Source organism: Aquila chrysaetos, chromosome 13 (genome assembly GCF_900496995.4).
Source record: "Aquila chrysaetos chrysaetos chromosome 13, bAquChr1.4, whole genome shotgun sequence".
In the NCBI taxonomy this organism is placed as follows: Eukaryota; Metazoa; Chordata; class Aves; order Accipitriformes; family Accipitridae; genus Aquila; species Aquila chrysaetos.
Window position 1 is genome coordinate 5,601,650 of NC_044016.1, and position 269,814 is coordinate 5,871,463.

Genomic DNA, 269,814 nt, shown 5'->3' on the forward strand with positions numbered 1-269,814 from the left:
ACCTAACACTCTGAAAGCGAAGCCTGAGACCTGTTTCACTTTGCTTTGGAGCCTGTTTTTGTGAGACCTTGAGCATCCTCAGCACTGGTGGTGCTTGGGCTGGAGGGCTCCCAGACCATTTTGATGAGCCCAAAGCATCGTGCAGAATTGGGCTTGCCTCTCTGCCCTGCCCCGTGACTCTTCTGTGCCTGGGCACATGCCTGAATCTCTACATTTCTGCAGGAGTTCCCAGCAAGACAGATGCAAAGACACACTAGAGGAGCCGTGTCCAAAGGGTACACTTCTGCTGCACAGCATGCATTAGCCACATACAAAGACAGCAGCCTATTGGGTAACAACTCTAACACAGTCTCTGAAAGCCAGCTTCTTCAGAGAAGACAAGGGTCTTCTTAAAAAAATTCCTCTTGTATCTTCCACAGAAAAAGCATCAAGGGAGCTAGCTTTCAAATGCCACAGTCTCCTGGAAGTGCTGTTTATTTCTACAATGGTCGTCATTTCTTTATTAACTCCAGGGGCACTGCTATGCTCCCATGTGTTGCATCCAGCATAGCTCCTGTGCCTCTAAAAGATGGAACTGTCTCCTTACAGTCCACTGGCTCCTCACTATTCCTTGCCACCGGGATGGCCAACATGATGGGGCAGCGCTACTCGACCTGACCGTTTCTTTGGTGGGAAAGCTTTTCTGCTAGAAAGCTGCCTAGCAGCATGGACTATTTCTACCTAGGCAACCACATTGCCCTGACAGTAAGAACAGAGCTGGATTATGTTCAAGACTGTGCATGGAGTCCAGGGTTCTGTGTCCCATACCTGACGAAATGGACTAAGAACTTGAACTATTTCAGGCTACCACATAACCCTGACATGTTAACAACTTGGGCTGTTACTGAGCTGGGTTAGATTCAGATCCATGGACGAAGGTAAAAGGTTTTGTGTTCCATTACTGGTGCCAAACATTCTGTTTTCTTACTTGGCTCCTTTCATTACCTTGTTTTTCAAAGCTGTTAGAAAGCACTCGTTAGCACTTCATTCTGTATAGCTAATCTAATAAAGGGACAAGTGAAGTGGGAGGAGGGAGAAGGTGGGCAGGAATTATTATCCAAATTAGGTGTTAAGCTTTGGCTTCTGCCCCCACCTTGGGTGAGGGTTACAAGGATTAGAGTGGAGAGAGGGAAAGGAACTTCTGTTTCTAGAGCATGACTATGAAAATAGACACACTGGTAACTATGAACAAAATGGAAAAAGTAAATACAGTCCATGAAGTAACACCATCGGGAAAACAAATGTTCTCAAAGAAAAATTTCAGAAACTGCATAATTCTCTGCAGCATGAAGCACTGAGAGCCAAGGTCTGGTTTTTTGGAAAAGTTCCTTTGCATCTGGATCCCCATCAGACTTGGAAGAAGGAGAAGTCTAGGAGGGCTGTGGTTTGGAGTGCGCCGGCGCTCTCATTGCATATTGTTCCATTTTCATTGTAATAATAGCAGAAGTTTCATGTCTGACATAGCAAGTCTCCCCTCCTCTGTCTCACCTGAGATGTTTCTCGCCACAGTCCAGACGTGGAGGAACTGTAACAAAGCAAAAGCAGAAGCTGGATATTGATCCCAATGTGAGACTCAAATCACACGTGGCACACATACTACTTTTGAAGATTTGCTGTAGCATCAGGCATTGCTTGCCTCAAGCCCTGCTTTTGCACTTCATGTGTGAGAAAGAGCTCGAGACAGATAGCAGCAGAAACTGGAAAACAAGATCAGTATATACTAGCTCAAATCAACCCCTGAGCAGAAAATATTGTACTGTATTGTCATGACTTCATGTTCCAAATGCTGACACAACAACTGTTAGTTATATCTTGTCAGACCATCGCACCGTGTAGCATGCACCTAAGAACAGCAAAGCCAGTGTGGTGTATTTATGTATAAAACATTAAAGAGCATCTCCCCTTTTATGATCCCTCTTAACCAGGGTGCCAGTAATGCTGCCTTACAGCTTGGAACACCTGCAGATTTCCGTAGTTAAAAAGTCACTGACAAACTGCATCTATCTTACGTGAATAAAGAATTTAAGTAAGTTTCTCTTGTCACTTTTCCTCCTCTTCTGAGGAGGAGTTTGCTTGAACTGAAGTCACGAGGCCTTTCTTGACAATGTCAGAAATAAACCCTGAATATAGTGGAAGGGTATTACAAAACAGAACGAAGTATATTTATTTCAGTTACAAATTCTCAAGAATACCATAGCCAACAGACTGCAGAACAATTCTTGGGTTTAGGGAGTGACAACATACTTGAAAAGTCATGCTCTTTGGGATTACAGGGGAAAAAATCTGCAGAGTTTATTGCCTTTCAGATTCTTAATTTTTTTTCAGTCTGGTGGTAAACTGAACATTTTTATGCATTTTTTGACATGTCCAGTGCATTTGGCAACGTGTGAAATCCTTGCTATTTGGGTTAGACAAGTGTCCTCAAAAACAAGGCAACCCAGCAGACCTTCCACGCTGGGCTGTGCCAGACTCTGTTTGCTCTGGTTCGGTGGAAGTGGCTGTCAAAGACAACCTACAGCAAGCCCTGCTCTGCACCGGGACTGTGGCCTCTGCAGGGAGCTGGGTTGCCTGGCTCAGTCTCCTCATCCTCTTCCTGACTGTTCAAGGTCACACCCAGGAATCCACTGCTCTCCATGTGGGGCATGTGGAGAGGCAGCAATCTTCACCAGCTCCTTATCGCTGCCTCTTGGCCCTGGCCCCAGAACTGGCTGATACTCATTTGGCAAAACACCCTCATTTCATGCCTCCCTGCTAAAAGTCACAGTAGAGAGACAGAAAAACAAATGGGCCATAAGAGCAAAACCTCTCTTTTCCCAAAATGTAAGTCTGTGCATAAGAATAGCCTCTGGTGCATTTGTATGAGCTTACTGCATGAATCGATTGAATGAACAGCTGTCATTTACTGCACACAAGAGATGCATCTCCTAGGTGCATCTCCTCCGCTCCCCTCCAGGTACAGATTTTCATAAGCAGAAAGCAGGATTTAGATCCTTGGTCCCCTCCCACCAAGCCCTACCCTCCTTCCCTGCTTCAGTCTCTCTAGTTGCTTCTTTGTGTCACTGGTAGCCTGAAATTGGAAGCTGTTGTCTCATTTGGCTGGTAACTGTACCCCCTTTAAAGAGGAATCTCATTTTACAAAAGTTCAAGAACTGAAGAAAAGTTTATCCTGGTTAGCAAGTTTGTTGTCTTCAATGCTCTGACTCAAAGCAGTTGAAAATGAATATGGCACATGTATATGATGGAAACTCATATATATGATGGAAACTCTCCATAGGCTTGAAAGAGGCTTGAAAGCTGTATTTACAAAGCATAAAAGCATATCCTAGGCACTCTGTGAATACACCCATTCTTTAAAATATAGGGGGTGGGATCCAAAGAGCAGATACATTTACAGATACAAAGACAGAAGATGATAACTTTTGTTAAGATCTCAGACGTGGAGTTATAATTCTCACAAACCAGTATTTGAACGAACTGTTTTGTCTCTCCAACATAACCTTATGTTGCACATTGTCCTCACTCATTTGGGTAAAAGCATTTCTTTGAGTGACAAAGCTGTAAATCCACTTAATAGCCGTGAGAACCATATTGCCTTGTCTTTGCATTATCACATATGTCACTATACCAGCGCACTTGGATGAGCAACTGGCTCATTTTAGGTATATACATTTTAAGATCCTAAGTGTACTTTTGAAGCTGTATTTAAGCAACAGTGCACTAATGAGATATGAGGTGCAGCCTGGGGAACAGCAGCTGTCAAAAACATCGAAGCCAAATAAGCTCAGCCCATTTTTCTTGGTGACAAAGACATAGATGTTGAAATACTTTCATATTTACATCAAATATCTATCACATACTAGAATGCCTCAGTTTGCAGAATACATAAGCAGCATTCAGCACGCGATTTCTCTCACTGCCACTTCCGTACTGGCAGCCAGGCAAACCCCAACATAAAAACACTGTTTCTTTTCCTCTCCAACACTCTGCAGCTGCTGCATTTATGCAATTTTCTATATGGTATTTCTCATCCCAATGGAAAGTGCCTGTGATCTCTCTCTCCAGAGGCAAGGCACAGCCATACCATCCCACAGATGTGTGCACTGCAGGGTAACCAAAGGAGTTTGGGAATCGGCAGGTGAGGACAGTGGGAGACCAGGAGCGTGGAGCACCCTTACTGTTCTGCTCGCTATGACACCTGGAGCACTCCCACTAAATTCAGGTTGGGCCACCCCGTGCAGCCTACTGAGCACAGGAAGAGACATTGCTCTGTGCCGTGGTGCAGACGTGGCCAACATGCCCAAGAGGAAGCACTGTGGGATGGACTGATCAGTCCCTGCTGTATTCCTGAAAGGGATGCACTGAAGCTAAAGAAGCGGATGGGGTGAAATCTTGTCCTAATTATGTTAATAGGAGTATTGTCATTGTCTTCAGTGGAGCTAGGCTTTCTCTGCAGGGAATGTGCCAGAAAATCCCAATACCCGTTTGTATTTTCCTATTTCAGGATGAAAATTAGGTACAGCACGTATTTCACCCACTGGTGTACAGCTGTCACCGTGGAAACCCTGTTCAATAGAGTGTGAAAACTTTTACAGTATTGGCTGGGTTCATAAGAGTGTTGAGCACCATTTTTTGCCCATTAACTTTGTTAAGGGTACTATCATTCAAAAATTAGGCTACCCACGTGTGTACAAATAGCTGTAATTATACACATAGCTGCTACATATGTCTTCTGAAACAAATTCTGTACTGTATTTCTCAATTAAATTCCACTCTTCAAACATACCATGATGATCTAACAAGAACTTCTGTATTTTTCCAAGCATATACTAATTACGTTTTCCATTGCAACATCCTATTAGTAGATACTGCCCCATTTTGGAAATGGGGAAAGCAGGGTACACAGGAGTCGCAGACCTTGTCAAAACCATGCAGCCAAGTTCTGGCAGATTCGGGAATGGAATCCATGAGTCCTGACTCTTTAGTTCCCCTGCTCTGATCACCAGACAACACTCCCTTCCTCTGAAATAGGCTATTTTGATTGAAAACAGATGGTGTACATTTTTGGCACAGTGTTTTAACTATATTAAAATGCTCTGAATGAATATGTGCTTATATCATACCTATATATGTATACATGTATATACATGCATACTACATCTATGCATACAGAAATAGGTATGAGTTAAGGACATATTAATTTACATATATCATATGCAAATGTAATGGATATGCTGAAAGATACTTAAGTGCAGCTGGACAGCTGACATACCTAAACACATAAGCTGTATTCTTTGGTGGTATTGTAATTACACACTATGTATTCTCTCTCTCTAAGCAACAGACTTTACATTGTTGATGGAGTATACACTTTGATCTAATGCATGTATTAATGTTTTTTATCACTTCATGAGAAATTTTAGTGTAGTTTTAGTAAGGGATGAATCACATCCTTTTTCATTAGCTCCAGGACCAATCTCCATCCTAGCTGAACAATGCACTTAGTGGACACTGCCTGCGTTTGTAGCGGGGGTTTTTTCTGCAACTGAATTGTTATGTCTTAAATATCATGCTTATCTTTTGAATTTGCTCTTTCTGTCATAAGATTTGCCCCTGCATTAAGTCTTCTCTAAACAGTTTGTTTCCAGCTAAGGACTGGCAAATCCTGTCTTGGACTCACTGTCTGTCAGGATTAAGATCTTCCTACACATCATACCCTGGAGGAGATGGCAAGGGGCAGTTTTTAATTATCCAATTCTTTGCCCGCTTGCCTGCAGCCTTGGGTCAGGTAAAGACGATCTGTCATATCAGCTGGCAAACAGCTCAGGAGGTCTTTCCCATGGTTGGAAATCACCAGAATGGGCTTGTACCGCTTGCTGTCTCCTGTGCATCCCCAGCAAAGATGGGAGGGTGGGCCTTGAAAGCTACTCGCATGGGATACATCCTAGTTACAACTCCCTTTCCACAAACCCCTTTTCCACAACCCCTTCCATTTCTTTTATTGGTCGACTGGATTTTCCTCTTCACTTACCGCAAAAGAGGTAAGGAAATAAGCCTTCAAATCCACAGTTATGCAGGGGGAGTTGAAAACAGCTCATTCCCCACGGGTGCTAATCCTTTGTCTGCACGTTGGCCCCAGCTACCTCACGCCTTATATGCACAGAAAGTGAGCCAGAATTGGGGGCGAGATTAGAATTTGGGAATTCTATCCTTGCAGAAAGGGGAGCCTGAGCAAAATAGTTATTTCAGTCTGTGCTAATTCCTGCCAGACTGACCCGTGAATGCGCAGTAGAAAAAGGAAATATCACTGATACTCACTGCTCTTCAGTCTTTTTTGGTTCTAAATCTGCAGAACTCAGGAATCAGGAAATGCCTGCAGAAAGGTTTTGAGGAGGTCACAGAAACAGAAGTATGCTACAGTGCTGCTTTATCTATGGATAAACAAAATATGGACGGTTATTATAAAGAAAAAAGAGCTTATTCTCTTTCAGAACTGTAGCTCAAAATCCACAAAAAGTAACATTGGCATTTTCTCGTTTCACAAACAATGCTGTAATGTAATATTAAGATCTCCACAATTGTGCTTATAACATCAGCTAGCAGCTGTTAATCACCACTAATGTGAGGTAGTACCTTACCTCAGCTCTTCTCTTGCATAGGATGGATTAGCATGTTTATATTTTCCTGTCTGTTTGTTATGCTACGAAACTAATATTCTGGCACAATCTATTCTTAGTAAAGATTTTTTATGCTGACTTCCTCTGTATCAAAAGATACAGTAAACATATGTCTTCAGGATAGCTCTCTTGCAATTCAATACACTACACTATTTTGCTCTAACTTTGCAAAATGTAATACAAATTTCCAAGTAGAAAAAGTGTTAAAAGAAAAGTCTGTTCTTGTAAACTATTACGTGGTAATAAGGCCTCTCTTATATCAATAGAAAGCTCTCCACAGTGATACCCTTGCCCTTTCTCTAGCCACTTTCTGCCAGGTAGGAATCAGAGAAATGCAAAACAGCCTTAAAAGCTCCATATCTGATCAGAGGAAATTCTCCCAGCACAGGCTAGGCAGAGACTGCCAAAGGCTTTGTTCCAGTTCCCTTTTAATAAGCCATTGCAAAGAGGGCTGAGTTAATTTTTCAGGCTGCTGTATGGCATGAAGGCAACAGCCTGGACAGAATCTGCTGGATTCACCTCCTACAGCAGGCCAGTCAGTGCTGGCAGCATGATGAGGCTGCTTGAAGGCAACACAGCCTGAGCCATTCTGGGCTGCTGGTTGCATGCAGTGCTGGATCTTCTTCCACTGGTTTCTGTGGGATTCAGACTACACTCTTGCCATTAAAAGCGCAAGTGGACTCTCTGCTAATAAGCTACCTGATGTTTTTCAGGAATACTGAATAGAGTCCAGAGACTAAAGAAAAATCATAAGGAGAATGTAACATGCAATCTATACCCAATGCTGAAGCCTGTTTTCTCTACAGCACTTTTTCCCTTCTGTGATGTTCTGAAGAGTTTTTTCGTGTTCCCTCATTATCTCCATATCTTTACCAGTCAGAATAGATACCCTATGATAAACGTGTGCAGGAAACTAAGCCCCAGAACAAGTCCATGATTAGCCTGAGACTACTTGGTGAACTGGCTGGAGATGGGAAGACTGCCCAGCTCTCTCAGTAATCCACCCTTGGCCCCAGTTCAGCAGAGCACTTAGGTACTTGTTTAACTTAAACAAGATACAGTGCTTTACTGTGAATCATAGACCTTTATATTATTATCACTTCTACTGCAGGGTGAGGGAATTGAGTCTTAGGAAAGGCCTTGAAGCAAATGGGAGCAATAAATTCAACATCCTGATGCTCTGCACCCTGGGTCTGTCAGAGTCCCTGACCAGAGGGAGGATGAGGTTCAGAGACCATGGCCCAGCTCATTTCCTCCTCCTGTAGGAGACAGCAGTGAGATTAGGGACTGTAGGATTGCTGCTGTGTAGAGCTGTGCTAGACATAGCTGGAAGCTAATTATACATCCACTAGCCACTTTCCTCATTATTTGGTCAAGTAAGAAAATCTTCATTTTGTTGGAAAAGCCAAAAGAACAGCTAATAACTGCTGATGTGGTTTTTTGACAACACACAACTATGGCTATCACTCTTCATTGTAAAAATACAAATCTTTTCTTTATAACATTGTCAAAAAATCTTTTTTCATTACCTGCATGGAAACCCAATTTTCACAGCCTTTGAAATGACACCCTCCTCTTCAGGAGAGAACCAAGAAATTGAATGCAGAAAATGCTGGACTCCAGGTGATGAATGCAGCTGGACCTTGCTTCCTCCTGATGCACTACACATAGAAATTGCTAGTCTTCTGGGAAACTGTGCTGGTCTCCATGTCTGGGGAAGAAAACGTTTGAGATATAGCTATATTATGATTAATGTTTCTATGACAGATAAATACATTACTTGACTACAGTTTTACAAACATTCCATTTTATGTGATGATTTTAATTCACTTACTGTGTGCTTTGGCATAGCTTGGGGATGTTAAGGGGAGGCAGCAACATCTCTGTGGTTAAGGCTGAAGCTAGCTTCTGTTATAGCACCCTATTTCCATCCCATCATCATAACTTTGGCTTGGAAAGCTGCTCAAGTCTGAAGCTTGCCAGGTGTATTTTAGTCACTTTTGCAAAAACTGAGGAAAATCAGCCAAATGACTTTCAAGTTATGGGTTGTTAAAACTTACTCTGATTGGAAATATTTACTTTTAATTAGTATTTTTAGTCCTTGTCTTCAGTTTGATTGATTGAGTTGAATTAATGCAGTCCATAGCAACACTCCTGCCTTAGGAAAATCTCACTGTAACTTAAGCTTCTCCCCAGCTGAATGACTGTGACTACAGAGCAACGTCCTCTTCCTGATCCATGTGTGTCCCATTAGGAGAGGTTGTTGTCCCCAACCCCGTCTCTGATGCTTGTCTTTGCCCATCTGCTGGAGACTGTCCCTCCTTTTGATGTCTTGAGAGGACTAAATGAGCCCCAACTTATTTCAGCCAGAGTGAACTGGGTTACTTTAAACAACTACATAGTTACTCATTGCTAACCTTGGTCTCTTGCACTGATGGAGGTAGGGGGCACTGATGCTAGTAGATCTGCTCTCACTTCTATAAGAAAGGTTACCTTCACCAAGGGAGCACTATTAACAAAATGAAGCTGTACCGCTGGCCAGCAGCTCCTTCCACAAGTACAATTATTTCCAGTGCACAGGCCTCGCTATCCACACACAAGGATCCGAGCCAGTGTTATGTTCATACTTTTGATTAAACTACTACAAATATTTGTCTTTCTCTACCTCAAAAAATACTTGGAATAACTCTTCTAACCTTTCCATATAATTAAATCCTCTTAATTTGTGCACTGACAGTTTACAAAGAAAAATGGTTGACATTGTGCAAAGATATAAACCACTTTCATTACTCATAAATCTGAGTCCAAACAGTTTTGTTTGTTTCAGAAGGAATTATGAGTTCACTTATTTTCTTGCTGAGATCAAGGACACTTTTTTGGCATTGGCTTGAGTGGGATCATGACTGAACGCTACATAACATTTTGAAATCGTCTTCCATTGCCCATTTCTCTTCAAGATCTTCTCTTTGGGAAGTGACCTAAAGTTACCTGCTGAGTGGCAAGAGGTCTTTCTTTACAACAAATGCTTTCCACAACTCTCTCAAGTTTTACAGAGCACTTCATTTTTCTATTAGTTTTTACTGCAGAAGGAATCAATCCACAAAATGTAGTACTGGCAAATAATAAAGGGACTCGTTTCTAGTTATTGTGAGCTGCACCATTGCCATCACCTGTGATGTAAAATGTGATGACTGATTGCAAATCTAATCCATGAAGAGAGAGATGGGGCTTTCTGCCTCCCCATCTAAATAAAATTTAGCAAACAAACTCAAAATGCCAATTGTTGATCAGACTCGGTATTGTGATTTCAATCCGCAGACCATGATGGAAGTGTCTCTTTACATTAAAAGTGTCCTATTTCTGATTAAAACACTGACTTCTGCCTGAATTGCAACTGTCATGATTGTCCGTATCTATTTACCCAATAAAAAACATATTTTAGAGCCTTGTTGCTGTTTGGCAATTTTTAAGCTAAAAATAAGCAACACATAAAATAGAGGCACCGCTGTTTTCAATATATCAATGTTCTTTCAATTAAAATTCAAATAAACCAAAACACTAGTTTAAAACAAAAACTGAATTGGTCAGACTTCTAATCTGAAAACTCTACATCCTTGGGGAGATTGAGATCAGTGTGTGATCTCTCGCACTCCCTTTTGTAATGAGCTGGGCACTCTGAGCCCTTCTCTGAAGCAAAGCTAGTCCAGGTCAATCCACCCTGGGTTCACATTCCAAATTATGCTTCTTGCTGGGCTTGTTTTCATCTAAGTGCAGAATTTGCTGGGTTTTGCAAATAAGGGTTTTTTTTCCTCTCTCCTTCTTCACAAGCTTCCCTCCCACTTCCTTGCCAAAATCCTTGCCTTTGGCTTCCCCCTTCTGAATCACTCTTCCTCCCATATGATCTCCAAATTAATTGACACTCTCCCTCCCTCTCTCCTCTCTATCCCATTTTTCCTCACTCCATCCTGTTTCCTTCCCCTGTCAAAGATCTCTTAGTCACAAGTTTCCTCATTCCTTGTTTCTTCCGTCATTGTTACTTACATGGTAGTAGCAGCTCATTGCATTTTTTTTTTAAATCACTTTCACAGTTAGGTCCTCACTGCATTCATCTCTAAGTATACCCTTTTTTAAAAAAATCCATAATACAGTATTGGGTGTTCACCAGAAGAAGAGGTACTAGTTTTAGAGGAAGAGGTACCAAAAGCCTTGATTATGATCAGTAGAAACTATGAAACATTGCAAAGAGAGTAGGTTTAGAAGCAGTTCTCATGCCAAGTTATTGGAATTGTAAGATGAGCAACAGTAGTTTTGTATAGGCATCAGCCAAATAATGTAAATGTATCCACTTTTCTTTTGAATCAAAGGATTTTCTTGTTGTGCCTTGTGTGGCAGTGGCAGAAATTTGCATCCATCCAGTTTCACTAATAAATACGTGGTCTCCCTGAGAACTCTTCAGTTTGAAAAGCCACTTGACCTGAGGGAGAGTTCTACCTCACTACATAGCTTCATTTAAGGGATTGAAGCATCTTGAGGAGAGTTCAACTGTTGAAGGTGGCATAACACAGGTAACAGATTCAGGAGACAGTGAAAAAAAACTTCAGCATAGATAGAGGAATCCACAGGACACACCTGGACTATGGAGGGACTTAAGGCTTGAAAAATTGCAGACATAGACTACAAAAACAAGAGAGAAAGGAAATAAAATAACACTTTTAGATTTATGTTACTGAAGAAAGGAAAGTAAAAAGAATCTCAGACTGCTACACAGATGCTAATTAAGCTTTACAGCAACCCTAGGAGCTTTGGCAGACTTGGTCCCACTTTTACAGGAAAAAATGACATATTGAGAGACAAAACAGCATTGTCAGAGTGCAAACAGGGTCCTGTTTGGAGGCCAGCATGAGATGTGATTTTGGACAGTTCCTAGATTGCATCATAAAAGCAGGATTCAAAATAATAGCAAATTCACGCAGTTATAAATGTAATTTCATTGCTTCCTCCCCTCTTCTTTAATCACAGAGGCTATCTTGTTTCTGTTCAGAGCACAGCACCCCTGGACACTTCAGCAGGGCCAAAAGCACTTCATTCTTCACAGAAAATTGTATCCTGGTGGTGGCCATGTTCTTATTAGTTTTAAATGAAGACTAAAACCAGGGGAGTGAGGCTGATACAGAACCAGTGTAGTGAGATCAGTATGATGCAATTTGTCTCTGAGGTAAAATTAGTCAGTTCAGCCATTCACAGAAAATCGTTAAGACTATAAATAAGACTCCAAAGACCAATAAAAGAAGCACAAGGGAAGAGAAAGATAATTCCATATTTACAATATCTATATATGCATACACATTTATGCTCATTGTTTTGGGATTAGGTAAATAATAAGCATAAATTCTGCCAGGTACCATTTAGTACTTGTACTTGGACTTGTCTGTAGGCCTCACAGGAGGAATAGGTCTTGCCAAGACAGTTAGAGAGGAAAAGAATAATAGATTTACAAGTCTTTAAAAACATTAAAGCTTGTTACTAAATGCATTATTATAGGTACTGAGACTAATTAAGTTCTGCGATAGTCATCAGTTTCAGTGAAGAGAGCTCTCCGTCCACTAGGATTAAGTTTGCCCCAGTAGTAAGATTTATGTGAAACTACAATGCTAGAGATACTAGAACCAGTTTTGCTCACTTCACACATGCATGTCTTCAGTGTCATCCTAGAGTGCAACCAACGTGTGCTCCATCTGTAGCTACCTGCAATCTCTTATAATAACCTAAGTTATTACTATAGTTCAGATGATAGCTTTACAACCCCATTCCAAATGGTACCATCACGTGTCTAAACATACATTCTCTAAACTGGGTTTTTGCATAAGAGTACTGCTCAAATTTTCCTCGGGAGATGAACTGCTATGTCAGTACAAACAACATGTGCCTACAAAGTGAAGTTTTGGAGAACAGAAAAGCCTGGATGCAAAATTTTGTTGACGCATAAATGCCACTCTTGAGTACTTGTCCCTAAGCATGTAACAGATCTACCAGTCGAACTGCTGGGAAGTGTATGGGATCCCTCTCAACTTTAGAAATGGTGTGCATGCCAAAAGCAGATATCTGCAGTATTTCACCCAAAACAACAAATCTCATGTCCCTGGAGAGAAAAGGCTCTTTATTATACCAATATTAAGTATTGCAACACTCAACATACACATTGTTAATACATAAACTATGTTGTTTCAACCGTATCCTCCTCATTCCCTGCTATTCCCTGTGTCACTATCAGCTTGCTTAATTTATTCTAAGATATAAATCCTTTATTATCATTAGTTACTTTTTAGGTACTGTAAACATTTGTAAAGCTAAGCAATAAGAAGGAAGTACTATTGTGATGTTATTAAAATAAGAACGGGGTGAAACAAACACATGATAATTATGAAAGATACTGGGGTATATTTGCACAACTTGGGTGTATTTTTAGGACATGGTCTGTCTTAGTGACAGAACATACAAGAGGGAAAGAATTTCTGAGTGTTACACTAAGTTCTTTTGTTGGTTTTCTAAATATTCTGGACTAAAGTCTCTCTCGCGGTCTTTCTTATAAAACAGAAAAAATATTTTTCCATTCCATGGGGGTATTGTGAGAATTACTCATCTGGTACATAGGTACCTCCCAGCAAATAAAAATGTTGCTAGTCACTGTTGGTATTACCTGTTCCTCACAGCTTCTGTGACAGGACAGCCCAGTGGGTGTATCACCAGTTGTTATGGGAACCGCTTATATATTTTTGGACAGGCTATCAAATGAGTAGAGAACAGATAATTCCTGGTTTTTTGTGTTCAACTGCAGCTTACATAGCACAGTTTTTATAGCAAAACATGTTGTGTGCCTTTCGTAGCCTCACTCGAGCTGAAAGCATGCTGAAAAGAACTGGCTTGATGTGCAACTTCTGTCAAGTGGTGCTGACAGAAACAAGGGTTCGACTTTAAAACCAGATATATAGGGAAAGTGAGTGCCTTTGCAAGGTATCCTTCCTTGTTTGCAAACACTTGGTCTGCAATTAAAACAAGGAAAGACTTTATTATTGGCTGAGGAAAACACAGTAACATAAGTAAATAAGTGAAATACCCACACCCACCATATCTCTGGCAGCGGTTCTTTAGTTCACTTCCCTACCAAGTGGTGCCAAAGTCCAAGGAGCTAACATCCCTTTAACTCTTTATCTTCTCCCTTTTCCCTCTGCAACGCTACTAATGGTTAATATATGTTCAGGATGAACTTGGCTGACATGTCTGCAACCCCTATAGGAAGTGCTATCTGATCTGGTCCACCTACCCCGGCAATAGCAATTTATTTTTATTGCTGTCATCAGGCGTCCCCCACCCCCAGCTTCAATCCCGATTTCTACAAGTTCAGTAGAGAGGCAGCAGGAAATACCTTACTCTCGCTGTAAAACTGCCTGTGTGCCACAGCTTCGGAGCGGGCTCCTACCACGGAGGCACCGCGGTGACTTGTTCAACGAAAGCTTCAGTAGACAAGGAGCAGCAGCACCCCAGATCCTTGCACAGGGCTCTTGTCATACCAAGGGCATACCCCAGCACGGGAAGGGAACGCTTTCCTTGTCCCCATCTTCTCAGTTTAATCGTACCTTCTACCCATCACAAGCTCATTTGTACTTTTAGCAGTTCCTAACAAAATTTCTTGGAGGGATTCTGTGTAAAAAAACTTTTAGAATTAAATTCTCTGCACATTTCTTCATTCGCCAAGAGCTGGCAGGAGAGTTTCGTCCTTTGAAAGGCCATTGCCCAAGCTGGTGGATCCCCTTCCCAGGCTCACCAACAGAAAGAAGACTTCCCAGCCCCACAGCCTGTCTGCTCTGCCTTTTCACTTGCATGGGATGGGGGTCACTGCCCTCTCTAGCTTCACACCAGTGAGTTTATATATAGTTGAGCGACTCTTAGTAAACATATGGGACTTCTGTTTAATTGTATTGTGTATTTCATCTTCATGGGTATATGACTGTTGATGTTTTATATCGGCTGGTAAAAAGGACAGTTTAAAAAAAAGTATTATATAGAAGCTTGTTATGGCAAAACCCAGCCGACGGTCTTCCGTTGGTTACTGAACTGAGGAAGCAGATGCCTGAGCCATTTCCCTCTCTGGAGTTCTAGCAAATGCAGGACTTCATGGGCTTTCAGAGAACACTGAACTTCACCTATGGCTGGTGACCCTTGGGAGCTGTGCTGCCTTCCTCCTCTTTCACTTGACTTCTGAGGAAGGACGAACTGAAGTTACAGATGACATTCAATCCCTCACGGTAGCCTGAGCACAACACCGCATCCCTTACACCTTTCCAGAGGATAACCGCCACCACACGCTGCCCGTCGGCTGCCATTTTCCACGCCTGAGGCGGCCCTGTTCCAGCGCCAAACAAGTTTGTTCCCCCCACGCACGCCGGGGTGGCACGGTGGGCTCCTCGGGGAGGGATGGCACTTTGCACTTGGGGACATAAGCGCCGCATTTTCTGTCACGTTTTTAGTTGTCGAAGCGTGAGGCGGACGCGGTCTACATTCGCACCTGGAGCTTGGTGCTAAAAGGCTCGGCAGACATAACCGTGCAATGAAACACCAGGCAGGGCACTGCTCCCCCTACCCTTCAGCCCGCCGGCCTTAATGAGGCAGTGCTTTTTAATTAAACGCGTAATTGCCGGGGAGACGAGCCGCCAGGGCGGCTGAAGGGAACCGGGCCGGGGGCGACCAGCGGCGGCGCAGGGCCGAGGCGGGGTAGGCGGCTCCCCCCGGCGAGGCGGGGGAAGGCCCCGGAGGGACCCCCGGCCTGGCGGGTGGGTCGGCTCGGGGCAGCCCGGCCCGCCGGCGGCCAGGCGGTCGCAGCGCGCAGGGCGTTGCGCGGCGGCCTCCCCTCTCCCGCCCTCTCTCCCTGCCTCCCCTCCGCTTCGGTCCGCCCGTATCCCTGCATTCCCTGCTGCAGCACACCCCCCCCCCCCCCCCCGCCCCTCCTCCCTCCTCCCCTCAATCCCATCAGTAGCGGCGGCCCCGGGCTCGGCTCCCCGCGCTGCGGCGGCGTTCGGCGGCGGCTACCCCCCGCCGCGGCCGCCATGTTGGGCTGCTGCGAGCTCGGCGGCGGCGGCGGCGGCGGCGGCTGCTGCGTGTGACCGCGGGAGGGAGGGAGCGAGCGGCGGGGGAGAGGAGGGCGCGGAAGCGGAGGGGAGGGAGGGAGGGCGCCGCCGTTACCCCTCCCCGCCGCCCCACGCACGCACACACACACGCACGCACACCACACACACTCCACACACGCACCGCGGGAGGATGCCCTTTGCCCGGGGGGGCGAAGCCGGGAGAGCATCTCGCCGCCGGGAGTGAAGCCGCTGCTGCTGCTACCGCCGCCGCCGGGGCCTCCCGGCCCGCAGCGTGCGGCCGGAGCGGGGACGCCGGCGCTTTCCCTCCGCCCCAGGACGCGCACCGTGAGGAGGAGGAGAAGGAGGGCGCCGTCTCCGCAGCAGCAGCAGCCATGGGAAGGATTTGACAGGGCTCGGAGCGCTTCCCAGCCGCCCCGCGGCGGTGCCGGTGTGTAGGGGCGCGCGTCCCGCCCGCCGCCCCTTGGCGCAGCGGAGGAGAAGGGGGCGACGATGAAGACTTTAGTTTTTTTGAATCACTGAAAAGCCTTAAAAGGAGACTCGGTAAGGAGGAGGAAGGGCAAAAGCTGCCCGGGGCAGGACGTGGCTGCGCCCTGAGGAGGGGCGGCCGAGGGGGGGACCTGCGCCCCACCCCCACGGCGGGCGCGGTGGCCGCGGAGGCGCTGCCCGCCGGGGCCGGGGCCGGGGGAGGCGGCGGCGGGGGCGGCGGGGCTGCGCGGCCCCCTCCCTCCTTCTTCCCCGCCGGTGTGCGCCCCGTTTTCTTCTTCCTTTCGCGTGTGTAAATAGATAAATACATCTATTTTTCCCTTCCCGTCCGTTCTGGGAAGTGAAGCGCTGGTGCGAGCCGAAGGGGGCTGTGGCACTTCGGTGATGCGGTGGGGCTCCTCTCAGGACCGTGCTGCATGATCTGCATTTTGAATGAAGGAGAAGATCTCTTTAAATATATAAGTGCGTATGACTGGGCACGCACGGTGAAATCGGTGTCAGTCAGTCTCGGTTGAATTTGAGTGCAATTATTCTTATTAAAGCATCAGGAGTGGCCGTTTCTTTTTCTTCCTTCTTATTAAGCGTACTAAAAGATACATTTTTTTTTTTTTGTTTTAGGATAACTATGTTCTTCTCTTAAAAATTATGCACACGCTATATGTGTGTGTCTGAAACTCTCAAGGGTTTAGTTTCAGGCAGGGAACACCGAGGTGGGCTGGAAATTAAGCACCGCCACAGTTTGACACTTGTTAAAAATACTGTTGACTTCTTTTTAAACAACAAAACCCTCAAAAGATTTTTTTTTTGTTTTATTTTTTTGTTGTTTTTTTTGGCAAAGTAATAATAATCATTAAAAAAGAAACCCCAATGCAAACTGAAACAACCATGTCTGGAGAAGTGCGTTTGAAGCAGTTGGAGCAGTTTATTTTGGATGGGCCAACTCAGACTAATGGGCAATGCTTCAGTGTGGAAACCTTGCTGGATATACTCATCTGCCTTTATGATGAATGTAATAATTCCCCTCTGAGAAGAGAGAAGAACATCCTTGAGTATCTAGAGTGGGGTAAGTTTGAATGTGTTTATTTTGTGTACATCCGTCCATGTTCCTGTCTGCTTTGTATAATGTCTCTTGTTATTTATGTGTAAGAGGGGATTGTTTATAACTCTGTGTTTTACTGGGGAGTGTTATCAGTTTTACTGTATTTAAACATGGTGGTGGTGCTAAAAAGAAATCCATATTGGTTATTCGCAGTTGAGGTATGCATGTAAAACACTCTTTGTTTTGGTTTTTTTTTCCTTTTCTTTTTTGACATGGTTCAGAGTGTGGTACATGAGGCATATTTGTTTGCCTTTAGGCCCAGCTGTTGAGTTTTGTATCCTAAAGTTGCTGGGAATATAGAAGGGTGAGGGATAAATTCTCTGATGCCTGGAAAAAAGATCAGTACACAATCCTCTGATTTGCATCTGCAGTCAAATCTATACTGCTTTAAAATAAAAGGTGTTGACCAACAAGAAAATTCTCCAGCTCTCTTAAGCAATATGGGTTTGAAATGTCTGTGAAAATTGAGAAAATGACATTCTCTTCTTTAACCTAAAGTCATTGCTGACTTAATTAGATTGATTTTCCTGATGAGGAAAACAAAGTTGAAAAGCAGAATGAAATAGTGTGTGTCCCCAGCACCCTTTCCATTTTCTTTCTTCGTTTTGGGGAGATAGGGTATTTGCAGATTTTTTTAAATTAAAACAGGTGAACGATGGCATTCCAGTTCTTCTTAAGTTGTCACAGAACTGGTTGTCTCTATGTTTTTCTCTTTAATTCATTTTCTTCCTCCTCCTAAACATGGATGCAAAACAGAAGATGCAGTCCAACATAAGAACCTTGATGAGAATGGTTACTGTATCTGACCTTCAAACTTCAAAGTCATGCTGCACTTCTGCATTTACATGCAGAACCATTTACCACATTTGCTTTGTAATAAATACATCAGCAGGCCTCCTGTATTAAAAAAAAAAAAAGCACATTTTCGAAACACATAACAGGCGTTTGATTAATTAGCTGGTTGAGCTCTTCATAATGAAGTCACTGAGGAAAGACATTGTTTTGATAACTGATCTAACAACTTGAGGCTGATATGTATTTTATTTTCCTGCTCCTCACTGTAGTCATACTGACATCTAAAGGACATCTGACTCGGTAATTAAGTTTCTTGTACTGTTCATATTGCACTGGTCTTTGTTTTCTTATTATCTGGAGGAACAGGCTGTAATTAATGCGTTCTAGCTAAGGAGGAAATAGTAATTAAAAGTCGTCTGAAGAATCCTCTAAAACTGTCACTGGCATACAGAAGCTGTGAAAGACTGAGAAAATATGGTGGCTCCAAGCGTTTTTTGTGTGCTGGAACTTAGTGTAGTCTGCAGTGGATCTAGCCAGCTGATACACTGTAAATAATAATAATAATAATAAAAAAAAAGTTAACTATATCAATATAATCAGAGTAATGGTGTGTTTGGGACCCATCATATTGGGTGCTGGTGCATTCAGTGGTAGATGGTTGATGGATAAATGCATCATTACAAGGCTCTGATAGTACCCAAAGATTTCTGTAATAAACTTTACAGGCTGCTGATGGAAATAATATACTGTTTTGGAAAGGTTGGAATAAGGTTTCTCGCTGGCCTATTTTTCCGGCTACTTTTCCACTCTCATGATCCAGCTGTGTCTTGGCAGGACTCTGGAGCTTCAGATGAGACCAGTTCTTCCCATTTTCAGGGCTAAGTTGCCCAAGTCCTCTGTCTGCTCCCAGCTCTGCTATCTGGACTTCTACCCTGGGAGTTTTTTCAAGAGGGTTTGTGAGGTGAAATGCAAGAGCAATGGTTTCTAGTACCTGCCATTGGAAGTGTCTCTGTGAATGATGTCTTTATCCTGCAAACACTCACATGAGTTGTCTTTTCTGAAAGCCAGACCTCCTAGTGAAACTAGCGGTCTCTGGCATTTCTCTTGAGATCGGGGGGTTGGCAAAGTGAGGTTCTTACAGAGGTAGTGTACCCTCCAGCGCTCGGGTGCAGTGAAGTTCCTAAGGGTACCCTGTTCTTTGATATAATCGTGACCTCACATATCTGTCTCCCCAAAAGGGGAAACGGTGCAGGTGGTTGATCAGAAAGAGGTTGTATGTGGTTTTAAAGTCGGAGACGTGCCGAGTAGTCGCAGAAGTGGAAGGCTGGCATGCAGAAATCGTAGGCTCTGCCCCTGCCTCTGTCAGTGACTCAATGTTGAAGTGCTTTCAGCTCAGTTTTTTTTCAGCTTCCCTGTTTGAACAGTAGGGAAAATACCACCAATTTTACACCAGGGAGTTCGGAAAGCTGCTGTATGTGAAGCACTTTTAGTTTTGAATGTACCATATAAAATAGTGCATATTAATTTATTTTTCCCATCAATGAAATATAACTTGGTGCATGGTATGTCTATTGGTGGATGTCAGTTGGCTGCTCTCTTGGAAAGATGTTTTGTGGGTTTATGCCAACCATCCACAAATTTGCTTTATTACTATGAAGAGTGCGATCTGAATTTTTTGGAACTGGTCTTGGAATGGTATGTTTATGCATTTACAAATTGCAAAGTAGAAATTTACTCCTGAGAACTGTTCATCATCTTGAGCTTAAACTGCTTTTTAAAATTATTCTTTCTAGAAGCAAATAAGATTTATTTATATAGTTAGTTATTTTTAAGAAAGGGCTAATAAATAGCTGTTTGGTGATCACAGACTCCTGTTGAGCACAACAGCAAATAATTTTTTCTTGCTTTTCAGTGGTACGGTTTTGGGATGTGTTTTTTTTGTGGGGGGTGGATGTGTATTTTTATTTAAGCTGTTCTAGGTCTGAGATGTCATGTGCTATATTTCATGTAAGATTGAATATTTATAGCAAAATCTAAATTTTTGGGGGGGGGGGAAGGTTTAGGAGGTCGTCTAGCATGGAAAAACTAATGTGGTCTTAGTGATAGCCATGTGACTGCTGCTATATTTAGGAGAACTAAGAAGCTTCATGTTCTAGTCCTTGCATCTTTTAGGACTGTTTTATTAACTTGTTATTTAGATCTATAATTTATTAAAATATGAAGCAGGGTAAAACAGTTGAGCATCTGAACTGGTTCTTCATGTTTTGGTTTGATGTTACAAGTTTAACACAGCAAGTGGAGAAAGTAAGGTCTCTGCAATGTGAAGTTGAGTTTTAAATTTTTGTAGGTTTTCAGTCTTTTTTAGGTGCTTGAAATGGCATTAAACTGGTTTGAAGTGTAAGGTTAATTATTTTTGTGATTTAGAATCTGTATTACTTCTAAAATCCTTTTTTTGGCTTAAAGTGAAAACATAATTACTTTCCGTGTTTCTATACATTATTAGTTTTGTGACATAAATAAGATGATTTGATTTTGTTGTTTATTTTACATATGTATTTTATATGCAAAAACCTGTAAACAACTGTTGTATTGGAGTTCTGAGGGTTAAATCGGGGCACATTTTGAGATGATGGGAAGGAAATGGAACATTTAGATTTGGCTTGTTCTATGTATTTGATTCTAGTTTTCATTTTTATCTCTATTGATAGTTGTATTTGTGATTTAGAAAAGGGATTGTCTGATTATAACAATTTACCAGAGCTTACCAGGGAAAGCTATTCAGAATTCCAAGCATTTTGCTTTTTCTTTTCTACATGTGTATGAGTTGCCACAATGACTCAAGGCTGTGAGGGAGGTAATGAAGGCTGATAAGCTGAATTTGAAAGAAGAATATCGTGATAGAAAAAAGCTTTTAGAGGTGTTTTTGTTCTGGGAAAACTTCCTTTACAATGGCACTGATTTGAATTGGTTTTAAAAAGAAACTAGAACAATGTTATTTAGGGTGCATTGAAAGAAAACTAGAATAAACTTCAAAATGTGTGGAGATATAAGGGAGGGAAGATGGAGGGCACTACCAATAGCATGGCGAGGTCAATGACTTGGTCGAATTCACTCTTTTGTAGGAAAAATGTAAACTGTCCTTTGGTGGTTTTTTTGTTGTTGTTTTTTTGGTTTTTTTTGTTGTTGTTGTTTTGTGTTTTTTTTCCCTACGAAAGGCAGCTTTGGAAGATGGATTAAATTGTTCTCATTTCACCTCTAGCAGAACTGAATTGCTGAGATGTTCATGAAGTGCTGATATCGTCATAGACTAGGCTGTGATCATTGGTCTCATACTTCTGTTGTTCAGATGTGCAGCATCTCTTCTGGCCATTAGAAATGGTTCTATCATCATAAAACCATTTTTTCAAGACAGAAGAGGTTGTCTGTTTTCTTTCTGGTGGTCTCTCTCACGTTTTTTCTTAAAAAATGGTGCGCCCATTTTTTAGGTAGGTTTGCTTTTAAATATTAGTCACAGAAGAAAACAAAATCTTGCCTCTAGACTTCTGTACCTCTTCTGTGTTACTCATCTGTATGTAGGTCATGAAAGAAATCACAGGCATTTTCAGCTATGAGTTGCTTGTATTTTGTTTTTAAAACAGACTGTTTAAAAAAAGTCCTTCATTTAGGTCCTATTCTTTGCAGAGACAGCAGTAAAAGACATGGCACAACTTCTGTTAAGTGTTCCTTTTTTTTAAACTAGAATTTGGTGCTTAGTACTATCTAACCTTAGTACTAGCTAACCCATTAGAAATAAATTTTTTTAAAAAATTACATTTTAGGAATTAAAATTTTTTTTTCTTGTTATACTCATAAAACTGGGAATACCCCTTGTTCTGGCTAACATAAGCGAAAACAGTTATTAAATTCTTTTTGGGAAAGAACGAACATCCTGCTTGTCAAGCCCAGTTAATGTGCTTAAGCATATGTCTGATTTTGAATGTGAGTCATTCCGTGGCCTGCAGCTGCGGTATATGGAGGTATGGGGATTCATCTATGTAGCAGTCATTGCGGCATTCTTGATGTGCAAATTTCTGTCATTGTTTACGATAACACTTTACTGCTTATTTATGTCAACTGTTGTTTCTGTTACATAGCTGCAGCTAACAATTAAATGCTTTTTATTGATTAGGGTGAGAGAAGGAGGTTCTTCAATGCTGTCAAATAGAAATGACCTTCAAATCTTCATGTTTCAGAATATTATGTAAACAGCTTTTATAGAGATGCAGTTTTGTACCAATTTACTTGAAAAAGAAGAAAAAAAAATTGCAGGAATATATGTAGGAGAAAGGTTGCCTGTGACCTTTCTGTTAGGTAGCTCTGTGTTTAACCTCTGTACCTTTTGAATTGTGATCTCTCCCACATTTATTTCAGTTTTGATCCTTGTCTTGAACAGAGGAAACTAATTACTGTAAGTTAATCAACAGTTCTGATGAGATCAAATGAACTGGGAGACCATCCAGTTAATTCTACTTGTTTTGCATTAGGGTTAAAGCCAGTTTCCAGTACAGTGAGGCATTAACCCATTGTAACACGTTTTTTTCTTAACACATTTACAGTATATCAAGTTTTTAAACTTATTTTTACTGAAAATTAGGGTTTTTATGGATGGTCTTTGTGGTTGTTTTTGTGTTTTGGGCTGGGGAAGCTTGGAGGTATTCAGAGGCTGCCTGACAGGCTTTGGGGCTTGTGTATTTAGGTTGACTGACTTCTGTCAGTGATGTCCTTTTTATTGCAAAGGAGTACGGCTTGCTTAGATAGAAAGCTAACTAATACTTCATTTTCAGGAATTTTAGGAATGCCTTTATTCTGTACAGAAATGCCTGGCATGCTTTGGTCTAATGGGGACAAATGGAGAAATACAATTATTTGAGTTAGTCTGCTCAGTGGGCATTATAAACCTCATGACAACACAATAAATTCCCTGTTGCTAAGACATTTCATATTAAAGGGTTAATCCAGTAGTTTATTTGTGGGATGATCATAACTGTAAAATGTACTGCTGAAGGTACCTTTGAATTCTTAACCTCTGTGTAGCGTATGACACTGCATGTGTGTACCTGATTAAACTAATTCCTTGCCTTTTGGCCCTTCTCTCCTGAACTTTACTGACATACTCTTTTATAACCTGTAGCATATTACTAGTTCACAGTTGACTGAAAGAAGGATATTATGCTCTAAGAACAATGAGCTTATTTGGCCCAATATAGTTTAATACTTTGTTTTATATATTTATATATATATATTTATATATATATATATACTTTTTTTACAAAGGTCGAGAGAAACTACCTTTCTTTTTAAGCTCATAGATCAGTGCTTGAATTCTGAATAGCAGCAGCAAATAAAAGTAATTTCACTTCTGAGTCATACCTGCGGCTGGATAGTCAAAACTTATTGCAAATAAATTGCAAATACAGAATTTGCAGACACAAAGTGGATGCAGGCTGCTATTCTGGAAATTATTTTTCCTGTATTGTTTTCTGAAAGTGGATGCTGTAAATTATCCTGGATGTGTCTTTGCAAAATATTAACCCATTCATAGCATCCCTAGTTACTTTTATACCGTAAAAAAATTACAATCTCCATTTGCACAGAAAACTTCCGGAAGCAATTAGATCCTGTTGCCAAGCTGTAAAACCTGGTTAAAAAAGGTACAGTGGATAGCTGAGACAGAATTAAAAGGAAAGTGCAACTCTTAGACTCTTTAAGTTTTATCTTTTGGCAAAGCAGGCGTTCCTTCCATAAGCATTTGTACTTGTTTAATTTGATTTTCTTTTTCTGGCTGAACAACTAGAATATTTTGTTCTACTCTGGTCTAACTTACTTCAACACATTATTTTTCTAAAATCCTCATTAAGCTTGGGAATGCCACTAATGTGCACTAAAATCTTTAAAAAATGCAAGTGATTTAGGTCAGTCATGTGCAATCTTTTGTTAACTACAAGATTTTTATTTCAAATAGTTTAAACATGACATTAGGCTTAATAATAACTGCAAAAATCTTCTATTCAGACGGGTCAGTTTGCTTTATTTCTAGTAATACAGCCTAATTAGGTTTACTAGCGGTCACCATGGATAAAATCCACATGAGCTGTATCCAGACTCCAAAGACTTTGTGTTTCATAATTCTTCCTTATCCGTATCCAGACTTCCAGTTTGATTTAAATTAGTTTTGTTACACAATATTGTAGGTTTCTTTTATTCTTAGCAATCAGCTTCTTAGTGCACCTTCTCTCTGCATCTTTTTGAAAAGTTTTTGATCTGGAGATATTATGAACTGCAATATTTTGTAGGCCATTTTGAGGAAAAAAACCCCAAACTTTTAAGTATATTTTGTTCAGCAATTTAGTAGAAATGTATGGTAATTCTTTTTGTAGAAAGACTAGGTGAGTTTAGAGGGGCATTCCAAAGGGGAGGGGAAAAGCATTTGTAGATGTTAGTAACAGTAATTACATTTCCTTCAAACGTTGTGGGATTAGGCCAGCAACGCTTTGTTGTTCTTTTTTTCAGTTTCTTTTCAGTCTCAGAAGTCCGGGCTTGGAGAACTCTGCTCTCTTAGCTTGGGAGCGTGGAAGTACTTCGGTCTCAGAGTGGAGGGTACATGAGCAGTTTTTCTGTGTAAAGTGATTTTATTTTATTTATTTATTTAAAGTTTTCCCTCTCACTGTTGCCGTTGTTGCATCCTTTTCATCTTAAAATTCTACCTTATTTTAGGCTTGTGTGACTGTCCTACTTGTGAGGTGTTCTCATCTGCGGTGAAGCGCCCCCAGGTCTCCATTGCTGAGTTCTTCCTCCTTTCCTTTCTGTGTGTTTTTGACGGGTAACGTTATTCTAAAGCAAAGCTTCAACGTACTTATTTTCTCTAAGCTGAGGCCTCCTCTTCTTCCCCACTTCCATTCTTTTGCCTTTCATCCGAACAAGCTCTCAGTTTGTCTTTCTAATATGTGGATATCTGTGTGTCCGTCTGATCTTTCCATGGCCAAAATCTTGGTTTCTGGATTTGGATTGGTTTTTTTCTTTGTTTCTCCCCAGTCATCCTCCAGCTTTCGTGGTTTTGTTGGTCAGGTTCATAATATAGAGATTATGTGTGGAAAATGGTAAAGAAAATTTGGCACCTGTGTGAGAAATACAAACAGGCTTTATGTACAGGTGCATACACACAGCATTTTCTGTAAACACCCTGTATATTTCTTATTAAATGCAGTACGTATCAGTTGATTTACTAACATGAATCATTTCTACTTGTAAGCTCTTGTAGAGCTGGGGCCTTGGGCTGTTTGTTCTGGCTGTGAGTAAGAAGTTGTGATCCATTTTACTCCTGGTGTCTAAATACAAAGAGACTTAAGTGAGAGTATAGCTTTATCATTTTAATACCTAAAACTAAAATAAAGAAGTTGTAGGAAGGGTGGCAACGACTTTTGTTATACAACTGCAAAGTGGTTTAAGAAAATGTCATTTGTGCTGTGAGGACACCATAGTCCCAAGGTATTTCCTGCTCTTGCTCATTAAAGCTCTTTCACCTTTACCACGCTGCCTTTTGTAAATAAAGCACTGTTGTGTGAATGTTTTGCAGGACACATAGTAACAAGAGGAGGAGGAAATAGAAGTTGGTATTTTAATTGTAACTCACTGGTTTTATCTTGGGTGGGAGCTGTCTTGATGGTGTGCTAAGGCTGGCTAAATCCACTGATCTCTTCTTTTGCTGGTGCTTACGTGGGCAGAGGGACGTAATCCAGTCAAAAACTAACCCTGCAAAAATGTGTTGAAATCTGTTGGTCAGGCTGTGTGAAGAGATTTGTACTGGTGTTTGTACAAAAGGAGGGGGCTAGGTCTGTGACAGCCCAGACTTCAGTGGCTTCACCTACTGTAGCTCTTGTGCTCCAAGTTTAGAGGCTGCCTCTCAGATTCTTTCTGACATACAAGGAAGCTACAATTTTGAACCAAATTTTAATGTTACCAGCTTTTTCTGATAGATATTTGGTATAGAAATTCAGTTAGCCTTTTTGTTTCTGTAGTGGTTACCAAAACTTTTCTTCTTGCAATGAGAACATTTCTAATCATGGGGTCTTCAAAAAATTTCTAATCATAGGGGTCTTCAAAATAGCTGTCTGATTTTGATGATGGCAATTCCTTGTAAAAAGAAAGTGTTGGTGTATTTGTGTGTTTTGTGGTATTTGGCATTGTCTTTAAACAGTTTTCCCTGTACGTTTTGTAACTGAAAGACAAGGATTCTTACATTAACACACTTGGAATAGTTTTGTTCTATTTCCCCCAACTTTTAGAAAACACTTGATGTCGTTCTATTTTGTGATAATTTAAAAGGACCTTTTATAATTTTGGTAGGGACTGACACAAAAGAGACTTGTTTTTGCTGTGTGTGATCTGATACATTACAGGGAAATTATAGAAGTTGCCTCCTACGCAAATAGAAATTTGCAGAGAAAATCATTATCATTTAGCTGTGCTGTTTCTGTCCTAAGACGCTTTATTTTACTGTAACACTCCACCCCCAATATTGACTATTTTTACCTTCATAGCTAGCAACCACTTGTGGCTAACGAAAGATGTATTTCTAAACTTCTGTATCTTTGCAAAAGTCATAATTTAACTCTTGAAATAGATTGAGGCAAATTGGTTTTTCTGGATCTAAGTATTTGGCAGGCTGGCTTTTTTGTTTTCTTTATACTCCGTTATCTATTTTTCTGAAAGTAAGTAATGACTTAATGTCTCCACTGATAATAATCCAGGCTCTCAAAAAGCAAACTCTATTTAGAGTTAAGGTTACTAAGAGAAAATGGTATATGATGCATATTACCACAGCTGGTGTGTATTATTTTGTTAACTTGGTATTTCTTGGTTAACTTGATCCTCGAGTAACACTTTGACTTGAGAGAAGGTGATCTGGGAACCGGTTGCTTCTAGTGACAGTTTCTTAGCTCCTTCAGTGAACATCTGTACAAATATGCCGTTGAGTATACGCTGCCTGAGCTTATGTTAACACCTGAAAAGTCTCTTCCTGGGTGATTTAGCAGAGATGTCATCTGATTTTTATCAGTAGTAGCCTAGTGCTTTAACTGTCTGGGGGGAAAAAAAGGGTGTGGTGGGGGCAAGGAGTGGCTGATTTGCTGTCTAGCTACACTCTTGAATTTTTACATTCCTTTTCTCCAAAACTAAGATTATTTAATGGAATTAGTATTATTTACTAACAATATTACATTCACCTTGTGATCCTTGGCACTACCAACAGAAGGGAATCTCTTCCAAGAAATTCTTTACTTTATACTTAAATTGCTTTAATTTCACCATTAAGTTTTCTTCATAAGGGAACAATCCAGTCTCAAGATTTTGTGCTTTATCTTGGTCATGGAGTTTGTTGTCAGTAAATACATTTAACCATGTATATGATCATAGTTATAGTTACAAAAGCTTCTTAAACACCTCAAAATCTACATGATCTGTTGCTGCGCGTTGGCTGTTTCTAAAGCCTCAATACATTCAGTTCTAAAACATGCTGAATTTGTGGCAGTAAAATCTTTCAATGACATCAAACTGTCATATGATTATTCAAAACTTGTCTAATGTTGTTCCATGTGATCTTGTGATATTTTTTTCCCCACCCACCTCAATTAAGAAGTAGAACGTTAATTGGCAGTTCTTAGTGATGACTGCTTGTGTTCAGCAAAATTAAATTTTACATTTTAAAACCTAGGAGTTAAGCAAATATTATTCTGTCTCTAAAAGAACAACAGTTTTTTGTCTTCCCTTTCACTTCAGAGAAGGGTTCATCTTTTGGGGATTTCCTTTTATTTTTTGTTTCTTTTTTCTTTTTTTGTTTTCCAGTTTAAGAAAACCATTTTCTCTAATAAGTTACTTGTCAGATCTGGCTAGATCAAATTAATTCACTTGTTTGGGGCAAGTATTTTCTTTAGTAAAATAAAACAGTTTGGATGATATCCCACTGATTCTGAAGTGATAAAGAAAACTTGGCGATTGATATATTTTCATGGCACTTTTGCTAATGTTAGGCTACCATTTGTTTTTGCTATTACTTTAGATTTTCAGTTTCTCTCAGGCACACCTTCTCCAGTTTTTTTCTGTATTTGCCCCCTATCTCAGCATGTGAAACCATATGCTCTTACAGTGACAGGGTGCGAAGGTCATTCTTAGCACTGTTCTAGCACCAGGGGTACAAAACCATTTCCTATGGGAAGTGGCAGAGGAAACTTCCAGGAGATGGAAGATGGTAAATGAAGTCATTTTGGCAAAGCTACAAGGATTTCTTCTTGGTATGCCGATCGTTGTTTTCAGTAACACCCCCACCGCCATCCCCTTAAAAGCTTGTGCAGAACTTTCATTAGCTTCAAGAGAAGCCAGGTCAGGCATGTCAAACTGCACGTTTGAGTTAGGCATAAACACTTATTACAGGGGTTTGGGGTCGTGTGTGTGTGTGTTTATAAAAGCAACGTAGCTCTTCTGCATTGTGATGTCCTTTCTCACTTAGAGTATTCAAATAAGACAGAAATATTTAAAGTCTGTAAGTGTGCTACTTGCAGACATTTTGAGCCTCTCAATTTCAACCTAGGACTCGATGAATAAACCCAGATTTCCTTCTTTCTCTCTGCCTTAGTGTCAGTCTCATACTATATTCTTCTATGCCTGGCACTTGAAGACTTAGGTGCTATTTTTCCTTGCTGCTTTTTTCTCTTTGAGAGAAAAACAGGCTTTCCAGAGAAAGGCACATCTGCCAGCCATAGGTGGTGTGTCAAGACTTCAGAAAGTTTAGACATCTGAATGGGAATGGATTCATCAGTGGATCTTTAGGAAGGAGGACTGTCTGTCTTTCAAGATGAGTTATGTATAAAATTAATAAATAGAAATTCAGATGCTGTATATAGAAGACTCTGTGTATACATAGATATAGATTATGTATCGGAAAAGACTTTTTCTTTAATAAACCTATACAGACTTTAGGTGGTAGGCGTTGACTTAACAGCTGTGAGCCAAAACTGTGATGTCTGTCTGGTAGGAAGGAGAAAGCATTTGTAATCCAAATTCTGCTCTCATTTAATGGAGAGAAGCGTGACATGAATTCACTGATACCCATGCAGTATTAAAGCAGTTCATATTTGGTGCTGAGCTTTTAAAGAAAGCCAAGCCACTTACTTGAGGGCATTAACTGGTCAAGTATTTAAAACTGAAATTCAGGTACTGTAGGTTTCTCTGGATGTCCAGAGAGAATATTTTCTATATTTTGCTTTAATTTTTAAAAGTATACTTTAAAAATGTGTCTTTGTTTCCAAATTGGGAGGGTTGTAAATGTTTTGTGTTTTTTTTTTTTTCTTTCAGTAGTATGATTCCTAGTGAGAAAGTCATTTACAATGATACCGTGCACTTGCGTATATTACCTTGAAAATCTGTTTGAGAAAACTGGGTGGTTATTAGCATCTTAAGTATCTCTGCAAAGAAATGGAGGCAGAGCTGTGATTTGTTGAAGGCCATTCAAAAATTCAGTGGAAAAACAGTTTCTAAGATCCAGGTTTATGTGTATGTTCCTTCCAATTTTTTTTTTTTCTTTTTTCCAAAGTTTTTGAAATGTTTGCTGTAGAAATTCCTGAAGGTGTGGGTGGCTTGTAACTTCTGTGTGTTTAAGTGCTTTATTTATTTGCATAAATTTTCAGCGTACTGTCTGGGTACTCTTTTTCTTGGTGTCGTTACTTGAGAAAGCTTGGGATCTCATTTGTGTGATCTTTTTGCTGTGATGTCCTCTTTCCTCCCTTCCCTGTAACTTTAGCATTGTACAATTCAGAGCAATTGTTTTATTTCTCATAAGGGAAGTGCTCTTTTCTGCAGTGGTCAGGTGGATGCTTGCCAGAATTGTGTTTTGAGCAACTGTTTACGTATGTTGAACTTGGCCCTCTGTAAAAATTAAGTTTCTTTTAACTCATACAGCAGTTTGTACCACACCTTTTAAAAAACTTCCCTGCAGCCCCACGAAGTACATGCATACCAATGGTATTTCAGAAAAGTTTCCCAGAGTGTCTAAATATCTCATATAAAATGTAATGCATACATTTAAATCTTGTCTCATACTTACTGTTTATGAAATAGGTGGGCACTAATTCCTGCTGTGTGTAGGGTTTGCTTAACTGGAGTGGACTTTGAGGAAGACTGTTGTCGGTGGTGTTGGAGCAAGTAACTGTTAGGCTGCAAAAGTCAGTTCAGAGAGGAGAAAGGGAATTTGTATACAATATTGCTACACTAGAAATGTTTCCCATGAAACTTTGTATGCTTCCCGGAAGTCATATATGATGACAAGAGAGATAACCAGAAACTCTTGATTATAATCTCCAGCTAACATTGGAAATTATCTCCTAGAGAGCTGTATGTTCATAGGTATTGCTCAAAAAAGTTTTAACTGAAGGTTGAGGCAAGTCCTTTAATAACCTTGTATTTAGTCATCAGTTGAGGTAAAAAAAAGACAGCATAGGTAGGCAATTTCACAGTATGGTTACTTCTGTGGATCAGGAAATTCCCCCTCCCTATCCCTCCACCCCTCCTTTTTTTCTGCCTGGTCCTCCTGAGTATCTGCTTCCTGCCTGTTCCCACTGGACTCTGAACTGCCCTGCAAGGAATTGATTTTAAGGCAACTGTGCTAAGTAAAACTCAGCTTTCCATTAAGAATGGATGCTCTACATTTTTAGCTAATTTTGTTTCGGTGTTTTGTGCTTAAGGACTTTTGAACACGTTCTGTAGGGTGCCCTGAGGTTGGTTGGTTGGTCAGTCTGTTTTTACAGCAACTTAGTCATGACATGCCAGAAGAAAAATGCTGAATTTTTCTTTTTTATAAATAGTACTGCAAAAGAAAAATTCAAGAACTATTCATGAGATATTACTTTGCATATAGCAGCTATCTTCCAGGCACAGTGTAATTTATGTAATATATAATGTTTTGCATCGGAAGTTCTCATTATTTATAGGGGAGTTTGTTTAATAAGGATATTCCTGAGTGATTTCACTGCCTCACAATTTACATTTACTTTGTGTTTTGTTTGTGCAGAAACATTTTGTACAAATCACTGTAACTTGTCTTTTTGCTCTGCCAGATTCAAATGGCAAAAGTTCTTGAAGTGTCCCAAGGTAGTTATTTATGATATACCTGGAATAGAGGAATCGGAGCAGGCATTGAGTTTCTCCAAGTTCTTCAGTGAAAGTATGGCAAGGGTTGGAATTTGCCTTCCATGGCCTACTGCCATAGCCAGCCCTTGTGCATACTTTTCGAATGTGGGGAAGGAATAGCTATTCCTCTGCTCTACTGTTGCACATCTAATATTTGTAAAATGACAGTGTTTTAGGGATCTCATTCTTGATTTGGTATAGCAGGACTTTAGAAACTTGCTTGCTATTCTTTCTTTTACAGTCAGGTGTGGAAGGTCACGAATGAATTGGTGCTCTGAGGTAATAGGCTTACTAAAATGAATTTGTTTTCTTGCTAGTCCGTGGAGAGTGGAATTTGGGATTTTAGTCCAGTCTTGGCTTCATTAGCAGATGAATAGAGAAGAGTAACTTTTAATGAATTTGACTGTTTAAAGTGAGCTTTCTTGAAAAAAAGCATTAACAAATTTTTAGGCTTCAGCCTGACCACATGACATCTGAAGTAATGGATAGTCATTCACACCTACGTAAAATCAAAGGCAGTCAGAACAGTAGTGGGTTTAAATTTTTTTTTTTTTTCCTTTGGTATGTAACAGTAACATTTGAATGAAGTCCAAGCTAGTGCAAAACCAGATCCTGCATCAGTATTTGTTTTGGAGAGCTTCAATAGCCCATTTGTGGTTTCCCTGCTTGTAAATAATGCAGTTATCCCATCTCCTGGTGAATGTTTTTATTCTTTGTATTTTCTGCTGATGAATGTGTCTGTTTCTCTGAGTTATATTAAGGAGCGGTATAGAGCCAGTTACTCTCTGATTTCTTGAGCTAAATCCCAACTTGCACAGAAGAACTTAATGTTCTCCTGGAGGTTCTTTGGTCCTTTCCCCCTTCTCAATTCCATGCAACAGGGGATGCTTTCTTTTATGTAAGATTTGTATAGTAAGTCCCTTCCATTTTGTGAGCTCAGTACTGTAGTAGGTGAGCTGCCGATTAAATGGAGAGTAATTCATTTAGTCATCCCTTTGAATGCTTTTCCCCTCTTGCTTCTTGTGCCTTTAACTGGTAGCTGAGACTGAATGGCCATGCTCAAGAATCTTCTAGGCTTTGTTAGCGCAGTCAAAATAATCTTTGTTTTAAGGTACTTTTCTGCACCAAGCATGATAATACTTTTCCTGTGGGTTGATTTAATTCCTGAAAAATGTTGCTGCAGATGGTTGCACTGGAAAATAAGAGGCATGTTTCTCTCTTGTGATTTCATTAATTGCATACTGTGCATCATTTGGGGGTTTATTAGCTGAGAAGAGTAGTTAGGATTCAAAACTTAAATACTTGAAGTAATCCATTAATATTTTTCTTTTTTATGTTGTTCACAGTGTTAAGAGAAAGACAAACACAAGAAAAGTCAATGTGATAATTTTTCTTTCCTTTTTCTTTCAAGCCTGATAGCTCAGGAAGGAAACCTTACCATGAAAAGAGAATTTGATCCATCACCATTTCAGTGGTATTGCAGAGCAGTGGCCTTCTGGTTGTGTTCAGGGCACTGCTCTGTGCTTAGCTTCTGCACAAGCCCAGAACAAATAAATGGTGGTTCAGAACCACCTTTCCATGTCTGCTGAGAGTTATGCCTTATTCTTAAATCTTGGCATTTTGATGTGAACTAAATGTGAAGCTCAAAGCCTCTGCAGGACCAAATCTTGCTTACCTAATTCTCAGAATTATTCCAAGTGTGTTATGCATTGAGTACGGCTTGAACAGTATAAAAGGACTGTCTTTGAGCCGTTTGGCCTGGGATACTGTTTCTCCTGAATTTGACAAGTTTGTGTTATATGTGAAAGCGTGCCCACTGCCTGGCAAATGTCTTAATCTTAGGCAGTCTCTAATAAGACCAGGAGCCAGTCCTACCTGTTATTTGGAAATGCAAGGCCTAATTTATGACTATGTTACTGCTTTTTTGTTCTATATCAACTGATGTTTTGAAATCACTTGTGGAAGTAGAATCCTTCTGCACTCACTGGATGTTGAGCATTTTTTGCCCAGCCTCTTGGTTGCTGTTTCAGTAATAAAGATTTATAGCTGAGCTCCACAGTTTGACATCTGCACACCCGAGGGCAGTGAACTGATTGTAGGTTGAAATGTGTCTACAATAGCAGCAAGGCTAGTTTAAGAAGTTGAAGAAGATGTATTGTGTAACTGTACCTTGTTGAGTGGTCAGGAGATTTTTATTTATCTCTTTCCCAGAAATACAACACCAGATCCTAATGGTGTAAGAATGAAGTAAGGAGTGACAATGCTGGTGTTATGAAGAAATTTACATGATGTTCTTTCTGCATCTGTGAACTATTTTGGCTGCCTAAAAGCTTGAGCTAATTCTGGTTTTGCATTAAAGGTCAGGGAATTCCTTCTAGTTTGAAAGAAAGGAAATGTGAGTATCATTTATAGCTTTTGCCAAAATAGTCCATATTGTACTTTATTCTCAAATGAGAAGGTAAGATGCATTCCAAATTGCCATGGGGAGAGTCTTTCTGGGAATTACTTTGCAGGTTAATGGTGTTCCTTTCTATACTTTTCTCTACTCGTGGGCACTTGAGCGTAGAACATGAAGCATCAGAATTCAGGAAGAAGGAGCTGCAGGGAGCCAGTCCCTGTAGATCCCCTGACACGTGGTGCATTTTAAGCATACTGCAGAGAAGAGAGGGAGTGATGTTCGATGCACCTTCCAGGGGCTTTGCCAGGTGTCAGGCCTGGGAGTGTCCACCTCAGAGGACTGGTAGAAATTGGATTTGGGAGCAGCTTGAAGGTGATTTTCATGTAGATATATCCTGAATGTTACATAAGTGGATTTTGTGTGAAAGTTTTGATGTTATTTAAGTGATTATTAAATGACTTAGGAATACAGTAAAAGTTTTTGAAAATTTGTTTTGTTGCTAGTATCTATCTGTGGTAGAAATACTGAAAGAAATAAAGTTGTATAAACACAAACTGACAGAATTAACAATCTATCTGTGTGTGTCCTATCTTCATCTGTAGCTGCATGATTGTGGTGTTTTCCCTGCCCTGCCCCACCCCTGTTTTGGGTATCCCATAGGACAGTAGGGCTCTGGAAATTCATTCAGATTTTGCTGGGGAGTAAGCTGCCAAAGTTAGCTGTCAATGTAGGGAATGAAGTTGTGGTTTGCAGAAAAGGCAAAATTTTTTTTTTTTTTATGGGGGAATGGAATGATGCTATGGAGAATTTGATTCTCTGGCTGACTGCTACAGAGGTTGGTTTTTGTTGTGTTTGGGTTTTTTTTTTTGTGATGCTGGATATTAACCACATATTTTGTATGTAGCCACTAATTCTGCCTTCATCACCATATGAATCAGTTGACTTCCTGTGGTTTGATGTGAAAAGATACTGAGAAGTCTCAGCTGTCACTGAAATCAGTTGGAGCTCTGCTTTAAATGGTAAAGCTCTGTATAATGGTACGTGCTCTAAAAAACTTGTATCTGGATTTCTAAAGTTATTGGTTAATATTGGATGACCACTTTTTCCCTTTATTTATTATGTTCCAATTCCCTTTGTCATAAAGGTGGTATCATCGCTGGCTCTTAGAAGAGTATTTTGAAAGGTAATGTATTTAGGATCCTGCCATAAAGAGTGCGTTTAACAAATTTTGTGAGAATTCACAAGTCTTGCTGCAGAATAAATAAGATGTACTGTTTTCAGGAACCACCTGAATATAACTTACCTGAGCATGGGAAAGGTTGTAGACTGTCAACATTCGTACGTCTGTGCCCTCTAGTTTGTCACCATCCCAAACTTTAATCTTCTTCATCAATGAAGTCTCAGCCCATTCTTGTTTTTTTTATTAATTTGATCTGTCCAGTCAGAGTTTTATTCCAATGGATTGTCTTTTGGCTTTGTTTTTAACAGAGTATTCACTTTGTAAATTGCACATTAGAAGGCATGTATGAAAATCATATATATTTACCTACTTTATTGTTGCAGCTGTAGTTGATCAGGACAGCCAGTTTCTCTGAACATAGCTTATGTCATTTTTTATAACAACTTCTGTTTTGGAAGAGATGAGTAGAATTTTTCTGAATTAAAATGAGGTGTGATAGAGCTACTGATAGATGAGGAAAGGGAAAAAATCTATATAAAAGAAGTGGTGACAAGTTTCATTTGGCTTAGTCTCAATGTCACTATGTTTTGTAGATAGCTAAGGAGGGGGTGTACTGTGCCTAAAATAAGATAGTCTGTGTGTTAGAGAATTAAGTGCATTTTAGAGTGCATGTTTAAAATTCCTGTAGATTCAGTGAGAGTATGTAAATGTATTTAAAGGCTTGCAGAGAGGGTTCCTGTCTGCCTAAATTAGAGGCTTTCTATCATGTACTCCTCTCAACCTTAGGAGAGCATAGTTCAGCTTTTGCATAGTGCACCTGTCAGTTTGCCTTATCAACACTTTGCAGTTGATGCTGTTCTATCTTTGAACACCCAAAGGTAACTCTAAAGCCATAGTCCAAAATAGTTTTTTTTTTCTTGCTCATTTGAGGGAGGGCTGATCCTAGGGAAGCTACAGCTGCAAGATGTTTCACTGTTTAAAGTAATGTGCCTCAGCCAGTAGGGAAGGAAGCCAGTGTTTCAATTCCAGCTGCAGTCACTTGTGGCTAGAAGACAGCATCCAGGCCCAAAGGTAAAGGACATTCTGTATCTCTTCTTCTTCACCATTTTTGGGAAAAGAGCACTGTGTTTTCCTTCTCCAGTGGTAGGCTTTGTAGTAGGAACGTACTTTTCCAAACCTTAAGTTAAGAAGAAGCATAACACCGATTGTTTTTCCAAAATTCAAAGTATTGCTTTTTGTACTTTCCTCTTTTAAAATCTCATGGCTACAGAACAAAAACAAAGCAAGCTGCTTCTCAGTTAATCACAAGAATATTTAAAGCTGCATTCCTGCCATGGTGCTGTGTATCTGGTATAGGAGAAACCTTCCTTTTGACAGAGATGTGGGCATCTTGAGCTTCTCTTCTCTTCTCTGTCTTAGTAGGTACACTACTGGCCCTAGTACTCTTGCTCGGATTCATGGAGTGCAGAACAGAGAAAGAAAGTGTTCAACAGAGGCAAGCGAGAAAATATCTTCAATAATGGCTAAATCCTTAATCCTTACATCCATACAGCTACTTCCGTGCTGTTTGGAGAAAGGCAACAAACAGTATACAGGTTATGCCTTAAACTGTGTTCCCAAGTCACTATTTCATCAGCAGCCTCTCTTATTTAAAGTTTTCCTTGCCCGTGGAGATTCATTGCTGTCATCTTTTTCAGACCCTAAGAATGGAAGCTTGTACACCATGCACCTTGCACTAGACTTGAGATCTCTTTGGGTAAAATCTTTCTTTTAAGCATACTTAAAAAGATAGTGTATTAATACCAGTATTGGATAATCATTACATAGATTTCCTGGCAGCCTGTCTGTATTCAGTGTAGAGGTAGTGCTGTACCTGGAGAGATACAGGTGGTAATGGTGCAATTATACAGGCGGCAAAAAGGTTGTTGAACCTTGCTGATTTGTGCAGGATGATGCAAATCACTTACTAGATCTAGCTAGGGAAATTCAAGACAGATTTTATTGGTGGATTAATACAATTTTTCTGATTGTATTTTTTGACTACTTCCGTAGAAGTAGACTGGAACCTGGAAAAGCAATACTTCTGTTCAGTCTGACAGTAGATTTGCAGAGTATGGGGAAAATTTCTACAGGACCTTCTTAGTGGTCTCCTTTGAAACAGTGAATTTTCATGGTATAGGTTTACCATATCAAGTTTACCTAAAAGAGAAAAGAATCGGCACAGCCTTGTATTTAATTTTCTGCAGTGTTTTATGGCAGTGTCATCCCTCGTGTTTGATTCTAATCAATTCCTGATACTTGCTTTCTCCGTTCTTTAGTTGCAAAATGTGGGCAACAGTTGATAGGTGCTTCTTGGGAGTCCAAAGACTTCCTTAGGTGTAGTATGTTCTGTTCTTAAGAACAAAAGCAAAATCCTTGTGGTTGTATTTTGTTGTTACCAAAGAGCTACCTGAGGTATTCATCCACATTGTGACTGCTCCTGAAGTAAGCACCAAAGAAGAAATGCTGCAGCTTGTTCTATCTTCCCTATTGATCTCATGCAATGTAACAAAGTGATACAGTAATCATGTTGGTGTTGATATTTTTTAAGCAAAATGTTGTTTTAAGGAGCACCTATGAAATTTGATTATTGCAAACTCTAAAGAAACAAAGTGTTTGTAAAATAATGGAAACATGTCAGTTGGTGTGTGATACAGAAGAGGTGGCGTGTGGTTTTTTGATGCAATTTATTCCAGCTCCCATGTCTACATGCAGAATACAGTTACTTTAATAGACTTGTACAAAACTTCTGAGTTTAGGGAAACACTGTGTTTGCCCGATTCGTAATATTTACAAAAGTCACTCTGTGTGCTCAGATATGACTGCAGTATCATGCAAAGCTTGTTAATTAGAAAATGCTTTTAAATTGTTTTTGAGATAGATTTCTGTTTTCTAGCTGTTCTAACAAAAGGCAAATGGCTTTTCTGTAATGTGCAGCCTCTTTGTAATGAAAGAGTTGGACATATTGATTTTCTAATACTTTTTATTTGGAAATCTTGCAGGCATTTACAGATAAATGGATACTTGTGTGAGAACAAAGTATGGTCCAATATAAAAATAAAAAGCGTTTAAATGTGAAGAATAAGTGTTATTAAATAAGAGTTTATTTAATTACTGCTGCTGATCTGCTGTCTGTTCAGGCAAAATAGGATTTGCAGACTTTTAAAATACAGATACACATTTTGAAAAAATTGAACTAAACCAATATATATATATTCTTATGCACAGAAAGTCTGCAATATATAAAGATAATTAGAGCAGTGTGAATGTGTATGTATTTTGGTGTATGGCAGAATACCAGCTGGGTTTTCTCGTGTTTTCTTGTTTTATTAGTTCCGAAGGTTTACAATCAAAAAAATTAATAAAGAATTTTTGTGAATGAAAATCTGGATCATTTATGAATATATTTTAGTTTTGGAAATTGAATTGTGGGTAAAAAGTTGGAGGAGGATGTTGCAGTGATTAAAAATATATATTATTTTTAATTCAGAAAACCCATTCCATAGGGGTGAAACATAACTCCAAATGCTCTATGTTTCTGAGTAGTTTTATTTTCAGGAAGGCATGACCATGCCTAATTTTGTTTCTGAAGTTATTCTTGCATTGCGAATGGGATGCTGGAGACACAGCTTTCAATAAATGGGTTGCAGCCAAGTGGGATTTGACTGGGGGGGTCCAGATAGTAGAAGTTTCGTTTATGTGAGTTCATTTTAAGTACCTTAATGGATGTCTTTGGTTTTGGAAGCCTGGCCCACAGCATCGATAGATAATATCGAATGAATGGCTGTTACCAAAGAGTGAAAACAGTCGTGGTGTTATATTTGAAGAGCCTAACATAAAGGAAACTGAAGTGTTTTCCCGCTGACCTTTTTTGCTAAATCAAAGCTAACACTAATATGTGGCTGATAAAGATGTCAGATGGCTGGACTTTCTTTCAGACTTTAGAAATAGTGTTTGCATATTGTGATACATGCATATTTTACACTGCAGTATGGGAAAGCCTTTTTTGCAGCTTTCCTGTATTTACTGTATATATTAGAAAGGGCCCACCATGGTCTCCTCTCTGGGGTCTGCAGAGCAATCCCTGCTCTGATGCCTGCAGCACCTCCTCCTTGTCTGATCTTGGTGCTCGCAGGGCCGTTTCTCTCGTTTTTTTTCCTCACTCCTCTCTCTTTGTGGCGTTTTGCCCTCCCTTAAGCACGCTTCCGCCCAGGTGCCGCCATTTTGTCTGAGGGGCTGGGCAGGGCCCTGCGGTGGGGCAGCGGTGGGACCGGCCCCGGCCTCTCCTCACAGAGACTGCCCCACAGAACCCCGCTCCCAAAGCCTCCCCACAGGCATCCAAAGCTCCTTAATAGGTGAAAATGGTAAGAAGTAGCCGAGAATCAGGGTTAAAGTTGGTTTTGTTACATTGGATTAATGATCCCTTCATAAATTTGTCATTAGGCAAGTAGAAGAGTATAGGTCAAGATGACTAACACTGAAATGAGATGGTGTTAAGTTATCCGCATTGCTGCACAGCCATGTTTTCTATCCCACGGTGCAACAGAACTGTAGAATTGTAATTGGATGTAGAATTGTAACAAAAACTTATCTCATTGATTCAAACAAATGAAAGTTTGGGGGTTTTTGTTTGTTTGTTTTTATCCGCCTTATGATGCTTTCCAATTCTAGTTGAAAATTACTTGCCTATTGTGGAATCAACTTTGAACCTTCAGGTTTTAGGTCATTATTTATTAAGATTAAAGTTTATCATTGTTCCTTTCAACCTTGTGAAGTGAGGGTTTGAAAGTTAATTTTTAGGACTATGAAGGGGCTTCGCTTTCCTCACACTGAACTGAAATCCGTATGGTACAAAGTTATTTTTACATTGGGTCTGGGCCGTTGTGTGCTTCCATCCATTTTGCTGTCCTTTTCTCAGAGCAGGTAAACAGCCGTTCTTCAGGCGCGGTGGTAGTCACCAGACGCTGTCCATCATCCACCTACGTGTTCAAACACAGAGCAGTCTGGAGCTGCTGCTGCTGCTGTCGTCTCCATTTCTGCAGCCGCAGAGCGGTCCTGGAAATGAGACTTCCCCTGCTACTGACGCTTGAATCGGCTTGTTATATCCAGTTACGTTCTCAAATGCACCTGTCTGATTCCTGCGGGTGGCAGTCAGTGTTTGTAGGGCTAGTTTGCTACGCATTGGTCGTGTGTCAAGCAGTATAACTGGTAGTCTTGAGAGACTGTCTTTTGTCTAGCCCAAGCAGCACCTGATTATTGTAAATCTGAGCAGTCATTAAATACAGAGCCATTTTCATTCTCTGGTATGTCCCTTTACACAATATCCTGCTGGTAAACAGCAACAGCGGATGAAATGTTAAGCAACCATACTAATTTTAAGACTATTTCCATGTTTCTCAGACTTTTTTCCTGACTGTTAATAGATGAGAAAAACTATTTACATCCGGGTATTAATGGTACAGAAGCAACTTTTAAAATTTAGCATTGTATGTGTGGATTTTTCATTAGCTTTCTATTTTTCAGACCTATAAGGGAGCTTTTCATTTGACCAATTTGAGACCAAATAGTATCTCTGATAGGTGTTAAGTAACTACTAGACCATTTCCTGTTTTTCTGTGAAGTATGTGTGTTGTATTTAAATCCCTTTAGGGACAATTTTTGGCATGTGAACTCTGTTACTGGTTTGCCCACAAATTAGGCAAAATTAGCTCGCAGTGGCTGTGGTAGAAGTCAGTCTTTTTTGATTGGGAGTAAAGTACATAGAATATAAAACAACAACAACCACAAAACCCTCCTTCTGCTCAATAATTGACTTTAAAAATTTATTTATTTTAAATGAGAAAATGCTAAAAACAGGTGTGAAAAGCTTGTAGTCTTGTATGCTAGTTAGTGATCAATCTTCACTTTAGCATGGATGCAAAATTTATATGCTCAGCTGGAATTACCTTTCCACCGTTGGTCTTAATAGATAAATAAGTATTCTGAAATTGTAAATTATAAAAAAGAATTTGCTGTATTTACTGGAATAATTGTTTTGAAATACAAATTAGCACTTGCTCTGACAACTACTGTGTTCATGAAAACCCTGCTGAGGAATAGCCTGCAGAACAATTTCTTCTAGTACAGTTGGTTTTAAGTAATCGCTGTCAACACTAGGCATCGAAAATGTGCTAGCTATGCCGTGGTCTGAAACAGCTGTCAAATGTAGTTTCTGGCACTAAGCCATCTTTAGATATTGTTGTATCCTGTTAACATAAAAAATGAAGAGATTATTTTCTTCTGGATTGGTTAGATTTGTGGTCAGTGAGAAGAGGAAGAAAAGGTCCTGAGGTATAAATGAAAAGAAATCTGTTCAAGAAAGGTGTAAATGAGCCTTAATCAGTGGCTGCCTTTATTCACATCATGAAGTGCTTTCCTGAGTGTAAGGATGTACTTAACCACATGCTTTCCTGAATCTGGGTCAAAGCTTATACTGCTCTTTGACTTTGGGCTAAGATAAGCTGTGCAATTGTAATTATAACTAAGCTATTAGATACTATCCAGAAAGTATATTAAAAATCAGTAATTTCCAGATGCATTCTCTTTTTGATGAGCCAAAAGAACAAGGCAAACAACAATAAATTTGAAGTTTGAGATAAATAGGAAAACAACTATAGTAGAGAATCCAGGAAGAAGACATTTTGGAGGGGGGCAGAAAGGGAAGTTGTTCCAAGGCACTGGCATGTCTTTCTCTACATACAGATTTCACTTTGGATATGACTGTATGTATTCCAGTTGGCAGAATTCAATTTACAAAACTGATTTTTCATGGTAGCTAGATGACATCCTGCAGAATCCTGAGTTGAGAAGAGAACTTAGTAGGTTGGATAAGTATATGGGTTCCTCTCAGGGGCTAGAGTTTGGCAGGTTAGTTAAAACATACTCCAGTAGAGGACATGAAGTCTTGCATGCATTCTTTGCTTAAACTACATAAAAGAATCTTTACCAGTATGTAGTTTATATTTAATTCTTGCTGCTGCTTCATCATTATGGTGATTTTGCTCATCCCTGACAAAGCCTTTTCATTTTCCTTGAATGGTAGAAATTAGAAGTGGCAAAACCCTATTAGGATTAGATCATCTAGCACATTCCCTTGCCAATGAGGGATTTTAATCAGTTTCTTTATGCCTTTTGTTTTATGAAGTTCCTTATTGTATCCATCAAGGTTTTTGCCAAAGAAAAACTGGGTAAGGGCTTCTTTTGGAGCCTGTTAATGAATTTTAGTGGATCAGTGCACTGTAACATCATACCAGATCAATGTCATCTAGTCTTGGTTTAGACAAAATATCTTGCTTTAGAAGTTTCATGTTCTTTCAAAAGAATGGTTGTTAAGGACGATGCTACAGGTTATGTTAAAATGATTCTACAGGTTATGTTTAAGTATTGTCATTACATAGTTAACTTAAATAAATCCCTGTCCAGGAATCATGGTTACTTGTTGTCTTCACTTAGCCATTCTTCTGTAGTCAGTATGTGTCATCTGAAAACCACACATATCTGTACTAGTAGGTTTTCTCTGTGTGATAACTAATACAGCAAAAAGTAAATGAATCTAAAGATAGTCTCTGTACTAAGAAAAAAAGACAATACATAGACACCACATATGTCATGTTGAAATTGAGAGGGGATTTTTAAATACAGTTTGAAGTGTTGTCTTGTACAAAATGCATCTGGTATGGGTTTTAGCTGTCTATTCCAGGTAATGAGCTGTGAAATTGGATGGGACTGTATAGGCTGATTATACTCCCAGGTTTGCAGATGCATAACTCCTTTTAACTCTTCACTTACTGTAAGCAAAATAGCTTAACATTCGTATGGCTTGTTTGCTGTTTATTTCAAGGTACTTGTTCCTGAAGGGTGGTAAGTACTATGAGTCTAGTAGTAGGAATATTTTTAAAACAGTTATGGGGCTGATGTTTATTTGGGTGACTAGTAGAGTGTGTTTTACGGAGAACATGGAAGGAGCCAATCCAAGGACATTTCTACTAGATGCTTGTTTATTGATTTTTGTTAAAATTAGGTTTAAGTAATGCAACAATTGTTGTATCCCAGTGTGTAAATGCCACTCTCATGCTGTGTTTAAGATATTTGTAGCTACTTGAAGTGTCTTGAGTTTTTGGTCTTTTCAAATACCTATTTACAGACCTGTGCAGGTTGTATACTAATATACATGCTTACTGGAAAACCTTTCCATACCCTTCATTTCCTCCTCTTCTCCTTCCTACCTCATGTATTTGCATTATACCTTATGTAGTAATTGAGAACAGGGCAAAGACATCTGCGATGTATCTGTCTTGACTTTTCTTTAGTTTGAAATCTGGGATTTCATCATTATTCAGCGAACCCACAAAGTGCATATTTTTACGCCTAATTTATGTATGCTGCTAATTTGATACCAGCTAGTATTATTTTAGTATTTGTATAGATAAATTCAGATCTTCAGGTTACAAGTGCACAGATTATGTAATTTCTATTTATTGTAAGTATATTCTTCAAATCATCTAGATTGAAAGATGCCTGATGTTATACCTCATGGCCTGCAAAAGTTACTTATGGTAGAAATAAAGCACAACTGCTGTGTTAATGCATAGTTGTTGCTCATCTGCAATTGTTCTTCTAATCTCTCTGGTTTTCTGCTTTCACTAAATCTAAGCATTCTTTATAGAAACTCATGGATTATTTGTGGTCTATGATATCACTGAGACTTGCTGTACTTTTTTCATGTAACATTGGCTGACAGATGAGTAAGTTCCGCTTGGTTTCCTCCTGCTTTGTCATAGGAAGTCACATTTAATTGATTATGTGACTGAAGAGCAATGATACAACCACAGGAAATCCTGTGGCTGAAACCAGTTTTGTTCTCTGCATACTTTTGGTAATAATTTTGTATTTGCAGAATACTATCTTTGATTTAAGACTGTGTTGTACTTTAAAAAGGTGGTGCTTTTCGCAACGTGCAAACAGAATGGCTAACATTTTTTGAGATGGGAGTCTTTGTAAAAAAAGATCTAAAAGTAAATAGCAGTATTGCTGATCAGAATTTGTGGATGAAAACTTGGTAATGTGGGTCACTTCAGGCAAAATGAAAGCTAGTAGTGTCAAATGCAAACACGCCCAAAGGAAAAAGAAATGTAGCGTGTGCGTGCTAGATTTGGAGGCTTTGAAAGGCAAGAGGTGCATGGAGGCATGTAGGACTTCTTGCTCATTGTTCCTTGAGCTGGAGCAGTGATCTGATTCAGCTACATAAGCCCTTGTGCTTGTAGAAAGAAAGGGTATGTCAGGAGAGTGAGACCATCCTTTCTGAGAACACAGCACATTTAAATTGATTGAAACAAATCTGTAGCCTCATTCTTGATCAGGAACAGTTTATATCTTGTCTAGAAGCCCTTACTTTCAGGATATAGCAATATGCAAGCTTCTAATTATTTTAATTTTTCGTTGGGACCTGCTCTGCTGTGGCTCTTGAGGCACAGTGATAGCATTGTTGGGTGTCAGTCTCTTTATAAAATTTTTTTCTGAAGGAATGGGAGGATGAGCTTTTAGATACAGCTGCAGATTTTTTTTTCTTTCAATTTTAAAGTAATTTAAAGGAATTTATTACCATGCTAAGTAAAACTAGGGAAAGACGCAATTCGTCAGAATGCATTTCCTTTCTTTCTTGCACATGCTGTTACACCTTACTTACACTTATTTCCCAAATTTATAAATTATCCCGAAGATAAAAGGGCAAAGGAAGGATAAAATGTTTTAAGAACATATCTCCTGGCTTTGTAGAGAGTGTGTGTGGTGTTACAGTGACTTGACAGCCCTTATGAAAGGGGATTACTGTTGCTAAAGCAGGCAAGCTGCTAATGGCATGCAGGCAAACTAGAGGCATGTCTTACTGGCAAGAAGGGAAGATGGCTTGAAAACCAACCAGGGTGGAGAAGAAGGGGCAGGGAATGCTGAGGTGCATGCCCCCAAAGTACTGATATCCTTGAAGTGTGTAGTCCTTAATTCCTGCGCTCTGGGCACCAGCCATCTGATACTGCTTGTGGCTCTGTACTCACAGGATGTGTACAGCCTTGGAGCTGTATGGTGCTGGAGTTGCTGAACCTGGCTGGGAGCCCATGCTTCTGTGTCGCTCTCGTGTCATGAACTAGTGCAGGAGTAGGTATTGATCCCTAGCTGTTGAGCGAGATGCCGATATCTGTAGCAGTGTTTCTCAGTTTGGGTTGTTAGAATATACCTCCAAAGGCCCCTAAGGACATGTGCCCTCTGGAGAGTTTTATGGAGACTTGAAAAAAGAGAAGGAGGCAGTAACAGTAGAGACAAATTGGGATAGCAATACTAGGCACAGTAGTTTGGGGAATGTTGATTTAATAGGAATTTCAGGGGGGGGTATTTAAATTCTGTTTCTGTAATTCTTTCTCTCACTATTAGAGACCAGTACATAGAGTGTTCAGTAGATTCGACAAATATTATCGGTAGAACTGTTGACCTCAGAAACTTCTGTGGTGGAAGTGCCGTACCAGCACAAATGACAAATTGTCTGTTTATTCAAACTGATACTAACAATATTAGTGTGCACTTCCTCTGTTGAGCCAAGTCTATGTATCTTAAGTACATTTCTCTTTGGATCTTAAAATGAAAGTCAAAGCTCAGAAATAAGGGAAATTAACTAAAGGGGTTGCTAATGTCTGAAGATTGTCTGGAATAACTTGTGGAAAGTGGTGGTTTAGAACGAGTTGCAGGAGGATTTATAAAAGTAGTTGAAAGATGATTGAAAATGACTTTGCAGAATCTGGACTGAATTCACTTCATTTCCTTCCCTGCTTGAAGCATCAAGAACGTTCTGTGATGTAACAATTTTTGTTGTCATCAGTAATAAATTTGGGGAAGAAGCATGCTGCTTGCAAATGGATTTATGATGACTGATTATCTGGTTCAGAAGTCTGGGCCAGAGGTGGGCATGTGGGTGGCTCTGCTAGCCTTCTTGGGTCATCAGAGAGTGCCCATTAAATATATATGGAAGAGTAGTCTGGGTTTGGTTTTTGGGAAAGTTTCTTTTTCGAACTTGCTTTACAGCGAAGAGTAGGGGTGTCTTCATAACATCTCGCTTGAGCTATGTTTTTATGCTATCTTCTGTGCAAAATCTGAAGGCGGGGCAGGGGGGAAGTGCAGAAATTGCTGTTTGTTTATATGTTGCTCAAAGTGACAAAAGTGACAGCTAAATGAATTCCTCTCATCCAACATAGCTTAAAACTGCAGCGTTAGCTTCTCTTTTTGTGTAAGTACTTCAGAGAATTTTAAGTCTATCCTAATTTAATCATAAAATATACTGTATGGTCATATGAGTACTTAAACATAACGCAGCAAACCCCCCCCCCATGTTGACCATAATGACCTTTTAGAGGAGATCACTGAGCATGAGGTGCATGAGACTTGGAAACAGATGAAACTTAGCTGGTTTATGTCAGTTGGAGATCTGGCCCAGTATTTAAACTGAAGCAATTTATTACTCTGTTTTTTCTTCTAAGGAGTTACTAATGCACAGTACATAAACATAGGAGCAATAATACTGTACAAGTCTTGGGGGGGAAACACCCAAACTTCAAAACAGTAACCCTCTCTCTCCTTCCAATCTCTTCCTTTCCCATTTCCAAGGTAATTTAAGGAGTTAGTAGTTAGTGAGGAAAAAGTTATGTAAGAACACTTTCTTCCAATCCATACCATCCTGTTGAAATGGCCTCTTTTGGCAGCTAGAATTGTTATCTACACTGTATTTCCTGCATGTTTTTAATTGCTGTGACCCACCCCAAGATTTTACAGTGTTAAAAACCCATAGCAGGATGAGAAAATGTGAAGTTTTGCTCTTCTTTTCCTCACATGTGTATCAGAAATAAAGGTATTACTAAAATTGGATTATGTCAAAACACTTAATGTGTCGTCAAAGAGGAAACACCTTTTTCCTCATAGCAATTGCAGGTCGAGTGAAAGCAGATGAAAGGAGTAAAAGTGATGAGAACTCGGGTGGAGGGAAGAGAAATCATTCCTTGGAAAGACAGGGTGACTATCTGTAGCAATTTCACAGACTTGTGATAAATTCCTAAAACAGATTTACTGATCTCTTCCAATATATGAAGTGAGTGAGTGTTTTGAAGATTATATCCAAACAATCTGAAAATAAATGTTTATTCCTATGTATATACTCAAGTAACAGTTGAGTTGAAAGGAAAAAAACATAAACAGGAGATACTTGACATCAAGAGAAACTTTATGCAGCACTTTTTAGGATAAAATGTTTTGAGGGTATTTAGTACAGCAAAATATTTTGGATCAAGAGACTGAGGGCATGTTGACTTCATATGTTAATAAACCTGTTAAATGCACCTTTATGTTTTCAGTTCATAGTGTGATCTTTACGCTGCCTTAAGTGGGCTGAAGACCTACAATAGCTCTCTACAGCAAGCATTTAATCTTTGTTTTTAAGCTAAATTTTATCCTTAATTCAAATGAAGTGTGCTGCATTTGTGCAGTAGTGGAAGATGAAAGAAAATTTCTTTTTCAAACAAGGTTTGAGAAATTGCCTTTGGCTTTGATTATTCGTGCATGCAGTATAGAACCTTAACTCTCCTGATCAAGTTAAATTAGTACAAGCACCTCAGTGTGAAAATAATGCTGGTTTAAAAGTACCTCAGTATAATGCGTAACCATGGAAAATGTGAAGCTGTAGCAGCGTGAGCAGTTTTCCTCACAACATTTGCACAGTAGCAACTTAAAAAAGTGTAAGATTTTCAATAAAAGTTTATTCCTAGCTGCTGTAAATACTACATATAGCCTAACATTCTGTTCAAAGAAGCTTATTTTTATCTTGTGATTAGCTTAAAAAGGTAGGTGACCAAATATGTTAAGTAATTTTTTGGAGATAGTTTGCTTTAAAGCGTTCAGTGTTAGTAAGTGTTTTTTAAGAAAGCAGATAATTTTCCTTCTAGGCTTAGCATTGAGGGTAAGCCTGTTGGTGGTGTAGAATGCAGCCACACAAGTAATTTGTAAATCACTACTATATAATATACATAGTAAACTATATTTGATTAGTAAGGAAATAGTAAGGAAATTAGTATATTTCTACTTGTTAATGAGAAAGCCACTTGTTTTCTTCAGGTAAATGGACTCCACTCTGTTGATACTACAGCTTCAGCTGATTTACCAGCATCAGCTAAGGCTTCAGGATCCTAATCTCCAGAAGGAATATTTTCTATTTATATTATGTTAAGGAGTAGAGTATGTGAGATCACCGCTATTAAATAGTGTTTAATATTGGGAACATGCTTGATTCAAAGCAATGTGGGTTGCTTTTTATCCCCCCCCCCCCCCCCCATAAGTGCCTGGGAAAAAAACTACTAAAAATGAGTTTCACCAATTAAGTAAAGGACATGTTCATATTGCAAACTGGTGAAAATCTGTAGGTAGTGCTAGAACTTGTGCAGTAAAGTTGTACCTGATTATGCAATACACAGCTCTTAATGAAATCGTATGACTAAGGACCTGCAGAATTTGTAGGTTGTATTTAATTTTAATTCATTTTATTCAGTTACTCATATAATCCTATGTAAATATAGGTATACTATATTCATACATATATATGTGTGTAGGTGTATATAGACACAAACATACACACATATATGTGTATATATATATTTGTATATTAAAAAAAAAAAAAGGCATCTGAATGCTTTGGTACTTGGTCTTGGTTAGCATTTTAAGGCACAGTTCCATAAATTTCTGATACCCTCCAGAAATGTTTTAAACTCTTAGTTCCTGGGGGTATTAAGATTGTTCTCTGCTCAGTGTGTGGAAGAATCAAATAATTTATCTCTGTGATTTAGTACTGGATTAGCTGTTGAGTATGTTGTGCATGTTAGGTTTTTAAATTTTTTTTTATTATTTTTTTGATGTCTGATGTAAAGGCCACTGGAAAATGTGTAAAGACTGATTCAGAAAGCTTTCAAAATCAGGCTGTTATTAAACTCAGGGTAATATTTTATGGCAAAAAAATGACATCATCAGATCAAGCTGTGATATTCCAGGTGCTTAGGGTTTTTTGTCTTCTACCTTTCTGTATATAATAAAAATAGTAGATCAAAGATTTTAACTGTGAAGTCAATTCCTTTTTGGTATACATAATTGATATTGTAATACACACATATTTTAATGCCTGAATTCTAAAAATGAATAAAGTTGCCATAGTACTTTAGTAGAAAAACAGGTATTAAAGAAGCTCTTAGATGCACATGCTTGACAGAAATTGTCGAATTATTTTAATACCAGTATAAAATTGAACTTATATTTTAATGTTCCAGACTCTGTGCACACAAAGATGAAAAAGCTGTCAGAGGGAAGGGGGCAATTAGAGGGGAAATGTTTGTGTAATGTACACATAATTTTTTGTTACTGAGAAATTTTTCATTTAAAAAAAAGTGTTACTACCTGAAATAACATATTGATATAAATATCAGAATGTATTATAACCTCTTATTTTAGAATATTCTTAACTGAATTTTGGACCATTGAAAGTTTTTAAAACATAGTTTTTTTTATGGCAGTTTTCTCTACAAAGTTATAATAGATTTTAACTACTTCAGAGGTAAAAAGAGCAGTGTTTGTGAACTGTTGACAAATCTACATAATGTTATCTTGTTTCATATTTAAGTCTGTTTGAGATAACAGTATTTTAAGGCCTTGCAACTGTTACATGTATTTGAACATTTTTCTTACTATAAAAACAATTCATTTGCAAGTTGTTGTGTAGGGAGATATTCAGGAAGTTTTCCTTTTTGCTCTTCACTTCTTTGAAACGATTCCATTTCCCCTCTACTAGTTCTTTGTTGGCAAAGGTAATCAGACCTCTTTCCTCCAGGAATAACCTTTTATTTGTTTTTATTTGCTTGTATCAGTCTAGTCTGCAAATAAATGCATTACCACACAGACTTTATATTTGATTTTACTCTAATAGAACTTGTCAGCTCTCCTTATAGATGTTCCAGTCTCGGATGAGTTGTGTTTGATATTTGCAGAGGGAAGGAAAGTTTGTCTTTCATTGTTTGTAGTCATCAGATGAATTAGAGTTTAAAGTACAAGTTGAAAGTGGCTGGAAGCTGTGCAGTTTTTTGTCTCCTAGAAGAAGCTCTAAGCTGTTGCACTTGATAGTAATGTGATGGTTACCCAGAACTACTGAAAATGTAATGTGCTGTTTCAGTCCTTGATTCTACCAGTGCAGCTATCTTTATATGTGGATTCCTGTTGAAGTACTGCGATAGCTACAAGAAAGGCAAAGGTAGTATAAGCTGTACTGCTGGCTCTCGTGGGAGGTAGTTTGTCCCATTGGTACTGCTGAGGTACGAATTTTGGAGGTCAGGAGAACAGCCTTGGGAAGAGCAGCAAGGGACAGGCAAAAGATCCTCTCCTGGTTGTTCTTGGATAGCACTGCCACTCAGGCACTTACCGAGCCAGGGAATGGTTCCTTTGTGTTTAATTGCCTTGTGCCATTTTTAATTAGTTTTTTTCTTGTTTCTCAGCTTTGTGGGAAAGGTGCTGCATTGTGGGAAGGAAATGAGTTAAACCGTGAACTTGTCATTCCTGCACCTTGGCCCTTTCTTTGACATTAAGATTGTTTTGTTTTGTGCTGTATTAATATTGCTTAATTTATGCTTGATCTAACTTATGAGAAATTCAGCTGTCTGCAGATATTGGGGATATTTAGTTATGTAAAACGTAGTAATTGCAAGAGAGCAGTCTTTTCGGTTAAAACATGACTTTCTGGGGCTGTCTCAAATTTTATTTAAAGTTGTAAAGCCTTTCCTTATATATGACTATAAACATAAAAGATTTTTAAACAAGTGAAATCTCAAGACTTCTGCTATAGCTACAAGATCTTCAGGGCCAAGCTCTGTGCACTTGTGTAGCCCATTCAGTGATAACTGGATTTCATTATCAGATACATGGTTGGAACATGGTCTGACTTAAAAATGGATGCACTCATTATGGAGTACGATCTAGTTGCTAAACTTCATCTCTTTATCATCTAGAATACACAATACTGATGTTAGCTGAATTTCTAATGCGAACAATTTTCATGAGCTTTTGGTGCCCTCGTTGAAGAACTGAGGATCCAGTTGTGGGCACGTTCAATGTGTTAACATAAAAGAAACTGTAATATGTGGACTACAGGTTAAGGTCCTCATTGACATTAGAAGAAAGTCATGCTGTTCACAAAAATATTTGTTTAAAGCTTGTTAAAACATTTTAAAGATGTAACAACATGGTTGGAGTAATTTAACACATTTTACAGGAAATTACGTTGTTAAATATATAACTGTGCAGTAACACTTCTGCAGTTGTAATAAGTTGTCGTCATGACCCTTTTTAACTATAGATAAAAATGAAAGCTGGGAGATGGTTAAAAAGAGCTGTTCAACTGTAAACAAGAAGAATGTGTCAAGTCTTACAGGAGCTGCCACAGAAATGAAAGCTGCTTTGCTTTCTGAAATCTATTTCACTGTTGATCAAATGGCTTGTGTTTGGAGCCTTTGAAGAGTAATGCCCATTATGGTCTGCAGGAGCAGCATTCGTCTCTGATTTTAACACCAGCTGACTGTTTCTTAAAAGACTGCAGCTGCTATTTACTCAGAGCAGTGTAACTAATTTGATTTTTTGTCTGCTGCAGAGGTAATGAATCATTACTGGGTGCTACACATACATAAATTATTATTTCAAATGTTACATTATTCTGAGGCCTTTTAAAGGGATATGTTATTGAGATACTAAGTGTAATATAAATGAGGTACCAAATGTAATGTGGTTATTTCTGATTTCTTTGCCTTTTATTAATAATAATATTTTTCTCAGTTTATTAAAAATCATATTTGTGAAGCAAGTAAATAATATGGCAACTGTGCACAACTCGTATCCCTTGAAGGTCATTTAGGCATCATAACAGGAACAGTGGAGAGTTGTATTACAGAGCAGATTGCAATGGGAGAGGTTTCAGCATGGGAATCAGTGCAAATTGTGAGTTACAGGATTCTGTATTGGTGATCTTCTGAGGAAGCATGGAACAACTCCTTAGCAGAGGTAACTGCTCTTTGCCAGAACTGGTAAAGTAGTACTGGCAGATCAATGCAAAGCTGAATCTTCTGAGCTTGATTCCCTGTGGTGTGCAGCTTTTATTTGTTCACATATCTTCATTAGCATAAAAGCTAACAAAGCTAATCAGTATTCAAAGAGGATATTATAAAGGAAAATGGATACTACACTCAAAGAAAGCTTGGGACATTTTGGTTAATAGAGGTGGTGTTTAAACTGTAATTGACTGTTAATGTCAGTGCGCATCTGGAAGGGACATATTTCTGAACGTACTTATTTCAAATGTTCTTGGTTTGTTTTAATTTTTAGGACAAAATGTTGTATGTAGTACTGTATTACACCATAATTATAGGATTTGTCTGGTATCAAGTGTTATGAATAGGCTGTAGACAGTTTAAACAAAATTGTGGCTGGAGTCTTTTTACTGCTATCGTTATTTGGATTTCCTGACCTGTTTTGTTTTTGCTTCTTTTGTTACGATTCTGAGCACTTCAGAAAGATAGTTGGTGAATGTCTGTTACCAACTTCCATAGGAGAATCAGTTCTGACCCCTGAAGACTTTGTGCTAAGTATTTACTATGCTGTTCTCAGAAGTAGCATTGCTTTTCTACTATGCTACAGTTATCAATATGCATTAACAAAGCATTGTGAGGTTAAAATATTGAAGGAGTGTGGGGGAAAGCTGTAGTGTTTTGCAAAGCCATGTCTTTTGTCAGGGGCTTTATATTTAATAAATATTAAAGTAATGGCAGTAAATTGAATGTCGTGATTAGAGTTTTTGAAAAAGGTTCAGTTATAGAGGTAATATAAGCAGTATTTGGAATCCCTTAACACTAGCTTTCTACCTTTTTGACTTAAAAGAATTTCTACTGGAAACGTGGACTTCTGTACAGAACATTTAAGTTTGTGATATCCATGTGTTTCTTTCAGTTACTCATGAACTTTTGCAGGCCCTAGAGTGCTCACACTCGAGAGGTCAAAGACTAGTGAGTTAGAAGACTTATCTGACCTGCTGATGGAAGGAAGAGAGGGAAGAGAAATTAAGTATCTGTCTGTTCTCTCCCTCAGGAATTTTTGTTCATGACTAAAATAAAACTAAAGTGAAGAACGTTTGTAAGAGCAATCTCCAACTCACTGTGAGTACTCAGAGCAGTCTGTAGATATGAGTAAAGTGGTAAGGACTGAATTTTCCCCCTTCATTTTGACTCAAATAACTGGAGTTATTCTGTAGTTGGAAGTATTTTTTTCAAATATTGCTATTGCTTAGCTTGTGGTTTTGGATAGTATTCTCTTGTATGTTCACAGACAGACAGAGATGACATTCTGATGACTTTACTCTGGAGCATGTGTGGCTCTTGGACCATTGTAGATATTTTTAAATCCTGTGACAATAGGCTAGCAAACATAAAAGTGACAGCATTTTTGAAGTTCAAAGAAATATTACCCACTGAAATCCCCAAATTTAGCACAACTGCTTTGTGTGTATATGTTCTCTAATAGCTGCTCGTCTTGCACATGTAATCACAAGCATAGCATAGTCAAGTGGAATACCTGTAATCGATATCCTGATTATAGAATCTGACTTGCAGGCCTTTGAGTGGCAGAAAGATCCTCTCATCCTCATTGCTGTTCAGGACAACTAGATCTTTGATTTCTTTGCTGTTAATGTTTTTTATGTTAATTCACTTGCTAGTGCTTAATTAAAGCTGTGACTACTTAAGCACTTCCTTCAGAGTGTAGGAAGTATATTTAACAAGCCTAATACTCTGCGGTGGCTGAATGTACCTGATCAGTCTGTATGTTTTGTTCACATGAGTAAGTATCCCAGAGGAAAGTTTTGCCAGGAAATATTCCGCCTTCCAGCTGTAATTGAATGGGCTTGAACAACAAGCTGAGACAGCTGGGTCCTGTTTTGGTCTTGATTTGCAGGGACCCAAGGGATTGGGAGAGTGGGAAAGGGATCCTGTGCCAGTTGACTGAGTTCAAATGAGGAAAAAAGAGCTTTGCTCCCTCGGCTGCTCTGCATTTCAACTATTAATACAGCAATAAAGCCTATTCAAAGAGTTCTGTGTTCTTTGTGTTTTTTGAAAGAAGGCTTGTGTGCTTAGCTATTGTGTCTTTTTTGAAATTTAATGTCTTATCACATGAGGCAGAATTTTCCAGGTCAACCACCCAACTTTTATCATGAGATCTTGTAGAGTGCAGGAAGGAAGCTGAGAAGTCCTCACAATAACCAAGGAATAACATCCTATTGGAAGTGTTCTTTCATGGGGTCATTCACATTATAATTAAGAAACCCCAAGAAACAAGTAGTTAAAGCATTTGGACTCCAATCTTGAGCAACTTCTTGAGTAGTTTAAGTCCTTGATGTATCTGTATTTAAAATGAGTTTTCTGTGGTCTTGAGGTAAAACAGGAGCTTTTCTCCAGTCCTTTTAAATGTTGCTCCGTTCTGAACATATACTTCAGATCACTGTAGGAAGGTCAAATTGCTGCTTTCAGAGGGAACCCTAAATTGAATTTTTGCAGGTTACATTGCAAGTATTAACTGTTTGGTTAAACTTTATATTTGCCCCAGGCTGACTTGTTGTTGACAATAGTAAATGGCTATTTCTCCTAACTGAATCAGGCTGTTTTAACAAATGGATGTTTAAATTCTCTTGTCTAAATCCAGCTAATATAATTGCCAAATGAAAATAAGCTGAGGGTAGAAATGGGGCAAAATGAAGCTATATTTGCACAGTCATCAATCGCTTATATTAAGTAAGAGTGAGAAGTATGCAGAGATTTGTGGAGGAACTGCCTATTTTTAAAAATCAGGGAAGAAAGCTACAAAGACAGAAGAGATCGTGTCGGAAGAAAATAGTGTATCCATGCTACAGTATAAAACAGAGGATCCTGTGCTACCAGATGCATCCTAGCAGTACATCCTTACTAATGTTAGAGGGGAAACAGCTCTGTGCTGTAGTGGCTAGATCACTTCTAGTACTCTGTTTCCCTTGAGTATTATTACATCATTGCCTGCAGCGTAGACAGACTCTTAGTTTAGACACATAGGCACAGAAAGCTAAATTCTCTTTTATTTGTATGCTGACTTTTGAATACCTGGTGTATACAGACAGCTGAATGTAGACCATCAAGTTGAATTTCTAGCAGCTGCTGGCTTTTCTTGCATGATAGTGTACCTCCATAGCTAGGGTTTGTCTGATACTGTAGTGCAGTGGTGGGAAATCCAAATATAGCGGGCTCTAGTGTGTACACTGCTATAGTGATTTTGTGGCATGTATCCTGTAACTTTACATGGGGCAGGAGTATGTATGTGTATTTGTTCTGGTTCATCAGTATAACACAGCCTACTAGCCAGCTGATCTTGATGCATTTTATTAAATGGTAATTTTTTTTTTTATTTACCAAGCCTAATGGTGTTTCCATGTGTATCAGTGATTTGGTTTAGTTGGATGTGTAGAGTTCTGAAAAACTTTCCCATAAGTAGTTATGTTCTTGCAGGTGTGAGTTGTAAGGTAGCTTAGACTGACAAGAACTTCATGGCTAAAGAGTGTTTTTTTAAAATTTTTGTCTCATGTAATATTTCATGTGTTCACAAGTGATTATTTTGCATGAGTATTGCAAACGTTATGAAGCACTGTCATCAACTTCCATTGGGGCAAAAAAGGTTATTCTAGAGAACTGTACAGTATGCAACGCTTCCTCCAAATAAAATTTCACTTGATGGTAACTAATATTATAAAAGGAAGTAGAAAAAAAGATGCAGCATGAGCTTATTCTGAAGCTGTATGGAAGTTCTGCCATCTTTAGTTAAGAGTGACACTGGGCAGAAAATCCTATGGTCTTTTTGCTGCTGCTAGATCAAGGAAAATGTTTTATTTGTATTATATTTAAATTTTTCCCTAGGAGAGAATAGCAGAATTTAAATAGACCAGACACAGCCATTTTCCACAGTTTTTCACATTCTCATAGAAGAATATTTAACTCCTTAGTGGAGGCTTTTTCTTTCTTTTTTTCTGGTCTCAAGGTACTCCACAGTGTTGCTTACAAGCAGTACTGGGAAAAGCTGGTTTACATTATGTCTAAGTGTTCTTTCAGGGGCAATGTCTGTTGTCAAGGTTGGTTTGAAAATTTGAGAGAGAAAGGGGAAAAAAGTGTTCATAGAGGTAGTGCTGTGAAGGCTATTTTTTTTCAAAATATTTTACATTGGAGGTGACACTTGCTTTATTTCAGCCATGTAGCAGAGGGTCATCTTAGTGTCAAGGTTGCAGCCAGGGAGAGGACTCTGGGGGATTTTTTTTTCTGAGGTAAAAGATCTATACCATATGAATTTGGGTATTTTAGGAATAATTTTCTTTGAGATTAGAGGAGATAAACCAATTTAAAAAAAAAGTAATTGAAAATAGAGTGTTTCATCTTCACCTTTTTGTAGCTTTTGTTTGCAGCCAATACTAAAAGCATTTATATGTTTCTCTAGTGTACTAACAGGACTGCTAGCACTTTATTTATATTTGTACATAACTTTGCGTATTATATCTCTTAGAGTGGCCACCTGTAATAAAAATAAATGGATATCTAATTCTCTTTTATAGCTTTAAAGGTTAAATTGATACTTGATTGTTTTTCTTAAGTCTGTCTTGTGTGATACCTGCAATGAGTTATAGATTAAAACATCATACAAAAAAAAATCAAGATTTAAATAAATAAAATCTTAATTGGATTGTCAGCCCTGTATGTTTGGTAATATGCTTAAAGAACCACTAGAAATCATTAGTATGTGTTTCATTTGAGACTGATTTTAGACTAGTGGTTTTTTTAAATGCATACCATTAGAACAAATGTTGATGTGACAAGTAGCAGTTGCTTTTGTTTAATTATTATTTGTATTAAGAAGAAGATACTGCTATTTAAGAAGTTGGGCTAGAAGCAAGGAAGGAGGCTATCACCTTTTACATAGCAAAATGTGAAAGCTGTGTTTACTCTCAGTGTGTCTATACAATCATATAAATAACAACAGCGGTCCTGTGCAGGACTGGAATGCAGGACTGGAGGGCAGGAGAATAGTGTGGTCACAGATTTTGCCACCTTGCTTGCTATCTAGCCTAGTTATGTTGCTTGTCAGGTACTTTTTCACTTTTAAATGGGAAAAAAAGTGACTTTGAATAGGAGAGAGTAGCAGAAGCCACTGACTAGAAGGAAAGAAGAAAGAAAAGGAATGAAGAAATTGAATCTTCTTTTACTTGGTTTTCTTATTTCCTCTGGGAGGAAATAAGGCCAATCATGTCAATAACAGTCCCCTAATATTAATTGATTAAATACTAGCTGTCTTGTTTCTATGGCATCTTCAACTATTTAGTTTTCAAAAATAGAGAGGAATGTTCTTGTCTTGTGAAAGAAAGGAAATGGTTATACTGGTGTATGTATTATATCAGAAGTTTTCAAGAAGAAATCCTGTTTTTTACATGATCTGCTCAACAAGACCTCAACTTCTTGTCGGAGATGGCTCATTTTTTGCAATAGGAAAAAGTTTTTTTTCTTCCCATTTGTTGTATCTTTGTCTTTTATCTTGTGATTTTGTTCCAAGGAACAATTCAGTTGGATGAATATACTTTTTATTTCAGGAAAATAATATAACTTTATATTGTTACTCAACAGTATATGTGTATTTTAAAATCTTTCTCAAACAATGTAGAAATAGGTAAGATTTCTCTTGTAACATAGGTTTGCTGTTTAGTGTGGTAAGGTCTTTTTAAAATGCAAAACATCCAGATTTTTCTATTAAAATTGCTCAGTTACCTATTTGCTTAAATGTTTTCATCCATTTATGTAGTCTAGTATGTTATTTTCATAAGTCAAGATGTGATCTCAAGATGACAGTTTAAAATTTGTGTACAGGCTGTGCTTAACTATGTGCATGGGGTTTGTTGAGAATGTCAGGGTGAGAACTGAATGTTGGCTGCCACCTTGCTCTCTGCTTTTGTAAAATTCAGGCCTGTAATCTTGACAACAAATTTGTGTGTGTGTACACACATATATATGGCATTTGAAGTATTTCCCAAATAAAACTGGTCAGGAAGTAATTATTTTCCCCATGTGCAAAATAATAAAGGGTTCTTTGCTGTTTTGAATAAGTACAAAATGTTTGGGGTTTAGATGATCAGTGAGAGAAATTACTACTTATGGGGCAAAAATGTGTTTACTCAGTCACGTGTACTTCAGGGTTTATGGGATGGGGGACAAAGCAAGATTTCTTTTTCCTGGAGGCATAGAAGCAGGATTCAGAGTAGACTTTTATCTGCTACCTATATTTGATAAGGAAAGAATTGGGGAAAGAGCTAAACAAGTCACCCTATAAACCTACGTAACCCCAGTAAGTCATGGTAATTTTTCCTCCTCTCTACCTGACTTTAGGTAGCAGAAGAAACGACAGGTCATGCAGATTATATGCTGTAATGCTCTCAGATGCATCCTGGTGACATCCATCATGAATGCTTCCTTAAATCTCTTTCACGCTTTATTAAAGCTCCAAACCACCATAGCATTTCAAAGATGGAAGATAGAGTTTAGTTCTTTAAAAACAAAACAAACCTTTTATGGTCTCTGAGAAGAAATTGTTCCTAAGGTTACTTTCACAGCGTTCCTTCCATGGCGTACTTCTTTGAGTTCAGATAGTGAGTAGAGCATATAAGACTTCATGCATGAAGAAGGTGGTCCTTGTTCCTTTAATGGCTCTATGTATGCAGCTTCATAGATTCTAGCCATCACATAGGGGAATATGATTTTCTGTTTGTACAGTGAGTTGGTTTACGTTAATTTACTAGTTGGGATTCTCTAATGTACTGGTCAGTCTTTGCAATGAATTAAAACTTACTGTTAGTAATTAGAAAAATCATTGTATATGATGTCTGGGCAATTATATTTACATTTTTTAAAACCTATGCAATCTTTGGTATTTAAATTGATCATATTTTCAAAAATAGTTCAGAATCTTTCAAGAAAACAGCTGACAGACTCATTTTAAATCTAGAAAAGGTGATAATAAGAGTAGATAGTACAATTATTTCTTTCAGATACAGTAAGATTGTTTGCAGTTGTACAGTCATTCAAACTTGGGAGTGTCCATTGTTCTTTCACAGCCAAAAGTTATTTGTCTATTTTCTTCTAAAAGTTGGATGTGGTACAAGGGCCCCAACTGTTCTTTTGACCCCTCCTGCCCTGTGAACATTGTTACACTTCTAATATATTGCAGAGTTTTGTTTGACTCTCTTAAGCATAACAGCATTATAGTACTCGTTTGTGTCCACTTTCATCAAGTCTTCTAAGGTTCTCCACTGATGCTGCAAGGGAATGTAGTGGTCAGGAAATACAGTATTTCAGGTGTACTAGGTCCTCCAATAACAGATGTAAGTCACTAGTGTTGACACTGAAATGTACTTGTGGTGTCCAGAAAAAATGCAGCATATTTCGTTACAAGAAAAGATGCTTTGTTGAACTTCCATTTGCTGTTTCCTTCAGAATTAAGTTGACAACTTGGAAGCTCACTTGTAAGCTTGTGATCCTGTTTAAGCATCCTGTTTGTTAACTTTGTTTCCTTTTGCTTACTATTTCAAACTTACACTTTAAACCTGTATTTAAAAAAAAACAACAAAAAACCAACAAAAAACCAAACTGTAAGATCTGAGATTTTAATTTCAGTTCATCTCCCCTGCAGCTCTGCAGCAGGTGAGGCATACTTGTCATCTTGTGTGGAAACCCAGTGATGTCATCTGCTGAAGAGAACAAGCGGTTGTAACACTGTGCACAAAAGGATATTTTTGCTTTTTTTACCAGTATGTCAGGGCTGCTGTTGTCTGTTGAGTTTGGGGCCAGATGGTGTTGAAATATATTTGTTTGGTGTCAGTTTCAGTTGATTTCTTCTGATAGTGCTGTGTCTCATATCTGTGCAGGGCCTGGGCCACAAGAATTTTGATGTGTCTGGGGTAAACTTTACACTTCCCTCACTCCCAAAACCATGGTACAGGCTGAGGGGAAGACGGCTGTTAAGAGTGCTTCAAAATTGCCTCCACTGTGCTTGGGTGCAAAAAACAACTGGGGCCTTAAAAAGCAGAGCACCTCCTTGAAGGCTGCCCTTATCCTTAGGTCTGCTCAGACATCCATTGTTTTGTTGTGTTTTCTTTATTATTTACTTTTCTCTTGGAGGATTCTGTAACTTATGCATAAATATCTTCATCTGGCTGTGTAATTTTATTAAGATTCATAAGAATTTAGGTGCTTCTATGAGAGGAAGAAGCCTTTTAGAAGGTTTTGGTTTCTTTCTTATTAAACAAAAATAAAAAAATCAATGCACTGTTTAAAGGGGATATTTGGCCACCAAATGTAAATAGCAAGGGTAATTACTAATACTTACAATTTGCTTTTGTTAAGTGTGGTGCTGGTTTGATGTGGCTTGCTTTGTTACCTGCACAGGCTTGGTGTAGTGAATTCCACTTACACCCTAGAGAATCTAGCGCTCAGGTTGCTGCAGAAGTTGTGTCATCGTTGGAGGATTTAAGCTCTTTTTCTGGAATGTATGTCACTTGGCCCCCAAATTTTGCAAATTCAGCCTCTCTTCTGGAGGATTGTTTAAATTATGCTTGTATGCATTATTTTCAAGCTATTCTTTCTTTCTCCCATAGAAAACAGATGGTGCTGCTCAAAAAGAAGCCTAAATTTGAGAAGATTTTTTTCTCCCTTTTTGGTCCTTTTGAGATTTGTTTGGAGGTAATAAGCTGGTGTGAGAAACTTGGCGTTATCTACAGGCATGCCCTTCCCATGGAAATTTCCATTTAGTGCAATATACATATATGTGTGGAATATATGTATGTATATATACGTGTACGTGTGGGTACATACACGTATATATATAAACAAAAATTTTTGATAGCTCAGTTAACACATACTATTCCCTATTATCTCTTGACAGTCATGGAAAAATGATAGATGAGGAGTAGGCTTGGTTGTTGTAACTCCTTCACTGATCTGGATCATAATTTCATTACCACTGTTACTTTCTTTTGAGTGCAGCAGCCTGTTTGCATACTGGGATTCAGCTAACTATAAGCAAATTTCAGCCTACCCACTGTTCTTCACAGTACATGATTGGAAATTAATAGATTGACTTTCAGCTGGAGAGTGTGTATTTTTTAGTTCCCTAGTGATTCAGACTGCTAATTTCAGTAACTTGTTGCTATCCTGTGGTGGCACGCATATGTCAAGCTTGAATTCTGCCATTGTGCTTTTAGGCTGTAGAACAGATTTTTTCGTGAGGTAGATGCGGAATTTAGATTTTTACAAAAAGGAAAATTCCTTTTTTTGGCCCATCTTGGATCTTCTGGAGCAGTGTTCATTCTTTGTATGTTCTCTACATACATTCATCTCTAATGAGTGAGAAATTACTTTGCCTACTTCCTCAAGCCCTTGGGAATAAATTTCATTAGGCCTTGCTGATTCAAGTGTATCTAATGCATTTTCTTGTTTGTTTAATCTTTGTATTAGTATCAACATAGATACTTGTGATTTGATTCAGCAAAAAAAGTTGAAACGCCTTTGTCTGTGGAAATGTTACTCAGATAAGGCATGTTGGTCAGTACATTTTAGGGAAACCTGCCCTGCCCTTACTTCAGACAGCTAGTACTCGTCAGTCCAGTAACTTTCAGAAATACTAAATTCACATTTGTTTTAAAATGTTCTAAAGTAAGTGTAGATGGGGAAGATACTACAGCATGAGTGGTTCTTAGCTTAACAGATGGAGCCTAAGCAAGCTGTACTGCCAACTGATAAGAGTGAGGAAAAGCTAAAGTGAGTGTTGTCTATTTTGATGATTAGCAACCCAGGTTACTGACAGTCACTGTTTCTTGAGTTCAAGTTGAATTCTTCTTGAGATTCAGAAGGATTTTAAGATTAAGGCATCCATTTATCTTGAGGTTTGTAAAGAAGTACTTTAACGCAATATGGGTGAAATGTTTGTGCAGCTTGTATACTTTACTGTGATTAATATTGGTGCTACCACCTTTGAGCATGAATTAAATTAAATCAAGTACTAATGCTGGGTTAAAACAAATGCACTTTCCATTTTTTTCTGACACACAGTAGTAGTTGATTTAAATTAACAGTTGTGTTGAGTTAAAGATTCTGTTGACACTGTGTTGTATAGTACTGAGTGGTTCATTATTTGAAATTTATAAAGGAGCAAGCAGTAAGATTTATCTCTGCGTTGGATATTGGTCCTTTGTAGGTTGGTACATAGAGGGGAGGCACTGCACTGTGGCTTATGCAGAAAACACAGGAGGAAAAACAAATCCCAACTAGGGAAAACTCATGACTAGAATATGCAGTAACTGACTCCAGTAGAAAGAACCTTTTGCAAGGGTTGTGTAATTCATCTGAGAAAGTTTGATGTTGGATGAATTTTGATATTCAAGATCCCAACAAGTTCATTGTAAGTTAGGTGGGTAAGTTGATGTTTGATGAAAAGATTGAGAGAGATTTACTTGGAAATACTCAGAAGAAACTATAGAAAAGTAATCTGATTTTAAACTTCCCTCAGAGTAACTTTATAGAAGCAAGATGTAAAGAAGTAGTAATTGTTAACATACACCACTAAACTCACTCACTCTCTCAACTGCATGATCTATTTTATTTATAAAGTTAAAATTGCATTATCATTGGAAGGTGAGACCTTTGTAGTTAAATGTATATAAATACCTGCTTTAGTAAATCAGTAAACAATCACAATTAAAAGCAAGAAAATAAATGTTTTGAACATTTCTGATGGTACATCATATCAAGGTGCTCCCTGTCTTTAAAGTTTTGTTTACCCCTCTGTGTAAGTAAGTAAAAATTGCAATGAAATGTAAACAAAATGAGGGTTGAGGAAGTTGAGGGTGTTGTGTATATTCATTACTCCCTTTTTATGGACTTGGACATCTTTCTAGTACATGAGTGAATACTTAATTCTCATTCTCTGAAGCGTCCTTTCTTTTGTAATGAATGCCTGTGTACGCAAATACATTTCACAACGCTGTAATTCTGTCTTGTCTGAAGTTGGCACTTTGCATCAGGGTTGACTGAGTTACGTAGTCACAGGTGGCCTGTTGATTCCAGTAGAAGTTAAATGTTTGCATTCTTCTGAGGATTTGGGACCAAGACATCTTGAAAACCCATTGCAGTCATTTCGCAAATTAATGTGTATTAAATTATTTTCCTAGGAGAAATATTCTGTGGATGTCAGGCTTCTAGGGAAAGGTTTCTCAGCTTCATAAAGTGAGATCTCACTTTCCTTTTAATCATCTTTTCCATATTTGTGTGTCAAAAGAAGTAGTAAATTAGAGTTGTTGTTACCCTTGGAGTTGGCCAAACTTTATGCAAAATATTTGTCGATTCTTTTTTTTTTTTTCTTCTTCTTTTTTTAAAATGTATGTTTGTTAAAAGAGCTGGAGGGAGTAATAAGTTCTCAAGCAGTTGTACCTGCTGGTCATGCTAGGAGTCTGGATACAGACTCTTGATTAAAAACAAACAAACAAACAAAATAAACCAATAGAAAACAGGAAAAGAACAACCCCCCAGAAGTAATTTCATGAGCAGAAGTGACTAATAAAGCTTGGTTTCCTGTTAATTGTGCCTTGTGGTTGATTGGAGTCGCGGCGTTAAAGGTTTTGTCGCAATTAACAGCACATGTATGAGAAGATGTCTGCTCCCACCCCTCCAGCTGGTTGCCAGGGTGTTGCCCTGGGATTAAGAAGCAAGGGGATGCTGTTGTAGGCTGCATGGGTTTAGGAGTCTCTCCTGCCACCCACCTACTTTTGCAGAGTATGCAAGAAGTGAATTGTCTTTGCAACACCTTCTGCTTAGTCATAGCTGGTTCAAGTCAGGTGGTGGGTAGAAGTTATGAGGAGACCTGGATGCAGACAGGCGCTGTGACTGCAGGAGTGTTGCTTCTTTCATCTCTGTGTCACTCTCCTGACAGTAATTCAAGTATATTTGTGCGTAAAGTGTTTTGTTGGTGGTGATGATGCTTAGTCAAAATGATTAATTTGAAAATAAATCCAGGTCTGCCTGAGAGCAATTGTAAATCTGGAGGATGAAAACCAAATGTTTCTGAACACCACCTCTGTTACAAGTCTTTATAAGGACTGTATTCTGCCCTTCTGGTTTGTATGCTTTTTATGGATTAGCTGTAAAAAATGTACACAATGGCTATTGTAAATACCAGCCTTCCGTTTGCTGCTGTATGTAAAATTTTTAATTTATGTGCCATCATTATTTGAAAAAAATAACAAGTAAGTAATCCCAAAATACCTTATTGTATGAAAGAGTCCTTTCCATTTAGGCAGTTAGATAAGCAGCTCATTTCCTCTGAATGAATATTGCTAAAGTTGCTTACAGCAGTTACTATCTGGACTGAATGCAGGTTTTCCAGGTGTGTGTTTCTTATTGTACAGATGTTTTTTGAATGCACTTCGAGATAAGCTGAGAATATTTAAACAATCAGTTGAATATTGTATTTTTATGATAAATAGAGAAAGATGTGGATGGAAAGAAGTGTCAATATAGAGTAGGAAGTTGGCAAGGTATATATAGGTATGAATAGTGGATGAGTTGAATCTGAGTTGGTGGGGGGAAATGCATTTTGATATCTTGCATATGTTGCTAAATTTTCCCTTATGTTTGACACAATATAGGCCTAAGAATATTACATTTAGTTTCAGTAATCAGTTTTATTTGCTAAACTATAACTAGAGAATTTCAAAAAGAGCAACAAATTAGGGTTTTTTTTTTTGATGAGCACTGATGTGAAGCCAAGCTAAAACTGATAGGAATGTTTTTTGGTAAATTCTGAGTAAATACAGAATAACAGTCTGAAAATAGATGTTAATAAGGGCAGGAGTTGCCACACTTTCCTAAGGATTTGAGATCAGAAAAAAACAATGTTCAGAGTGTGGGAGGGGAAATATTACAGTTCTCATGTTTTTAATAATAGTTAGGAAGTGCAGCGTGTTATGGAAGTAATCTAGGTTTGGCCTAGGACTTGACCCATTTGTCAAGAACGGTTTAAACGTAACAAGCTCTGTTTGGCTATTATATGGATAGGTACACTCATGACCCATACCTTCAAATATAACTGATTCAAAATACACATTTGATGCTTCATTATGACTAATCTTCATTTTTGGTAATAGCATTTTGATACTGTTTTCATATGGATAAGTGTTAAGAACTTGTAGGATTTGGATTTCATAAAGCTTTGACCATCTCTCAGATTGTTCTTAAGCTTGCACTAATTTAATATGTTGCTCAAGAACATGGACTAAAGTCTGTAGGAAGAAGAGGTGTTATGACTAGGTGTTTGAACTGGGGACTCTTGCTGAACAGGGAAAGATGATGAAATAATTAGAAAAATGGGTTTAGTCATATAATGTGGAACATAAATTATCCATACTAAAAAGAAATGTTTATGTTTGCTTGCATTTTACTGTGAAGTACTTAACTTGCTCTTTTGTGCTCTGTGGAACAAGGTGACATTCGGAAAAATGAGGTATGAATTTACCTCCCTACAAGTACTTTTTTCATAGAACAAACCTTCTATAAACCAATTCCAGAGTGAAAAGTAATGAATTCCTAGCATTCATTTTGTTTATGACTTAATTATGACTTACATTTTCAAAATGTTTTATTACCTATAACTGGAATCCATTTTTATCAGAGTGCAGTTTCCATTTAAGTATTTGTATGAAGTATCTAGATTGATATTATTTTAAAATTATAAGCACTAACTAAAATTTGTGTATGTTACCTACTTCTGAAGTGTGGTTACTTTATTGAGGTAACTGAGTACTTTCCTGAGAACTGCTGTGTTTGTGTATAAATTAATGAATGTGTTCTGTGCTCTTCTGAAAATGTGTCCAACTTCCTCATTATCCCATTACTTATTTCAAACTTGTTTATGTGTGCTGTGTCTTGCCATGGCTTTTCCTTTGAAGTTTTTAGTAAACAAAACTTTTGAGATAAAACTTGGGTAAAAGCATTCAAAGAATTTTCAGAACTCAGTGAATATTTTATGCATTTGGTTTAGCAACTTCTAAAATATTTCTTCTCCAGTGCATTGGATGCATACAAGACCACCTCTCTTGTCCACATTTGGGAAAAAAAAAGCATACAAAATTTTGAAAAAATGTCTAGAATTTGAAGATGAAGAACAGTCTGTATTGATACTAATTCTTCTCTTTGATTAGTTAATAGTTTGACACTGAAACACTTAATCCTTCCTTTACAGGAAGAATGTTAATTTCATTTGCTACCTCCTCTTTTTATCTTAAGCTGATAAATAAAACCAAATAATCATATCTTGTTATAAAATTGTTGTATTGTCATAGAAAAATTGCCTTTTATCAGTGTAGCAATAAGCAAATGCTTTAATCTATGTAGCCTGTCATAACAGGCATACAGCAATACAACTCTGTGTTATTTTAGGGAGTAAGATTCAAAAAAGACGCTTAATTTAGGCTCAGCCCTGCAAATACATGCATAGTAGAGTTCATGGTTTTGAGGCCTTTCTTATTTCTGACTTGGCATTGACAGGGATAGTGAAATAAATTATGTGCTCCATAGCACGAAAGTCAATTCAGATGTACCGCTTAGCAAATCCGTTCACTTGATTCATTAGGAACTCTGAAGGTTTAATTTGAAACAATATGCCCATAACGGGTGGTTTGAAAACCTTTTTATTTGTAGGTAATATAAGCATATGGTGGCCTAAAAACTGAACGGAGAAACTGAATAAAAAGTTTCTCTTCGGTTTCATAAAGAATTTGATCCATCACTGATCTGGGTTCCAGAATTATTCTTTACTGCATCCTTGGTGATACAAAGGAGGTGTGGATCAAAGCAAAAAGGGCTGTGATGCAAGAATCTCTTACACATGTGCATGTGCGCACACAGACATACGTGGTTTATGTAGGAACTTACTACTTACAGAAAGTGTATGCTTGGTGTTGGGAAATACATTTATCACCTTCAAAATCAAGATTCCGTTGAAAGCTTGATTTATATTAATGGGGATCGTTGATCTTTTTTGAAATAGTAATAGTCATTCAACTGCACTGAAGATTGAATGATTAAAATTGCCATGAGGTGAAATGCGGTCAAAATAAAAATATCTTAATCAGCATTATTTTACAGTGATCACTTCATCAGGAAGAAAGCAAAGATGATTGTAGTTGAGAAATAGAGTGCCGGATCTGGTGCACAGTTAGGTACTTAAGCATTATGATATGGTCTTTATTCTCAGGTGGGCCAAATCAAGTTTGTTTTAGGCAATTTGCATTCTAATGGCACTGAACTTTCAAATGATTAATTATTTTTTTAATTTTAATTGCATTAGTTTTAAGGTAACTCTGAAAGAGTGCTGACGTTCTAGGATATTTGAAGACCTTTAAGACTTTAAGGAGTGCTGGTAGTTTAATAAATGACTACTTTTAAAGCCATAATTCCCTAAAATACAGTGAAACCAAGAAGAGTTCTTGAAACATGACTTAACGTCACATTTTTTAGAATTACTGTCTTTTTATCATTGTGTCAATGCAAAAAACCCAGACAATAATGAACACATTCAATTGCGTTACCCAGCTTGAATACACAGAACAAGCAAATGAGTAGTTTGCAGTTCTTGCAGCAGAAATTATATAGGGTGATGGCATTAAAATGGTGTGAGGTATGTGTGGAGTGGTAGCTTAAGCTGTAGAGGTGGAAACATTTCTGTGGACATAGGAATGGTGTTTTGTTTTCTTCTTTTGTGTGACCGGGAACTTGAAATTTGAGTAAAAAGCAGCCATAGAGACTGCAATAGTGTATCTTTGTTTTTCATTGCACTTTTAGTGGCTTAACACTTAGAAGCAGCATTTTACTGTGATAGATTAATGAAGTGCAATAGGATCTATTTTCTTATTTTTACTCATTTTAGAGTAACCTGTAGGATGTATCAGCAGCATAAAACTAGTACAGGCAGTGTTCAAAAGTCACTTTTTATTTATTTGGATCACAAATGCTATTTTAAAAATACATCTAATGAGAATGAGTGATTACTAATAAAGAAAATTAAAAATATGACTGGAAAACGTGTATTATTTTAACCTAGGCAGAATTCCTTCTCACAATATTAAGTTCTTACTCACTATAGTTTTTAATATTTCCATGTGACATAGTTAAAGTAATTCTTGCTTTTATGAGTATTGAAGTTTATTTTAATGTTTGAACTTCAATTTTATGTCAGGTATAGATCATGAATGCAGAACTTCATATAACATCTTTCATTTCAGATGTTGTCCATAAAGGCAGAATTAGGAGTGTAATTGTGTGCATTTGTACAACATCCACTACCCAGAGTTCTTCAGTCCTGACTGGGACTTTTGAGATCTGCTGCAATGCAAATATAAACAAGCGTCAGTGAAACCCACTGTATATGAAGTGCTTATGAGCAGGTTTATGCCATGCTTTTAAAGAGGAAACAAGGTATATTGTTACATGATATGTCAGTTGTCACAAGCAAGCGCCTGTATCATCCTGAGGAAGAATTTGCCTGCTGTTAGAGCTCGGCTGCATTACTAGCTTTCTGCTGAGGCCCTTGTGGCTTGCAGGGAAGTGTCTGCAATAGTGTGCAATGAATTTGGGGGTAAAAGCATCATGATGGAAGAGTGAGAGACAGGACTCAAATGATTCATGTGCTGCGTGAGACTTGACAGGTGTGCATTTTGACAAGTTCTAAGTCTAAGTATATGCTAAGAATACATGGCTACACAAAGAAGAGTCATTTTAGAGGAGGAGAGTTTGTGGAGAGTCTGCTCACCCCCCTTCTCACAATGTTTAGAGCATATGCTTTAACTAATTAAAAGAGATTAAAAGTGCTTTCAGTTTTACAGAGCTTTTATAGCTATTTTTCCTCAAAAATGAAAATGAACAATGTTAGTTGCACATGTAAGAGGTAATGAAACTCTCAGTATCAGCAAAAAATTGAATGTCTGACATCAGTATATTTGCTTTATATAGATGACTGTAAAAACCATCCTTCCTTTTAATTAAAATCCTAAAGTAAGAGGAAGGCGGGTTGTTGTTGTGTAGCTCAAGTCCTTGTTTGTTAGTCACAATTTAATGAAAAGTAAAGGCACTCAAGACTAGTGGTGGTAAAAGGAGAAAGGAAATGCATCAGGGAATTTGAGAAAGGATGATGACAGGGCATCATCACTGAAACTGGGACTTTGGAAGAGAGACTTCAGCTGGGTAGACCAGAGTTTGAAAGGAAAAGTAAGAAATTAGAGAGCTAGCAGAACTTTGCTCAGATGATGGGTTCTGTGACCAACAGGGCAATGGGATGGGGGCCTGGAGGTAAAGAGAGAGAGACATGATCAGACTGATACAAGAAGCAGCTGAGGTGCAGATGTGGAGAAAACTTAGGAGGCTGTGGATAGAAACCATCGGGTGTGGTGGCAAAGCTGTGTGGGGACAGGACAGAGTGATACTGGATGACGAGTCTTGTGGGAGAGGTTAGGACTGAATAGTTGAGAAGGGAAGCATTGGGATGAGGAGTCACAGTGGGAAGAAGTGAAACTGGATCATGTATTTGAGGGGCAAGAGAAGGGAGTGTAAGGCAGGCTGCAATATTACACAGGTGTTTGAGTATCCCTTAAAATCCTTCTTTCTCTAGCTTCAGAAATGGAACAGGAGACTCCTAAAGTGTTGTGAAATACCTGGGAAGCTGAGCAGGGGGCTTCATTAGTGCTGGTCACGCAGAGAGCAACAACCTGCAGCACTGGTCCTTTAGTCAGTGAGGATTGTGTACTAGATGCCTGTGTTCTGTGGACCAAAGTTGCTAGCTTTCTTCTGGTAAAACACTTCCATATTATTACAGTATGCAGCAGAATTTCTAGAGAGGATTATTATTTTTTTTTAAATGAGAGGATTATTTGAATTATAAATAAAATATGTATTGAACAATTCTTTAATTAAGGATGCAAAACCATAAATGCAGAACAAGGGAAATGACAGAATTAGTGATGCCTCCACAACTACTTAGAGAGAGTACATATTACAGGCTTCCGTTGTGGACACAAAATACCTGTTCTTTAGAGTGGAGCACTGTTACTTGACACGTAGTTGTTCTCCCCCCCCCCCCCCCCCCCCCCTTTTTTTTTTTTTTTCTTTTCTGTTTTCTCCTTGAAATTTGCTGTGTGGTTGCACACTCTTTGTTTATTGCATAATATTTGATTTTTTTTCTCAGATATTCATCAACATGTAATCTTTCACAAACAGTAAGATAGTATTTTTCAAGAGCCTAGTCAGATTAGATGGTGATATCTGTATTTTACATAATAGAAAGTAATGCATTGAGGGACTAAAAATTTTACTTAGAGTATCAATTTTTGATGCCTGGTTTATTTTGATGTTTCAGAACATTTAGTAATTCTAAACACAGGTCTGATTTTATTTACAGCTTAAACGTCCAGCATTTTTTGGCAGTTAAATACCAGCATATTGAGTTACCTGTCAAATATTGAGGAATGCAAAGTTTAAGCTTGACTGTCAGAAGTGTAATTTTAATTGGCTTGTCTCCAGCTCTGTGACAGCGTGAGGGATGGAGTCTAAGCAGCATTCTGCTTTATAAGTGTAAGACCCCCTTTCTCCTTCTCCTTTGTTAGCCTTTCAGGTTTTTTAAATATCACAAAACTTTTTTTCCTCTCTGTTCTTGATTTGCTTCCAGAACATTTCCACCCTCTTTACTAGGTGGAACAGGAGTCCTATAGTAAAGATTTTACTGACCATGCTACACGAATTGCATCAGAATTCCAGTGCGCAGCAGGATGAATTAAAGTTCAATATTTCACTTTGCTGCCAGTATAATAATATTTAAACATAGGGTGGTTTACTGAAATTCTTGTGACGAGAAAGAATGGTAATATAAAAAAAATAATGGCCATATCTTGATGTGGTATGGAAGAGTTGCCCAGATCTGCAGTGGGTGTTTCATGAATGCAGGGGTTATTTTTCATCTGAGTCTGGGGAGGGAAAAAACAGAACTACTTTCGTATGTTTGGGAAAGATATTTTATTTCTCTCTCTGATTTTAAAGTTCCTGTTGAAGAAGCTTTTGTAGTAGCTATAGCCAAAGGTGGCTGGATGGTCTCCACTTGACCTAGATGAGAACAGATTACTTTTTTTTTTTTTCCAAGATGAATAGGATCCAGAATATTGTGTCTGTCTATATCATAGTACAGGAATTTGTGGACATGCTTCTCATTCTTGGAAAATGCCAGATTCTTAACTTGTACTTACAGATGTTGGCACTTAACTGTTCATCAGGAAAAACATGTTAGAAATGTTCTGAGGGAGTGAAAACTGAATCTTAACTGTTAAAACTGAGAAGGGTATTTGTGGCTCATATTTTTTACATTGCCTTATCTAATGCTCTGTGGTTCAGCTCCTGTCGCTGTTGACTATAGTGTTTTGCCTCTGGTTTCCTCCAGAGAGTTGGCAGAAACTGCAACAAAGCTTTCTTGTGCTGTTTTGCCAGTCTTGGGTGGAGAGGAGCGATTTCTTTTCCGTCTCCTCTCAATTAAATTTGGCTTTAAGCAGCTCTGCCTTGCTGATTGTCAATTATTTCTCCTTTGTTTTGAGAAATACTGTTTATTTTGGGAGAAGTGTTCTCTCGCACCTCCTTTCTGGAGTTTTTTGAAACATCCAGTTATAGTCTGTCTCAACTCAAAAATGCTATTTACACATTTCATAATCGCAGCTGATAGAAGCCAGTGGAAAATAAATACTTTGGGTTTGGACTGAGCCTGTAAAATAAGAACACTTGTTAAATTCCTTCCAGGAATTAGCAGAAATTTCAAAACTTGAGAATGCTTTAAAAACAAAGCTATAGATGGTATTATTCTTTGGGGTTTTTTTTTTATATATTATTTTTTATTTTTTCAAGGACAGCGTTAGGAAGAGTTGGAGAGCCTTCTGTTACTCAGTTAAGTGACAGTCTCTTAGGTTACGTGGTTTTTCTCCTTTGCATGGGAAAGCTCTGTATGTATTTTTATAATTATTTTTAACTAGTGAAGGAAAGGGAGCTTTGTCTGGAAATGGCAAGCAGCTAGTTTCCCATGGTGACTGTTTTCTTTTCCAATCTATTTCCTTCATAATGAACTTTCATCATTGCTGTTGACAGTTCTGGTGGATACAGCTTTTAATTTCTGTATCTTTGGCTTTGACAATTTCTGTGTCTTTGACATGGTATTTTACATCGAACAGTGGAGTAGGCAGAAGGCTGGGTTTGCTGTGTGATACCTGGATCACTAAGGAAGCACGTTTTGTAATTCCTTTGGGAAGTAAGACATGGGTATCTTACTGAGACCTGCCAGTCAAGGATACAGTCTTCCATCTGAGCAGAGTTAGCCAGCCTGTTTATCTAAGACACAACCATGGCATCAGTGAGGCACCAAAAGGAATTCCTAAACACTGTCCTGTTCTGTTTTGTTTTCTATCTAAATCATTTGTGGGGACCCATTTTCAATTGCTGCTCCATGCCTGCAGCACTTTCTTTAAAATGTCAAAGTGATGTTCATCTCACTTGGGTTTAATTGCAACCCCTGCCTACAGCAGCTCTGGTTCACTGCAGTGCTTTGCTGGGCAGGTAACAGGGCATTAGCAGGTGAGGGAGGAGGAGGGAGCTCACCACTAGCTCCTCTCCCCCAGCCAGCAGGTTAGCTCTGAAAAATCTGAATTTCAGGGCTAGCCCTGCCCAAGCTCTGCAGACAGAAACTGGGAGCTGGAGGGAGAGAGAGCAAGTCAGGAGCATGTGACTAACTTTGCAAATAAAGCATCCAATACTGCTGTTTTATTATTTTGATGTAGTTTGGTATCACATGTATAATCACAGTACTAAACTGTATTGGGTTATCAACCACGTTGCTGTCCTTCCTGTGTCAGCTCTTCAGGAGATGGACTTTTATCTCCAAGAGTTTTAAAAATTAAACCCATTGGTATTAAACATGCTATAAGTAATGCTAGTAACTGCTTCCTGCCCCCCACCCCCCAATATGATAAGCAGACTGTTGAAGCTCTGTGTCACTACTGCAGAACCCATTGTTTTGCCTCTCTTCTACTGGACAGTTGTTGTAGTAAAATCCTCCCTTTTCAGGGCCAGGGGGTAGAATGTATGCTGCTCTGTATGCCTGGCTTGGCAGCTGGAGTCCTCCTGACTGCTTTTTCTATGTGCTTAACATGTTACTTCAGGTGAAGTTCTAGTCAAATTTCAACTGGAAAAAATCTAAATTTCAAACACTTGTAGAATTCTCCTTTTACTGATTTTTATTGTTTGAATGCATTATAAGCATAAATGGAATGAATGGCTAGAACATAAAATGTGGGAAAGACCTGTAGAGACTCAAATAACTCGAAAGAATAGTCATGACAGGTTCACCTTGTTTGAAAAAACAGCTTAGCTTACTACTTCAGTACATTGGTTACCCCTGAGGGTGAATTGGGAGGTTGGTTTTTCTTGCCATGTGTAATTGATGGAATAAGTGGAAGGAATCTTGCCGAGAGGGTGGTAGTGTAGTTTTCCCAGGCAGGGTGAGATCAGAATTATTGGCCAGGTGGGGTGGCCAGTTTTTCTGGAATAGTTTTTATAGGTAAAGTCTTATCTATCCATCTCTTCCACAGTGATTGATAGCAACATAGAATATTTTTCAGAGTAGCCTCTTCTGTAGACTCTGTGTTGACTTACCAGGTTGTGGCCGTAGAGAACATACTGGCAAATTTGAAAGTTTTATATAAGGAACTTTGGTTCCTGCTGAGTTGAAAATCCAGGAGGAGCCAGGGGACATACTGCCCACACTTACCCTCTGGTTTGGAGGAGGAAAAATTCGATTTGGCACAGCAAACTGCTGGTCCCTAATCTGTATCACACATGGCTAGCAACCTTGAAAAGGCATGTCCGTGTGGGGAAGATCGTCTGTCCCTCTGTGTATTTTCTGTAGGTTCAATGAAGTGCCAAAGGACATGCCCATACCGCCCTTTCCTCTCAAAAAGCTGCAAAGACAGTGTGTCACTCTGGTATCAACGATGAAGGAAACCGCAGCTCCTTCTGAAAAAGAAGGTCTTGTTTTCTGTTAACTTCATGATGATTCTGTTTAGGGGGATGGGGATTTAAACAGGTGAGGAGTGTGTACCTGTATGTTTTTACACAGCTGCATTGCAGGGACCCCTTTCAGCACACTGCATTTTGAAAACTGTTCCCTGACCTTACAGTTTTCTGTCTTTATAACAGCTCATATGACATTGCCAAACTAGTTGCAAGAAGTCTGCCTGTTAACCTCATAGTCTGGAAAGCTGGATGTATGAAACGGCTGTCTGAAGATATGCCTTCCAAGACCCTTGGCCAGGCCAAGTTTTCTGTACTTAAGATTGCTGTTGCCACAAGAACAGCAGATGTTTGCACAGCAGACAAACAACGTTGATGATAAAGCAAATTGACCTTTTTTGGAACAAGCTATTTGGAGCACATTCCTAGGGCAATTTTTTTTTTTTTTCCTTTTTTTTCCCCTCTTTTTCTTTTCTTGGACTGTATCTTTCTTTATAAAACTGCTTGGCTATACGTTGACATGTCTGTTGCTAGAGGTGATAAAAAAATTAGAGAAGGGCTTACAAACTTTTCCACTAGCCCTGATACTACAAATTATTAAACCTAATCCAAACCTATTTTTGTCGGCTGTATTTTACTGAAGTAGTTATAGTGATGTTTATTTTTCCAGTGTCCCTATGGGAACCCTGGAAGATTCTAAAATGTAATAATTAAGGAATGACAGGCCTTTCCTTACAATATAAAGTGAGGAAGAGTTTTGTGGTTTAAACAGCTATGCTGTTGCTTGTTAACAAGATATTTTGCCTTGTACTCTAGCCAGGCCTATAATGGTCAAAAAATGTTGAAGTCGAGAACTACACGTTTGTTTTCAATCAGTTGTTTTTCAAGTTAAAAGGCTTTAGTGGCTTGTTTTAATTTGTTCAGTAGTATTGTCAGTAGTATTAATATTTGTACTAAATCACTTGGTACAGCTGTATGCTGAGGCTGTCCCAGTAAGGCAGTAGATTTTGTTGTCACTTATTTTTTCTATTGCAAGACCTTTCTTTTAAGGTATAAAAGATTAATTGATAAATTTGGGAATCTCTGTGAACTTGAGTGATACACTTCTGTTTAAAATAAATTTTTAAAGTATTGTAAATGTCATATTAAACCTGTATTTTAATTGTATAATTCAATATTTTGAATAAAATTATTATAAATTTAAACTAAAAATACTGCTAAAGTGAAAATCTCAGTCTTGTATGGTTTACTGTTTGGACCTAAACCCTAGGTTTTTTAATCATAAGGTGATGTTTCTGTGTAACTGCTGGTAGACTTGATTCCTGGCATCTGAGGAATTTTAGAAAAATTGACTTAAGTTCAGACTTTTGAACCTCTTGAAATTTTTAAAGGCTTTCATCCATTCTACCCCTAACATTAGTGGAGTTGCGCTATATTGCTTAACAGGAGAAGCATAAGACTCCACATTTTTGCGTTGTTGTTTTTCAAATGTGATTTACAATGCTAGTTTAAGGACTAGAGTAAAGGAGTTTTGTGCGGGTTTTTAGGTATTAAAAAATACAGGTAGCTTGTGTCTTGATTCAGGTTATAAAATTGCTTTGCCAAATAGTGGGCAGTAGGTTTTTGTACAAGGATATTGTAGTGCCTTGAAGGGGTTTGTGTTAATATCAAAATTCTAAATTGAATAATGGGTTATCTGTATCAGTATTAGGGTTTGGGTTTTTTTGGCAGGATTAGTTCATAACAGTAGAAGACAAAATACTGAATTCTAGGAGAACCCAAATCAGGTTTCTTACATGTGTCTGGATATAATTTGGTTGTTATGTAGGGTCATTTGCTTTTGGAGCTTTTGAAAACTAATTCCCATTTCTGTTTAGAAGCATTATTCTGAACAAATTGTTCTGCAATATGATGCCTGTTACAACTCTTCACTGCAAATACAGCTGTACTAATTCCATCAGTCTCTGTATAGATAGAAGTGGACATAGATGGGTCCCTCTATCATGAAAGCATAAGCTGAAAAGGTTTTTGTGGGCCATGTAAAATGGTTGCCTTATGATGCACTTTTTTGTTTCTTTTTTGATCCAAGTGTGTGGTGGTCAGTGCCTTGTCTGTTACAAAAATACTGTCCCTCTTTTATAGATGTGAAACTGTGGGTGAAGTATCTGAAGTTGCTTGTTTAGGATCATTGAGAAATACTGCCTTCGAGCCAGAAATTGAACTTAAAGTTTTCTGAGAACCATTCCAGTCCTGTGTACACTGGGTTGTACAACCTCCTTTGATGGACAACTTTTATGAACTGTATTTACTGGAGCTTCTGTTTTAGTAATAGATTTCATTTATGTAAAGTATTAAAAGTGATTTTAAAACAATTATTTTTAAAACCACTCCTTTTCCTGCTTAATTATTTGAAGTTTTGCTTTGTTTTTTGTGTTTGTTTGGGTTTTTTTTTTTCTTTTTTTTTCTTTTTTACCAAAGGTTGTGTTATGTGGTTTTTGAGGTGGAGTTACCGGGAACTTGGATGTTTTGCATGCAGGCAGAGAGCATGTATTAATGAACCGGGACTGGTTAGTTGTAGTGCTAAGTGGGGCTGAAGGAGGGGAACAGTCCTCCTGATACTGTTTCATTGCAAAGAATACTGGGGTTACCTGGCTGGAATACAATACCTTATTTTGCGTACTGCTTTCAAAGCTACTATAAAAGAGGAGAAAGAAGAGGGAAATGAAGCTTAACTTTATATACATGGGTTTTTTCCACTGAATGTGTTAATAATGTCTTGAATACAACTGTTCATGCTTCCAGAAGCCAAGAATTGACTATTAAGCATCCTTATCTTGAAGGTGTGGTCTCCAAAAATATTGCATGATACGTTGTCTAGGCCAATCACTCATCAGCATTTTAATTTTTCATTGAATACAGTATTGTTTTGCTGTTTGGCAGAGAAAGTAATGTTGTCCAGAGTGAACTCCTCATTATATTATACTTTGCTTTTGCAACCAGAGTTAACAACATATAACACAGATGCAGTGGATGCCTATGAACTCAAAAGACTGTAGAAAAATAGTCACCTTGACTCTGCTTCCCCCCCACCCCCTGCCCTTGAAATTTAAAAAAAAAAAAAAAAAAAAAAAAGGCAAAAGCAAGCTTACTTCATATACTTTTTCTCACAGCAGTTTTGGCTTAGTTCTTACTGGTCATTATTTCTAGGTTTAAACTTCATTATATTACGTTAGGGAATATAGGTCTATAAGCAAACAGTTTGTTGTTTTCAGGGCTCTGATTACATCTATTTTATGTTACTGTTACCTTGTTGTTTGGTTTTGTGGTTTTGGTGTGGTTGGTTTTTCTAAATGATTGATATTTTCCTTTGTTTCAGCCAAACCTTTTACATCTAAAGTGAAACAGATGCGACTACATAAAGAAGATTTTGAAATCCTGAAGGTGATTGGCCGAGGAGCCTTTGGGGAGGTATGTATATGAAGGAGGTGGAAGGAAGGGTTTGAATAATGCTCTTGCAAATCTGCAGCGCTGAGGAGAGACAGGTAATAGCAATATATTGATGTACGGGTTTTTACATTATTTGGGCTTAATGGATATTGTAGGCCTGCCTGATGTTTGATGCAAATACATTTTGATTTATACATTCTTTGACAGCTCTTAAGTCTTTTAAATTTTGAGAGAAGGCAAGTTCACATGGATTAAAAGACCATGTTTCAACTGTCTGATAAATCATTTGCTTGACTGTAATTCTTTTCAGTCAGTAGGTGGAGGCCAGGGAGTTACTGATGGTATAAAGATCTAGGCATTTCTAATCATCCTAATAACTAAATAGTCTGGAAGTAGTTTTCAGCAACTTAAATAGCCAAATATTGATATTCTAAAACCACTCAGAAATCTCTCTATTCCTGTCACTTCATTTCCTATTTTTAATGAATGTTTGAATATTTTTCCTGAATTTCTTTTAAAGAGTATAGTAGATGTTAGTTTCTTTTTCATTGTCACCTACTGCTATCAAACTATACAGTTCTTTGCTGTTTCTGATTAAGCCATCTCTTATTTGAAGTCATCAGACAAGGCTGTTGATGGCTAGGTTTTACGCTAGGCATGTCAGATTATACAGGTCGAGGAAACAAATAAATAAACATTAGCTTTCTCCCCCTTCTTCATAATTATATTAGGTGCATGTGCTTTGTTCTTCATGCAGGACAATTACATATGTAGAAAGAGCAACCTAATGTGTAACAGTGCCTTGGATTTTTGATAGCCAAATATACTACAGATGGGGATAGTATGTAAAGCTTCTGCAGAAGGTACTCCATACTGCCTGAAAATACATGTGAACTGAAACCCAAAGTATAAGAAAAAAATTTTCTGAGCAATGTCTTCATTGCTTTTGGAATTGGAAATGTTAGAGGGTTTTTTTCAGTTCTCTTTGGTATGAGAGCATCTCCAGAGGCTCTATGGCATGTGACAGGGAAGAGTTGGTTTCAGGTTCACTTACATGTTTACATCACGTGTGAAAATTAGTCTTTACTAGTCTGTGGTTATGGAAGAATAGAATTCTATAGGTAGTATGTAAGGAACAGGAATTTTTACTGTAGTGTATGTCATTACATACTCTGCCTACATGTAAATATCATATTTGGGCAACTGTAAAAATAACAATAAAAGTGTAGTATTATTTAGCTGTTTCATCACTTTTGGTTGATTTTGCTCCCTCTGGAGTAATGCTTCTTCATAAAGGAGACTGAAGGCTTAAGTTACTCATGGATAATTTATCTTTGGTCTAAACTTCTGCCACAAAGAGAATGTTGCGTTCTCCATTTTGATGTAAACGCTTCTGCTTAAAACATCAGCTTTTCTCAGTGCTGCCATAATAGTTGCAGCTGAGTTCATGTGCAGATTGTGTAAGATGTAAGAAAAATCACTCATGTAGGTGCTTTCTTGTCAGAAGAACCATATGTAAAAACTGCCTTATACTTTTGTTTTTAAGAGTTTGTCTGCTAAATCAGCATCAAACTCCACAGCAGCTAAACCACAAAACAACCTGTAGTTCTTTCTCAGGAAGCTTCTTTGTGGTGAATCATCCCATGAATAGTGAGAGCGTAGCTTTTCCCATACTCTTCTGGGGACAATCTGTGTAATTGGTTAGTTCTCCTCTTTTAGAAACAGTGTTTCTTTCTAATTCCTTATCTGAGAAAGATAGCATGACTCTACTTAATTGCCAAAATCTTGAGTAAGGGGAAAACTGAAGTTCTCTCAGTGAAGATGTTTGGTTTTGTATGTTCTTAAAGTAGGACTTACTAAATATTTGCAAGGATGTATGTTAAATTTTCTTACTAGCTTAAAGACGACAAGTTTCAAGTCTTACACAGACGTTTGTCTAAGAAAACAAGTTCTGTACGAAAGTACTAATTTTCCTTTAAAATAACCAATAAATATCCAAGCAAGGTTGAAAAAAGGACCACCAAATTTTACTGCTACTTAAGCCACCAGAAACTATATTAACATTAAATTGTAAAATACTCCTAAGGTTCAGTAGACTACAGTAGTTCACTGAGACAGATTAAGAAATCTGGAAGAATATATTTTCTTTCCAGCAAAGTATAAATGAGACCAAGATTGCTCTAGGTTACTGGGAGGAGTAATTTTTGTCCCCTGAATCAACATAATTCTGAAATTCTGTAGACAACAAAGTTAATGCAAGTTTTCTTTGGCACAGTCTCAGACTTGTTCTTATTTTGATTTTGTGCTACTCAATTTCTTAAATTTGCATACTCAAGAAATACTTCCCTTTTGTTTTTACAAGTTTGATGTAGACAAAAAGTAGTTTAAACTAGTTATTGCTTATAACTGTAAGAGTTTATTGTTCCTAGTTTTCTTTTTCCTGTTACCCTGATTGCTGCCAGTCTGAGAATGCTTCTTTTTTGTCAAATTAATGACATGCCCCTTCCCTCTGCACACATACATTTACTTATTTAAAATTTTATGTAAGAGAGTGCTGTCTTTAGAAAACAGATGTTTTGCTTGGAGGAGGAGGATTATCCTGGTAAAATTAATAATGTGGGCAGCAAGTGTTTCCTTGTGCTGGCTTTGGGCAGCATGGTTCAAAACACTTAGCAAACAACTCTAAGCAAGAAGACTTTAAACTTGGGAGTTGAAGAATGCTGCTAGGAAAAGTGAAGCAACTGGGAAACAGCTCTTAGCAGTGTCTCTCAGCAGTGTGCAAGTGTGGCTTATTGAAGATTCTAGCAAATACCAAAATTTTCAGTTCATTCTATTATTGCTTAAAAATAAAAAGTTCGGTGCTTGCTTATGCAAGCAAATATTATGTCCTTATGTTGTTAATATTTTGCAGCTCCGAGAAGTAGTTAGTTACTCCTAAATTTTGGCATCCAGTTATGAACAGTAACATTCCCTCTTCCTGTTTCTGGAGGGCTGCCTACTCTTGATGGACAAGAAAACCAATGCTGAGTCTTTTTAAAATTTATTTATTTATTTATTTATTTATTAAAACCCTCTTCTCTCCCCTTCTCACTCCCTCTCCCTCCAATTTTAATAGCTTCTGGTTTAGCTTTTTTCTGTATAAGGCTGTTGCTTTTTAAGCAAAGGAAATGTGCAGACATGTACCATAGAGACAAGTAGCCGAGTTTGGGGCAGAAGGTGTCTGACAGCATGCCAGACTGGACTGCTGTTTGTGGGAAATATGGAAAACTGTTGGAAGAATGGGAAAAAAACCTGTCTGACTAACCAAGATGTACATCAGCACATACCAATCATTTTTTGTTGGGCTGCTCACAGGAAAATATAAATTTAGAGGTCGGGGGTTTTTTAAAAGTCCTATTTTAAGAAATTCCAGTAGCAAGACACTTCAGGATAACTAGACAGGAATGATCACCCTTTCTTCTGTCTTGACAGCTTCATTGGGGAAGGGAGAAGATCAGAACAGCACTCTGTGTGTACATAGTATATACCTCTGTGTGTGTGTCTGTAAACACTGCCTGGGTCTGTAATCATATTTCGGAATTTTTTGTTACAATTGCTAACTGCATCAGACAGGTCATTGCTGAAGTGTCAGGTTTCTCTTTCACAGTCCCGAAATAAGCATTTTAGAATTTACTTTCGTGAAGCACTGAGACACCTCCAGAAAGATGCTGTGATTGCAGAAAAACGATGGTTTGTGATCTTTTTGTGTGCGTGGTGGTTATTGATATGGAATAACATTAATGGCTTTCACAGACTAAAAGACTGCTTCTGACTGATTGTAAACACAGCTGGTAAATGTGAGTCTATTTTTGTTCTTTAGTCACTCTTCAATACTATTACACATTTACAGAAGGTACGAAGCCCTTGATGTTGTCATTGAAGGCCTGTGCTCCAGCTGTTAACCAGAGGCAGTGCTGTAGCCCCTTTGGTTGTGTCCAAGTGAATATGAATTTAGGCAGCTGTGCAATTAGCTTATGTCTTTCAATAACCAAGTCTTTTGCAGAATAACGCAGCCTTTCACTGAGCATGCTGCAGGCAAGAAATGAAATCCTGAAGTTGGACCTGAGATGCATGTATTATCTTGTGCCTCTGGCTGCCTATACTACAACAGTTAATGGTGGGGAAAAACTTACTTTTCACGCTGGGCAGCAGCAGCAGTCTAGCTAGCTCTAGGACCAACCTTTGAATTTTTCCCTGCAACAGTCACAAAACCCTTAAAGGTCTTTAGGGCAGAATTACATTGTAGCTTTGTACCACAGACTGCATCATGCAGGGGGGTCCTGTCATGGAAGGTATGATACAGTTTGAATGCTGTTTAGTTTCAATGTTAAGGCTTTCTCCTCCTGCCGTTTCTCATTAGAAATCAATACAGATACACCTTATCAGAATTTCAAACCTTTTGGCTAAAAGGAGGCTCAAGACTCAAATCTGCATTGTAGGTTATGTATCACTGCAGAGGATTCATCTTTCTTTTTCACAAAGAAAATTGTGATGCTCGGTCTTGGGGTGCCATGCACAGGAGAGTAGACATTCTTTATGAATTAAAAAAAGATTGTTGTCTAAATTAAGAATCTGTTTTTGTGTTTCAAATCTGAAAGTACCTTGAGGGATCCCAAGTCTGGACTTGAACCTCAATTTTTACGCATGAAGTAACCTTTAAAAATTTCAGTTCATAAACTAGTTTAAACAAGTAAATGTAGTACCTTTCTGTCTTCTCTCCTTTTTTTCATGCTGCTCCCCCCCCCCCCCCCCCCCCCCCCCCCGGCCCCAGAAGGCAGCAGTGTCAAGAGCAGGGCTGATAATGCATTGCTGCACATATGGGAAGTGACAGCTGCTTTGTCTATGAATCTATAGCTAAGCAAGAGGTACACTTTCAGATACGCTTTAGTTTAGACATCTGAGTATTGCAGTCCTTCAACCTGCGCTTTTGCCATGTTCATGAAGCTGTTGCAGCTGATGACACATTTGGAGATGGTTGAAAGAGGTTTGCACAACACTTTCTTCAAACTGTCTGATCCTGTATTTTTTTTTCTGTTATCACTGTCTTCACACATAGCTGGTTTACTGATTATGAAAGAGGTGGAAGGAATGTAGGATTCAGCCTTAGTATTTTTTTGTCACTGGCCTACAGGATGAAGATGATGATAATCTGTGTGACAGCATGTTGGTTTGTAACCAGATGCACACAGAAATAAACTTTTATCTGCTTAAGCCTTAAGATTTATTTGAAAGGGAAGACGCAGAATGGGATAGTTGGAGAATGGTTGTTAAAATATATTGATTGTTGAACTTTTCTACAGTTAGGATGGTAGTGTGGTGGTCTGGTCTAGTTCAGATCAGCAGCTCTGAGTCTGTGGCAGATTCATGGGCATTTTGGGTAAGACACTGAGCTTTCCACACCCAGGGAAGCCTGAACTGTGAAAACATGTTTGTGTAAACTTCTTCCCTCCCTCTTTCCTAAAAATATTCCATGTTAGCTTTTATTACAGCTAAACAAAACTGTAATATTCCCAGAAAAGGACTGTGTTGATTGGCTTTGTTAATTTATTATTACATAGGCCTGTGGCATCTAATATTTCAGAAGCAATGAGAGGGAGGAAGGCTTGTGTTTTCCAAGTTTTACTTCTCTAGGAAATGTGGATTTCACTGTTTCCCTGCCACTGATAACAGATATGATAAAGACCTCATTAAACTTCAGGTGGAAAAATGTGAAGTAATACTTTACTGTATCTTTGAAGAAAGTCTAGTGCACTATTTGAAATGACAGTGGAAGTTGTTTTATGGCAAACCTACAGTCTAATTTGTGTCTAAAACCGAAAAGATATTGTTTATTTTGTTTTAGAAACTACTACATTGTTGTCTTTTCTTGGTGGTTCTGTAATTTCAGTTGCTGTGTAGGACTAAAGTCCAGGAGCATAAAGCATACAGCCAGTGATAGCTTCATGATAGTATGATAGAGCAAGAAGTGTGATGGTGAGAAATACCATTGTTCATCTACAGTTACTTAGACAAAATGATACATAATGAAAGTGTGATACATAATGAATGCTTAAAATAGACTTGGAACTTTTGCAGAATAAATACCCTATACTGTTGTGATGTTATTCTTTCTTGATGGTGATGGTATGGTATTGTGTGGGTAGTAAAGCTAAGTGTCCAGAACAGTGAAGAAGAAAACCTCCAAAACTGCAAGGTTTCATAAAAATGAAAACAATATGCATTTTCATGTTTTCACTGATTTACCTTTCATTTATCTTTTCCAGGTTGCAGTAGTAAAACTGAAGAATGCAGATAAGGTTTTTGCCATGAAGATACTTAATAAGTGGGAGATGCTGAAGAGAGCTGAAGTAAGATTACAGTAATGTTTTCTATAATCATGCACCCTCTTACTCTGCTGAATTGTTACTTGTCTTTCCACAAGACTCTATATACACAGAGGGATTGAGGAGTTGCTTCCCTACTTACTGCCAATATGAAGATTAATATTAAAATAAGCTTAAAGCAGTTCATCAGAAGGGTTAAAATAGCATGGAATCATGACTTCGGTGGACTGGATGTTTTAGGCATTATACTTTTTCTGTAATTCCCCAAGGATTACCAACTATACAAACAATGTTTTAACGCATTTATTCCAGTTAGGAACGTAGTCTTTAGCAAGTATTTTCCATGCTTGAAAGGTAATTACTGAGCTATAAAAAGGTAATTACTGAGCTATAACTCATCAAGCCTATTAGTTTATCAGTAGTTAGAACTTAGCCAAGGTCCAATTTGTAGATTGAAAAATCAGAAAGATAAAAGTTTCAAATTAATTTGAGTGCATGTTTCATAAAAATATCCATCTGCAAAAATTTGTGATGAAAAGTTCCTCATTAAAGCTTGAGTCCATTCTGTGTTCTGAAAAAAGTGGAACAGCTCTTTCACCAGCCCTGCTTTGCCTTGGGTTCCTACTTTCATTATACAACTCCACTCTTCATAAAATCCTCAATACGTTTCCCTGGATTCCCTTGGAAAGAAACTTACAAAGTGCAGTCTACACCTGAAGACTTGTGTATTAATTTTAAACAGAATTTGTATCTAACTCTTTAAAGTGCTTTGAAATTCTTCATCTATGCATACTAAAAATAAACTGCCTGAAAAATAAGACTCAAAGATATAACTCAGTGTCTTACACATACAGAGTTGCTTTGGCCATTGGGTTTTCCTTAGTTTGGACAGTGTAAGCACTATCTTGGTGTCTCTTCCAACTTGTCTGATCGAATTATCTCTAACCTCAGTTTTTATTTGAAACTCCTACTTTGCTACTCTCAGACTACCTTGCTATTCAGTTGCTCCCAAGTTTATTCTGATTTCTGCATTTATATTTTAATTATATCTTGTTAGAAAATGAGATCAATGGGAAACCATCACACTTTAAAAAAAATAAATAATGTATCCAGACAAATTAAAGCCAATTTCTGATGTGTGCACATCCTGTCTCTTTTAATGAAAAAGTTATCACATTAAGAATTATAACTGGCATGTAGGTTGTGGTTAGAATTATACAATGTGTTTCCTTTTATCCAGAAATTATTCAGATACTGAGCAATCTGGTTTTAGTCCTGATACAAAGAGGTATTTCTCTCCAAGACAGATGTCATTACTGTAAGTTTTATTATTTCAGTGAAAAAGAAAAGACCAGAAATAAAGTTACATTCTATTTTTAAATGTACCCTTTTAAAGTCAGTTTAAAAGCTATTTCTTTCCATTAAAATACAGTTATAAATAGGTTTGAAAGATTTTTTTCTCTATGCAAGGTATTAAAAATACTCTTCCCATGGGTCTGGCTGAATTTCTGAAAGTCTGAACTGTTAGCCTAAAAAAAATTACAGCTATGTTTTTCCATGTATTTGTAACCCATGGGTATACAGTGGAAAGAGAACCATCTGGAGTGAAAATGCATTACAAAGCATGACCTTCAACAACTGTAACCTGTCATTTTTAAACGTTGATGACCGCATCTCACTTGTTACTACTACTAGGGAAAATGACCCATTTTGGGTCTGTTAGCAGTGTGCTGCACTAACACTGAAATGCACAGGAAAATCATATAGTCCAAAAATGCAAGACAAGCATATAGGTAGGTGTATATGTAAATGGCAGAAATAAGTTGTTCATATATCCCTGTATCAACTCTGGGAAATGGGAGTCATTTGTAAAAGCAGAAAGGGGATATGTACTCAAAAGAGGCTTACGAGTGCCAGATGACTGCAAGCTCAGCGTAATTGTATGTAAAAACTCTGTTACAATGAAATTACACAGGTTGTGAGGTCAGTGTTCTTTTTTGTATTATAGAGAGCGTAAGTTTTCCAAATACTTGCCACTGTTGAAAACTCCAAGATGTGCTGTAGAACTGGGGACATTACTGATACAAGGAGTACCTGAAAGTGTGTGACAGCCTGCTGTTACACTTCCAGACCTGTTACCAGTGAGTGTTGACAATCACTTAGAGTTACATGTGTGCCACGGTGGTGCCAGATGAGGCTCAGGAGAGACCAGGACAAATATTATGCAGCATGGAAGCAGTCAGCACTCCTGGAAGGTGCTAACTCTGAGCTGTAAGGACATAAGCACCAAATAGCTGAGCAGCCTGAATTCTCTGCTGGTCAAAGGCCACAATAACTGTATAGGTATAACCAAGGCACTAAGGTGCCTTTGCTGTGACAGCGTTGGATCAGGTGATCTCTGGAGGTCTCTGCCAACAATTCAAGGAGTCTGTGCCTAGGGAAGATGAAGTGTAATGTTGAAATCGTGAAACGCACAAAAAAAGGCTTCATTTAAAAAAAAACTTAATTGAGCTATGTTACAGTAATTACAAGAACTACTTCCCCCCCCCCCCGAATTAATGTGAAGCCCATGAACCACTTAAACTCTTTGGCTGTTACAGTCTCAGCTATGATGTACTGTGGTAATAGCTGTTGCTGTCAACTCTAGGCATACTGCCCGGAGGTGGGTGTCTAGAGTGCTCAAGGAATGCATGGTCTTTTGTTAAATGATGGCAAAAACAAGTGGAATTATATAAACTCTCTAGTAAGTAATCCTGTGAATTGTGTCAGAACAAGTAGAGAAACTACGTGTCATTTATCCTTGTGAAAACAAGAGTTCATAGTGTCTCTGTCTGAAATATGTCAAGAGTTTACAAACAAGGCAGGAAAAAAATTAAGCTGAAGCATAGAACAGCTTTTCTTCCTTCTGAAGATCATCCTTTCTTTTTCTCCCACCCCCAAATCCATTTTCATTTAATAACCTTTGAGGGTATTTGTTTAAAGTATGTTCTGTTATTTTCTCAAATTTCACTGATTTATCTCATGCATTGTGCTATGATTGAAGTATACCATCTTTCTTTTTCCTGGTCTGCATTATTCTTACTCACTGTAGTCACCAAAACAAGACTTGGTATGGTTTATTTGATTGGAGAAGGGAGTTATTTTCTGCTCTGTTTTTACTGCGTGTATTCTTGTGCATAGCTCAATCTAAAATGATATTTTGCTCTTCATTCTTCACTCTCCAAATCTCACAGCCAACAATAACCATGTCAGAGTTCTGGTATTTGCCTATTGTTTTTGGAAATGAAATTGAAAAAGTAAAAAGACTTGCATTTCCTTTAAATTTAGCTGTCTCCTAAGATGGAAGAGACAGAGCATGGTTCAAATCGATGAAACATCTTTGTGAAATAGCAAAGTGTGCTGGAAGAGATTATGGTCTATGCCTTTCTCTAAATCTGTATCTGCCTTGTAAATAGAGCCCATACAATTATTACTCTTTCTTTTACAGTATCTTTTAGACCTTTTTCTGAATAAAATTGTGTTGGCTTTGCTATTTGATACCTTTTGTTTTCTTGTGATATTCACTTCAGAACTCAGTCCCTTCAAAACGTTCATCATATTTTTTGCTATAGTTTCTTTTTGGCTGCTTTTCTGTTTGCAGAATGACAGAGGAAAATGACCAAAGTTGCTTTTGCTGAGGTATTTTATTCACTTCTCGGGGCAGGTTGCAAGACCTCCATTGAATTTATTGCCTTGCTGCTTTCCAGTTGGTTATTTTCTTCACATTTTATCTTCTTTTGTTTCATACGGACCTGTGTTCTCCTTCCTTTCTTAGGTATTCCTTAGCATTTCTTGGCAGTTCTTATTCCTCCTCTGTTCCACTTGCTGTGAAGGCACCTCTTGCCTCCTGTGTTTGTTTCCAGCATGTTGAGGGGAAGTCCTCCTCAATGTCTTACCAATAGCTTATATCTGGCAAGAGCAATATTCAATTCTGTCCGACTTTTCCTGAGGGAAAAGCGTGGAGAAAACACGAACTGGTTAATGATTATCAAATTATGACTACATGGAAGTTATTGGCAGCTACTTTCAAATGAAAGGAAGAACCTTGCCTATGTGAAAATTCAAGTGTAAAACTAGGCTAACAGCGTGATGAGATAAAGCAATGACACAAGACTCCGGATCCTAGTTCAACTCCTGTTGCAGTTATAATTACATAATGCCATTATTGATTGTTTTCTCCAATCTTATATTGCTATTCTGTCATTATTGATACTTGATTTCAGTATCTCTATGTACAAAAAAGATAAGATTTTGACTTGGGATTTTTAGACAATGGGAAGCAGCAGCTTATTTCTCCCTTTGCATCATTTAACAACATGGAGAACTACAACTGTTTAAATTTGAAGAAGGTGGACTTTTCTGATACCTAGTTTTTCATAGATTTTGGCATGTTTGAAGAGTGTAGTAAATGACTTTAACTTAGAGAGACAGTTTTGATTTTTTTTTTTTTCCCCCAAAATGTAATGTTAAAACAGTCAACTTGCAAAAATGTCTGTCTTTATATATTTTACTTAAAGCCTATAATTATTTTTCTCCCTTTCAGACAGCCTGTTTTCGAGAAGAGAGAGATGTGTTAGTGAATGGAGATAACCAGTGGATCACAACATTACATTATGCGTTCCAGGATGAAAACTATTTAGTGAGTGTTGCTTTTATGTATATATAGATGGAAATGCAGATTCTTAGTTGTGGTATGAGACAGAAATATAGTTTGTTTATTTGTTAATTTTGTGTTCTGGACCATACAGACCATGTGAGGATCTGTGATTTTGTGCATAAGATTCTGAAGGGTGGAGAGTGGTCAGAAACTATAAGTTTTGCTATAAATATTTCAGGAATGCAGCTTTGTTTTCTAAACCACTTTGTGTTTGTTGATGAACCTTGGTCTATCTGCATCTTCTTTCTTATAATTCATCACTCCAGTTCAATTGGATTCATAAAAGTAAAAGTGCACTTACTAAAATAAATTTTCTATTTGACTTTCACTTTTTGTGATTAACATTGCTGATTACTGTTTTACAGTTAGAAATAGGGAGTAGCCCTGTTTTTAAACAACAGTTCATTTAGGTTGGCCTTTGCTTTTTTGAGGACTTAAACCCACTAAGATGTCATAAAGCAATGAAACGTTCTTGCAGCATGGAAGAATGCCACTAAATGTTCATAAATAAGAGTTGGAAGCTATAATTGTAGATTAAAGTGTCTCTTTAAATATTTAATGTTATTTAGTTTTCAAGTATTTTGAAAGACTTGCAAAAAGAAGCTAATAGGAGGAAAAAGTGCCATTTTTCTGTGGAATCTTTCCCACTTAAAATATGATTTGATTGTGATATGGTATTGGTAATATTTATGCCTGAAAAAGTAAACAACTACACATTGATAGATTTTGCTTATTTGGGGTTTATTGCCCTGTGCTTTGGATTCTATATCATTAGTAAATTCTAATGTTTTCTTAAAAATCTACTATGCAGTCATAATCTTTTTTTCCCCCCAATGCGTCCAATCAAAGAAGTGCTATACATGGAATTCTTGCAGAATTGCAATGCTTTTTGCCATTATATTGCTTTCTGTTCTGTCAGCTCAGATACTTGGAGATTCATAGATTTTGGTGGAGTTTATATAGAACCAAGGCTCTGCTTTTGTGAATCTAACGGTTGGCTTATATACCTCGCAGCCAGCTTCATGCTTTATTAATGTGGGCAGTAAAAATAATCTCATGTTTTATGTAACTCTGATCTTACTATTAACAGTATTTAAAAGAAAATATTATATATTCTGCAACAGCCTGCTAGAATTTCTTTTAATCTTGCCAGTTTCCTTATTTTCACTAAGCACAGAGCAGCTTCTGTTCTTTATCTTTGATAGTCTGCTAACAGAAGCAAGTTTTGCAGCCTGCTGGGGAAAATATCAGTAATACTGTTTTTCATCATTTTAGTGTGAATGTATCACTAGTTCTCTATGTGCTTTTTATTAAAATAAAATATAACAGAAGTGGCCTTTAAAAAAAAAAAAATCTCTGTAGATTGAGCAGTAGATGTGGTTGGGCAGTGGATGTTGTATACCTTGACTTTAGTAATGCCTTTGACACTGTCTGGCATAACATCACAGATAAGCTGACAAACTATGCATTAGATTGGCAACAGTGAGGTGGATTGAAAACTGGCTGAACTACTGGGCCCAGGGGGTCGTGATCAGTGACACAAAGTCCATCTGGAGGCCAGTCAATGGTGGTGTACCCAGGGCTCAATACTGGGGCCAGCATCTTCATTAATGACCTGGGTAGTGGGATGGAGTGCACCCTCAGCAAGTTTGCAGATGATGAAAAAACAGGGAGAAGTGGCTGATATGCCAGATGGCTGCGCCATCATTCAGATGGACCTCAGCAGACTGGAGACCTGGGCAGAGAGAAGTCTCATGAAGTTCAACAAAGGGAAATGCAATGTCCTGCACCTGGGGTGGAATAAAATAAACGCAGTACATTCTGGGGGCCATCTGGCTGGAAAGCAGCTTTGCTTGAGGTCCTTGTGGATAACAAGCTAACCATAAGCCACAATGCACCCTTGCAGCAAAAAAGGCCAAGAGTATTCTGGGCTGCAGGGAGAAGTATTGCCAGCAGGTCAGTGGAGGTCCTTCATCTCTGCTCAGCCCTGGTGCAGCTGCATCTGAAGTATGGTGCCCAGTTCTGAGTTCCCAAGTGCAAAAGAGAGATCGAGCTACTGGAGCAAGTCCAGCGCAAGGCCAGAAAGATGATTAAGCTACTGGAGCATCTTTCATGTAAGGAGAGGCTGAGAGAGCTGGGATTCTTCAGCCCAGATAAGTGAAGGGTTGAGGGGTTATCGTCAATGTGTATAAATACCTGATGGGAGGGAATGGAGACAAGGGAGCCAGGTTCCTCTTGGGACAGGACAGGAGACAACGGACACAAACTGAAACACATAGAATTTCATCTGAACACAAGAAAACACTTATTTACTGTGAGGATGGTCAAACGCTGGAACATGTTACCTGGAGGAGTTGTGAGGTCTCCATCCTTAGATACTCAAAACCCAACTGGACGCAGTCCTCATCATCCTGCTCTAGCTGACCCTACTGGAGCAGATGAGGTTGGAGTAGATGATCTCAAGAAGTCTTTTCCAACCTAAACAAGTCTGTGATTTAGGATTAAATGCCCATGTTAAACTTCTACTAGTTACTAGAATTTGATGTCCTTAAATCTGTGCTTTTTTTTTCTCTTAGAAGGATAGTGCTGTTGTACAGTAGTATTTTGAGTATTTGAGACTTGAATAGATCTTGATGGCTGTGTGCATTTAGAAAGTATTTTTTAAAGCTTTTTAAAAAAACAGCTTTTTTTTAAGGAGATGGGTCTTTGACATTGGATGGGATGCTATGTATTGACTGAATTATTTATTAAAAATTTAGTTGTTAAACTTAGCTTCGATTCCTATGGATGTGTTTAACAAGCGCACAACTTAATACTGTGAGTTACAGTTTAAGTGTTGGTATATTTCAGGAGTTGAGGGTTTCCTTGTGATAGGCTACTGCGTTGCTCTTGCAAAATGGGCGGTGCAGAGTCCTGTGTTGTAAGAGCCAAACTTCCTTTATTTTGGTATATTCAATAACCGAGTTGTACTGGTTTTTAAAAATGGTGAAGAATGAGTGCAGAGATCCCACATCAGTTATGGGAATCTTAAGAGGTTTTTTAAATATATTTTCGAAGCAGTAAGTTAAGCTCTTGCAGATGTCTACAGAGTGTATCAGTTAATAATCATTATATTACGTTCCAAAGGCTTAATGTATTTTCTAAAACTGTAAAACATGAGAAGTTAATACTGTAGATCATGTTTCAGAGGGAGTGTAGGAGCAGCACTGAATATAAGATATTTGTCATGTGTAAGGCTTGTGAGCATAATTTAAGTTTACTATTCATGTCACAAAGCAACAGATGAAAATTTGATTGTCAGCACATTTAAAATTTTGTGGAAATGCATTTTGTACTTTCTTCATGCACTTGGAATCAATGAGGATGCCCAGGTTACTCTGTATCAAATTGTTAAAATCTTTGTTCATCACCTTTATTGTTACAGAAAGTATGAGGGGAAAAAAACCAGGTGTAAGGTTTCTGCCTGTCCCACATCTTCCTTATAGCTGGTACAATTTTGCAGAATTTTTTCCGCATGCTTTAATTTCTTTTTCTGAGGATGGGAAAGATTTGAACAAATGAGGGGAACTAACTATAAAAAGTCCCTTTAAGTTGCTTTATCAAAATTTTAAAGAATCAAATTGGGATATACATTATTGCATCTTTTAATATTTTTTATTATTTGTCATTCATTATACACTATTGGTAAGAGTCACTGCTTCAAATGTGGATATATATTGCCTTCCTAGAGGCAGAGGTTGGAACTCTAGGCAAAAGCTTTCAGATACTATATACTTTAGTGGGAAATTATTCTAATTAGTCTGTCCACAATGATGTTTGAAAGTAATGTCATAGCAATGGGTGTTAAATTAGATTGCTTATAATTAGTTCGTTAGTTATAATTAGTTTGATGATTTTTTTCTTTTCCCCATTTGCCCTTCCAGTCACTGTTCCACAATTAAAACAAACTAAGCTAAGCTAAAAATGTATTAATCATGAGTTTCCCACTTCTCTTATTTTTACTTTTTCTAATCATTTTGACCATGTCTCTAAAGGAAATGGCATTTCATTCTGTCATAATGCAGTAAAATGGAGAAAGGTTCTGATCTCTTTGAAGTCTTTACACCCGATTCAATGGCAAGCAGGTTTTATGTTTCATTAATAAATCAGAAATCAAATGTATTTTTCTCCACCATTTCAATTAGAGAAGGTGACACTTTCCTTTGTATGTTGGCAGATCGTGTAGTGTGCGCAATGTCAACAGTATCTGGAATTGTACTATGAGCCACTGGAAATCTCTCAATCTTTGCCTTAATCTGAGTAGTCTAAAAACTTTACTCTCCAAAATTGTTTGTAATGGGAAAGGAAGATGACAGGAAAAAAGGGAAGGGGAAGCCTGGGAGATTAGGGCCCTTAAATGAGATCCCAAGTTAACACAATTGGTTTTGTTTTTATAGGTCTGTATCCTTTACTCCTTTTGAATTCTATCAAAGGGTATTGTTTTTATAAGGGAATCCGGAGTATCTAAGTATTTTATGTTTGGTGATGGGATAGTGGATGAAGCTGATACTATTTTGTCATGAGGCTTATTGTATTTGGAGAGGTATAAATATGAAAAATATTCAGGTAGGTTAAATATTAAAATGGGGCTGAACCAGCTACTGTTTTCAGAACATGTAAGCATCTTGGTTAGCTTTTTTAATGCCCATAATAATTTTTGCAATAAATTAATTTTTATGCTTCAATTAGTTTTTAGTCTCTGATTCACTCAATAAATTGGTTTTTTTTCCACTCTATTTTCTTATCATTCCCACTCCATAGTACCTGGTTATGGATTACTATGTTGGAGGAGACCTGCTTACATTGCTCAGCAAGTTTGAGGACAGACTACCTGAAGATATGGCTCGTTTTTATTTGGCTGAAATGGTGATAGCTATTGATTCAGTTCATCAGTTGCATTATGTTCATAGGTAAGTAATGTGAGCTCCAAATTCCTGTTGGAGTTACGGGGAGTTACTCGATAAAGTGAAAATAATTCCTGTTAAACAGTTTAAGCTAGTAACAAGTATTTGCTGTAATAGTAAGCATGATAGAACTGACCTGCCTGTATCTTCTGGTTATTGAGAACTGTTGCTAACCTTGTACCGTATGGTCAGAGACATGAATGAATATCCAAATGCATGTGATGAATCTTGCACACTGGCATGTTTCAAAGTTAATGATCCATAATATATAAAAGCAAAACTGGAAACCTGTTTGTGAAATACGATCAACTTTGAACAGGTTTATTGAAGGGTCAGATTCTGTTTCTTAATTAATTTGTTCAATCTATACCAAAGTTGAAAACACACCATTGTGTGGTCTGCTTTGGATTTGTTTCCCCATTTTCTTTTGGACTTAATGAAATTATCTTTAAAATGAAGTGAGGACATTTTGCTAAATAAGTGGAAGTACTTAAATTGTGGTACTTACCTTTACCTTGTTATACATATTAAAAAATATCTATTCTGTTCAAAGGAAAATACTAAGTCATTTGTGTGTAGCTTTTTTGGAGGTCATGATTGATTCTTCTACAAAACGAGCATAATCTTTTCTTTAATGAATCATTCTCTGCTGAATTCCATGGTAGTTCTTGTATGCAGGGGAAAAGATTACCTTACAAGAGGCAGAATTTTCAAATGCACTCAATAGATGTACTTTGCTCAGACAGAAATCACGAGGAAAACTCCCAGTTGTTTAAGCTGAATCATTAAGTTGGCAGAATGAGCTTGTTTGATAGGTCCATCTGATGCCCTTAATCAGAGTCTATACTGGCCATTCCTTCTTTTACTGTTCCCACTTGGCTGCTTCAGTCCAGAAAAGTTGTTGGTTGTTTTTTTTGTCCAAAAGGTGTATTGCGGTTGGTTTTGGTTTGTTTCTTTGGTTTATTGTTTCCTTTGAGATTGTGGCTTTTCATGAAAGAGCTGTAACTAAGGAGTGCTTTAAGGTGGGGTGGTGCTAAGCTGCAAATTGTTCTTCTGGAATATTTTGAAGTCTGCTAGTTTTGTTGAAGAACTGTGTCTACCTGCTAAAACGAGTTCTTTGTGATAACGCCTTGTGGAAAAACCCAAGCAGAGTATTTTTCTTGAATTTTGAAGATTTCAACTGTTTTATTTCTGAGAAACTGTTTGTTCGCTTAGGACCTGATGTGAAAGGTTTTTGTATTCAGTTTAATTTGGATCCAACTTTTAAATGTGTTTGTGGGTGAACTGTTGAGATGCTATCTCCTGTTACCAGGTAGAGAGTACTTCACGTACTATATAAACTGCTGTATTTTACCCAATGTATCTGCATATGGGGTAGTAACTCTTCCCAGAAGAGCAGATGCCCACCATCTCTACCTTTACCTCCAAACAGATCAAAACCTTTGTAATTCAGCACTGTTAGTGTGTAATATGCAGCAGATGAGATGTTTCCATCCTCAAATAGTTAGTGTCCCCAAGATGAAATAGGTGTTGGTATAAAATTTTGGGTGAAAATTAAGTAGCATCGCAGTTCAAAACAAGATAGTAATTATTATGCTTGCATATTTATTACTATGAATGTTTAACAACAACAACAAAAAAAAGGCTCTATATGTTCCCAGTCCTTTGTTGTTTGATTTGTGGCTTTGCCAGTGAGTTTCCCATGTTTATAAAGTTCTAAATGCCACTTTGGTATTTTATCATTAATACTACTGTAATACAATGCCTGTTTATAAGGGGATGTTTTGCAAAGATTAAAAATGTAAAGAGCACTTGAGTATATGTTAAATGATCAGCCTTTGAAATGAGACCTGTTCCACTGTTAGTTTTATTAGGATATTTGCAACTGGTGAAGCAAAAGAAAGAAAAAGAAAACATATCATCTAAATGCCACTAATGCTCTTTTCCTGTAAGTTTAACTGTGGTGGCCGCATTATTTTTGGGAGTGTGTTGCACGCAGCAAAGGGCACAGGAGAAGAAGGAAAATACTACTAAAAGATGGATAATGCAACAGCTGTAGTAGTGATATTTCAGATGAATAGCCAATATGCATCAGGATTTGGTCTGAGTTGTAGCTAGTGAGCTAGAAACCATGCTTTAGGCATGTTTTTTTTCAAGGTTTTTTCCATACAATGAGGTAGCAGATTGTTTTGTTTTGTTTCCTTTTAGTGCCCCAGTTCTTTCAGGATAGATTTTCACATTAACTGTAGTGTTGTACTTTGACAGTAATTTTCTTTTTCTCTGAATGTTTTTGTACCTTTTAAAAATTGTATTTTATTTTTATTCTGAGTGTGTCATGCCTCTTGCTCTTCTTTATCGTTAATCACTTTTTTTGTTGTCAGTTAGTTTTGTTTGGGAGTGATACTGACTGCAGTTGTGGTTTGTGTGCAGACCACTCCAATGACAAATGCAAGTCACTTTTCTTTCCTAAAGTACATTGGCCAATGTTCTGAAAGATCAAATAGGAGCAACCTCAGCATTACTTAAACAAAATTGCTACAACTGTATTTCAGGTTTTGGAGACCAAATTTGAATGCCATTTCTGCACTAGGACTGTGGGATTATGGGATGAATTTATAGTGGGAAGGAGATCAAAATCTAGGTAGTAGTAGAATTGTGCAGAGAAATTGCATGATGTTTTTGAAGCTGTCTCCTGATTCCTACTGAATTGAAGGAGAAAAGTTGCTAGCTGAAAATAACATCAATACTACTGGTTTTAGTATATTTTAATTTTTTCCCTGTTTTTATGTACTTTTTAGTTTAAATAAATATGTGATATAATGTTTTTGAGATAACATCAATCAGAACATAAAACTTTCATAATTTGTCATTTTTGATGAATTAATTTCTGTGAACAAGTCATGTGGTATTTTACCTGGTAGTTAAATGATGGCTCAGAATGTTAGTAAAATGGTCTTTTCTTTAATGTGTATCTTAGCTTTTGCTATTGTTATAAATGCACCAGCACTGGGATTACCAAATGTTGTTGACAGCTCCAAGACTACCTTTAGAAAGAAAACTTCACTGAAGTTAAGTATATGTGCAGGTGTTCAGTGAGGAAGTACATACGTATGTGTATCTCTCACAAATGCACGACTTAGGAGTTCACGTAAATCTTATACCTACCCCTGATACCTTAAATTACTGATTTGTACTAATGAAGTGATGCTAGCTTGTAGGCCAAGGTTAAATATTGTGTTGTGCTAGTTTTCTGCAAACTGTAGTATTGTACAGGGTAAGGTTTTATGTTTATTAGGAATCAACATCAATTTGTGTTTTTATTTTTTATAGATTTTTAGCACCTTTTTTTGGTTTTTGGCTGAAAAAAAGCCTCTACATGCATTAATATTCATTTCAGTTTCAAGGTTGTACTGTTACTTAATTCCTCATGACATATGTTAAAAGTTTATATTTGCATGCATTATCAAATACCCAGGTGTGGGCTGGAGTAAAAGTCTTACTGGCTTAAGCTAGGTAGCTATACTTTATGCATGTTGTGTTACCTCAAACATATAAAACTTGTTTTTCCTACAACCAAGACTAACTCCTTAATTAGTTTATTGGTGAGCCAAGTTTTGTCTCCATTTTATGTAAGGTGGAAATTGAGGTGTAAAGTGCTTGTTTTTGTCTGCATCCTTTTAAGTAAAAAAGACTTTAGAAGGCTTGGTTGCCACGGAAAGAAATTTCCTCTGAGGACTGCAGAAGATACCCTCTGGGCAGGTACTAGTCCTAGGCACAGTGAGTGTGCACTGGTGGCTTTGCATGCCCCTTGAGTGTGCCTGTGCTGCTGCCTTTTGTGCTGTCTTCTGAGGCAGCCCTTACTTTAGTAAGGGTGCGTTTAAGTCTGTCTCTGTCCTAAATTTAATTTGGGACATTCCAGCTTCTTGAATAGTACAGAATTATAAGTGTTAATGTGCTTAAGTCATTTTCATCTTGACTTTCTTTCCTCCATCTGTTTGTTCTGTGCAGGGTTGCACAGTGATTCAGTGTAGAGCGAATTTGCAGCTATGAAGTGTTCAACATTTAGGCTCATGATCCTCCAGACCACTGCAAAAATATTCATTTAAAATAGTTTTCATATATTGGCACACACCCATGTTAAACAGTCTTCATCTTCTGTTGAATGGTAAAACAATCCTCACTTACCTTCTTACTAGGAAAATATTTTGGAAGGATTATGAAACACCTATGTTAATTAGTATTTTTGTTGGTTAAGTTTATGGGAGGATAGTTAAGACTACAGGGCAAGCTCTCAAGTTACATACATTTCAGATGTCATCTTTTGCATGTGAAAAGATAGGCATGCAAAGCATAAGACACCTACTTCCATAAGGTATGCGAGATTACAGTTAGCTTGATCAGTGTGTTTCTGAATTTCTAGTTGCCACTGTCCCTCTGCCTGAAGGATTTTAGCATTCTAAACCACCAGATGCATTTTTTTTTTCCCCCTTCTCTTCCCATTTTCTATATCGACTTCTGAAATTTAAGTTGGGCCTCACTGGAACATTTGATTTCTTAAAATGTAGAGCAGCAGAATTCTCTGTGGAAGTGACATCCTTTCTGAGAAATACTGAACATAAGGGAATAAATCCGTTAGAGGGATAAGAGAACTGTCTATTCCCTATCAAGCCAGCCTCTTCTTTGCTTTTAACAAGAAGGTACTATTTGTCCTCAGTAAAAATCATCTTGGGGGACATCCCTGAAATATTTACTGTAGTTAGCAGGCAGCTGAAATCTGGGATTCTTTGTAGGATGCATTTCACTTGAAACTATAAGTTTCAGTGCCAGCATATCCATTTTTGACTTGCTGAATAAGTGGTTTTCTGTCTTCTGGGTGTATCCCATCTTTCCTGATCATTAATTTGCTCAAGTGGAAAATTTGGGGGTGGAAGGCCCATCAAGGGAGTTAGCTGCATTGCGCGGTATGTCTGAGTTGAGTTGGCACAAGGATGAGCCAAGTGCTCTGGCCTTTGGTAAAGTGAACCGTAATTGTGGGTTTGAAAGAAAGCAACAACATATTTTAAGTGTTTACCAAACTTTGCAACAGACATAATGTCGAACACATACATGAAGATGTCCTTACAAAGTGCTGAGAGTGAAGGAAACAGGGCTAGAAAAATAAGGAAAAAATAACATAAGATTATTTTGATAGTCTACTGAAAATGTATTGCTTTGAAATGTTGCATGGTTTAGTTTTACATGGAAAACTGCAGGACAGAAAGTTATTTTAGTGAGTATTTGGTAAGTTAGTGCTTCCTTACAAGGTATTCCTTTACAGAGGTAGGAGGGCTCCGTGAGTCTAGGCTCTGTATTTTTCTCTCCATTTTCACACTGAGGAGGGGCTGGAAACAAAGGTCATCTTTACAGACTCTAGGCTTTTGTTTTGCCCTGTGACCCTACATGTTATAAACACTGGCAACTGCTCCCATAGTCCCCCTTAGGGTGGCATCCGACCTGCAGTGAGGACTGTATCATGGTTAGTACTATTTGACTAGAATTTGTTGGTAGGATTTCTGAAAGAGTCTGTGATGACCTAGAAGTATTTTGAAATAAAAGACCCATATATGCTTGGAATGCCAAGAGCTAGTGGATCACACTGGCTGTGCTATCATGTAGAAGGCAAATGGTTTCTTGCAGTATTGTGTCTAGTGGTAGTGTTAATTTAAGTGCAAGCTGTGTAGTGGGTGAATGAGCTAGCATAGACCTATATTCTGTGTTATTCGAGCAGAAGGAATTTAGAAACCTGAAGTCTAGTGCCTTAAGCGATAGTAGCCTTGAGTAGTCCTTTCAGCAGAGATGCTTTTACAGATGTATCCTTCAACCTTTTTTCTCCCATTGTTCCTCTCTTCCCTAAGACCCAAGCTCCAAACATCCCTTCTGCTGTGCTGAAACAAAGGTTTGTGGGGCTGTGCAGTGAATTGAATGAGGACACCAGTCCATGTTAAAAGTAACTTTACATTTTAGCTAACCTGGATCAATTCTCCAGTCTGTTTGATGGAGAATAGGAGGAAATATCTTTAAGCTGGTCTTTCCAATAAAATCTATGTTCATCACATTGTGCCCATTTTTTCCCTACATCCGTTGAGTGGTACTTGAAATATCTGGTGATTTATTCAACTCTATGATTTTAAAGAAAAAGGGACACAAGAAGCAGTTGGGGTATCTTAAATGTAGTTAGCCATAATACCCTCAGAAATAAACCCTTCCCCTTTCATGTCTTATACCTACCTCCAAAGGAAGGAAATTCTTGATTATTGTCAGTTGAGGAAGGCTAGCAAGGCAAGGAACGCACCCCTCCGTCTTTCTGGTGAGTCCCCACCAGACGTTTAGCTAGGACAATTACACCTTTATTAGAAAGAAGACTCATATGAAAAGGAGGAATGTGTAGATGAAGATTTTTTTTCTTTTTTATATAGATTGGTGTATTTTCTGGGCGCTGTTGCTTGAAAGGCAGATGGATGTGAGCACTCTGTCAGATGGTATGTAATCCTGTTTAGGTAGGAACTGGATGTGGTTGTCATAAAACAGAAGTGTGTAAACCGACCTAAAAGTGAAAATGAGAGAGACGGACAAGAAATAAAGTTTGATAAAAAGGACCCTTTTCAAACCTTGTGTCTTAATGGGAAAATTCTTAATGCCAAAAGTCATATAAAAAAAAAAAAACCCTGGGCTTGCCTTCCAAGTAATAATGTTTATAGCAAGGGTCAGTGGATGCTAAATGTGATGGAACTTTCCAAGACATACTGCTGCCACTAGCATAAAGATTCATTTGACTTCTATGGTGTTTGCAGAAAAAAAAGTCCACATTAGAACTGTCATAGCTCTGATATGAGGTCTGTTTCAGTGCCTTATGAAGTTGGAGGTGTTTTCAGAAAAAGGGACATAAGAAGCAGTTGGAGATGGGGTATCTTAAATGTAGTTAGCCATAATACCCTCATAAATAACTTTAATACCTTTTTAACTTAATAAATTTTTGAAGACAAAACATTCCCATTTGAAAGCTGTTTTTATGTGAGTTAAGCTATAATTTTACACTCATTCTTTTCTGATTATTTCAGACCTGGAAATATTTTCTCCTACTACTTTTTTTTATATCCAGAATCAACATCAGGAAAGTAGGACAAAAACATTTTCCTTATTTTTGAATTTTTAGTCCTGGTGGCTGTGGTTCTGAGGATGTAATTAGCTCATTGTTTGGTGGCTGAGGATAGAGTTGCTAATTGACACTTTGAGTGATTTTGTTCTCGTTTGTAAAGTTCAGAACAATGCAGGCAGAAATGAGGATGGCAGCTGTGTGATGGAGTCTTCATTAGTCTCAATTTTTTTGTTATATTAGAAGGAAACTAACTGCCTCATGTTTTTTCTTCTACAGACTTTCCATTTCATTATCTCTTTGTGAACACAGTATTTATTTCATAACTACCTCCATAGTGTCTCAAATTTTCATTTATTAATACCCTATGTGTTCCTCAAGTTCCTCCTTAGAATGCTTTTATTTTATTTACGATTATGGGCCCTTTGCTTCTTTCTTTTTATTTGAAATACAATTGGTTTTATGTTATTAGATTAGACTAGATCAGATCAGAAGCTGCACAGGACAAATTGGTTATCATCTGAATTTGAGTGTCATGTAGATTTGTCATTGTATAAATAAGTAATAATAACTTGGCTTTATTGTTTGATATTCCTGCAGTGTTAGTATAAAACCATAACATTGGGATGCTTGAATACATTATAAGAAGTGTTTTAAACCATTGTCTTTTATCTAGTTTCTTGCTAGAGCATTCTTCCCAGTGAGTATTTGATATATTTGGATTGAGAATGTCTTCACTATCTGAACTTTCAGATATGGCAAGTAGAAATATGGTGTTTGAATTTCTGAATTAAATTGCTGTCGCCCCAACCACTAAATGTAATACTTCCTTTTCTTCGTAGTAAATTAAGATATCCTTGCAAGATACTGGTGCAAGAATCTGATTACTGAAAGGGCAGTTAAGGAAGTATCAGTCCAAATAACCTTGTCTGCATTGAAGCTGTTATACAGTAAGCATTTCCCTGTTACATTTCCAGAAGAGCTGTTGTACTGTTAGAAGAGCCTACCTCATGTTCCTTTTTAATAACAGCAAAATATTACTAGGTTTTAACTTCTTACATGAGAAAAAATAGGTCATTTAACATCCTGCAAATTAGAATACTGCTTACAAAGCAGATGCTTGCATAAGGTCACACTTGGTTCAGTTATGGAAGGCTTCGTGGCTGGGGTCAGGGAAGCAAGACCTTGTGGAGCTTTATCTGAAAAGTTGTATTAAAATCTTTATTGACTCAGGTGCTGTGATGTTTATGCTGTTCAGTTTTTCTTTATTAGCTATTGGGGGGCAGCCTTTAGCATTTCCTTGTGCAGCAGGAAGCAGTGATATTTCTGCCACTGTAACTCAGTAATTTTAAATCAGATACAGCGTGTAAAGTCCAGGAAAAGGGCATTAGAAAGGTACAAAAGAGAAAATACTGGCTAAAAGAGAAGAAAAAAGGGGAGGACAGGCTAAAATCTGATCTGGTGTAACGGGAGCAAAGCTATGTCTTCCTCATATAGGAAAGTGAACTTTTAGCACAGAAAGGAATTTACTTTTATGCAAGTACAGCTCTTTCAGGGTTCTGGCTAAGTTCAAGGGCTGAAAATTAGGCCTTAATTTCCTATTTGAGGTATTAAACATTGAGGTAAAAACATTCTGTATTTTTTTTATTTTTAAGCAAGCATTGTGCTTTATGCTTTATGTTAAAAGAAAAAAGTATATTATACAACTTGAATACAAAGACTTTTTCAATAACTATTCTTTATTCTTAATAAGTGTGATTTTAGTGTGTTTGAGCAAACAGTGCACTCTTTATGTCTCTTATTATTTTTAAAGCTCTGAGATATTTTTCTGCCAAGCTACTGCAGGTACTGGAGATACTGGGATGCATTTAGACCAAATGCATTTCTTCCTTTATAGCCTGTGGCTACAGTTCCTTCCTTAGTCTGTTGCTGTCAGAAGTTTTAGGCAGATGTTACAGTGCTTATTATATCTGGATCATGCTTGTCTATATGTTTTGGTTTTGTTTTCTAACAACAATGAAAGCAAAAAACACATATCAAACTACTTATGTCTTACGTCTGTTATTACATGGCATAGTAGAAGAACTGCAGACATATGCTTCAGGTTTGGTCTACCTTATTGCTGCATGTTTCCTTCACTTTTGGTTGGAATAAAGATTGTCTTAAAGGTTGAACCTACCTGAACACATTCTGAATGGTTTATGGGATAAGAGTCTTTAGGATACATTTTTATTCTTTTCCTTAATTTCTGTTTTGTAAGAATGATGAATGTATTATTTTCATATTCTTTCCCTCTAACTATTATCTTTTTCCTGTGATTTAAACATGATAGGGGCCTATCTATTAAACAAAACTATTGTTTTTTCTGAAGAGCTGCTTTAAAAAACTATAAAATATTCCTGCATAAAAGTATGAAAGTGCATTTTTGATGTCTAGTGCAGTGATCTTCTAGAAGAAGCATATTCTTACAATATTCTTCAGATGCCAGAGATATCATAGACTAATGGTAATTTTACATATAAATATATTGGTATGTTATGTTTCAACAAGCACACTTATTTTTAATATGCTTACTTGTGTACGTGCTGCAGTATTTTTGCTTAGCAAAAGATAAATTGTTACCGGAACTACTTCTATACTGAACAATCTGGTACATCAAAATCTTTCTACAGTCTGCAGCTGCATGCTAAGCATGTAAAGGGCTGTCTTAGTGACTGAAAAGAGGTAACTTTACAAAGGGCCAAACAGACAACAGAGTGATAAGCAGAAGCCAGGAGAGCTTTACGAAAACCAAAGAAGCAAGAGCTTGAAATTGATAGTGATTCTTGACAATGAAGTGGTGAATAAGCTAGGTATCAGATGACATCCCATTGAGGTGTATGGGAGTTTTACACGCTCGCTCTGAAGATGGCTAATTATATCCTTAATATATGAAGAAAGTGGAGTACAAGTATAGTGAGAAATAAGCACATGTATCATTTCATATGGTGGACATATTTTCATTTTTATAGCAGAGCAATAGAGCTATGGAGTTTCAGTCCAAGTTAATTTTTTCTCTGACCTTGTAGGTGTAGTAACAGCCAAGCTACAGTCGAGAGTAAGTAGAATACTTCCAAAAAGGCTAGTAGGTTTTGGGACTGCAATAGATAAAGCAAGATAAGAAATCAACATGTGCTCTATTTCAAAGACTGGTTTTGATCATGTAGAAAGTGTTGCAAAATAGAAAGAAGAGTTGGAAAAATATAATGTTTCATTATTTACATGTGGGTCTAACTCTAAAGAATTTAGTAGTGATGAAAAAGAGCTAAATTTCTGTACCACAATGACTACTTTGTTTTGGTTTGTTTCATACTATTGGAGCTACAGTTATTTGGCACATGTTTGGTAGCCTGATTGAAGTTTCTTATGTGTAAGTTAAAATTTTAGGGATTTGTTTTACAGATCACAATTTTTGAAGTAGTGTTTCATGCCAGTTTTGAGTGTGGTCATTCTTCAAGTTGTCATTCACTCTTAAAGTTGTCAGACAACTTTCAACTTTCTGAAACTTTAATGACAAGGATTGTAAATAATATTCCAGGTGACATTTTAGAAAGAACTTGTGTTCTAGCTGCAGTATTTTTCTCTCTGCTAGAATATTTCTCCCCACAAAACCAAGAGCCATGGTTCCATCACACTGAAAGAGTACATGCAGGTATAATTATTTGGTGTACCCAGTTCCCCCTCTGTCATGTACAGTTGATAAGCTCTTAGTGTGTAGGTGAAGTTTCTGCTGTTACACTCAATAGGCAGATATTTACATTTTACACTATTAAATTTAATGCGATTTCTGTTATTATAGTCTTCAGTTTAGCCATTTCTTTATGTCTGATATTCCAGTCTTCCTGCTGTTACTTCTGCTTTCCAGTTTTGTGATTATCTACAGATTTTTATTAGCATGCATTTATTTTTGTGCCAAGGTTATTAACTAAAATGTTAAATCAGTTTCAAAACTGACCCCGGAGGATTACCACTAATAATCTTTCTCTGATATTGTTTCCTCTTTCAGCACTGTCATCTCTCTTTTAGCCAGTTCCTTACCAATATCTTTACTAGTGCTGTCATTTGTTCTTTCAGTGGCACTCTTTCTCGTGTGAAAAAAAATCTATTAAAACATTTTCATGTGGGATTTTGTCTCAGTTCACAATACTGTGACAAAAATTACCTGATTCTGATGAATTGCATATGCAAAGGAATTCAGATTTTGCTCCTGGTGTTTGCATGGTCTAACATGGTATTCCTCATAATCATTCTAAATATTACACATTTTGTTTAGGGAAGTGAAAGTTGTATAATGTTAGTATAGTGTACGTGTTTTCTGCCTGATTAATTGCAATAGCTCCAAATAACACTCTCTTTCTACTCACTTGCATCACAAAGCTGGTATTCCTTTTTAAGAATGTAAAACTCCCAAAGGTGCAGGAAATTAAATAATAAAAGCATGATTTACAGTGATGGCTTTTGTCCAGTGTACCCAAAAAAGAAAATATTGTCAAGTTGCAACTCTTTCATAAACATTGATTCAGTCTTTGCTTACCTTGTTGCTTTAAACCATAGTTCCTGGAAAATAATTGTCTGAGATTCTGTAATACTAATGTCACGATTGCTTTTGACAGTCAGGTGCTTAGAAGAGTTGTGAATGCTGAAATGTAAAACATCATGATTCCCATTTGATTAACTTGTCCCTTATTAAAAAATCAGAAGGGTTCTGAGGATGTCGTGGGCAAGAAATGCAGTATTTTTGTGTTGTAGTATCTGACTTCAAACTAGACCTTTGCATCCCCTGTCACAGATTTAATTCCAATTAAAGAAAACTGATTTCTAATAAAGGATGGTGTCTGACCTTGACATGCCTAAAATAAACTTAAAAAAACCCAAAGTGTCATCAACAATTGTACCAGCTCCGTTAGAAACATGAACAAACATAGAAGCTGCTCAGTGCAGTTTCCCTGGGGAGATAAGAGTTCTGTTATCCAGGTTTGCTTGTTCAGTTATTTTCCTGCTTTTTCTATGAATATACCAACACCCAAAATTTCTGTCCCATAATTTTTAAATCAGTTAGTAACTTCTGTATGTTGCCAGTATCTACATTAATGCAAGACAGCTTGCTGATTTCCCTATTTACCTTTTGAATGTGTTGCCATAATCTTTCTGTGTTGCTGTCTGCCAAAACTGTTGCCTGTCTCGATGTATTTGTGTCTCTTCCCCCAGTTTACGCTAACTGAATGTGTGTATATTACAGTATCTTGATGAAACTAACATGAAACCTGTAACATTTTGGACAATATCGTGTAAAAACCAGATTTTCGCTTGAACCTTGAGTGTGTGTCTTCCTGTTGCAGGTGCTGATTTCTGTGGGTTAGAAAGTGTTGTATAATGTTTTGGCTGTGCTTGTGCGATTCAGATCAATAAGCATTTCACAAATATGTGTTGGCTCTATTATTATTTCCCAATTCCCTAGTACCAGATTGGTGCAATGTAACATGTGTATAGAATATTAGCAGCATCAAAAATCTTCCAATCCCTCTGTTCTAGAGAGAGTGATGAAATAATAGAGTTGTTCTGAAAAATCAGGAAATTCTTGTTGCCACATGAAAACAGAGAATATCTTGAACTGGGATGAAGAAGCTTCTGGTATCCTGTTAGAAATTTTGACACAATCCTGATGTAGTTCTTGGGTTCTGTTATTGAAATTCTCTATAACTGGTCTGCTTGAACACAGTGCAGCAGTTACTGAAGACAGAATGTACTTTTAAGGTAAAAATGCAGTTAGTGTGTGAAATAGTTGAAAAACACATGCTTGTGTGGGATTCATACTGCAGGCTTCAACTTAATTTGTATTTTATGGTAATGATAATTCTTGCCTGAAAGTGTCTGATGGTGTGATACTAGTTTGTGCAACATTCAAATAGCATCAGTAATAATCTTATTGAGATTTGTAATTACATTTGCGTAATATATTAAGCAGAACTCTCAATCGCTTATCTGCTGTGTGCTACTTCACAGGAGGTTAGAGCTGGTCCCTTCAATAGGCTTTATTAGGGAGCTTGAAAGCTGACTGTAGACAGATAACAGGAAACTGGAAAATTGGGTCTAGCTAAGAGGAAAAACATGATTAGCTCAAACAGAATTCAACTGGTAAATCTTTGTTATTGTTAGTAAGTAACTGATCTCTCAGTACTGCATACTTTATAAAAGTATCAATAATTGATGGTTGTCTTTTATCATTATAATTTTTTATGGTCTTGCAACAAAGTGTTTAAAATACTAATACAACTGAAACGTAGGAAAAAAAGCCCCCAAATTCTCCGAACTTACCTAGCAAGGTACATGTGACTTATTTTATGAAAAGTATATCTTGAAGCAGATAGCTGAATTACTTGCCCAGTCTGGTCTTGCAGGCCAGCCGATTCACCTGGTGCCAGAGTGGAGGATATCACGTCAATACAACAATTGACTTGAATTTAACCTCAGTAGATGCAATTTTCAGGAGAGTGTCAGAGGCTTTTTTGTAAACTTCTAGTCTAATTGATCTTTTTTGAACCATGATTTTACATCAGTGCATATGTATTTATGACATTCAAATCTCAATGCTGGGGTTTTGTTTTATTTGTTATATTAAAGAAATGTAAGTTAGGCAGTACTTTCCCACTGTTGTATAGTTTGTATACTCCTCAGGTCCAGATCCATGAGAAGAAAGAAGATAATTTACATAGACATTTTAAGGAATGTTCTTATTTATTAAAGGAACCGAGTATTGAGTTGTTTGTCTATCGGCTGGACAGGGTGCTGGGCCATCTTGTCTAGACCGTGCTTTTGCCAAGAAAGGTTGGACCAGATGATCCTTGAGGTCCCTTCCAACCTGGTATTCTATGATATGAATCTGTGATCTATTTAGAACAGGTAGTCTCAGGTTGGCTACTAAAAATTCAATATTTAAACACCATCCATTTCTTTCTGATGTTTCAAAACAGAATGGGTGTTTTTCTTTGCATCTGTGAAAAAAAAAAATAGTGTTAGGCATGTAGGTAACTTTGATTACTTATGAACATTGTTTTCTCAGGATACTTTGGTAATGGTATTGGTAATGTCAAGAACTGTGGAAAAACTTTTCCATTTTTTAAAATAAACACCCTTCTGGGAGCCATTTGCTTGGTGATGAGTTCAGAAAAGTCTCTCCTGGTTGGAGGTGAGGCACAGGCATCAATCAGGAATGATCTTTGATTCCACACTTTTGAACAAAATTGAGTAAAAATTTTACTTTGTTCTTTACTCAGACTTTTCCTGAAGCAGATCAGTTATAACACGTCCAAGGAAAGTTTTTTATTAACTCTGCTTATGTATCACATTAATAAATAATTTCTAGATAGAACTGGTCTACTTGCTAGTTTAAGTTCAGAACTGCTGTTCCCTGCTCTAAAAAAGTTTGCTTTTCAGTTTGGTTCCGAGAGAGAGAGGAAAACAATGGTTGAGTCTCAGCCAGACAATAATGATTAATACAGACATTATTCAAGTCACATAAATTCAGATATTGATCAAATCTGTAAAAACGAGCATCAAAACTAGCTAAAACTTCTCATTATGTGAGTTCTGAAATGCACCTTCTGTGACATTACATATAGCCAAGGACTTACTGTCAGTCTCCTTGTTGGCCATTAGGTGCACAGCAGACAAGTAATTCTGCTTAAACAGGCAAGCAACAATGAGATTAACTGTAGGTTAAGTGACTGAAAATAGCAACTTTGATCCTCCAAGTGAGCAGCTATTTAAATGGAGGAGGATACTAGACGGAAAACAAGCATGGGAGTGAGGGAGACAAGAAGGGGAGGAAAACCAAGTGACTTGGGGGGGGGGGCGGGGGGGGGGGGGGGGAGTTGTACTTTTGAATATTCCTAAATAACTGTTTGTTCAAAGATAGTATTCTCTGGCTTTCTTTTAAAAATGTGAATTCAACCCCAGCTTTCACTCAGTAGCTGCACTTCCTTATTTGAATCTGTCTTTAATACAACATTCGTAATTCAGGCATATCAAATCCACCATATCTTAATCTCTAATGGAAAAAAATTAGCGGTGCTATGAAGTGCGTAGTTTCCTACTATATGTTTTCTCATTGTAACTTCTCAATATGAATTCTGTTGTATTCTGTCAAAGGATCTAAGAATGTCAAAGCTTGAATCACTTTCCATAGTTTTCACTGAGATGCAGGCTTCTGGTTCACCTGGGTGCTTCAGCAAACTTAACTCTTACCTGAGATACAGCCTGACTCTTACCACCTTCCCCTTCAGCTGTCTGCACAGGGTGCTGCTTTTCAGCATTTTAAAGACTCAAAAATTCTCTTTGACAAATTCCTTCCTTCTGCAGTTAATGACTTTTGTATGAACATTGAATGTGAAAAAGCACAATAGAAAAAATATTCATAAAAGTGGCTGTTACTGAAATAATCAACAGTCAGGCTAAGAATTTGAAGCACAGCCTCACATGGGTCACATCCTTCTGTTCACTGTTCTCTGCCCTTTTCCATTCTGCTTCCATACATGTTTGTGCTGTACAGCAAAGAAGGGTCAAGGAGCTTGTCTTTCTGAGGAGAAAAAATCCCCAGACTGTATCCCATCTTGCTTGGTATCCCATGGTCAGATGAAGGATCATAGCCTTAGTCTCTTACAAAAGTCTTTCGCAAATCATCTGCAGCCTGAAAAGTAGAAAGGATAGAAGAACCCCTAAGTGTAAGGAGTTAAAATGAAAATCCCAGACCTCATTATATAGGCCAGAAATCTGTTACTTTGAATGTAATTTTAGTGTCAAAAAGGAAAGCACCCTACTCTCTCAACATAGCAAAATAAGAGGGGAAAAAAAAAAACTTTCAAGTAGTAAAACTGTTTTTCAGTTGGGCACAGGAGACTTCTGAGGAGTCTTCTACCTCACAATCCCTCTGGACATAGTCAGAAACAAACCTGTGCGTTTTTCACGTTGAATTAACTTAGCCTAACTGAAAAGCTAATGCCAAATAATAATGTAAAATGTAGCTTGTTTTACCTGTCATGGTAGGACTTCTGACTCAAAAAATTCATTTCCAGCTTCTCTTCTATTCAGGTTTGGGGAAGGCCGGTTGTGGGGGTGAGACAGACATGCCAGAGCTGGCTGCTGCTGTGCAGTGCATGAGGTCTTTTCAGCAGGCAAGCGCTACCTTCCCAGTCAAGACTCTGAAGCTGAGCAACTAGGCACAATGTTTACTTTTCTCCCTTTAAAAAATTATTTTGGAGTCCTGAGTGATACAGTAAAGAAAAAAACAAAACCAACTACATCATGACAGAGGTGGGAGGATATGTATGTTTCTTCATTTTTGTTTTCCTCATGGATTTAGAGCCGTTTATGTCCCTCTTCAGCTCCTTCCACTGGTGGGTTCTTTCACCCTGTGTGCTGTCCTCCCTGTGGAGGACTTGGTTGAGAATTTCATGAGAGGGTCATGATATGATTCCTCATCTGGCTATGGAATAGCATGCAGGAAATGATACGGTCCTCTGCTGCTTCTTTCTTTTCAGTATAAAGCCTTGCAAGTCTACACTCCTGTAAGGCACTCATTCTTTTTCTTGCTGCCTCCAGCAAGGCTTTGATTCAGCCTATATCACATTGGTCAGGTTGAACTAGCAGCTATTCATGTGGTTGACACAGAATGAATAATAACATGAAATAATCTAAATTTCCAGTGAAACACAATTTTTCTTCCTTCCCTTGTGCACATATATAGATGTGCTTTCACACATGCTCTTACACTTTTTTTCTCTGTACCTAAAAATTAGTCACTTTGCATTTCTTGTATTTAATGGCAGTATCTTCTGCTGTATTTCAACAACTTGTGCATAGAATTCCTTCAACATGGTTATTCATTAGTGCATTTTATTTTTTACAGATAGCCAAAAGGTAATAAATACAATGCCATATTTGCAATACAGTAAAGAACATGATCAAGCTGGGGGGAAGCAAGAGAGGTTATCCTAAATTTAGTTTTATTATTTCAGGAGTAGTAGGTTCTTTGCTCTCCACTGTTCTACTTTTTACTTACTCACTAGGAAGGGATCTTCTTTCCTATTAGCATTTAACCTATATACTGTTAATTTAGGGCACAGTTAAGTAGAAGGCATACTTGGAAAAGCCAAGCTTTTGTCTGTTGTTCTTCAATAGCCTGTTCCCCCCCCCCCCCCCTTTTTTTTTTTTGGAGGGGGGGTACGTATTCTTAACAACACTGACTTCCATTTAAAAAAACAGGAATCGCAAGTATTGTGTAACTGTTGAGTAAACCTTTATTGGATAAAGGGGGAAGAAGGCAAAGGATCTGTGCAGCACATGAAAATGGCTGTATAGTACTGTTGTTTTCTGAAACATTCTTCTTCCTGCTGGGCAGTCTTTCAAAAAATATGTGAAATTGAAAGCCATACTTGCCTGGGGGAAGAACAGTAAAATATATAGGATATAACAGTGCTTCTTCACATGTTGTAAGAGCTATGGCAAGTATTTGATGTATATATTTGTTCTGTTGGGATGGCACTGGTTCTCTCCTCATTGTAAACCATTTTTTTTTAGCCTCCAGGGTTTACTTTGCAGCTTTGCTTCTTATCTTTGTTCTGTTTACCACATAACTGAGGAACAAGAAACAATTTATTTAAATTTTTGTAATGTGCCCTCTGTTCCTTTACACTTTACGCATCTTTAAAGTATGTTCTACATTCTTCTGTGTGGTTTTTTTTTTTTTCCCCGCTTTAATATATTTTTATAGCTTCATGGTGATTTTTATTGCTGATCAAGTACATGGATGGGAGAAGGATAAGATCAACCTCATATTAAGACTGTATATCCTTCCTTTGGCAAAATGAAAAGTATCTAGTGATCTCAGAACTCGTTTCTGTACAGACCTCCCTTTCCCTCACCTCCCATAATCCTTGGTGTATTTATATCTGTGTATTTATTCCCAGAGGAAGATAGAAAAGGACTAGGGAAGAGTTGCTGAGGGCTGCAGTATGGACCCAACAGGTTAGTTTGTTTCTTCATCAGTCCCAGAAATTTTCTGGTGATTTGCAACTAACAGCTTGCTTCAGCTCAGGACACTTATAAATATCTCTGATAATTAAAAAACATATGTGTGTCTTACACAGATACACATACAAACACATATATAAGAATATATATTAAAACTTGTTAAATTGTCCAGACAGCTTCTGAGAACATTCGTCTGTGAATTGCTTTCTTAGTATCATCAGTGCATTTAAAAAAAATGAATATGCAAAATGTTTTTTTGACTGTCATTGTGAAACCCAATCAAGTTGTCAGTTTATGTTGTCTAATTTACTCTGAGAAATACTCATTGCAGTCAGCTGTTTCAGAGACCATGTATGGTTGACTGAAATGCAGAGAGCAGAGACTGCATATCTAAAATGAGAATCAAAAGGAAAGAAAACATTTATCTGCCTAGAAATATGTGTTAAGGTTTTCTAGTGTAGGTAGTAATTTACAGTACAACAGCTGGGCATATTCTGGATTCCTCGTTAGCCGCCTCTTTCAGGATTTCTTTGACAGATGGCACTCACAGATGGACATAACATTCTTAAGGAGCTTACTCTTTCTACTCCTTTACCCGCCAGTAACTCATGATACTATTAGAAATCTAAAAGCTTTGACATGAATTAGCCTTACTTAGAAGACTTTAATTTTTTAATCTTTAGAATATGCTGCAGGGTAGTGGTTGTAGAGTTCTTAATCTGTTTACTTAAGTTCTTAGAAGCCAAAATGGAATTCTGATAAAGTTGACATGGCAAAACATGGCAAATATACAGTCTTTTTTTATTGTTTTTTAAAATGTCATGGTAATATTTGTATTCTTATCTTTTGGAGGAAGAGTGTAGAATGATACAAAAGAGTACAGTTTAGCAACCCAGAAACAGCTCTGTCAACTGAAGTTCACAGAGTTGAAACAAGCTGCTTGGTATTCCATTATAATTACATTGAAATCTTAAGTGAATAAACCTAATATTTAAAGTTGGTTGGTCAATGAAACTTGTTTTTACCACCATCATCTTGAATTAGTTTGGTTTTTAGTAGGTTTTTTAAAGAATCATCTAAGAGACTGCCACAAAAAAGAGCAAACTATGTTCAAGATATTTGGATACACTTCTATGATAGTTATTTGTCTGCCAAATACTTAGTGTTGTTTCTCAATATTCGTGCAACTTTGGACTTGAACTCGAAGGCCATTATTCTCTCAAGTGTTGACTCAAATGGCCGTTTTTTCTGATGAATGTTGTTGGTGTGGAGTTTCTGTTGAGGAATGTGAAACTATAAGCAGAATGATAGATCCAAAAAAAGCATTGTGACAGCTGGGCAGGTTAGAGAGGCGAAAATAGTGAGTGCCCTCAGCCAGGTCCTCCACTGCATGTATTTGTAGCTTATTAGAAAACTAGAACAACACCAGATGGAAGTAGAGAGACTAAATCAGTTTTTTTGTTTTGTTTTCTAAATGCTGTGTAAACTAAGGGTTCTCAACTCTTCCTTCACAAATAGTACATAGTCCACCATGGCAAAACTTCTGGTTCACAGTCTGTTTTCAACTGGTTTTTTTTTTTTTTCTTCAGGGCCCCTCTGGTGTAGGCTGCTTGCTAGGTGAGCAATCCACTCCTTGCCATCACTTTTTTTCCCAGAGGCTCCTTCATTTCAAGTTACTGTTCTATTTTCAGTGTAGGCAGTTAATTAGTCTTATAAAGGTATAATTTAAACACCTGTTTTGAATGCTCCTGCCTGTAAGTAGTTGGGTTCTGAAGAACTATCAATAAGCAAACAGTCCTAATGTAAATCCTTTTCTCTTGCATATATTGATGTACCTGTTCTAGCACCTGTGTATTCCTGAGAATATTCTTTCATAATAATAAAAAAGCACGCACATAGTTACTGCAAATTTACAAACAATTTAGCTAAGGAAAACATCGTGAGAAAAGTAATCCACGCACTGGAATATGAGGTTCAGATAAGTAGTCCAGGCCAGAATAGTGCCTAATTTGCATCTTCAGCAAATTCCATATATATTTTACCACCTAAAAGTCTTCCTATAAACCTTTCCTTGTCTTCCTTTGCTTGTTAAGTTCAAAATTGTTGTACAGTGAGTTTCAGTATGGTTAATTAGGGAATCAGGATGAGGACAGAGTCCTCAGTTAAGAAAAGCAAGAGACATTAGGGGAAGCTATGATTGTAGCTGGGGCTCCTCATGTGAGGCGCAAACCATATGGTGAAGTTATATTTCAATAGAATAAACCAGCTAGCTGATCCCTTAACGTTATCTGGCAGCAAGTGTAAACTCTTCTTGAAATTGGTATGTGAAAGACAGACTCTGCTTTGGGGCAATAGAGCTGTGGTACTGGTGGTTACCATACTTCTGAGACACAAGGAGGAGACTTGTACGCTGGGCTCTGCCGTAGCCACAGACTTGTGTGCTGAAGCCGTTCTTATAAGGAGATGAGTCTCCTCTGATAGCCAGGACTTCTTAGGCAGGGAAAACCTGTGCCAAGGAGCAGTGGTGTGGATGGCTACTCATGTCTTCTTACCTACTGGCTGGAGGCCAATCTTGCCAGCATTTATTATCTTAGCAGTGTCAGCAATGTCAAAGAATAACCTTGATTGATGAGCATTTTGGGATAAATAGGGGCTTTCTCTTTGTCAGATTTTAGAGCAGGAAAAGGAAGTTTTTCATTTTAACGAATTTTGTAAGCCTCACTAGTACTAATCGTCAACATATGATCAAGACAATTTTGTGGTTTTACCTGTCATACCCTTGTGGAGTTGAGAGAGAGAGACTTTGACAATTTTTGGTTTATGAACTGCAATTTCCAGTGCAAAGATAGGTACATCATTAATACTAAGTTTAAAGATGCATTCTGTCTTGAGCCACAAGAACTCAGAACTATATATGCTGCTACAACTGAATGTGTAGTATCTTTGTGTTAGGGCATTTCAGAATTAGATTTGGGGAGCTTTGATACAATATAACCAGAAAGTTGTTATTGAAATAAAATTGAAAAGGCAGCTTTAATCATAATTTCAGAATCACAGGATGGCTGAGCTTGGAAGGGACTTCTTGAGATCAACTAGTCCAACCCTGCTGCTCAGAGCAGGGTCAGTGAGAACAGATTGCCAAGCACCATGTCCAGTTGGATTTTGAGTAGTCCTTTCAAATTAACCATAATTCTGGACTGACTTTGATCAATGAATGGCATAGTACCTCCAGAGCTTTAGAGTATCGTTCTGTAGTTATGTTACAACTTGTCTTGTTTTGTGTAAGAATATTTATCTCATTTCCTGAGCGTTGTCTCCTTGAACTTTACAAATTGCATTCAGTTAGTAGCAATTTTTGCTAATTTCCTATGCTGACGTTTGGACTTCTCAAACCAAATACTTGTTTTTTCAAATTGGCTTTTGTTTCTAAAAAAAATTACAAAATTCCTCTTTTGTTTCTCCCATGTTTTGCTTGCACATCTTTCAAAACTTTTATGCTTGTGCTTCAAATATTTTGCATCCTGAGAGACCATCATAAATAGCTATTTGAAACTATGAAAATGACCTGAAAAGAAATAGGCTCTCATGTTTTTATACATTAATTTTTACTCATCAATACTATTCTGTTCTAGATCAATGCATTATTAAACATTCAAATGTTCAGTTCTTTATGTATTCCCAATTTTATATTTGAGTTCCTACAAGTTTTTCAGTCTTACATAAATAGCTTGGGTACGAGACAGCTCCAAGGAAAGTTACAAGCTTCTATATTCTTGCTCTACTGTAAGAGGCCAGTTCATTTTTTGGGGTTTTTTTTTTTTTTTTTTCATTTGTTTTTTAACAGTTCCAATGTTTGGTAGGCAGACTATTTCAATTAACTTCCTTTTTTTTTTTTTTCTTTTTTCCTATTTGAACTTTTACCAGTTTCAGAATGCATCGCATATCAGACTTTCCATTATGTCCATGATTGTTTGCCATGAGGAATTGTCTTTCTGATAATGTCTACAACTCTTTTATTTCATAGGTGTTTAAAATGACATCTGTAAATCAGCATTGTAAGGTACTAAATTTAAAATGGTTATAAAATGACACTGTGTGTTCCTGGTTTTAGTCTGTAAAACTGACAAGACAATAAAATAATCCTTAGACATCACAAGTGACTTTGCCCTGACGTCTCCTCAAAACACTGCATGAGGGGCCTAGCCTGGATGTGGGGGTTTTCTTCATAGATATCTGGTTCTGTCAGTTGATTAGCATTTTAGATGAAAGACAATAGCTACAGGGAGTATGTAGCTGCCAAGCACTTATCAAAAAGAATTTTTCAAATCACCCCTTATTTTTTTAAAAGAGGGGAAGAAAAAGGATATAAGCAGCTTTTAAAAATAATTATCCTTGTTTTGGAACTGTTATATGTGAGAGATCCATTATTTGAAAGCAAATACATATGCACAAAGGCCACAGGGAGACATTTTCCTGAGGTAAATTAATTCTAGGACATTATAATACGATGTAGTGGAGCATATATTTATAAGCCAGTAACTGCACTCAGTTCAAGTGTTCAGGAATGAGTATCAGTGCCTGAACAAACTCAAGATGTATATGTGTTGGCTGATATACTCATTCCCTGTTGTTTGTTATTATTTCCTTTATTAGCATTTGAAATTCATAAAGAACATTGGATACCATAAAGTAAATATGTTATTGTGTCCAGAATATTTGTCTGAGTGGCAGAAATTAAAGACTGTAGAGAAAAGGACTGGGAGAGGACTTGGAGAGGTCAGCTAATACTTTTCTTCTACTGTAAGGCAAGATCAAACTATAGCTAAACCACTCTTGACAGATGTTTGTCTAACAAGTTCTTAAAAAAAATACAGTAATGGAGATGGTGAAATTTCCTTAAGCAATTTGTTCCAGTGTCCTACTGTTGTTATTGTGAAAGTGTTTTCTGATGTCTCATCTAAGTATCTTTCATTGGGATTTAAATTCATTACTTCTTGTGTTGCCCACACTCAATGTGGATAACAATTAGCCTTAGTCTTTTTTTGCGTTGTATAAATCAAGTCTGTGGTGCAAGTTCTTTGTAGTAAAATAGGAATGTAATTACCTTATTTTTAGTGGACACAAATTATTTCTCTCCATCTGGATTAGGGATTTAAAAAGTATGCTTTGGCAGAATGTATAGTCTGAAACAAAGTGAGTTTGGATTCAATACCTGATTGTGTATGTGATGTAGCACAGGTACTGCATCTAGTACATGAAACTTTGATTTCTGTATTGTCTTTCATTTAGTTTTGTAATATTACGAATAATAAAACTTGGTTGGGATGTGTAACAGTATAAATATACAATTGCACTTGCTCATCAATAAATAATGACTATATCACAGACCTAGAACCTTTATTGCCTTGGTTTGTTTGATGTTTCCTAAAAATTGATGGGAGTCTGTCCACTGACTTTAATGAGATTTAGATGAATCTCCTGCTGCTGAGAGTAGTGAGATTCTTTTAGTAGAGGTGAATTACTGGGTGTTCCTGGAACAACACAGACATAATTATTTATTATCAAGAGTTAATGAGAAAACAATGGAGTTTTACAGTATTAAAATACCGTTTAATAAAAAAAAAAAAGTTGAACCTCCTCATTGTAATTTTAAAATAAGGTGGTTTATAGCATTTATTTTATTCCATGTAGTTGCTTTGCTTATTATGGCTTAAATTTTAAAGTGTTTAGTCTTTGACTGTTCCTGTTGACTTCAACACTATATGCAAGGCTACTCTTTTTCAGTTGCAGTCTTTAGTTTGTCAGCTTTATATGAAGCAGGTTTTGTTTAATATACAAACACGATGCAACTGTTTGGGTGCTATGTAAATAATAAGGTTGTGATCAAAGTTATTTAAATGATTTTGAATTCAACTGAAATATGCACTTTTTGGATTCCACCCAAAAGTGGAGGAGTGCCTGTTTAGGAGAAGGCGCAGTAGAGTCTTGATAAGAGGCACGGTTAATGAGGTACAACATATTCCAGTTTTCTCATGCTGCTATCTTGTGCAGCCTATCTTCTTGGGATTACTAAAGAATAACTGCTGACTGTCCAAATCTAATTTGGCTCAGTGCACATCGGTCTTTCTGCCAGATGGAGTGTATTTCTAGTTTTGCTCACTAGAATTCAGATAAACTGTGGTTGGCAGAATGTGGCAATTTTGATTTTGATATAACCCAGTACACTGTAATGGAAAATAGAAATAAGCTCCTGGACATCAATGTCCATAGGTCTGACTGTGAAAAAAAGCATCAATTGACTAGCATTCTTGATGGAAGTTCACCAGCAGTTTCACTCTGCATATCTAAAGCGGGCTGTCAGTATGGCATCACTGAATACCTTAATAAAAACTGCACAGGCACCAAATTTTCTCCTTTCATTGGAGTGCTGCTAAAACCAAATGTCTTCATTTTTTATCATGGATGTAGCATTTCTGTGTGAGGAGGAGTGTGGAAGAAAAGTCTGCCTGAAACAACAGAAGGGAGTGAAATAAACAGTTAGCCAAAATTCTGTCCTGACTAAGGATAATCCTGTGTTCTGAAGGAATTTTGAATAAAAAGTCCAGGCATTCTGGCAGTAAGATCTTGGTTATATTTTTTTGGAGTAGGTAACTTGGTAAAAGATAACATTGTGGATAAAAGAGTGGATAATTATAATCATTGATGTCTGTTTTTAACCTTTTTATTTATACTTTTGGGGAATCCTCTTGCATGTATAATGAGAAAATAACGTGCTGTGAAATCCTCAATTAGTAATAAGTTGTCTGGATCAGTTTCTCTGTGCCAGCAGTTACACCTGAAACTAATTTATTTTTCTCATCTGCTGTTATTTTAATTTGCATTGGTAGCATTAAATAAACACTCTTCATGTGAAGATATTACAGAAAAATAATTTAATATAAGCTATTCACTCTGTTCTTTATGATTCAAGGACAGCATGTCTTGGGGCATGTGACCTGTTTAGGAAAATTAATTAATTTCCATGCTTTTCTAATATTAACATTAGAAATAAAAATTTGTTCTCCAAATTATCCCTTTCTTATCCAGTAGGCTAAAATAAACTGGTAGCTCAGCTATCACATCACTCCTTTGACTTCAGACAGGTCCATTTCTTTTTTCAGGCTCAGCTCATATTGCAGTTGTTGAATTTAGAACCACAAAAATTTTATTGTCATTTCAGTTCTGCTGCTTTTTTAAGAGCTCAGCTGTGTACATAGGGACAGTCCCTTAGCATTTGAAATGTTTATTCCAGTGTGGACATACTGGACATATTGAGGGTGCCCCTTGTACCATCTGGCCACCTTTTGTTGATATTAGTTACAGAGAAGGACTCACCTTTTCCTCCATTTCTGCCTGATCATTTTTGTTTTGAAAAAAGAATAAATACAATACAAATGCATAACCAAAGCAAGCACATTCTGCATCATGACTGTACAGTTACCAAGAAGAGGGATCCCTGCTGGTCACAAATTCTTTAATGCCAGTAGGGTTTTTATCACATAAACTTAAAGGTGAGGGCCTGTGAGTTGGTCCATTGGCATAATATTTGGTAGTGTCTGACATGACTGCTGCTTAATCTTCCTATTACAGTTCTTGCATTAAATGTCATTCTGTTTTTGATGTATCTTCCTTTCTGTTTGTCTGGTCCCTTGCCTCCATGAGGCTGCCCATGAAACAAAATTAATTTGATTCTTCTGGAATCTGCTGCTTCCTGTGCTGTAGACCTGAGGAACTCCATGTGCTCTTGCAAATAACTGAATAACATTGATTTAATGATTCAGACAATGACATAGATGAACCTCAGGAACATGTATGCTTTGAAACCATCAGATGATCAGATAATTCACGTTGGAAGGAACTTAAGGAGGTTGTCTAGTCCGAATTTCAATACACAAGACCTCACGATTCCTAAAGTTTTGTTTAGTATCAGAAATGAATCCATGAGAAAAAAAACCCCAACATTCACATGTATTAAAAAATCTTTTTAGTTTGTTTTACAGTTGGAATGTGCTATGGATTTAGCGTGTCTCGGAGGGAATACTTTTTCTTGATTCTTACTGAGCAAATGAAATTTTACTCTGGCTCATTAACAGAGAAATCAAAATGAATGGCAATAATCCAGATATCTGCTGTAGTCCTATTTCAGAATGTTGTTTATATTAACACAGCTAGTATGTAAAATGTTTGGGTTTTAATTATGGCTTAAGTAAGTAAACTGTTTTAAAGAGATGTGAGTGATGTCATCTGGGTAAATATGCCAACCTGAAGAACAGCTCCCCAAATTAAACCAAGAAGCATTATGAAAAATGATTCATTAAAGATTTTTCAAAATTTTTTCATAAGCCTCCACACTCGTTTGTTGTGCAAGTGAAGTTTCCAGTATCACACAGATTGTTCATTCCTATAGCATTCTTCAGATAAACAGAAGCAAGTAATGAAAGTCTGCAAAACAAATACAAAGAACATCACTTTATCCAAGCTGCTATACAGTGCTGATTTTTCTCCTACAATCAAGGCCAATGCAGCTCAAAAATAGAAGTCACTTCTGTACTCTGTGTTGGAGTGATGGTTGAAAGAAGTTTATTTGGTCCAGACTTCTAGCTCCTTTGGTGCTGGTATATCACTCACTCACAAAAAAAGCAGAACAGCAGTCTGCTCAGTGCACATCCTCAGGTGGCAATGCTACAAAAAAGTTGATATAAGGAAGGTTTGTATTTCTTTGGGTATGCTGAGTACCCGTGTCCCCTTAATTCACTGTGGAGTACATTTGAAGAACTTGTATTAGCTTGATTTGTACCAGGTCTAGCTCTGGCAACCTGTGCCCGTTGCACATTGGGCTTTCCACAGAAGGTGCTCTCGAGTAGGGCTGAACAGTCTGGGACTTGGTAGAACTCAGGGTCTCCGGAGGGCACAGTGGTGTCTGAGCAATTGCCCCAATTCAATACTTGTTCCCACCATAAGTCTGGTTCATAAAATGGCTTCCAACTGCTTCTGCTTCTTGAAACTGAATTATTATTTCATATTTCAAGTGAGCAGACCTTTTTCTTTTATTGTAGTGAACTAATTACGGGGTTATTAGTGCTCCATAGCCTTCTAGCCAGATGATATTAATTGCTTGACTGAGCACTAGTGTTATCGTTGATTGATGTTGAAATGGTTTGCCCACAATCCCCTAGTAACTCTTATTTACAGAGGTTCAGCCCAGTGGTCTAGTCACTAAACTGTGTAACTTTTCATTATCTGCTCATTACTTTTGCCAGATTTTAGCTACGTGCTCTAGAATTTTCCTTCCTGAAGCAGTAAGTGTCATCTCTTTCCAGGAACAATATCAAGAAACATGCATTGCTTTTCCTATATAGATTTTAAATTAATAAAATAATTCTTACAAGCCCTGCAGGAAACTCTTCTGCTCTGCAATATGGAAACACTGTTGAAATCCAGGAGAGAATCTTCCTTGAGTCATGGATGTATTTTCATTCTTCTGCCCCCCATCTAGATATTTTCAGGTTATAATTTTCCCCTCAATCTGCCAGTTGTTACGAGTTTCAAACAACCACATGCAGAGTTTGGTCCCTAAATGCTTTTCATCTTGTTCTGCTGTAGGTTTGCACTGTTTCAGAGCTGTAAGAATGAAGGCACTTGCCCTGCAATTTTGGGACATGCTGGTAAATAGATGCTAGAGACAACTTCTTGTTGCTAATAGTGCTCTTCCTTCTGGTGCCAAAGAAGATTCCTGGGCTACAGAACAAAAATTAGACATGAGGAAAGAGTATAGTAAGGATTAGAGGAATCGGAAGCCAGTGGGAATGGGAAAGGAATCTGGGAAGTGACTGTGGGGAAACAGTGACTGCTGAGATCTGAGATGGGAGGAAAAAAAAAAAAATAGTTAAATGTGTACATGCAGGAGACTAAGACTTAGGAGTGAAGAAGCTGAGAGGGAAAGAACGAAATAAAAGGGGAGGAGATTTGGGTTTGATAGGCCGTGGAGCATTGGACATCTCAACTTTTGAGGTGAATCTAGGAGACAGGAATAAAGCTGCAGCCGAAATGGAAGCATGGGAAGAGGGAACCAGTTTATACAGTGAAGAAACTAGGATAAGCCAGGAAGGGTAGAGTGGGTGTGAAGAGGGAAGACTACGCTCTGTTTAGCACAGGAGAAAAATCAGTTCTGATCACTAAAGGAGAGTGACCAAATGTCGTTCAAAACAAAAATCTGGAACAAAACTCATAATTCTAATGAAATCTAACAACTGCAGGCTCAGTAGACATGCAGGGTTTATGACATACTATTTTTCCCCATAATCACCACCTTTGAACTCTTCAGTTACACTGGCAATAATTACTCCCCTTCCTTGTTCCCCTCCGGGGCTCAAAATTTTCTTAACTTTGCCTTTGCTTATAGCCTACTCTGCTCTGCAGGTGCCAGCAATTCTTGTCTTTCAAACTGTCTTTTATTAACGTAGTTCAGCTGAATTCAGAACAGTTGTTCATAACCCATACCTTCTGTTACAAGAGCTGAAAAGAATTTGTATGCATTAAGTTGGTCTCTCTTTTTCCTTAACTATAAAAATTGTTCTTATGAAGTTATTACTGAGCCTTACAAACTTTGCAAGAAATATTTGTTCCTATGAGTGCTTTCAGTGTTTCTTGCAGGTTTGTTTTTGCACAGTGCTGCCAACAGAGTGAGATTTTTCATGTTTTCTGCTGTTTTGTGAGATCGAATGGGGGAGGTTGGGATGATTTATTATTATTATTATTATTATTATTATTATTATTATTATTATTATTATTATTATTATTATTATTTCTCTTGGGAATATATTAGAAGATGGAACATGGATAAACGGAGCCTCAAGGGTGACTCATGTTTTTGTTTAGCTTGAACTAGGTCCAGCTTCTAAGAGGAACTTGATTTTAGGTGCATGTTTTTGCAAAGTGTTTTAAACTGAAGCTATAATTCTGGAGGTCTCAATAGCATGTGTTTGTTTTTATTTAGAAACATGTTTAAGGAATGTTTTTGGTGGGTGAATGTAAAATAAATAAAACTGTCTCAATCTGGAGGTTTCAATTCTTTGGCATGTTCAGTGTCAGCAAAAATCAAGTAGAAAAACGTTATTTAGAGAATGGATTCAGTTAATATTTATGATTTTCTTTGCAAAGAATTGTCTGTACACTCAGTTGCAAGATGCAAAAGTATGATTTCTTAAGTAGTGTTTGCTTTTTACTTTGTAAATGTTTCTGCATATTTGGAAGGTGGCTAAAATTTGTTTTTAGCATGGGCCACTGCCTGCTTGTCTTTGGGTAACACAAATTCAGAAAGTACTTTTTGAAACAGCACGCTGTTACCATATAAATTGCCACTGAGTGTATAACAGTGCAACACCTTCATACTATTGCTTCTATAATGTTGTTCAAGGTGTGGTTCTAATTTTTTTGCCATTATTATAAATTCTCAGTAAACGTTGTTTATAACTCAGTTTTTGTTAAAAAAAAACACCACAAAAAAAACCCCAAAAAACCCAAACAAACCACCAACCAGCAAAAACACCCAAACAACAAAACCTTGCTCTCATGTGCAATGTGAATATCTTAGCTTGTGAATATTTTGAAATTTGTCTGCAGAGCCATTGATGACATTCGTTTATAAGTCGTTAGGGGAATGAAGCAAAATCAGGGCTTCACTTGTTTTTTGTTTGTTTTAGGGGATTTGTTCTTATGTCTTATAAATGACTGTTCACTGAGAAGGTATTCGTAGTACTTTATTCACACAGTTGTGATTTACCTTTTGAATGTAATAGGTAAGGATAGAATAAGAATGTAATAATGCTGTATGTTTAAAAAAATGTAGTTTAATGGATATTTCTAATAACTGTAACTGTACTTTAATGAAAAGGAATTTCAACATGTGAACCTAGTTTGCAAGTTGAACAATAAATGTCCCTCTGATAACTTATAGAGCATAGATGCTTTTGTCCTAGTTGGCTGCGTACTAGGGGCATACACTTTATCTGTATTTCAGTATACTTAGGTATCTGTAAAACATGAGACAAAAAAAAAAGTCAAATTTGCAAAATAAGAAGTATTTATTATGTTGCCTGCTTAGAAACATTTTTCCATGTGTATCATGACCTGAATGAGACAGCTGCAGAATTTGGCCAAGCAGAGCTGCAGTAGTGTGTACAATGGCTTTGTTGGTCATTTCAGCAGAAGTACGACAGACGTATGTAGTGAGCTGAGATGTAAGTGAGAGAAAAATGATGATGAAAGACTCTAAATTTAAAAATGTGTTAATTATTGTAGGTTTTCATTGACCTTTGTTCTATATTAAAACTTAAAGATTGTTTTCCGGCTCCAGTATAAGCATGCATCTTTTACTTGTACTTCACTAAAATTCTTCAGATGATTTAAAAGTTTTATGTTCAAAAGTTAAGAGCAAGTAGGATTCTCCCATCTACCTGTGAGAGATGAGAGGAATTTGACCACACAATTCTTATTAAAATTAGCAGGCATTATATGATCTGATCTACACCCCCTGTCATGAAATGTCCCTGGTGCAGATTTCACCATATGATGAGTGATTGTGTTCCGTCTACTTATCTGTTGCTGGTTTTGAATAAGAGTGTTGCAGAGTTAATGCTTGGACTATGTGTTATGTACTAATTCTGAAATGTGTTTTAATTGCAGGGATATTAAACCAGACAACATCCTGATGGATATGAATGGACATATTCGATTAGCAGATTTTGGTTCTTGTCTGAAACTGATGGAAGATGGAACGGTAAATTAGAAAGAATGATATATTCCGAAACACCTTTTCTTCAGTCCTTTGCTAGCTACTAAAATGTGTGCTAATAATGAGAAAAGGTGCCTAATGTTGAACTAAATGGAATTGTAATGGTATTGGTATGTAACTGACCTTGGTTCAAAGTATGACTGCACACTGCTTGGATTTACTGTGTATTAAAAGCTTTTTAGATGCATATAGTCAACTCATGAATAAATAAAGAGAAGCTGCACTATCAGTAGTGAGTAGGTGTTTGTTGATGAACTATGAATCTCTCAGTTTTGAGCTCTGAGCTCTAATCTGTATTGAAAAGGTAAGCTTTAGTATAAGCAGGATGAGGTACTGAAATATGATGATGTGCTAATTGTAGTATATTTAAACTTGCACAGTATGTAGTAGGTGTGACTAGAATGTAATTCCAGTATGTTAATCATGTCCCAGAGTGTTACAAAGTACTTGAGTTAATATATGTGATTACCCAATCTATAATTACTTAACAGTTCTAAGCCTAAGAATTGACAGTTTTGTTCTTTTTCTGTTATTAAATATTTGTAAGAGTTTAGCAAAAGTATATTATTGCAATGCCTATTAATGTAGTGCTATGGATGCTTAATTATTTTTTAATTAATTTAGAAGTCTTTGTGTTTAGTTGTTACTGTTACAACCAGAACACTAGGCTAAATTTATACATACATGCACAGTGCCACAAACGGCAGTGTCCGTAATGATGGAAGTTGATTTTAGTCCTGGAAATGTAACTTCTACAGGTTCAATCTTCAGTGGCAGTTGGAACACCAGACTACATCTCTCCAGAAATCTTGCAGGCCATGGAAGATGGAAAAGGGAAGTATGGGCCCGAGTGTGACTGGTGGTCCTTAGGCGTTTGCATGTATGAAATGCTTTATGGAGAAACGCCCTTTTATGCTGAGTCCTTGGTGGAGACCTATGGGAAAATAATGAACCACAAAGTTAGTGCACTTTCTCTTTCTGTCTCTCTCTAAGCTAATTTTTAATAAGTAATAGGGTAACTTGGAGGCTTATTTAAAAACGAGGTTTTATGTACTAATTATGTTAATGTTCATAAATGTAAAACAAAAATTATGTTTCCATATAGTAAGTTTATGGTTATGAATTGCAGATGGCTTTGCTTTAGGATAAAGCAGTTCAAAACTAAGTCTGGATTTGGAAACATGGCTGTTAGTTCACTCTATGGAGTAAATCTTGGCTACATTACATCACTCCTTTTGTGTTACTTTCTTCTGGCGGATCTGTTGGTTGGCTTATGCAGAAGATTCTTAAATGTTCTTCCACATGGAGGTAGCTGTAGAAGTCAACAGTGTAAGAGAAATTTAAATAAAGAAGAAAAACTAGGAGACCAAAAAAATTCAATAGTTTTCTATCCTTTGGAGAAGTTTTTTTCCTAGAAACCTTACTGCATGTATTTAAGAGCTGGAACATTTGCACGTTTCTTTTTCTGCATAATGATTTTCACTAAGAAGGGTGATTTTTTCCAACTTTTTCTTGGTAATAAACTATTTTCTCTTATTTTAATCTTTAAGGAGAGGTTTCAGTTTCCTGCCCAAGTGACAGATGTCTCTGAAAGTGCAAAGGACCTCATCCGAAGGCTCATTTGTAGCAGGGAACATCGACTTGGACAAAATGGCATAGAAGACTTTAAGAATCATCCATTTTTTGCTGGGATTGATTGGGACAACATTAGAAACTGTGAGGCACCTTATATCCCAGAAGTCAGCAGCCCCACTGATACATCAAACTTCGATGTGGATGATGATTGCTTAAAAAATTCTGTAAGTATAGAATTCACGTTTTGACAAATCTGCTTTTGTAGTATACTTTATAACAAAATACATGTAAATGGCAGTTTATTTCAGTGTGTTCACTATGTCCTGCATAAATAACAAATAAGTGCTGCTTTGAAGAACTGTGGGGCAAATACATTCATAGTTTGGAGGCTGATGCTCCAAACAGATGTGTAAGGATAACTTCAGTTCAGTTTTGTAAATTCATTGTAACTTTACACTTAGTTAACTAACACATATATCTGCTACTTGCAGTAACAAGTTCTTAGTGGCCGTGTCTTACAAAAAATAATATGTTTACATGTAGATAGTCTGCAAGACACAGTATTTCTAGCAGAGCATGGTTTAGACTTGTATTAAGTTTGCATAATGCATTTTATTGTTGTGCTCTACTCTAACTGCTCATATCTCTGTCAGATTCCATTCAGTTCATTCCCACTAAAATTTTTCCAGCTTGTTTTCTGACTTCAGTTGAGTTTTGGGAAATTTAGCAGAAATGTTACAGCCATTTTTTCAGGAACAGTCTTAGTGAGAAAGAAATGATTTTGCCTTTACTTAAAAAGCTTTGCAACTATTGATTTTTAACAACCTTAGTGTTTCTATCCTTTTGAACAGGAACTTTGACAAATGATAGAGGTCTTAGCAGCAGAGGAATGCCTTGTGTTGTCTCCTTGGAAATACTTTGGGGGGGGTGAAAGATGCAGAAACCTGCTGTTTGCATGCAAGGTGAAGCATTTTCACCATTTTTGCTTTTGTTTTCTGAACTGCCTGTGCATCTCAGTTCCACTGAGCTTCCTGGACTTGCAAATAAGTGATAGGCAACCTGAATTGATACAGGCAAGATGATAATTGTTTGCATTCCTTTTCTTCCAACTGCACAGTAAAACATGCAAAACACTTTGACTAGATGAAATCCAGTGGTAGACATATGTGCTGTGGACCATTAGGTCTCAGAGTCCTTTCATATAGCCAAATTAAGCAAATCAGTCTAGCTGCCTAGAACAACTTGCCTTTTTTTTTTTTTTTTTTTTTTCCTTATTTGCATCTGGTATTGCTCGTCGCCCTTCACAACTAAAGTATTTTTATCTTAAAACTTTTTACACAGTCTTCAGATATCTGTTTGCACATTATTCTGTCCAGGAACGGCTATCAGGGTGGGGTAGCAGGAATGGATGATCTGTGTAGGAAGTCTTTGTGAAGCTGTTTGTGAAGCTGAAATACCTTTTAGAGGTTATTCATACGTTCTAATGTTGGCCCTGGGGGTCTTCCATTTTAGGGCCTAATCTCCCAGCTGAGGCACTCAAAAGGTGCCTGTGTTGTGTGAATGTTTCCCCGTTGTAAAGAAGCAGGGAGCTGCAGGTGAAGAAAGAATGCTCCTGTGATGAGTTGTTGGACTCGGACTTGAAAACAGAGTCCAGTTCTTAATTTGCTTTAGACTTTGGGGGTGAAAAGCAATGCCATTGAACTGTTCGAGATGAACACTAGTTTCTGGAGCTTCATTTTCAGTTGCCTCACTTGAAACATGTAAAGGTAGTTTTTGTTGTTGTTGTTGAATTTAAGGTTATATTTTTACCATTTCTTTTTGCACCTAGCATGTCTGAAAAAAACCTAGCCTGAGGCATTGCATGACTGAGGATGTTTTACATTTTTGCGTCAACTAGCGGACATTGTATTTAATATTGCTTCCCCTCAAATTCTTGTATGTAACTTTGGAGGTGTTTTCCCTGCCGTCTTTCATACACATCTTGTGAGGAAGGTTCACACACTTGCATTACTATTGCGGAAGTCAGCACCACAGATAAGCCCATGAGACTTTTCTTTTAAATTCTTTGCAAGGTTTGAACGGCATACAGCAAATGAGGAATGCCCAGTGCTGAAGATAAAAGGCAGTGTTGAAAAAGCCATGATAGTTATTGTTCTGCCTGAACTTGGAATGAGGCTGTGGTCCCATGAAAAAATTATATACGTAATAATGAAATTCAAACAATATGTTAGAAGTACACATAAACACAAAGGACAAACCAATGGTGTTAGGCAGCCTAAGTTCTGCAGGTTTTTAGCTTTTAACTGTTTGGTTTAGTAGCCTTACTGATAGGCATGATAGACATAGATTCAGTTATAATTTTGTCAGTATGATAATACAGTTGAATTCACACAAGTAGCAGGAAATAAGTTTTTTGATCTCTGCCAAAGAATCAGCAAAGAAACAAATTCTCTACAGAATCTTACACTGTTATCAATACATATGATATTTTAGAACCAACACTCAGTTACCTGTGTGGTAACTGAAAACTGTCATATGGGCTGTTAAAATCACACAATTATGCATTTGGTCTTCTTTAAAGTTATTCATAAAGACAGTTTTGAAACTTGAATCTATGAAATATGAAAATAAAGTATAAAGAGAAGTAAAGAATTTTACTTTTCCTAACCATAGTGTGTAATAATTGATATTTTTATTATCAGTTAGTGGAAAGTTAGGGCTTTGTAATTTGGTCTTGTCCTTAGTTTCCAAAATGCTCACCAAGGTGGACTTGATGTAGTTATATAATCTAGCCATGCCATTGGTGGGTTTTTTGTTCGAAAGAAATCATTATGTTACCTTCTCTTAAAATTTAGAACCTTTTAGCACTTTCAGTGTGATAATCTTCTTAGGGAGTTTCTTTCGATGACTGTTAAGGCCATCTCTAGTATAGCAACATAAAACCTTGCATCTTGGGGTTAAACAGGAAACTTCTAACAGGATATTTAAGAATATTAGAACTTAATAATGGTTTGAATAATATAGTAACAGGGTTATTTTAGCCTGAGGGAAGCTCAAAGATTTGTCTTGGTTTGTAGTTCTTTGTCTGGCAGGAAAAAGGAGCAATGAAGGAAGAAATGGTCAAAGCACTAATGGGATTAGAAAACCCTGTTGTGTTACTTCTTTCTAGTAAATGTCTGACTGTTGTTTTCTCCAAATAGAGCGAGCCTGCTCAGAAGTGGGGTTGGTACATTTAGAGGCAGGAAGCCCTGCTGACTGTATAGCAGAGAGGAGTATAGGAGGGAATAAAAGGCGATACTCTTTGTGCTAATAGCTTCTTGGAAAAAAGAAGGAATAAATTGGCTTTTAATAGGCATAATATTCTGCTTTCCTCTAATGATAGCCTATTTAATTAGAACAGCATTTTTATGCCAGCATGCTGTATTTTTGTATATTGCATGCTATTATAAATAGGTTTAGGTGATGCCATTTCATATTTGGGCTGTAGATAAGGATGACTGTGAATATAGTTAATATAATACTATCACTAACACTTCATATATGGTTAAACTCGAAAAAATCTTTTTCTTTTGAGTCAAGTGGTATATTACTTAATCCACTGTCCTATTATTTTTCTAGGAAACAATGCCTCCACCATCACACACTGCATTTTCTGGCCATCATTTACCATTTGTGGGTTTCACATATACAAGTAGCTGGTAAGTTAAGAGTTCCAACAATGTCTGTAGGATAGTTGCATAGTATGTTAAGTTTCTGTCTGTGAAACCAACTGCAAACAGATACCAAAGAGTGTGGTTTGCTGAGGAAATTACTAGGCCATGATCTAAAATGCTGTCTGTCCAAAAGAATGAGCTCTCTGCAGGTAAAATTTACATGGATTTAAAGGTCAGCCTGCATTCAGAGGAGTTTTGTTGAGAAAGGTGGTTTTCAGACAATGCATGAAGTTAACTGCATATGACAAAGTTAAGACCAGATGTGTGGACCCAGAAAGAGCTTAGCTTAATAGACTTTAAAAACAGTTTTATTTCTAGTCCTTTGACTTTCCTGTAAGTCTGGATGGAAATTTTTTAAAAATTACTTTATTGATATTTGGTATTAATGTGGTATTTGTCATGTTCATCTCTACTGCTAAATTAAACAGTAACCAGGAAGTCCATGTATGCTCCTTGATCATTTATGAAAATAAATAAATAAAGAACGTTTACAACCATTGAAAAACCAGGCCTATGTTTCTGCAAACACGTGCTTAATGCTGGTTATGTGACATGTCCTGTAGACTTCTTAAGGGTTATTTGCATAAGTCACAGTATGTGTACATGAGTATCCACAGAATGACTGCCACAGCATTTCTGATATGTATATGCCCTAGTTGTCATGTGATAATTTCACACCATTTGTTGTGATTGTGGTCGTTAAAGTATTTGGGAAACTTGATTGATTATTTTAAAACAAACTGTTACTGTAATCTTACTAACTACCTAGATTGTTGCTTTTTTCTATCTGGCTCATGTAGACTGTCCATAATGATAATTTTTAATCAGGAGTTCATTCACTTTCATGTAACAAAAAATGTATTGAGGAGATCTGTCATGCTAGGTAAAAATGAATTCAATTTTTAATGAGTACATACTAACAAGGTATTATTTGACTGTATAATAAATTACATATTAATTAACAATTTAAACAACTATTTATTGGTTGATATATATATATATATTTTTTAAAATTATTTTAAACACAGCCTGTTGTAAAATCCAATATTGTTTAATTTTTTCCCCCCAGTGTGCTTTCAGACCGCAGCTGTCTAAGACTGACAGCTGGACCACCCTCCATGGATCTTGATGCCAGCATTCAAAGAACTTTGGAGGATAGTTTAGCAACAGAAGCTTATGAGAGGAGAATAAGACGTCTAGAACAGGAAAAGCTTGAACTAAGCAGAAAACTGCAAGGTATAATCATTAGGAAAAAAAAGTATTTCAATCACTTTTTTGACTTAGATTAGCCTGCAGCTTTGTAAGGTACAGTTTATACTGTGGAAAAAAATAAATATACCTCCTGGAATGCTTTCTAGCAGAAAAGAATTCTTTTCATTATTTCCATTGACAAATTAAACTTCTGTTACTCTTTGTTACTATGGCATAAAGATTTTATTCTTAAAACTTCTAAGAACTTAGTTTGTCCAGCTGACAGTTACTGAAAAATTGGCACTTGGTAGTTGTAGATTGTAGAGTCCTCAGTAGAGGGTCTTTTGGCACATGTTAATTTACCAGTAATATCTTTTTGACCTCCTCAGATGTCAGGCGTGTAATTTGTCCCTCTCTCTTCCATCTTTGTCTAGAGTCCACCCAGACAGTCCAGGCTCTGCAGTATTCAACAGTGGATGGCCCAATAACAGCAAGCAAAGATTTAGAAATTAAAAGTTTGAAAGAAGAAATCGAGAAGTTGAAGAAACAGGTAACAGGTATGTTATTAATGTAAAAACTGTAACAGGAAACAGTATTTTGACAAGATTTTTTCTCCTAATGTAATGCTAGGTTTACCTTGCTTTCTAAAAGAGTCTTCCAGTCTATTTTTACTTTTCGTTTTACCCTTCACTCTTCATTAGTACCTCAACATTTTCTACAAATTCAAGTTAATATTCAGTACTTCAATAATTCCAGTTGCAAGGGGGAAGGAAGATTTCAATGACTTCTGGTATTATTATTAGTGGTGAAGTTCCACTAGTTTTAAATTGTGGTGTTGCTAATTTACATGAATCAGGCTCTACCTGAGAATCTGTGAAACCATGACCAATTTCCATAGTACTACCTTTTTTTCCTTCTTTTTTTCTTTTTTTTTTCTTCCTTCTTTCTTTTCTCCTGCAATGTGTACTGCAAGAGCGGATGAAGCACTTGTTTGCTTGGTTTTCGCAGTATCAAAAGTCACTGCAGTCTTTTCAGAAGTCATAGTCACTGTAGCATATCTTAGTATTCCTTGCTTTGTACATCTCTGCAGTCTGGTATGCAGGTAGATAGGTAGTAAACTGGAAGGTAGGAAGGTGTTGTTTCTTGCTTACGTGAGTAAACGTGAGGGGTGAAGACTTTAGCCTAGCAGTTTTGATAGTCTTAAAAATATTTGATGGAAGGATAATTTATTATGGTTTAAGCATCAATTGATATTTTTCATTATCTCATTTTCTGTCAGATTTTCCTTGGAAGGGCCAAATTTGTGAGATTTGATCACCTTTTTGATTATATTTTCTTTGAAACTACAGAGGTTTATAGTGTGCTGTTGCTTAGTGCATTGTAACTAGGTGTGGAGTAAAAGCTAGTTCAAGCTGGAGATGTGGTTTTCTGAGTATTTTGTTGGAACAGTACTTTTAGAACAGTGTGGATTATCTGGGAGGTGTGCTATTTGCCTGAAACTACGGTGATACTGAGTTTTCCAAGTGGCCGGGAGTAGTGCGAAGTGTGTTTTCCATGAGAGGACACTATGGGCTATAAGGCTGCAGTTCCATGAGCAGCAGAACAGACCAAACAAAACTCTGCCACCAAAGTGGGTCCTGCTCACAGTGTGGCCCCTCCTGTCTCCGTGCATGCCCTGGACTCTCTCTTGACTTTAATTCACTCAATTAAACAAACAAAGAACTATCTAGATGCAGAGAATTTAATCAACTTATGATCTGATAAATCAGCACAAAGTGGGCAATAGGAGCAGACAAGGAAAGGGAGATAAGAGGGGGAAGAACCACCTCTCAGCTCTGCTATCAATGAGTTATCGTTTCTTACGAAACTGAATATTTATTTCCTTTCTATTTAATTCCTTTGCTTCTTAGAGTTCATTAAGATTTTATGATAACTAAAAATTTGGCTTTCAAGTATCTCAGTACTTCAAGTTTGAAAAGTGTTTTTGAAATCTATGCAGATAAAGAGCTGAACTTCTTTAATTAATGTCATACTGCCTTTCTTTAGAGCTCCCACACTAGTCAAAAAGCAAAGATCTACTTAGCCCAGTATCCTGTGTCTTTTTAGAGGCTGCTGGAGACATTTAGGGAAAGATTCAAAGAAATATGATACATCCAAATCCATCTTTTTCCAGCCTTACTCTCCTAGATTCAGGCAATTCATGTTTTAAGAACTTCCAGAGGGAGAGCTTTTATTTCACCACCATGTTGAATGTAGCTGTTGGTGAACAAATTTTCTGTCTGTTTAGCTAGTAGCTTTTTAGCCCACTAATACTAATATTCATTATTCTTGATTTGTTGCTCTGAATTAAGTTAAAGGGAATTTTCTCTGGTAGTGATTCATAGCATAGCGCTTCAGCTATCCTGCTCCATAACGTTTTTTTCAAACTAGGATCTTGAGAGCAGAGACATCTTCAAAGGAAGAGAAAGGAAGTACAGCAAGATGGTTTTTATTTAGGAAAATTAACAAGATTGATAGAGACTGTAAGGTATCAGGACTCAAACCATAGAAATGGGGAGTACAAATCTGATTCCTCTGGTCAATCCAAATAGGAAAATGTCTGCATTTTATGTGAGAGAAAAATCGGACACAAGTAGTGGTAGATGGATCTCTATTTTATGTTCATATTTTACCTGTGGCAAGGGGAAAAAAAACAGCAAGAAAGGTTGAAGGAAACCATTTAAAAAAAAATTTCTTCAGGTTTATATTTGTGAAAAGACTTCATGGAGTTCCTGGAAGTGTCAGGAATGCCAGCAGCAACACCCACAGAAAGAATAACTTGAACTTAACTTCCAGACGTTCTAGCTGGTGTGTTTAGACTCTGCTGTTACGTTATGGGGCAGAAGCATGCTATGTATGAGCTGTAGACTGCAGCATGTAGATTATATGCTTTTAAAATTGTGTAGTCTGAAAAAAGACTGTTATAGATATACAGTTGGACAGCTGCTCTGGCATGATGCAGCAGTTTTGTATTGTACTATAAGCATTATTTTTGGATGTGAGCATGGCTTAACTAGCTCAGGAAGGATCACTCTGATTTGAGTGATGCCATGTTGGCGCTATGTCAGGACAAAGGTTTTTGTGAAGTTTCTCTCCAGCCAGTGTCCCTCCACTTGCTGCTGTAATGAGGAAGAAGACAACACAATCAGAAACCTCTGTTCTGCAGCAATCCTTAGTTCCGGTTTTGGCTCTTTGGGACCACTGAAAAGCAACGTCTACAAGAACAGCTTTTGAATGGGACCAGCTCTTCATAGAAAAGCATCAAGATCAGCTTTAAATTAAGTTTTATTCTTGACTGTTGAGCTGTAACTTAGATTTTAGTTCATTGCTAAAGGTATTACTCTTCCTTTGGTAATGAAAAAAAATAAATAAGGTGTGGAACATTCCCCAACACAACTGATACCCCTTTCAAATTTAAGAGAAGTCTGTCTGGTGAAGGCAGTTAATATTGAGAAGGTTTTCCCTTAAGTATCCATTAAGAATGTTCTGCTTCACGCCACATATATATTGGTATTTTTATTCCTACATACAATGTGCTTTTGTTTTTTGGGTTGGAATTGAATAATGTGATCAAGTGAGGAAGATGTAGAGTTATCTAATCCATCCCTGGTCACCACATAACTTCCCCAGTGTGTACCTGAATGCCTTGTCTGGTCCAGGCAATATAGCCATTAGTTAGAAGACATTCATTTGTGCCTAGAGTTGTAACTAATACAAGCTAATTTGGTAAAATTGAGAAAAGAGGATGTTGTATTTTGCTTGATTTTATGGGGGTTTTTTGTGAGATAGATTTTAAAACTAAATTAGTGACAGAATACAGGCACAAACCAAATGATGATCATGTCTGAATGCTTCCAAGTTTAGGGGAGCTAGTTCCAAGTTTTCTGGGTGACCTTTAAAATATCTAAATTTCCAAACCTAGATCTGATTAACTAAGAAGGTTCGGTTCAGGTGCAGAGCTGAACTTTATGCTTTGGGCTCATTTCTTGGTTAATTAAATGTAATGTAGTAACATCCTACAGTGTTTGCATATAGTAGCTAAAATGTTAGCAACAACTAGCGTGATTAGATGGAAAATTACCATTTACGAGACATATGTCACAACTAGCTTTTGGTTATATTCTTTAACCTGTTTTACTGCCTCTTCTGGAGCTGTAAGAATAAACACCTGCTTAAAAAGATAATACAAAATGAACACGAAATTGCATCAAATTTAGGAGTTTCACCGAGGGGACCTTAGAAAAATACATTTTTCTTGTCTATCTAGTTTTCCAGGAAATGACAAGCTAGCATATGCTTTCTATTTTTGAGGTCAAAGTTACAATTTTTGTTCACTAAGTTACATAGGAGAAGACTTTGAGGAATCTTTAATATTGCCAAATATGTAAAGGGCAGCGATGGAAGAAGAAAACAGAGCTGTGGAACAAAGTAGTTCATGCACGGAAGAGAGATTTATCTTGGCTCAGGAGAGCCATATATAAACTTTCTTTTTGCTGGTGACTTCAGAGTAGACTACATAAGAGAGGCAGTTAATAATTTCTGGCTTTGAGCTACATCTCTTACTTAAATGCATTCTTTTAAATTTTTAAACAAGAGTCAATGAATTAAAAGAATAGTGAATATTTGTCTGGGTATAAGGTAATGGTATTCATTTGCCTATAAAATTCTTGTGTTTCAGAAATTACAGCTCTTAGAAATGTATGTGTTTTTATATTTGATTTCTCCAAGACCCAGTCTCTTAGGGTTGCATTTATGAAAATGTAGTAAAAGGCTCTTATTAAGAGTATAGATGGGTTCCTGTTCTGTGGGTAAATACGTATGGTCTGAAGACCTGCCACAACTGAATTCAAAGGCAAAATGTCCACTGGTTTCACAGAACTTGGAATTAACCTACCTTCATATATATCGTGCTTTAAATTCTTGTTTTTAAGTGAAGGACTAGGAGGGAAAAAAAACCACCCACTACCTAGACTTTTTCAGTTGTCATAGTTTATGGATTTCAACTTTGCATGCTGTAGCATTTGAGCATATTTATATGACATTATTTAGCTGTGGCATAGAAATGTACTGTCATTGTGTATTTGACAGTTGGTAAGAAACTGACTGTAATAGTTTTCCTGTATTTATAGTAGTAATAAAGCAGATCACATAAACACAAGTGGTTTTCACACTAGAAATAAGTAAAATCATCTGAATTTAATTTTAAGTGTATCAACAGGAGAATGTTTGCCAGCCCTTGAGTGACCCATTACTTTTACTGTTTCTTTCTGGGGGAATTTGGGGGGAGGAGGTAGACTGTTTATAATTACAGTGTAATAAAAGATGCATTATATATTACATCACAGTGCATAAAAGTCAAATGTATATGTGATGTTAAAGCATACATTACAGAATTATGTATAGTGCATGATTATTATAATGTGAAAAGACAAGTTGTTACTGCTTTCTATGTTGTTTTGCAGCAAGCTGTGACCTTTTATTCTGTTCCGTTAAAAGCAGATAATGGCAGTTGAAACAACCTACTCCCTATTCTAAACCAGATAAGATTTGCATTAATTTGCAATTAAATGGAAACCAGAACAAATACGGAAGGGGCTTCAAGCAGCTAGACTATGCTATTCTAGAATAATGATTTTTTTTTTCCTTAACATATTTAGAAGTCTGCTGCTTTTTCTAGATTCTGGTCAGCTAGAACAGCAACTTGAGGAGGCCAGCACTGCAAGGCGGGAGTTGGATGATGCTTCCAGACAAATAAAGGCTTTTGAGAAACAGGTCAGAACACTGAAGCAAGAGAGGGAAGATCTTAATAAGGTAAAAGCATTTCATCAGCAACTCTTCTAATCCCTAAAGACTATTTTATTTTTGTTCATTTTGCTTGAAATAACTTTCAAGTATAAAATTAATGAGCAGACAACAAATGTGTAACGTGACCTACTTTGCTTTCTGCCTCTTTTTTGAAGACAAGGACATTATTTAACATGTTTTATGTATGACTGCTGGGTGGTCCTAGGTGACTGCTTCCAGATAGTGAACAACTCCATGATCCAAATTGCATGGTGGCTGCAAAGAAGGCTTTATAGCTTGAGATTAAGGTGGTAATGATAGTGGTTAGAAGACAGTAGAGAAGAACTATTCCAGAAAACTAATTTAATCTGAAGTACGGTGAATTATGGGTGAGACTGTAGCAGGGAAAAAATGTTAAGAATATGGTATTAAGGCTGTGTCACAGGAGTGTTTCCAGAATAGAGATGTGAAAAATTGCCCAACTATGAAGATTGAAAAGTAATTTGAAATAACTACACGTAAGGAATACTGGGGTTTATTTCTTCTTCTCTGTCTCCCCGATTCCTTGTTTTCTTGTTTATAATGTACTTTTTTCATGGCTTTTTTTTATTCATGGTTAAATCAGCCTGTAATCAGGTGTGAAATACATTAGCCTGTTTCTCATCATGATTATATTGGCCCAGTATTTTAGAGTCCACACTCAGTGCTGATGTTCCAGCTGTATTCAATACTGTTTCTTTTGACCCCTAAGGCACTTAAAACCTTGAAAGCTGCCAGTTTGTCCAAGAAAGACCATCTCTCTTCTAAAACAACTTGTAGTGATTAGGACCTCTTTTTAACAACCTTAGAAAATGCTTTTAAATTTGTATAGATGTCAACAGTGCCAAATATTAATTCTTCCTGCCGCTCTTCTTTTCATCCTCAGACTTGCTTTTCCTTGCTTCTTTTTTCTACTCTGGTTTGGCTGAACATCATTAAACCATTTAAACTGTTTTGGTCCCTCATTCGTAGTGTAATAGCACAGATCTAGGACACAGCAAGCTTTGTGAAGGTGTTGTGCTGTAGAGTTATCGCAGCACTAGCAGTGTTATTTCATGTGGGTTCTTTTAAAATAATAACTATCATATATTGCTGTTAATTACTACAGTGTTGTGTTGCCTGAAACTTTCTGTAATATTTGATGTTATGGTACAGTGTGTGGAAATCATACTCACCATTGCAGGTCAGTTTTCAAAAACTTCTAAAGTAGAAATTTTCATAGAGCAGAGTTTTCCATTCAGTTAATGCAAAAAAAAATTTTTAATCATTTTGCAGTTGAGATAAGTGCTGTTCTTTTTATTCATTTAAGTAGTTCTTGAAAAACTATGCTGATGACATTTTTTTATTTAAGAAAGCAAGGTATTTTTATGTTTTAATGAAAGTGCTTGAAAGCCTTTGTGTTTAACCTATAATAACCACGTAAATTCCTGCTTAGTTTAAGTTTATGCAGTTTTACTAACTTTAGTAGTGTAAAACCTGGCCTCTTTCCTTATTTGTAGAGGCACATAATCTGTATCGTAGAAGCATTCATGAAAAGAAATGAATATATAGTTTTTGTTCACTCTGGAGAAGGTGTTAGATGCGCATCCAAAGACAGAATTGGCCTTGCAGCTTTCTAGGTTTATTACTTAATTCTTTTTTTAAACTGTAGGAACTGGCAGAGTCTAGTGACAGATTAAAATCCCAAGCCAAAGAGCTGAAAGATGCACACAGCCAGCGGAAATTGGCAATGCAGGAGTTCTCAGAGATGAACGAGCGGCTGACAGACTTGCACTCTCAAAAACAAAAGCTTGCCCGCCAGCTCCGAGATAAGGAGGAAGAAATGGAAGTGGTGATGCAAAAAGTAGAAAGTTTAAGGCAAGAGTTACGCAGAACAGAGAGACTTAAAAAAGAAGTAAGTGGTGAGAAGACTGTTTAGAATCTAATAGCTTTATGTAAGGTTTTCTAAGTAATTTATTATCTGTAAATCGTTAACTCTTGATTGTTGTTTCGAACAGTACCAATTTTGATTTCTAAGAATTTGAAGTGTCCAGTTTAGTGCTGAAGATTTATCTCTTACATTGAAAAGCATCAGTAGATTTTGAAAAAAAGTATAAGAATCCTACCTATTAAAAGCGTATGTACTTTTGTAGCTGGAAGTCCAAGCTGAAGCCGCAGCTGCTGAGGCATCCAAAGACAGGAAATTGCGAGAGAGGAGTGAACAGTACTCTAAACAGTTGGAAAGCGAAGTAGAAGGGCTAAAGGTTAGTCTGTTTTGATATTAACACCTGCAAACTTACTAGTCAACTAGGACTTGGATCTGTTTGATTGCTTTCAGATGTAGGACAAAAGGGTATTGTTGGTTTGTCACTTCAGATGATGCTGAATATTAATGCAAGCATGCATCGCATTATTGTCCAGTAAAATGAACATTTGCTTAATGCCCTTTTCAGGCCAGTTTGTTCACTGCTCACTGACGTATTTCTTTAATAGTCGATGAGTTCTTACCAAATTGGTTCCATTATTACTTTGTTTAACTTTACCTGTTAAAAGCAGGTTTTTTTTAGTGTAGGATGGTTGAGTATTTGAAGATTAACCTGCAGCATTTGCAGGTTTCTGTATAGCTGTTTTGTGTACTGTGTTGTTCCTCAGTGTGTAAGTCAAAACAAAGATTATTTCCTCCACAATAGATGTCAACTGATGTAACTGTAAAGGAAAAGTTTTAGTGTATTGTGCCTCTCAGCCAAAAGTTGAGACATTTTTGCACAAGAGCAGCATTGAGCATGAAGACTTTGTTTATATTGATGAGATTGCTCAACCATGTAAGTGTTTTTAGGAGCAGAAATTTAAGTAAGCCAAGAATGTTAACTATTATTTTATTCAGTGATTAGCGTTTTATACGGTGCTCTGAAGAAATTACACTTTCTCAAAAACTGAATGAGAAAGTTTTTCATTTCCATATGAGGATTGCTGTTCATTTACTGCAAAATCCTGTTCCCAATGTTTTGTCCAGTACGATAATTCTAAACTTTTTGTGCAAAATGTCAGATTAGGCCTATTCTGGTCTTAATTTACATGAATAACGGGTTTTTTTTATTAAAATTCTGTGGGACATTTGTCAACATTAAGTCACTGCACAGAAAATTTTGGGGTTTTTTGCAAACGTTCTTTTATTTTGCCTGCCTTTGTTAAATGAAAATAAGGAAATCCATTCAGTATGAAGTTTGTTTTATAAAGCTTCTACTGCTGTGAATTCAGATTGTTATCTGAAAATTAAGATGTATTTCTGCTTTCATGAATCTTCACCATCAGCAAAGAGTTTGTATGACAGTTTAAGAGGCGAGAGGAATTTATTGGAGAGCTGTTGAGAATAAATGATATGCTGATTTATAACAATGGGGCAAGTTTATCAGAAGAGGAAAGGGGACTTGTAGCTTTCTTAGTAACATTTCACAGTACAGTAAGCACACCTTGGATCAAGTGCAGTTGTTGTGATACTGCATTATCCATTCAGTAAAAGCTCTGCATGGCTCCTTAGTTAAGTTCAGGGGGCTATCATAGAGAAAAGGTCAATATTTAAAGAAAAAAGGAAAGTTTCTCCAAATGAGGCGAGCAGAAAAGCCCATAACAGATGGCAGGTTAAGTGTAAACAGGATGTTGAAGGCTAAATAAAGAGAATTTAGAGAGCACTTTGCGAAGGATGCTCACAGTGATTGTGGGAAGTTCTTTAAATCAAAAGCAGAAAGCCACCTCAGGAGACTCATGGGGCTGCTTGTTGGCAGGGATGAAAAAGTTAATCTCTGAGCCGATAGGGCTGTGGCAGAAATGCTCAATGAGTTTTTTGTGTGTCAGACTACTGCTGAAGCAGGGGAGATTGCCACACAGAGCACGTTCTTTGCAGTAGGTTGGTCAGATGAGCTGGATCAGTCTGAGGATGATGTGCAGGAAGCATTAGAGCTGGCAGGTGAGTCAGATGTGAAGTCACCTGGACTGGTGGCCTCGTCAAGGGGGTTCTGAAGGAACTTGGGTGAGAAGTAAGTGCTGGCCAAGATGTGCACCTTCTTATTACAGACAGCCCACTATGCCACTGTAAGTCTCATCCAGAAGATCCTGGGAACTGCAGAGGAGTGGGTGCAACTTCCTTAGGAAAGGGGTAGAGGCTGTAGTAAAGAATAAGGTCAGCGAGTGCTTCATGGATGAAGCAGAGCCTCTTGAGAAGAAGGCAGTGTGCCTTCTGTACAGCCAAGTCCTGCAACACTGACCTGCTGGGGTTCTGCGAAGTTATCAGTAAGTGTGTGGATAAAGGAGATCCAATGGATGTCATGTATTCAGATTTTCAAAAAAAATCAGGCTCAGTATGAGTCAGCAGTATGCCCTGGCAAACTGCATCCTGGGGTACATTAAAAAGCATCTAACTATAAACGTGCCAGGAGATGCATTATGTCTCAGTTGCACCATTTGTCTGCTTGAAACAGGCATGTATGAAAACACCTATTTGGAATTTGTGCTTACATCAATTCAAAAGATATTCTCTGTTTACTATATTACTCTAGATCTGTAAGCCACTGTATAGTACCATCCAGCTGTCTCTTCCACTGCACCATCTGTCTTATGGTCTTAATAGTATCTTTTCATTGTGGAAAAAAAATGTGAAATACCACTAAAACATTTTATGTACCTGATAGATGATGTTGCAAAGCCTAAACTTTTTATGTGCTCCGTTGCCATATATGTGTAGGCAATTCAGCATGTTGAGTGGTAGCAAACAAGTTCAATAGTTAACTGCCTGTGCATGAAAGAAAATTCCTATACCGCTTTCTTTTTTTTTTAAATCTTTCTTTCTTCAAACCATCTCCTGTTAGGATGGCATCTTTCTCCGGTTTACCATTCTGCATCCTAAGGGCAGGATTTTACCTTTAGATGAAAACAGATGGTCATTTTGATGAGTTAGAGAAAACAATGCGGTAGCAGCACGTATCTGGCTCGTACATTTAGAGGGTTTTGCAGTGTTCTGCTGACACTAACTGCAAGGCCCAGCTTTCTCACAGAATGAGTCATGGTAGAAATTCAGCTCATCTGAATGTTCTGCAATGACTTTTAGCTCTTAAAGTCTGTTCATACATCAGCAAAAGAAAATTACCCAAAGCCATGTTTAGTTAAGGGTAACTGAGAGGATTTTAATATCTCATGGCAAGAATGGAGGTATAATTAACACAATATCTTCGATCCTCCTAAAGGTGTGAGGCAGTCACCGTAAGGAAGTAGGTTGTCCAGTTACCTGCACTTTCTCAAAACACTGTGTTTTTATTAAGTAATTTCCTTTCCTTAGACTACCTTTAATTACATATTTTAAAAAATAGAAAAAATTCCAAACCAAGTTATACATATGTTTACATTAAAAAATATTTCCATACTTGGATTTCAGTGCATGTCATGCCACTATCTCATTTTGAACCTGATCTTGCTCCTCCTCTATGTTATGGCAGGACATTGAGTTTAGTGAGTGCAGCATTTGGTGCAAATGTGTATCTATCCTGAAGCAATGTGTAAAGCCTATTGAAATGCCAGAAGACCTCACTAAGAGAGCTATGCAGCTGCGAAAAGTGAAGTAATTACTCTTATTGTTTAAAGCTTGTTTTTCCTATTAATCCACTATGATGTAAATGGTCAGTTTAAGTAAAATAGGTCAGGTTTCCCTCCTGACCGATTCAATCCATACAGTGTTCCTGTAGCTAGATTTTAGCCTTCAGTTAAGCCTCTGCTTGTCTTAGTATAGCTTTTCCACAAGTTCTTTGTGCTTTAAAATATATTGACTGTATATCATAGTCTTTATTCTGCGTTCCTGTAAGTCACTTGAACTTAATTGTTGTCAGCTGTGTGAGTGGGAGCATAAAAATCTTCTAATTCTGTGGTCACTTTCTGACTGCATGTAAGGGGAGTCAGAATGTGGCCAGAGATGTGTAAAGTGATGATCAAATTTTGAATGGCTTGAAAACTATTACTGTATTTAAATCACAAAATGATAGAGTACAGTTCAGATTTATGCTCTAACAGATTTTCAAAAAAATTGATAGATGTGTTTAACTCAAGTCTGTAATGGGATATTTTCTAAACATATTTATGAATATTGACTTGTTATTAAGCACCATTTTCAGCATTCTTGAGTGCTAACTTAGGGCTGTTTATTTTAGCAAAAACAGGTTGGTCGCTCACCTGGGGTAAGCAGTATAGAACACCAGCAAGAGATCACTAAATTAAAGGCAGACCTGGAAAAGAAAAGTGTTTTCTATGAAGAGGAACTATCTAAACGTGAAATAATGCATGCTAATGAAATAAAAAGTCTGAAGAAAGAACTGCGGGATGCAGAGAGCCAACAGCTTGCCCTCAAGAAGGAGATTATGATTTTGAAAGACAAGTTAGAGAAAACCAGGAGAGAAAAGTGAGTATTGTATGGAACTTGCCTTTAAGCTCAAAATATCTTTTGAAGACTCCTAGTATGTTTCCAAACACAGTACTGCTTCCTTAATTGTAGTGCAGACAGGTGCATTTTGGCTGAGCTAATGCCTGGGTTGAAAACAGTCACCTTTAAAAATAAAACGGAACAAAAAAATCCCCATCCCTGTACTGAAACAGTTAATTTTGCACCAAAATTCTTGCACTGGCTGACCATTCCAAGGTATGTAACTTGAGTTGCAGACTTGCAGCTTGGCGTAAGTCAACCCCTGAAGCTTATGTTGCAGTTTAAAATAGTTTTTTAACTTTTTTTTTTTCTGTTTGGTATTTCCATCTTTTGATGCAAAACTAATGTGTTAGAGATCAAGTATTGCTTACATTTCTGCCAGCACAGGAACAATCACTTAATGCGGACTAAGGCTAATCCATGCTGGGTTCCATCCAGTGTTAACATCAGTCATCAGACTACTGTAGGCATAAGCTGCTTTATCTCTTCTGACATGGTAATGTGTCAGAGACCTGCTTTTTTCTCTCCCACATGGTGAAGCTTGTAACTGGCCTTGAGAACGTTCCTTGAGGCATTCATCAATAAAAACAAGTTTTTCTGTTGGATAGTGTAGTAATGGAAATAGTCATAAATTGAATGTGTTCATTTTCATTCATAAAAAATTCAGAATGCTTTAGAGACACTAACATAGATGCTTCTTTTTGCTGCTGTAGCAAGATGGCATATTAGAAAAGCCATGGAGAAGTTCCTGCTGAAAGCTTAGCCAAACTGTAGCAAGTCCTTAAATATAAGTAGTAAATAAAATAGAGACTTTTTCAAAAAAGCTTATGCAAATAGAGGTGAAAATACTGCTTCTCTGGTAAATTGTTTCCAGCAGGGGAAGTAGATCATACAGCCTAGAATGCCATGGATGAACTGTGTCTTCCTAGAATGCAGCTATTCATAGGCTGGACATATTAACATAGTAGTTTGCTGCTTTGTTCTAGGTTGAGAAGTAAAACTTGCATCAGCAGCATGTTTTCATTGTACCACAACTTAATGGCCTTGCTGACCTATCAGTTATAAATGCACAAAAGGCTATGCTGTCTTGTAATATGCTATGCTGTCTTGTAATATATAAAGGTGATAGTATGATACTCCTTTAATGCCATGTCAGTGCAGTAGTGTCTCAGAAGGAGAAATATTCAATAAAGAATCATAAATACCTCTTTCTGCAAGCGAAACTGTTGCTAAAGATCATACCTCCAAACACTGACCAGACCACAAACTCCTTGGAGATTTATCAGAACCATTCTAATGTTGTACAGCTGCAAAATTTCTAAGTAGATGTCCCATCTAGTGAAATAACAAATGGCCTAACAATGCTGATCTGCTTCATGCTAGCTAGTTCATAAACCTTCTTTCAATCTAGTTTATCTCTAGAAATAAAAAAAAACTGGATGCAAATCTAAAATGAGTGCTGACATAACCATGTGTTCCTGTATGTATTTGAGGTGTTTGTGGAAGAGAACATTTTAAAGTATGAACAGGAATGTGTCACATAACCAGTACCCAACATTTGGCTCTTAATGGGAAGGGCTTCAGCATCATATGAAGTCAGGTGTCCAAGCACATGAGTGTTTAATGAAGACCTGATCTTAACCGGGTTTTGTTAAACGTATCTGCAGAATCTCATGAAAGTATTAGGACTCCACAGAAATACAGAAGTCCACTGTTCAAGGTGTGCTACGGATTGACTTCTGCAGTAGTTCAGGGATTTAGAAGGGAAGCTAAAATATTAGGAATGGAAGAACTGCTGTTGCTGCTTGATTCTCTATATTTGGTAGTTTTTCTTAAGAGAACATGAATTTTTTTTTGTTTCTGCTTACACATATTGTTTTTAGCTTTTGTAATCAGGCATGCAAAGCTTTTTGTGAGTCTTCCAGTACAGAGGTGTTCAAGGTAAGCATTGAAAAGGAAGCACCTGGAAGCTTTATGCTGAAATAAGTGGAATTATTTCAACAATAGGCTTGGAGTGGGCCTGGGGTTGAAGTGTGCGTATACAGTTTGGCAAAAAAAAATTCTAGTAGTCTAAAAATAATCTTTAGTGTATATTAAAAAAAAAAAAGGCTTTGGTAAGAGGACGTGGTTGCATTACTTCATAAGGGCGATAGTATAGAGTAAATTACGTAGGTTATTTTAAGCAAGGGTCAATAAGAGCTTGGTCAAAATCTGTGTGTACTTTTTTATGTAACTTGCACGTTGGTGTTTCTGTTTCATTTTTTAAAATAGATATTTTTTCTTTGTTTCCTTCAAATTCAAGCTTTCTTACTTCTGCTATTTCAACAGTGTAAGTCTTCAAGGAGAGAAACTACCTTTCTATACAAAATGATTGCCCTTTGCTAAAGTCTCATAAACTTCACACTATTAAAATTGGGAACGTAGGAACACAGCATCAGGCCAGTGATCTATGTAGCACGATATTCCATTTCTTAGGATTGTCATTATTAAATACTTCAGAAGAAGGTGCAAGAAACTGTGTAAAATAAATCATGTTTGTAGAAGTTTCTTTTAAGCCCATCATTTAATGATAGATTTATAAAGCAGAGAGCTTTATAAAACAGCATTTGCTGTTTTTAAATTGTGTGATATAAAGAAGCCTGGGGGCTGGTGTTTGTTTTAGGTCTACTTTTCTTGGTTTCAAAGCAGTAAGATAAAATATTTCTCCACTTCGTACAGCTGCAATAAAGAGCTGGAGTGACAAAGTGATACCATAACGCTGTATTTCACATTGCTTGCATGTGGTTTGCTACAGTTATTTTACTGATAAAAAGAAAGCTGAATCATGTATGATTTCTCAAACTTGAAGAGCAGATACATAGCTAAATTTTAGATGAGAGAAAAAGCTTGATGGGAGAGGAGGATGCCAGGCTTCAAAGCAAATGCATTATTTTGATCTTCTTGGCTGTCCAAGGTACAATTATGGAATCTGTCACCGTTCAGTAGTTTGCTGAGTTGATATCTGGGTATGATGGATTATACCCACATTTTCCTCTGTTTAAAATTTATTTTTGTTTCTGTATTATACTGTATCAATCTGACTTACTGGGTAGTGACAATCACCAGTTGAATTATGAACATAAAATACAGAAAACTACAAATATGTTGGGCTCTCTTACCAATCCAAAACTTCGTTATTCTACCACCATTTATGGCTGCTTTGAACCTCAAAGCCTTAAAAGAATAAGTTTTAGACAAATACAGAATAAAAAACCCTGAACAAAACCATAAAACCAAAATAAAAGAAATAAATTAATTAAAAATTAGTTTGGTCTAACATCTGAGAAATTAGCTTTGAATCTATGCCTTGCAAACAGAAGCAGGACCTGTTATTAATTCCCCTGACAGCCAGCGCTTTCATCTCCTCCTGTCTTTTCCCTAGACTGCTCATCATATGCATGGAATCTGGTGATACAGAAAAGGAGTGGTGGTGAATTTCAAACTTGGCGTTTAAACAGTAACGATAGTATGTTACTTTACTAGGATGTAGTGTTATGTTTCAAAGGATGCCTAGCAACATAGAATTTCACCATGAGTCTGACATGCTGTACTAGATTTCAAAGAGTGGTTGAAGCACTAAATGAATTTCAAATTATGAATAGGAAATTCAAACCAGCATTACTCTTAACTGGGTTCACTGTAACCACTGACACTTCTCATCTTTTAAGGGTGTTATCTTAATTTGGCAGTTATTGTAGTTCTGCATCTCAGAAAAAGAGACAAGGATGTAATTTCCCTGTTGCATAATGTAAAATTCTGATCAGTATCCAGAAAAAAAAGTTGTAATGCTCAAGACAAGGTTTCACCTGGATTTTATTTTTACAAAGTTAATCTTTTATAGTGAGCACTTTTTCAAACCTTTTAAGGCTTGGACAGTGGTATTTACTGAATGGTATTTATTGTATCTGGCATTTATAGTATAGTTCCATCAACCTACTGATGAACTTTGTGACACTTACCTGAATAATTGGTGAAACAGTGAATACAAGATGCAAATGTAGTGAGTCTCCAAAGAGCAGATGTGAGCTGGGAGTTATACATCTAAAACATTACGGTACACCACTTTAAGAAAATTACAGTGTTTTTTGGCAAACAGAGGACCTGCAGCTTCATTTATTTTAGGATTCTCATATTCATTTTGCATGATAAATTTGATGTTAAGCAGAATCAACCAGGGGTTCTCCTCTACTGAATGACATCCACAGGAGAAGGGAAGGTTTGGGTGAAACAGGTACTTTGAAACTCTTTCTCAGAAACAGTGGTCCAAACCTGCTCTAGAATCTGGTGATACTAGGAATATACAGGTTTTCCATCCACTTTTTGCAAAGAGTAAGCATATGGTACCTGAATTAACAGTTTGTTCTCTGGCTGTTCTAAATTGTCCAAAGACTAGCCCATATAAGATTTTCTCATCAGAGACCCAGCCCCAAGTCCTCTAATTTAGCTTCTGTATGTTCTGGTTTCATATGTGGTCGCTTTTGCTTGTCATTCTGTGTGAAACTTGGAATTACAGAAATGTCTAAGTTTAAATACTGTTTCTGTGAGCTGAGAGTTTACCCTGAGTGTCTTAGAATATTGACACACGTTTCAGTCTACAGAATTACAGCTGCTCAATATTTGAAGGATTCGTCTAAAGAATAAAATACGTGTAAGTGGATTGATAAAACGTTAGTTCAGTGGAGCTCTATTAATTCCGTACTGAAGGAGGGATCATTGTCTAATGAAAAAATTCAACAGGCTGTCTTATAGTCCTAAGATGGTAGTATAATACATTACTTGCTTAGTTTTAATAGGCTATGGTGTTACCAATACAGTACTTTCAGCTAGTGTGTGCGTTGATTTTTATGTATTTAAGTGAAGAGTGTGATGAGGTTTAGAATAGGAAACTTTCTAATTCTACTTCATTTTATTTCTTAGCCAAAGTGAAAGAGAGGAATTCGAAACAGAGTTCAAACAGAAGTATGAACGAGAAAAGATTCTGCTAACAGAAGAAAACAAAAAACTTTCAAATGAGCTTGATAAGGTAAGTGCTGATTAGTTGAGTCCTGAGTTTATAACTATTGTATGCTATGTACAAATTGGACAATACAGAGCTGTATTGGTTGTGATTAATTTCTGCTATCAATAAAGACTTAATGTTACACAAAAAAGTAGTGATTAATATTTGATTTGAATAGTGAAGTATCTGTATGCATCTGAACTTGAGAATGTGTGTATGTGTGTGTATATATATATGCATGTATGTGTATTTATGTGTAGGAATTGAGTTAGATGGTCTTACAGTTCGGTAAGACTGATTTTAGACAACATGTTAAGCCAAAAAAGATGATTTCTGTATGACCCAAATATAAAAATACATAGTTAATGATGTGATTACTTAGAGTATACTTGCATGTCAATTACTGTGAAATAGCAGGACCCCTCCCACCCACTGAGATTAAGTGTTACTTTGAGATACTAAAAAAATACAAATGATAAGGCATATTAATTAATGTGTGTTGAGCAAGGAATAATTATGTTTCGTGCATTTAGATTATCTCTTTTTTGTTCATTTTGACAGGTTATTCAAGTTCATTGTGGATTAGCCAAGTCTTGCTAAACTTGTCTATTCTTTTTGTAATGCATTACATTTTCTAAAAATATGATGAAAGTACAGTGTTCTTCAAAGTAAGCATGTTTGCATGTCAGTGTTCAAATTAAAGTACATTTTCATACCAGTGTAAGACACATACTGTATATGCCTATATGTAGGCTTAGTCCAAGAACAGTAAGAGACAAGTCACTTTGATAGTTTTTCTGCTTGGTCTCTCTTTAAATTTGGTTAGCTTTGTATTTTTCTTGTCAAATGACATTTAATAAAAAGGCATATTTAAATCATAAACCCATTTAAAAGATAAATATGGAGTGGAGTACTCATTAGGAGTAAAAAGTAGAACAGATTTAAAACTGTGATTTTTTTTTTTTTTTTTTTTTACATCATTTCCATTTATTAGTATATTTCAGTACTAAAAGAAGCCTTTCACATGAGATTAATTCTCCTAAGCAGGTCTTCCTATAAAGTCTATTTGATCTCTGATTCCACTTTGACTTTCTGAATAATTATTTAACATAATGAGGATTTAGTTCCCAATACCAACTGACGTTAGCTGTGGCTTTTGTTTTGCAGAATGTGCATGTGTGAATGACAGCTATGTGAATGCGAGAGGTTAATTGATAGGTGTAACATACTGTACTTACAGATGTGCATTTAATTTCAATTTCCCTGTCTGCAAGTAAGTAAAATGAAAAACAGGGGAATGTGAGACACCTGGAGAATCTCAGGACTCACTTGCGCCTGTATCTCTTAATCCTCTCATTCTCCATGGTTACTAAACCAGGGAGAGGTTTGGCAGTTTTATCTGAGCTATAACAATTTTTGTGTCCTTGCTTTGCTCTTTTAACGTAGGTTTTTCTATATAGAACATTCCACACCTATATGGTTCAATGCAGAAACTTTCTAAGAGTTGTAGAGGTATTTGGAGACTAATTCTCAGAAAACGAATTAATTTGTTAGAGTGAAAATGTAGTTCTAGTCCTTAAAAATGGCCTTTCAGTACAGCTACGGTCATACATGAGAAAAGATTCTGGCTTTTATTGTTACATGGTGTTTATTGTGATGGGTAGTGGCAATTTTTAAAGCAGATGCATGATGTGGGAGAGGGGAACACGTGGCTTTGAGTCTGCACAGAGATGGCATCACAGCAGCTTATACCTTTAACAAGTTGTTTAAATTCTCATTCAGCTCACCACCATGTTTGAGAGGCTGAGTATGAATAACCGGCAGCTGGAAGAAGAGATGAGAGACCTGGCTGATAAAAAGGAGTCTGTGGCCCACTGGGAGGCCCAAATTACTGAGATCATCCAATGGTGAATACTCTGCTCTAATGTCATTGCAAAATCCCTTCAGTACGTGGTAGGGCTGTTACTGAGGTTTTTGCCTTTGCATGTGGCACTGGCAAGTGCTTTAGGTGAAATCTCACACCTGTCTGGGATTCTGCTGTATTTTTGATTGATATTTTAATAATATACAAATCCGGAAAAATGTGTTCCTCCTTAAGAGCGAAAGTGTCTTACCAAATACAACTTTTTTAAGTGCAGAAGAATCATGGCCATTGGGTGTGGCTTGTGGCTTTGGAAGAATGCTGGAAGGAGTCATATGCTGAGCTCACGCCTCTGAGAGGGAACAAGCCTGGGAAAAGCAGTGGCTGAGAGTATTTGTGTCTCGGCATTAATTTCCTTCATCTGCTTGGCATGTGGCAGAATGAAACAAATACAGTGCAACTTTTATGTGATTTTTTTCACAAGAAGGGCATTTGAGACTACCGCAAAGCCAGTCAAGTGATGTTTCTAATAATACTTTTGCTAAATAATGATGTTATGTTTCTAAAGTCTTCTGTCCAGTTCTAATAAATTAGGGGAAAAAAACCCACCCCAAGTTGAAGTTACTAAGAGAAAAAGGTTGTTTTATCTAGGTGGTCTTTATTTTTCTTCTCCATGCCTGCTTCTCGCCCCTCCCCTTTTATGGTCCATTGCAGTGTCTAGCATCTACAAAAATAGTTTGCATCCAGACATTTTTTTTTACAGATCATCCACTTCTGGGAAGATTTCATCATCATATACTAATCTTTTTTTGGTTTACTACTTGATTATTTCCGCTCCCCTCTTTTGCCATCTCATGTTAGTGAAAAAATCTAATTTGTTGTGTCAAAGATAAAATGGGAAACATTTGTTTTAATGAAGCCTAGTTTGGTATTGTGGTAGTGTCAGTATAATTTTGTTGTCAAAATACAGAGAAGTTTGTCTTTTGAATATAGCCATGTGAATATGTAACAAGAAAGGAGGGCTGTCCTCTGGGTTTCTGGAAGTGTTTTAAGCAGTGTTTTTTACATAAAATTATGTAATGCTGATCTGTGTTATGAAGTCCATAGTGTCTCAAGGCATTGTATTTGTAGCAGAGGTTAAAAAATTTAAAAGGTCCACTTTGTGCCTGTTCCTTTTAAATCTTGTCTCTCGTAACTGTGAGTGTAGTAGACGGCCTGCATCACAGAAATAAAGAAAAAATACATAAAAGTTGTTTAAGTGAACAGTTAATTTCTAGCCAATCAGAAATGTTTATTCAGAAAAAAATCAAGGTAAAGAGAGACAAGTCTATTATTTCATATTCCATATTGTTTTAAGGTAATGCTTATCTGTCTTAATGCACCAAGGTAACCAAACCCCATTTTTCAGATTTACATGTGAAAGCACTCATAAAACTTGGCAGTTCTGGACAAAGACAAGTCAGAATTAGTTGTGGATTGTTTTATTTAACACTATGTAAAAATGTACCAACAGTCATTAAGAATGTCCCTTCTCCAGTTTATGAGAGTGTTTAATATTTTAAAATGTACTACCAATGTGGTTCAGGTCTATGATAAAGCATGTTGCATGTATTAGAGATGTCGTGGGGAGGGTAAAAGAGGTTTGGGATAGAGTTTTTTATTATGTCTAAAGATACTTAATGAAAAAAGACCAGGAACATGAAAGACTAACTTTCTGAATGAAAGATACCGTTTTACTGATCTCTTATGATAATATAGCGTCTTTTAAAAAGTATGGAACTAAAAATTAAAGAACTATGTGAAAAGGAAAAAAAAAAGTAGTTCTGTGGGCAAACATTAAGGAGATAAAAAAAATTGACTTGGTTCCAGTTTTTAATCACTGTACACATCTCAATTTTCCCTCCATACTTCTCTCTGCTTATGTTAAATTTTTTCCAGCTATGTGAAGCCTTATCTTGGCTCACTTTTTTTTTTTTATTATTATGTTTAGATTTTCCATGCATTACCCAGATAATCTGATCATGTCCATCTGCTGTCCTTAGAATTCAGTACTGCATACTGAAACTAGGTCCTTCTCTGGTGATATTTTGCTGTGGAACATGGGGTGCTATATGAACTATCTAAACATCTATAATAATGATAAACATTTTAAAAGAAAAAAATAATTTTCAAGAAAACTAGTCTTATTTAATCAGTCACAAGCCTATGTTTTTCTCAGAAGAATGTGCAATTTCAATCCATACCTGTCCACCTCTTCAGTGTGACAACAGAATCCCTTGGAGCTAACAAAGTAGGGTAGAGCTTGTAGGCTCCCTCTTCAAAACTACACAGATTTTTCACATAATATTACTTTAAAATACATATTTTGGGTGCATACTTTCCACTTCTTAAAAATGGGTTTTGCCCATATATGAGGATATGAGGCAGTAGATGGAATTAATTACTGGTTTTGTAAACAGTTTGCTCAGCTGCCTATGGTAGTTCAAGGGATTTGTTCTAGCCCTGTTCTAAGTAACACAAGCCCAAGGAGTCCCTTACTTCCTTTGAGTGCTTTCCATCTAATAGATACCTCTCTCAGGAAATCTGCCCCACTATTCGAATCCATATTTTAGGTGGTTAAGATTGTCACTTTCTTCACAACTCCTTGGGCCCTTCCAAATAATTTGCGAGTAATTTTGATGGCCTATCATGTTCCCTTTAGCCTTTCCCTGCTTTCTTATTGTGCTCTCTTGCATCTTTTTAGGGCAAATGTACAAAAGTCTTTTTATTTTTGCTGTTATTATCCCAAGGTGCCATAAATATAGCCAAAATTTTAATATAAACACTTGCATCAAACTTTCATTTCAATTTCTAATGTGGTAGTAATAGACCCTCACGGATCCTTCGGCCTTAATGGGGCTATTATATTGACAAGTTTGTATTAGCCAAATCACTCATCGTGCCTTGACAAGAGTAAATACTGAGGCTTTTATAGTCAGCTATAAATTTTCCTAAGTGAGATGGGAAAGAGATTCATTGCATTGGAGGTTAATGCAGTCACTTTAAAAAGGAATCTTTTAAATAGCCATGGTACCGTATTTCTGTTCTGTTGCAGAAGGGAGGTTGATGGAAGTCTTGGTAGTGATTCCCAGAGTACTTGTCAAGAATCTTAACTAATTAGTCTCTCTGTGAGGGATTCATGTAACCTAGTTCTAGAAGTCCTAAGGTAGACAACTAAAATAAATCCCATGACTAGTATTGTAGAAGCGTCTTTTTCTCCCCACTGATTGAAAAGGAAGCCTAGGCAACTAGTTCAAATGAAGAATTCTGTATTGTTGATATGTTTATATGGATGAGCTAAATCCTACCTGATTTACCTATAGAGTGGATGTCAGGCTTGGATTCAGCTGGCCAGAAGCTGTGACTGCTGTCTACCAGAAGAAAAAAATCAACAAAAAACCCCCAAGCAAACAAACAAAACAACCCCCCCAAACACTTCTGCATTAAATCAAACATAAAAAAGCCCCAAAGTTTTTGGGGTTTTTTGGTTTTGGGGTTTTTTTTGTTTGGTTTTTTTAATCTGGTTGCTCTCAGAAGAAAGCACATGTGAATTGTGGAAAAGGTTTAGCAAAAATTATGGGCAAATTCAACCGTAAGAAACTCAAAACATGAAAAATTCTGAGATGCTTTGTGTTTAAGGTAAGAATAATCAGAAGTTAATTATAAAATAGAAATTCTGGAGGACGGGGGAAGTTTGAGGGTTTGGGAGCAGAGTGAAGTGTTGAAAATTTTTAGAGAAGTAGTTCTAAAAAACCAAATTTTGTTGGAGAAGGCAGAGGAAAAAGAAAAAATTAAGTTGTAGGCTTTGAGCAGAGTGATACAAAGACAGAAACTTAAAAGCATTGAGAAACTACAGGAGAATTGGGAGTCATGGCTCTCAGACTTCCTTGGGGTTTTTAAATCAGGAAGATGCAGCTTGGCATATGACCCCAGGGCTCTAAGACCCCTCCTGTTCAGCAAAAATCTCTAGTCCTCTGGGTCCATTTTGTTTTGTAAAGTATCCCGGAGAGAGAGACCCAGAGAGTCTGACCTTCAGAGCAGCCTGACAAATAGCATACTAGCAGTCAATGGTTATTTGAAGGTGGTTGTGATGTTGGCTCCAACCAAAAAGTTAAATTTAATTTTACAGGAATTTGTACTATATTGCTGTTCTAGGCTCTTTATAGTTAACAAGCTAAGTTTACAAGGGCACTTACGTTATATGTGAAAACAGAACGGTTAATCCAATCTAAATTTTCAGAGATGAAAGAATTGACTCTGGGTGGGACCTGAAGAACTTTTCTTACTCAGGTCTTTTGCTGTGCTTGTTAGGGCTCTCTGTAAGAAGGGGAGCAAGGAGAGAAACATTAGTAAGAGTAAGTTTACCTTTCTTGCTCTTTTTTTTAAAGAGCCAATCAAACAAAAAAAAAAAAACCCAACCCAAACCAGCAAAACAGCAAATCAAAAAACTCCCAAGAGCTCCTGGGGGCACATAATGTTTAATCAATGTATCTCATTATCGAGAGAATGTTGCCATCTAGTGGGCAACAAAACTGTAGCTCAGCTCCAAATTGTACTGCTTTTATTTACTGTCTTTAAGAGTCTGAGGAGTTTCCTTGAACTCAGTATAGGTTTTTGCAAAAATTGACTTTATATGTTTATTTTCATTTTCTAGATTTCTACATGTTCTGTGGAACACCTCTCTGAGGATTTTACATGTGCAGCTTTTCAGCATTTAGAACCTGAAGGTTCTGTGCATCATAAACCAAATAACTGAAGTGTTTTCTCACCTTCCATAAGGAAGGATCTATATGGCATGATAAAAACTGACAAAGAAATTGGGCATGGAAAGTTTTTCATATTTAATTAGAAAAGTTTCAAAAATATGGCCCAATTCAATTTTATTTTTGATCTGACATTGTCCCTTTTTTTTCTGCAAAGATTTTACATGTCATTAAAAATAGAGAAGCTCAAATGCTGATTCCTAAATCTGTTTTCCTTCCTTGTACATCAGGAGAACTTACCTTCTCACCTTGAGAACCTCACATTCTTTTTATTCCTGCTTACACTCTTTTCTTTTTACTATATATTTAATTATGCACCCCCCCCAAAAAAAAGGCATCTTATGCTACTTCTCACATCTTTTGCCCACTCTTGTACCCTAAGTGGTTTGTATAGGCCAAGGTTATCTGTATCTGGTGGTCAAAATATGTCATCCAGAATGTTACAGGAAAAAAAAGTTGGTATGCTGCTTCCATTGAGTTCTAGTATACCTTGGGAAAAATAGTAACTCATTAATATCAAAACTCTCTCTGACTTTAATAAAGTCAGGATGTGGTTTTTTCCTAGGCTCCTCCTCACCTCTTGAACTAAATTGTAAGCAGGAGACAGAGAAGATAAAGCCCAAAGCATGATGTTTTCATGTTGGGTGTGAGTTTTATGGTAAATTGTCACTATTTTTGCATTAGCCCCCTCTGTATTAAAGCAGTCTTTCATATATAAATCTTAAACTGCACAGCCAGAAGTTACTGTAACCTGTAGACATTTAGCCCATAGCTTTCACATTGTCATCTTGCCCTAAGGCCACTGTGGGAAAGCTCTTCTGTTCCTCCCTTGCCCGTGGCAGTTCAGAGTATGTGCTCTCTGTCTTTCTTGCCTCCTGGTGACTATCTATAAATCTTTGTTGAAACATTACATTATTAATTAATGGTAAACTTACAAGTAGCAGCATTTTCATAATTACTGTGTGTATGAACCCCATAGTATCAACCAGAGAAACTTATATTGCTTTATAGGCATGGAGGGGGAATCACTTTCTGCAGAAAGGTCACTGTGAGACAAGATGAACCATCTGGAGAACTCTCATCTCCAGTCCAACATACTCAGGATTACAGTTACTAAGGAAAGATCAGGAAGCAAGGATAAGTTAATTTCCACAAAATAGAAAAACTATTTTCCCACTTCCCTGTAAGTTATTTAAAGCTATATGAGGTTCATTACTTATAGCACATCCTAAACATTTCTGTGGTCAGTGTTGATAGACCTAACTGTGATCAAGCTGTGGTATTAGACTGCTGGTCTCTGAGACCAGCTCAGAGACTTGGGTATGCCCTGTTGTTGCAGAACTGAGTTTGTTCTTCTGTGGGCAAGATGAGTATGTTCAGAGCCAGGCCTGTAAGGTGAAAGGAACTGTGTGTGTGCGTAGGGAGGGTGTTGGGGGGGGGGGGGGGTGTTTGGTTTAGGTTTTTCATAAGCTACTTAGTTTCAGTGAGGTAATTTTTTCAGCAACTTTCTTTTCTATGTTAATACCTGAGGCAAATGAAGAACGAACCTTCTGCTGTAATTAATCACAGAAGTTTGTTTTTTTCTTTGTAACTGATGATCAAAGAATCTGAAAAACAGACATGTCTCCTCCTTGATGTCTTTACACCCAGAATACATGTCTTGATAGGAAGCAAGCTCGGGGGATGAGAGCGCCTCTTCTGGCTTATGCCGTTTAATAACATTAGAATTAGACTCTGCCTATTTAATTAGCATTTCATGAAATAACATCACTGTTTAACTACTATTTCTCATGGTCAATTGATAAGAGTAAAGTCAACCACTAGTTCCAATGTTATGTGGATAGTTGAATTGTTAATTATTGGTTACAAATTTTGTCTTAATTTACTCCCTAAAAATAGATTGGATCTTGAAAGGTTTCTTTCTCAAAGTCTCAATTTCAGGTAGCTGACGTTTATACTGAGACATGTATTACTTACTTAGAATCATAGAATCATTTAGGTTGGAAAAGACCTTTAAGATCATCAAGTCCAACCATCAACCATGCCCACTAAACCATGTCCTGAAGTGCCTTTTCTACACGCTTTTTGAATACCTCCAGGGATGGTGACTCAACCACTTCCCTGGGCAGCCTGTTCCAATGCCTGACAATGCTGTCAGTGAAGAAATTTTTCCTAATATCCAACCTAAACCTCCCCTGCTGCAATTTGAGGCCATTTCCTCTCGTCCTATCTCCAGCCACCTGACAGAAGAGACCAGCACCCACCTCACTACAACCTCTTTTCAGGTAGTTGTAGAGAGTGATAAGGTCTCTCCTCAGCCTCCTTTTCTCCAGGCTGAACAACCCCAGTTCCCTCAGCCACTCCTCGTAAGACTTGTGCTCCAGGCCCCTCACCAACTTGGTTGCCCTTCTCTGGACACGGACTGCTAGATACGTAGTTCTTCAGTCTTTATTCCTTGTCTTAGTGGTGCATATTGTTTAATGGAACTCTGCAGAGCAGCAAAGGCTTAGTTCTGTGGGGGTTTTTTTGTTCCCTTACGTTTCATGATTTTTGTTTTGTATTATGCTTTTTTCTGTTTCTGGTTGCTGTTTTGTTGAAGGGACTTTTGTTTTCTTTTCTTTAGATTCTTTGGTTAAAACACCTTTTTTTTATTATGTAATTGTTTAGGGTAAGTGATGAAAAAGATGCTCGAGGTTATCTTCAAGCCTTGGCCTCTAAAATGACAGAAGAACTAGAGGCCCTGAGGAACTCCAGTTTGGGTGCAAGAGCTACAGTAAGACTCTACTTCCATATGTCAGATTTTTTTTGTTTGCAAAACCACTAATTGGATTGTTTCAGCTGCAGTAATAACCTGTCTGTAGAGTCTGTGTTAGTCAGAAGTTAAACTTTCCTAGAGCTTCCCTTCTGAATAACTGAATAGTAAATGTATTGTTTATTGTTTATCAATTAATTAAACACCAATATCTTCATAATATGATTTTATCTATAATATTGTTCAAGTAGCTATTTTATAATCATATATGAATTTGTTGAAGGAAATCTGTACTTTGGGTTATGAAAGCCTTAAAGTCTTTCACCTGTGAAATGTGAATGTCCTTCGTAGCTGTCATTTGAATTGAGGCACATCAAAACTAGAATTCACAAAATCTCTTTGCTTTTGAGATCATGACAACATAAGACACTCATCTTGCCTGTTTAGTACTTAAGTTCAATAATAATAATAATAACACTACTCAATTTTTTAGTTTTAGATTACTTTGGAATTAATGAACTCTTATGTTAAGAACATAATAGACTGAGAAACATAATTGTTGAAGTTAGTTACATTCTGCATTTTCAGCTTTCTTTCCTCTTACTTTTTCTTCTCTCTTCTTTTATTCTTTACTAGGACATGCCCTGGAAGATGCGCCGCTTTGCAAAACTGGATATGTCTGCAAGGTTGGAACTACAGTCTGCTCTTGATGCTGAAATCCGAGCCAAACAGGCCATTCAAGATGAGTTGAATAAAGTCAAAGCTTCCTGTATCTCTACGGAGTGGTAAGACCGAATTGTTCTGATGGAAATTTACTTTGATACCTCCCAGGGAGTGTCATCGAATCATGATTTTAACGATCTTATCTGTCAAAATTTAATAATGAATTATATGCCAATTTCTTATATCCAAATGTGAAAAAAAAAAAAAAAAGACCACATCTCTCTTCATTGTGTAAGCAGCTGAACACTTACTGGGAAATTTGACATCTTGAAGACTTTCAGAGAAGACACTTTCTCTTTAATAATATAATCTCTCCTAGTTGTGATAACAAGTTTAAATGCAAGCAGAGTTTGGTTTTGTGTCTTAGAACATATTCTCTTCCATTCTATTGATAGCTGCATTGGGTTAGCTGATGAAAATCGATTATTGCATACTGATTTGCACAGTAGTAAGATGCAGTTATGGAAGATTATGAATTCTTTTATTCCTTCCTCAGACCTCTATCTCCCTTCCCTTCCCCACCCCCTCTCACCTCCCCAGAATTTATTCTGAGTTGGGTGAATGCCTGAAGTGGGGATTAGTAGGAAGACATTCCATTTCTAGGTCTCCAGCTTCAGTCTAGCTCAGAGCACTGACTTGTTTTGCAGCTTTAGGAAAGCGGTTGGACAGAGCTGAGATTCAAGTATGTTATCTGTAAAGTGGGAATACCTTGTCCACCTGACTTAGATATTTTTCAGGCCATGTAACATGATGATAGGCAGCATTGTAGATCCTCTAAGAGCAGGAGAACCACTGTTTGCTTTGATAGGCAAGGATGAGAAGTGTGATAGAAAAGCATAGTAGTGTTACCTATCAGCTGTGAATCAGAAAGCACTGAAACAACTAACTGTAAAGTAACAGAGTTCAACATAATCTATTAGTATCACAGACACTGTGAATTAACAAATAAAAAAACCACCAATTTTTAGGCATAAAAATACATGTGGTCTTTTTTTTCCTCATTCATAGGATACAAGCTCTCACAATTACTCATAAATTAGGAACATGAGCCTATTTAATGGGTAAACAGGGGCAGTTAATTGCTTGTTCTGGTTTTTTTTTAAGATACCATACTAAACAGGTCCCAATAGATTTTTTAATTCATTCTGGCATTTGATGACATCATGAAGCTTGCTGGGCATTAATTTTTAAATAGAATGCAAAGATGGACAGAAAAATGTGACTTGTCTCATGGGTTCTCAATACTTACATAGGTTTTTTTTGTTTTTATTCTTTTGAAGTAAATTGCAAGAATCTGAGAAGAAGAACATGGAACTGTTGACAGATATTGAAAGGCTGAAAAAGGAGACAGAAGAGCTTAGATCAGAAAAGGGTATGGCAACTGATACCCAAGTAAATAACATGTTTCACATTGGTGGGTACATCTTATCAATTAAGTGTCACCTTGCAACTAAAATATGATACCGATACCACCAGACTTTGGCATACAAAATGTGAGCACAGCAATTGCATGTTAAGATGTACCCACAGCAGCTGCATTTGCACTTCTAATACATACTTGTAATATGCTTCAGTTTTGTTGATATACTTGAACCAGTAAGGTATTATTAGAGTTGGAACTGCATTATTTTTATTTGGCATGTGTATGATAATTTACTGCCAGAGAACTGTTAGAAGTATAGATATATTTATAATTTTTTTTACCCTTTATGATGGGTGAAGGTATTTAGACTTCAATACTGATCATAGTGTTCTTCTATGAATGTTTTAGCCCTGCCTACACAGAGAATAAACAACTGCAGAGACATTCGTAGCATTCATTTGTTTCTGGAATGACTTTGTTGATTGGTTTTGTAACCACGTAGTAAGCGGTGTGGTCATGTTTGCTTTGCTGTGGTATTAAGAGCATGTTCTGGGATTTCTGTCTAACGGTATTTCGCATTGTTGCTGGGTGAAGAGACTTTTTGGTAATTCTGAAATGAAAAAAAATTTCATTGAGAGGTGATTTATGATTTGGCTGGTTCTTTGCAGTTCCTGTAGTAGCTCTAATATTTCTATCTTATGAGTCACATGGGAAGAAGTGATTCTTCAGACCAAATGGAATTACCTAATTTTCTGTAGGTAACTGAACTCCAGAGTTTCAAAACACTGGCAACAATGGCTGTGTAGGGATGTCAAATATTGTTCAGCCTTTGCAACCTAACGGCACGTCAATCAGTAATGTATTGCAGTTAACATTCATCTCCTATATATAGACCTCCAGGTGCTGGTTGACTGGTAAAAATAATATAAACCTATACAGAACATTAAAAAATTACTCTTGCTGATTAGCAAATAAGACTTAGGGAATTTATACTTGTTCATCTTGATGCTTAGCACTGATACCAGGATTATGCTTCTTCCAAGTGCTTGGAGAGGAACTCTTGATAGCACCTCACTGGAGAGAATTAATGCGTTGTCACGTTTAGCTTTCATTTATAGATTCTTGAACTGTCTTAAATATTTTGCATGCTTACTCAGCTTCTGAAGTCTTGCTTCGTGTTAAACGGTCTGTTAAGAAATTATAATTAATATTTTACCTTGTATTTTCTCCAGTGTTTAAAGCCTTATTTTTTGTGAAAATGGAGATAAACATTTACTCTTTTCTTTAACAACAACAAGAAGTACTTTTCAAGGAAAATTTAGTTATTATGCTTTTTGCCAGAAGTAAATTAATAAGATTCTACTGCAGCTATTCAAATATTTTGATAGAAATACACCTTAATCCAAAATCCTTATTATCTTTGGACTTGGTTTTCTCTTATAAGAAGAAATTTATTGATGTTTGAATCATGAACTGTATAGAGGATTCAAATGTAGTCAATGTACAGTGGTAGCGTAACTTCCTGTGCGTGGAAATTGATTTCTAGGAAGGGATTACTTAGATTAGCACTTGAATCCTTTGCTCTATAAATGTGTTCCAGAAAATGAGGAGGGTGGGGAAAAAGATTACTAAAAATGATTCTGTAAAGTAGCAGGTAATTTGAGAATTGTTTTTAGTCTTTTACTGGGGTTTCAGTGTATTTCTATTTTAAAAACAAAAGGGTTCTTTGTAACTTCTTTGTTCACTGTGGGTTATATTTAGACCAAACAGGGTGATACGAGCAGTTAGAGCAAGTCACTGAAGTTTCTTAAAAGAAATAAGTGACCTTTGATAGCGTCAGTCTTTCAAGATGCACACAGTCCTGCAGGCTTTGATCATAATAAGTACGTCTATATAATATATTTGTAGTGCTCAAGAAGCTAGAGTTTCTATACATCTGTGATTTATAAACACCCACACAGCGACTCGAATTATTCCCCAAAGAAAAGAAGAAGAAAAAAAGAATATAGCAATTGAAGCAAGTTAAAGTAACAGTCCAGATGTGCCAGCCTCTGGAGCTCCAGAGGATGCAGCATTCCTGCTCTGCTTACTGGCTGAAAACCGTGTAAATGATGCAGTGTGACAGAAACATTTGAAGCTTTACCCAGGATTGCATTACTCCTGGACATTCAAAAGTGAGAGGTGACAGAGACAGGCATAGAGCATGGGTCAAGGAACTCGTACTATTTGGAAATGCGGTGTGTTCCTCAAACAGCCTGTTCTGTACATTTTTGTGGAACCTCAGTGTTAGCTAAAACTGTCTTGTCACGGTAGGCTGTCCAGTGTGTGACTAGAGTAGGGATGACACCTGCTGCCTTAGTGTGTATGCCCGTATGTCATGCAGTGCATGTTGCAAATGGACATAAACACCTTAGAAACCTGTGCCTTCTGCATAATAGACATGTACATACAGTATGTTTTCATGTTGAATTCACACCATACGTCCTAGCTTGGGAAAGGTTAATTAAACATACGCTGCTTGCTTAGTGGGTCTATTAAAAAAGTCTTGTACCTTGGAAAACAGACCAAATGTGACAACTCATTTAAAAAAATGTAGGTGGTTCAGGTGGCTACTCAAACCGTGATTCAGCAAGGCAAAGGTCCTCCATGACAAGATCATTTTTCTGTAGCTTAAAAACCTGCTGCTGTTTTCTAGGTGTAAAGCACCAAGACTCACAGAATTCTTTCTTGGCCTTTTTGAATGCGCCTACCTCTGCTCTGGATCAATTTGAAGTAAGTGTACAGCAATTCTAATTCTCCGTTAGTAGGTGGAACTACTGCTGTTATGTGCAGGTTATATCCATATTTGCTGAGCGTTTGCTACTGTATTTTAATCATAATGCCCCATTTATATTTGTGTATAACAATATGTGAGAATTGTTTGTTGTTTACAGTGCTGACTGTCTTCTCTTGTACACGAGTAATCATAGTGAATTATCTCTCAAACCTTGAATGCAGAAATTTTCCTGATTTTGTAGTGAACTTGAAAAGTGTAGTTGTTCAAATGGCCTTTCTTTGTGTTCAGAAAAATGCTCAGTAACGTGGATACTGGTTTGGTAAAAATGAAAGAAAATCCATAAATAATCCTTGAATGTATTCCATGAAGTCATTGGTACTGTATATTTATTAGGTTGTTTTCATCTTCTGTTCGTTTTACACAGATCTGTAAAATCCAGATAATTCCTATTCATCTCCTCTCCACAGATGCTATATACTTGAAAAATAAATCTGTTTAATTCCTTGTCACTTTTAGACAAAAAACCAGTTCAGGTAGAAAACCTGGAAGAAGAAAAAATGAATGATACTATACATTTCATATCTTCTGTTTTTAATCAACAGGAAGCAATGCATCATTTTTCTTTTAAAAGAGTATCTGGGGTGAAATATTGGTCAAACTGAATTCAGAGGGGACAAGGCACCACCTTTACAGTTATATACTGGTCTAAAATTTGCCCCTGTTTTTCTCCTGATGGGTGTAGAAGGTCATCACGTTTAGCTGTGAAAGAGTATAATCCCTGATGTTATTGATGTTCCAAAATTTACTTCCTTTTCATTGTGTATTCATTAATTCATTCTTCTCTCTTGAAGTCCTCACAATTAATACCATTTTTTAATTTGCTTTTTAATTATTTATCTTATGAGTTACTTTCAATATAAAAATCCTGTTGGAGTGTAGGAATATTTTTTTATTGACTGAATGCTGGAAAAACATTGGGTTTTATACAGGTAGTTTATTGATTAATTGTCAATGAAAGGCAATTAATGAAAACTTACTGAGGTAACTATTACTGGCACTAGTTATTTACAGTTCTTTATTTTGCACTTTTATTTATACTGAACAGTTTTCTTCATCCATCTCTCTCTCTCTCTCTCTCTCTCTCTCTTTTTTTACTGCTGTTTTCATTAAAATAGGATTCCTTTTCCTCCTCTTCATCCTCATTGATTGATTTTATGGATGACGTAAGTCTTTGACTTTCAAACCAGTAAATCCCTCAATAACAGATCAGTTGATTGATTTGGAATATTCAAACATTAATGCGGTCAACTTAAAAAATCTGCAAGTGCAGTGGAGAACACAATATTTCTGTAGTAGCATACTTACACCTATTTATATAGATAGATGTTCAATTTTAAAGTAAATGTTTTTCTTTAGGTGCAGGTGAAGAATTCTTAATTGCAAACAGTTTTTCTAATGGGATAAGCTGCTTCTGGGCCTTATCTACCTGTGGAAAATGGTTCCAAAATCACTGGCACATCTATTTCATTTAGTTCTAGTGCTTCATATTATTATGTTATCATTAGTTGTTTCCAAGTTTTCTGATCACTTCAGTGAAAATGTTTTCACTGCACACAGTTAATTTCTGTTTGCTCAAATAAAATATTGTCGCTTTTTTAGAAGTAAGAAGTAATTTTCTTATAACTGAAGTGAACTTACTACTTTTATTGCCATTTGAGATGCTAGTTTTCTGTCAGGGGACAGTGTTTAAATATTTACCCTAGTTAATTGCATACTAAGGGAATTGAGTTAAAAGCTGAAAATTGACTGCATTATATTTCTTCCAGACTGAAGTAGTAGGCACATAAAAGTAAAAAATAAATAAGCTTTTTAAAATCAAAGTATATACTATGCATCTATGGTAGAGAACCATCCATTACAACTCTGTAGGTATATTGTGTGTGTACATCTGTGTGTGCTTGAATGTATGTGTATACACATATTTATACATATATATTTAAAATAGTATAATCCTATTTGCATTAGAATGTGTTGTGATTAATTTTATTCTAGAAATCTCTGCTGTGAAGGGTGTGTCAAAGAGGGTATAGTGTATGGGCCTGTTGTACTGATTGCATTTCTTTTCACAAACTCTGAAGGAATACTCTTATTCTAGATGCCTTTTTTTCTGTAAATCAGGTATATACCTTAGACAAAATGTGAGGGTACATCTGTGGTACCGTAGTAGAAGGCATTTGCCTGCGTTTTTATATAGCATATAGAAAACTTCGGCTTGCTGATATTGTTGGAATTTTCTTACATGAAAAGAATGAGAGTACAGTTTCCTGTCATGTTAAATCTATAATAAACTAGTAATATTTATATCCTTCATCTGGATTAAAGAAGTGTTCTCCCTGTTGCCTGAGTATTAGGAACGCTTAGTTTGTATCAGCAGGTTCTTTCACAGAAAGTTACCTTTAAAAGTATCTAATACTGTCTCCTAAAACCTGTTAAAAGAGAAATAAAGTACCTATGTGGCAGAGTAGCTGATGGTGTACTAATTTGCAAGGGGAAACTTAGGAGAAGAAAGTTTTCCTGGTTGCTATCTAGTTAGTTTTGAAGGACATCAGTACTTTATTCTGTATTTATTGTTGGTTTAGTTTTTTTTTAAAGAAGGCAGCATATTTTTTTCATAAAATCACATATTTTTTTAAAAATCTTTGCAAGGGAATAATTTTCAACTGTTGGCATGCAACCTTTAAGACATTCTCCTTGTTTGGTCCACCCAGATCAAATCTTTTCAGGTACCCATCTTTTAGTCTTAGGTAAAACTGGAGGTATTAATGTGTATATTGTTGCATGTGGATGACTTACGACATGGAGAATCAAACTTCCCCTGTTACATCTTCAATCTGAGTCCAACAGGAGTGTTTTTTTCTCAGTTGCATTGGGCAAGAGTACCTTTCTGGACTGGGCTGGCCAGGAACTAAACATGTCTAACACTGGGGCAGAATTCTTTCTCATCTGGCAAAACTGCAAAAGAGAGTTGACTGTTCAAAGATAGGAAGAGTACCCTGTGGAGAAATACAAGACTTGTTGAGCTACCTGTCTTTATTAGAAAGAGAAATGAAACTGATCTCTGCGTTAGTAGGTGAAAGGTGGTATAATTAAGTTGTGCTTAAGGTCAGTTCTGCATCTTTCATTTATTGGACAATTACTTGATTCATTCATAGAGAGATTCATAATATATAGCTTCTGAATTATCAAAATGAATGGTTATTTATGCTTGAGCTCCTTGAGTTGGTTCAATATCAATGTATTAGGCTGACTTAAATGAAAATAAAGGTATTAAAAATCCCCTCCCCGCCCCATTCCTCCATTCCCTTTCCAATGTCTCTTTTTGACAGTAGTTACCTTGAAGGGCAGTGGTTCTTGCAGCATCTCAAGAGGAATTGATCTGTGCTCAGTCAAACCAGAGAAGTGTGTGGGTTCTTTATGTTAAGACCAAGAAGAATTAGAAGTCCTCAGGTCAGACTCATGCAGTGCTGCAATATTACATGGGTTTCAGGAAAGCCTCTCCTGTAATGAAGAACCCAAAGTAAACATTACTAATGGCCCATATTTTTTCTTCAACCTCTGTGCTTCATTAAGAAATGACAGAGAGAGTGTAACATAACACACAGTTGCAGTTACATAGCACTCTGCAAGATCTCTGAAGTCTATTTAACATACGGATGTGTAAGCAGCACTGAGTTTGGCCCACTGATTACATTTGGAGTTTACTAGGGTGGGTGTGTCTTGTGTATCTGCCATCCAAATGACATAATTGTTTATAGCACTCTGTGAATGACTGGAGTTAATTCTAATTTTTTCAATGAGGAAAACAGTAGTTTTGCAATTTCTACTGGAGAGAAGCAAAAATAGATGTCCTGCTGCCTCAGTAGCCTGGAGATGCTGAGCAAGAAAAGTGGTAGCTCACTATTCAGATGAGTAGCAACCACTGTTGGTTCCAGCTGTACCTCCTTGAAGAGATACTTGGTCAGGTTGGCAGAACTGGTGCCTAGATCCTCATAGCTGCAAAAGCCCACGTGTTCAGAAACAATCCTTGTATCTCCTGTGCACATGGGAGGATGCAAAGGGCAGTAGGAATGGGTTTTGCTGTCCCTGGTCTCTGATTTTGGTGGGGAGGGAAGTCACCCCTAGTGACTCTAATATACTAATTTCTAAGTCTTTGCTGCTGTTTCTCCTGTGTGTTGCAGGCTGTCTCTCAGTAACGTCGTCTAGGTGTTAAGTCTCCTGTGTTCACTAGAAGTGTCTGATAATGGAAGTGTCAGGTTTTGTTTTTTAGCTAGGTGGATCTTTGTGTATCTCACTAGCTACTGGAAGCAATCAATTTGTTTTATTTAAAGATGAACTTGTAATTATTTAATAACAATAAAATGGAATCCCATTTTCCCTTGACAAAATTATTTTTCCCACTTGCTAGAAAATACTATTTTTCCCCAGTTGTCAACACATTACAAATTAAAAATAGCTTTCTTAAATCCTCCTGCAATCTGTCCTCACATGCAGTGCCCATGGGCTTTGGTTAGACTAAAGAAATTTGAACTTTGTAAATAACCACAGAATAAATCATGTTCTGAATTCTCATTATTAAACAGAATAAGCCATAGTAGTGTGTGGTGAGTGCCCTGACTCTACCTGCACGTTCATAATTAAGTTTAGAATAATTCTGGTTCTTAACAATACTTTAAATTGGACATATTGCACCTCCAAGAGATTGATTTATTAATCTTATTCAAAGTACAGAGATGCTAACTGCAAAGTATTAGTGTAACGTAGTCTGCAGTTTCACTGCTATTGTCCAGTGTAAAACTACAGACTTTAAAATAATTGTTCCTTTTTTTTAAAAAAATGTTTCTTCCCTCTTGTTCCCCCAGAATATCTTGTTTTCAAAATACTTGTAAAAATCAACATGTTTTTGTGTGTCTAAACACTGCCTCTGGAGATATAGTGACGAATTCTGAGCTGATACATGTGTCACTGTTTGGTTTTGTAACATTTTCTCCTCCTTTCTTTGTTAAAGCGCTCTCCTTCCTGTATTCCAGCTAACAAAGGCAGACGTGTAAGAGGCTGTCTTACTCTGTGGCCCTTTATTTTTTGCCTGTTGTGTACATGCCTTTGTTTAATGTATGGATTGTGTATTTACCTCACTGCATGTCCTGTGCTGCTGCTACTGTTTGCTGCTGCTGCTGTGCTTTTTGTTGTTTTACAGCTGTGGGCTAAAAGCTTTTGGAGTGTGTTGTTTGGTAATCCTATGAGCAGAATATCACAGTAACTGGAGAAGATGCTTTGGGTACTTTCTCATTTCAATATGAAAGTTCTGTGTGAAAGCTGATCAGGTAGATGCAGCTTGGGAAGATAAGCAAATGTCAAATGAGGGCCTGTTTGTTTCCTTGCCCTTAGCAGAGGGCATGTGTTGAGTTATGGGAATTGCCTATAGAAGGTAGAAGTTCGGCATTTGGGAGGTATGTCATAGCAAATGATAGAAAATGTCACAGTACAGAGATAAATAAATGGGAAGTGGGGAACTGAGTAAATTGGAGCATCAGGGAGGGCTGCAAAAATTCATACAAGGAAAACAGAGTTGGATGTACTGTAGTCTGTTAGGCTGGAAAGCTCTATGGTGTTTCAAAAATCAAGGTGGATTTTTAAACATGGTGTTATCAAAGCTTTGTCAGACAGCATACCTGGTACGAATTCAATGTCCATTTTAAACTCATATTGCCACTTTTGTTTCTTTTATACACATATGATGATAGGAATAGGAAAGCATACAAAGCATTTATATTGAATATTCAATAAATAAGCAATAATGCCCAACAGCTCTAATAATGACCTTACCTATGCAGTTCAAAGCACACCGCTCAGTGTCTTAGGCAAGCTTACAGTAACTGCTTGTTTTTGTCAGCTGTGGCTCCAATTCAGAAGTTCACCTCTCCTCAAGGTGTGTTTATACACTGGCCAGCTTTGGCTCAGACCTACACAGGTGACACTGTGTAGACAACTAAGCTGTGGAAGACAACAAGGCTATTACAATTTGGTAGGAGATGCTGAAATATGCTTTTGATAATCCAATGAATTAGTTTAAAACTAATTTTAATGGTGTTAATATGGTCCACATAAGCTTTTGGCCATAGTTGAGTCAGGTTGCTTTTGTACTTAGTTCTTCTCATTAAAGCAAGGAACCTGGAGATTACTGCAGCGATACTGCTTTAAAGCCCTGTTTCTGCAGTAAAGGTGGTGGTTAAATTCTCTTCAAATTCTGTAATGGTAGATCAGGTTCTGTGTGTTTTGTGGGCTTTTTATGTTCGTAAGTAAAGTAAAAATGTATTTGTTACTGGTTCAGCAGTTGTCTGCAACCACAAAGGCTTTGTAGCACATTCCAGAAAAGTTCCATCATTCATATCATGCTTGTATTAAATTTTTTTAAGCGACACCGTGAAAGTCTTTGGTATGCAGATGCTACTTTGAAAGGGAAAGCCTTTGGAGTATCTGAAAACATTTATGAAATGATAGATTAGACCTCTGAGTTTAACTTGCAAAAAGAAGAGGAACGTCTGTTTCTTGCTATGAAAATTTTGCCTGTAGTTACTCATTGGGCTTATTTTTTAATAACACTTTTAAGAGGAAGGTAGAATTGTTCAAGGTTAAACAGTCTTTGAGTGGACTCCAAGTTATCATGTTTAGACTGGATAGAAAAAAGTTTTAAATAATTGAAACAATATTATGTGTCTAGGGATTTACTACTTAATGGCATCAATGTTTCTAATACTGGATAAAGCTTCCAATTATTATTTGCTTCTGATAAATCTGAGCATAAAATGTTTGCTTTACTGCTAATTTTGGCCTCCATGCTTGAAACACATGATCTATGTGTAGAAAACAGGTGTATCCCAGTATGAGAATTTCCCATTTTCATTGCAGAAATACTTGCAGGCATCTTAAGGTGCCGAAGTTGATTAAGCTGATGAGTATTCTCCACCAGATAATTTTTTTTTGAAGGCTGTGATAAAACTGGAAGCCATCAAGCTAAACTCACTACTATTTAAAAAAAAAAAAAAAAAAAGAGAGAGAGAGAAAAAGAAAAAAGAGCAACTGCACCTGTTCGCTACCATGACTGAGTTTCTGGAGAACAGGACTGTATATGCATGTATAAGATTGGCTTGGCAATATATTTTATTCCCAAAAAGCAGTAAAGTTTGTGGAATTCTTGGTATGATGTCAATGGCAAATGAGATAAAAAACACTGGAATGTTCAAATGCTTTCTGTAAACGTTGCTGCATATTTTAGTTTGTGTGCAAGCTAGCCAAATCCTTAGCAATGGGAAAAGCCAAGGCATGCAGTGGAGCCTTCTGTAGGCCTCCAGCTTTTAGTTTTATTATTAGTGGAGAAAAGCATCCTCATCTTGCTATAATTTGTTTTAAAAAAATGTAAATTCACACAGAAAACTTTGATGTGCAGATGTCTTGTTTTCAAGGAAGAATCCTGCATTCTTTGATTTTTCAGTTGCACTGACAAAAGATGACTTGTTATCCAAGATACCTGGTTGTACCTATATGCCTTGTTGTTCAGTGTAGTTCTGTGTTGGGCTTAGCTTCATTGTATATCAAGGACTAGGAAAATATTCCCCTGAAGGAACTGTATTCCTGGTAAGGATGTTTTTGTAGTTCAAATGGGGTACAAAAACCTGCTCAATTCTCTCTGAATATAATCAACACTAACCTCAGGAAATATGTTGTTTGCTCTGCCTTTTCTCCTTATTTTCTCCTAAATATGTTTGCAGTGATTTACATGGGCTATATAGGAATTCACTTCTAACAAATCTCTACTACCAGTGGACAAAACACAGTAGTGTTTAGAAAATATTTACCCTTTAAAAATGCTGAATGACAAGTCTCTTCAAGTGTTTATCAGGCCCCTGAACTAGCAGCTCTTTCTTATGCATGTGCTCACCTTTCAGCAGAAGCCTTGGCGTGTTCATATTCAATAATTTTCATTGCATTTTTGTAGTTTAATTAGGAAGTTGCTTGAAACCAAATTTTTATCCACTTAGTTCTCTTAGGAATTCTACTGCTCCCATATCTTATTTTGGTAAGAGTTGAGAATTCTTTTTTAGTGATGTCTTTGATTTATTTTTTTGGTTGTTTTTTGTTTTTTTTTTCTCTTGAATTGTTCTCCTAGATTGATTCAGTTGAGAATTTTACATTGTCTAATACTCCATCACGGGATGAAGATAGCAAGTCTCACCTCCATTCAAGATCAAGGTCTCCTTCTACAGCTAGTGAGATCGAACCAATTGAGGTACTTCAGTGTTGACAAATTTTTGTCTTTTTTTTTAGGAGTAACGGCTTCACTCATATAAAAATTGCTATTGTAAGTCCTTTTGTTTAGAATGAAGCTCACTCCTCTGCAGCAAGACTATTTGGGACCTTGTAACAGCCTTCTGCACTAAGGCTGAACTGTATTTTGGGGAATGTTGCATTTCCTTTCACATATGGTTAATTGATTAGGGATGGGAACTATGTTGAATCAATTATTAGATACAGTCTCTCTTCATAACATATCGTCAGTCATGAATATTTAAGAAATGTTGGCACAAAGTTAATGTTATACTGTAGTTTATAAGAGCACACTTTGGAGTCCTGCTGAAAGTTTTGTCAATACGAAATATTAGCCAGGCTCTGCAACTATAACAATGTATCCCCTTTCCCTGTTAAAAAAATTAACTCTCTGATTATTTTACGTTAGAAAAGATTCAGTCAAATTTTCAAGATAATATGAAGTTATTTTTGAGATTTAGGACATTAATCTTACACATCATTTTGCTGAGAAATGATTTGGTTTTCTGAGTCCTTTCCTATGTTAATCAGTTTGGTTTCATTGCTTGTATGTTTGGGGATGGGGTGGGTGGGACATTGTAGTCTCTTTCTTTATTCATGCTGTCTTTGATAGCGTGCATTTGATGTCTTATTGACCCTTTGGGGACTATGTTCAGGTTACAGATCATCCTCCCCGTTCAATTCACACACCAACCATGAGGACAGCATATATTGGATCGGGACTCTCTACACCAAAGGTATTCAGTCAAGTATTCACACTTTATATATAGTAAGGGGGAAAAATATCACTCCTGGGCAACAGCTTCAGGAGAACTGTTTATCACAATAATCTTACCAGAACTGCCTAGAAGGGTTGTTTATATGAAAGCTGCTTGCTTTCTAAAATTTAAAACCCCTCATTCTTACATTATGTGGTGTGACAAGTTGTACTAGGCATTCCACTGTAGCAGCACACAGACATTTGATTATAGGAAAAACAGTAGTTTGGACATTAGAAAGAGATAAATGAACCAGAACATGAAGAAAGGAAAAGAGACTTCCTAGAAAGAGAGTGTTTTCCAGCATATGTCTCACCAACCTGCCTCTATGCTCTGCATACAATAAAACTGATGTCACTGTGGGCCAGTCTTGGATTAGCAGTAAGGGTAACATGAAACTGTAGATTTGCATTTTTTGTAAGCAATGTAGAGTGAGCGCTGTAGCCAGCACTGCAGCACTGGGCTGGGAGAAGGAATTCCAGTTTTTCTGTCTTCTGGCCTTTTACTTGCATAAATACTGATTTTATATCAGTTGTTGAAATTATTTTGCTGTTGGCCAAATAAGCCAGTCAGTGTATGCGAATTCACAGTGAATTGTGTATATTCAAGCAAATGAGGAATGAGATACAAGCTATTAAAGGAAAAATTTTCTCATAAAGGTATCAGAAGTGCCTCGATGGCTTAGGAATCTTCTGTATATTTAAAAAAATGACAGGTTTTCTGCAACTAATCAATGAAGTAAGTCTTTCTAATAGATCTGTTTCTCTGCTTTGATAAACTGCAAAATAGCAAAAGACTTCATTTGTGTAAAGGGAAGCTAAAAAGTTTGAGCAGACAGCGTTCTGTTGGCAACATCTTGGTAGATCAATTAAAAAAATACTGTAAGTGCACTTGGAATCATGTGAAATACCGTGCACGTAATTTCATTTTTGCAAATATTTTGCTCAGTAAGTAATGATTGGCTTTGTAATTTATTATGTTCCCTGAAGAACCTTCTTACTTTATGATTGCATCAGTTTTTAAAGCTAAGTATTGTTTCCCTGCAAATTTCAAAACAAGGCGTCCATCTGTAGGCAGAAAGCTTCCATTGTAACAGTAAAACTGTCATTAAATATGGATGAAGTTTGAGCGCTTAGCTGTGATATCCTATGCTGTGAAAAACAGGAAAGTGAGTAAAATTTTAATATACCTACTCATTAAAGTAGCCTGCAAAATTGTCTTATTTCAGATCACGTATATTATCCAGGTTGTTTGGACAGCTTTTGCGTTCACCCTGCGCCGTATCCTTTCTCCACCTACCAGTTGTTACTTTGCTGGGAGGTTTTTTTAGAAAAGCAAAGCAGCTTTCTGAATTTTATATAAGGCCTTTTATGAATCATACTACCACGCTACGTAGTCATTTAGCCTTCATATCATAGTATCAGCACTGCCATCCTTGAGGGGAGAGAGAGAATTAAAACACTTACTCATGTAGTCTGTGTTCCCAAGAACTAACAAGAACAGAAGCCCTTTCAAAATCAGCTTCATCTATACTCTTGCTTTTAAATTGGGTGTTCTGAAATTGCCTGTGCCTCACACTGTAAAACTGAACCATGTCGTGCTTTCTGGCATAAAAATTAGAATTTTGAACAAGTCTGGTATTTTTCTTTGAACTAAGGCAATACTCCTTACAGAGGACCATTGAATTTGCAGCTTAGAAAATACTGTGGAAGATTGACCTTGGCTGGCCTCTAGGTATCCAGCAAGCACCTACACACATTCAACTTCTAGAGTGTAATGGAATAATTTTGGCAACTCTCCTATCTGTAATGGAAGCAAACTCTTGTTCTGAGACAAGGTCCAGTTTCTGTGGTTTCGTTTACAGAGAATGGTTTAAATTATCAATAACGAGCACTGATAAGGAATTTTTTTCAGCCCATGTGTTCAGAGCTCAGATCTCATTTCAGCAAACACGAATAAGCTACCTTTTTAAATGCACCTATGCACTCTTAAAGTCTGTGAAGAAAATAACTGTTCTTCAGAAGTGTTACAGGTATTAACATCCTTGTCTGCTTGTTTCACAGCCTAAAGCCCACCAGTTTGTAGTGAAATCATTTAATACACCAACAAAATGCAATCAATGCACGTCTCTGATGGTTGGTTTAATACGACAGGGCTGTACTTGTGAAGGTAAGCACTTGTGAAAGCAGGAAGTGTGAACTGAAGTTCTTAGAGATGCAAATTGCACAGTAAATGTTGAAGTGTGATAATGCAGGAGTCTTCTCTGTATTATGAATAACAGAGTATATTCTCATGCTTCACTCTTTTAACAGTAGGAGCCAAACACTTTGAACATGTTACATAACAGATCACCTAGTTGTCTGGGGACATACTTACTCCAGTTGGTGGTAGAAGAGCTTAGTTCAGTTTACTTAAAATAGCGGTAAGGGGCCACAGTCAGCTGTCAAGTATGCTGACAGCAGCTTTGCTTTCTGAGTCAGGGCAAAATGTGAGACAGCTTTGCCATTCAGTACCAATTTTGCTTCTTTCCAGGACTAATTTATTCTGTGTTTGTACGTGCACAGAATGACACTCATCGTTTAGAGGAGCTTCCAGCTTTTTGTTTACTAGTAGAGTTGGGCCTAGAGGAAATCATAAAAGATTATATCAGTATGAGCTTCTGATTAGGCTCTTTCTCACCTGGATGAAACCAGACTATGTATCCATACACCTCTGAAAATGAGAAAATCGGAATTTAGAGCAGATAAAAGCATGAACTGCTGCTGTGCGCAGACTTACGTGTCTGTCTCAGTGTGGCAAAGTTCAGTGAAACTATTCAGTTGTTGGTCAAAAAAAGAGAGGATTCCTTTATAAATGTCATCATTATCATAGCTTTTCCACTGCAAATAACCATAAAATCTTTTTGTTTCTTCTCCTCCTTGCAAGTATGTGGATTCTCTTGCCACGTGACCTGTGCAGACAAGGCTCCTGCAGTATGTCCAATCCCTCCCGAACAGACTAAGGGACCTTTGGGAATAGATCCGCAGAAAGGCATAGGAACAGCTTATGAAGGACATGTCCGAGTAAGTATCAGGTAGCTGCATTTGGGACACTTATATTAAATCTGTTGTATTCCAGAGCTGGAATTAAACTCTAATTGGGGCATCGGGGGGGATAGATTCAATTATACTTTAAGGTAACAATTTGGAAGCTAAGACCTAAATTTTCACAAAGCAACGCTTAGCATTTTCAACAGTAATTCTCTCTCCATCTCTGTCGGCCATTGTGCTCTGAATTGGTCTTGAATAGTCCATCTCTAGAGATCAGATCATCTTCCAGGGCCTGTGAGTTTTTGAGTCTTTCTGTTGATGCTAGTACTGTCCAGGGTCATTGGAGTGGATACTAAATGTGGTACGTAAATGCTAAAAAAATTACATAGTTTTGGCCATACTCCTGTTGACCAACTAGAGATGGGTTTCTTTCTCTGTATTTGTTAATATAGCTTTGCATGAGTCTGTGAAATAAGAAGAAAGAATCCGTGGTGCTGTGAATTTTTTAAATAATGTATTGTGATGTCTGTGTGGCTGTGTTTGATGCTGTTACTGCACCTGTGCTATTGCTTATGTTGCTTAACATTATCACTGAATAAAAGCTTGTCAGCCTGGATGAGAGAATTGATTTTTGTACTGTCTGTCTGATTTTTGATTGCATGCAAACTTACAGATTGTTAATCAGAATTTATTTTGATACAGGTACCAAAACCAGCTGGAGTAAAGAAAGGTTGGCAGAGAGCACTGGCAGTGATCTGTGATTTTAAACTCTTCCTATATGATGTAGCAGAAGGAAAAGCATCCCAGCCCAGCGTGATAGTGAGTCAGGTCATAGACATGAGGTAAGCTGTTTGGTGCTGAGTGGGAGCTTTTCAGAGGCACTGGGAGATTTTTTTCTGCTTTTCTTTGTTGTGAAATCAGTAAGCTTTTATGAAACGCTGTAATCCATGTTGGGAGCCTTTAATTTTCCGGAAAAAAGCAGCATTTGCAGTGTGGCAGTTTAAACTTCCATTACTGCATCATGTGCCAAAATGCATCTCTTCAGCTGTGTAGAAGGCCTGGAATTAATAAAGAAAAATACATTCTTTTGGGATTGAGTAGAGTTTTTAAAGACAGATAAAACTTTGTTATAGGATAAAACGAATACCATTTTTGATTCAGAAGGGCTGAATAGTTTGTTCCCACTGTTTTCAGTATTAGTGAAATACTACCAACTTCACTGAAGGCTGAGAACATTTAACATACCAACTAAGTAAAGCTCATCTCTGAACTAGGTTAGTTTATCCAGGAAGTCTCAAACAGCTGTAGCTTATAGCTTCTAGTGAGTTTGGACTTTTATGAAAGAGTTGGAGAGGTGTTCTTGGTCCAGGCTTATTTTTTAAGTGTGATTATTTTCATTTTTTTAAAAAAAGGTTTTAATTTAAACAGACAAAAAACCAGATACTCTGAATAGATTTATGTCTGTCAACATTTACCAGGAATTAATTATGCAACATTGCATTTCTGAGTTGCATCTGCAGATAAAGAGGAAAGGATAATTTTAAAAATTAGATCTCAGTACTGTCTTGTTGTGTTCTTCACAAAACAAAGCTATTGGTACTATGGAAATACAAGTAAAAAACAAACATACAGCTTTTACTCTTTAACTCTTTTCCAATTATGTTTGTGGTCTCCATAAGGGATGAAGAATTCTCAGTGAGTTCTGTCTTGGCCTCAGATGTCATCCATGCAAATCGAAAAGATATCCCCTGTATCTTTAGGGTAAGTATTACATCTTGAACCTAGTAACCCAGAAGTACAGGGTTTCACAGTGTGACGTACAGTGTGCAGTCACTGACAGCTTGCTAGTGTTTTATTTCCTTTGCAAGTTCTGGCCGTGTGGTATCCATGGCAGCAGCAGCAATGCATAAGGATCTGTACATATATCATTTTCCTGGTAAAAATAGCACTGGTACATTTAGACAAGCTCTCATCTCCCCTCTACATGGGTTTTATTTTTTTAACCTTCTACAAGACATACTTTTCTCAACCGCCTGTTATTCATTTGGAGTTCTTCTGTTCTTCATGACCTTCTATATTTTCATTTCCTAAAGTTGCCTTCTGCTTCTCAATTTAATTTCTTGTGTTTCTCCTGAAGCCGTTATTTTATGTATTTTCTTTGTATATATGCATTGGATCTCTGAAAACTCCCCATTCATCAGGTAGTCAGTATAGAAATTTACTCTAAAATGCTCATCAAAATTTATGTCTAGCATCTGGTATTAGGATTTTGCCATCATTGGCTTTTTCTAATATTCTTATTCTTTTTACTATATATTCTATTGAAGCTTTGACCTCAATGAAATATCTTTGTCGTCTTATTAATTCCCCTATCATTTCTTTACTATACCATTGTATTTCACTCCTTGTTTTTCTGGCTTTCAGACTGTTCATCACTCTCCGTGCTGAGAGGAGATAAACCTACAAAAGGGGCTTTCATTTTTATCTATAGTAGCTGTACCAAATACATGAAAAGGATCATAGATAGTTCTTCCATAAAGACCATTCCAATCGCATTAAATTATTAATGAAAACTATTGGTTTAAAAAAAAAAACCCAGAATACTTCGTAAGAAGTGCTTTTCATTATAAAAATGCTGTGAGAAACAATTGACTACCTTATTTAGGGCAGACATTTCTGAATTACAGAATAAATACAAATGCATTTAGAATAAAGCAAAAGTTTTATCTGTTCTTTGCTGAGTTATTCATACCTACAGGTTTTTCTGCTGTGTGTTCTTGATTGAGATAGGGTGTTTTCTATTAACCAAGGCTAAATTTTTGCATTCTTAGTTCAGACAGCTAGTTAAAAAGGCACTTATAGGCATCTGATACCCTTGTAAAAATGATCATGATGAAATTTTTTATCATTTATGACTTAAAATATATATTTTAAAATTTTCCAGGTTACAGCTTCCCAGCTCTCTGCGTCCAGTAATAAGTGTTCAATCCTGATTCTAGCAGACGGTGAGAATGAAAAAAGCAAGTGGGTAGGAGTACTGAATGAATTGCATAGGATCTTGAAGAAGAACAAACTCAAAGACCGCTCAGTCTATGTTCCCAAAGAAGCTTATGACAGCACCTTACCCCTCATCAAAACAACACAGTCAGCAGCAATCATAGGTATGAAATGAATAAGAAGTAAGCTCTAAGAAAAATAAGTATACTAAAAGCACGTTTTTTTTGCAAAAAACAAGTTAAATGGCATTATCTACTGAATAGAGAGTAATATTTAGTGTTTTTATCCCATATGGGAGTGTGTAAGGGTTTAAGAGAGAAGTGCAATTCACTACCCAGTACTTTGTCAGATCTTTAAGAATATTCCCCCTATTCTCACATACTCATTATTAATAATTTTGACTGAGAATTGGACATTACTCTTTTGTTATTTTTTAAACATAATTCCTTAACTGGGCAAAATTAGCACTATAGAATAGACGTAAATCACTGACTTTACCAAATCTGCTTGTGGGACCAGAGAGAAAATGTAAAAGCAGAGAATGAATTTAGTCATTTTAAATGCTACTGCATACAATTTGTTAAACTCTCATTATTTAAATTATTTAAATATGATACTACAGTTACTGCAAAGTTGGTAGTACTCTTAAGTGCTCTGAATGGTTTGTTAAAAACGACATTTCTTGCTGTTACTTCTACTAACAGGAGAAATGGGAAAAGACTTATTTTTTCAGAAATTTGAAAGATTGGGAGGTTACCAATAGTTTTTTGTTACATGAATGTGTTGGGTTTGGCTTTGTATTTGTTTATTTCAAGATGTTAAAAAACTGTCTCTGTTAATCAGAATTATCACTATTGTTGAAGAAGAATTTCCAAAGAAAAATAACCTTTTTTTTTTTTTTTTCCTTAATATCATAGACCATGAAAGAATAGCTCTGGGGAATGAAGAAGGGCTATTTGTAGTGCATGTCACCAAAGATGGTAAGAGATTAGGAACTGGTAATAATTTCCCTAATAGTAAATAATCAGAAAGTGACTTTGTAACCTTTTTTTCTCTTACAATAATTTCTGGTTTCATTTTTCTCAATTTACTATATTATCAACTGGACAACCCCATGTGAGAGCTGATAATCAAGAAGGTGTTTTGTGTGCTTTCTGGTTTGGGTATCCTTTCCAGTATCTGGAATGCAGTTGAAGGTTTTCTTCCCTTGTTTGAAGCAGGCTCAATACTGAATTCAGACCAGGTTACTCAGGACTTTGTCCAGTCAGGTCTTGAAAATCCCCAAGGACAGAGATTCCACAATCAATCTGGGCTGCCTGTTGCAAATTATTCTCACAGTGAAACATTTTCTTTGTATATCCAGTAGGAACCTCCCTCATTTCAATTAGTGACTGTTGTCTCCTCTTCTCCTGCTGTGCCCCTCAGTAAGGAGCCTGGCTTGATCCTTTCTGTAACCTCCTCCTTGGTATTGGAAATGAAAACTTACGTTCAGTATTGTAAAGAGATGTAACGACAGATGCCCAAGAGAATTCAACAAGCAACATGTTTAATTGTATATTTCAGTTCTCTGAGGGATTTCCTTTATTCGGTAGTTTTGTGGCTATAAACTGTTTTTGAAATGAATACTGAAATAATACTGTGGTTGTTACTGCATCGGATCTGCTCTTCCCTTCCTCTGATGAGGAAAAGCCAAAGGTCTACCCAGCATTGCCACATCTGGTATTACTAAAATACAGGTTTTGATTCTGTACTATTTAATATCGCAGGAAAGCAATAAAGGGGATTTCTTGGGTTTCCTTCATAGTTTATCTTTACAAATACCTATGTTACAATCAATTCACACTTCAAATTATTTACTTGGATTTGGGGGGTTTTGTTTTGGCTTTTTTTAGAGATTATCCGTGTTGGTGACAATAAGAAGGTTCATCAGATTGAGCTTATCCCAAATGAACAGCTCATTGCAGTAATCTCAGGAAGAAACCGTCATGTACGGCTTTTCCCTATGGCTGCCCTGGATGGAAGGGAGACTGAGTTTTATAAACTGGCAGAGACAAAAGGCTGTCAGTCAATAGTTTCTGGACATGTGCGCCATGGAGCTCTTACCTGCCTCTGTGTAGCTATGAAGAGGCAGGTCCTCTGTTACGAACTGAATCAGAGTAAGACACGTCACAAAAAGATCAAGGAGATCCAAGTCCAGGGAAACGTCCAGTGGATGTCAATCTTCAGTGACCGTCTTTGTGTGGGCTACCAGTCAGGTTTCTTAAAATATCCCCTTCACGGAGAAGGCAGCCCATACAGTCTGCTCCATCCAGATGACCACACGCTATCATTTATCTCACAGCAGCCAACTGATGCCATCTGTGCGGTCGAAATCTCAAATAAAGAATACCTGCTGTGTTTTAGCAGCGTAGGGGTTTACGTTGACTGCCAGGGCCGAAGATCTAGACAACAAGAACTGATGTGGCCCGCAACTCCATCTTCTTGCTGTAAGTTGCCGTGTGTGTCCGTGTACTTGCTATTATACATTGAAGTGATCACTGCTTGTATTAATATCCACAGAAAGTGAAGTTCAAGGATAATTACCTGACAGGTAAATGAATCCTCTGAGCTTCTGTCAGCATTTTTAATCTAGTCAGAGGGTTTAATCCTGATCTCATTTATGCTAGATTTGACAACTCTGTAACTGACCTATACTGCTGTAATACAAAGAGGAATCAAAGGTCAGGATTTGTAACTCCAGTGTCCAATTTCTAAACACATGGCCTGATCTCTAAAAAGGCCAAAAACCTCAGGTCCTCCAGAGGCTAATGGGATCTTTATGCATTCGCTACCACTGATACTGGACTGTTGTTACTTAAAGTCTTAAAATTTGATTGTACTTTGGCTCACCATTGTGGTTCAAGCTTTCTTGATGTTCAGAGTCATCAGGATCTGGTAGTTTGACTTGCTTTTCTCTAATGGTGTTTATTCCTACTTACTGGGTTTTTTTCTTTTCTTTCCTTACTCCTTCTTTCTCTCTTTCTCAGCAGTTTTTGTTGACACTATTCTCATTCATCTCCTCTCTTTGCTTTTTTAAAAAATCAGTTTTTAAGTTTTTCCCCCTCGGTCTCCCTCTTCCCTTCCAAAATACAATGTATGGCAAGCAGTATAGAAAATACATTTCATAACCTTAAGGGAAAAATACTGTAATTTTTCAAGATTTCCATTTCCAGCAAGAACTGTTAAAACATTTATTGCACATTTTTTCAAAGCTGGGGCTTTATCATTGTGATGTTTGGAGGAAAAAAAAAACAACTTGCAATGCCTGTCTTCTTCTTTTTAATGTCTTTCTGAATGCAGATAAGGATTAGCCAAATTTGTCCTCAGAGTATCTGTGAATGAGCCCAGTCTTACGTTGATTTTTAAAATAGGCTGCCTTCTTACCTCACTGTGACAGCAGTACAGCCACACTGCAGAGGAGAGGAATGTTTCACCTTGTTTGAGTGAAGCCCCTTCTGAATGTGGAAGGAGCAACTTTAACAGGCTATATGTCACTTCTGGTTTTCCAGCAAGAGTGTGATTATTACAGTGGACTCAGAGAATGAGTGAATCAAAATAAAAGACTTTGTGATAGATTGAAAAACAGGTATTTTTTACATGTAGTTCATCTATACTGGTCATTGATATTTGGGAAAGTTTTTTGATTGCCATAAATGAAGTGACTTGATGTTATTCCAATTCAGAATGGAGGTGTATTTTATAGCAAAAACTGTTACATTTAAACACAAATTGGATGCTCTTGTTAGTCTTGGCAGACCATGGCAGTCTTGTTGCCGACATGGAAATAATGAATTCTCCTTTAGAAGTGGTCCCAGTGGAACAAATTTCATCCTGGGGAAATGTGCCAGATAAGTAGCACAAGAATTCTCTCTACAATCCAGAAAATAAGAGAGAATTAAAGCTAGAAGGAAACATGAAGATTTTTATGACTGTGTCATGGTGCTTAGTTCCAACTGATGTTCATTTAGTGCATAGTCCAAGGACTCAATTCATTCAAATGACAGTTATTAAATAACAACAATATATTTTCCTACCACATCATTTACAAAATACGAGCTCTTAAAAATAGGGCTTTTAGAAGAAAAAAAACTTTGAACCACATTAGTGTTTGGCAGAGTAAACTGTAATCCCTTGTAGTTCAAAAAGCAGTTTTGTTCTGCAAAGTTAAAAGAAAAGTTGTGGAGGTTTTAAGTTTTTTTTGGTGTTGCTGTCTTAAATAAATATGGTTAAACCATAAGAAATTGTATATTTTGATCCCTGTCTAAAAGCACATGACATTATACCTAATCATTCCCTCTCAGGTTACAATGCACCATACCTCTCTGTGTACAGTGAAAATGCAATTGATATCTTCGACGTGAACTCCATGGAGTGGATTCAGACTATTCCTCTCAAAAAGGTAACTTGCTTTTTCAGTATAAGTTAAAGAATATGTCTAGACTCAATATTGCTTTGCTACAGTCATACCGGGTTTTTTAAGAACATTAGAAGCCATCCTTAAAACTGCTTGTTTAAACATAATTGAACTGAAAGAAGAGCTACTGCAAAGAACTAGTGCTTTTTGTTTGAAATATAAGATACAAAATGTGTTTTGCATGTGGTTTCACTGTTTTAGATGAATGGTCAATCTGGAGCATATGAGTATATTGTACTTACTGATATTATTGTAGAGAGCAGTTTCTTGGTATGAATTGCAGATGGCTTCATTGGGACTGACTGCATCTATGTTATTGCCAGAAGATGGTGCATGTTAAGATAACTAAAGAGGCCTTCAAAAATCTATCTTCTGCTGCTTGAGAACATTGTAGACAGGTAGCATTAGAACATTTTGGTTCAACCACTACAAATATTAAAACCAGGGAGATGTCAGGTTTAGATCACTTATCAAAAGGACGAAGTTTTTGAAAACTGACACTTCCTTGGTATTTAGGAGGTGTTTGCTCAGCTGTATTTGGAAAGAAAAGAGAGAAGTGTTTTTCTTCCCATAGTTTAGACTGACTTCAACTTTGTATTAGTGTCAACATAATTCCTTTACTGGCATCCCAATAACTTAGAACTACAAGAAATTGCCCTTGAGGTCTTGTGTTAGTCATTCAGTCTCTCTACCTATCAATTTCCCACGTCAGATGCAGACCAGGATATTATGGCAACGCTGTGAGGATAAATAATGCAAAGATCAAGGTGCTCAGCTATTAACCATCTTAAGGGGAGAAGAAGAATCTGGCCTTTTAGAGGAGATTTCCTCTACTCTTTCTGATGTCCAAACTTTGAGTTATGAAGCAGTTGGAGCATTTTTTTCCTACCCAGCAGGATGTGATTTAGTACTTTGATTAATATCTGGCTCAAGACTGCCCGTGTAATAAGTGAAGCTACTTTCAACAAACAAGAACTGCTATATCTAGGAGACTCAAAAATGGCAATTTATTGTGAAGAGTTTGTTTCTAACACAATTTGCAGACTCAGTAGAGCGGAGTGCTTCTTTCGTTTTGAAGTTGGAAATCACAAATACCAGTAGGTTTTAGCAACCTGTATATAGTCTTACCAAGTTGCAAAGCGTAATTGTGACATGATACTAACAGAAAATAAAGCACAGCTTATTGCTTTGTGCATCTAATAGACAAAATTGAATTGTTATATGAAGTAGACTTCTAACAGAACTGTTTATTTAAATGCTGGGAGGAATGGTGTTAAGCCTCTGTCTTTAAGTGGAATTTTAAGCAACTCTCTCTGTATTCGTTCTCCAAACAGAAGTTTAAAATCTAAAATTGTTTTTAACTCTGCTTTGCAGTTTTAGTGACTCACAATTGTTATTCTTGAGAGCAGGCGTGTGTTACTAGAGGTAGGAGACACTGCTCCCTGCAGTTCTGTGGACCAGGCTTTGGTCTGGCCAATTATGCTGTTCGGTGCCCTGGTTGGCTTTATAACAGTGCTCATTTTATAGAGTGTATAATGCACCTTGGAGCTTTCAGTATAAGATGCACTATGTAAATGTGAGTTATTACTCTTACAAAGACTGATTTTCCTTGTTTCAGGTACGACCCTTGAATACAGAAGGATCACTAAACCTTTTAGGCCTGGAGACAGTTAGATTAATATATTTCAAAAACAAAATGGCAGGTAAGTAAAGAGAAGGCAGTTTTCATCATGCAAATTTTTGTTTAGAAAGAGCATTTTGTTTTGGCCTGGATCTGTGCATTGTAGAAAGTGACCTCTCAAATGTGTGTGTGCTTGTTAATTTCGGAGAAAGCCAAAGCTTACAGATTCCACAATGATTGCAACGATATCTGCTAGGCAGCTACTCTGAACTTTTTTTCCCTTTTGACTATTCAGTGAAGACTTGAATGAAGACTGCAAATAGAAAATAGAATGACTAGATGCTCCCTCCAAATCTGGGATCACCTGCCAGAACGCTGTCTGTACAATTAAAAACTTTAATAGTGATCTTGGCAGTACTACATTAAAATTAATATTATACTTAACCTAAACAAACCTTTCCCAAGGATCAGAAAGTAATATAATATTACGTATTCATAACTTGTTATTAGGGTCACGTGTGATTGTGTGCCAAAGTTTTAGCTTCAGAATTCTATTTTTGTTGTGAGTCTTTTTGATTGTTTTTTTTTCTTTTTAGAGCCCATTTTCGTAAGCATGCTCCTGAGTAATTTCCTTAACCTTTCGTTTAACCTCTTAGATGGAGAGGGGATGTGCTTTGTTTTAACAATCAAAAGCTATAATTTTTTTTAACTATTCTGAAAATAGTGGAAATAAACACTCTAGAAACATACACTGCTGTTGGCAGTGTTTCAGTGTTTATTTAAATTGCTAGCAAATTTAGTACAAAAGGAATGACAGCGGTGGAGAGGAGCAATATGGTGGGAGTATGTATAAATAATTTTCAAGTCTAATAAAGACTGAACATTAAAAGTAGAGCAGAAGGGAAAAAAAAAAATGGAGAGCGTAGGATCAGAAGTGAGTAAGGCTGATGCTTTACTCCTGTACGCTTTTCACTGTCTTTCAGAAGAGGTTGCCAAACAGTAAAGTATCCTCCAGGTGTATGTCTTTAAAAGTCTGCAAGGTGTTTTCCCGAAGCTACTTGTAGTTTCCACACTTCATGAAATCTCCAGTTGATGTTAAGGAAAGAAGAGATTTCAGTTCCATACAAAAACTGTTTTGGCAGTGAACAGTGGGTGTTGGGTATGTTCAAGCTTATTAAGTGTAACTTTAGTCTCCATATATATAAAACAAGACAGAGCGGTTGCAGCACTCATTCAAAGTAATGCTCCTATTGTATGATTATCACTGCTGTACATTTCATGTCTTTATTAAAAACACCTTGGCCAGACGTACACATGTGGAAAAAATCTTCCTTTTTCCCACGGTTGCACCAAAATACATCAGTGTTCAAACATTTCAAAAGGAATAGCCTCTTTGGAGCAGGGAATCAATGAAAAAGAATCTTGCATCGAGTTTCCAGACAATTGGCAGAAGACTGTTCTTAGTGATTTTCAGTGAGAGCTGCCAAAGAAAGTTTGAGATAGAGGACTGAGATTCTTTCCTGCCCACCTAAATGTTTTGTTTCAAAGAACTAATCAGTGGTATTTTGAGAACACAGTTGTGTCAACTTGTGTGTGACAAGGGTTAAGTCTGTTGCTATATAACAGAGTAGATAGTGGCCAAGAAAACCCATAAACCAAGGAGTATTTGTTCAGATTTGATGGGAAGTGGGTGGTGTCCAGCACTAGCAAGAGCAGAGGAAGAAAATGTCTTTGAATTCAAATTCCATGAATACCTAATAATTGTCCCACTGGATCATCATATTTATATTGATTTCAGAGGGTGATGAACTGGTAGTTCCTGAGACATCAGATAACAGCCGGAAGCAAATGGTTCGAAACATCAACAACAAGCGCCGTTACTCATTTAGAGTACCAGAGGAGGAGAGGATGCAGCAGAGGAGGTCGGTATTCAACATGTACTTGTCTTCTGTACATGCCTGTAGGCCCTGAAGGACAGTGACTGATGCCAATGTAGTACTTCATTTGTTGCTTTCTGGAATGCCCATTCAGATGTTCCTGTCTCGTCACTACCGCGTTAATCCTCAATGTTTAATTTGTATTAATACCAGTTTGGATATGGATATGCACTGGATACACAAGTATTCATTAGTTCAAATTAATTATGTGAAACAGCTGTAATTTGGAATGCATGTCTCCACATACTGTATATAGGTACATAGGTGTGCATATATACTGTATATATAAAGATCTGTAATAAACACTTTGTAAAAGGGGATTACATTGCTAACTATACATATGGATTAATTACTTTCAGACTCTGGTTCTGCTTTTCTTTCTGAAGGCAATTCTACTCTCAGCAGTATTCCAAGGCATCTGCTTTTTTGATTTATAGATTTAACTACATAAACATTCTATAAATCTCAGAAAACTCACCTCTTCAGAGAACATAGGACTTCAGGATGTGTTTCTAATAGAAGTCTTTAACAGGCCACAATTACTTTCCTAAATGGCAATAAAAATAGGTCTGCACTACTCACAGAGTTCACAGAGGATGTTACTGACCATTTACTATCACTCACTAAAGATGACCTGCTACTGTGCTAAGCTACACTCCAAGAACTGAGTATTTCAGTTTTCTAACTTCCAACGTCTTCCACCGATGGTTGGCTCCCAGCTTTCCTTTCTTTTTGGCTCTAAGAAAAGTAACAGCTGTGTACAGTGGAGATAAAATTCCAGTTCTTGTCCTTGCCTTTTCTGAGCTGATTGCGGTTTGGTCTTTTAAAATGTTATTTATTCTGAGTTCTGAAATGCATCCTTGCCATTTTGAAGAGCTTTTAATTCTGACCACAGACTGAGAAAGGTACTGCAGTATTATTTTAATTCTATTTTCATATTTGGTACTTCATTTTCATCTCCACTTTGTAATACATCACAAATGAGTTCTGCTTTTACTCATCTTACAGAGCTTTTTATCAGCTCATAGTGGTTGTATATTCTTTAAATGTTAGTAACTACTGGGTGCGGGCTGTTAGCCTGTAAACAGCATTCTTTTCTTCTGGCCCCTTGCCTCCTCTTCAAGCTGGAGGCTTCTCCATGTCAGTGCTGATAGCAAGGGTTTATCACTGTTAAGATGGTTAAATAGTTAATTTCCATTTAAAAGTAGCTGATAATCAAAGCTGTACATGTTTTATAAACGTCCATCCTTACATCGAATGAAATATCTAAACAAAGTATTTTCTCTTCCAGGGAGATGCTACGTGATCCAGAAATGAGAAATAAATTAATTTCTAACCCAACTAATTTTAACCACATAGCACATATGGGTCCAGGAGATGGTATACAGATTCTCAAAGACCTTCCAATGGTAAGTACAAAAGTACATGTGAGAGTGACTGACTGCAACATAGGCTGCAAATAAGTGAGAGAAAGACAAGTACAATTTTAAATGTATATTCAGAGTGTTGATGTATTTCATATCAGGAGCAGTGTTACTAGGGCAATGGAGCTGAACATGCTCTGCTGTATGTGATAAAATTTAAACAAAGAGGATGACACTTAAGCATCGAGGGGAGGAGGAGGAGTGGCTAATGCCTCCTGGGTTTTAAGGCAGGTTGGCCTTAAAGGTGTTGATGATAATTTTTATGACCCATATGAAAGGACAAAATTAAGAGGATTTGGGCCTGTATTCTTTGTGGGAATGGAAAGAGAAATTCCTTTCTCCATGAACTGTAGTTCAATTCCTTTCTTCTCTTCCCATCCTTAACTCCATCTTAGCCTATCTCTTTACAGCCTCTTTTCCTCAGACAGTGGAACTGTAGCAGTTTAATAGTGTGTAGTGCCCAAATTTCTTTCCATTCCAAAGATGCTATTTTCATTTTCTCTCCAATTTAACTAGTCTCAGTGAAACAGAACTTCTTAGATAAAGATTAACCTTTAAAGTTGAAAAATGGAAAAAGAAGACATGTAATAGCACACAGACATGTTCATTTCCACAAAACCTTATGTAGGAAATGCTCACCTGGAAGTTACTGAAATTTTTGATGAGCTAAAGACCAATTAATATTTTGTTCACAGGAGAGTATCATACTGCTTGCTTCAAGCTACCTTGAGCATCTTGTTTGTGTGTTCTGTATTGTTTTCTAAACTCGTCTACGATGACCCAGATGTGATTCAGAAGATGCTAATTAGCACTGTAAGAAAGATCAGATTATATGATATCAAACAGATGATATGAGTACCACCATAAGACATAGGGATTAGTACAGAAGTGCTGTCTAATATGATAATTGTTATTACTTGGAGTTTGTGCAGAAAGCAGGAAGTTGATGCTGAAATTGGTATTTTCAGATGCTGAAAAGCCCAGAGGAAACAACAGTAAGACTGGAAAATAAAGTGTGCCCTGCAGTTGCACTAGTTTAGGAGCTTAGGAGCATAATCTCTGGTCTTTTTACGTCACTTTTGCAGCAAATAGTACTTTTATGTTACACTTTACCGTAAAGTCTACACATTGTACATGAGCCCTTCGGGCACTGTGTTTTCCTTAGATGAGAATATGGAAGGAAAGGAAACAATTTTCTTTAAATCTCGTACTAGAGACACTCAGAGAAACCTCTCAGTAACAAATACATTCAGTGCAATTGAGCAAAAACCAACATTGTGTGTGTGTGTGTGTATGTTTATAAATGAATAAATAATGAAGGAGCTGCTTCTAGAAAATACATGACACATCCAAGGGAAGTTGGCAGGTAGTGTTTATCTTACCTGGATGTGAGTATACATACATCTAATGTTAAACAAAGAACGATAATTGGCTTCAGGGCAGGATGTAAATCAGAATCTTTTTTTACTTTTTCCATTTCTGGTGGGTTCCTTAAAATATTTCTGGCTCTTCGCAAGCAGAGAAAATAATCTGCTACTGCTAAAGGTAGGGCTAAAGACATCCCATTTCACACCATCAGTAGTTGAAAGTTCATGGGAATCAAAAGTTGCAAGGACTCTTAATCAAGCCCCAAATCTGGCAAGTGTAAAATGAGGAATGATTTTGTCTATTGAAGGGGATTTTCTAGACTCACGTGGATTAATATTCTTCAGCTATGTCATCTCTAAATGGCTTTTAGCTTTGAATTCATTCTAATTACACAAGCCTTGTATTAGCTCAAAGGTCATATTTGAAGTTAGGACTGGTACTTTGCTTCTTACCAATCGATACGACATTTTGTAAGAAATTCATGAGTCACTTTCCACACTTAAAAGTGATGAGAAGACATTAGAAAATGTGTACAATATAGAATTGATTTCTGCACTTGTTCCACTGCTGCAGCTTCTTTTTAAAGTTACTATTAAAAACTCCTTTTTGCAAGTAGGTATCAGTCTTAATGCTGGGAGATGTCACTGCAGATAAAGCAAATTTGACGTGTATTTTTCCAACAGCTCCTTGCAATTTCATACTGTAGTTGTATTCCTAACTTAATGGGTACAGAATTGTGTCAATCATAGGACCTGAAAATGTGTGAATTCAAAAGTGTAACTTGAGATTAGGAAGTAAATGTTCTGTCAAGAGCTACTTTGGTCTAGGTAGCTTTTTCTTTTCCAACAGCTTCCTGTAAGGTATTTGGCTGGACTGAGTTTTCATTTAGTCTGTTCCAAACTACCTACTTTGTTTCTCAGGCACAAAAATAGAAGAGGAGGAGTTACTGCATGCATGTGATGTTATGTATTGAGTCTAATGTTTTATTTGAAAGATAAATTTATAATTAAAAGAGAGGATGGAAATAGAGGACGTTTCCTGAAGAATCAGTACACAAGGTAAAGAATACTCATCCAACCCTGTGTACAGTCCGTCTGTATGGTGGTTTACAAGGACATAGAATTATTTCACTAGATTCATACCTTGTTCCAAAAAGGTGGATAGCTTTTTTTTTCGTGCTTCTTAGCAGATGTGATGATTTTGCAGTTGGAACATCTTCTTTGTATTTTTAAATAGATTAGTATGTTTCAGAAGAAAAAGTATTTTATTTTTAAATGGGAAAGATTGCAGCATTTTACTTTGCAAATGCCCATTTCTGTTTATGAAAGCAGATGATAAAATCCATTTTTGCATTTAAAGAGGGCTACCACTAGGGGGAACAAGTAGCGCAAGACTAATAGTTTTCTCAAATTCTCTTCATCCAACTATTTTAGGTCACATAGCTTCTTTTTTTATGAGATACTGGAATGCAGAAGGTGTATGAAAGAATGGAGTGGGCCTTTTTATTAGCAAATTCTTCTGACTTATTTGAGCAATTTCAAATTTGGCTGGATCTACTGATACAAATTTGTTTATACAGCATGAGCTTTCACTGAAGTCAGTAAATGGCTACATAGGCAGAAGGGTCCTTAGTAATAAATAGGTTTTAATAGAGAATAGGTATTTTAATCTCTGTTGGATGAGATAGTCACAAACTAAATAGCCAGCTCAGCTTAGCTTTTATCTAGCATCCATGGATGAACTTTATAAAGCAAGTGGCAATTTATATATATGTATGTATTTATATTTATTTATCAATATATACATATTCTCTTTATATATACATATTCACTTTATCTCTGCAGTCCCACTAACCGGCCTCTGCTGTCTTTTTCAAGGGAAATGCCAAAAACTGAATGAAGCGCAGAATTAGAACTGGTAGCAATGGCCCTTGCGTGGCTGGGCTGCGATATGTCAGTGGGCAGGAGGGGACATACACTTGTGCTGCCTTAACCTGTGGCATAACTGCCTGGTGGATGCAGGGCCAATGGGAGCTTCCTTGCTCTCTCCCCACTGCTGTTCTTAATGATGTCTTTTATAAGACCAGCTTTAGAGAGTTTAATTTGTATTGTAAATGTACAAAATGAAAATTGGATAAATGGAATGTTTTAAACTCTTTCAGGCTATTTGATATGTTGTATCAGATGCCTACATATGTGTAAGGTATCTGTCTGCATGTGACTGCTCTTGCTGATGCAGCCACACAAGGGGGAAAGATGCTTCCTCTGTGCATTGTTTCCAAGGTCTTGGTATGCAAGAGGCACGTGACATGAATAGTGAGATATGTTCATGGCAAATTGCAGTCTCTTAGCCTAGTCCCGCGTTGTTTTCTCTGTGAATGGACACCCTTGACTTCAGTATAGCCCTATGTTTGGGCATAAATGAACATGCCCAAGGCTCAGAGTGAGATCAGAGTTAAGAGAGAAAATACTAGAGGTTATCAGGCAATTGTAAACTTTCATCCGTCTTCGTGGTGAGAAGCTACTTAGGGGTCTGGCTTTGACAAGCAAGTTTGTGGGCTACAACATAACAGAAACCAGAAGTTCTTGTTTGCTATTAACAGAGCCGTAATCAGTACATACTTGTATTTTATTGATGTGGGTGCTAGATCTGGGTCATTGTCTTGCTTTTTACAATTTAGAATCATTCCTGTTAGTATATCCCCAAACTTATTTATTTACATGTTTTTCTTCCCTAGCAGCCTGTCACCAATTAACTGGCCGTACAGTCTGGCCTCCCTTCTGCCCTCTTGTCCCTTGAAGCCACTTTATCGTGGATGCTCCTTTGTAGTGAAGATCTGAAATCTGGAACTGCACTTACTGCAGCACAGACCACCTCTCTGTGTACATCAGATGTACAGGATTGATTTTGCTTTCATATTCTGCATGCCTACGTATTATACATACAAAAGCTAGTCTTGACTGCCATTATATTTGAACATTATCCTTCAGTTTGACCTCATTATACATGAGCCATTATACTTCCATTCTAGATGATGTGTGAAGCTTTGCTTGTTTCAAATGAGAAACTTTTATAGTAAATGAATACTTATCCATATTTGGTATTCTTTAAAGAAAGTGGGAACCCCATGCATGCATCTAATGGTGGAGTCCATGGGAAAAGTTCCATGGAGGATCATTTTAAAAATGTTGCCATATCGTGGCTTTTTCACATTCATGAATGCTGGCTAAATATTTTCATGGTCTGCAGCTGGCCTACCCTCTGCTTTTTAGCTTGTGATTTTAGAGACTCCCTTTTCTCCCTTATTGGCTTTTAGGAACGTAGCTGGCTTTGCTGAGCAGATAACTCAGCAAAGTCTGCTTTCCTGGACCATTCGTGGAATGGTGGCTTCTTGTACTGATATTTAGATGCTGCTAAACTTACTAATAACAATTTAATATATATTATGTCTTATATGCCATAATGTGGTAATTGATGTTTTGGTTAACATGCAAAGCCTCATAATAACTGTGTGTTTGGAAAAAAAAAAAAAAAAAAAAGTTGGATTTTACCAGCTGAAATTAAGAGAACCGTAACAATTATGTTTGGTAATATGTATTGGGGTGTGACTTAATGTTCTTCCAGACTTTAATACGTTCCACATACAAAAAGTAGTGCCTTAGGTTTAGCAGAGGGGTAAGCTGTATTTTTACCATATTTTATTTTTTAAAGTCCTAACATTTCTAATGTTACTCAGCTCTGTTAGTTTTAAGGTGATGAAATCAGTTGGACAAGGGGAAGAGAAAGTTAGAAATTAGAAAAGGTGTTCTGATTTGCTGGTGGCCGTTGGGCAAACCATCCCCTTGCAGGCTGACCTGGTGAACATGTACAGATGACACAGGGAGGGAGACTGAGCCTTGAAACACTCTTCCATTAAATTTGGATTTAGATTACTTTAAATTATAAGAGAACTCGTGTCAGCACATTTTGTAGAGATAAAATAGAAGTGACTTCTGTTTAATTTGCAGGATTATTTCTCCCCTCTCTTTCTTTACATCACACTTTGGGAGCACATTGCCCAGTTGACCTGTTAAAACATTTGAATTTCCCAGTACTTTTGCACCTTATCTGCTGAGGGCCTAGTCTTCTGCACCGCAGAGACGGCAGTGCAAAGTCCCTTCATTGCTAAAGCACTGTGAGGATTAAGTGAGTGTGCAGAAGGACATAGGCCTTGTCTCATCTGTCTACAGCAGAGTAAATTGTCCCAGTTGTCTGACACTAACCAGTTCACCTTTCCACGTGTCCCTATCCTGTCGAAACACTGTTCCCTCCCTTTAGAAATACTCTGTGTTTGTTGTACGGGTGATACTTAATTTTAATGGAATCACTAAAATGCATGAATAACAGAAGGAAATCTCTTACGATCTTTAACTGTTGTGTATTCTCATCTTTTCTTCTCCCCACACCATCTCACCTGTGTTCACCTTCCTTTGTTTGTGTTATGTCTCTTTTAGATTGTAAGCTCCTCAAGGCAGGGAACTGATGCTTCTCAACTGTCTGTAAAGCACCTTTTACAACTGTGGTGCTCTTTGAAATATCAAATAATAATAAATATTAGAATCGATTCCTAATGAGTTAAAAGTTTTATTTGTTTTTAATGTTTTAGCAACAGCAAGGGCGGCAGGCCCATATGACACCATGTAAGGAAGGTGCTCAGAGGACTGGGGGTGACAATGTAAGAACCTGTGTGTTGATGGGCAAGCAGGGTTGCTGTCTGGCTGTCCTTTTGTGTTTGACTGCTCTTGTGGACTGCTGTTGCCGATGTAACCTGTACAACCATCCTTCATTGCTTTCTCTCTCTGTTGTCTTTGATAGCAGCGTTCCCCTTATCAATTCCCTCATCATCACTCCCGTCTGATCTCCTCTCCGAGCAACTTTGAGCACATCTACCACATGACTGTTAATTCAGCTGAAAAATTCCTCTCTTACGATTCCATAAACCCTGCATTTTCCCCACCTCCACGCTCTGTCCTCGGTACTCCAGACTTTATGACTCTGAGGGTATGAACGGCTGAGTCAGGTGTTCACTCTACTAACACTGTGTGGTTTTCCTTTTGCCTGGCTATTAACATGGGAGAAAAACCCTTGTAAGCAGTTTCCTTCACCCCTTAACTTTCTTCTGTCCCAGTTGATTTATTTTCTGCTGTCAGCTGTGGTCTTTCCACAGCTCTGACATGCCAAGAAACAGATACATTATGGCTGTAGAAAAAAGAAAATAAATGTATAACAACTGGGCTGAACCTTTTGCTATGAGAATAGCATTTTTAGAACGTTTTGCTACGAGAATAGCATTTTTAATCACCAGGAAGGATGTGGGAATTTTGAATGATGAGTTCTCTGTTCCACAGTGTTCATCCTCCAGCAGTCAGTAGTGGGATGCTGTGTATCAGGTTGCATTAGGAAAAGGTTCTGGATCTGTCTGTGTTGCACGAAACTTTCAAACTCTTTTTTTACAATGAAATCATGTAGAATGCAAGAATTTTTACACAGTACTGTACACAGATTGAGAGAGAGACAGGTTGTACCTCAGACAGTTTCTAGTTAAAGTAAATAAGTGAAGTTAGAACATGTACAAGCAAAATCAAAAATTAAAGATGATGGCAACTTGCTGATGTAGATCCTCTTAATCCTGATAGCTTTAAGCAGAGGCTGAGGTAGGATACTGTTCTGTAGATACCCTTCCAGTTGGAATGTAAGTTGGGGGGATGGAAGTGGTCTTTTCTTTTTTCTTGTATTGTGCATCCTGGTCTGACTATGTGGGGGTTGCTAGGTCCTATAGAAATACAAGCCATATGAAAACAGGCACACAAGTACATGCTGTGCATTGTAATTGTGTACTGTGCTGTGGCCTGCAGTTCTGCTTAGGCCAGATTCGCAGATAAATCAGAAATAATCTGTGAGGCAGATGTATGTGATGGTGGTTGGTTGCTCAGGGTTTGTATGGGTCTGACCCATGTCTGCTGCTGTAATGGAAACACTGCTGTTGGTTTCTGTGGCCTTTGGACACCCTTCAGACATGCATGGCAAACCTTCACTGCCAGACTGCTTTGAGAGCCTTTTGGTTGCTGCTCTAGATCCCTATCACCAGGAAGGTTTTTGGATACATACCTCCATACAACCCTAGAGAGAAATTAAAAATGCAGGAGGAAAATTAATCTCTTCTATATGGCTCCGAAACAAATCTGCACACCTAAGCTTTGACTGGTCACGTCATGTGTCTGGTCATGTGTCACTGTTGTGAAGTCCCAATTGTCACAACCTTTAATATTCAAAAATGAAGTTGCAGCATTTTGTAAAATGTGCCCTGTGATGACAGCTCTGCATCCATCCTGGCTTTTCTGGTAGGAGGAGAGATGCAAATACACAAGAGGAATGCTCTATTGAAATGCAAAAAAAAAAAAAAATTAAGCTGAATTGAAAGTTGTTTTTCTCTTAGAGGGTCACTATAGGGTCATTGAAGCTGTATTTCAGTTCTGGTTTTAACAAGGTTTTTTTTTTTAATCCAACTGTGCTATAAAATTTTCTGTGTTCAATATGCAGTGATGTATCACCGGACTGTGACCCACTCTACCTTCCCTTTCTCATGTGAGTAGTCTCCCTGGGATCAGTAAGGAATGACCCCCGGTGTTTCAGACAATAACTCTTAATTTTTGCTTTAGGAGCATCCTTCATCCTAATGTTGCAGCCTACTAGCATAAATTGGAGAAAAAAAGTGAAGTGGGCAACCTGGAGTGTCAAGGTCTTGTACCCGTTGGGTCCTTAGAGCACTAGAGGTTTAGTCTTGTATGAAGAAAAGCATTTGTTTCCTTTGTGGCTTGAGGGTAGAGATGTTGTAAGCTATATGGAGAGCAAGGCTGTGAGTTTTGGTTTCATGTCTGTCCATCCTCCCTTTGTGTTTGGAGATTTTAGTGTAAGAAGGGTAGCACTCCCTCCGAGGGGACTGTGGTCCCAGGTACAGATGGGATATGGGAACCAAAACAGCATGGAATCCATAGGGAAGTTGAAAAATGGCCCATTAAAGTAGGCTTTTAGATTCTGTCATATTATTTAATGGAAGAATTAAAAGCTCAGGTTTATAATGTAATGAACAGAACACTAAAACAAAAAACCCAAAACAACAACAAGCAGCATGATGGACAGAGAAACATAGGCAAACAATTTCCTATAGGTGTCATAACTGTTTAGTTAGACCCTATATGTGTGTTCTCGCCCCACAGCCTGAGAAGGCAGCGTGGGAGCAGTTAGTGTGAGTGTGAGAGCTGAGGCTCTGTAACACTGCAGAGCTGCGAGCATAGCAGCGATTGCACGTACGTAACCCACAACTCCACAGCAGCTCCGTTCTCTGACTGGGAATGGGATGCGCTGAACTAATTTGGGTCTTTCACCCTATATTTCACAGTGATTAACTTCATTCAGCAAGCAGCTTCTCTGCTGCTGGTTTTTTTTTGGGTTTTTTTTTCCCTCTTCTCTCACCTTTCTCCATTTGTTTCAGCAGTGGGGATGAATTTTCCTGCTAGGATTTGAATTGTTGCTCTAAATGAGGGGTTTTTGTCTCTCTCTTTAAGTAAAGCAAGCTCAAGTTGCTTTTTTTTTTTCCCCTTTGTTTTTAACTTGCTGTGTTTTGCTGCTTTATAACTACCGCTAATATCCGCCGTTTATTTTTCTTTGAATCCCCTTTCTGCATCATGTGCATATAACTTCCAGGGGTTTTGGTCAAAAATGCCAGGGTCTCTGGCATGTGCTTATTTTATTTTTCGAACAAAGAACAATGAAAGATTTGCTTTGTGGAGAAACTTTCTACTAGGAATTACATGGACTTTGCAAACTGACATCATGAAAAATAATCATCATTAGAATACACTGTTAAAATAAATGAGTCTTTTTCATGCACCCACCTGTTCCCTCCTTCCCCTGATGCCTGTATGTTGTCTGCTCAGTCACTGTTAAGGAGGTTAATCGCCTTATCATTAAACATAATTATTCTCTTTGCAAAATGAACCATTGTAGGTTTATACAAGTACAAAAGATCTTCCTTGCAACTCCAGTGTACTAACCACAGTGCACACGTTTGCATGGTGCTGCACTTAGCTTTCCTTTGTTTCTCAGAACACAGCAGTAACTTATTCCTTAGCCCATTAGTTCTTTTGTGTGTTGTCAGGGGAACCTTCATACAGGCAGGATGCTCATACTCTTATCTGTAACTCAGATTGTTTATTGCATCATGAAGGACACAGGAGCAGAAATTTAGTATTTTGTGCTACAAAGTAGGTTGGTTGTTCACATTTTAAAAAAAGGGGGGGTGGGGAGGAAGGTAAGCAAGAGACAGCAGTATGACCCCAAAAATGATTTAAGAGACTTTTTTAAGCCTTTAGGTATAAATCCTCATTGAGAAGAGTGCAGCAATGGATGAGGGGAGAATTAAGCAGGACTTTTTCATTGGTAAGGTCTCTGATTCTCTTTTGCTGGTGTTTGAGAGAGATCTCGGAACAGGAGGAGAGATTTTAATTCTTTCTTGTTTGTTACATGTTAAAAATCAGCCATTTCAGCCCACTGGGAGAATGAGAAGCAAAGGGTTGACTGTAAGAGCAAAGGGGTCTGTTATAGCAATGACTCAAAGGATCATTGTAAGACTGGATTTGACAGCAGGTTGGTAACAGTTATAAACTCTGAACTGTATAAAATCTGTTCATTACAAAGGCTCCATTTACAGGTATAGAAATGGGTAGTATCTGAGGGTTTCTGAGAATACCCTTGTAGGGGGTGGAATCTTTGTTCTGGTCTGAAAGTTCCATAACATCGTAGCTTAAGAAGGCATTGCAATTGCAACTGTTGTTTTATGCGTAGCTACTTTACCTCAGAGCGAGGATGGGGAAATAATTAAATATAAATAGGAAGAAATTAACAGTTATTGCAGGGGGTGTTTCGTAAAGTGGAAATAAAGTAATGCTCAGAGCTACCTGCAGTTCTTTTCACATTCTGCATCTGTAAAGGTTCCCTAAACCTAATTCTAATTAATGCTAATGACTTCATAGTGCAAATCATATTAGGACCAGGATGAATTCTCATATTTAGCCAGAGATTGAGTGATACATAAGGGCATTAGAAAGTCCCTCTGGGCGAAGAAGCCAACTCATATACAGAGAGGGGCTAAATAGCTGAGAAGCCTTTTCCCCTAAGGTCAGCTGTAAGATAACAGAAGCAGAAATAAAATCTCCCAGAACTCAATTCAAAGTACTCTTTTCCCTTCTTTTAAAGACAATTTATGTTTAAGGAACTACCCTATCCAAGCAGAGAAACTGTTTTATCTCTTCCCTCAGTAAAGAACCACTTCAGCCCGGTAACTTACCAATGTAGAAAATCACACTGGAACTCTCAGGGTGCAAAACAGGAGCGATAATCAAAATATGTAGAAAAACAGTGGCATGTGCTCTGGTCATCCTCTTTGAGTAGGCTGAAAACAGGAGGCTGATTCTCACTTTGACTCAACTGGTGTAGGTCTGGAGTAATGCTGTTAATGCCTTTGGAATTACATAAGTAATTGAAATACGGATTGATCCACTATGTGTTCATAACTCTGCAGACATTAGGGATTAACATGGTTATTGTATAAAGTTACACATGCATGGCACAAATGATGGCATCAAAGAGAGAAATTCTATTAAGAACCTTGGAAGCTTGTGTTCAGAAAGAATGCATTATGTGATATTACTTGAATATATTTACAGCAGCTTAATTAGGCTTGCAAACCATACTTTCAAGGAAATTCTTGAATTATTAGACATACTCTTTCAGTTGTCTGCATATGTCCATGTAATTCAGCACTTCACTATCACGTTGTGTTGCTTCCAGTCTCTGCACTAAACTGCAGAATATTATTTTGCAAATTTTGCTGACTTGCTGCAGATAATTCAGCTCTGGTAAGGTTGGGGTTTTAATGTGTTTTGGGGCCTTACTTCATAACATCCAAGGTTGAGCCAGCAGTCAATAAGTAAACATGTCATTGTGTGTGTCTGCATTGCAGAATCTTCGGCCTCAGGAAAGTCGGACCGTATTCAGTGGCTCTGTTAGTATCCCATCGATCACAAAATCCCGCACAGAACCAGGACGATCGATGAGCGCAAGCAGCGGGTTAGCAGCACGTAAGCAAACAAAACTGTGTTGCTTGGGGTCTATGCACAAGTATTTTAGGGAAAGGGCTGCTTGCATTTGCTTCTATCATACTGTCACTAGACAGGATTTTCAGATATGATGGCCGACTCTCTTCCTATTGAGGGCAAGCACAGTGTTTTAATCTTGCTTTCAAAGGAGCACATGAATAAGCAGCTAGCACTTTTAAGAGTCCCACAGTTGTAATTTGTCAAATTTTTAAAACTGACATTAGAACTAAAATTACATTCTTACCCTTGGGACTACCTTGCTGCTGTTTAAGTGTTTTAAAACAGTGGCAAGTTTTTCACAAGCTCCATGGTTATTAGTTTCGTTGCTGAACTGTGTAGAGCTCTTGATGCCTCTCTTGCGGCTAGTGCAAAGAGAAAGCAATAGAAAACTGGCTACTGGTATGGAAGAGCTGCACTGAATTTGAAACACCTTTCCTAGTGCTGCCATGCTGCCTTTGTGTGCCAGAGTCAGCACAGTGACCTGTACTGAGACCAGGCAAGTGACTAAATAATGGACCATGTGAAAATAGAGGCAAGACTAGTGTCCCAACTTTTCTAGGTTTTTTCCCTTCCTGTGGCATACACCACATTTGCTGCACATTGCCAACTGCTTGCAGGACGTGCGTGTGTCTGCTGTAGTCTGTACCTGCTGGTACAACCCACCTACTCCCTGGGAAAGAGGCCACTGGAACTAGCCTGCACCACAGCAGTTTCTACAACGGCCGTCTTTGTTGGGAACATAGTGACTGTGTCTGTGCTGGGTAAAGTGGGCTAATGCTGACACGCCAAGGGAGGGACCACAGAATCCCTAGGAAAAACTGCAGCAGACAGGATAAAAGCCCACACAGCCTGCAAGCCATGAGCTGAGCATCTTGGGACATGCTGGAGGAAAGCAGAAGTAACCAGAGCAACAGCTAACAAATGTCTAGTACCTCGAGCGGGTGTCTGTAACACAGTTTAATTCCTCTGCACGTCTTAGGATCATCTGCACAAAACGGCAGTGCTTTGCGGAGGGAATTCTCAGGAGGTAGCTATGGAGCAAAGCGTCAGCCTATGGCATCACCCTCAGATGGTTCCTTATCTTCTGGTGGCCTGGACCAAGGCAGCGATGCACCAACAAGGGACTACGAGCGAGAGGTGAGTGACAGGAGAAAGAGGAGAAAATTTAAGTGTGTTGATGAAGATGAGGAAGTTGAATTCTGTCATGGGTTTGGCTACAAGTTTGGGAGTCACTGACAATGAAAATTTGGATTTCCTGGATTTCAAGCTATCCTGACAAAAGACTTTGGTCAAACTGTATCAAGTCTGGTCCTGGTATTTAACATGCAGAAAACTCTCTGCACTCCTTACCTGGAGATATATGCTTGATAGTGACCTATCACAGCTTGAAGTGGCGATATTCCTTCCGCCCTTTATTTGCAAAGACTCTTAACCTATTTTAGCAACCATTTCACAGGAGACATTTTGTTCTCAGAGTGCCTAAAATTAACAAGGTAATTTAAGAATTATCATATAATAATTTCATTTGGAGCAGAAACTGGATTTAATAATTTATATTCTGTGCAGAACAAGACTATCATTATGATAGAACTGCAGTCCTGCCCAGTGCTAAACTCAGTCCCTCCAAGAATGTTTTACAGGGAAGGGTTCAATCTGAAGTTGGCCAGCAAAACTTCCCCAGACCGTTTTCTTATGAAGGAGTGAGAAAATTAGAGATCACACAGGCTTTTCATGGTACTGAATATATCCTTTCAGTTGAAGCTGGAAGGCAACTGTCAACCCAAACTCAAAACTCAGACGTAGTTGTGTTCTACTGTACTCTGGAAGATCCAGCTGGCGTAACTTGATTAGGATGCTTTGAATTAATATCTTGGGACTGACATAGAAGAGGTAGCTGTGGTGAAGCCCGTACCATAAACATTCCTCAGTTTAGCGCAAGAGCATCTCAGATCATAATCTTTGAAAAGGCAGGAGGCATTGTAGCTTCAGAGGCAACCTGAAGTTGCGTACTCTGCTGACCAAGAGGCCCTCGGCAACGTGCAGACTACAAGAATCCCACAGGTGCTGTGTCCTTATGTCAGCGTCAGTTATGCCTGCTGAAAGCAGAGTGATCTCACCACTTACTCTTAAGTCTCCCCAGACCAGGAAATACTGAGCAAAAAAAATTCCTCTGTATTTTTGGACACAAGCAAAATACATGGAGGCCTTTGAATCCAGTCACCTGCTGCTCAGACATCCTCAGTCACTCTCAAACTTGCTGTTGTGTTACTTACCAGTGTTCTTATGTGTCTTTGGGCTGCAGGACTCTGACTCTCCGAGACACTCTACTGCATCGAACAGCTCCAACCTCAGCAGCCCTCCCAGCCCAGTTTCTCCTCACAAGACAAAGAGCCTCTCCCTGGAGAGCTCTGACCACGTGAGTTGGGACTCATGAACTGCTTCAGCATTCAGATTTGACATCACAGCAGCTTGCTGTCCCCATGGCTGTCCCCTTCACTTGTTCCAGTTCTCACCTTCATCATCCTAACCCTCCCCATTCCCTGCCTGAAAGTGATCTGGGAGTGGGGTACAGAGGAAGGTAAAAGCTGGTCGTCTTCAGCACCATTTGGCACTGCCTCACCCTCCCTTCCCCAGATCTGACAGCAGCAAATGAGCAAAGCTAGGGTGTTGGTAAATATCAGATGCTGTAGATTTGTATTAGTATTGGTTTCATTTTTGTGGTTTCGGCTGCTTCATTTTTAAAGACATATTTATCCCACCCCCCTTCCACTTCCTAAAATGTAGCTTAAGTAGACCAGACCAGTATCGACAAGAGAAAATTCAGAGGGATTTTGTTTTCATACAATAGCTCATTGTACTGTACAAAAGTAGCACAGAGACCCCTTCCCCTGCATGGGGAATGATCAGTATGTCAGAGGCACATAAAAGCTTTCAGCCACCACGTTTGAATGTCAATCTGATTGTCGCCAGCAAATCCTTATTGATTAAAATGATGCATATTTTACTACAGTACAGAGTTTAAATAAATACGCAGATGTTAGAGTAAAATACGTATGTATATATTCAAAGAAAAAAAGCATTGTGTATGCAGCAGAAGATGGATGCTTATTTAAGAGAGCCTTTAATTTAAGATTTGTGTTGTCCCTGTTTTCATGCTCGGTAATATACAGACTTGGAGGCCTGGCCTAAAACCTTTCACAGGACAGATATTCCTTTTGCGTAGCACTCACTGCACTGCCGGGAGAGGTCCCTGCAGTACTTTCACAACATTTCTTTACTTCTGTCGGTAGCATAACTGAAGCTATAATTCCTACTTCCATGTTAATCCCCATCCTTTGCAAAAATGACAATTGGAAAGCAACCCCCTGCCCTGACAACCAAGGGCACCAGTCAGCCAGGTGGCTGCCCTGGTTTCTTGTGTGCTAGCTGTGCAGCTGAGGAACCTTACGGCATGCTACAGTAGAGGTCCTTAAGGCAGCAAGGGAGTTCAGTGCAGCAGGATTCAGCAGGAAAACTGTTTCCCTGGGTCAGCCTTTGACTAGGTTTAACTCGGAAGCGAGCAGTTTTCCACATCTACTGTAACCATCCCTAACCAGAAACTGTTACTGTTGTTACCAAATACTGGTTGCTAATACACATCAGCCAAATGAGTGCCCTTAGCCCAAAGCTAGCCACAGCTGGCTATGCTGTCACTGTAGCAACAGAGAACCTTCAAGACTGACCTCACACTGTTCAACACTGTGGTAGTCGAAGATGCCTAGTCACCCACAACTGCCATGCTGGCAAGGTTGGTTTTCCTCTCCCTCCCTCCCTACCTGTGCTGTGGGTTTGTGCAATTTGCAGTTGTTTCTACGTGCTCACCTGCTGTTTGGTTCCAATAGCAGGTCAGGTTGGAGGGCAGAAAGTATTGCAGTGGAAGACAGAGCCCACTGAAGTTGCAAAAAGAAATAAAAAGCTGAAGCTGGTCATGCAGTCAACAGAATAAAGTGAGAGACCAATGTACAAATGGATGGTAAGAGGAAGATGTCTCTTCTCTTTAGTTTGGAAGGCAGATGTGTTTTTCATTTGGGAGTGTGTTCAAATGAGCCTCTCTTCTCAGTAGTATTGTTGCTGGCTTTATACTATGACCATAATCAAACATCTAAGGGCTTTTTGTATTTAGAATACTGGGTTTTGTGGGTTTCGGAAACTTGTTATGGCTTTTATTAAACCATTCCATATTCTTGCAGTCAGCGGTATATAATGTTTCACCCACATAGAGATGTTTGGAGTTTTCCAGTTTCTGTCTTCCCTAATAGAAGTTATAGGTAAGTTCAAACTATATACAGTGATTTCCAGGTATGATCTAAATGTGAAGTAGGGAATGAGACACAGATCATCTAATCCATTTAATCATGCTGGGTCTCCTAGGTAAGATTTCTCTTTTACTCTGAATCAAGAGGCCTGTCCAAGTTTTAAGCTCATTCAGTGTTAATTTTGGGACAGGAATTCAAGAAGTTTTTTTAGAAACCATCACATCAAAAGCCTGTCTCTCTCCTGTTTGGGTTTTTCAGAGTAGCAAGCTGGTTGTGTTGTTTGTTTTCACTTCAAAGCTACTACTTTTGCAAGCCTGGCATTTAATATTAAAAGCTTTAGCAAATAGCTAAGCACTTGAAATTAATTCCTCCCAGAAGTTTTCAGTCTCTCTGAGGGACAGATAGGCAGGGCGTTATTAAAATTCCACATCAGCTTCTTTTTAAAGGCTGCATATTGCTTCAAGTATAGCCACTGCTTTTTCCCCACAATTCCCTCCTTTTGGTGAAGCATGTCCACACACTTTTCAAAGCCTTTGCAGACTAGTTTTGTATTTACTGTATGTTGTATTTAAACATTAATCTTATTTTGATGTTGAGAGAAGGCATTTAAACAGCAGTCATTTAAGACAGAGCAGCCTGCGTGACAGTCCCCTGACAGAGGATCACAGGATCTTTTTTGTGGATTTTTTTTTTTGCAGTTGAGCTAATGCTCTATCTGAAAATGGAACCCAAAGAGTCATGACACAGCAAACAATTAAATCGAGTAACCCCTGTGTTTACTCTGTTATGGTGCCTGCAATCTATTGATATAAAAAACTGACATTTTCAGGCAGAGCATAGGTCAGCTGTGTTACAAAACTAAGCTCCAGAGGATGAGAGCTCCACAGGCCTACACTGTTTGTACACCACAATTTCTAAGCCTTGGCAGTCTCCTTTAGGATTACTGTATTTAATCATTAGTTTGGTACTGTGCATTTTTAATGCATCTGTTCAAAAGAGAAACAGCAACTGTTCTCTCAGTTGAAAAGCAAATGACCACATCACTTATTTGAAAAATTGTCCTAGGACTTGAATAGTTTTATATATTTGGGGACCATTTGTTTAAACACTCAATTTTAAACCACACTCATCTTTTTTTGTTGCTATGAACACTGAAAACATATGCATACAGTAGTTGGGCTTTTTAAATACTCATTGGGCTAGGAAAAGTAACTTGGTCATTTGAACTGTAAGACTCTTGACTGGTATCTCACAGTTGTCTCTTAAGGTTTGATGTTTGCTACTTTGCACTGTAGCATTGCTTCAAGTTCACAGTTAGAGGGCTGTATTTTGTTCAGGGAGCTTAAAATCTCCCATTGGATTTTTGACTGTAGCATATGTTCTCTGTACACAGTATGTATCTAGCCGATTTTTTCCTTTTGGCTGAGACTGAAGGTGTTTGCGTTTTTGACACTGCTTAAACATATGGGTTGTTGCGTTTTTGCATTTTTTTTCTCTCTTGATAGCAACAAAGGATCTGAACAGATTCAGGCAGCTACTAAGGATTCCAGGTTATAGAATGAAAAAGGTTTGGTAAATAGTTTTCCCCTGCACGTGTGCACACACAGATATGTGGCTTCCTTCCACCTTTCATCAACCCAAAAGCAGGGTTATAGTATTCTCTTCTCTGTTGCCTTTGACCTGGAGAAGACAGCTGGTGGTTTCAAAAAAACATTCCTGAGGCTGTGGTGAAGTAGTTGCTGCTTTTCCTCTCAGTTAGTTGCTGTGGCTTGTTACGAATGTGCATTTTGCCCATTTTAATGAACTTCAAAACTGAGTCAGGAATGTTATATCTCCTTGATTTGATTCTGATAAAATTACAAGCCAGGTGTGTTATTCTCAGGTATATGGCAGAGGGAAGTTAAGGGTCTTGTCATACCAAAAAAGTCCAAAAAGCATAGTGTATTTATAGAAATGTAGTTTAACTATACCTAACTGGTTCACAGAGTGTGTCAGCTTTTCAGAATAAAACAGTTAACACAGAAACAGATTCTGGCACCGTATTGTCTTGCATGGTCAGACCCTGAATGTCAGGACAAACATGCTCTTAGGTAGAAGAAGCTCGGGTTTTTTTCCATTTTATGCACGCTGTTTAATTTTAAATTAATACATTAAGGATAAAATTCATTGCAGTGCAAGTACCCACACCTCCTGAGCCTTAGTCTGAGAATCAAAGTGGCACATAGTAGCTTCTGCTGTGTTTTGGCGTTTTTTTAATAGGAGTTAGTTCCATGGAGGAAATGGGACAACTTTCTGCACTAACACAAACTGCACCCTTCCACGTGCTCTGTGTTGACACTGTATTTGATAAACACCCCTAGAAACCGCTCCGCTGCAGGCTTTCCAGTCTAAATTTCAACTCCACTTTGTCTTTCATTTCAGCCACAGCTCAGTACAACCTATTTTCATTCCGCATTTAAAAAAAGTCTCATCCACAGGGAAGAAATCCACAAACAAACCAGTGTTGGTATTTCAGAGCAATTATACCTGCCTTTTTATGTATGACAGTTTCATATCATTTATTTTTAAAATATGTTTTTTAGGTTTTTCATTGTAATATTATTGTACAGTTTTGCATGGCATAGATGTAATCACTTTTTTGTTTTAGAGTATAAAAGCTGACAAGTGTGCGTGTGGGGGAAAGATTCTGCTTTTTGCCTCTTCTCACTATTTTGTTTAATGCCCTCAATGTTGTAGGGGACATTGTAAGAGATTCTCTGCTACAGAACAATGATGTAGATTCTTTTGCACAGAAATATTTAAGGTGGAAAAGTCAACAATGTAAAAATGACTTACCACCAATATTTTATGTTGGTAACACACTTAATATTAACCTACTTTGATGTACTGCAATAAAACAGGGAACTGTTAGAAATGCAGAAGTTCTGTCTTTTTTTCCTACCTCTCCATGTTAAGCTTTGAGGAAGAAAGGGGAAGGAGAATAATGGTGTTCTTGAAGATAAAACCAGCATGTTGTAACATGTCTGCACAAGTACACACTGGGAAGAAAAGGAATATATAAGAAATGGCTTTAGCTCTAACAGCTTTCAGAAAAAATTACCAGAACCTTTTTGAAAATTCAAAGTCAAGCCACCTTATACTTTAATATATTGAACTTCATCAACTACAGTTTTCCTGACCTTTTTCTTAGGTCATCTGTTCTGTGTCAATAGTTGTAGTCATTTTTTCTGATGTTCCTCCTTAATTCAGTTACACATCAAATGTTTCAGCTGTCTTAGTGTTAGGGGCTGGACTCTTATTTCTGAGCTACTACCATCAAGTTGACTTTCATGCATCTTTAAGTGCATCTCAAAATACCTGTTAAGTTTTGCATGTGCCCTGACCCCTTGCACATCATCCACCAGTTCCTCACAAGTCAGCCTGGGATTTTCTCCATACCAGAGACTGTTTGTTGGGACATCTTCCTCTTCGTTCATTATTACCCTGTTGGTGAAAGTCCTAGCTTTGATTACATACTTCAGTCACACCCCCCTGCAGCAGGAATACAGGACTGTGCTGTCACTGATCCTGTGTTGCCAGGAGTGCCAGCCTGGGCATTGTCCCGTTACCAATCCCCTCCAGGAACAGTCAGCATGCTTCCCACTTCTTACATGGCCACAGGCTACCTTACTGCACAGAAACTTCTGATCCTGTCCCTCTCCTTCAGTCAAAATTACTACTTTCTCAGCCCCCTAACTCTAGCTTATGTGGATTTAAGCCCATAGGCTCATCCCATTTAGGCCACTGCAGGTCTCTCCTAGCTGCTGCAGCTCTGTGAAATACCATCTGTTTCCTGTGCTCTGACTTTTACAATCAGTGCTGTATTTCTGATTTCCCAGGGCTCCAGTTGCACCATCACAGCTGTGAAGGTCTTGGGAAATGGGCCTTCTATTCTCAAGGGATTGGGACATTAGAAAAGCAGAAAGTGAACTGCACATTAGGCTTCCTAGTCAGCTCCTCGGCATTCATTTTCTGTTTTGACACAGCAGACAGGTTGACTAAAGAAAGAAGGTAGAAAAACCACTGTGACCGCATGTACCCTGAATCTTGATTCTTTAGAATGGAAAATCCCTGTCTTCAGAGAAGCAGATTTAACCTCCAGCTTGCCCTGTGGAACAAAGAACTGTTTTCTGCAGAAGGATTTTTCTAGAACTTAGAAGCTTGCTGCAGCAGAGAAATGCTCATATCCTCAACCTACATGTATAGTTCAAGCAAATGCACTAGCTGGTACAGAGCAAGCAGCAGTGATCAAGTGTTCTTGCTCGCTGTAAAACATCGTGACTTGGACACCAGAGCATCATGTTTCTGGCTCACCTTTTCTCCACAGCTGTTACACTGACATGCAGTTCCTCATGTCACAAATCTCTCTGGACAAAGCTATAGAAATTAACACTTTCAGAACATACACAAAAGACCAGGAGAATTAGGGACTGAGAGCTCTAATTAGCTCTCCTAATAAAGAAACACCTTCCTTACCTTCTGCTAGTTGCTATCCTTTAGGCAAATGCAAAACAACTCCATTGTTCAGCTTGATGTTATTCTTTAAACGCTCTCTCTCTCAAGGGAAGGGAAATGTTTGCTGAGAGTTAAACACTCATGCCCCAGCATTCTACACAAAAGGTCTGTGGTCACATGAACAAGCACACACGAATCTCACCTAGTTGTGCTTACTGGAAAAGTGAACTGTAATGCTCTTTGAGTTATTTTGACTTCTTTGCAAGTTCTCTGAACATACTGGCTCTGAATCTTCAGTTTCAGAAATTTGGCTCTGAAGCTCACCTAATCCAATACCCATGTCAGCTTTGTATAATTTGCTTTTTAACCTTTAACATAAGCATTTAACATCTCAAACAATTCCACTGTTTTTACAGGTGCAAGGTCTAGATCCAAAGGAGAAAAACTAAACAATGTCTATCAGAACCCAAAACAACAAAGAAAGTTACTGTGTATCAGTATACAAAGTTAAACAGCTTAATGCAAAACTATTACTTCACTGAACACCAGAGTTCACTCTTCTGAAAGGGTTAGGAATAACCTGACCAGTACTTTTTAGTTCAATTAAACAGCACTGGATCTTTCTCAACCAAGTCTTAAATGAAGAAGTTTGTATGTTTATGATCTCAGAATAAAGGTAATACAGTAACCTCTTTTCCTGTTTCTCAGAGGTCCCTCCTGAGACAGACCGTTTATTCACTTACCTGTTCTTTACCTCTGGAAGTGTCAGCAGTCAGGATTTCTTATGTACTGAAGTTTAAGATCATACAACCTCTGCATTCCTGGGCTGTGTTAACTGAGTAGGACCAGCTGAGCCTGCTGCTAAATATCTGGCACTTGCCAGATGAGGACATCTGCCTTACTAGCACCAGGTAAGTATCAAATCCAGCAGCCGCTCTTTCTTCACAAGTGGAGGAAAGGCAAAAAGACCTGTGTGCAGGAGGCTGGTAACAGAGTGATTAAAACAAAGGAAAACAAGAAAAGAAGTCAATTACCAGGGATTTTCATGGCCCAGCAGATGCTCAGGCTGATGTCCTTCTGGTAAACTGGTCACCATCACTGCTAGCACTAGTGACACAGCTGCAATGGAAAGGTGAAGGAATAAATAGGCCACAGATAGATGGCTTCACAAGGGTAGTAGCAATTCCTTGAGCAAACTACAACTGAAACAAGAGGAGACTTGGAAGCTCCTTCTGCTCAACTCCTGTTTATCCCACAAAACAGGACATGGTTCACTTACTTGGCTATTCATTACCGCACCAGAAGATGAAAAAACTGCAGGCAGAAGGCCCACCGCACAAGCACTTTTTTATTGAAATCAGGAAGTCATACAGGTACAGGCTTTGTACAAAAATCTAAGGAAGTAAATTTCCTAGCTTGACTCCAATAGTTTAAAACTGTGCGTCTAGTTTTAAGTGTGTGACATTTCAGCAAAAGCTTGAAATGCTCATGAGAGACATTACGTGTTTGTCTGCCTTGCCATAAGTTCTGCATTACAGGAAAACAGAGATAGACAGACAAGTTTCTTGGTTAGGAGTCCAGCAAGCAATTGGTGTCAGAGTTGGAGCTTATCTAACTTACCCTCAGGAAAGCTGATACCTACCAGACAGTGAAGAATCCCACTATTTGTGCTCAGATATAGCTCTGTTGATTACATATTTGACTCCCAGAACTGAGATGGGTTGTGTGAGTGTATGTGTGTGTTTAAAAAGAGATTGGCATTCAATTCTCAGATTTTTTTAAAATATTTCCTATGTTTAGCTTGCAAGCCAAAAAGAGGCAGAAAGCATGAAACTTCATCCTATGTACACACACGCAGCCTCCTTGAATTAAATCAATGTCAGTAAAATCCAGGAGGGTTCTTAGACTGCCACCACTTGACTTACAAAAATGGGGGAGAGGTGCTGAATGTGTCTGTGGTAGGGTACACCTTAGTATTTCATTCTATAATTCACAGTATGAACACTACTTGAATTCCACCTTAGCATGAAAAAGGGAAGGCTTTTAAAAAAATGATTTTTGAAGAATTACAAACAGGTTTCAATATTAAATTCTGCTCTTGTCCTCCCTCCCCTACTCGTTATAAAACCCAATCAATATGCAGCCGCCATCACAATATTAAAAATACGTTCAAGGTAGTCGGCTGGTGCCTTGAAACAGTACAGAAGCACTCAAGAAGATAGTTTCCTGCAAGCTGCAGACTGTACTGGCAGTCAGTGTGGGACAGACACAGCATGAAAGAACAGCTTTGTCCTTGTGAAACGCACACTTGGCTTCCGGGGCACAGGCTGCTGCATCTCAAGAGGATGGAGAGCTGGGGTGCAACGCATGGGAGGCTAGAACACTCTCTGCAAGGCTCAGATGAACTGAGCCCTCAGAACAAGACATGTTAGTTCATTCTTACTAATCCTCTGGCTTCTTGCCCCTACTGCTCCAGTATTTGCTATATGCCTCTTGGAACATGTTTTTGCAGGGAATTTTGGCCTTCAGTTTGGTGCAGATAAGGAAAGAACCCCCCATCTTCCGATGAAGAGAGTAGGTCTCCTCTGGCGGAGGTACAAGACGATGCTTCAGCATGACTGGGATTAAACCATGGATCTTTTCAGTGGTGCTTTGGTTGCCGAAATCAAAAGGTTCCTCAGATGCAAAAGCCTCTCCCAGGATGAGGACAGCATTTAAGTGGGCATCTTCCATTTCCTGCCCAAAAGGAAAGAGGCATAAATAACATCACTAGCTATTTTAACCACCAGGGAGGAAAAGGAGAAACACTACCCCTAAGAGCAGCAGCTCAGGAGAAATACCTAGCTATACCCATAACAAAGGTGACCTCCAGCCCCCAGCAAGACTGATGGACATTTGATCAATACAGTTTTGAGCAACTAAACCTTCCAGAAGACCATCTGCCCAGTCATGAAATTTCAGCAGTCATCACCACCTGCAGGGTCTTGCTGGGGGAGAGAAAGAAGGACAGTGGTTTTGGGGCTAGCTGTATCATCGTTACAGCTCCTGCTCCCAGAAGGAAGTGAGAGAACAAAAGCCAAAACCTTTTTTGCCCTCCTCCCTCATCCTTATCAACAGGGCTTTCAGACTGACATCGGCTTTTACCACATCAATAAATCTGGGCAAGTCCACAGACCCACAACAAACTTATCAGTGGCCACCACTAAAAGCAGACCCTTCTGCTCCATACCTTGACTTCATAGCCAGTGAGGAATTTCATTTCAATGGACTTCTTCAGTACTCTCTCTCTGTCCATGTCAGCAGCTGCCTTGATTACCTGAATAGGAGGAACACTTTCAGGAGAGCTAGGGGATAACTGAAAAATGTTTTGAGTACAGGACTACTATGTAGGCTACAGGTACACATGCTGCCTGCTCACTTCCTTGCCTCTGCCCTCATCTTCAGGGGTCATGTTGGCCAGTTTAAGAGCTACTGGTAAAAAGATAGAGCTGCTGGCTCTCCAAAGCTCTTCCCAGTAGGGCTACACATAGCCCAGAGAACATAAGGGACATCAAAAAACCTTCACGAATGAATCAGTCTCTCCCCCGACAAAATAGTAGAGCCAACTGTGAGAAGCTTTAGGTGACATCTGCTGGCCCTTGCAGCTCAATTTATCAACATGGTGATCACAAAGGAAGCACGTACGACTTCACATAAATTTTTCAGTCTGTAAGCAAGCTAGAAATCGCAAGAAGAGACAGTGAACAGGACAAGGAATTCCTGCATACCTTCATATAAAAATCACTGAATTCTGAGTGTTCTGATATGCTCAAGTCTCCCAGTAAGCAACATTACAGTTCTCCATGTTTGTCATGCAATTTAAACATCCAAACTCAGATAGCCAGAGACTTGCAGCAGACATGCAGAAGGCTGCGGTGAGGGATGAAACAGGACCAGAGATCTATCTCCCTCTTGCCTCCAGCCCTGCTTCCCTCCGCACCCAAAGTGCATTCAGGGTAAAAAGTGATACAGCTAAGAGATAAGCATAATTTTGTAAAATATGCTAAGACCCCCAGTGCAGCACTGTAGGACACAGTGCAAGTCCTCACCTCTATGTAGACATCTGTGAACTTCTCATCAAACCCTCGTGTTGCTCCAAAGTCCAGCAGGGCCACCTGGAAATGGACAAACCCATCTGTATTACAGTGTCAACTGCTCAAGTAGAGCCTGACCTTAAGAAGACTCCTGATGTCTTCAGGAAGCTCAGCTGGCTGGAGAGCCTTTCCACTGCAGCTCAGCTTTCCCCTATCTCCTTTATTCCCTGACAGCAGCACAAACATTTGCACTAGTACATGACAGAGGAGGTATGATCTATGCTCGCAGTCACACCTGCTCAGCTGGTAACTCCGCTCAGGCTTTCTGTGTGGGGACAGAGCAGCACAGAACCTTTTCCCAGCACTTTCCAACACAGACCCCAGGGATAAACAAGCAATACCATCCGACCTGCACAAGCACACAGCCAAGCCAAGCAGCAGGACATCTGTAATTGCTACCCTTATCTTCAGCACAGCATAAGACAAAAGCATTTAACTAAAGAGTCCTTGGCTCAGGTGTGCCCTGGTAGAACACTGCCAGCTGCAACTTCCCACTGACCAGCTTCAAAACAGACCCTGAGAAGTACAAAGTAGCTGTGACTGGATCTAAGGCCAAAGACAGGCAGCCAGCCAGGGTTACGGGAGCCCTGCTCTCCTACCCAGACCAAGTGAGGACAAGTGGCAAAGGGACAGGTTTCACTGTCCTACCTGCCCAAGGATCAAGGACAGGAATCTGAGAGAATCTCAGTAAGGGCTCCTTAAACTCTGGGAATGGGGAACAGTCAAAAGCTGGTGAAAACCAGCTCTTAGACAGGCAGAACAGCAGCTGCTTGGGCTTACCTTGTGCAGCTGCGGGTCATAGAAGAAGTTCGACCAGTTTGGGTCAGTCTGCATGTACCTGAACTCAAACAGCTCCCGCAGACACAGGACCAGGATGTTGTGACAGATCTTTAAAAGCAAGAAGAGAAAGAAGCAAGTCAGGAGGGCAGCAAGCCCTACTCACACATGTAATTTACAGCAGGCATTAGCAAACAGGGAACACATCACCACACTGGCAGGAACTATCTGCTCCATGCTGCAAAACCCCTGAAGAAGTGAGGGAGCACCTCTCAGCAGCTCCCGGCCCACACCTGCCATGGGACATCCTCAGCAGACAGCACAGGTGCTGTGCAAGGTTTACATCAGCCTGAGCTGTAGTTCATATCAGCCCCTGGATGTGCCTCCAGAGAGGCTGCTACCCTGTATCTGGCAACTGAGAACAGCAGGCTCCAGGGGTCCTTCAACTGCACGTGTTATTGTGTCCTGGTCCCGCCTTTTACCTTGCCGGCTTTGACTACGCACTTGGTTGTTGCTTTGAGAGCAACGGAACGTCTTCACAGTGCAAAGAGGGATCCAGAAGCAGAGGTGGGGGAGGCCAGTAGAGCATTACAGCCTACCCTGGTGGAAAGTCCTGCAGGACCCTGGCCAAAATTAAGTTGAGGCGGCTCAGGGGAAAGGAGATGCAGTTCAAGGGCATTTTAAGTTAAAGGCCTAAAGAAGCGAGTCTCTCTCTTCCTGTAAAGCTGCCGAACAACATACAGAACTAGGACCAAACCATTACTGAAAGCGCTCTTCACTAGATAGATACACCCACCCACCATGTACTCCTCAGCCAAGTCTTCTGCTGGGCTCAGCACTGACCCAGCTTGAGGGAGGAGCAGCAGACCCACACCTTGGGACTGACAGGCATGGGGGAAGCAAGAGTAGCATTCCCTGAAGAGCCCACTGCTGAGTTACATACTGCAGCAGAGCTGTTCTGTGAGGATATTTAAGCTGGAGCCTATTCAGCAGAAGAACTGCCAGCCTCATTCTGCCCCTCTTCAGCTTCTGCAGAGCTGAATGAAACATCAAATCCAAGAGGGAGGAGAGAACCAAATGCAAGCCAGACTCTATCAGAGGACACTGCCATTTGGGTCAGAAGGCTGTGGGTCAGCAAGGCCAGTCACTTACAGGAAAGAAGGACTGTTCCTGCAGCAACATCCCACCTCACAGCCTTTTAAAAGCAGCCCTGACGATACAGCAGCTCATCAGAGTGGACAAGCCCTAAAAACAGACAGCTCAGGGGGCACGGGCAGCCAGCTCTGGCATAGCTTCAAGTCCAATATGACGCTGAGATCTGTTTATCTAGAGGAACATACTCTGCCCTCTTCCCCAGTGACCTGCTAACAGCTGACAGCTCGCATCGAGACAAAAAAAAAAAAAAAAAAAAAAAAAAAAAAAAAAAAAATCCAAATACCAGGACAGTTATTTCTGCTACTAGAGCAGCTGCTTGTCCCACCACAGCACTCCAATCCCTTGCTATATTCAGCATCGACGCCTACCCATCCCCACATACCCCCTCCTGTTTACTGAGAGGTACTTTTCCGATAGCCCTGTACAGCACAGGTCAGTCCCACAGGACAGGATGACACTCAACGGCTTGCACCGAGATGATTCTGCACTCCTGCCCAAAAGAGCAGCTGCAAAACAAAACCCCTCTCCACTAGCTGACAATCCCTCCCAAACTTAAGGTCATCAGAAACAGGGCATCTAGGAGTTACACAGCTAGGCTACCTCCCCGTCAGTCACCCTTGCCGTTCACCCCCTCCAGCCCCTCCCTGCTGAATGCTGGCATCTGCAAGGCCTGGACCAGCCTGGGGAGACTCCAGTGTCACTGCCAAATTCCCTGCACAGAAATCTTCTGAGAGGCTCCAGACAGTCCCCAACTTCAGCCCTGCTTTGCACCGCTCAGGGTGTGCCCTTCCACAAAGCATCCCCCAGTCACCAGGCAGGCCGAGCACGCTGCTCTGAGCAAGGGGAGAAGGAAGACCACCCCACAGTACCTCATTTCGAATCTCCTGGCTCAGCCCTACTGCTTGATCCAAGGGGAAGCCAGACACCAGCTCTGTGGTCAGGACATGCTTGCTGCACAGTTCATCCACTACTCTCGGGACATAAAAGAAGGGGTGGTCTTTCAGCAGCTCCCTAGGGGATGGAGAAAGGAGAGGAAAAGGTTAGGAGCCCTCAGAGCAGCCCAGCCACGCTGCAACACCTTGCACAGCACATAGCCCCTTCATACAACTTCTCCCTGCACCCTGGCTGTGGCTGCCAGGAGCAGTTTTCCTCAGCAGTTACAGTAGGGATCAAGTCACCAGAAACCATGCCAGTGACTTACAGCTGCTGCTGGCTCCTGAGGTCACATCTCCTGCCAGAGCAGTGACATTAAGGAGGGCTCCAGGCTGGTACATCAAGGGGCGCTGGGCCTCTCTGCTCACCCCACTTCGCTTCAGGGCCAGACTACACACATGGAAGAAACAGGCCTTTTCCAAGGGGAGCAATGTCACAGGCAGTTCTGCAGAGGGACGAGGGGGCATCCAGCCACCAGCAGCTCTCCCTCATCCAGCTTTCATGTAAAAACAATCTGGTCCCCACTGCTAAGGCAAGACAAGGGAGCCGGCAGTCCTGGTGGTGTTAACTGCTGTAAGAGGGCTGAACTGAAAAACCTCCTAGACCAAAGGATGGGAGAAGTTTACAACAGGCTGACGTAAGAGTACACAGAACAGCACTGCAACCTGGCCTCAAGAATTACTGCGGTACCTTCCCATGTGGTAACTCTGGCCTCAAGAGTTACTGCGGTACGTTCCCATGTGGTAACTCTGGCCTCAAGAGTTACTGCAGTACCTTCACATGTGGTAAAACAGATAGGCTCGCACTGAAGGAGAGAGGATAGCAACCACCTGCCTCATCCCCATGCTTCAACATCAGCATCACGTGAACACACACCCTTCCCCTATGCACCTAGGCACCCATGTCCCACCCCAGGACATGGCATTCATCTCCCCACTGTCCCTGAAGTTAAGCAACCTCTCCTGCATTTCACACACACATACACAGATGGGAAGGGTTGAAGGCAATGGTGTGAACATACTGGAATTTCCTTGCACAGGCAGCTTCTCTCTGGTAGTCACACTCCAGGGCCAGCTCTCTGCTCAGGACTTCAATCAAATGCTCAGGGAACAAACCTGAAAGTCAAACAGCAGAGAAGAGAGTAGGCTTAGGAAAAAAAAAAAAGAAAAAAAAAAATAAAAAGAGCCCCTCAGGCTAAGCTTTCCAGAGCTGCAGCTGAGGAGCAGCCTGCTATCCAGCCAGCTCTGAGCTGAAGAGTACAAAAGGCCCCAGAGCACCAAAGCATATTTCCAACTAGATACAGGTTCTGCGGGTAATCCCAGGCCAAGGCTACGCAGCTGCTCCTAAAGCAAGGTACATTCACATCGTTCTTGTACATTAGGGCTCTGTCTTGCCCCCAGCTCCCACCCCACAGCCCAAGCTGTCAGTTCCTGGTATTGGCATGGCTGTGCAGAGACACACACTGAGGAGTAGAAGCACCCAAACACTAGCCTGGGCAAAAGCAGCACGAAAGGCTCCAAACCATATCTGCCTACAACTGGGAGCAGGCACTGCCATGCAGAAACAGTCAGCATGACTAAGACAGTGAACTGCAGCAGCACGTAGCCAGAGCCCAAGTTGCCAAGTCCAGTCTTTTCCATCTTGGAGCTGGAAAACTAATCTTCTACTTGGGCCAGACATGGCTGGGACTGCAGCAGTCCCTGCAGGGCCCTGCCCAGCCATCACAGACAACAGTCCCAGGTTTTGTCAGCACCCAGCCTAATTTTAAAGCAGTATTTGTACAGTTCCACTAAGATTTATAGCTGCTACAGGCAGATATTTGGAAAAAAAAGGAGTAGTAAGTCCTGCATTCCCTGTGGGAAAAGGGACTTATCTGTGTGCTGGGACACTGAGCAAGCTCCAAGTCTGACAGTTCTCCACCTCTCCACAACTCTGGGAAGAACAGAGAATGACTGGGAAGAGCAGAGAATGGCAAGCATGGAGGGGTACAGGACACATGGAGAAGAATGAGTTCTGCCAAATGTACCTGAAAATAACACGAACAAAGCAAGACTACCTAACCTGAACACTGCCCACACTTCATGGCTAGAAAGCCATCAAAAGTGAGTATACCCAGACACTTTATACTTTGCCAAGAGTCCCTATGGGTCCTTTACTATAAAGAGCGCACAGAGACAAGCGCACATTACTCGTGGCCAGGAAAAACCCACACAGGTGCACTTCCCACCCCACTGACTGGATACTGGAGCAGGCATGTGCCCAGCAAAAGCAGTGGCAGCTCTGCAGCAGGAGAGGGAAGCAGAGCACAGCTCCCCAGGTTGGCCACATCGACTACCTCTCCCACTTTCTGCAGGAGATCTGCTCCTGGGCAGACTTAGCAATTCCTAAGTCCTTTTCGCTGCTTCCTTGAGGCTGTTTGCCCCCTCCAGTCTATGGAGAGAAGTATGCAATGCGCTGCTTGAAAGGGGTTGGCAGAACTCAACGTGTGCCAGCAGGAACACAGGGCCTGCCAAGGGTCTCCGTCTTTTTACCTTCAGGGAGAATATTGCTCATGCTCAAGACAGTCATCAGGTTGTTAACATCACTGTTGATGCTCTGGGCGACTCCGGGGTACTGCAGAACAGAATGGGAGAGGGCAGTGTTGAGACTAGATGACCAGGTTGTAGAGTGTAAGATAAAAACACCTTCCAGCTCAACATCCACTGACACCCACAACACAGCCACCTACAGCCTGGCCATGAACCAGGGCATACCCGAGCAACACACCCTCCTCTAAAAGCTTATTTAAAGCCGTGCATCTAAAACGGGACAGAGAGACAGGCTAAGATGCAGCTCCTTGCAATGGAATGCCTGTTCATGTCCTCTGACAGAGACTCTTCCAACACATGAAAGGTTCTCAGACACACAAATCTCACGACAGAGGTGGCAGTCATTTCCCTACCACAGCTGAAAGCACATGCCACTGACAGCCCCAGAGCATTACATCCACAGCAGCAGGGCAAGCGGTGAGGCCCCAGCCCAGTCCTGGCAAAGGTTCCTCCTGTTCTTTCTCACCTTGTCTGTCAAGAAGGGAACCGGCCTATACTGCTGTGGAACAGAATGCATGCTGATGCTACAGGATTAACTTTCCATTGCTTTTACCTTAGCCTAACTTCAGAGAGTACTTTGGACACAAACGGCTTGAGAAGACAACACCAGTACCCAGCCATACTGTTTCTAAAGTCTCCCCACTTTACAAAAAACACCAACCAGATGACCAACTTTGCCTGGGACCCTGCTCAGTCAGCAAGGGATCCCATTCCTTTGGATTCTAAACCATGTTGTGCAAGGGGTTTCAGCTCCAGAACTCAATTCGGTTAGAAATACCTGCTTGAAGTTGCTAACAGCTTTAGTGTGAGTTGGTGAATAGCCTCCTGCACCGTCAGACTGCCACTGCTCAACAGTCAGTGCTGCCTGCTTGTTACTTAAAACTTCTTTAACCTTTGGGCTGTGGCCAGAAAGGGGCATGTGGCATTTGCACATCCCAGAGAGAGGACTGACCTATGGAGCAGGTAGGACCTTCACACACAGCCCTAAGAGTATGAGCAGTCCCTCACCACCATTATCCCCACGCTGCAGTGCTATACCTATGAGATGACTCCTGCCCATCTGGAGTCAGAGACTGGCTCGAGCTGCAAGTTTTCTGTTCCTCCCTTCTGCTTGCACTAGGCACGATATTGCTGGACCCAAATTTTCACTTGCATTAAAATGTTCCTTATCTGTCTAGCTGTAAACATACATATGCAGCTCCCCTGCCCTTCTATGGGGCACAGACAAGAGACAAGGCTGGTCTCTAAAGCCCACCTGGATTTTCATGGCAACTTCTTTCCCATTTTTCAAGCGTGCCAGGTGAACCTGACCAATTGAAGCAGCAGCAAAGGGGCGTTCTTCAAAGGACTCCAGTTTATCCCTCCAGTTGGGGCCAAGATCGTTGTTCAGAGTTTTCTACAAATAAAAAGAAAGCATCAGGGTACAGGAAGCAAAGATCTAAGATTTTCGCTATTGGAAATCACATTCCTCTAAGGTGACTCACACAACCTATAGTAGTTCTGAGTACCTACACCCTGCTTTCTAGATTGTCCTCCCTTCCTCATCATTGCACACCGTTGCAAGGAGCGGTCCAGCCAGCAGTGCTCCCCCAGCACTAAACAGATGCTGACCAGATCTGTGTGAGGCTCTGTTGCTCTGGCCTAAAGGACAGAGATCTTTAGCACAAACACCACTGCCTTAGCAATATAAAAGTCCCCTTTTTGGTGCCACTTGTTATCTTCTAGAAAACAAGCAAGGAGTTAGATATTTCTCCTCTTTCATCATGCTGCCAAGCTGAATAGAAGCAATCCAGACATGCAAGAATGACTCTCTTTAAGGCAATATTGACAATTAAACACCACAGCCTGCTTTAACAGCTTTTTTGCTACAATGCCAGACTGCCATATTTAAGTTCTGGCTCTGCTCAGTGTCCTCCAGAAGATAAGTAGTGCTGGCAATTCCTTTTGCATCACCCTTCACATCTTAATTTACAGAGGAAAGCAGAGAGAAAGAAAGAGCATGTACACTGGGGAAAGCAAACTAAGTTTGCTTCATTCTGGCTCTTCTTGATGGTGGGTCAGATTTAACCAAAAAAGTAAGGACAAAGTTGCTGTTAATTTTCGATCAGACTAAGGCTTGTAAGTCTGTTTCTAAAGTGAGATGTGGGCACTTCTAGATACTGGCTTAACATCCCTGAGAAAGATGAGAGAGAGGAAACAGAAGAGGTGGCTACATTCAACAAGACCCTATAATCATATTTATATGCAGCATCCTGTTCCATCAGCATAGTCTCAGGACATAAAAAACCCCACATTTTTCCCTGTGTCTAGAACATAGAGCTTCAATGTTTTGGAGAGAAATGGCAGCACATGATTGAAATAAGGAATCAGATGTTACCCACAACTGAAAATAAGCAACAGTTATTGAAAGAATACTCTTAAAAATCCCCATCCACCTCCCTTACGGGGGTATGTCACAGGTGACATTTGTTTTGTTATTGTCCCTCCTCCCCTGATAAGCAGAAGGGAATATTCCTCACCGTCATCTGCTTTATCGGCATGAAGTCAGCACTCTGACGTACACGCTCAAAAATCCTCTGGAGATGGGGGTTGATGAAGGCATCATCTGCCAAGGGAAAAGTACATGGCAGTCAGCTCAGGCACTGCATTCTCCAGTTGTTCTTCAGCAAAAAAAGAAACTTGCACCTGCATTCAGACAAGCCAGGTTGGACTGTCCCCAAGCACACCCCAGTGAAGGTTTTGGAAATAACTCTAGTTCAGAAACTCTCCATATCCAGAAGTAGCACCTGAGGCACCACACCTTTACAAATGAGACAAACAGAAACCCTGTGCACAAGTAGCAAAATATAGGGAAATAGCTACTCCTTCCTTTTCACTCTGGCAAAAAACCTGCGTATTACCCAAACATCTCCTAAGCCACCCTCCTGCTGCAGCAGCAGAAAGTTTCTGTGCACCCCCTCCCAATTACCAAGGGAAAGACAAAGTATGAATACACTAGAAGGCATGCTGAGAAGCTTTTTATACTTTGGAATCAAGCATCAGTTGTCATAGTGCTCCCTGGCTTTGTCCAGCAACACTGCCAAGAGCAGCGGGCAGCTCCACACAGCACAGAGGCTTTTGGTGTGATGGCAGGTTGCACAAACCCAAGAGCAGAGTGCTCTGCACAAGCCTTTGTCATCCACCAGCCCATCTTCTTGCTGACAACAGTACAGCATTCAGGTCTAAGAGAGGACACTATGTCATGGAAACACAGGTCACAGAAGGAACCCTCTGGAGAGTCATCCCAACACTCCCAGGTTCATAGCATGGTTTACTCCAGTTCATTCTAAGGGGCAGCAACTTCTCTAGAAAACTGCAATGGTAAAACACCACTTATGCAAGCACTGAACTCTTAGAGAAATCAAGATTCAGCATCTGCTACTGTAACCAACTACCCAAATGCAAAGCAACTACAAGTGGGCAGAAGAAAACACAGCTGAGCCAAAAGTAAGTTATTTTAAGAGTCAGAAGGATTTAGCAAGCAAATATTTACACTCATGAGAAAGAGGAGGGCTAGGAGCATCTTGAAAGATTAGTCCTCTCCTTTGAGCAAAGGCTTTACAACAGCTCAAAGAAAAGCCACCAGTTCTGGCAAACTTTTCATTTCAAAAAGGATTATGGATGAATTAGATTTATCTGCTCCTCTCCCAACACTGGAAAAGTCCAGGCTACCAGCCTTAATCTTGAGAACTCAACCTGCAAATGCACTTGTGACAGTCAAATAAAAATCCGTCATTCCTCTGCATTTATAGATGCATGTACAGCCATAAGTCTATCCCAGGAAACAAACAGCTACCTTAAGAGCACTGTCCTGGGAAGAGGGGCGGAAAGGAATGGCGAGAGAAAGATACGTAATGCAGAGACATGACATTAACACTCAGCATTGTTTAGAAATTCCCACTGAAGCCATGAGCAGCATTTAAAATTACTACCAAAACCCCACTGTGGAATCAACAGGAGTTTTTAAGACAAGCTCCCATTCTGTCACTGCAAGTCAGAGATTAACAGGCTTTGCAGGAACAGCAAGTAAAACTCCTGTTGTGACGTTATAGCCCCACAAGAAGGCTAGACGTTGCATTTGTGTGTGCGTTCCAGACACTGAAAGAAAGTTCTGCTCTGTCATTGATGGCGTATTGCTGCCAAGCCTCCAAACATTATAAAAACTATTCCCAGGGGTATGTGAAAGTATTAACCATCATGCTGTAACATGATAACCTGCACCTCCTAGGATGACTGTGCAGAAAGAGAATGGACCTCACTAAAAGTGACTCCTGCTCCCAGAAGCCATTTGTGTTAAGGTATCAGGGTCTGCCACAGGCATTTAGGATCAACTTCTGTTATTTTGCTTATTGCTGACATCCAAAAAACTCACAAGGTATTTCAACCTTTAGTCTGAGAGGGCATTCTTAACTGGGGCTGCTTGACCACCACTGCTTTGTTCATGAGCGCAATGCCAAATAGCCAAGAAACCTGCAAGTCCAGATCGACTGTACAGAAACTCAGCAGCAACATTAATAATCAGTCATGCTGTGGAGCCAACTCTGACAAAATGAGGCTTACAACATGCTGATGAATAAGGTTATACGTCTTTGTGGTAAACTGAGGCGGCCTTACCGGGAATAAAACACAAAGCAAGAGTCAAGGCAGGGCACTCTCAATTGGCAAACGCAACTGCCTTTCCAACATCTTCCAGAGCACACGCGTCAGAACACGGGATGATTTTGAGCCCTTGGCATCCTTTCAATCCCTCAGCATGACCTTCAGGGATGTGGGTCCCTAACAAATCCACTGACTCCCAGAAGCAGACATCAGGGTTTTTAAGGACAGTGCTTTGTAACTTCTGGGTGGTTTAGCTCACAGGTGCTCTGCTGCACCTGGACAAGGCAACACAGAGCCCCTGTGCTCAATTAGCACACATCCCTGTTAATAGAAGGAGCCAATTCAAATTCACCAGGCCACAGAGAAGCCCACGAAGTGGCAGGAACTGTGTGAAACCCTCCTGTCCAAACAGCCAGCCCAAGAGCTCGATACTCTGCGCTGTTGGAAGCATCTAACTTATTTCACCACAACTGTCCCCCAGCAAGGTTACCAGGGGCCTATGTTTTCGCCAGGCATTGCAGCACTCCAGGCACTTGTCATAAGAGTCAAGTGAGGGCTGGGCAGCACCACTGAGGTTGCTAAAGGCCTGTATGTTCTCGACACCAAAGTGAAGTCAATCAGCAAGTGTTTGACACTCCTGCCAGAGCTCAGTAACATTAAGAGACAGCAGGCAAGTGACAAAATCCAGAGCATTTCTGCTCCTCAGAGCTGGTCTTTCACAGCTATTCCTCCTTCACTCACATCCACATCAGATGCAACTCAACAGTGTCCCAAGAATTTTAAATTAATCCCCACCTATGGTAGACAAGTTAACGTCAGAGCTGATTTCCAGATATGGCTCACTTGCTCCACATACCAGAGGCACTGGTCACAGCAAGCAAGGACCACAAGAGCTCCTCCTGGATCTGCACTGTGAGCCATCAGTCTTTGGCACCTGGCAGTTTCGAGAGGGAGAACAGCATATGGGCGGCAGCTTTTGACACAGCAGCTGCTGCCTCCCACCTAGGTTTGTTAATATTGCTATCAGCCTGGCATGCACCTAAACCAAGTGATTAGCAAATGAACAACGATGAAATGCCAGAGTCGGGGCTCTCTGGAACAGGGAGCTGGTCTTGCTTTATTGGCTAGCCCAAGTTATTTAATACAATACTAGATCCAGCCTCATCAGTCAACACCTACAAAAATTCAAGTAGAAGCACAAGCCAAGCAAGCCAAGTACTTCAAACACTCAGACACTGACTCAGTTTCAGAGCCATCTTGAAAGCTATTTCCAGACAAGTGTAACAGCTATTTTTGGCTGGTTCTTCCTTCCCTATCAAGTTGGGCAGGAAGGCAAAGTGGATAGGTCCAGATAAGGTCTGAATTCAGCACACCTATCTCCCAGGAGTAACCTAACAGTTCAGTGGAGATACTGATGTCTCTCATGCCTTCACCTGTGTTCACTGACTTCAGAGCCCGATGGAGTAAGTACCAGTTTGAAGTCTCCTCAAGATGAAAACAATTGTTTTATACCTGATAAGATTATCAGCTGTACTGGCCTTTCCAGCAAAGCTTCAGTGCCAGCAAAGCATGTAAACCACAAACAGGTTGCTATAATGGGAGAGGGCTGTGGATATAACCTTGACCACTTTTGGTGAACAAAGAACAGGATCATGTTCTTGCCATCGTCCTTCTCCTTTCTAGCAGGACACCTGCAAGTAGAGTGTGATGTAGCTCTGCTTCTCAACAATTGCTTTTAACACGAGCATTAAAATTCACAGACAGTGTCACCTTATTTTCAACCAATTTTATTTGTGTGCCTGACACAATGGGGACAGTGGGAAAGTAGTGGTATATAGTGCACACATCTAGTTATTTCACACTGGGATTAGACTGAACTGAATCAAACATATCTCCATCAACTGCTCTCACATAAGAAAGCCATTTGTGCAGTCTCTCCACATTCATTTGATGCTGATTCCAGACAACTGACCATGTATCACAAGAAGTCAACTGCCTCACCTGGCAGCACTAAGGGGGATAGCTGAGGACCTATGTTACCACTTACCTTGAATGCTTAACATCTGTCCCAGCTTCAGTGCCGCTCCCCGGACCTTGCACAAGGTTCTCACGATTCTTTCTGCATTGGCCTCCGACAGGAATGGGCTAGAATCCATCACCGCTTTCTTTCCTGAGGGCAAGGAGAGAAAGCGTATGCATGAACACCACCCTTATCTCAGCAAGCTCACTTCATCATGTTAGCCCACGTTCAACAAGTGATCTGCCCTTCCCCAGAGAAATCAAACTAGGAGTACACTCAAAGCCTTCACTGCAACCCAGGGGCATGGGCTGAAGTTGTACACGTATCTTGTGACCACTTTGACATTGCTGGCTGGAGGGCCAACGGCAGCAAGTCACAGCTGCCGTGAATGTCTATGCTGCTATGCAATGTCCAGGATCCTGGGCAGATGTTGGTGCTTGAACTCACTGTACCAGCTAGCTCAGCCTAAAACACTACATAAAGGTCTCCTAAGTCCCACACCATAGGCCATAGCATAGCCATAGCCTCAGAAGAACAGTAGGAGTGAGCCACAGCAAGGAGGAATTGTCAAAAGCCTTGACAGCACACTGGCATAGTAGACTGAGAATGTGCTTCTTAGCACTTCTTAGGGTAGAAGCAAGGATTCACACCAGTACCAAACCTCTTTTCTCATACCAAATAATTCTTGCCTGAAACACATATGTTCATACACAAACACATATTACTGTACAATTGCACATCCAGAGTGTGCACTAGAAATCCATAGAGACCAGACAAAGCTTTCACATCTCCAAGTCCACAATAACTTTCTTTTCTATCAAACTGAAATTTACTGTCTCCTGATGCGCAGGCAAAACAAACTCTCCTAACACCATAACCCCAAAACGCCATGGCTGCATATAGCATTTTGAAAAAGCAGGAGATTGCAAATCTGTGATGAGGTTAATCAAGCTAGTCAAATCCAGGGAGGCTGGAGATAGTCCTCAAAGGAGAAGCACAGCAGAAGCTCTCATCTGTGACACCATGCTCTTGGACAATTGTGCTGGAGGGGAAATTGATTCCTGTTGTCAAGATCGCCAACCTTTTTCCCTCTTACATCCTCATACATGCACGGTGTTCATCGCCACGTTCTTATGGGCAGCTTGCTACTGAGAAAGATGCTGCCTTTAGACAGAAGAACATTTCAATGTAGCTAGTCACTTGTTCTGACTGCATGTAGAGGCCATGCAGGGAGGAGGCCAAACCCTTCTGTCCTTACTCTCATCAGCAGCCATGCAAGCATCAGCTTGCACAGAACAAGGCCCAAAATATACATTCTGATAAAAACACATTCCTGTCCCCAAGAACAGGTAAAGCCTGATGTCTGACAGGTTCACTAAGTGGTCATTGCACCCATCGACACACCAGTACCACAGTTTCAAGTATGCAACATGCTTTTTATGTGGCATAAGAAGCACTACCTGTCCAGTTTGTTTTTTTTTTTAAAGGGAGAGGGAAGGAGACAGTGAGTCCATTTTCTGGTCCCTTTGGGAGAATCAACCCAAAACTCCCTCTCCAGGGTGATGCCCAGTAGAGCAGGGACAGAGGGGGCAAGCAGGCACCCGCCAACTACTTGTCTTGGGGCTACAAATCAGCTCCTGCTGATGGACAGCCAAGCAGGAGGAAGGTCAGGTCTTCCAGCCAGGCTGCAGGGCCCACAGCTGGTATGCTGATCTTGGAGCTACACTATTTTTTTCAACACTTCAGAGGAAAGGGTACTAAGTACAGAACAGCTGAAGCCTCCATATACAACAAGCAGGGCCCAAAAAGGCACAGCAGCTGCAACAGTCCTGAAGATCTCAGGCAGATGGAAATTACTGGTGTGTCATGTAGTGCCTACAGCAGCAAGAGATCCTCTCCATCTCCAGCTAGCTCTCAGGAAGGTATACAAAGGGAGCTTAGACTGGCCAGGGGACAGGAAGAAGAACCAAGTCAGACTGAAGTAGCTGCTCTCTAACTCTGGTGGCTCACACAACTTGGTACCACTTCCTTGAGGTGCTAAGCATGCTACTGGTCTGACAGACACCCTTCAGCCCCTGCAAGCAGCTGGCTTGCTTACAAAGCTTTCCCTAGAGAAGTGATACCACTGAACTCTCCACTGGCAGCGCACAGAGGCACCAAGCCCTGCCCTCCCCTGTCCTTCAGCCCCCCTCTCTCTCCTTTACCCATTTTTGTGGGAGAGCAGCAAGATGGCACTGCATGGGGGACATCTATCTGTACAAATTCCCATCTGAAGTAACAAATGTACATAAAAAGGAGAGAGGAATAAAAACACCAGGAGGGAGTACACAGGTCAACTATCCTTCTCTTGAGAGCAGGATGCAGAAAAGGAGAGACCCAGAAGTCACCATTTGCATGCCACACAGCAACCCTCAGAGCACATTTTGCTCTGGATCCTGGATGTAAGGAGTCCGAGAGACTGAATAGGTAGGTGCCCAGGGCAGAAGGATCCGGCTTTGCACACTTGAACAGCTGGCTCTGGAGAGTGGAGTGCTTGCAGCCATCTATCAGAGCTCTGGCTCTCAATGATCCCATCTCAACTGTCCCATCAGAAAAACAACATCAAAGCCTTACCTTCCTTCACACCACCTGCACATAAAAACATCCTCCTTTGAGGCTACAGCAGGATAAAGGAGTTAGTTAATGATTAAAGTCACCTCCAGAAGCCAACGAACCCTGACAATTTTAAAACAGTCTTATCAGTGAAAGAGCCAAACACAGGCACTCCCCATCCTCTTCTCCTGCTGTGCTTCTCATTGAAGTCAAGCCCACAGGGGCACTACCTGATCACTAGGCAGCCCAACAGCACCTGATCAGCTGTTGCTTGTTTATGTACTTTGCTAAAAGTGGACATGAAGAAGAAGGTGACCTGAAAGCAAGAGTCAAAAGCGGGATTATGTAAATGGCAAGCAGAGAGAAAACAGACATAGGCTTCCAAGGCTAGTGGAAAGGAAGTGGGGATAAAATCCAGCACAAGTTCATGAACAAATATGCCAATTTTCAGTAAGCTAACATTGTTCCCAAAGACGGCTGGCAACTTTTGATGCTACAAACGATTTCCTCCCCATCTTAAGATCACAAAGTTGTTTTGGTTTGTTTGGGGTTTTTTTTGGTTTGGTTTGGGTTTTTTTTGGTTGGGTTTTTTTTGTTGTTGTTGTTGTTTCACCTACTTCATCAGGGAAATAAAAAAAGGCAAATAGAAGTCACATCTAAATAAGCTGTGGCAACAAGGAGACCTCAGAAGCAAAGGCTCATGCAGCCACGGTGCCTGGAGCCTGTCAGCTCTTCTGCAGCAGATGCAGCAGGCATATGCCCTCAGGAGTGCTTGACCCACGTTTTCCTTTCCAAATCCAGAATCGGCGTGAACCCTTCCAAATCTGTGTGCATCTCATAGCTGTATCACTGCTTTTCCACCTCCTTTCCAACTGTCAAATAGGGAACTAGCCACTGGACTTTGTGTATATTTGTTTTTAGGACCATCTGCACACAAACTTTAGGGCAAGGGAAGAGTCAAGAACCTAGCCTAAGCACTTAGGACTGACAACTCCAGGAGACTGCATTATTGCTTTTCATTAGGAAACAACTCTACATTCAAACCTAGGCCAGCTGCCAGCCCTTTGGGGCTCTGCTCAGCTTGGCATTTGCACAGTACCTAGTAGAACAGCCAGGTACAGGTCATTAATAAGTTACAAAGTTGACCTTGAACCCAGAGTCTCTTTACTAGTAATGGCGGCTATTTATCTGGACACTCCTTCATTTTTATTCCTGGAAATTTATTCTACCCTCCTATTCCCACCCCATGTCAGCCTTGCACTTTAGATACACACTCTAAATATTGAGACTGCCATCAAGGTCACCAGTGACCGAGGAGGTTATTTTTAATTAGCTACATCAGCCTACCAAGAAAATTCCCACTGGAAATCAAGTACAGCCATCCTCTCTCTAAAAAAAAATAAGATGAGCCAAACCACTTAAAGAACTTAGAGAGGGCAGCATTAGGCTCTCTCTCTCTCTCTCAAAAAAAAAACAAAACACAAAAAAAACCCCCAAAAAACCACAAAAAACCAAAAAAACCCCCACAAAACAAAAACCACCAAAAAAAAGCCAAAAGCACCCCACCTGCACCTACTCACAGGAATTTGGCAGTGGAAAAAATTTAAGTCCAGGACATCAGGCTTGGATGGAGAAGGAAAAAATTCACAAACTCTTGCACCAGACTTTTTTGTTCTAGGATAAATCCCTTAAGAAGTGAATTGATTATGGAAACAGAGACAATCCGAGGCAGAAAGAAAAGGGCCCTGCGGCTACTAAACAAGGATGGGGAAATTGAGCAGGAAAAGACAGATCAGCACTAGCGCAGTTGCTAGAGAACATGCAGGAGAGTAGGTATTTGTCATCCCTCTGTTTGACAACAGCAATGGAAAGAAGAAGTACATGCCATGATACTAGGATCACTTGTATCTCAGGAGTTTGTGTCTTGCAGTTTTGTGACTGAAGGATCAGTGTTTCTAGCTCCATTTTAAAGCTGTGAAGACACTTTCATTTGTACTGACTGGACAAGAGGACAGTAACCAAGAGAAGGCTCTTTCCTGTCACTTCTGGATGCCAGTGAGAGCGTGAAATTCTCAGGCATGCCTTTGGGCATATACACATCCCACTTTTTTAAGTTTGAAGTGCCAAGAAGTTAATATTAATATTGCAGCAATGGGGAGAGAGAAAAGACATCCTCTACCAGCTTCCAGAGAACAGGACAGTATGTCATTCTCAACAGAGACAGGTCTTAACCCAAGCTTATGGTGCTGGCAGCCAGAAAACTTGGACACAAATGCCTCAATCTGAAATCATGAAAGGGGTGCAGAGGTATTTTTAAAGAAATGTAGAGGTACCTAGGTCAAGGGATTTCCCCCCAAAACAACTAAGGCTGGTACTGCCAGAAGAACAGTAAGAAAATGGGATTTTGGACTCAAAACTCTGTACATGTCCTCTGCCATGCATTTCTGCAGGAGCAGAGCCCATGGAGTGAGTTCTCATCATGGAGCCTTACCCACCACTGTAAAATCCTGTGGAAAACACATCCAAGGACACTAGCTAGACGCTGTAGCTCAGTCACCCAGAGACTTCCCTGTGTCCTTGGCCTGAGAAGCTCCAAGAGAGTCTGACAGCTGAAATAGTCTTTTACTTCAGCTTCACCTCAGTACTTGCTGCTCGTAGCCCTTTCTCAGTCCCACTACCCTTCTCCTTTACAGTGTAACCACTGCTCCAAGCTCTTATCTAAGCAGACTTGACAGCAAGAGGGGAAGCAAGAACAAAAGCAAGACAGCCAAAAATAAAAGCCAGGCCATTTTCTAACTCCCTTGCCTAGCATCGAAGTCGGCAGCCCTCATTGCCTTATTCTTTAATCAAGGTTTGTTCAAGAAAATTACTCTTCCCAAAGCATGACTCAGGGTGCAGAGCAGGCTTCTGGCACCAAGTTACAGTTACAGGGGAAAATAAAATTCTTCTAGCAAGAAGAAAAAAATCTGAAGGTGCAATTGCTTTATTGCAAGGAAAAAGTGTCTGTTGCCCTCTAAAGAATCCTTTCTCGAGCTGTAAGGAAGAGAAACAAAGCTCATGTTATTCCCTCAAATTTCATAGGTCTGCAAGCTCATGTTTTTACTTTGGGGTGTGCCCAATTAGAAAATAATCTGGCAAGCAGAGAAATACCAACAGTTGTGCAATCCCTCCTTTGTTAAACGCAGAGCAAATCATCAACTTCCAACAGGTATGAACAACCTGTCAAACATCACAAGCACTGAAAGCAAGCACCTTCAAGGATTCTCTACAGGAGTGGCCGTGTTTGCCTGAATGCATGCTTTTAAATCAAAGCAAAGAAACCCACCCAGCCTCAAACACCTCAGGTCATGGAGAGAAACAACTCTTTGCCAAGGATCCTTTTTCTCTGCTGGGCTGCTCTGCATTGCCTAGTTGTACAGGGAATACAAAGATGCAAGCATTAACAAGTAGTGTCCTGGGTGCCACACAACCCCTCCCTTGCCCCTGTCCCTCCAACACAGGGAATGTGTCCGAGTTTTCAGGCTGCCAGCACCATAAGCTTGGGTTAAGACCTGTCTCTGTTGAGAATGACATACTGTCCTGTTCTCCGGAAGCTGGTAGAAGATGTCTTTTGTCTCCCCACTGCTGCAATATTAACAAAGTTTTCAGACATAACGGTTCATCTACAGTTTCTGTACTGATAGAACTACATGGTTTCACTGAACAGTTTAAAAAAGATTGTTAGGCCAAGACAATCCAACAGCAGGCACAGGTATAGTATTCAAACCCATGGGTGGCTGTGGGAAAGCAAGCTGTAGGAGTTATGCTGGCATAAGCTCATTCCCTCGCATATACCTCTGACTTCTGTCTACATAGTGAGGTTGTGGTGTACTTAGAAAAAGAGTCTGGAGGTGGAGAAGGATTGTTAAAAATAAAAGAACTGCCCACATCCCCCTGTTATTCAGACTGCCTCACCATCCCAACTTTCAAAAGAATAAAAACTTGCAAATGCAGGTAAACTGTGTCTGGGAAATTAAAAAAAAAGGAGCAGAGGAGGGCAGGTGGGAAGAAAAGGATGAGAATGTAGAAAGGGTTACCATTGCGTTCCTCAGGTCTAAGGCTCTTCTTTGCAACTTCTGCCAATGCCCCAATGCCAAGACCAACAGCTAGTCCTTTAAAAGAAGAAAGAGACCCAGGTCAGAATTAAAAAACCTTGTGAGCCACATACACAGGCATTTTTGTAATTAACCTTAAGCCACACGGTCAAATGCACAGCAGCAAAACAGCTTGATTAGAACATCCTGGCTTTTGCAATGGAGTCATCTTCCAAGTTTGACACTGAACTGTTTTCTCCTGTACTTCAGCTCAGCATGCCAGCCAGGTCTCCGAGGCTAGACTAGTCCGGGATGTCTGGCTCAATAAAGCACATCAACAAGCGCTACTCGGAGCTCTGTGCTCTGGCTAAGGTCCTGCCATAGACTCAAATCCTGGGGTTTAGAAGAGGGGAGGAAGAAAGCTCACAAACATGGTTCTCGAAGTACAATTCTCAGTAAAGAACAGAATCCTCCTCACCCCCCACCATGCTACCACAGTAGGGGGAAGCAAAACTGCATTTAGATGAAGCCACTGCCAGTAGAGTTTAGTGCTCTGCGAGCCTACTGTCTAAGCATTCAGGTATATTTTTGCTCATTAGCTGTCTTTGACTTCTACATGCTCGTTGACTATGATGAACAGAAGCACGTTTTTGCTGAGGCCCACCTTATCCAAGCAGTGTTGTAACCTGCAATTCCAAGGAGCTGTGCTGGGAAGTAACCTCGCAACAGTAAGACCATCAGACCAAACACCAACACCCCACGTGCACTATCACCCTTGCAAGCAGTGAATTCTAGGGCGTTGTCTCACAGCCACAGATTAAGCCACAACTACAAAAGAAGTGTCATCTGCCTCCCCTAACCTGACCGAACACACCAAAGATTAAATGAGACACAGATCTAATCATGCAGTAATCCGTACTACCCAGGGTCTCGGTGCCTTCTCAATTTTAAAATATTTTTCTGGATTATAAATGACATGGGCAACCAGAACAGCTGGTGCTCCCTCACAGCTCCTCAGCAATGGTGCATCCCCCCATGCCTTACTCCCACACCACTAGGAGTACTGAACATGCATGTTTTCCAAGCACCCCAAGCCCACCGTGAGGCATTACTGGACAGCTTCCCAGGTAAAACAACCGGGGGACACAGGCAGTGCAATGAAGGAAGCATAGCTGACCAGCCCATGGCATTTTACGCATGTGCACGGAAGGAAACGCATGCACATGTTTTGTAGTCTCAAGTGAGGAAGCCTGGGCACAAACAAGTTAAACCTCATCTTGCACTGAGCTTTTCCTCTCTCCCACCAGGTAATTACAACCCCACCTCCGCCAGTAAAATTTCAAACTTGCACAGTACGTCTGCTTCAGAAACGGCTCTATCTGCAGTCTTGCAGACTACGTGCACTGGGCCAAAGAATCCAGCATAAGGTGAAGCACAGGAGGCATCAGTGACATTACAAGGCCTTCACAAGGACTGCTTCCATGCCATTTAACTGGCAGGCAACCTTTCATTCTCCATTGCATGTGAATGTTTAAGAGCATATGGCATAATACAGAAATCTACATTCAGAAAAAATGTAACTTTTACAGGATACCGTGATTTTAACTTTATAATACTTAGATTAAAAAGCCCTGATAATTTTTTTTTTTGGGGGGGGGGGGGGGGGGTTGGTTTGGGTTTTGGTTTTTTGGGTTTTTTTGTTTTGTTTTGTTTGTTTGTTTGTTTTTTGTTTTTTGTTTTTTTAAGTTTTCCATATTTTCTACAAGTTTTCCTATAATTTAAGCCTAAGGAAGTCTGCTGTTACTAGCTAACTTGTGCAGACCCTTCAACAGGGCCAAGCCATGCATGACCACTGAGCAAGGCTTTTGCACCACAAATCCAGTGATGATGTTAGCTGAACAAAGTGAGAAAAATATCCCTAGACTCCACAGGAAAGAAGCAAAGAGACTTTCCAAACACAGCATAAACACTATCTATTAAAACACTGATAGACAGTCATCTCCTATTAGATCCCACATACAAGACAGTAACTTGGAGCAGGAAGTACCGAGAGTCAGACAGGAAGCCAGTGAAGACAGATAACTCATCAACAAAATGTGATTTTCTAGACTGAATACAACTCATGGTCTGTTGGCCTTGATCCCACTTTCACCACCTCCAAAGCAACGCTGCCCGTCAGAAATCAGCTTGGTCATTATCAGAGCTAGACTGAACTGGGCTGGTAGTAATTGGTTCTGAATTAAATACGTTGCATCTCCTTCCAAGGGCTTTGTGTTCACTATTGAGATTTACCGCCTGCACCTAAAATAAAACGTAACTGAGTTTTCCAATCTCTCTTCATAATTAAGACACAAACCACTTCAAAGGCAAACAAAAGACTGGGAACCAGATTCTACTCTGTCTTCCAGCATAAAGCTGGAGAAGTTCTAGCATGCTCCAAAGCAGCTTGTGGTTTACATCAAGGTAGGCAAGATCAGACTCCAAACAAGTGTGTGTCACACCTCCCCTCTCATGGACGTACACAGATGAGCATCTGAACTAAACCATGTTGTAGACTACACTAGAAAAGGAGCTTCTCTTACAATAGGTGCTCTTAGAATTTGCTCACTGCTCCGCTCTGTCCAATTTGCTAGAAAATGAACTCCAATCATCAGTCAACAACTGTTTCAAATAAACTAAAGCCAGGCATAAACAAGTTTACTGCTGAGGTTTAAAGATCTGCAGTTTAAACAAAGGCTTCAAGCATCTTCAAACTATAATCACAGTGCACAGCAGGATATTTAGCTCAGGGCATTACATGAAAATGCAACATTCCTACTTCAAGTCTTCAATAACTACCTGGAAACATCTCAGGGCATACGCAGCCCTGCTCTAAATGTGGTAGCAGGAGGGTAGATAATACTCTTGGGACCATGCAGGGTCAAGTGCATCTTGGGTGTTTGCTGCTTCTTAGCAGTCAAGCCTGCAAAAAATGAAGTCAGCTGTATATGTAACCTTCTATCACTAGGAAACAGGTAATAATTCAAAGTTGTATTTCTCATCGAAGCAATGCCAAAACTTGGACTTTTCCATGAACATCCAGGGCTTAGAAAAAGCTGCCACTTTTCAGAAGTCTCAGTTGCTCACTTTATTCCTTCGTTCTTACCAAGTTATTATCAGAAGAACTATGAAATTAGGGAACTAAGTAGTGGCCTAAATTTCTTATGGCTGTAACTCCATGCACTAGCATCAGTACTAGTGGTCAGTCTGACCCTGAACTTCAAGAACATATTACCTTCTCCTTTACCAATTTGAATTTCATTCACTGTGGCATTTGGAGCTCACACAGCAAAAAACAGCATGGAAAACTTCACCCTTCCTCATCTTACAAACCAGACTAACACTCTAGGGTTCAGAAAGCAAGTACTAGACAGAGGGTTCAGAGCCACAACACTCATTTCCTGAAACACCAACAGATTTGTTTTCCAGGCCTCTTTTATACACCCACCCACCTGAAAGGCTGTGGTCTAGGCACATATTATTTGAACACAAATAATGCTGTGTGCTGGGTCTGGCTGAGATAGGAGTTAATTTTCTTCATAGCAGCCTGTATCATGCTGTGTGTTGGATTTGTGACTAGAAGTGTTGATAACATACTGATGTTTTAGCTGTTGCTGGACAGTGTTTGCACAGCGTCAAGGCTTTTTCTTTTTCCTACTCTGCCCCTGCAATGAGTAGGCTGGGTGTGGGCAAGAGGCTGGGAGGGGACACAGCTGATCCAAATCAAAGGGATATCCGTACCATATATCATGCTCAGCAGTAAAAGCTTGGAGAAAGAAGAATGAAGGGGGGGACACCTTTGGAGTTAATGGTGTTTGCCTTCCCAAAGTAACTGCTACAGATGCTGAGGCCCTGCTTCCCAGGAAGCAGCTGGACATCTGCCTACCAATAGGGAGTAGTGAATTAATTCCTCTTACTGCTCTGCTTGCCCATGGAGCTTTGCTTCACCTATTAAACTGTCTTTCTCTCAAGTCCCAAGTTTTCTCACTTTTGCTCTTCCTATTCCATCCTGCTGTGGGAAGAAACGAGTGAGCAGCTGCATGGGGCTTAGCTGCCAGCCAAGGTGAACCCACCACTCGCTGCCAGCCTTTCACCTGCTACCAGAAACAAGTCATCCCCCCTAAGAACCCACACAGCTGTAGAGAAGCACTCTCCTCCTCCAGGCCACTAATCTACTGTCCTTGCACAAATCACTCCTGAATCCTTCATTTTCCTTGTCTGAAGGTGAGTATTTCCTCCAAGATTAATCATTCTGGGACAATTTTTAGCATAACTGAACAGCCACAGTTCAGTACCTTGGAAAATAACATCCCCGAGCACCTCTAGAAAGTCACACTCCTGCATATTGCGCTTTATGCGGACAGATTATTTCAGGCCTGGAAAATGCCACTTGGTTTTTGTACCAGCAGAGTGCCTCTTCAGACATTTTCCAGGCACCTCCAGCACCCATTACACTTCAAACCAAGCCCATCAAGAGATGATCTGGAATCAGTTTTGTTCAGGAAGAATCCTCTTGCTCAGCAACTGACACAACAAAACAAACAGGAGACTGAATGGACTGTTATCACTCCACTCAGCCTGCCAAGCGCAGGGGTGGGTGAGACTCTCCCCTGGAGCAGCCTGTGCCCTGGTTTTAGTCACGTCAAACACTGCTAGCACCCCACAGAACACGTTGCAAGCTGCAGACAGTTGTGCATCAATTTCCACTAGCTTTCTGAGCATTAAATGCTCACCAGAAGCAAGCCATGCTTACTTGTCACTTGCATGACAATCTGAATCCTGTAGTTGTCAGTCCTATATATACTTTAATAACATACCTCAAGAGGCTAGCTTTTTTTTTTTGCAAAATTGCTACAATCACATTAGATCTAGACTTCACTACAAGCTTCCTGAGTTTTCTTTATTGCAAAAGGATCTTATTATATCATTAAAATAATAAACTTACAAACCAGGAATATGATTAAGGGAGACAGAAACTGCTTAGAAAAGTCAAATGATGCAAGGAAGGGAGAATGAAAATAAAGAAAAGATCAAGAACTGTGTGGGTGGAACTGATGACCCATCAGGCTACAAAACAAGCATGAACAACAAATTGCAGAAAAATCTGTTTTACCAATTCCAATCCCGGGAAGAAAAAATAAATAAATAAAAATCAAGGATGATATTTAGTACTATAAATACAGCTACCAGCAGTCACTCCAGCTGCTGCAAGAAGCATACAAAAAACATATAACAGACAAAGAAGTTCAGTAGAGGATCTTGTGCTGATTACAGAGAAACATTAGGTCAGTATTACACGCAAGCATTGGAGAAAATGATCTTCAATTTTTCCAGCAAAATATTCTTTGCTCCCAGAAGAGGTGAGAAGCCAGGCAAACTCTGCAGTCCAAGTATTTCTGCCTCCTGTTGCTAATTTGTCTATCGCCCACCAGAGTGTCCTGACACCCCAGCTGAGAGATGAACATTACCTATAACATCAAGGGGACAACAAAAAATATGCACAGGAGGAGGAATGATTCAAGTGTGAATGGGATCACACCAATAGCACGGGAATTCAGCTATCTGAACCTCTGGAATAGTTACATGAACTCTGCTTTTGACCTACTCATCCTTCCATCTTCTCCAAGTCTAAAATGATGTTGTTCTAATATGGAAATAAAGAAAAAAGTGGGGTTTATCCCATGAAGAAAAGTCAGAGCCAAATGCTAGTTTGGTGTGGAGGTGCTAGGGGAAGAATCCACCTCAAACATTATATTTCTCACAATGATTTCCTGGGATCTTCAAATGAAGATGGCACCCCAAAGCACACTAGAAACAAATCATGCAGAAAGAACTTAACTTGCTCTAAGCTACACTCCATCACAGATATGGAGCAGCCTCCTGCCCTTAATTATTTTCAACACAATGCAAAGAGGCAGCTGTTAGAGCAGGAAATAATCACACACACACCCCACTATCCCCTATTTAATTCTGATCATTTGAATGTCCTAGGAAGCAAGGACAGAGCTGGGTCACTACTATTCCACAGGTTAACAGTGACATCCCCTGCAAAGCGGCTCTTCCCAGCTGTTAACCATCATCCCTCCGCAGCAGCAGATGCTCCTGAAGACCAATAACATAATTGGAGACTCTTATTAAATCATCCTACACCTTGTTTCTGACTTCCTTTGAAAAGGCAAGACAAGAGAAAATGCATGAGAGAAAACACACACTGTGCAGGCACAGGGAACTTCCAACTCACCTACCACTGAGCTTTGAAACACTTAGTTTACTTCAAACTTATCTTGCCTTCTCTAAAAGAAAAAAATAAATACGTTAAGTTGGGTTGGATCTTAGGAAAGCACAAATCAATTCTCATCTCGGTTGGAAACTGCCTCCTATGCCCTCATGATACTCCCTGAATCAGCCTCACTCTTCAGCTTGCAGGTATTTTTAGAACTAGTACACGTTACATCTTGCATCATTCCTGAGAATAATACCCAGAAAGGACTGACAGTGAGGACAGTAAGTAGCTAGGAGAGGCATGCAAGTACTACCTTCCCCTGCTCACAGTCTAAGAGGAAAACAGTCAACCATAAGCCAAAGCTCACCAACAACTTCAGAGGAATCAAAAATGGGTAAAAGCGAACAGTACGCCACAGCTCTTGCCATCAGCTAATGTTTCATGGTTTAAGCATTTTAAATGCTTCATAAAGATGCAATTTGAAAAGAACATTTCTCATCAGGTAAGAGCCAGTCAGGAAAAGCCACACTAGAATTAGCTGATGGGGTCTCACAGTTGCAGTGGCCCTCTCAAGGCCATATGCAGGTCAGAAAAAACACTCTAAACTTGGAGCAAATAGCAAGCAGAAGCTGCTTGTCACTATAAATGGAGCTCCTCTTTCCATGCAGTTCTGGAGGCTGTTTAAAAGCTTCTATCAGTCTGGATCAAGATCTGACCATTAAGAAGTGCTCCTTACAGGCAGTCCTTCCCATGCAGGGCTGCCCACACTACTTCAGACTCACCACACCCTCAGAAACCTCCTTCAAGTATTACCCAGCCTACCAAAATATTACCAAGGGATTTCTTAAACTGGAAAAAACCTGCCTATAGGCCATATCTGTTGTTTGTTAGCCAGTGTACTGACAGTACTATTTCTCCTTGCAGTTCCAAGGAAAAATTCAGAGGGAAAGATAAGCAATGAATGCTAACAAGAGATTGCAGAGGCCTGAGAATCTGAACACCATTTGTACAACACAATGTCCCCCCAAAAGCAGTCTGAAAGCAAGAGCTCTGTCTTGCCAGCAATTTCAATCACATAAAACAGACAACTGCAGAAGAAGGGCAAGACCAAAAAATAGATGACACACACAGATATGACTGGGGATGCTGCTTATAAACAATTATTTCTTTCTTACTCTCCCTTTGTGGTTTTGGTTTGGTGGGGTTGTTTTGGTTTGTTGTTTTGTTTTTTTTTTTAACCTGAGGTTAGGAAGACAGGTAGTTAGTTATATTTCCCCTTGAAGCATGAGTCAGCCTTTCCTCACGCAACAGCCTTGGGTGCCAAGAGCTGGAGCATACAGCAACAGCACTGGAACTCAAAGTTCACAGAAAATTTGGTCATCTGCCACTTCACATCCACCAGCTGTCAGCAGGCAGCCACAGATAAATTCAGAAGATGACAGCTAAAAGTGCTGTGACACTTTCCATAAAAATCAAGGCTGGATTAGAATGGAGACTTGTATGCTACTAGAGCTTAAAAACAAAGAGGTTAATTGAGTTTTAAAGTGATGCCTTGTTACTCTAAAAATCAGATCATGAATCCTGCTTCCCTTTACAGAGTACTAGGCACCCTGAGAAGCCAGAGCACTTGCAATGAACTACAGGGTTTAAAGAGACCTGACCAGCATTAAAACATTATGTTATCACAAAACTCACTTGCTCTTCATTCCTGCACTGCATAGAATCAGTCCCTGCCCCCAACTCCTCCTAGTGTGTATATTACTCTGACAAAAGAGATACACAGAGGAAGAATAACTGGTTTTTTTATATAATAGTTGATCTGAATTACATCTGACAGGCTATTTTTCTTTCTTCTGGGATCTGTAACACAAGGATGTCTACTTTGCACATGTGCTTCTCTATCAAATTTTGTGGAAGAGAATCACAAGAGCCACAAGGGCCTAACATGCTACTTGGGAGAGACTGTTCACAACCGAGACAGGCTACTATCATCTCAAAACACTATGGTCATAAAAAAAAACCAAACCAAAACAGAGAGACTACTCATCTAACAATTAGCTAAGTAAGACTAGCTGTGATCATCTTTTCCACCTGCAATACTGTGATAGTTCACTTTTTCTCAGGAACATGTTAAGTCCTTTGATGGCTTTGGATATAAGACATAAGATAAGCACCATCTGTTAATATTACTGAAGCTATTTAGCTGCTTTTTAACACAGTAAGTCCCATTTTGCAAATAAAATTTGCATAGGTTTCAGCTACCTTGATATTACAAGCTCAGACTTTACATCCTTCCTGGGAGAAAATGGTTTATAAGCAATGGCTAAGTAAATCAAACCTTGACTATTACCATCTCCCTACCCTCAAAAATCAATAGCAAAAGGATATGTTTTATATTTAACCACTGTTCAGAGAATTAGCAAGGATAAGGGTGGGAAAAAGTTATTTAAAATAACAGCTGTTCCAGCTGTCTATGCTTGACAGTAACAGCATACTGTAAGGACTAGAAGGAAAGTTTCTTCAATAAAGAGAAATCACATATGCAGGACCAGGGTATTTGTACAGACTGGAGAACAACCTGCTCCTCACTGTCTCCCTCTCATTAAAACAGCACAGCCTAGAACGTGTTACCATGAAGATGTGCAGTTCTACTCTGCAATCCCAAATCATCTGCCCTACACTCTTAAGAGTGACTTTTTTTTTTTCCCATTTCAGAACAGGTATATGAAAACTAAGCTCCAGGAATGATCAGCCTGCCATCTTAAGACAAACGAAAACCCATGCCAACTCTGTAGTTCTTGTTTACAGGTAGCTTGCTGAATGCATTGAAAGGTCTGTTTAGGTGGGGAGCTTTTATCTTTGCCATAATAGCACAGCAACAGTTAGATATGATAAAAGAGTGACAGAAGGCAGGATTCAAAGTATAACTTCATACTGACTAAAGGCCAGGATCCCTAATTGTAATGAAAAAGCCCAAATAAAGCTCTGAGCTAACCAGCTGTTTGTGGGAAAGCACCTGTCTATTAGCAAGCTTAACTAGAAATTAGAACCAACTAATGCTTCAGCAGGAGCACTGTCATAGCCAGCCATTAATCAGTACGTGCAAGCATTGTGACTTCGCAAATGTGGGTGTGCAAACTGACCTCCAAAGTTGGCGAGCCGTCCGATCCTTGTGACAGGAACCTTCCTCTCCCGGGCCCGCTCACTGAGCTGCGGCGGAAAGAGGGGGAAAGGAAAACAAAACAAAAAGAAATCCACAAATGAACTGGTCATATGGTCAGATACCTGCAAATTCAGAGTGCAACTCTGAAAGCACTTGAACAACCCTGTGCCAGAGAAAGCTTTTCTTGAACACCGAGCCTTATATATGTTGAGAGATTTCCAAGTGAATACCCTGCAGAACAGACACACCATGAACTGAAACATATACTAAGGAGTGGACAAGAGGGTGGGAAAGATAGAAGAGCTGACAACCATGTTTAGAAACCCCATTTTTACTTTCACCTCAGCAGCCCTTATATTTTGAACTTGGAGAAGCAGCTCAATGCCAACCCAAACTCCCTTCCACACATGGAATTAAAACTCATGGAAGGTTATCGGGTTCACAGTACTGTAGATAATTCCCCCACGCACAACAGCTGGAGCAGCAGAAGCATACCGTTTCATCAAAACAATATCCTGAGTGAACCCACAGTAGCATCTGATACTGGGTTTGGGGAAGGAAGCAGAAGGTCAGAGCAGATGGCAAGTATCGCCACTGTGAATTGTGCTGTGGGCTTTCTGTGCTGTCTCACACAAGGGCATGAAGCACTAAAGCAAGAATTGTGAGCTGTGCTACTCTCCAATCCACTAATGCTCAGGGCAACATTCCCTCCACCTCTAGAAGGACTACAAGACAGTACAGGAAGCCACAGCCTTCACTGAGAGGAGCTTAGGTCAAAATCATTCTTCACAGCTGTAGCAAAGCAACTACCTAAAGGGAACTGGGCCCTTCAAGGAGAATGTAGATTCGTTAGGTCAGTCTTCAAACCTTTGAAGGCTACAGCAGTCCCCACCTGCTCAACACTTCACCCCAAAAACTGGGATGAAATACAGACCCTTCATTACTGTAAATGCATGAATAAATACATTGAGTCCTCATAGTCCAGTGAATGAAAGGAGAGCTCCTGTTAATATAAAACTGAAGTCTAACCCTATATATGCTTTTTAAACATCCTCTCACATCAGAATATCTGATGTAGAGGGGGCAGGTGTGAAAGAAGAGCCTGAAAAGCTACTGACAGAATAAATACCACAGAGATCAGAGTTAATGAGCACTAACACTTCCCCCTTTTGCCTCTACAAAAGGGAACAGCAGAAGGGGAAGAAATAAGAGAAACACAGGAGAAGGTGAGTAAGGACAATCCAGTATAGAAACCATAGTACTTAGAATCCTTTTAAAACAAACAAACAAACAAACATACCATCTGTTTGTAGGGTTTCTGCTCTGAACCTGCTTTGGCCTGTCTGGCTTTATCAATATCTTCAGCTGTTAATCCACTAACAGAGGAATGGTCTTGGTGAAAAGCCCTACTTTGTCCAAAGGCAGCAGCAAAAGGATTTCCAGGGTCCCTAAAGCCTCCAAATAACCTTGCATCCATTCTGGGAGGGAAAGGCTTCTGACCCATGCCAGAATCTCCAGTCTCACCAACACTTCTAAAAGGTCCATTTGTAGTGTAAGAGGAAGCAGGGCCTTCACCGCTGTGTTCGTGAGGCTTGCCGGGGGCAGTGGAGAAGTCCGTTGGAGCATCTGATGGCTCTCGGGCTGAGAAGTCATAGTCCTTCCCAAAATCCTCACTGAGATCAGTTAAGTTCTCCTGCTGTTTGCCTAGTTCCTGCAAACAACAACAGAAATACTTTAAGAAAAGAACTTAAAACCTGCCCCCTACCCATCCATGGTCTTCAGAGATGGGCATGCATCTAGGCTGTCATGTCTCCACAATAACTAATTTGTAGAGACTCTGGCACTGCAGTCATTCACAGTAAGAGACAGGAAAAAGAAAGAAATATTGAGGACGCCTGGGATCACTGGCAGTCTTTCAACCCCACTGATAGGACAAATTCCTTAACAGCTTCTCAAATACCCTTAACTGGAGACACCTTGTTCTACATACACTGCCAGGAAGGGTCACTAATTGTGGAGTTCACTAGAAGCAATATACTGCTCAGAAACAACAGGTGATGGGAGCTGCAATATCACATAAGATATACTTAGGAAGGATAACAAAAAGCTAAACCTCATAACGTTCAGTTCTTACCCCACCACGCTCCCTTCTTCCATCCTGTCCCTAATCATGCAACATCAGCACTTTTAAGCCTAAAGCTACCCTAAGCAATACCAGATACCTACTTATAGGCAGAGTAAGTTCAGCCTTCCATGGCCATGACATTACTAACTGCAAAACACATTTCATTATTCAACAACTAAACTATAGCAGGGTTTGTCATCATCCCAAAATAAATAAATAGAATTCTGTGCTTGAAGCAAGCATAGCAGCATCAGACATAGCAACACTCAAGGTAAGCTTCTCCTGACAGTCTTTTCTGTTCTGTCCTGATGTGCAAGAGCTGCCCCACTAAGTCCAGATATTTCTCACTGCTTTTCAATGTAGAAAAAAAAAAAAAAAAAAAAAAAAGTCAGCAGCAGAGCATTATCCCCTATTTACTCGTTACTTGACATATTCTAGTTACCCATCTCAGCGAAAGCAATAGCATGGAAGAACTGACAACTATCATAGCCAATCAACAGGATTTTAAATCCTGCCGTGGTCAGGCATGCAAGTAGCATATTTTAGGCTCTTTCCTAAACACTAATTACACTTCCCTTCCTTACAGAAAAAAACAGAACACGGTCTTTCCTGTTATTCAGCAGGTCTCATGCTATTCTGAACCGGGACATCACAGCAGGGGGGAAAGGAGAAATCTGTTTACAGATGGGGACTGTGGCCACAATACTGACTGATGATTTCAAGCAAGAAGGCCTACTTCTATGCTTAAATTTTAAAAAGCATGTCAGACAGCCAAAACCCTGCCACAGATCAAGAGAAGTGAAATATAGTCACTTAACATATAAGCTTTCCTCTCTTCAAAACAGAAAATGTTGTAGCTTCAGACTACAGATTTCTTACTGAGCCCTGCTTTGGTAGCAGCTTCTCATGCAACTCATTTACAGAACACAGGGCAAGCGTTCTGCAGGTGCGCTTGTGGGGCCTCTCATGCAGAGAAACATGCACAGAAACAGAAGAACATCTCCCTCTCCCTCCCTCCTTGGATGCAAGAGGAGGACAAAGGCAAGACAAAGCACCATCCCCATAAACACACACACTTAGGGTATTTCTATTGCAAGCTTAAATAGAACCAAGGAAACAAGCCCAGATTCTAGGACTGAAGATACAGACCGCCATGATAGGCTAAGCTCATTGCATAAAAAACATCAAAATCTCACTCATTAGTTTCTGCTTCAAAAATGATGATCTGAGCTACACTGTCTAAAGGATCATAAAGGATGATAATTTTTGATTAAGAGAAGTTCTTTCCCTCAGACAAGCCCCATGTTTTCAAGAGATGGCAACACCGCAAATGTGAAGCTCTTACAAATCCATCCCCACATCTAGTGACAGAAGCTGCTACTTAAAAAAAAGTCTGGCTTTCCGTATGTTCCTCACTTGAAAATCAGTTCTGAAGATCCAGCATGGGCTGTAAGTGATGAACATACAAACACCTGACCCTGAGCCATTCTGAAAAATACCACGTGCAACAATTCTGTCAAGAAAGGAAGCAGCACTCAGATAAATCCTATTCACTCTAAAAGAGCTCATTCACTTGGTCAAAGGAGAGGTAATCAATGACTGAAGTTTAAAGGAGACTTTAAATAACAAAGGTGCTGGCCAATCTTGGCAAGAGCTTGATCTCTGACAAGATGAGGTGAACAGAACACTTCTCATTTTCAGCATGTCTTAAACACTCGGTAATGGAAATGGAAACATTCTGCAGTAACATTCCCCTCCCATTCCTGTCCAAGCACCTACTGCACACCACAGAAATCCTGGAGAATTCCCAGAGCATTGCAACATCTGTATTATCAATCCAGCACTTCAGAGCTAGGTTCTAGTTCACAATGCGAGTTCCTAGCCACTCTCGCAACAAAACCAAAAAGTACCTGGAGGAAAAACAAAACATCAGACTAGACTGTGCACAGAGAACTTTGCTTACCTGCATTTTCCCCAAGGCAGAACTGAACTGTTCTTCAGCAGTGGCCTGGAGAGTCCTTGCAATGGTAACTGCATCGCTCCCAAGGAGCACCTGCCGAAGCTGTCCTGCTTGGGTTTCTAGGACTGCTTTACTAAGCTTTGTCAAGCCTTTCATGACCATGATGGCATCACCCGCCATGACTGATTTCGGTGCTGAAAGATGAAAAAGAAAGAAGGGGGGGGGGGGGGGGGGGAAGGCAAGAGGTTAAGGAACAAGTTTGCAACCAGTTTTAAGTCACCTAAGAGCCAGTGGCATATCCCAAACAATCTCTTTCTGCTGTGGCAACCAGCCACCATGGGAACTTGTCTGCAGCTCAGATAGCACACAGGCCAGCTTGAATGACAGCTAGTTAACTGACTTTACCAGGCAAAGCAAGAACTCTCCTTATGACTGTTCAGGAGTTAGGACAGTGTTCCAGGACTCCACACAAATATTCAAGTTACCATTGACCAGGGGAAGCAAAGACAGGTAAATGTCAATAACACTGCAAAGATGGCCTTGATTCCTTCCAGATGTTTAAAAAGGATTAAAAGCATTAGCATTTGACCTTTAATTATTATCAGGCCCTGGAACATATTCTTAGTGCCTGATCGCACGGATGAAGTGCATTGACAACTGACACATCCCATTCCTGCCCTGGAGCTATGCCTGCTCATTTTACATAGCCAAATTTATTCACCCCCACACCAATGAGTAAGCTTTTTCTGTCTTCCAAGGGTAGTCTGCTCAGTCCTCAACTTGTAGCTCGCTCTGCCACTTTTACTTGGAACCTTAAGTATGCTCAGAACACCTACGTACCACAGCATTTGCAAAGTACTGCACTACAGGGCTAAATTTTTTACTCAGTCCCCTTTCCTGTTCAAGAGGCACTCCATCTCAGATTCCTAACAGTCTGTGCAATTTCAGTGTCTTTAAATACAAACTGGGCACTGTACGATACAGGACAGAGTGTGTCCAAGAAGAACAAGTTCCACCAACTCCTTTGTCTCAGCCTAGAACCACGCTCAGGCTCAGGACACCAGCTTTCCTACATCACTGTGGTTCATGTAGAAGAAAATCAAGAGTCGTCAGGGTCCCAAAACCATTTTGCAAGGGAGATTTTTGCCTGCTTATTTCACTCATCTCCCACATCTTCAAAGCATAGTCAGGGTCACAGTTCCAGGGCTGGCTCCGTTGCACATCCTCCCACCTTTACTGACACAGAAGACAGAGGCATGCATTTGGCACAAGATGCTGACTAAGGTTCAACCTTACCCATACAGCATTCTCTGTAATTATTTGGAGACAAAAAGTGTTCTGGCTGCAATAGATACCAAGCACTACTCTAAGGCCACATATTTAAGTTATCTCCTAGGTAGGTACACAGGTACCAATTCATTTTTAGAAGATCACCTGTCAACACCCACATATGCACTACAACTATAAACATTAATACACTGAAGTGGTACAAGTGATCTTGAGTCAACAGTACACACGGCATTATGCCCTACTACAGATCACAAGCAATTGAATCCAGTTACCTTCTTGGGAAACACAAACATGTCTCAAACATGTCTGCTGTATCAGTCATGCCGGAGAAGTATGGACTGCTATAGCTAAATTTCTGGATAAGTACACAATTTTGCTGCAATCGCACAGGAGATGCATGGATTACTACAACTGAATTTCAGAAGCACAATATTATCCAAATGCAGGGTAAACCCAGTTACTGGAATATTTGTTCAACAACTGTTAATCAGTAATCAAAATCAGGAACAACCACTGTAGCCAGGAAGTGAGTATGATATGTTACATGCTTTAAGTACGGTTGTTAGGACAGTCAAGTGTTCGCAACAAATCTGGGCTTAATGGGTTAGCTGTAAAAATAAAAATCAAGCCTACCCAGGTCATTATTCTGTGGTTATCCTTACAAGACCTATCTATATGCTCCAGACCTGTAAGAAGTGTTATTCCTGAATCTCTCCAGAGTTTAATCATTAAGGTTGGTTTTAACATCATATAATGCACTTCTAAACTTGAAAGCTGCCTGTCAGGTAAGGAAATATACTCTGTAAACAGGAGGTGGTTCCGCCCCCCACCTTCACACTGGAAATTTCCACATGGATTTCACTCAAAGCATTTGCAGGCGGTCCCTGCAATTCAGAGCCAGGCAAAGAAACCAGCCAATGCCACAGTACCATCCCAGCTGAAATGAGACCGTTCAAAGGTTGCCACTACTAAGAAGCAAGTGCTTTTGTAGTCGGTAGTATTAGAAGCGCAGGAAAGCCTGAATGCGAAAAGTTCATTCCCTCCCTCCCAAGGGCAACAAAAGATAATGCAATATAGATCAGTGTACGCTTGGACAACACACACAAAAACATCCACTTTTAACGCGGATTCTTTCTAACCAATGATACTAAAACCATATCCTCCTTTCACCCAAAAAGAGCTGAAGGACTTATCTTGAAGTGACAGTTGTGATACGCTAAATGTGCATTTTGTAAGAAAAATAAATCTTCCAACAAAATTTCAGGGAAGCTAATGCAACCACAAATGGAAAACATACATTGCACAATGTGCGCTCAACCCTCCACTGCTAAATATATCAACAAGCAGAGAGGACCAATTGCCCTTTACAGGTTTGGCTATAAAAGGCAGCACTGGGCACATTGCTACCAATATCCTTCTCTGGCTTCCATGCTATCACCCCCACTTTCCTCTGCACAGCAGTTACAAACACCTAGGTACCATGCAAGTGGTTTGTTAGCTCACAAGCATCAGCAACATGCTCCCACGCAGCACTGCCAAAGGACCGGCTATTATAACAGGCCATTTATCCTAGCACCTCGCTGAAACACAGGCTTCTGTGTAGGAAATACAAGCTTACAGGCAACTGACTTGCTGTTTTCAATGATCTTTCAGATTCGCTGCAAGTAGCTCACAAACCCAAATGGAAACCACAGCACAAGCACAAAGGCAGGACATGGCTCAGTAAGGACTTCAGAGGTCAAACCCCAGGAGAGTCACCAACATATAAAAGTTGAGAAGGAGGAACATATTTTCAGAAGCGAGACCATACTCCTGCTTTTTAAGAGAATTGTGTCTGTAAGCCATGTCCTTCCAGTTCCTCATCTTTTGTACACCAAGTCCTCGCCTTTAACAAAGCACAGTCAGGAAAAAGCAGAGAAAACAAAAATAACTACACTGCAATGATTAATCCTTTGGCAATAAGCATCAGGAGCAAGAAAACATTCAGGTAATATCTGTACCCATCATCAAGCAATAAGGAGATGGGAGCTAATAAGTACAATGAGAACTGAACCGATACTGGAGGCATTTTCTTCAAGTGGAAAAAATCCCAGGTTATCTAGTTTTGTAGACACTACATTTAGCAGGACACATTGGTTAATTATCCTGGGAAGGACACAGAAATCAGAGACTAACAAGGTTATCAATCAGAAGAGGAAAGCATGAAAGAAAATACATGCTAGATAAACAAGAAAGGAAAAGACTACATACAAAAAAATAACTAAGAATTAGGAAAATTACCTTTTTTCTTCAATGAAAAAGCAATAAGCACAAGCGAGGACAAGAGACAAAAACTGAAAGACAGAGGAAGCACGCACTTCTAAGAAGACTAGTATGTATCCCCAATAATACACTTGTGTTAATACCCAGTGCAGACAGCAGGCAAGGGATTTCCCCCCCCCCCCACGCCCATGGCAAGTTCTATTCATACCACTAGTAAATTAATAAACAGTGCAAGCAAGCTCTATCAAAGACAGATTTAAGGAGTGGTTTCAAACAGAATTGTTGTACAAAGTCTATATCACACCTGACTTGTCTCCTGAGCACTCGTTATCTAGCTCTAGCAAAGTAGGGCACTGCTGGCATGGAGTATGGACGAGTCAGCCGTGTCTACACAAGCTGTCAGAGTGCCTGCTAACCTGGACTGAAGAGGGTTGACAAGTGTCAGTCATGAGCTATTTTCCAAGAATAGGCAGGGTCACAGTTTTTGTTTAGTAAACTTCTCACAGCTGAATGAATCTCTGGAAAACACCCACACCTTCTAGCATCAGGAGGCTAGAGCCAAGCCATCCACAGACACCAGACGAGGTCCACACAGCAGGCAGAGGGGCTTGTATAGGTTAGATGCCACACCGGTAGGTTAACCATCTCCTGACATTGCACCAGATTTTGAACCCTGTTGTAACGATATAACTAAATCAATGCCTGGGATGCTCCTATGTGCAACAACACCCTGCCTCACAAGCCACTGTCCTCTAGTGACCAACTGCTGCCCGCTTCCTCCCTTCTTCAACACACCAGGCTACCAGACTGAAGGTTTAAGCAAGTATAGCGAGACATTCAGCGTATCAGAGGCCAGTAACAGAAACATAAAGCCTCACAACAGGCAGCATACGAATTCTTATGTTTGTACTCTTTCCAAAACACATCCCTCCCCTCATTCCTCTTTTCCACATGCTAACATGTCCTCCTACAGACACACAGACCAGCTTCTGACTTCACATGCTTTTTTCCAGATGCTTGTACAGTCAAAAACCTTACACATATATACACATGCATACACACACACACACATCTATAGGACAGACCAAGTTTAAACACAAAGAGACTTCTAATCATACAGAAGTATACCAGAAATATTTCTGAAAGTTTTCTGTGCATGACAATACAGCCTCTTTCAATGTAAGGGAACTATTTCTACCATCAACAGTTTGCTATCCACCCAAGAAAGAAGCTCACCTACTTTTGAGTAATTAAAAAAAACCAAAACAAACAACAACAAAGAAAACAACCAAAAAACCCAATACAAACAAGCAAACAAAAAACCCCACAACCAAAACCAACCACCAACCAAAAAACACACCTAAACTCCAGCAGTTTTATAGTAGCCCCTATTACCCCTTTGTCATGGTTTAACCCCAACTGGTAACTAAGCACCATGCAGCCGCTCACTCATTCCCCCCGCTACTCCGTGGGATGGGGCAGAGAATCAGGGAAACAAAAGTAAAAAACTCACAAGCTGAGGTAAGAACAGTTTAGTAGAACTAAAAGAAGAAACTAATAATAACTACAATAATAAAATTACAATAATAATAAAGGGATTGGAATATACAAAACAAGTGAGGCACAATGCAATTGCTCTCCACTCACTGACCAATGCCCAGTTAGTTCCTGACCACCCTCCCCAGGCCAACTCCCCCCAGTTTATATACTGGGCATGACATCACATGGTATGGAATACCCCTTTGGCCAGTTTGGGTCAGCTCTCCTGGCTGTGTCCCCTCCCAACTTCTTGTGCCCCTCCAGCCTTCTTGATGGCTGGGCACGAGAAGCTGAAAAATCCTTGACTTAGTATGAACATGACTTAGCAACAACTGAAAACATCAGTGTGTTATCAACATTCTTCTCATGCTGAATCCAAAACACAACACTATACCAGCTACTAGAAAGAAAATTAACTCTATCACAGCTGAAACCAGGACACCCTCTCAGGCCTGCAGAAGTTTTAGCTGCCGCCTTTATCGCCAACTTTTCTTTTAAATAAATGAGACAAAAATGGAAAAATATTAGGCTGGACAGGTAGTAAGGCAGATAATTAAATATCACACTTCCAAAGGAAACAGTCTCTATGCCTTCCCCCCCTTCCTATTATCCATTATCACAATCACTGTTATCTTAGTTGTATCTAAACAAGGACTATAACCCTGGAATCAGTGTTATAGCCACCCACACCATCGGAGTGAGTGTGGCAACAGTATGAAAAAAAATAAAGAACAGAACACAAACAAGATACAAATGACCAGGTACTCAGCACATTTGTTCCATGGCCATAAATCAGCAGTAGACTAACTTCAAAATAAGTATTATTCATTAAGCTGTTCTGTAACTGATCTTTTACAGATTTTTCCATTTCTTTTTTGCATGTGTTGCCATACCAACCCTTTCACGTGATCCTTTCACTCTTGGCCTTTTTCAGTTCTGTCACACACCTCCCCACCAGTTCCTTTGATACCAGATTTCTAGGCCCCTGCCTAGACATATTTTCATTAGCTGGATTCCTTGGGTTGCAGCTGACCCAAGTTTTAACCATGCAGGGCACAGAAACTGCATTTTAAAAGGAGAAAGTTACTATCATCCTCTAAATCAAACTGAAGATCTACCTTGCTTATCCTTCATTCCTCCCCCTCCCCACATCTCCCACAGACTACAGCTCCAAAAGAAATGTCTTTAAAGCCCTGAGCTACCACAGAACTAAAGACTCCTGTATTTGAGTCCTGCCCTGTGGCTTTGACTCAAGCCTCCTTAAACTGAATTCATCAAGTAGTCTCTGAAAGCTGCTTTAAAACTACCCTTGCACAAAGCAGTTTGCCAATGCCATTTAAGACAAACACCTTTGAAGGGCAGGCGGAACTCGTTTATTCTCTAATCGTTATAACAGCAGTACACGCACTGATAAAAGTGGGCTGCTTGGCAGAACAAATGCATCTTTCCACCAAAATTCAGAAGGCTTAGCAGTCATTTTTGGCGAATGACAGCTAGTTCAAAACCCAGTACGAATGATTTTCACCGTAAATGGCTTGACACACAACATAAGAGTGAAAAGAATGCTTGGACACTTTAAAAGTAAGCACAGTCTGCTTTATTTTAGGCACAGATACATCAATGCAAAGTGAATGCTTTGGACTGACGGCTCTATTTACTTCTTTCTGGACAATGTCTGGGGACATGCAAAAGCATAGTCACAGCCCACGTGCCTGGAATTAAGAGTCTCTTTCTACCCTGGCCATGGATCTAGAAATAATTCATTCACAATCAAGATCCTAGTGGGAGAGCGCGTTCCCTCAGCACAGGCCATTTCCTCTTCTGATATATCTTGACACAACACACTAATAAATTCTGTGCCGGGCGCACATTGTTTCCCACTACACTGAGGTAGATCTGACTCGGTCACTATGATTTTAAGGCTACCGCTCACTTGCTTTTCCCCAAAAATGAGTTCTGCGCCTGCTCCTGCAAATTAAGTATTTGCAGTTGGGGTACTAAAAAAAGGTCCATTTACCTCATTTGCAGGGCAAAAAGATTTGGGCCGTTGGGCAGATATTTCAGTCCGGAGTTACATTTATACCTAACATCCTATCTCTGTATTATTTACGTTACCAAGAAAAAAGGGAGAAAGAGTAAGAGGGCAAGGAAAAAACAAGAGATTTTTTCTGTTTATGCATTGGGCAGTGCTTAGAACAAGCCATTGCACTGCATCCTCTACATGGCTCAAAAGCTGCAGGCACAAGTGTAACTTTAATCACATTAATAATTCTGATAAATTCTGTGACTAAAAGTTACTTCCCATGCATGTGGATCCTTCATCCAGCAACAAGGACAACAGTATATTAAAATCAAAATAGAGCATGACCACAAAGCACACAGATTAATATGAGATTTGGGCAGATGCAATATTTGAAGTATATACTTAAGAAACAGAACCACTATAAGCTGAATTTACACCTTTATTTGGGTTTATGGCAAGTTCACACAAAAGCACAGTTCACTAGTTTCAAATCGTCCCTCTGTCAGTGTTAACACACAGCATCACTTTAAAAGACAAATCCCCCACATCCATATGGAACAACTCCAACCAGCAGTATTTATAAAAAGGTTACACTAAAGCTCTGCACTGATCAAATCCAAACATTGCACTTCAAACCAAAACTAAACGTCACAAACATCTCCCCTCAGGTTTGCAGAGCAGCTCTACACTCTCGCAAAGTCACTTCACCAGTTAGAACAGAAGAGACCACCAAAGCTCAATTCCTTCTCTGATGCACAGGGAGCCAGTCCCTGCCTGATGCACAGCTCCACACCATTAAGCTCTGCGCAGGGAACCAACAGAGCTCCCCACTGGTCTCATGCTCTGAACTGGAGTACAAAGTATAAATGAGGGAGGTTATCAGTTTGCAGTTAATTTTTTTTTTTTGGCATACACTGTTATGTCGTAATTGTTTTTATTGGAAGTTTTAACTTTCTGAAAGCACACCGAGTCCAATTTAGGAATTGGAAACTGATAAAAAGCTATGCCTTACAAACAAGTGCAGATTCCTTAAGACACAAATACACCATTACTTAAGACAAAATTTTTGAGAAAAACAGCAGCTCTTTCTCTTGCATAGCAGCTCTTTCTCTTGCATTTAAACACACATCACTCTTCACTCATAGATCTCAAAAAGCTAAAGAAAGGGGACCGATATCAAAGTTCTCTACTTCAGACAGAAGAGAACAAGTAACCTACCCAAAGTTACACCGCATGTCAGTGATGGAGTTGGGAACAGAATCACAGCTCTCTCAAGAGTACACCGATCCTTACAGCACACTGCCTATACCTAAGTGTCCTGTAAATATCCACCCCTACAGAGCAAAAAGAAACAAGGATTTATATCCAGTTTGCTGACCATCTTAACTGTATATTGTTAACAGTCATATTTAAATGATTAAATGCCACACCAGCAATGCTTTATAGTCAGAACCTTTCTAATTATAAGCTTCCAGAAAACTAGACACACCCTGTAACTGTACTGTACCTCTGTCTTCCTCAGGTGTAAGAAGATATTTTGCTTATTATCGTTTTTGTACACCAGCACAGAACCATGCATGCTATGTCCTGAGTCACTACGTTACAAAGTCAGAAAGAGCTACCCCAAGCATGTGTCTCCAGGTGGCATACACACATCCTCTGCTCACATGGTGAGCGTAACCCTTCTGTTATCATCGTGAACAGCAGGTCAAACACCACAGCCTCCCACTATTGATCCTGCAGGCGTATATACCTATATAGATCCAATGACTTTCAACCTTGCCCTGAAAGCTAGGGTTAAGTTCAAATTTAGTAACTTACAACACATCCTAGTCTATTCATAGCCCCCTTACATACCAGGGTCCCAGCTATAGGAGTTTTCTTTTTCCTGGCTGTGCCCAAACCTCCCTGTAAGAAGAGGAAAAATAGGATGCAAGAAGAGGACCATAGGCAAAAAAGGAGACTTCAAGAAGACATAAATTGATCTCTGTGCTGAAGGGGAATGTGGTCTGTCAGAACCTACAGCTCCTGCAGACAGCTCTGTCACGGGCCTCATGCAAGTTGTGTCAGTTCCTACTCACCACACATAGGTATTTTTGACACTAGGGTAAATAGGAGTAATGAGCTTTATATTTCTCATAACTTACTACTAAACCTAATCTGCAAGCTCTCACACCTGATTCAGAATCTGTAATTATTTATGCGCTCTCTGTATAGATTTTATGAAATCAGATTCTAGATAAGATAGAATAAACATATTGCTTGTTCCAAAGTTTTAAGCAGTTTATATAGTCACCTTTCAAAATCCCAAACCTCCCAAAGCAACTTCTAAATGACCATACTCCACAAAGCTTTGCTATGCAATATAAAATTCTAGGCTTACCAATTTTAGAAGAGTTCTCTAAAAGAAACACTCTATCCACTTGCAGCTTACTGCCCAGTCATTCTCCCTTCCATCTCTTTCCTAGTCCTGGTTATTCTCTTGATGAGCACTTTGACCATATCAAACTAAGATGAGGATTTAATACTCCCAAATGGCACAATTCAGAGAGCAGAAGAGCTGTGACATTTCAGAATACTACATCAAGCCCTTCTCTATTACATTTGTTCAGCACATCCAGAAAAAACAAGGTGTGCAACTGGTTAAAAAGGAGACATGAATAGCAATGAAAGGGACTACATAAAGATCTAATCTACACAGAAAACCGGGACGAACTGCAGAGGAAAAACAAACACGGTAAGAGAACTTAGTAAGGGGAAGCTATCACCTGCACAACACAAAACAGCTCTAGGACCACCCAGACGACAAGCAGATCATCTTTCACGGTGTCTCTACATACAGAATCTACATAGTCTTTAAGAAAAAGACATGGCCTTATGCAGTTTCCAGAAAAAAAAAAAAATAAAAACCAACAAAAAAACACCTATGTTTTAACTCTATGTGTGCAGACTCGTTTAAGCAGACATATGAATTTGTAGTTTCTAGAAGCCAACTCTACAGACTGACAGCTAAGTTTTTCAGAGCAACTAGTGTTATTTCCTACGCTGTGAAAAGCACACAGAACACTTCAGATGCTGAATAACTGGGAATTTAACATGCTTCATTTAGCTCTACACCTCTACTGACTGACAAAACACAAAAGCCATTAAAATAAAGTGCAGAAACACAACTGTGCAACGAAAGGGCAAAACTTGTATATCCTGTTATTTCTTGGTCTTTGTCACCAGCTTAGATTGGTTTAATTTTGCCGTCTATACAGCGGGGGGGAGGAGGGGGGGGCAGAGAAAACAAGTGGCATCTAAAAAATTGAGAGCATCTTTGAATCTAAAAATAGTCATGTGTCAATAAAATTAGCTTTCACTGCTGGGTGGGAAAGCAGACACTGACTGACCCCCCCTCCCTCAAACTACTGTGCCTTACTGTTAGCTTGCATTTTGGCTCCACATGAGAATAACTCATTTTCTTCTTCAGGTACTGAAGGAAAGCACGCACTCAGAAAGCCAGCAGCACTTTAAGTACTTTCATAAAACAAGTTGAGAGAGAAGCTACTCTTATAGAGATGCTCTGCCCCAGAATACACAGCTCAATAAGCCAAAAAGCCTCCTCTTCCAGGCTCCTTTCTTAAACAGTTTTAGAGGGAGAAAACCAGGAGACCTACATACAAACAGGAGATATGATACCTAAATACTGCTTCAGACTCACTACCTTCATCCTAAGCTGAACTGTTCACCCTCAAGTACAGACAGATTTAAGGAATAAGAGAAATGCTTATTCATGCATCAAGCCAAGCCCTGAGAGGCATTTAGCAAGCCAGCTGGACCAAGCAAGTTATACCATGCACACTGACACACAAGATAAAAGACCGCGAGACACACGCCACCCCTAGCATCCTTGTTAAAACAACAAAAAAAAAAACCCACACAGGAAAACCAAACCAATCTTCACCTACCAAAAAAAACCAAACAAAACACCCAACCAAAAAAACCTCTGTAACCAATGAACCAGTTCAACACGAGGGAAATTAAAAAACAGGAATTCAGCTGCTGTCCCTCATCCCTCTCAGTTTCTAGAAAAATAATACAGCTTGACAAACGGGGCGTGAAACACCAGACCACCACTTGCCTGTAAAAGGACTACTGGAGGACTAGAAGCCAAAAAAAGTTCTGTTCTTGCTGCATGGATGCAATATGAGCTATTATTAACCTGAGCTAAATATCACAAATGAAATAACCAGAGCTGCATTGCATAGCACAGAATTCTCCTTGACAGCAATGCAACAAGGTGATCAACACTCAGACAGTAAACATGTAAGGGAATTCTCCACATCTTCTGACCTTTTCTTCTACTTATCACACTGCTTTATTTTTGAAAGGGAGACACTGTCACAGCACAGCAGGTCACCTATTTTTTTCCCCCCCTCTTGAGTAAGGCTGGACAACATACAACTGTTTATTCTAAGCATATCTTATTCAAGGTTACCAAGGTCACTGCTAACTAACAGCACAGAAAAAGCATTTACAAAATACAGAAATAAATCTCCTGGTCTAAGAGCACGCAGACTGGTAAGACATGAACTGCAGCTAAACTTTTCCTTCTGATGATATTACGAGAGAGAGACAAATTCTTGTTACATGGCAGAGAAAGACAAGACCACCAATATTCTGTTTAAATACCAACCTGCTTTCAGCCTTTAACTCGGAGCAATTTCTGAATCCCTTGAGAAGTCTTTTACTGAACTACTATTGACTTTGGCCATTATCCTTCTGTACATGGTGCTAAGAATTATTCTGCATATGCTCAAAGACTACACCCCAGTTCCATGAAGCAAACTAATTTAAAGACAAGCAACTCAGGAAACAAAGTTCAGAAGTTGTTAGGTTAATTCTTTTTAGAAAAGCAATACTTTAAGTTATGGAAAGAAGAATCTTTTAGTTCCTCTCACATTTTTCTTTCCCTAAGCACTAAGTAAAAAAAAAAAGTCCGCTTCATTTTTAAGGATTAGCTTTCTAACTTCCTTTATTTTTCATAGTGCTGACCCCAAAATTTGGTTTTTCATTGCATGGGGGGAATGCAGAAGAGAAGTTCCCCACTTATATTCCTGCTGGGTGGGACATGAGAGTGGTGGGGTATCAGAAATAGCGTTATTACACAAGATACAGTTCTGCAAAAATTAGGATGGTCAGTAACTACAAAAGCAACATTATACAAGCCAAACTTTTGTATCTGTAGTTTTTTATAGGTAGTCTGTTCAGCGCCTGTTTAAAACCCAGTTATCTCCCCATTAGCTCCTGTTCACTATGTTACATAGACTCCACAAGCCTGTTGGCTTGTGAAAAGTAAGATTATTTCCTCCGGCGCCAGGGACCTCACGGTTTCTCTCCCCCCATTTCAGCCACAAGCGAGCTCAAAACAGCCAACAGATTTATTTGACGCCCACCTTCAACCAGACGCGCAGCACGGTCCCAGCGACAGAGGGAAGCCAGGTCCTAAACCAGAGCAGCCCGGACACGCACGCAGCACCGGACAAGACCCCGCGTTCTCCGCCGTGATGTCCGCGCCAAGATGTACACCTTACAGAGCGGCAGAGGAGACTTCCACCCTTTGTCCTAAGCGATTTTAGGCCGAACGTACAGGACACCCTGCGCACCTGCCCGGGCGGGCAGACAGCCACCCCCCCCCCCCCCCCCGCCCCGGGCTGACAGGGCTGCGGGGCCGGACCCGGCCCTGCCGCAAGGCCCGGCTCGCAGGCAACCCGCCTCGGGCAACCGGCCACGGCGACGAGGGCCCGAGCGCGCCCCGGACCGCTCGGTCAGTCGCCAGGGCAGCCGAAGGGGAGACCCCGCTGACCGGCTCCCGACCCCGCCGAGGCCGGACCCGGCGGCGTGTCGGCGCGGCCCCGCTGCTCACCGCCAGCGGCGACGGGCGGCGCGGCCTCCCCCAGCCGCTGCCCCGGCAAGGGCGCGGAGAAGGCCGCGGCACCGGCCGGGTCCAGCCCCGCGGGGCTCGGGCAGCCGCCGGCACGCCGCCGCCATTGCCCGCCGGACCCCGCACACGTCCCCCCTCGGCCGGGGAACGGCGGCCCCGGCGGAGCGACCCCCGGGCCCAGGGGCCGGGCGGCGGACTCCCCCCCCCCCCCCCCCTCCACGCCGGGCACGGGCGTCCTCCCCGCGGCAGCGGCGGCGCCGCCGCCCACCTCCCCTCCCGCACCGCACCGCACCGCTCCATCGCGTCGCGCCGCATTACCGGGTACCCGGCAGCCGCTTCCCCTCCGCCGCTGTGGCCGCTCCCCGTACCCCAGACTTCGCGCCCAGACCGACACAGCCCAGCGGCGGCAGCCACCACCGCCTCGCACTGCCTTCAGCCCTTCGCGCCGCCGCCGCCGCGCTCACCTGTCCGCCCCGCTCCGCGCCCGCCGCCCGGGCCCGCGCGCTTGTTTACCGCCCCGGCCGCCCCTGGCCGAGGCCCGGCCTCGCGCCCCGCCCCCGCGGCGCTCCCATTGGCTCCCCCGCCGGCCCCTCCCCTTACCGCGGCGGAACCGCCGCCGAGGAGCGTGCCGAGCCCGTGCACCCCGCGCCCTCGCCAATGGCAGGAGGGCTCGGGCGGAGCGCCGGCCAATGAGGGGCGGGGAGGGGTGCCGGCGCGGCGCGCGCGGCGGCAGCAGGGGGACGTGAGGCCCGTGAGGTCCGTGCGGCGGCGGCGGCGGCGGCGGCGGCCGTTGGGCGGGGGTTGGGGGGGCGGCGAGGGCAGGCGAGGCGTGAGGTGCGTGTGGGGCGGGCGGCGCTCGGGGACCCGCCGGCATCGCGGGGGAGCCCTGCAGCCTCGCCACGGCCGCCTCCTCTCAGTGGTGGGCCGGCTTCCTCCGGGCCGAGGGCGGGGGGGCTCCTGTAACGAGCGGGGAGCGGGCCGGGTGGGGAGTTCGGTCAGGGGTGGCGGGGCGGCCCCCGGGCCGGGCGGGGGAGGTCGGTGCCTCGGCGGGGAAAGGACGGGGGTAGGCAGCGCTGGTACCCCGCGCCTCAGGAGGGCCCGGGGAGAAGGGGGGGGGGTGTCACTGCTCGGGCAGTCCCGCCAGCCCTCCGGGGACGTTAATGGACACGGGGAGATGCAGAGGAGCCCTGTGCCCAGCAGGCTCCAGGCAAACGCTAAGCGAAGGGTGCAGCTCCATTTTGTGGCGCTCCGTGACCGAGAAACCTTTGTAGGTGGATGCCACTGTGGTTTTTTTCGAAGCGTTGGCTTAAAATCGCCGTTGGTACTGCTCACGCATGTGTTTGAAATTGCATGCTCATATACGTGTTGGAAGGAAAAACAGCGCGTCGTTTCCTACAGGTTGATTCCAGCGATGTGGTGTCTCACAGATGCTGCAAGGGGCTGATAATAACAGCTAGCTCTGTGCTTTTCTGGATGTTCTGGTAAGCGCCTGTCTCTGTCAGCAACTTTCCTGTCTGAAAAATAACAATACGTTCTTTATGGTGCATTTGCCACATGGCTGCATTAGTGCAGGAGTACCTTTGGATGAGGTTTGGAGATTAAATAGTTCATTTCTTCTTACAACAAACAGGATTCGTAATTCTCCTCTAGTTGTAGCGTAGCTTATAGGAGTGACCAACAAACAGCCCCAAGCTTTAATTTCAGCATTGTCAATTGCTTGTTTTGGCCAACCTTTTCAGCTAGTAGCTTGAATTGAGCACTTAAATCCACACTGAAGGACCTATATCAAAGTCAGTAGGAGCTGCGGGTGCTGTGGATTTGTGAAGAAGGAAACTGGATAAATGGTCTGCTATAAGTGAGTGTAGGGGGTTAACTCGATGCAGCACGTTGGTGGATATTATCGCCAACCTGCTAGTGCCAAACTTCCCCCGTGCTATAGAGGGGGATAATTATATCCCTTATCTCCAGCTGCTCATACCAAGGGTTATTTGGCTAGTATTTATGAACACACAAAATATTGTTCAAATATTACATATATTCCTTCATCTTTTTAAAAAAAAAAAAAAAAATGTGCTTCCCACCCAAGCCCCACTTGGATTCCCAGGTAAGCCATGAGAACGTCTCTGCTAGACACTGAACAGACAGCTACAAATAGATTTAGTAAAACTCATCACCCAGACATTATCCAATTGGAAGCAAGCCTCAGTCAGTACTAGAAAGGCTAGATTTGAACTTGAAAGGTTAAAAAAAACAATTCCCTGGGGAAGACACATTATTGACTTAATTGCTCTACACACAGGCTGTGCATAGGCACAATATATCTGAAATGGAAAGGCCAAACATGACACTTTCATGTTTGAGAATGGGGTGGAGACTGGATGTGTTAGATGATGCAAAAACATGGCTGCAATAAGATACCAGCCTTGAAAATTTTTGTCAAAAAAAGTCTAATTTTCTTAATTTCAATACTGACACCTCCAAAAATGCATATGAATTAATTGTTCGGTTTGTAGTTAATTCTGTACTACTTTAGAGAAAGGAAAGATCATCTTTACCTTCATCTGGAAAGAGATATGTTTCACATGTCTTTTCTAAGGACATTCTTTTATCTATTCCTGTGCTGAATTTGGATGTCAGTTCTAAGTTTCTGTGTAACATCACTTTGCATGCGTCAGCTCGGCATTAATTGTGAAATATGTCTTACTCACTGTGCTGAGCATGGAGAACTGCATGGGTTTCTGCATGAGCACGCTGTCATAGTTTGAGATGTAGGCAGAACAAGCACGGGATAAAGCTCTCCCCATCTTTCAAAGACAGGCCTGGCAGGTTCCCTTTATTCCCACGTAGTAAACCATTGGGTATTTCTGCCACTGCTGTTCAATTTGCATCACACCTTCTGTTGCCAGGCTTTCTACAGCCTTAAAAGACCCCTTTGAGTGCAAGGCTAGTTCTTTCTATACTTAGACTAAAGAAGTGTCTGTTTTCCCACCCGATTTGGAATGCAAAGAGGTAGGATTGAAAGTGGGACTGAAGCTGCTAGGAGAAGATACTTAATGTCCTTTTTTGTTACTTTTTAGTCCTTGAGGGGAATAGGGGCAGCACACCCAGGACTCACAGTCCAGAATCCAGAGGCTAACTTTTGTGGGGATGGTTGCCTAACTGTGTCCACAATCCTAAATAAAAATTTGAACACGGTATATGTAAAGCACTGGGAGAATTGTTCCATGGCAGAAGCTGTGCAAGATCTCCCTGTAAACTGGGGAAAAACAGTAAAAGAGAAAAAATACTGTCAATACTTGGGATTGGTTTAGTGCTACCAATTATGAGATTTACACCCCTGAACCCTGGACAAAAGAAGGGGCAGAATGCTGTGGTTCAAAAATGGACCAGGGACTCATCCTTTTCTTCAGAAATTTTATGTTAACAGCCTCATGGTTAGCAGTTCCCATGGGCTTTGTCCAAATTCAGGTTCCCTCTCTGTTTGTGAAGACTTACAGCACTCCACCCTCACATCAGGACCCTAATCGTTATGCATGCTCTTGCATTCTCCTTTCTCCAGCCTTATTCATATTCTTCTTATTATTATTTATTACTGTGCTCTACACAGTGGGAAAGCTCAGCAAGAGGAAATGAGAATGGAGCGCTCCCCCATCCTTTCCAAATCCCAGACAAATTTACAGTCTGGCCTTGAGCAAACTGTGCCTTGTTCAAAGGCAGGAGACGTGGACGTGAATCCTGTGGGGATCAGCCCAGGCAGCCCCATTCTGGTTTTGTGCCTTCCACCAAAAGATTGTAGGTAAAACAGCTGTGACACCTGTTTCATCCATGCTTTGAATCAACTGTCAGAGTTTGTGTAGGAGCTGATCTGCTAAACATGCTATGCAAACACTTGCCAGATAAAGCCCTTCCAAGTGGGCTAGAGAGAAGAAACCTAGGAAACTTCTACGTAAAAATCTAAATGTTGGCATCCATTGATGCCTTAGTGCCTCCAGTATGATGTGACAACAGAATGAGATTGTTTCGGGTTAAGTTTTTACTTCAGTGTCTAAATCTCATGTAATTTTTGTGCTATATGCCTGCATTCTTTTGCAGATCTGTGCAGTGCAGATCTGAATTTAGAGAGCAAGCCAGAGCAGTCCTGTGAAAAAGCAGCTTCCCAGATTTTGAGGAGTCTCTTGATTACCTGTAAGAACAAGAAGTGAACGTTATTAAGAAATCAGCCACAACACATCTTTGGCACCGTAACTGTCATTTGCTTTTTACATCTTGTTCACTAGTGTTCTGTTCGGTCAAATTTCAACATTCTTGCTGCCTTATCCAGAAACATGAGCATTTCTAGCAAGAATGTTACACCTATGAGGATTATACAAATAATTTATTGAATTATAATAAAAGTATGGTAAATGTTTTTATAATAATATAAATTACAAGACAGATATAAATACTATAATGATATAACTATCCTCATAATAGATATAATATATAAATATAATGGAAATTATAATAAATTTGAATTATAACTGATAATGAGTCACAGTTCCCCAGAGCCTTCTCTCTACTGATGTTAAAACGGTTTGTTGAAGATTATTTAATTCTCCAAATATCCTTATTTTGCAAGTCAGAGAGAGGTCAGTACCTTACCCCAGGTCAGTGGGAAAGCTTGATATAGCAGCTGGAAGTCCTGACTCCATAGCAGATGCTTTAGCTGTGCCATCATATCTTCACCTCATATTGCCTGTTGATGCTTACGTAATGAAGGGCTTAATGATGCAATTTCATGAGGTGCATAAACAGCTCTCCTGCACGTCTGGGGTAGAAGCAGCAAGAGGGGCATGAGGAAGAGTGAGTCCAGGGGTCTTTGTGACTTCCAGCAGGGTCACTCTCAGCCTTTGGGTGGGGTTGCTTTCCTTCTCCTCTTTGCTGTTTTCTGAGAGGATTCTGTTCGCTCGCCACCTAGCAGCTCACCATTTACAGGGTGCCAGGGAACACCCAAGAAAAGCTCTGCCAGTTCTGATGCTGACTGCTCGGAAGAACCCAGTGAAAGCTGGCTTCTTTAAAGCCTCCTACCAAGTGGGCCAAGTTCCCAGAGAGGAGCATAGAGAGGAACAGACCAGAGTGGCTAAACTTCTACAGAAACAGTTAGAGAACCAGAGCCTGGAAGGATCTTTGGGCCCTGCAGTAAGAAGGGACCCATTGCAACAGGAAATTAGTAGCCAGACAACTAACCTGCAGAAAAAAAGAGTTAATAGAGTCTCAATTAAGCAGCTATTGGTTATGTCATTAGGTTGACAAGTATCCAGGCTATTCAGAGAACTCTCAGAAATCCTCTTGCATAGGACAGGCCCAAGCTGTTTCTCCAACCACAATAAAATACACGTCACCATCCTTCTCCCATGTTCACACAGCTAACCACAAAGCAGAAGCTGCTCTGGAAATGTTTCCGTCAGTCCTCCTTCTCCAAGCAACCGCTGAGGCTCAGATAAGCTACCTCTTGAGGGGTTTTGCCTTGTGTGCGCTCATCTTCTTTAGAGGGTAATTTCTTCAGGGCAGGAGGAATGTCTTATCTGACTACGTACCTTTATGGTGTTCCATCAACATATTATAATAATATAGGGATGATGAACTGGAACAGCTCAAGTAGAAGTCACTGGACAGGTGGCTTGGTTTTAGTAGTTAACTTGTAGGTATTTCAAAACTTTGGCAGGTTTCAGTGACGCTGTTTGTACCATATGTTATTTACATGGCTTTATGGCCAAGAATGAGAGCAACAGCCTTGTAAAGAAATGAGATCTCTCTGACTCAGTGCTAGATGCACATCCAGTATCATCATAGGATCCAAATGATGAGCTATTTTTGTAATGCTTAGGGCTGCTCTGATTCCTGAACTATGTATTTTCATCCCAAAGCACTTGGGCATTCTTTGCACTTCTCCTTCCTTTCTCTCTCCCCTCACTGCAAAGGGATGGAGACAAGGCTCCATTTCAGTTAGTGAGCACTTTATTTTTAAGATGATTTAGTGCTGTCAGAAGGAGACAGTGTGGCAGTTCTCGAGATGAATGTTTTCTGTCCAAGAGGAAGGCACAATGCAGGGAGCAGAACAGGTATTTCATGATTTCCACCCCCATTTTCCTTCTGGGGCTCTCGGCGAGCAGCCTTGCTCTCCACAGCTGGAGAGGGCAGGGAAAGCCAGTGGGGCTGCTGGAAGGCCCCGAGCCCCCTGGCTGGGAGGAGGTAGGCAGAGGTGGCTGTCAGGTTCTGTGGAGGGGAGAGGACTGCTGAAGGGCTGCCTTATCCCCTAGCTGAAAAAAAGGAGGGGGAAGAAGTCACAAAAACCTTCCCTTGGGCCCCTAGGTTTTGCCTTGCTGAGAAAGCTACCTTCACAGGTGCCTCTCCATGCCCCTGCTCATACCACTCGCCCATTCCGTGTCACCCAGAGAGGGGCCACTTTGGGGAAGGAAGAGTGAAGGGTGTCAGACCACAGAGGTGATTTATCTCCTCTGTGGGTCTGCAGGGAAGAGACCAACAGAGACCTGGGAGGCCAGCATTGGTAGCAGAGCTTAAGACTCGAGCATTTCTTGTCTCCTGCTATTATCTATCCAGAACAGACAGCAGTGGCTCTGGACAGGTTATCTGTGGCTTGTGCTATATAGCTCCAGGGCATAGACAATACAGGACTGAACTCTTAATAGGAGGTGGGTGCAGGCCCACCAATGCTGGGGTTATCTCTAATAATTATTTGAAGAAAAGGTAGCATTTTAGGCATTTTAGATGGTACTCACCTGGATTTCTCTTCTCAGGGATGTGAGGCAGATCACAGCCTCATTACCTTTCACCAGGGTTTGCCCCTGCCCTCCACACACACCTGCTCAGTGGGCTGGATAACATGATTTTCTTTCCACCTGAGGGTAAAGAAGTGTTGCAAATACATTCTCACAAACTGGAAATTTACATATAGGTACATGGATTTTTTTCTCTCTTTAGGTTATGAAAGAAAACAAAACTAGGTATTATTCTCTGGATGAGGTGGTAACAAGCCACAACAAGCCCAAGCTACAAACATGTTCATTACTGACAGAGGATTGCCAGAAAAAGTTGTGCAGCACACCATGCATACGCTACCGTGCCACGCTTGGCTGTGGCTTGTGCCACGCTCGGCTGTTGCTTATGCCACCACCACTCCCTCCAAACTTTGCCACATGGGTGCCAGGTGGGTACCAGGTGCTTTGGAAAATTGGAGACAAGCCCGTGGGGGTGGAGTATGTTGGGAGAAGGACAGTGCCAGGTGGAGAGGCTGCAGATAGAAGCACTAAATGGAAGAAAGTGATACCAGTCCTTGTCTTTGAATAGCGTGTGGGACAGTGTAGGGCAAGGACAGGCACCTTGCCCCCGCCACCTTAGCAATGAATGGAGTAAAACATTCACAGTATCATGCTTGCCTGTTCAAATTCTGTTGCACAACAGTGCTTTTTATGGGTATTGAGCAAAGCCATTTTGGATGAGATGAAGTTGAAGAGTGTAGCAGTCTGATTAGCAGCTGTGTGCCTCAAGAATAGGGTATTTCTGTTTCTCCCCAGGTCTGAGAGATTCGGTTAAACATTATTCAGTCTGTAATTCTTCTTTATCTCTGGGCTAGACAGATGGTTGTTTCTCTTCATTGTAAATTGCATTTGCTTGCATAGTTTGGTGAATGCTTTGCCCTCTCCTCTTGCCACCTGATTGATTACACGTACCTCAATCGATTCTGCGCAGGCATAGTGGAAAGGCTCAGTTCTTTGTAGCTTCCAGCCAGGATTCACTTTACAGATGATAACTAGTGAAGCCATTCACCCCCTGAGTAAATATGACAAATTAATTTTGAAGCTAGGCAAACAGAAGCAAGTCCTTTGCCTGCATTTAGCCACGCTAAAGAGCCTTTTACAAAGGACAGAAGGCTTATCTGGAACAGTTTGTGCAGAGTTGTTCTAAACGGGAAGGTGGGCTGGAGCCAGAGAATATGGGAGAAACAGGGCTGTTTCTGAACACTTTACTGGAACTAAGAATTAACACTAGTCACCATAGGTTGCCTTGCTGGCTAATGGTAAAGTGTGCTGCCAAACTCAGCCATTGGCCCCAACTTTTGGCACGGCATTGCCATGTGTCACATAGCTGGAGAGCAGTGAGAGACCTTGCCCCAAGACACCGTGTTTTCTTTCACTGCCCTGAGACCCAGTCCTTGTTCTGGCTTCCTGGCATCTTGTCTCGCTGTTCCAAAACACAGCAAGGTGTGGGAGGGAGACAGGGAAAGCTGCGGAGTTTTTCTGAGTGCCTCTGTGGCAAATGGACAAACTCATAAGCTCCATCCACTTGCCTAAAGGTGATTCACAGATAGTCCTGACAATTTACTTCTAGCAGTCAGTCTAGGGGGAAAGCAGAATCATTGCTACCTTTGGATGCTGACTGACCCTTTTTCTGCTTTGCTGTAGCTATCGATCCAATTCCTGAGGTCAGTTGAAAAGGACTGCATAATCTGACCTCTAGTATCTACATCTGCGTCTGCATACCTGGAGAGAGAGATCAATTGGTGGCAGAACATTCTGACTGACACGTATCTGAGTGCAGCTAAGAGGAAGATGCCAGCAGTTAATACAAGCCTCTGGAAAGAATGAATGATCAAGAGATGGTCCAGACATCCAGGTTAAGCTCTTCATTTGACCCTGAGCAAATTATTCAACTCCTATCTGTATAATAGGCTAATGGCACTCTCCTGCTCTGTCGTGCTCTTGAAGCCCAATGCCTAAAGTACTTGGAAAGCCTCAGTGGAAGCACAGCAGAGTAATTTCAACATGTTCTGTAGCTGTGTGCAGGGAAAAGAGCTTGCCTTCAGGCACAGTGGTGCCAAGAACCAGCAGTACAGGTTCACTCTCCCATCAACTCCCAGATGCTTCCAAGAAGATTTCTAGCCTGGAGGAGCCCAAGGTGGGAGCACAAAGATGTCCCTTTCCTTCAGCAGTCCCACTAGATACAGTGTCTAATGGTGAAGCGTGGACAATGACTACATCCTGTGCCATCCACTCCACAGACTTCAACAACTGTTGCTTCAGTTCAACTGGTGGCCTGCATTCAAAGCATAGGAAACATGGTTCCTTTCCTGGAAGACTGATGTTCTCGCTGTTCTTCTCTGCAGCGACACTCCTATTTCATGACAGCGCCAAAAAGCCTGCACATGCACAATGGTAGCAAAGAAGGTGACCTAAGCCTTTACATGCCAAGTGCCTTTAGAGAAGCCAGCACCCCACTCCTCTTTGTAAGCCTAACCCATGCCTCAGGTATGTTTTGGTTTTTCTAGCCTTGTATTCTTCCCTAGGCTGACCAGCCACAGCTCAGCCTCTATAGCCAAACACTATTTCTATTCCCCATTAGTTTTCTGCACAACCTAGAGTTAGAATTGGCAGCTTGATGAGCTGTCTGAAATCATTCAGTGTGTTTGCCATTTCAGTTCTTAGCTTGCCCACTCAAATCACGTAGGGACAAAAATCAGATTTTTTTTTTTCCTTATTAAAGAAGAGTCAAACAGTTTTCATGCCTTTTAACACCTGCACATAACACTCTGGAAGACTTAACTATTAGCACAATATTTGAAGAACAAAAGTAGCTCAAATTTGAACTTCTTGAAACATTAGAAAGGCTGTATTTGGTAGGCGCTTACAGAGAGGGCATGTCTTTTCTGGCATGATGATGGAGGAGGATGTTCCTGTTGGAATAATTCTGTTAAGGCTACTGGCATTTTATTGCCACTACCTGTCTGTTGGTACATCAAAGCTGTGGATAGGTAGCTTTAAAAATAATCCTGAATACCTACCTTCAGCTCTAGGGATCTTGCTTGTCTTACACCAGTTTTGAAGGAAGGCTCAGATTCTTTCATAAATAGATGAAGCTCTACCAAGTGAGGGAGAATTGTAATTGCTTATATTTAGCTTTGTAAAGATTGAAGATGGCATAGTGCAAGTTAAAAGGTTGGATCAGTTTTCCACGCTTGCTCTCACACTTTTTATACTGTTCCTAGTCTGCTTAAATGCAAGTTAGCTGTGGAGTTAGTCATGTTTTATACCAGGGTGAGCAAGGTCTCCCTGAAATCATAGAAACCAGTGATACAGGAAAAAATAGGCCTAATGCTTTTCCTACTCTGCCCCCTTCTGATTCTTCAGGCCCTGCAAGGCAGTTCAGGAGTGCCAGGCTTCACACCATTTATTTCTGCACAGACCTAATCCCAAATTGGCCTTGGGAGCTGTCACTTAGTTCAGGCTGCATTTGATAGGACTCACACAGTTCCCAGCTTTGGAAAACTTCCATTCCAGCTACTTGGCCCTGTACCTGTCCCAGGTTTCTATATAAAGGAGTTTAGTTAGTTCTACTTCAAAGTCTCTAGTTATTTATATCTTTTTAATACTGAGCCATAAATAGTGCTGAGCCCCAACACCTCCCAAATTGTGCTCTTGGGCACCTGTCAAACAAATGTGTCGCACAAAGAAGATAACAGTTCATATTCACTTAACTGCTTGATTGCTCAGGACAAATGTCTTGAATTTAGTGGGAAAAGATGAGCGACAACAAACCTGCTGCAAACGGCAGATGTAAAAGAAATTATAGTGACTTGTGTGATCATGTTTGATGCCCTGATCTGATGTGGGCAGATCTTTCTTATGTAACCAAGCTTAAACCCAGCATTTACTCTCTTACTCTTGCTCTGTTTCCCATTTGTAGAATGGGAACAGCTCAGATCACTTTACCTTACTGGTGGCAGGGGAAGCAAGGATAAATTCAATGAGGGATAACAGTGTGTTAGGGGGCATATGAACAGCGTGGTAGGAGAAGTTCTGGCAAAGATATCACATTTGTCCAGGCTTCTTCCTTATAAAACAACTGGGTTAAAGAAAACTAGATAGCCCCTGGTACTCCTGAGGACACAGACAACATGATCTAGCTAGACCCTAGATTCCCCAGTGACAAGAGCTGGAATGACAGCAGCATGCTCTTTTTTTTCCTCCAGATTAGCAAGACCTGCTGGGACAGGAGACTGCAAGTGAGAAGAGGAATGATGAAGCAGTAAGTATAATTGTTCCTTTGCTTCTTGAAGATGCTCAGAAGAAAATCTAATTTAGTGATGTCTGGAGGAGTCCCTGACTTATGCTTAGTTGTTGTAGGACTGAAACTAGGGCTGAATGCTTTAAAAAAATACATAAATAAATAGGGAGGGACCCAAACAAAATGGAGCACGCAATGTAACAGCAGCACCTCACCCAGAGCTGCAGTGCTGAACATGGCATCACATTGAAACCAGCTGGTTTTAAACGGATTCTGGCACAGTGTGAGCTCACTCTCACTCAAAACCTCTCCTGTGCTGTGCCAAAACTGTAGCCATGCTGGGGTGTAGGGTGCCTGCTTTCTCCCTGCCATGAGGGAGACTCCAGGGCCTTCAGTCTCACTGAAAAACAAAGGGCATACAGCACAGTACTCTAAAATGGCTGGTACTTCTCCATATAGAATTACTGCCCTCCCGTGGCTGCCAAGGAGCATCTCTAATGCAGAAACAGGGAGACCAGGGACTGAGGGAAACAAGAAAGAAAACTTAACTATATATTCAATTTAAACCAAAATGCAATTTGAGTTACAAGGAAGAGGAAGGCAAACGCACTGTGTGATTAACTGGAAGTACCTAGGAAGGCAAGAACAAAGCAGAGAATTTACTGGTTTGGGAGTAGCAGGGAGACCTCCAAATACTTTGTTTTGCAAGGACAGTGGGCCCTGAGCTATTATTCTTCACCAGAGTCCCGTCAGCGAGTGCCATTTACTCAAAGACAGATGGTCCATCTAACTTCATCTGATTGCCCCATGGAGGAGACTTCACTGGCAACTGGTGCAAAGAAGGTATGGGAGAGCAGACCACTACTTTTTCCTGCCTGTGATAGATGTGTGCTATGACCTTGCTGCATCTACTAACCCACATTGGCCCAGCTTCAGCAGTGTTTATAAAGCTCTTGCTGAGACACCTAATATTGCAAATGTGTCCTTTTCTCTCTGTGAGCCAGGAGATGACACTTCTAGCACAGATTGACTCCTTTCCGAGGGACTTCCCTTAAGAGTCTGAAGTTCAGTTTTATGAATGAGACCTTGAGTATCTGATGAGAGCTGCTGTGGAAGCACTGCATGGTTCTGCAAGGAGCATCCTGTTTCTTGTACTTTTTTTATGACTGTGCTGCTTCTTGCACACTCTCTGCAGCCAGAACGCCTCTCCAGTCTTTGATGCACAATACACACTTTAAACAAAACAACAATCGAAACCAAAAGCAGCAATGAAGTGGCAAGAGGGAACACAGCAATAAGCACAAGCAGCAACTGCATGGTCAGAAGGTGACAATGCCAAACTGGTTGAATTGCACACGCTTCTAACAAAGGCATT

At 39.3% G+C, this 269,814-nt stretch overlaps 2 protein-coding genes and 2 long non-coding RNA genes across 24 annotated transcripts; 1 reads left to right on the top strand and 3 right to left on the bottom strand.

Annotated features, from left to right (window-relative positions):
- The first annotated feature begins 15,898 nt into the window (after positions 1-15,898).
- Positions 15,899-206,339, top strand: CDC42BPA (CDC42 binding protein kinase alpha). Of its 17 annotated transcripts, none has more exons than XM_030035147.2 (41): positions 15,899-16,396; positions 17,178-17,402; positions 77,768-77,859; positions 84,141-84,224; positions 88,783-88,878; positions 93,697-93,845; positions 124,762-124,855; positions 125,629-125,829; positions 126,421-126,669; positions 130,064-130,143; positions 131,228-131,394; positions 131,784-131,906; positions 137,066-137,199; positions 138,863-139,105; positions 139,344-139,454; positions 143,382-143,629; positions 148,607-148,712; positions 150,471-150,595; positions 158,019-158,124; positions 158,740-158,888; positions 160,107-160,198; positions 162,885-162,961; positions 164,141-164,188; positions 168,031-168,069; positions 171,190-171,309; positions 172,004-172,084; positions 174,169-174,274; positions 175,031-175,167; positions 175,837-175,976; positions 176,814-176,895; positions 178,079-178,295; positions 179,049-179,111; positions 180,024-180,617; positions 182,472-182,569; positions 184,203-184,287; positions 186,004-186,127; positions 187,434-187,551; positions 193,789-193,974; positions 198,995-199,112; positions 200,110-200,267; positions 201,433-206,339. In XM_030035147.2, exons 2-41 carry the CDS (start codon positions 17,207-17,209, stop codon positions 201,562-201,564), a joined length of 5,568 nt encoding a protein of 1,855 aa, XP_029891007.1. In that variant the 5' UTR covers positions 15,899-16,396; positions 17,178-17,206; the 3' UTR covers positions 201,565-206,339. The 17 variants fall into 17 exon arrangements, with proteins under 17 accessions (XP_029891007.1, XP_029891015.1, XP_029891016.1 ...); XM_030035144.2 differs by lacking the exon at positions 15,899-16,396 and adding an exon at positions 16,590-16,801; XM_030035155.2 differs by lacking the exons at positions 15,899-16,396; positions 138,863-139,105 and adding an exon at positions 16,589-16,801.
- LOC121233753 lies at positions 196,441-200,146 on the bottom strand. Its single transcript, XR_005933851.1, has 2 exons — positions 200,063-200,146; positions 196,441-198,491 (listed from the first exon to the last, which is right to left on the bottom strand). It is a non-coding gene; the product is annotated as an uncharacterized LOC121233753 (long non-coding RNA).
- Positions 206,340-209,246: 2,907 nt separating the features above from the next.
- COQ8A (coenzyme Q8A) lies at positions 209,247-257,908 on the bottom strand. Of its 4 annotated transcripts, none has more exons than XM_030035161.2 (15): positions 257,843-257,908; positions 244,342-244,532; positions 241,554-241,964; positions 240,234-240,300; positions 230,832-230,906; positions 224,191-224,313; positions 220,025-220,110; positions 218,761-218,901; positions 217,449-217,530; positions 215,939-216,032; positions 214,854-214,995; positions 212,833-212,940; positions 212,008-212,073; positions 211,149-211,235; positions 209,247-210,655 (listed from the first exon to the last, which is right to left on the bottom strand). In XM_030035161.2, the coding sequence occupies exons 2-15, from the start codon at positions 244,516-244,518 to the stop codon at positions 210,362-210,364; spliced, it is 1,953 nt and encodes a 650-aa protein (XP_029891021.1). In that variant the 5' UTR covers positions 244,519-244,532; positions 257,843-257,908; the 3' UTR covers positions 209,247-210,361. The 4 variants fall into 4 exon arrangements, with proteins under 4 accessions (XP_029891021.1, XP_040984367.1, XP_029891023.1 ...); XM_041128433.1 differs by having other exon boundaries at positions 244,342-244,535; positions 257,851-257,866; XM_030035163.2 differs by lacking the exon at positions 257,843-257,908 and adding an exon at positions 257,697-257,802.
- Positions 257,909-261,388: 3,480 nt separating this feature from the next.
- LOC121233752 lies at positions 261,389-265,845 on the bottom strand. 2 transcript variants are annotated; one of them, XR_005933850.1, is made up of 2 exons: positions 262,020-265,845; positions 261,389-261,561 (listed from the first exon to the last, which is right to left on the bottom strand). It is a non-coding gene; the product is annotated as an uncharacterized LOC121233752 (long non-coding RNA). The 2 variants fall into 2 exon arrangements; XR_005933849.1 differs by having other exon boundaries at positions 262,015-265,845.
- Positions 265,846-269,814: the final 3,969 nt, after the last annotated feature.

Excerpts from the sequence above, each read along its gene's own strand:
- COQ8A (XM_030035161.2), bottom strand. The coding sequence starts at position 244,518 with ATGGCGGGTGATGCCATCATGGTCATGAAAGGCTTGACAAAGCTTAGT. Across the intron at positions 220,111-224,190 it reads ACAGATGTTAAGCATTCAAG|ATGATGCCTTCATCAACCCC; the intron begins GTAAGTGGTAAC and ends TTCCCTTGGCAG. Across the intron at positions 218,902-220,024 it reads TGCCGATAAAGCAGATGACG|AAAACTCTGAACAACGATCT; the intron begins GTGAGGAATATT and ends TTTTATTTGTAG.
- CDC42BPA (XM_030035144.2), top strand. The coding sequence starts at position 16,756 with ATGATCTGCATTTTGAATGAAGGAGAAGATCTCTTTAAATATATAA. Across the intron at positions 184,288-186,003 it reads TTTCAAAAACAAAATGGCAG|AGGGTGATGAACTGGTAGTT; the intron begins GTAAGTAAAGAG and ends TATTGATTTCAG. Across the intron at positions 187,552-193,788 it reads TTCTCAAAGACCTTCCAATG|CAGCGTTCCCCTTATCAATT; the intron begins GTAAGTACAAAA and ends TGTCTTTGATAG.